At 49.9% G+C, this 252,286-nt stretch overlaps 5 protein-coding genes across 8 annotated transcripts; 2 read left to right on the top strand and 3 right to left on the bottom strand.

Annotated features, from left to right (window-relative positions):
• The first annotated feature begins 69,844 nt into the window (after positions 1-69,844).
• IGSF3 (immunoglobulin superfamily member 3) lies at positions 69,845-170,490 on the top strand. Of its 2 annotated transcripts, XM_080375192.1 has the most exons (10): positions 69,845-69,977; positions 97,422-97,799; positions 132,646-133,056; positions 133,921-134,310; positions 135,982-136,383; positions 139,929-140,333; positions 158,493-158,903; positions 160,672-161,079; positions 166,270-166,707; positions 167,471-170,490. In XM_080375192.1, the coding sequence occupies exons 1-10, from the start codon at positions 69,935-69,937 to the stop codon at positions 167,719-167,721; spliced, it is 3,537 nt and encodes a 1,178-aa protein (XP_080231318.1). In that variant the 5' UTR covers positions 69,845-69,934; the 3' UTR covers positions 167,722-170,490. The 2 variants fall into 2 exon arrangements, with proteins under 2 accessions (XP_080231318.1, XP_080231319.1); XM_080375193.1 differs by lacking the exon at positions 135,982-136,383.
• A 1,273-nt stretch (positions 170,491-171,763) lies between these two features.
• Positions 171,764-195,842, bottom strand: ADPRH (ADP-ribosylarginine hydrolase). Of its 2 annotated transcripts, XM_080375200.1 has the most exons (4): positions 180,927-181,123; positions 179,715-180,061; positions 173,014-173,374; positions 171,764-172,271 (listed from the first exon to the last, which is right to left on the bottom strand). In XM_080375200.1, exons 1-4 carry the CDS (start codon positions 180,992-180,994, stop codon positions 171,884-171,886), a joined length of 1,164 nt encoding a protein of 387 aa, XP_080231326.1. In that variant the 5' UTR covers positions 180,995-181,123; the 3' UTR covers positions 171,764-171,883. The 2 variants fall into 2 exon arrangements, with proteins under 2 accessions (XP_080231326.1, XP_080231327.1); XM_080375201.1 differs by lacking the exon at positions 179,715-180,061 and having other exon boundaries at positions 180,927-195,842.
• Positions 195,843-196,591: 749 nt separating this feature from the next.
• CD80 (CD80 molecule) lies at positions 196,592-223,279 on the top strand. The gene is made up of 7 exons (XM_080375216.1): positions 196,592-196,931; positions 197,088-197,182; positions 209,975-210,310; positions 213,254-213,535; positions 215,541-215,666; positions 218,635-218,758; positions 220,691-223,279. Exons 2-6 carry the CDS (start codon positions 197,101-197,103, stop codon positions 218,739-218,741), a joined length of 933 nt encoding a protein of 310 aa, XP_080231342.1. The 5' UTR covers positions 196,592-196,931; positions 197,088-197,100; the 3' UTR covers positions 218,742-218,758; positions 220,691-223,279.
• Positions 223,280-225,053: 1,774 nt separating this feature from the next.
• On the bottom strand, positions 225,054-232,253 carry TIMMDC1 (translocase of inner mitochondrial membrane domain containing 1). Its single transcript, XM_080375217.1, has 7 exons — positions 232,020-232,253; positions 231,720-231,885; positions 230,568-230,656; positions 228,657-228,724; positions 227,713-227,791; positions 226,548-226,658; positions 225,054-226,023 (listed from the first exon to the last, which is right to left on the bottom strand). Exons 1-7 carry the CDS (start codon positions 232,112-232,114, stop codon positions 225,924-225,926), a joined length of 708 nt encoding a protein of 235 aa, XP_080231343.1. The 5' UTR covers positions 232,115-232,253; the 3' UTR covers positions 225,054-225,923.
• A 2,048-nt stretch (positions 232,254-234,301) lies between these two features.
• Positions 234,302-249,445, bottom strand: POGLUT1 (protein O-glucosyltransferase 1). Of its 2 annotated transcripts, none has more exons than XM_080375199.1 (11): positions 248,226-249,439; positions 247,664-247,754; positions 244,750-244,893; positions 244,171-244,306; positions 241,549-241,670; positions 239,950-240,009; positions 238,829-238,928; positions 238,019-238,077; positions 235,747-235,914; positions 235,156-235,212; positions 234,302-234,526 (listed from the first exon to the last, which is right to left on the bottom strand). In XM_080375199.1, exons 1-11 carry the CDS (start codon positions 248,302-248,304, stop codon positions 234,370-234,372), a joined length of 1,173 nt encoding a protein of 390 aa, XP_080231325.1. In that variant the 5' UTR covers positions 248,305-249,439; the 3' UTR covers positions 234,302-234,369. The 2 variants fall into 2 exon arrangements, 1 of the variants encoding a protein (XP_080231325.1); XR_013925977.1 differs by having other exon boundaries at positions 234,448-234,526; positions 235,323-235,914; positions 248,226-249,445.
• Positions 249,446-252,286: the final 2,841 nt, after the last annotated feature.

The raw sequence follows: 252,286 nt of genomic DNA, 5'->3' as shown, positions 1-252,286 counted from the left end.
GTGGCAGCATGTCTGAGGAGCTTGCAGCGCTAGGAGGGAGCTACAGTACCGCTTCCTTCTGGCTTTTCTTCTGCTTTTGCTGTGGCTCGTTCTCTCTTTCCTTTGGGTTGCAGAAGACGGGGGAGTTGTGCCCTTGGGATAGGAATCTCCGTGGCCTGGACACCTGGTGTCACCTGTGAAGCTGAAGGTTAGTCCCTTCCCAACAGGTGCCTGACGCTTTGTGTGCCCGCAGTCGCTTGAGCTGAGGTTAGGGAAGGGAGGTGGTTTGCTATAAACAGGTTAGCGAAGGAAAAGGATTATCTTTCCTCCTGTGAGTATTAGTGAATAAACAGGCTGTGAGCACTGCCAAGTAAACCTACGATTTTTAGAAAAATGAGCACTGAGACATTGTCACCTCACTTTAATCTCCTCTTGCCTTTAGTGATTATTTTCTTCTTGGCCATTGCAGACTATCTGACTAGCAATAAGTACGGCTTACTCCACTGTTCTGGCTCAACATGAGCTGTTAATGATGTAAAGCTGTATTAAGCCTGAGGTACTCTGATCATTTCATTCAAAACATCTCTTGAATGCCACGGAATGAATTTCTGTGTAGCAAGCTGCTGGTCAGTGGACTCCTGCCTGCTTTGTCTTGCTGGTTTTATCTCGGAAAGAAATTTTTGAGCTGAAAACTGCAGCAGTGTATGCATTGCAGGAACAGAAAATGCTCGAGACGCACACTGACCTTCACTACACAAGGTGTTTTCACAAAGCTCACCTAGTCTTTAGAGGCCATCCTGCATTTTCATCAAGGGTAGAGGGCCAGGACCCCAGCTCGTCTAAATCAATGCAGCCTGTCTGAGAAGGGCTGAATTCTTCAGCTGAGAATTCACTGAATAGTTTTTGACAGAGGTCTATAAAATCAGAAGCGGCACAGAGAGGGGAAGCAAGGAACATCCATTCCCTAGCTGTTGTCCTGGGAGAATAAAGGAGCACCAGCTGCAGGCAGCGTGCCGGGTGTTCGAAACAACGGGGAGCGACTCCCAGTACGAGGCACCGTTAATCAGGGGGACTCCTTGCCACTGTACGCTGTGGGTTTATGTTTACGTGGTTCAAAAAGCATTTGGACAAACTCATGGGAAAAAGCCTCCTAGAGCCTTTAATCACAAGTACAGCCCTGAGATACAGGTTGCGAGAAACCAGGGAGGAGCACAGGGACAGGGGCATCTCGGGCTAGCTAGAGCACAGAAAAGCAGGTTAGCAAAACCAGCGTGAGCCTTTTAGTGTGTGGCAGAAGGTGACACAGTAGAAGAATAACCTTCTTGCTCTTCCAAATTTTAGGATGGTTTTAAGGAGACAATGGCACCATACAACTAAAGCAGCCAGAAATTTCTCCCCCGCTCCCTCGGATGGATTGCTCAGGTGAAGACCAGCCATGTTATCAAGGGCTACTTCATCACCACGCCACATCACCTGGGAGAGCATCCCTGGCCACAGTGAAGATTTCTTGCAGGCTTGCAGAGGAGGAGATGAAGTTCAAGCCTCAAGCCACTTCCTTCTGGGAGAGGACAGCAGGAGGGAGTGTTGATACAGCAGTGGAGGAAGAGGAAGGCAATGAGTGCAGTGGCAAGGCAAGTGCAAAGGCAGGGGCAGGTCCTCCTAGGCAGGGACTGCAAGAGGGAATGAGCCACCGGCCCACCGGTGATCTCGCTCTCCTCCTGAGCGGCGTGTTGAGAAACCTTAGCATCCAGTGGGCCAGAAAGCAGCCACCTAACGTTAAGAGGTGAAGAGGAAGGTCTGTGAACAAGGACAGGCTCTACACTTCTTTTCGCCCTGTCATGAACTACCCAGAAATGAAGCTTCTCCTGGGGCGAAAGGAAGGTGAGAAAACAGAGGTGTTCTCCCTTCCTGAGCAGGTCTGACCACCATATGGTGGTGGGAATTGTTGTCACCATAATTAATTCCTTCTTGACATTGCTCTGGCAGATGTCCTCAGGTCTGCAGGAGCAGAGCAGCTGCAAAGGAGGAAAAAATAAGTGCCAGGGAGGTTTCCTTCTGTTTTGCAGGCTAGCTGAGCTTGTGTGAGAAAGAGGCATCTCTCAGAGGCTGAACAGACTCTTCAGTCTGTGGCCCTGCAGGCTTTCTGAGGGACAGGGACTCCCTTTTCCCCTCCTGTCACTCCATCCCTGGACTACACCAAGACTGCTGAAGCTGACACTTCCATGTGAAGCGATTTGTGCGTTGCAACAAGGAAAGCAAGCCAAAGCAGAGCACCTGTCTTAGGCAAACATGACCTCGGTGTCCAGCAGCCATTTGACACGCTCTGTTAAAACAACTCTACCTGCAATTAAAATCATCTGAGGCGAGAGTTTTGAACGGCTGGGCCTTAGGATTACAGCTCTGGAAGGACTAGTAAATGCATATGTTTTTCCCCTCTTGCCTTCTTTTGTGTCCCACTATAAAGAAGGGCTCTGCGTGAGACTGAAAGAGGGAACAGGCGGCACTTTTTGATAGTTTAACCTTTCTGTGTCTAGTGTAACATAACCATCAATCCCCATCTCTGGATTCCTGTGTACCGCCATGGTCCTTGCTCCGTGCTGTGTGGTATAGGGGAGCCAGAGAGGCACGCAGGCTGTGACCATAGACTTTTCTGCTGGGATTTCCATGCCATGGCTCTGGTGTGTCCTGGGGGCATGTTCTGGAATTCTGTGTTGATTTGGGGCCGCTTTCAGCTACCACCCAGGCTTCTGGTACAGCTGCTATAGGCCTGGAAATCCTGAGTACACACAGCAAACTCACCTCTTCAGGGCACATAGAGAGGACCAAGAGTAGTCTGGTGATCAGGGAGCCTGGCTTGGGATGTGCTGGTCCTCCTGTGGCGATGGCTTTTCCCTGCATAGGGGCACAACTGGCTCTTGCTCTCTCTGCCGTTGCCGGCAGGTGCACCTATCTGAAAGGGCTCCAGTGGCTTCTGGCACACCGTGGATGTTAAGGGATGCTATGGGGCTCTGAGTCTATCCAAAGTGATACTGCTCACATTCAGGTACGTTGCCAATTGCAAAGTCTTGCCTTGGCTGACCTACCGTTACATAGGATTTTTCAGAAATGATAGATGAGATGGATTACTGGTACTTCTTAAAAATGGCCAGTTCTTCAAAAGGGTCCAGCTTTCTACCTTTTATACAGAGGGTTTCGCTTTTATGAATTGAATTAGGGATTTTATTTCCCCTTCATGTAATTCCTGTTTATTATGCGACGTCTCCTTATTGACGCAGCATCTTTAGCTCATACATCATTTATTGTTATCTGAACAGTTACTGGAAAGTGTCCCTGGGTAAGCTCTAGGGAGGAACGGTTGCCTCGCTAATGGAGGAAAAGCCTAACTACTTCCTAAATCAATTAACCTGAAAGACCAGAAGACACGTCCAGGCTGCTCTAAGCACGTGCACACGCTCACATTCTCACACCGTAGTGGTCTCTGCTGTGGGTAGCGGCAGGTACCCACAGACATGCTCGTTACTCCCCATGTGGTCCCAGCTGAGCTGATGGCCTGCTGAACGATGTTTCCTGCTCAGCACGTATACATTCGCTCCATACATCCCTACTGCTGCATGCGCACTCATAACTCACGGCTCAGGAGCTGCTGGTTCCTCGCCTGCAGCTGACCCACAGGGGACATGTGCCTGTTCTCTAGCAGGCAGCCCAGCTTTCAGGCTCGAGCCATAAAAATTCATGCTGTTTGACTCTAGAAGTCCTCAAGGTAATGGTCACCTCATGCGCACGCATATCCATATAATGCCTCTTTGTTCCTGCTCACTGCGTGGAGGAAAAGGCTAACTGCCTGCTGACAGACATCACTGCCACGGGAAGTAAAGGGGAATTTTGCAGAAGTCATTATTGCTAATCGCTGACATTCATACCAGAGCGAGACAGGGTGTTGGACTGCGGGGGAGCACACCTGAACATAGTGCTGCCTGTCAGCAAGCCCCGAGAGCATCCAGGACCGAGCTTCAGGGAGAAGCGGGTCAGGATGCAACGCTTTTGTCCCCTGAGACCCCTGCACGTCCTGCGAGAGGGGGAGAGAGGGCACGGGTGCTGTAGCAGAAGGGGTTGAGGAAAGCAAACAGGCTGCGGATGAAGAAGATGCAAGAGAGAAAATGATCTGATAAGTGGGGTGAAGTACAAAGGAAGGAGATGTAGGTTTTTAGAGCACGAGTTATGAGCAAATGTGCGGGAAGAAAGTGCAGGCACTGAGTGGAAAGGCAAGAGAAAGGGATGAGCAGAGAAGCAGGTGGGAAAGAAGGTGACAAAATGAAGCTAAGACAACGTGCTCATCTAGAAAGGAAGAAGACAAGCAGGAATTACTTGTAGGAGCTGGACTGCACCGTCTTTCTTCCAGGAGAATGTCAACACTGTGACTCCAAAGCTGAAACACCTGGAGGGCGGTGAATGGAAGGGAGCAGAGAATTGGTGGCACAAGAAATTCTTTGTTCAGGAGGAGGAACCTTGCTTGGAAGAAAAAGAAAGAAGAGTAGAGCAAGACTGTGCTGGTGGCAGAGGGGGTGTCTGGCAGATGTTTTTTCCACAGAGCGTTCCGTGCTGGTGGGAGAAGGCGAGTGGTTAACTGGGGGTTGAGGCAAGCTGGGGCTACCAGCGTGAGGTACGTGCAGCAGGGACCAGAAGTGAGAAGAGGAAGCACAGGGCTGCATGTCTGTTGTGTAAAAGCCAAAAGAGTGAAGACCGGGGCAGGGCAGAGAATGAGAGGTGTCAGAGGGCAGCCACGGGCATCGGGGTTACAAGAAGGAAATTTCGTTATGGCTTTGCAGCTCTGCCGTTGTACTACGAAGAAGGAAATGTGGGCTGTAACCTGTGTGTAACCTACTGAGCCAGGTTTTCAGGAGGCAAATCTTTGACTACAAGTCAATTCTTAATGGGGCCCTCCCTGACAGCTTTTCAGGAGACGGGTCTAGCATCAGCTTTGGGTAGGTCACAGCCCCAACACAGCCAGTGCGTGAGGCTTTGGGAAGGGAAGGGAGCACTGGGACTCCAGCTGGCACATCCCCTGGCACCTCCCAGGTCCTTCAGCTCAAACACCCCCCAGAAAATCCACGTGCATATGCCCAGCAAGGAGTAACGTGCTCTGGACCTGGTGCGTTGTGTCCCACGACTGTGCAGTGGGCCATGGCCAACCCCAGGAGCTCCTGGGGAAGTTCCTCTCCTTGCCACCTGTGATGGGAAGGAGGTCCCCAGCCTCACGGTGCAGCAGAGGTTGCTGCAGACCAGGATGAGAAAACCAGCAAGGCCTATTTCCAGGCTTGCACTGCTGACTATTGGCAGACACGAAAGGAAACTGAATCACCGTATTATAATTTCAAGCTCCATTAAAGAAACATGGGGATGCGGATAGCAGAGGGAAGGAGAGGGCAGGGAAGGATGAAGAGAAAATTGAACAGAGCAGAGTAGCACTTGAAGGGGAAAGAAATGTTGCTCATAGGCTCAGAAGGGGGAATTGCAGAGATGAGATTAAAAGGGAACCCTTGAGACCATCTCTTTAAATACAGCAAGATTCACTTACTCCATGCTGAGCCAGGCTTGTTGAATGCTGGAGGCACGGTCCCCGCTGAGGTTTGCCAGCTGATCGAGCAGTGGAAACCTGTCTCTCCCCATATACCAGCGAGTTGCCCTCTTCCACCTATGTTATCTAGGAAATCCCATTGCTGATAAATGTATTGTGGAGCGAGCCTAGTGGGGAAGCTTTTTACTTGACTGTCCTTCGGCACTGAGCATTTTAAATCATCTTTTATCTAGGGGCATACAGTCACATCAGACTTGGTACCATGTGCCTGGGAGCACAGCGTGGGGTATCTGGGTGGTGCTTCTCTTGTGCAGGGTGGGAGGGCTGTGTTCACTTGGTGGTCCTAAAGGTAGGGAGGAGACCTACAGGTGGAAAAGGAAAAAGCAAAGCCTCTGAGAGCACTGCCTGTGGTGGCTTATTGTGGAAGAAGTTACCTGCTTTCAGAGCCAGGTGACAGAGTGTGTAGGGCAACTTTGGTGCAGAGGCAAGCAAGATGTCCAACCACGCTAGCTAGACCCTGAGCCCTTCAGTCTGCTTGGGGGGCAGCTGTAGGATGTTCACATTGCATGCGTTGGTGTGTCTGCGACCTGGAACGAGTCTGGAAAGTCTTTGAGAGGTTCATCCCTTTATCTCCCATAGGTATCATTTCAGCAGATTTTTAAACGGCTCACAAGGGTTGGCCAGGCTCAGTGTTTGGGTGGGAGGCAGACACTGAACTGTGTGTTGCTGTGGTTGTCCCACAGGGGCTACAGGCTTCTTTCTTCTGCTCTGAAGTCCTGTCCACTGTGAGGAGTGGTGGTGCTGATGACTAAAGGAAGGCTGTAGTGGTGTACAGCTGGAGAAACAATGACCAAGTGAGACCTGGTCACCAGAGATGCTCTTGTCAATGTCTGAAGCAAAATGGTGTTCAACCTGAGGCCTTAGATTTAATGTGTGTAATGACATTCATGTTACACTAGATCTCCTCACCCCCTCAACTGTGATTTCAGCTCTTATACCCACACCTCAAATTTTTAGGGCCTGGCAATTGAAAAGAGACTGAATTCCTCAGGACAGTGACCAGTTTCCATTTGGTCTGACAAATGCTAGTGGGGCTGAATCAATAGCAAAAGGTGGTCATAATGTAACCGGGCAATCATCACTGCATTTCTTAAGCTGTTGTCTGGCACTGCTATGTGCCATGAGGTATCCGTCAACATTAAGCCTTAGGAGCTCCTGCATCTCTGGGGTGTTTGCTTTGTGGAAATGAGAGTAACAGCCAAGCTCTTCTGGCTTTGGTTTTGTCCGTACAACCCACACGGAGGCTCGGGATACGGGCAGCAGCCAAGGCAGATCACACTCTCTCCACGCTGTTCTCCTTGCCCGTGGCCATGCTGAGAGCCGAGCGGTTTGGCCGGGAGCCCACCGGCTGGCCTGCAGGGCTGGAGCTGCCCCCCACCAGCCCGTGCCCACCACCTTCCTCCTGTGGTGCTGGGGCTGCCAAGCCAAACGGGGTTGTGGCTCTTCTGTGGGTTTGGGGGTCCTAGCAGACGAGGTGTCTCCTTGGTTTCTGGACTGCCTTTTGATCCTGGCGATGGTGGGGGAAGGGCCAGGATCCTCCGTTAATCAGAAATAAAAGCAGTCCTGCTTGGCCTCTAAGCCTTCCTTAAGGATGGTGGATCTCAGGAAGTGCCGCGTTTGGAAGTGGGAACATTAAGGCAGTAGGAAAGGCTAAAATCCACTGGGCTAGAGACTTTTGTATTCACAGCAGTGCTTTTCCATGGGAGTTTAAGCACACACCTTGTTCCCAGCTGCGAGCGCACCCAGGACGACTGCGACTGCGTCCTAATCCTAACAGAGGCCCCAGGGCACTATTGTAATGCAAATAGTGATAAATAACAGTCATCATAAAATGCCGCCAGCATCGTGCCAGCCCCCTAGCAATCCCAAACCAGCCATAGCGAGTTTCGAGTTTCGTATCACCCAGGTTATGTAAAGGAGTGTGAGCATTAAGACTGGAGCCGTCAAGGAGGCGACCAATTAGCCAGTGTAGTTGCCTCCAGTGGGCAGCAAATGTGCCGGCGCGTGGGCTGCTGGCCGTGCTGCCTCCCGGGGCTCTGCAGGTGCAGGGTCCTAGCTCAGCCCAGCGCTGCGCACCGTATGTGGATGGATGCCCCTGTGCCACCATGGTGATGGGGAAGCTGGGGAGAGCAGGGCAGGTAACATGCCTCCTGGTACCTGCACATAGGCAGGGGCATGTGGTGTAATTAAGCCACCTGTTTGAAGAGCGAAAGCACACGCTGATGTCATTTGCATTGACTTTGGATTAAAATCTTCTATTCCCTGTGGGTTTTTGACAGCCAGGTCTTTGGGAGGCAGAGGAGGAGCAGCATGGTCTGATCTCTGGAGGAAGGAGAAACAGCAGGGACAGTAAAATCTGACTGATGGTAAAAGCCTTGTTGCAGCCTACTGGTTTGTTTGTCCTGTAATAATTGGTGCCCTGTGTGAGGCTGACTGAGTTGGACTCTGACTACAACTACTGGTGCCCAACGTCACTGAGAGAAGCGGGAGAACCCGCGACCCATAACAGACACCGTGAGAGATGAGCCGTTGACAACTAATCGATATGGGTGCATTGCAATATTAGTTGTCCGTCTTAACTCAAATTGCAGCTGGGAGGGATGTGGAAGGGAGCTGCTGGTATGCAGCAAAGGCTGGCAGCGGTGGCTGGGAGGGTGTGGGAGAGCAGAGGGGGCATCCTTGGTGCTGATGTGAAGGCTGGAGTCAAGGCAGCCTTGACACGGGAGCTGTGGGTGCTGTGACCCACGCCGCCCAGCCGGGCTGTCCTTGGGCTTTGGCCAAGTGCTGCTACCGCACCACGGGCTCTCTCGCTGGGCTGGTTGCACCTGCAGAAGGGAGGTTAGCACAGCAGCTGGCTGAGGTTGGAGGTGATGCTAGATCACATGTGGAAAGCCACCTCCCAGGTATTTTCCAGGAGTTCATGACTGTCAGTAGAAATGCTGCCTTTTCTTCCCTGGAGTCCCAGATCCTGGTCCTGTGCTCTTCAGACCCAGTCCTTTATACTGAGATGATGAGTATGTGGAGGTAAGTGGTTTTATTCGGTAGCATTTTTATATTCTACTTATCTCTGTTGCTTTTAGCAGTTGCTTTGGCTTGGCTGTCAAGTATAAAGTAATAAGAAATTATGCTCTGGAGCCTGAGTGCCTCCCATAGGAGTCTCTCTCCTTGAGAGAAAGGGGCAGATGAAGAGAAATTAGCATCCTAAAATTTTGCCCTTTGACTGCTGAAATCTACTGTTGCAGCTTCAGCCTTCTTCCACCTATTCAGAGCAGAGCAGCAGAAGACTGCAGAAGCGATCAGACAGGTGTAGGCAATTATTAATAATCAGGCTTCTCCTTGCTGTTTGTTACAGCCCCACTTAGAAGAACATGCAAATGGGCGTACTGGGACCTACTGAACCATTATCCTGCACCAGCTGTGGTGTACTGTCAGGGATTAATAGGAAGTGCTTAGGGAAGGAGCATATGGAAAGGGCAAACCAGACTGATGTGTCCTCAGGTAAACCTTCCCATCTCTGGGCAGTAACCAGTTGGATTGGAAGGCTTCCTGAGCAAACGGACATGCCTGGACCTTCTACCGGAATAGCTACAGACAGGTCCAGCGTCCATGCTTTTGTCTAGTACCTTTGAGCCCATCTGTGTTTCAGAACATGCAACTGGATTGTCTCTGCAAGGTTCTGTACAATCAGAACCTGAGAAGATGTGTCCTGCCACAGAGTGCCTATGTAGTATATGGGAGAGGTAAGAGAGGACTCCAGGCAGAGGAGGAAGAAGCATGAGAAGGCAAGAGGACTCTGCACCCATCACAGTGATATGCAGTAGCCTTGGCATAGCAGCACCCTGGGGCTTGTGAAGTATTTTGCAGTCCTCAGGTGTGCTAGTAGGGATTTAGAGGAGGAGGAGGCAGTTTTTCAGATGTTTATGGGAAGTCTTCTCCAGTGTGAGAGACAACAAGGCAGAAAGCACCAGTGAGTGTGTATGAAAATATGACACATGAGCTGATGGAGGTAGGATTTGGCACCTCTCTGGTGAAAGAGATGAGATGTAGGAGCAGAGGAGGTGTAGATTCCCTCTTATCTCAGATAGCCGGGGGAGAGGGTTTTGGAAACTGTGTGGATGTAAGCGTCTTTACACTCTGGAAAAGAACGAAGGGCTTTGGGGAGTGGGTAGGAGAGAACTAGAAAATCAAACTGCCTCTCCTTCTACCACCACCCAAAACCATCACCCTGAGGCATCCCAACAAGCGGGCTCCTCCTGTGTCTCATTGTGCACGATTAAATGGGACTCTTCAAGCCTGGAATCAGGATGGGGTGAGAAACTCATTTAAATAACTGGCAAAGGAGGTATCACATGTGTGGGCTCAAGCAGCCACACGGCAGGGCGGGGGCACGGGGGTGGCGTGGTGGCAGGTTAATGCTGGGTGGCGGGGAAGGCAGGGAGAGGTGTGAACTGGGGCTGCCCCTGCTGAGACTCGGCTGACACCCATCACCAGTGGGAAGAGCATGTGCCCAGGAGGCTGCTCTGACTCACCCCCAGCTGCTCAGCTGTGGCTTTTTTTGTGGTCCTCTCTTGCTCCCGGGCTGGGGATTTCAGTCCTGGGACATGTCCATCAGTACCATCAGAAACCATAAATGTGGTGTGGTTGGTAAAGCGTATCTCAGCCATCTTCCCATCCAGATGGAGAAAGCACATGAAGACACAAACAAACTATATATAGAGATCTGCTGTTACCAAGATGTCTGGAAACAAGGTGCCCCCCCCCAGCCCGTGCATGCCCTTGCACCAAATGTGGTAATCGAGATGGGGAGGGCTGGGTCTATTGGAAGCAGCGGGGGGGGGGGGAAAGGCTTTTAAGTCTCCTCTTTGACGGTGTAGCCTCCCTAAGGGCAGCCCCACTTACCGTGCTTGGCTCTGCCGCAGGCGGAGGTGTAGCCGTGTGCCTTTAGAATAAAGGTAAGAGAAGACTATCAGCTGTAGGGATGGATCGGTGTGGTAGCCCTGGGCTGCCTGAGCACCCACGGAGTGCGTGCAGCAGGGTCCTTGGCTCGCTTCAGTCCCTACGGTCCCTGTTTCCTAACAGTATTATTTAATTTTTCCCAGGGCTAAAGTCCCTCTGCTTATAAACAGGTCAGCCTTGCAAGGAATGCAAGTATGCAAAATACACCTTTTATAACATCATTCCCAGAATTTTTGTTCTCTTATTTACACCGGCCAAGCAAGTCAGGCTCCAGGTAGGTGTCCCTCCGTTCCCAGATCTCTGCATTGCCCCCCAAACCTTTTTTTTTTTTCTTTTCCCTGTCTGGTGAAGAGCAGTTTGGGGTCCCACTGGCCCTGTGCGACTTGAGGAGACCTCGTGGGCTCGGGTGCAGGTTTGTGCTTGGGAAGCCATCAGCCCTGTTGTGAGGGTCCTGGGGGTTGTGGGGGGCCCTGGGATGCCCACCTCATCTGGGACAGCTCCTGTGCTCCATGGCCAGGAGGAGGAGTGGGCAGCCTGGCAGTCATCGGGCTCCTGTCACATGCTGAAGCTCAAATGCCTGGAAGGACAACTTAACTGTAGCTTTTATCCTTTTTTTTTTTTTTTTTTTTTTTTTCCTCCTTCTTCATACTTCAAATAATTTGATGTTGAATATTTAAGACTGTTTTGTTGTCTTCAGTTCGCCTCATCTGACCTCACAATCTTCAGGATAATAGCAGATGATGATGAGGATGATAATACTCTGCTATTTTACAGTGCCACTTCCCGAGACTCCGCGAGCCCTTTAGCGACGGTTACTTGTTAAGGCCTGCAAGCCATCTAAAGTAGGTTAATTTATTACTCTGTGTATGATGAGAAGTTGTGACTTGTTCAAGTGAGCTGGAAGGAGAGGCAGGACTTGTGGGCTAGAACCGTGGGGCAGGAAAGACCCTCTGCTCTCTCAGCGTGTAGCATCGCTCCTGTAGCTACGTGTCCCGGGAAGGGGCTCTGCCTGGAGCAATCGGCACAAGGGCACGTAGGAGGTTGGGCTAAATGGAGAGGAGGGAAGGTCCCTGGGGAGCTGAACAAAAAAGCTACATGTGTAATAGTAGATAACAAGCTCCCAGACTTTATCAACCAAAGATTTCTATCGACTGCTGCGAAAAGGGTGGTGATGTAGTAGTGCATGGATTAGAGATGAGGATGGTGACTAGGAGGGTGGATGAGCTACCCGGGCTCCCACGTTGTGGGGTAAAATCCTCCGCTCCTATAATAAATGAGGTCTTCCAGTCACTGCCCTGGCTGCTCCTCCAGCGCAGCCTGGCTCTTGTCAGCTCTGGGGCTACAAGCCCTCGACGGCGAGAGCCCCATCCCTGCGCAGGGAGGGAGGCAGGAGCCGCAGGGAGAGGGTACCCTGGCTGCCAGCAGCCTGAAAGGAGCGGCGAGGCCGCGGGGAGAGGTCACTCGTATTTTCTCTGGGATGCTGGAGGCAAGAGGCACTACGGATGGGAAGAGAAGAGCAGCAAAATGTTTCCTGTGACTGAGCGTGGAGCGATCCGTTTCTGCCCCAGCTGCGTGGCAATGGTGCCTGGGCTGTGGCGTCGGAGGATGCTGCCTACCAGACTGCTGGTGGGGATGCGGGGGGGCACCGCCAGCCGGGTGGCTCTCCGGGGGGCTGTATACTTGTTTTTCTTCTCTGTGACATTACATAATGTGAGGTAGAAAATGTTTGTACGGTAGCTGTATTGGTCCTTGGGGCAAGGGGGGAAAGGAAGGAGGCGGCAGATAATTTGAGGCTCTTTATTAGACCAATAAATCATTTATAATGCACTAGCTTTCAGGACGGTCCCTTATTGCTTGTCAGCCACAGCATGCTACATGGCAGCTGAAGCTGGCAAAGCACACGTCACGTCCCCTAAATCAGAGAGGCAGAGCCAAGCTGCCCACGGCAGGCAGGGCACTGGTGCTGGAGGCAGGACCATGGATCACCATGCTGGGGCAGCTTGTCCTTCACAGGTTTTGGGGACAAATCCAGCACAGCTGGCGACAGGCCCTTGGCCTTGCATGAAGTGTGTTGTAGCAGCCCTGGTCCCCCCGGGGTGAAGGCAAAGTGTCAGAAGCTAGTGATAACTGAGGGACCAAGTGGTGGCCGTGGGCATCTGAGGGCAGGTGGTGCCAGGCCCGTCACCTAGCCTACCCACAGCACCTGCAAGCAGAGAGGGATGGCATGAGGTAGGGGTGATGCCCCTGAGCCTTGAGTGGTGGGGAGAAGACGGCAAGGCCCGCTTTCCTGGTGGCACTGCATTAAAAATAGGGGCATCCCATGCCTGTCATCTTTGTATTTTGGGGTTTTGGCAGAGCTTGGTTCCTGAGGCTCGTCAGGCAAAAATCTCTTGGGTTTCTTGGGTGCTCCGGGCGCCGGTGAGGTTGCTGAGGAGGAATGTCACCCAGCGGGGAAAGACTGTGCACTCGCCTTGTCACAAGTGGGTGGCTTTTTGGTGGGTTTGGGTTTTTTTTTTTTGGTGGAAGTTCCTTGTTTGTCACATTTCACAGTTGTGTCTGGTTCAATTTGAAATCATCAAGTTCTGCAAAACGATGCCTTTCAATAGCCTGCCTCTATTCCCAAGTGCTCCAGAAGGCATCGGCTGGCCTCATGTTTTGACAGACGATACTCCTATTGATTTCCCTCCTCCTCCTCCTTTCCTACTCTCTCTCCTCCCCCAGCAAAGAAACCACTTCTGATAGCTTATCTCCAGAGCCAGGCAAACACAACAGAGGAGACAGATAAACTCTCCTTTCAGGTGAGTTCACACCAGAGTGGGCTCCTGGGGCATCTGAACAAACATGCTTCCCTCTTAAGCAACCAAATGCTTTTGAAAAGGCACCACTGAACTGCCCGAGCAAGTACTCCTGCCAGTGTGCTGGGATTTGAACACCCACACCCCCACCCACCCACCCCCCAAAAAAAAAGAAAAAAAAGAAAAAAAAAGAAAAAAAAACCTGAGCAGCTTCAAAGGAACCTAATGAGGAGAGGTAAATGTAAAAATCCTAACAAATACCATTCCCTGTTATGAAATACACATTTGGGGTGGGAGGGAATTTCATGGCACGCCTGTTTCTGTGGGATCTGATGTAACTGTAAGCTCTTTAATATGTTCTTTGCGTCCTTGTGTATTGTCTGATGGAAGAAGCGGCTAAAAGCAAATCGTAGGGTGAGTCTTGCTGGCATGAACGAGCAGTGTCAGGAGAGAAATATCACACCCCTAACCATCTGAATTATGCATTATGCTGCAAAATCCCTGATGTCAATACGCAAACGCTGTTCCCGTTGTTTTGCCTGTGATGATTGGCAGCAAAAGAATTCAAATCACATCTACACAGCAATTGCCCTGCTGTAGCTAAGTCTCTCTTATCTGGGTGGGTACGCTTATGCGGGCAAAATCTCTGCAGTATACTAGGTGCTTTAGGAAGAGGTTAAAAAAGGATGCTGAGAACACTTTCATATGTTCAACAATACAAAATGCTACTCATTGTGGCACGACCTCCTTCTCGTGGGCACTATAGGCTTGATGTTACGCTGGACCTTGGGAGGAGCAGGTGAAGAAGTCCATAGCCAGGCATTGAAAGTGATTTGAGGCACACCCTCTTCCCCATGGAAGGACTTTTCTCTTTCCAAACAAGACAGGAGGATGGGAAGCAAAACCAAACAAAATGTCATCCCCAATACAAAGGAGCAGTGGGCTCAGCAGCGTACCTTCTCCACGTGGCAGGACTAAGGGGGTTGTGAAATGATGTGTACTAAATGGTAAGAAAATTATTTTCATCAACACAAGATTGCTAAAATTCCCTGCTATTAGATCTTGCTAATGTGTTTGCAGAAGGGAAGGTAGCAAAGCTAGCAAACAGAATCTGTTTTTATTTGTTGCTTAAGTTGCCTTTGCCCTGCTGCCAGAAGACATAAATCAGTGACTAATCGCGTTCCCGGTTTGAGGTGCTGTGAGTGTTCATATGTTTAATCTGTCCTGGGTGCTTTTAGAAAGAATTGCACTAAGGTGAGGATGTGAGTTGCACGGAATTGTCTTGCCCCTGTTAATGCCTTACCTTTCACAGAGTAAGGCTGTGTGAAAATCTGATATTTTTTTTTTTTCTGTTTGGTGAAAAATTAAGAAATTGGACTGAAGAAAAGTGGATATCTGAGGTTTAAAATAACATTTTGTTGGCATTCTTAAATGTCTCTCTCTTTCAGAACAGAATTTCATCTTGAAAAAAACGCCACTTGAAGATGTCTGTGAAACAACTAAACAAATCAGGAAATGTTTTACCAATGACCTCCTGAATTAGAATAGTTACTGCAAAATGGTGTGATTTTTTTTCCCCTTCCCACAAGTGGAATAACCTATCAGGCTAAGGAACGTAGCCCACCCCAGGTTATGAGTTCCTTAAAGGATTGTGTTGTTGAAAACAAAACATGGATTTCATTGATCGTGAATGAGACCTCAGCCCCGCCCCCCCCCCCCCCCCCCCCCCCCCCCCGTGCCACCACTGCTGCCCACCTCCCTGGCATCTGAGCCTGAGGGGACAAGGGACACTGGGGCTTGGCGGGGAGCTGGGAGAAAATGCAGTGGCTTTTCTCTTTGGGGATGGTGGGTCTGCCTGCTGTCATCCCTGTGGGGCTGGTGGGACCCCTCTGCCACTCCAGACCTGCCTGGGTGTCAGCTCTGCTCCCCACAGGGGAATGGCTGCCCGGGGGGGGCACGAGCTGACCCTTGGCATGGAGGCTGGGGTGCAGGCAAGGTGGGAGAGCGGGGAAAGCGAGGGAAAGGAGGACTGTAGGTCTGAAGATGAACCGAAATGAGAAAAGGACAGGGAGAGCGGAAAAGATGCCTTCTTGTAGCTGTCCTGAGGTGCTGGGGGAGCCCAGCTAACTTCCATTGGGAAGAAAGAGTTAAAACAATTTTGAGCCTTGCAAGACTTGCAATCACAAACCGTAGCTGTTGAAGACCAGCAGTCAAGGATTATAAAGATAAGAGCAAGGGAAACACGCAAGAAGGAGCTGGTGGAGGATCAGACCATAGAGTAATAATGACAACTCCTCCCAGGGCAAAAAAGTAAGAGATAATCCCTGGGCCAAGGAGCATGGAAATGGCCCAGTGCCTTTGCTTGGGCAGACAGCATGGGCAGTCTCCGTTCCATCCTGAAGCTGTGTGAGCTGGCAGGACCACGCTGGAGCTGGGAGAGGCCCCTTTGTGGCTGCCCTCACAGGGCTCAGCAGGGGGGTGGTGGTGGCGTCACCGGCACCCCTGGCATCAGGCAGCAGCCCACTGCTGGCGCTCCACAGCGTGGTCGCTGCCCGCAGTGCCCGCAGTGCCCACAGTGCCCACAGCACCCGCAGTGCCACAGCGCCTGCAGCACCCACAGCACCCGCAGCGCCCACAGTGCCCGCAGTGCCCGCAGCACCCACAGTGCCCGCAGCACCCACAGTACCACAGCGCCTGCAGCATCCACAGCACGTGCAGCGCCCACAGCACCCGCAGTGCCCGCAGCACCCGCAGTGCCTGCAGCGCCCGCAGCACCCGCAGTGCCCGCAGTGCCTGCAGCACCCACAGTGCCCACAGCACCCACAGTGCCTGCAGCACCCGCAGCACCCGCAGCACCCGCAGTGCCCGCAGCACCCACAGTGCCCACAGCACCCACAGTGCCACAGTGCCTGCAGCACCCGCAGCGCCCACAGTGCCTGCAGTGCCCGCAGTGCCCGCAGCACCCACAGTGCCCGCAGTGCCCACAGGGCCCGCAGCACCCGCAGTGCCACAGCACCCGCAGCGCCCGCAGCTGCGACCTGGTAGCTTCTCACACGTGCACGTGCTCCTCAGCCGCTCCAGGGCAGAGCTGTCTCCTCTCATTTCAGCCGCTTCCCTGCACGTCAGGCACGCTGAAGAGCCAGGGCAAGGTGGGGTAATGCAGGTTCACCTGCCAGCTTCCCCCATCGCTGCTTTGAGAAGTGGTCTGCCGCGTCCCTGCCACTTGGCTGCCCTGGAGCGACCCAAGGGGCCGTGCTGGCTGGCAGGTCCTCCAGAGTGGGCAGTGGTGGGCTGAGGGCATGCTTCAGGTCTGCGTTTGTAAGCAGGAGGTGATCACAGAACCTGGAGCTCCAGATACAGTTGTTCAGGGCAAAGCAACTTCTGTGTTCACGCTGACTTCTTCCAGAAGTGCCAGTGCTGCAGGTGTGGCAGTTTCCAGCTCATTTTTCAATCCCTCAGCTGGGCCCTATTGTCACTTTCTCCAAGGCAGTTTTTGAGTCTGTAGGCAACCTGATCCCACTGTAAGGATTTGTGCAAAAAGTCCTGTGCCTTAAATAGGGCTGAAAAATGACCGACTGTGTTTATCCAGTCTATTTCAGGATTTTTTGCTGTTCAAAGCTAAGGGGGTGCATGGACACTCACATGGCCCAGTGAGAGAAACCTGTCGGGCTTCTGTCGGGATCTGGACTGACTTTCCTGCACCTTTCAGACACAGCATCGAAGACTGCATTATGGAAACTTGGAAGATGGCTCTGAGCAGCGGCAAATCGGCAGGTCTAACCTGGCTGCCTCCAGAGGCTGCAGTAAAGTGGAATCACTTCCCATTTCCTCGGGATCGGACAGATTTGTGACTTTGATAGCACCTGGAAAGTAAAGGAAAGCCAGAGCCAGGCCAGCGCTCAGGCAAAGGAAGAAGCAACCAGAGCTGAGGCTTAGGCACTTCAAGGATGGAGAAGGGATGAGTGGCATATGCTGCCCTCGTTGCAGGCTGGCACGCTCATACGTGCTGTTCCCTCTGGAAACTGCAGGGTGCTTGGCCCCCATGTGTTCTCACCAGGAGAGACAAGCCCAAAGGGAGTGAGGCTTGCTGGGGTGCAAAATGTGGGTTGTGCTGGTGGACCTGTTCTGCTGACCATGAAGACTTTGTGAGATCTGCTGAGTCTGGGCCAGGAAAAGGGCAAGCTCTCTGGGAAGAGGATGCCTTATCCCTGCATCATACACCAGGAACAGCACTGGATTTGCTCTCTAGGTCTGGAGCTTTCAAGCAAGCTTAGTGTAGCAGGCATTTGGCCCTCTGTTGCCTCCTAGGTACTAGTGCAGGTAGAATATGTCAAAATCATGGGGCAATCCCCTGGCTTTCTGACTCCATCACTTCTTATATGGAACTTTTTTTTTGCTCTAGTGACAGTCACACTACATCCAGAAATGCCTGTAGTGTAGGTGAGTCAAGGGCAGGGCAAATGAACATGGAATGTGTTTAGGGAAGGTCCAGAACTGTGGACATAGCTGGGATGCTTTGATCAAGGTGCTTAATAGAACAGCCTTTGGGAACCATCACACAAAACAGTACAGGGCATGGATGCATGTCAAGAGCCTTTTCCAGAAGTCCCTTCGTGGAAAAGCTAAAACTGTAAAATACTTCCCAGTGACTCTGATCTTACAGCAAGGATTTGCTCTACACCACCTCCCTTTTGCAATATGCTTTTTTTGTCTTCACAAAAGGCTTCCTTGGCAAAGGGGAGCTGCCAGCTGGCCAGATCTGGCCAAGGGGCTAATGGAAGTATTCAGCTCTACACAGTTGCACCAGCAAAATTGTCTATTCAAAGAAAAGTCATCATTTTGACTCTGTTTATTCATCAGGGTTTATTACTCTAGGACTACTGCCAATATGTTTGGTTTTGTTTTGTGTTTTTTGTTGGGTTTTTTTTTTAGCTAAAATGAAAAAAAATCCTAGCATGTTCAGTTCTACACTTTGAAAGCATCCCTCATCCTGGCTGGTACCACTGCTGATTCCCCTCTCTTCTCTCTTTTTGGTCCAAGTGGTCACCATCTTCTCAATGCCACTTTCGTCCTTTCATCCCAGGAGCAGAGAGAAACAGTGACTTACCCATTCCATTGAATTCTTGTTTTTAAATGATGAAAGCATTTTCATTCCTGATGGCTTTAACAACAGCCCTGCCTCCCTTCCTCTTTCCTTTTTTAAACCATCTCTAAACCTTGGGGATGGAACTGGCTGACAGGATTCCTTTAATTATCCTCGCTCCCAATGCTCATCTCTTCCACAGTGCCTTCAAGGGACACCACTCTGAAAGGTGCTATACATACAAGCAGTACATCCAAAGTGAAGCGGAGAACAAAAACAAAATGTCAGAAAACCCACCCTTAAAGAAATTAATAACAAATACAACCAGGCGCATTTCATACACCCCGTTAGTCAGTAGTGCTCAGATGCCATGGTGATGAGCCTCCTATAAATATTTCCACAGCAGCAAAACTGTCTTAAAGGGACCGCACAGCAGCTCACGTGCACCTGGACGGAGCGCTTCTCCAGAGGCATCTCTTGTCCTGCCCGACTGCACGGCTAGCACCTGAGCCACGTGCCTGAGGAGGAAGCCAACACCGTCTGCTTTTCTTTCGCCTGCCGCAAGCACCCAGAGCAGCACAGCCCTGGCGTTACGCCCGTAATTCTGCAGTTTGACCCCAACACGTTGCTGGGGATGAGGGCAGTCGATGCTATACTGTTCAGCAATCTCTCAAAGACAAGGAGCCGGGTAAACGCTGCATCCTTTAGCTGCAGATCCTCAGCATCACCCCACCTGAGGCTTCGCGGAGCACAACTACAGACAGCAGCTTGAAGTTATAGCTCGTACGGAGCCAGGCTTACGCTTGTTTATCCTCCCAGAGGCAAATATTTGTGGAGCAGAATAACACCTGATCAGGTTGTTAGGCATTTGGGAGCTCTTGTTCATGGATCCTCCAGAACAAGAGTCAAGCAAGAGGGACAAGTGAGGGAAGGGAAAGAAACACGCTCAGATGTTTAGGTTGCAGCAGCTGCCGACTTCTGCCCACGCTGCAGGAGAACGTTGAGTTCTTGCCCTTGATGTAACCACCACCAGAAGTTTGTTTTCACAAAACCTTCTTGTCTTGAAAGCTACAACTCACACCACAGTACCTCATCTGAGAAGAAACACGTAACCCTGTTATTAAGCTGTGGGCAGCATCACCTGGAGGGTGATTCTTCACACACCTGCTGCTGTTCAGAAATAGATGGGAAACTTCGTACTGCAAAATAATTTCCAAAGGACAGCAGCTCCAGTGGAATACGGGGCATAAAAACAGAGAGAAATGATCCCACAAAACAAAGCTGACCTAGCCACGATGCTGAAGGCCCAATGCATGGTTGCTCTGAGTGCCTGTATATAGGAGCTAGAAACCTCTTGGAGCTGCTAGTTTACAAACATTCCCAGTAGAAAGGCTAGGAGCAGGAAGAAAAAAAAAAATGCTGTTTCTTGCCTGTAACTTCGTGCATCCCTTGCAGAAAGAATTGGAAAGGGGTGGAACGTAAGTTGATTGACCTTGTGCCCTCTGTGGGCCCCCTCCCACGACAGCTGTAGCTAGTCACAAGATAAGGTAGAGAAGGGCACATATATATGCCTTGATGCCCATACTGAGTTTTGTGGTGTCGTCCTACGTGAGCACTTGGGGGTGATGACTGGATTCTTTTGGCAAAAGTATGACATCAGCTGGCTGGACTGGCTATAGGATGGGCGGAGATGAAGAGACCTACAGCCTGAATCAAGGATCTGCTCTTGCTCCGTCGCTGCAGGCGTGTCTTCTCCCTCCTGTCTCCCCCGCACCGCATCTTGCGCTCTTTCTAGCCTGGTTGTTTGTACAGTAGCTCCCGAGCATGTCCTGGGTGTACTTTTTCCCCTTCAATTACACTTTTAAAATGGTATCTGTAGGTCCTCACTAAATGGTGGCTGGCTGAGTGTGCAAGCAGTATGGAAACATAGTGCTAACCCCCACGTGCTGGGGTATGTTGATAAGTTGCTTGTCTGCCCTATTTACATGGAGACTAATCAGCTCTCAGTGGAGTTTCTTTTTGATCCTTTGGCCTATCTCAAGGGAAGCACAGCACTAACTGACAAAATATGTATATTTTGGCTTTCAAAAACTATTACACTTTGCAACTGTCACCCAGACCTTGAGCTTTTTTGGTTGCCAGGGAAACATCGCGGGAGATAACCTGATCACAGCTGTGAACAGCATCCCTCCCTCTCCTGGTGCTAAACCCACGCTTCTAGAAATGCCCGCTCTGGGCTTGGGGTATTTCACCTTTAGAAAGCAGGGGCTTGACAAACAAGGTTATTTACAGCGCAGAGGATATTTCCTTCAGAAATGAAACTATCTGGGAGGTCTTGCTCTCTGGGTTCAAAGCACGTGCGAGGCAGTGGCTCAACAGCAGCGGGTTTTGTTGTGCTGTGATAATATCGGTGGCTGCTGGAGCAACTGCAGCCCTGTCCAGATAACATAGGATAGAGTCAGTTGGGGTTTTGTACAGTGTCAACTCTGGGTTTGAAATGCTCAGGCTCTCTGGAGCCACCAGCTCGGAGCATTGCAAGCTTGAGTCAGTGCTGTATGCTCCAGATAAGATAGATGGAGCCTCCTCTCTAAGACCCACCGTAAAAAGAGGTGTGCTGAGTTGTCCCAGAGGGCTGTCAGGGATTGCATGCCGCTGCTTGCAGCGAGGAAACCTTGCGGTGCTGTTCTCATCAGAAATGTTTCTTATTCTCCCCTTGTGTGATGTGTCGTCGGGCGGAGGTGGGATGTCAGAGAATCTCACTCCAATTTTCTCTCTGTGCCAGCCAGGGCCAAGCCGGGAGGGAAGGTAAAAGCTCAGGCTGCGCTGTAAGCCATAATTGCAGCAAGCAGCCTCGCCTGTTTCTCAGTCACTTGAAGAGGTGCAGCACCCTTGGGCACAGCTGGTGGTGAGCTCTTGGCTGGGGTTGAACCTAGGAGAAACCAGACAGCCTGGGGCTGGGCAGCCGAGGGGCTGGGGGATGCAGGCTGGGGGTCTGCCCTGTGCGCTGGCAGCAGCTCTGGTGACGGAAAAGGGGGGACAGGCATGTGGCCCCAAGGAAGCCAGCTGTGTGTTTTCCCCTTCTGGAGTGGCAGAACGGCACTTTAAAGATGTGAGATGCAGCTCTTCTTCCTGACACTCAAAGAACAGGTTGACAAGCTGCTGTCAGGGAAATGCTGTCTAGCTCCCTTTCCCCCAATAATTTCCCTGGTAAAACTGCAGTGCGGTGGAATCAAATGGTGACAGAAACCGAGGGGGAATAGATGTGTTTTCCATTTTCTTTTTTTATTATTATTTTATTATTTTATTTTTCAAGTGTGTGTCTGTATTGGGAGCCATGTGCACACCAATAAATCTTGCCAGTTCAAAGGAATGTTTTTAGCGTTCAAATTCAACCTTTAGTGCTTCCCCCTCTGCTTAAGAAACAACAAAGCCTTGAAGATGCTCCCAGCTTGCATAGTATTAAAAAGAGATCTTGGCTGAAGTAGAAAATAGCATCTCATGTTTTCCTTTGGTTTACATGTGCAGAAAGCCCCTTTGCTACTCTTTTAGATGGTGCTGTGAAAAGTCCTCTCTGCTGAGAAAAGGTAAACTGTAGGTGGAGGGCGGGAGAAGAGGGCTAGGATTATTCAACTACCTCGGAAGCAAACAGCTTGTGTCCTGAATCATGCCAAAATAACTGGGAGCAAACCTGGGAGCAGGACTGGCAGTGTTGGAGAGCTGCTGTGTGCTTCGGCACAAGGGTGAAGTCCAGCCCTCGGTGGATGCGTTCCACTGGAACCTCCTGGGAAGCTCCTTGCCCCATCATTCTCCTTAGGTGGTCAACTGAGGTTCATTGACAGTTCCTCTTCTCATCTCCGTAACAAGAGAGGATTTGCTGGGTGCACAGGGAGAGGGAAGGGGTAAGAAGGCAGCAGCTTCCCATCAGCTCCATGCCGTGTGCTGGTGCCTCTCCTCATCACCCGATGCTGGAGCTGACGTGTGGCTGCCTGGCTCTTCCCCTCATGCGGTGCTTGCACTGCCTGTCCTCTCTAAGGAAAGGTTTCATGATTAGATTTTGTTTGAAAGTTTTACTCCAAGAGCCCATGTTTGCAATCCTAACCTTTAACAGGCATCCCAATAGGAGTTTTTAGAAGTTCTCAGCCTCTAGTCTAAGCCCAGCAGAGCAGAGGAAGAGCTATTCACATCCCTCAGAGCTGTAGCCACGACAGGCTGGCCAGCCCTCCGTTAGTATTCAAAGCAAAGCATCTTACTGTTAGGATGGATGTAAATTGTTTTAAGGCAAATCTGTGGGGTTTCATTTTGCTTTCCAAAATATAACAGCTGCTCAGGCTGTGTTTGCTCAAGAGCTGGAAACCCTGCAAGTCCACAAGTTCTGGTTTGGGTCATTAGGATTAATCTAAGCAATTGCCTCGCCCTTTACTTCAAAGGACTTAGGTCCATTTCACTCGGAGATGAATTTGGACCCAAAATTTATGTATCTACTTCTTTTGTACTTTCCGTCCTCTAAAAAAATAATCAGATGTCCTTTGGTAGAAGGGCACCGGGCTTTCTGCGTAGAAGAAATAAGGCAAAGGGACTTAAAATACATGAAATGCTGCTTTTATATTTTTTTAAATAAGCTACAATTCTTTATCACTCAGTCCTTAGGAACTGCCTTAGCACAGTGGAAGAACTGATTGCATAAATGCCAGCTGTAACTCTCTTATTTTTGGTAACAAGGCATTACTAAAGGCAGATTAATTCAGCGCCACGCTCCAATGAGACCAGTGTCCTTTCATCTGGGACTGGCTTAGGAGCCCTCTGCTAACTAGTTTTTGTTTTCAGTTGTGTATGTGGGGAGTCTAGTCGTGGTTCGAAACACTCACCTGTATTGCAGCAAGAAGTCATGGGAGGTGTGCACATATAGGTTAATTGTCAAGGGACACTGGCTCCGAGTACCGTCAGACTGTTTTCAAATGTAATCGTGACATCTAAGAGGATGATCTTTGAGAGATCAGAGAGAGGAAATTATTCTCTTGCTTTGCACATCTGAGTGCAGTTTGGCTACAGTCAAATTAGCTGTTTCAGCCTACACTGTCAGTTTGCTCTTATCTCTCTTTCCTCTTGTTGTATTATTAATAATAATAATAAAAAAAAGTTAAAGAGGGCGGTAAAGACCTATCTGCGTGGGGCAGGGCTGGACCCACCGATTGCCTGTAAGTAATTGAGGATAGTGACCAGTGTTTGAGCATCCCTCAAAGGGATGTGCCGGCCCTGGGGATGGCAGGAAGCTCTTTGCCACGCTGCCTGAGGGTGTTTGAAAGGCACGACTGCTGGATTTGAGCGAACTCATTTGCTTCATCTTCCCTGCCTGCTTTCTCTCCCTCTCTCCCCTTGCACAGCTGCATTTAGTAATGAAGCTGGCAGCATTAGAAAGTCACTAGAAGTAACCCAGCTGCCTCTGTCAGTTCACAGGGAGAAGGACTTTGTAGCTGCTCTCAGTCAGTCCATTAATTGCACATAATAAGGCATTTAATGACAGAAGGATGGTTGATGAGCCTTAGCTGAAATAACAAGGGCCTGCCAAGAGCTGTGTTTCCTTTGTCAGGGAGGAATGTGGAGGGTCCTAGCGCTGAAGTGCAGAGTTGGAGTCGTGCAGGGGTAAGAGCAGTGGGAACCTGCTGCTCCCTGATCCAACAGGTGCATGGATGGGCTGGTGCTGAGCAGGGAAGCGCAGCCCTGCTCGCCGAAGCACTGGCGTGGCTGATCCACTCCTGGGAGAGCAGGTCTCTGCATTTCCACCTTATGTCCCAGTGAAAGCCATGGGGAGCTGCCCTCCCTGCCAGGGGGCAACTGGGAGCTGCTGGCTGCACCACCAAGCACCTGATGAGACATGAGTCGTTCAGAAAGGTCTGGATGTGGGACCTTCGTCCCTGCATGAAGGAGCAGGGCAGGCTGCATGGAAAACCAGTGTGCACTGGGAAACTCAAGCTTTGTAGTTACCTTGCTGGTCTTGTTGGGTTTGGTGGGGAAATTGGTAATGGGCTGGGGCAGGTGCTGGTGCCAGCTGTCAGATGGATTCTTCATGCCCCACCAGTAGCCCAGAGAGGAGGAGGAGGAGGAGGAGGGGGGGGGGGGGGGGTTATGCACTTGGCCCTCCCTGCAGGGAGGGTGCGAGGGGCGTCCTTGCAATGAAGGCAGGTCTTGAGCAGGGCAGCTCAGCTCCCTCATTAATTAAGCAGCTGTTCCCACAGCAGCAAGCTGTCTCACCAGCCTCAGCCCCTGGTGTTACGGGGCTCCCTACACCTCATTGCCAGCTCCACTCCGTAGGGAAGCAGGTCAAAGAGCTGTTGCACCGCAGCCATGCAGCTCCTATTGGGAGTAGGGAAATGGATAGCAACAGCATCCATGCTGGGAGAAACCAATCCGTGGAGGTAACAAGGAGCCCAGGGTGATCCCCCGCAGCCGGTGCATGGCTGAGCGCACAGACAGCTGCTGCAGTGCTTGTCCTGCCTGCAGTGAGGATCACCCTGCAAGGGAAAGGTGTGCGTCATCCCAAAATAACCAGCCAGACTTTGCGGTGGGCACATGCAGGTGGCCCCTGGAGGCTCACAGCTGGAGCATCTGCCTTGGCTTTGGTCTGTGCAGCCACCCAACTGGTTGGCACGTCCCTCACCTGCAAGAAGGTCTGTGCTAATCGTTGGCAGGAGGTGGTTCTTTGTCTGAATGAGCACTTGGGAATGTCAACATTTCTCCAGGCTAGTTTACCGTTCTCCTTGCCTATTTATTGTTATAACGCCTCAGTCCCGAGCAGCACTACTTCTTCTGGAGGGTCCGGGTGGTTCACAAAGGGATGTAAATATTACCCCCGCATAGAGAAACAGAGGTACAGCACGAACGGTTGGTTCAAGCATGGGGTTTCCAGCCCCAGACTGTTGCTCCATCAGGCAAGGTATGGAAGGAGCAGGAGGCAGGTCTGGTGTGGAAACCTGCCTGCCTCCAGGAGGGAGGGTGGGCAGCATGCCGCCGCACAGCAATGTGAAGGAAGAGAGGGAACAATATTTTCTCAGGTCAAACTACAGAGGTGGATTTTGGCTCGCATGAGAGGTCCTGGGAAATGCAGAGGATTGGCAGCTCCGCTGGCCAAAGACCCACGTGGGTCTTTCCTGCACCCCTTTGCAGCGTTGCAGGGGACGTTACCCATCCCTCTGCTCAGGTGGACACATCCTGGGCAGACTGGGGCAGCTGCCCCATCAGCTGAGCAACGTCATCTGCTCTGAGGAGTGGGTGTTGCTGCTGCCACCTTTATTACTGTTTTTAATTAACACCCTGTCATGACTTGGCAACCTTCCCACCCGCCCTGCGCCTCAGGACACCTGGCCGAGGGCTGGCTCCCTTCCTCCCGAGGGCATCCCCGACAGCAAGCCCAGGGCTCGGAGGCAGACAGCTCCTCCATGCCACAATATCAAAGTACGCTGTTAAACAGCTCCTCCTGCCTGTGCTCGGCTTTGGTGCTGGCCTTGTCCCCTCCACTGTCCTTCCAAAGAGAAAAGCAAGGACCTGAGCATAGCTGGCAAGTCCCTCTGCCGCCAGCAAGGCTTGTGCTGATCTTTGGCGGGGGGAGCAGTGGGGCAGCCTTGCTTTGCCGGTTTGCCTTGTTTGTTGTAAAACTGAAGGGAGAGGACATGGGTGATGTCAGGAAATGACCACCTACCCACAGCTTTTATTTTTTCCTCTTCTTGCCTCCATCTGGGAGGACAGCTGGAAAGCTCTCCCTCTTTTCCCCTCTCTTCTGAAGGGCTCCTGCCTCCCTCTCCTACTCGCTTAGTCTAGACAGCCTTGCTTGTATAGGATTTTTGAGGTTTTGCCTTAAGCTTGTCAAAACCTGGAGACTTGAAGCATACACTGCTCATAAGAGTGAGAAGCTCTGTGGCTGGAGTCCATGAGGTTCGTTTCCTTTTCCACAGGGAAACACGTCTGCAAATCACCTCACAGCAGAAGTCCTGGTGAGATCTTAGCAGATCTTTGCTGGGATGCAGGGAAGAGGAAAGTATTTATTCACAGAGAATGTGACTTCAGCTGGGAAATTATTTTGACTCTTTCCAAAACAAAGCGTTGCAGCTGGTTTGGGGTTGTTTGTTGGTGGTGGTGGTGGGGGGGGGCTTTTCTTGAAAGAAGGAGCTTTGTCACACTTCTGCAGGCTAGATTTAGAGGGAAAAGTCTTAGCCCCACTTCCCATAGGGGAAAAAGGAACCATCAGGGCTGATTCTTTCTATTCTCACACGTGACCCCCTTGACGTCCTGCCCTGGCTGGATGCAGCATGTACAGAGAGATGATTTATGTTGCAGCCATGCAGTTGGAGGCTTTGGTTTGGGAGGTAGCAATCCAGGTGGGTTTCTGGGCATGTATTGCCATCCTGGCTTTCCCACCACTGCTGGGTAGAGGAAGAACTCCTCCAAACACAGCAGTGGCTGAGCAAAAGTCTCAATCTCCAAGCTTTGACCATGTTCCTCCTAAAAGGGAGACCAGACATGACTGTGAATCACAGCCACATGGGTATCATTAGGGAAAAAAAAAAAAAAAAAAAAAAAAAAAAGGAGAAAAAAGCAGCATCCTGCCTTGGAAACCAATTCAAAAGGGCTCTGCCATTCCTGCCCCCAGCAGCACAGACTGCTGAGCTGCCCCTGGGCACGCACAAGTAGCCTCCTGGCTCTCCCCACGCTCCACCTCCTGCGTGCCCAGGAGGCAGGGGATGAGCCACAGCTGCGCACAGCATCCTCACCCCCAGTGTTCCAGAGCAGCGTGCTCCCCCACGCTGCTTTGTGCTGCTGTGACGTCTGACTTTATAAAAAAGGGAAGACTGACCAGAAAAACACTAAATGCTGTGGAAATTCAGATCCTAATGCCTGTGTCTGGAGCCCAGAGGTTCCAGGTGGGAGGCCCCTCACCGTAGAACAGGTCGATTATAGAAAGCTAGTTCTTGGACAGGGATTCCTGGAGCGAACTCCTCCAGGAAACAGCCTTAATCCAATAAGTAGCTCTTACCTCCCAATCAATGCCAGACCTCTGCCCCCTGGCAGCTGTGTTGCTGGAAATGCCATTATTCGGGCAGAAGGCAACACGGATGCTCTGACAGCTCCAGTCTCAGCTAAGTAGTGTGAAAGGACAAGTGAGCCTCTGGGCTTGTGGTGGCCGCACAGCCTGGTGGCACCAAGCCACTCCTCTGGGCAGGCCTGGGGGGTGCCCCCATTAATGCCTGAGACAGACACTCTGACAGTGGCCTTCCTCTCAGTCACTTGTAGTGTTGCCAGACCCCGAGTATTGCAGCTGAATATTTCCGTGCCAAATGTCTGCCCCAGGCTCATTTTTCTTTTTTTTTTTCCTTTTTTTTTTTTTTTTCCCTTTAAACAGCATCCTCAGCAAAATTGGTTCGGTTGTTTCTTAGAGCATGGCTAAGGAAAAATATGTCCGTAATGTTTGAGGAATGCAAGTGCCTTCAGCCCCAGTGTGGACCTGCAGTCAGCCCTGCACCTACTTCCCACACAGAGTCGTGAAGTGGTGCCCAGCCAGCCCCCTCTGCCGTGTGCGCTGATGCACCTCGCGGTTGGGATACGGTGAGATGCTGGGCTCTGCTTTGGAGGAGTGTGAAGCTGTCTGAGCATATCAGGTGTTACTAACAAAGCTCATTATCTTGGCATTTTTTACTACCGAAACTAGTAGATGTCTCAGTGTCTTAGTCTCACCCCTCTCTCCCTCTGCTCCATTTTGCAGGGCTGCAGTGAAAATCAACTCGTTTAATATATGATGCGAACCCCGATGCTGTAAGCGTGATCTCAAGAGAACAGCCCATAAGGAGATTATTGAGTCTCCGGGGAGACGCTGGGCAGCGTGCAGCAGGTAAAGGATACGGCCTCGCTCTGTGAATAGCAAGGTTAAACCAATGTTATGCCTGCGCCTGTCAGGCGGTCCCATCCAGCCCAGCACTAAGTCAGGTAGGAAACCAAGGGGGGAAAAAGCATGCTAATGAACTCAAGTCTCCTTTTTTATTGCCTCCAGTATCGGTTGCTATTCTTCTAGCGAGAGGAATTCAAGCTATTTGTTCCTGGCTGCCAGACCTTAGCTTCTGGGCTGTTGTCTCTTATTTGTTTTTAGTTGCCTGGCTCCTCACGGTGATCTATTCCTTCCCACGTATTTCAGCATTCCACCCCATGGGCAACGACCTCCCCTTTGGCACCACAATATTGCATTAGCATACCCCTGGGTTTTCTGTGCTAAGGTTGTTTTAAAAAAAACATGACACAAGAAAAAACAGCAGACTGAAAGGAGTTTCATCCTGTCCTCCTTTCAATGCTGCCTGCTACCGGCTCCTTTCTAGTCAGGCTGCTACTCTTCTTCAGTGCTTGCACTAATCCTCAGCTGTGGCTTAGCTGTTAATTTTCCACTAGCAGCCGTTTTCTGTGAAGTCCAGATAGATGAGATCTACGGCCGTGCCTTTGTCTAGGCAAGTATTTCACCAAAGCAGCAGCATCTGTGCAGAACACAACTAACCTGTTGCAAAACCCACCTTGCATCTGACTTTTTATTGACTTTTTGGCTTCCATCTAGGCCTTCCCTTCACATAAGCTATGCAGAGCTTTAGAGCTTATGTGCTGCCCGTGTCTGTGTATCCATCACATGCTGTTCTTCAGTCTCCTAGTACCAGACCTCTTCCTCCTCCTCTGCTTGTTAGATCCTTTAGAAATTTCTGCTGCCAGACCCTTGTTTTATTCAGACCACTCCCTCTGAATTTTGGTCCGGAGCTTGTCTGGCTGTCCCCTTCACCCAGCTAAGAACACCAGCCTTTCACTGGAAATGTCCACCTCCAAGTTCTCATCCCTATCAACCTTCACACCTCTCCTCTTGTTCCACATCCTCCTCCTCCCTGAGAACCCAACCAACTATTTCTTTCCTTTGAGGTCAACTCTCAGTTTTCTTTTTGATAAACAGAATAATTTGAGTGTTTTGCATGTCTTCTGGAAAGCTTTGGGGGTTTTCCCCCTAGAGCACTGAGATCATTCGGTGCCTTTCTATACCCTCTTCTTCCAGTAATCTTTTCAGAGCATTGTCACCGCACTAGAGGCAGCGAGCTGGGATTTGTCTTGCTAACGTGCATCAAAGGTGTATACAACTCGCTTACTCATTATTCCCAGAGCGTGCATCCGTTATCACCCTCTTGCTACAGCTTTATGCTGTTATAGTTCATATTCTGTTGTGATCTTCAAAACCCTTTGCAGAGCCTCTGCTTTCCAGACATGGCACCCTAGGAGTGCCTGGCATTCCTTATTCCAGGAACAACTTTTTTGCAGTAAAACGCCATTTCTTATAAGTGGGCTTTGCTCACTGAGCTGTAGAGATTGCTTTGCATGGTTGCCCTGTGCTCCTCATTATTCATCACTTTGAATCTTTTTGTCATTTGTGCACTGTAACAGCCTTGAGATTTGCATTTGCTTCCCAATGATGAAAATACTGGAAAGCGTTAGGCCTCAAGCAGCTCCCCAACAAACCCTGCTAGAAACACTCCCCTCTGAAGATGATTCACTACCGACAATTACTTGTTGAGATCTGTCAGCCAGCTCTTAATCCAGTTAACATGTGGTTCATTGATATTATACACTGCAGATTATTTTTTTAAATCAGAATGTTGTACATTTGAATGTCAAATGCCTTACAACAGTCCTCCCTAAAGCTGACTCGGAGTCAGCTTTTGAGTCGAGTGGTAGGTGTGATACGTGTCAAGTAAATGTGTCATCTCACCAGAGAAAAGCCACAGAACTAGCGGGGCTGGTTGTTGAAACATATTCTTACCCTCTGATTTGCCACCATTTGAGACCCAACATGAAGCTCTCAGGAGCTTCATTCCAATCTCACTGGGCTTGTCACTGCCTCGCCGTGTGCCTCTCATGTCCTTTGGCGCAGAATGAGCTTTGCTGCCCTCTGAATGAAGCTGTCCCTTTCTGCTGCTTTCCTCTGTGCAGCGTTAGTGTGTGGCCATCTTCAGTCAGGGAGCATACCTGATGCTCACGTCTGGGCAGTGCCAGGGGAAAATTGGATGTGCAGCATGTGGTCCTCAGTAGTCTCTGTCTCCAAAGGCAGTTGAACATGTAATTATTCATCTAATGCCCCTGCTCCTTCTGGTGTGTGCAAGGTGGGGGAGTGGAGAGGACACCGAAGAGCACTCAGGCCTACAGGATGATGGTCCCTTATCCCTGGACCAGACATCAGGCTGATGCACCCAACCAAACATTTATCCTATGAAAAGACTAGCAATGCCACGTGCTTCCCAGGCCCATGGTGAAGCCTGGAGAGACCATGTTCTGTGGGGCTATGTGGGTGCAGGGGTGGCCAAGGGACAGGCGATGCTCTGAGGACCCATCCCCTCCTCTCTGCATCACCATCAGACTTGTAACTACAATGCACTGGGCTTAAGTCAACTGGTAATAGCATATGGTGATAAATAGTAAGAGACAGGAGTTCGTCACAAACAAATGAGCCTCCACTAACCTCATTTTCTTTTTTGACAGGATAACAAGCTTAGAGGATAAATTCTCCCCTGCCAGAATTTTTTTCTTTGCTGCCAGCCACCTCGGCAATTAGCAAAATCCCATCCTTCCTCTTTGCTAACTTCCAGGCTGCTTAAAGCAAAGGTGAGTTCGGACCATTTTCCTCAAGTTTTGGATTCAGTCTCACAAGCTTTTTCCCCGCAGGCTGATGTAGTTGTTCCCCATCCTCCCACCCCCTCCTCTAGGGATGCTCAAGCTTCCCCACCACCTGCAGCGGCCAGGTATGTCAGGTTCTCATACTGGTTACTGGGCTGACTGGGCAAACTTAAGCAAACTCAGCCTGAGGCATGAAATCTCTCTGATTTCTCTTTGGATGCTGTAGGGTAAGGTGGGGATGCTGAGCTGAGGACCATGCTGGGGAATCAACTCCCCAAACCTTGCTCAGGCAGGGCTCTGGGGCAACGTGGGGGCAAGACAGCATGGAGACCACGTTGGCTGGAGACCCTGCGGTAGAACCTGGGGGACATCAGCAGCAAGGAGTCTTTTTCTTATGAACCCTTGCTGGGTGTCGGAAGAGACTTCTCTCAGCGAGCTCAGCAGCACTGGTAAGTAAATTTTCAAGAAAATGATGGTGCTTGGGTTCTTCATGTATCTGTTGGGTGTTGCTTGGTTTTGAGATAGCTTGTTGGTCTTGGACACTTTGGAAGTGTCTTTCCTACCCCTCTGGAAGCCATGAAGGCTCTCAGCTGTGTGCTGTGCTTCCTGACACAAAGAAGCTTTCTTGGCTTAAAGGAGGTTTCTCTCGGCAGAACTTAGGAGGCTACCAAGAGCCAGAAATATTTAACATACATAGCAAAAAAAACCCAACACAACAGATTTGCAGAAATCTGGGAAGACCCCTTGGTGGCTAAGGGGTTTGGGATGCTCTGCCTGTGACTTGGACAGGTTTTGGAGTGCCCATATCCAGCACCTCTAAAAAATCACAGAGCAGCAGGTACACTGGTGTAATGCTCCAGTAACGGGCTGTTTAGCAATAGCCTGAAAGGATCTTCTCCTCCAGGCTTCAAGTGCTGGGCATGATGCTTATCTTTGGTGGCCCTTGTCATGGTACCTTTGTGCAAATAAGAGCCAGGACTCTTACCTCCTCTTAGGTGAAAGCACTGTATAAGAGGATATAGTTAAATAATTTAAAAGCGCTTTTCTCTACGAGTTGTCATTGTGTTGCGTCCTTGCAGAGCAGTTGTGGGCGGTGCTAAATGGAGCCCTTTGCCAATTTCTCCCAGCTGGTCAAGGGTCTGAAGAGTGAAATCAGCAGCATTCAAAACGAAGCAAAAGTCTGCCAGCATTAGGTTTTGTTACGAAAGTCAAATTTGCCCATGGTTTATTTTGAGGATTCGTTAAGGTGCGCAACCTAGGCCCAGATCCAAGTGGTGCCGGCGGGATGGAAATCCTCCCCGCGCCACGAAGGCATACATTTCTGGAGCAGCATTTGCAATGCGGTGGTCCCTCTGCATAAAGAAAATAGCTGCCCATTTCAGCGTAGGCTGGCCTAGCGCCTGCTTAGAGACTTACACGGCCTGCCTGTCTTTCTCCAGAAGTGCTGAGCATGTACGATTCCCGCAAACTTCTTTGTAGGCAAGCTGTGGGTTTGATGGGTTACACCCGTAGTTTTGGGGGATTTTGTTCACATTTAGTGACACCTGAAAAACAGCAGGTGAAAATACAGTTCAATCTTCACCCTGTCTGCGTATTAGCATTTTAACCAAGTTCCCACCGTGCTGGATGAACTGCATCAGAGCATCTTTCCATACAAGAAACTGCCACTTGAGTGCACCTCTTATGCAAGAACAGATCAATCCACTCCTTTAGATTGCGGTCACTGAAGTTGTGGACTTGTCCTGAATACAGAATTCAAAACAAAGCTTGAGAGCTTTGAAAACCTGTGTGGACTGAGAATAAGGTTTGTGCAAACTCCTGCCAAGTGATAAGGCAGCTCCCCCTGGCTCTGAGAACTGAACCTTCCTCCCCAGAGATGCTCAGGTGTGAGGGGAAGATGGTGCTTTGGTGACAATGCTCAGTCCTGCAGCTCTGGGTTAAGTGGAGGCTCTCACAAAGTGCTGTGCTCAGTGTTTTTCACCCGTGGTTTACCAGTGGGAGGGGAGGCAAATCAGCAATTTGCTCAACAAAATATCTTTACAATTCAGCATATTGGTTATCAGATGTGTAACTAAAAGATGCCGGGTCCACTGCTTGGCAGGTACCTGGGTTTTGCATATCTCAGCTTGGATTCTGGCTCCACTGACACAATCTGGTTTTCCCAAAGCTTTTTCCTGCTGCGTGTTTGCCTTGGGCTTAGATGGGTCACTAGGGCTTCGGATTGCAAAACTCAGATCGGATGCTCCTCTCTTTGTTTTCAGCAACAGGGACAAACTTTGCCCTTTGCAGTGCCTGCAGGGCAGCAAGTAATGAATGTTTATGGGAATATTGGTTAGTTCTGATAATAACCTGCCTGACCTTGCTGGGGAGAATCCCTTCTGCCCTTGCAAGTCAGAAGTGAGTCTCCATCTCTGTAGCTGTGAGTCACCTGCCTTCAAGGCCTTTCACAGCAGAGGGCATGGGGAGATGGTGCAGGCGGGGGTGGCTCTTTCCTGCTCGGAGCTACAAACATGTGAGCTCTGGTGGGCTTGCTTGCTGCTCGTGTACTGCTATGAGTACAGACATGACAAGTCCACAGCCTGTTAGCCATAAAATATTTGCTTTAAACCAGGTGATTTCCCTGTACAGATGGGAAAAAGTTGTGCTCTATCCTGCTGAACCACTACCCGAGTGCTTGCTTTCAAACATGCTCCTAGCTGGTGCCTATCTTGTTGCTCCTGCTCTCCTGCTCAGCTGAATGCTGCCCCTCTCCCAGCTTCGGTGATGCTGTCCCTGCTGCAGCAAGTAGCCTCTTGTCATCCCTGCAACAGGGAACTGGAGGCTTTCAGCTTCGCGGCACAGGCTCTCCACCCCGGGTCTGAGGGACTGGAGACAGCCCAGCTTCTTTTTCCAAACTCACTGGGCATGCCAGGGGCGGCTTCTGCAGGAGGAGCAGGGAAAGCCATAGGTGACTGGCAAGGGTGTTTAGGCCTTACCAGCATTGGAGGGAGCATAGCACGGGCTGGGAGAAGAAGAGAAATCCAGTGTGTGCTTCTTGTTTGTCTCTCAAGGCAGGGCTGCCATCCCACCACCTCTGCTGCCTCTCTGCCTCTTCCATCTTCTGCGTTGAACAGTGCCTGTACATCTGCAGGATGGGTACTGCAACGTGTCTCCACACCTTCAGGGGCTTTTGGGAGGTTCTCATGGAAGGAGAGGGGGTTGCACCTGGAGCCCAGTTTCTCATTCTGAAAAGGTGAAGGTCTTATTCTGAGCTGCTGAAGGTCTCCCCGCTGGCAGAGAAAGTAGGAACTGGTTTCACCAGCCGCGTGTGTTCATTTCCCGCTAGCCCCTGGGATTTAATTTTAGGACTCCCTTCAGGTGCCTGGCTTGCCCGTCTGCACAGGACAACATCACACTGCATCAGTAGCTAAGGCAAGATCTGTGACAACAGGCAACAGAGCTGGTGTCTTTTCTCATGGAGTCCCTGCCACTGGGCTATCACAAGCTAATCAGGTGATCAGAGCTGACAGATGAATAAAATATTACCCTCCAAAAATCCTCCCCTTGTCATCTTCGTGCACATCTCAGTGCTCTTTGGGGGTTTGTGGCACCACACGCTGCTTGTGCACGACAGCCTGTATAGCTGAGCATGCTTCTGGTGCGGCTTGTCCTCCTCTGTTCTTCTTGCTGAGCCCTCCCTCCCTGGATCTGATTGACTCGGAGACCGTTGATTGTAAATAAGGTCTGGGGGGAAAGTCTGACGGGCTGTGCTCTGGTTTTCCACAGCAGGCTTTGGGTTCTGCTTGGGAGCCGTTGAGTGCTGTCGCTGCGTTAGATGATGGTCAGTGACAGGAATGCAGTCACCGCTTAATACCCCAAATTGCTGCTTTGAAGTGGGCGGGATTTGGCTTTTGGCCAGATCCCTGTGCTCCTGGCAGAATGATTCATTACCTCGTTCTGGCAAATGTATTTTCATCTGCTAGTTTAAATCTGATTTCTAGTACTCTGTGTGGTTCTCACAGCTGAGGAATTTCCTGCCCTTTATCCGCCTGTTTTCTTCCAATCTAGGCTAAAATCAATACACTTAAATAAATAAAGCCATCGGGCTTGTGAGTACCTCCTGCTGTGTCAGCAACAGAAGTAAAGCTGAGTGACCAAAGATTAGTTAAGCCATTTTCTTCTTCTTTAAGTAAATTTGCTGTTGTTGAAGCACGCCAGACCACGGCAGGGAGAGTTTACCAGCCGGCAGATCCGTGAGCGTGCCTTGGCTTCCCGCTAGTGACAGCTGCCTCTGTGGGGAAGGGTCCCCGTCCTGGCCCATCACCGCCCTTACCCCTTAGGGTTTCATTTGTGCATGGTTTTCTGGGGTGGATGCTTTGTGACGGGGAGGTCCTGGCACCGAGTTCAAGAGGATGAAGGCCACAGGGTGTAGCCCTGTTCTTAGAGTGCTTCCCAGGTGTCTCTTTCACTTTGGCTCTTCCCCGGTCTGCTGTTTCTGAGAGAGTTATACTGTGCACGGCAGACTCCTTCCCACAGCTCTTGTCTGTCCTGCAGAGGGGGATGCTGGCAGGAGCATCCTCCACCAGGATTCATGAGTCCCTTTCTTCTGAGGCCAGAGGAAAAGGTGAGGGCGGCATGAAAAAAAGTCTTCTCTTTTCTCCCTAATATGCCAGGAGTTAAACCTGAAGCACTTTGTTCAAGAATCAAGAAGCAGATTTGGGATTTCTGGACCAAGCCTTAGGGTTTCTGCAGCCCTGCTCTTGTGCATGGGGCACGGAGAAACGGGGGTCTTGTTGTTGAGCAATGGGGTACCTTCCCTGCCCGGATTCAGTGCACTACCATACCCTGGGCAGGGAAGATCTCAGTGCAGAGGAAGACAGATCCTCTCCTGCCTTCCTGGGCTGAGTCCCCAGTTCTCAGCAAAGCTCAGCAACTCAGCTTTGTGTTCATACAAAGAAGAGCAGTCATGCTTTCGGGCCTCTGAGTGGTGCCAGCTTCCAAATCCCCGTGTAAACTCTGCTCCGAAGGTCCCCCTTGACTTGGGGCAATTGTTCAGAGATGTCTCTGCAGTAGCTGTGATAACATGTTTAGGGATGGAAGGAAACTTCCTTTCTACCATTTTTTGTTCGTGCTGGTGGTTTATGGTTTGTTTTTTCACACAGAAAATTATTTTGAACTAAACTGAAAATGTTAGTGACAAACATCACACTTTTAAATTCCCCTCCCCGCTCCACCATTTGCTGCTTAGTTTTGTGAGGAAAAACTGTTTCATATATACACATCCCACTTTTTCTGCCGTTATCATCGACCCAGCTCTGTCTGCTACTCGCTCTGGGGGAGCAAGTAGGATGTGTTACGACCCAGCGGCTCAGCACAGGCAGGGGACTGAAAACGCAGTGCCTTCCCTCCCTCCTCGCCAATAATTGCAGGGCCTGGAGATGGAAGCGATGGGGTGTGCAGCATCAGCCTCTTGGCACAGAGCGAAGCTGGATGCCACATCACTGCTGCGATCTTACAACTCCCTGCCATGATGGTGAGGTTTCCAGAGCCTGTCGTCCCCTGGTCTCTCTGGGCTGGGTTGGGATGCCCTCGGATGCCCGAAGTGGTGAGGGCACTATGCAGGGAGTCATGCTGACTTTGGCAGGGCTGCCCCGGGGAGTTCCTCTGAAGGTGAGTACGGGTATCACAAGCTGTGCCCCGAGCTGGAGAGGCGCAACCAAGTGGAAAGGAGACTGGCTCTGTTTACACACAGATACCTGTGCAGCCAGCAGCGTTAGTGAGAGAAAACAGAAAAGGACATGACAGTTACACTGGGTTTTCATTAAATATTAAATGGAGGGAAGTTTTCCAGAGTGTGTCTGGGCTGTTTTCAATTGTCTGTCTGTTGGCAAGAGAGAGAAGCCAAGTGGGTGAACCCAGGGTCTGGAGGTGCAGGGCTCCCTGCGCAGGAGCCGCGGCGATGGGCATCCTTGTGTGCTGGGCTGCCTGCGCAGCTCGGCTTGTTTCACCCAGAGCAGCGAGCATCTCCATGAGCTGTCCCACCACTGGTACGGCCCACAGAGGAGAGTTCACTCTCCCAGGCATCTCCAGTGAGAGATCAGGGAGGGAGACAGCTGGGGTCCTAGGGCCAGAGCATCACTGGCCCAGGCTGGAGCAGCAAGTGCAAGCAGCAGATGGCTCCCAGGTGGCTAGCTGGGGAATTAACCCCTCTTGTGCCCCTTTCTGCCCAGGTTTAACACAGAGGAGACTTCCCGTGCATAGGGAATGTTAAACAACCGCTGTAGCTCCTTTTCTGTGCTTTCCTTCCTCTGCTTTCGCAAGAGCTGTGCAGCCGTGACCCAGCCTGGGCACAACCCTCCCATCCCTCCCCATCCCACTGCTCCCCCCCATGTAGCCTTGCCGTTCCTTGTGTAGGAGCTTAGCAGGGCAGCAAGAGGAATTCTCCTAACTTGGATTGGGTTAATAAGTTAAAATGCAGAGCCTTAATCCCTGCTGCTAAATCAGAATGTAATTCAGCTTATAACCACAGCCCAATCCATGTGAATTACAATCACTTTAAATACAGCCAGGGCTAGCCGGGATTTAACATCTTCCCAAGAGATCCGGGAAATGAAAACTGGGACACAGCGCTCCTCCGGGTGAACCTGCCATCAGAGGGAGCCAAGGCAGTGGGGCAGAGGGATTTTGTTACCTCCTGGAGAGGGGGACCCTTGGGTGCGACTCTTGGTCAGGGCACATGGCAGGAAGATGCGTGTGAGACTCAGGCAAGAGCTTATCCCCAGGGAGGGGGGCAGAGGCTGCCAGCAAACCCACAGCACTTTTATCTTTAATTTAGGATGTTTATCTCAAGAGATTCTTCAAGCTTTAAGACAAATGTAAGGAGATCTTTGTTTGTCTGGCAGCATCTGGCTTCTGAAAGCAAGCACGTACAGCCCGGCAGCAGGACTGGTAGTGAGGGCTTGTTCTCTGCCTCCTTCCTCCCAGCTTTAACCTCTGTTGGGATGAACTTTGCCCTCCCTGTGCCTGCCCCAAGAAACCACTAGAGCAAACGGTCTTCTTACAGTTTGAATCGACAGTGGGCACCTGGCAAGTGGTCCTATAGGTGCCTAGGAAGATCTCTTACTGCTTTCACTGCTATATTATTCAGTCCCGGCATTCACAGGTTTGTTATTCATTCCCGATGGGGAAAGAACAATTGTTCATTGTGTCCTTGCACTGCCCCAGCCTGGGGAAGCAGAGGTCTGGGAGCCTGCATGGCAGCAGCCAAGTCCTTCTGTGGCCACTGACCCACAAGCCTTCCCAGGGAGCCTCAGGCCGCGTCTGGGAGCATGAGGGTTCAAAGGCTTTGCAGAAATTGAGGGTCTTGATGGATGGTTTTCCAGGCATTGAACTGGAAAGTCCCTGTGGGAACAGGGCGTTACTCTTGCGGGCTGCCAGGCATAGATACAGAGTTCAAGAAGTCCAAACTAGGTGGGGAGAGGTTAGAAAATAAGCTCTTCTTCCCAGACTGATGCCTATGTTTGGACCTTTTTAGGAAGATTCTGATGGCTTTATTTCACATCACTGTTCTTTGCGATTTCCTTATATTTCCTCTTTTTCCAATGGTGAAAGGCTAGTACTGTTGTGCTAATACCTAGCCAAAATGAGAATTCACACTAATTTCTCAAAGCCTGGCATGTAAAGTGCCTGGTGTACTGGGCTGGAGAGCTCATGAGTTCTCTGTGGGTGTGATGAGGGAATGGAAATGATCTGAGTTCTTGGGTGCTTTCCCATACCCAAGCTAGCCAGTTTTCTATGTTTAGATATGGTTTACTTAGCAGCACTGGTACAGTAGAGAGGAGGGCAGAGGGTTTTTGAGCACTGGCAGAACGTAACCAGAGTACTGTGAGCTGGGATAGATCAGCAGTGGCATAGCAAGGACCTTGGGTGTCCTCCCTGAATGGCCACAGGGGCTTGCTGAGAGGTGAAAGGAGTGGTGGAAAGGGCTTTGAATGGACCTCAGGGGGTGCAGCCCTTCCTCCCTGATGAGAAGCAGCGTACCCCGAGGACACTGGGAGCCCCCCCAGGCCTTTCTTCCAAAGCTCCTAGTTAAGAGCTCCTGAAGCCTTTCTTCGATGCCATAAAGGGTTAAGGGCAGCCTACCAAGTGTGACCTGTGCACAGCAGGAGAAGCCTCAGAAACCTGAGATACCAGAATGAGTGTATAGACACCAGAGAGAGGAGTCACAGAGCTCTGGATGTTGGAGCAGAGATGCACCTTCGTTCGCCTGACCTGCCCAGACAAGCAGTGGTGGGAGAGGGGTCATAGCACGTAGGTGGCCAGAGCAGAGTGCAGACCAGGGCAGGTGTGAAGGGCTGCTGTGTCCACTCTCTGGAGAGCATCATCTCCCAGTGGGAGCTGTCTGCAGCCACCCACCTGTCTATGCCTCAGCACAGACCCATCCCCCCTAGGGAAACATGGCTCTAAGGCCAGCTGCCTCTCAGGCACCGAGATTTTGAGGTCTTAGACCAACAACGCTTTCTGGTGCAGCCCAAGACTGTCCCTGCCCCAGCCAGGGCTGCAACAGCCCAGCCCTGGGGCCCTGGGCTAGAAGAGAGTGAACTTCCCAGCTCCTCAAACAAACCGTGGCTATGGCTCCCATCTACACTGCTCTTGGCTCCTTACAGAAATGCACAGCCAGCTGATGAGCCTCTTGCCAGGCAGCTGGGCTAGCTTGGCCCCACAGTTGTTCTTTTGATGTCCTCCCTGTGTCTACTGAGATGTCCATGTGCATCCCAGCCATTGCCCCTCTCAGCAGCAGGCTGGGCGTTAACCAGACTTAGAGGTGTAAGGACTTTTTTTTTTTTTCCTTCTTGTTAAAGTCATCACAATAATTTGAATTTTTGCAGGGCTTTCCAATCACATTGTTAGTTTACCCCGAGCTTTCAGAGAGAGCTGTGAGTAATGCTTCCTCCTTGTTTTGCTGGTCTAACTGCAAAAGGGAGAGAGATGCTCATCCAAGCAAGGCCAGGATGGCACTGCCTTCATTTCCGAGGCAGGGGGTCACACCGCTTGTTGCTGGGGCTGGCCATCCATGTGCACCACGTGTCTGGAGGGAAGGTCTCATCCCTCTATGGACGATCCACCAACCGTGCTTTAAAATGAGGGTGATCCCAGGACCTTGTTCTGCGTGAAAAGGCCAAGCGGACCTTGAAATGGGTTACACTGCTTGGTTTTGGCTCATGGTGCTGTCTTTTTTTACACGGGTCCCATCAGCAGGGATGTGTCTGTGGCAGGGCAGGAGGTATGACAAAGTCCCAGATGGCGGGCTGATCTGTGCAGCCATCTGTCATCATCACTCCCTGTGACAGCTTAGGGCAGAGGGATGCGATCTCCGTGCTGGGTGGCTTGAACTGACCACACACCCCTCCTGCACGTGAGCCGGCTGCTGTGCTGGGTGCCCACGGTAATTAGGGCAGAGCAGCTCCCCACCTCGGACAAGAAAGCTGTTCTCCCCCAGACCCCCCCCAGCAGGTGACGTGCCCGCAGCCGAGCCAGGAAGCATTGCTGTTCCCACCTTCCAGGCCTGCATGAGGGAGGGCATGCTCGCTCCTCCCAGGGGATGGTGGCATCTCACTCAGTCAAAACATTTGCTTTCAATGGTAATGCTATCCTGGCTGGAGGTTTACACTTCCTGGGGAGCTCTATCGTACGGGTCCTGACAATTATTTCTGTATGAGATTGCTGCTCCTATGCATGCCCAAAGACGCCCAGCTGGAGAACAGCCTACAGCGGCCAAAGAGCAGGTTTGTTTGTTTGTTTGTTATAGATCGTTTTGCTAGGCTGCTCACTTTAAAGTCTTCTAGTTAGGCTTCCTCTCTTGGCAAATGTTAGAAGGCACCTTTTCCATCACAAAGCTGCCCAGCCCCACCAGCGGCAGAACTCGCAGGCTGGCAGCGGGCAGGCCAGCATCAGAGAGGACAGGGTACAGCATCCCTGTCACAGAGCATGAAATTATCCCTTATCCCACGTGCTGCCATACACAAGTGAGTAATGACAAAATAAGGCTTCCAAGTGATTCTAATAGGTAATTACAACATCTGCTCCGTCCTTTACACAGGCTGCAATACTGGGAGGACTAAGCAATTTCATGTGAGTGTCTGGCCCCAGCTGCAGTTTTTCCTGTGCTGGCAGAAACATAAAGGCCACAATGAAGACGCCAAGGAGATCATCCTAAAAGAGAAGGAGGTCAGAGATAGCAGGACCACTGTGTGTTCATCCCCTCTCCCTACAGTGGAGTGACTGGAGCAGAGGGTAATGCCAGGACAACCTGAACTCATGCTCTTGCCTTCCCCAAAGATGACTTCAGGACCAGCGCTCTCTCATCAGCCATCACAGTGGTCCCTGCTGATACCTAGACATGGGTAGGTCCAAGAGTGGCCCAGGGCTGGCTTTGCTCTCCTCTGCTCTGGATGCACCTCTCAGCTCGGTCACCACTCAGCACCAAGATGCCATTTGAGAATAACGAATAACCAAAATGCTTTGTCAGCGTGGAAGCCCATCATGCCAGCAGAGACTGTGTTTGAAATACAGGAGCAGCGCGGTTTTTGCTGAGGAACTCCCCCAGAGACAGGCAGCTCCTGCATTATTAACAACAGTGCTGATGAATCCCTGTTAATGAGACGCGCTCGCTCGCTCAGCCAGCCAGTCAGCCAGCAAAGCGGCCGTGGCTCTGCTGCTCTCAGCCCCACGCTGCAGTGCATGCCTTTGAGAGCAAGAGATGAGTGCTCGGGGGAGCAGCTGGCAAAGCTGTGCTGTAAGGTTTGGCTACTTTCCTTAAAATTTGATCATGTCCTGCCAGACTTGAGCTAGGTAGACATGGAAATCCGGTGCTGGTTCTCTGGTGGCTGTAAAAAGTGAAATAAAAGGCTGCTTTCCCCGTGGTATGGGCTTGTGATTAAAGAAAAAGATCTGTTTCTTGGTGTGTACTCTCTGCTCCAGAGAGCAATGTGAGCTGTATCCTCTATTCTACTCTTAAATGGCTCAACCAGGGGAGCTCCTTGTTCTATGGCTCAACAGATTTTGCTGTTGTGGGTTTTTTTTCGTGTTTTTGGTTGTTTTTTGGTTTTTTGTTTTCTTTTTACTTCATCTTACTCCATTTATCAATTCTCCTTTTGGTTTCTGGATGCAATTACTTTCCCACCTCCTAGGATACTTGTAGAATGGTATCTTATATACCCTTAGCTGATGTTTGGCCAGGAAAGTAATCTTAAACTCTTTCAGTTCTTGCTAAGCCTAGTCTTCTCCAAGCTTTCCTAGCGGTATAATACTTTTCTGACAGTATAGCACATTGGATGGTATTTAGCAGCCTGTGTGGATATAGAAAGACTGGTCATCCTATATCATCATCATATAACGCTTCCACAGTCCAGCACATCATCGCCCGTTGCGCTAGCACAGTGCAAGCAGTGTCATTCCCCAGCAGTGCTGCCAAGCCACTTTGCTCTGCACTGCAGACTCTCTGATGCTTTCCAGATGTCACAAACAATGTCAAGCTCCTGATGTCATTGCCTTATGCAGAATAAATCTGACAACCTAACATGTTCATGCTACACCTGTCTGTCTCTGGATGGGTTTCCCTGTGAATGGTGTCGACCTCCGATGTTTGTCTGTGCAAGCAGAGGGCAAAGCAACTGCAGGAGCTAAGAGGGATGGTTAAGATTGCATAGGAGTAATTAGAGTAGCTTTTGGGGTTTTGTTCTTTTTCTGTTAAAAGCAGAACTTCTTTCCAATCTTGTGAGCAGTCTGTGGATTAAGGACAACGTGGAGCCTGTGGAAATGGGGCAATGAAGTGAAAGGGGCAGTGCTGGGAGGGCACCAAAGCTCCCAGCAAGGATCTTGCTCCCCCAAAATGACTGACAAATTGGAAAGACTGATGTTACCTCTCCTATACTTCCAGTTTTTAGGGATGTGACAAGAAGGGATGCTAAGGTAGCCTTTAGGCCCTGATTTTGGCAGGAGAGTTTTGCAAATGTCCCTCTTCTCTGCATGTGAAGTGGTGCAGCCTCAGGTAAAACGTTACTGGTGTAGGTGTTAAACAGACCAGAAGTGTAATAACTTAATGCAGAAACAGCATCGCTAATGCTCAGGCTGCGAGAACAGCACTGCACAGACCCTGCCGTGCTTGCCCCCAGCGCACCGCCTGTCCTCCAAGGAGTGGTGAGTGCATCCTCAGAGCAGCCCAGGGACAGGCAGGGACAGTTTCCTTGCAGCATGGGGGGAACAGAGCCTGAAAAGGAGCCGGGAAGTTCCTGAGTGTGGGGTGGGGAGATGGGGGGAAGCAGTCCCCCCTGACCAGGAGACTGGCTTTCCTCCTTGCTTGCAGATACTGCACCTGTAATGATAGTTCGTGGTACGGATTGAAAGCCCTCTGCAGAATGGAAATATCTTGCTAATTGGTGGCAGCAGGTTACGCTATCTAAATTTTGCAAGCCTACTGATTGCACATTAATCATCCTGAAAAGGGAATAGGCTAAAGTGAGATGAGGTGTACCGTTCATCCCTGTAGTGCCCCACCAGGCACCTCCTCCAGCACCCCAGCTCTCTAGCTACCATCCCCCCTGTGCTGCAGTCATCCTGGCAGCTTTTTGTCAGTGTGGCAAACCATCTTGAAAAGCCCCACTGAATTCCTCCTAGAAGCACCGTATCACCAGAGGGAGCGCGAGACGGAGCTGTGCTCAGGAAAGCTGGTGCTGACCACCTGGGTAACCCAGGACATAGCCTCCACCTCTAATTTAGATATTGCTACCCAGCCTTGTGCATCTTGTGCAGTGGGGCCACTGCCTGCCAAGGGTCACTGTCCCTGCATTGTCCTCCCCTTCTTTTGGCCCTATTCCCCATGCTTTGCGCTATGATGGTCCTCCCCATTGGGTCAGGTCATGTTGTGGGAAAGCAACCCTGGTCCCCAGCACATCATCCACGAGGCATGCTGTGAGACCACCCGGGGTTGCCAGGAGGATTTGGGACCCACGAGTCCTGTCAGTGCTGCTGCAGCTGGTTGGAGAGTGAGCTCTGGTTGCACCTCACCGGTGAGGACCACAAGCCTGCCGAAGCAGTGACAGTGCCTTGAAGTGACAGTGCGGAGCCCCTGTTTTCAATTAGCGTTGCTATTTCGGAAGGGAATATCTGCGGCACGGAGGTAACCCATGGCAACCATCTGCTGAACCATGTTCCTGCTGCTGGGGCTGGTTGGGGTGGGGGAGTGAGGGTGAGATGGGGGCCAGGGGCAACGTGGGGGGAACCTCGCAAGTATTGGGCTGACAACATCTCCTCCCTCCTGGTCCCTCTCCTGCCTCCACCAGCGCAGGAGTGGCAGGCGGTGGCTGTGAGCCCCTCCGCATCCCACGCAGCTGGATAATTTATGGGCAGCAGCAGCTCACCGTCGCTTTGTTTGCCATTTGCCTCTAAATATAGCTGTGCTTTAAAGGAGGAAGGCGAGCTCCCACCTGCCCATCTGCCCACATCTCCCGCTCGCTAATGAGGGGTCTCTCCTTGCCGAGGACAGTAGGGGACGGGCAGACTGTGTCAGCATGGCGGTGCCCACACAGCACCTTCTCCATCCCGCATCCCCCATGCCTCGCCTTGCTGGAGAAGGGCAGCGATGAGACCCGAGCCTCCTCGACTGGTGGTTAAACCGCAGCCCAGCCTGGCGACAGTGTCCTGCCCAGCTGAGGCTGGCAGCTTGCCTGGGTGTGCTGAGCCCAACCCCTTCCCAGAGAATCCGGGAAGGGAGGATTTTGTGGGAGGATTCCCACCCTCCCCCCGGCTTTTTTTTTTTTTTTTCTTTTTTGTAGCAAAAAGTGCACTAACTGCATTAGTCCTAACAGAGGTGTAACACCAAGACTGGTGTAAAAGATTGCCTGCAGACATCACTTCAGCTAGTTAACATGCTAAAAAAAAATATGTTCTCTTTATACCCCTGCTGCAGATGCCAGCGTCAGCATGGAGTGTGGCTCAGGCCACCCGCCGTGGGCAGGGGTACAGGCTGCAGAGCACACCGGTGAGGACAGCAGGGTGGGCAGCTCCCAGCTGTGGGATGGGGTGCCCCGCAGCAGCCGTGGGGCCGGGTGAGAAAGCCCAGCCTGGCACTCCTCACCTGCACTCATGCGGGTAAATAAAAGTAGGGCTCACCTTCCCAGGTGACGTGTTACCCTGACCCCTGTGTTACCGGTACCACTGTTGTAAGCCACAATTTTCACTCAGGCTAACACATCAAGGGGTGAACACAACTCCGAGGTGGATGGGAAAGGAAAGGCACTGAAGTGCTGACAAGGCATTATAATAAGTAGCGAGCAGAAATAAGAACCTACTTATGTTTTAAACATAACATTAATTAATAAAGAAAAGGGTACACTGTAGATACTAAAAGCCCTCGGATACTGAGGAGAAAAAAACCCTCTTTCTCTTATAATTTAGGAACTGCCAGAACATGGTTCCCTAGACCTGGATAACAGCAGCTACATGTCACATGGGGGGAGAAGACCCCTCTGCAGTGGCACGCAGACCAGCTCTGCCCCACAGAAAAAGAGCTTTCAGAAAATAGTGTGAGGATAAAAGGAAAAGGTCATTTTCAGACTGCACCACTCCATCACATCAACATTAATTCATGTTGGTCCGTTACTTTGGATGTAACCGAATGCAATGAAAAATTACTCCGTCCCAATCTGGCAGTACACTTCAGCAAACCTATCTAATAGGTTTATTATAGTTTATTGAGCAAGTGTTAGCCCAGAGTAGATCAGAACAACTGCCAAAATGCTAAATGGCCTCAGGAATGATGGCATTTTGGGAAGAATTATTGTGGCAGGATGGGTAACTCAGTGTCTAAGGCCCCATGCTACCTCCATCCCTGTCAGAAGAAATAATGGCCAAATTTCCTTCTGAGCCTCATGGCCCATTGGACTAATATATAGGGGCCAGCCTGTCCAGCACATAGAGTACCTTCAGCTCCTCCAGCCTGGAGGATCCTTTACAATCACTTTTTATGAGCAGGTTACTCTCAGCATCAGAAGCCATGCTCCTGCCTCTCCTGCTACATGCCAAAGGAAATTCCCTTCTCCCAGTGCAGCAACGAATATTACTGGGCCCCAGTCCTTGCAGGAAGATGTAAAACTTGTGTCCCAGCTCTTGGGAATGCCACAATCAGCTCCGGCTGGGAAAGATTTGGAAAACACTTTGCTCTTCCTGAAAAAAGATCTCTAAGCCCTGAAAAAAAAACCAAACCCAAAGAAAAAAAAAAAAAGGGAGTTGCAAATCTGCTTTACAGAGAAACCACATTTTATTACCAGACAGAGTTAATAGCAAGGTTAGTTTACTATAACCAAAATAGAAGTTCAACACCTGACTACTATCTCTGGAAACAAGGATAGGGAAAGATAAAACTGCAGAAAGCTCCACCAACATCTGCCTGCAACCTTAACTCCATCCTGCCGGCCATATCCATATTTCTTTGATTCAATGGCCAAACTGAGGGTTTGTTCTAGCAACATTCTCCCTGGCAGAGGGAAGTTTCAAGGAGCCACCCCTCCTTTCCTCACAGTCCATTATTTATGTTCCTATCTTTTCAGAAGAATTGTAGAGTGAAAATAGAGCACTGAAGGGTATCCTGGGGATTGTACAGGGATTCATGATGTATCAGTGCAGGTCTCCAGAATCCCCTTCTTTTATGCTAAATTAGGGTCTCTCTTTTTAAAGTGGCATTGCTTCAGCCATCTGGCATTTGTGAGACTACTAACGGAGTACTTGCAAGCTTATTTGAAAATGGACCACTCTGCTGAGAAGACAGACTCTGCACTTCTGATTCCTCAGCCTCTGCTTCCATCTCTTCTCAAAGTCAGTCAGTTGAAGGGTACTCATAAACTTCCACTGCACCATTTTTCAAGTTACTAGGTATATGAGTTCTTCAGCATCCTACATCAGTTTCTCTTTTGGATCTCCTGTTCCTCAGCAGAATTACTTGCAACATGCTCTCTTAAGTGATTTCATAATAACCTGCAGAAAAATCCTGTACTTTTTTTCTGATTCCAATCCCCCTCCTGCACAATTAATGCACTATTTTTGACACCCACAACCTGAGTTATCCTATGGCACCCCCACAGAGACAGCACCAGACACATTAATTATGCCTCTGACTGATTCAGCCCCTGGCATAGGACCATCTCCCCCTCTCGTCAAGTTACGAGGAACAGAGAGTTCCCTCGCATTGCATTGATGGACCAGCTGCCAGCATCAGCCTGGAGTGAGCTTTAAACTCACAGTCCCTTTCTGTGGCTGTCTCCCTTTCATGAAAGCTCTCATCGTCCCACCTTTCCCTCTCCTCTCAGGTCCCATCTTTCTCCCAGCCTTTTCACAGCTCTGAAAGCCACGGTTATTCACAGCCATGCCCCAAGTCTTCTCCAGCAGATTATGCCAGCATTCCGTTTCCTGAAACCTAGCTGTGATACCCTCCTCCGTGCCCCCTCCCCAGCAGGAGCGCAGCCCCTTTCTGTGGCGTGGGTACAAACACCACTGCTCTGCATCATGGCTCCCACACACCCCACGTTGCATCCCACAGGCAGACAAAGAGGTGGCCCCTAACAACATGCAATGCCACCGTGATGTCAAACAGGACCACGTAATTTTCACCTTCAATGGAAGATCAATGTGTGTTTGTCCGGAGGGCAGAGACAATCTTGGCACAACACCGATCTGGATCTTCCACCAGCTGAACGCCTGTGCTTTTGGGAAATTCCTCCCTGACGCTCCCAGTGACAGGGACATGGTATGTGTGTGCTACCCAGGAGGATATTTCTCTGCCTTGAGAAGTTTCCACTGGAAATACACCAAGATCAGACACGAGTGTACACTAGAAGAAATGCAGAGGATGGCAGAAGCATATACACAGCTCTATAACAATCCCAGATAATGAACTGGCAGGACAAACTCAAATGAGATTTGTGCTCCATGATGTTTCGAAGGAGTGCTGCTTCTGCTGTTTGCAGAACTGGGGGTGCCAAAATGAGGGGTGTAACTGAACTAGAAGTCTCTGCTTGGTGTGCCAGACCTTGGTGAGTTATTCCAGGGAAGTGAGGGAGAGGGAAGATGGCCAGAAGAAATCAAACATGACCATACTTTTTCCATATATGTGCATAAGCATTAGTTACTTGAGTGATCTGTTGATAGCACAGGGCCTGATGACTTCTGGTACGACCCTGTGTTAACAATTAAATTAAAGACCTTCCAGCCTTGTCTCGTTATCCCTCACGTTAGCAGCTAAGGGTCTCCTTCCCCTCATCCCCATTTTTGTTTTTTTCCTCTGGGTAAGCAGAGGAATTGCCTTTTCACTTTGTTTTAATTACAGGAGCTGTGTGACCCTTCCTGGAGCAGCTGTCAGGGACCGTACATCTGGAATATCACCAGGCCAGCGGGCTCACAGAAAATATGTAAGTAGGCTACACAGGGGCGGGGAGACCATTAAACACAGCAGGATCCACTTAACAGAGCACCTGTTTGAGGAACACGAAGTGGTGAGAGGATGAGTCGGGCAGACAGGGCAACAACTGTGCAGTTTTACTCTTTCTACCAAACCCTGGCTAGGCTCAAGGAGGAGCACGTGAAGCTACAGTGAGGGAGGCTGGGAGAGAAGGAGCTGAGGGTGTTTTGATGCTTGCTGAGGCTAGTGCTGCTAACAACTGCTTTACCAAATAAATAAATCAGAGAGCTCAGACATGCTCCTGTAGTCGTTGCTCTGGGCTGGCTGGCAGGCTCACACAGCTAATATCTTTTCTGCTGTTGGTAGAAAGCCTTTGCTCTGCTCCAGCACAGTAACCCCATCCCTTCTGCGTGCAGAGCCCAAAATGTTGTTGGGGTGGAGGAACTCTGCCTGCACGTTCTGCTCCTGCAGATACAGGGTGGCAGTGGCTGTCTGGCCATGTGGCACATCCCTCCCCTCCTGGCTGGGACCTGGTCCTCGCAGCCCCGACCACGCTCTGGGCTCTGTGCTCTCTCAGTGTTTCCACTGCTGTGGCCAAACCAACACACTTATTCAAGCAGCCCCATCTGTGTGCCATGCCCAGGGTTGTCACCTGCTCTGTCCCTTGCTGCAGCCACCACAGGAGCCAGCGCTACGTCCCCACCAGCTTTCCTCCTCCAAAGTCCACCAAGAACACCCCCAGGCAGAGGCTGAGGCTTGCCTGGTGGCTAAACCAGCTTAATGCTGCCTGTGAAACCCACCTGGGTTTCGTCTGACCTGGCTGGGACTTTGATCTAGCAGATAAAGACCCCTCAAAAAGCCAGCGGACGTTTTTCTGGGGGTTTCTTGTAGTGAAACAAGCCAAGAAAGGAGCCAAAGAGGTGCCTCTGCCAGGCAAGCTTGGGGGACCTGGACAGGCAACACATAGGGGAGCTCGGGCTGCTGCATGTGCCAGAAACTGCAGCTGCTGCTGGTGGCACGAGGTTAAGAACAGATTTGTGTTTTATCCACGTCATTGTGCCTGCCTGGAGGAGAGTGTCCCCAGGGCAGGGGACAGCAGCAGCGAGGGAAGAACAGCACACTGGTTTTAGACCTAGTCTCCTCTGAGAAGGCTTTCGGGGAGTTCAGGCAGATTTAATCTTTTATCGCAAAATATACTTAAATTCGAAGTTATTAAGGGTGGTGCTTTGACATTGCCCTAAATAGATTAAGGACTGTCTTTATCTTTTGGAGAGAGGTCCCTCTGGCCACCTGAAGAGCATCTCCAGCATTTGACTAGCCATGTCTTCCTTTTCTTGACCAGGGGTAAAACTCCACTTGGTTATATTTCAGTATGAGGATTTTTTCATCAAACCTTGTATTTATATAATCTGTCTGCTGGAAGATATACCCATATCGAACATCTAAATAGGATTAATGCAGGCAGCTTATTACTGGCTCTTGAGGAGCACCAGGAATTATGATTATCAACCATAACAGTGAAGTTGGGGTGTCTGACCTCTACAACTTATCCTTGAAAAATACTACACATCTGAGCCAGTGAAAAGTAATTTCATATTCACTGAATAATAGAGAAAAGTGCAAACTAAAATAGCCAGATCTGAATATCAGAATGTATTTTGGGTTTGTTCTTGGTGACAGGAGGATGAACATAATCATAAGCAAAATAAGTGCTGAGCCATATTTTTAACCCTCTCAGCACTCCAGCAAGACCAAACATAACTGTTTCAAGCTTTCCAAACATAAAAAATTGCCTTTCCACAGAAAGCAATACACTGTTCAGTTTTGGGTCCACCTCCCCTATCGTAAGAGAAATACTCAGTGATGTCTCCTGCCCTTGCATGGGATTTAGCTGCAAAGCCCAGTGAAACCTGTGCAAAAGCTGCCTAGATGGCTCCTGGATGGTTTCCAAAGAGGCAGGTGGGGTGATATGCCCAGGGCTCTCCAGATCAGGCTTACGGCTGGATGTGATGGTCCTGTACGATTTTGTTCTAGGGAATGTAGTGTACAAGGGCATGGTAACAGATATACATTTTTGCACTCCAGATGGATAATTCAAATTAATCCTATGGATACAGTGACTGAAAGTATAGTTCTTGCCTCCTGATGGTCACCAGCAGCCTGTCTGGACAGTGCTGATGAGTCCCATGGGTGTTCTTGATGGGCAGTGTCTCCATCTTTTAAAATCATCCTTACAGACAGGTGATTAGTTCCCTTACTGGCACTTTCACCTACAGAAATGAGAACTGAATGGGCTGGATGATCATTTTGCACAGTAATTTATGCATGTAGTCCAATATAGCTCATATTGAGGATCTATTTCTCTGTTATAACTGGGACAAATTCCATCTCCAGAAGCTCTTCTTCCAAGAGAGGATGAATTATCTAAGCCATCACCTGTCTAACACCATTCAGCTGCTATTTATTTCTGACATGTTCGTGTCAGTAGAAGGCTTTCCAACCTCACAGAGATATTGGGAGATTTCATTTATACAATACTGTGAGATTGTCTGATCAAAGGCATACAAGTGGAAATCATTACTGTTATTTTCAGACATGACATTAATCATAGATTCTCCCTATTCATTGCAATCATTGCAATTGTACATCAGAAGTGGGTTCCCTCACCACCTGGCCACTTGGTGCTCTTCTAATCTCTGCCTATTGCCTGTACAGTGAGATTTCTCCTGCATCCCCCCTCCACCTCTCCGTGGCACAAACCTGTTCGCTAAAATCTGCTATGATAGCTTCACTTTATGTGGATTTGTTTCTGCAAACAGATGATATTGAACTTTCTGAATCTCTCCCACTAGGAAATGAGGATAATACTTGGAGCTGTCAATGCAGGGACCATTCATGGTGCGTGACAACCTTGTGAAATGACTGAATTATATTCCTGTCAGCAGAAAGTATGAAATGAGTTACAGTTACTTAAACAAGGGAATAGAGGAATTTGCACTTCTAACTACAGAAAGGAATAAGCTGGTTAATGCCCTGTCTTCTTGACAATGTACATCTTTTTGTCTTATCATACACTGGGTCCCAGTGTTGTAGTAGCTTCAGGCCAAAAGAACTGAGGTGTCTGCTTTCTGTTGATTCTGTGGGATTTGGGCACCTGATATCATGATAGAGCTGGTCTACAGTCTCTCCCAAAACCAGTCACAGGATCACAGATTGGTCGGGGTGGGAAGGGACCTCTGGAGATCTAGTCCAACCCCCTGCTAAAACAGGGGCACCTAAAGCAAGTTGCACAGCATTGCATCCAGGTGGGTTCTGAATGTCTCCAGAGAAGGAGACCCCACAGCCTCCCTGGGCAGCCTGTGCCAGGGTCTGTCACCCTCAGGGTAAAGATGTTCTTCCTCATGTTCAGATGGAGCTTCCTGGGCTGCAGTCTGTGCCCGTTGCCCCTCGGCCTGTCGCTGGGCACCACTGAGAAAAGCCTGGCCCCAGCCTCCTGACACTCGCCCTTGAGATGTTTGTGGACATTGGTAAGATCCCCCTCAGCCTTCTCTGCCCCAGGCTGAACAGCCCCAGCTCCCCCAGCCTTTCCTCATAAGGGAGACGGGCCCGTCCCCTCATCACCTCGGTAGCCCCCGCTGGCCCCTCTCCAGCAGTTCCCTGTCTCTCTCGGCCTGGGGAGCCCAGAACCAGACACAGCACTCAACCCCCAGCCCGTGCTGGTGCCTGGGGCTGTTCCTCCCCAGGGGCAGGACCCTGCGCTGGCCTGGGCTGAACTCCATGAGGTTCCTCTCCGCCCGACGCCCCGGCCTGCCCAGGTCTCCCTGAATGGCAGCGCAGCCTCTGGGGTATCAGCCGCTCCTCCCAGTCTGTCCCACCAGCAAAGGTGCTGAGGGTGCCCTCTGCCCCTCCGTCCAGGTCGCCGGTGAGTAAGTGGAACAGGACTGGAGCCAGCACTGGCCCTGGGGAACCCCGCGAGCTACAGGCCTCCAGCTGGGCTCTGCGCCGCCGGTCACAGCCCCCTCAGCTCTGCCGTTCAGCCCGTTCTCAGCCCCCCTCACTGTCCCCTCAGCCCACCCACACTGCCTGGGCTGGCCTCTGGGGATGTCATGGGAGACGCTGTGAAGGGCCTTGCTGAGGCCGAGGCAGACAGCACCCACCGCTCGCCCCTCATCTACCCAGCCAGTCGCTCCATCACACAAGGCTATCGGGTTGCTCAGGCAGGGTTTGCCCTTGGTGAACCCATGCTTACCGCTCCTGATCACCTTCCTTTCTTCCACGTGCTTTGAGGGGATGGAGATGAGGCTGATGGGCCTGTAGTTTCCTGGATCCTTCTTCTTGACCTTTTGAAGACTAGAGTGACAGTGGCTTTCCTCCAGTCCTTGGGCACCTCTCCTGTCCTCCATGACCGTTCAAAGATGATGAAGAGTAGCTTAACAAAGCACATGCACTTCTTTTTTTCTTCCATCTCTGTTTCATCAGTAAAGACTTCACGAAGTGTGGCAGGTGAGGGTGGAGCACCTGCAGAAAGGTCTATGTGAAGGAGGCTCACTAGACTAGTCTGAGATCCCTGTTGGGGATTCTAGACCCACTGGATCCAAGGAAGCCCATCTACTACGCTCCTGGGTTTTGTTTCAGAGGCTGGATCTTTTATTCCCAAAAGGTCACAAGCACACAGGGTGAGGTGGCTTTGCCCAGTAGCTGAGGTCAATACTGCTTGAAAATGGCAATGGAAATCTGGTTTGGTTTTGAGCATAGTGACTTGGGGTGCTGGAAACCATGAGAGTGCCAAGAAAATGGTGTTGCTGGCCGCCTCAAGTGACAGCAAATCCCATACACCCCGACCAAGGAAGAGCCTTCGTTCCAAGGGCTGAAGCCATTGACTCTGTTTCCATATTTATCTCACTTGGCTTAAATCCCCTGTGTAGTACCTGTTCCTACTTTTATAAAAGCTAAATTGTTTCCCAGTTCCCATGCCAGGGAATCAACAGCTCTGGAGGAAAGGTGGAGCCTTCCCATCTGCAATCACAAATTCTAGTCTAGGCCCAGGTCATCTGAAAGTTGTCATCACCTAGAATTTCAATCTCCTTGTATTTGCCCTGCATGATTAAATATTCATGCCAGGATATTCTGCCATGCACGGTGAGAATATTCAATGTAACCTCACTGGAAAGACTGTGTTGCAGATGTAGTCAATGTCCTGCTGCTTTCTGAAATGGATTCTGCATTTGTCAGTTGTCTAGCTTCCCTCTGACGGACATCAGACTAGTCCCGCATGTCCACACGATCATCCCATTCTCAGAGACCGACTTTTTTTTACACACAGACACAAGAAAAGCCTTCCTTATCTGGCCTGATAAGGCAAAGGGCATAACACGTAACACGTTAAATAGCTGCCTCACTCCCAGAGGGGGGTGATCCATTTGAGAACCAAGAGACTGTAGGGGAGCAAACCCTCTGCTAAGGATCACAGCACAGCAGCTTCTAGTGCAAGTAGCTGATGGCTAATTTGTTTGGGACTGGCAGCCTGGTGCTTTCAACAGCCTGAACTTCACTTAAAAAAATTATAGTGATTAAGTAAACACAGCTATAATGGAAATCTTTACTCTGCATATTACAAACCAAAATGGCCATGAAGGGAGCAATTATGAAATCTCAGGACTGTGGTGAGGGGAGGAATCATTTGAGCTGTGCTGTTGTTTGTTTTTGTTCATCATTTATTTCCCCTGGGAAGCTTGGCTCTGAAGCAGTCTCTGCTGCATTGAGAAATTCTTTACATTTTTGTTAACCCAGTTTTCCATCCAGTCTTGAGTAAGATGGGAGGAAATATAAGGGTTTTACATAAAGTCACAAGACGACATGATGGACCACCTTGGGGAAGGATTCCTAGATCCATTTCCGATTCCCATCATAAGCCCGCAGCACAAGCTGCACATCAATCGCTCGCTCTCTTTCTCTGTTAGTCTTCGGTGACATGACTGATTTTGCAAAGACTTAAAGAGTGGTGAAGACAACGCAGGAGTAGCAATGTTAAAGCTGTGTTAAGGAGAATTGCAACGACAACTCAGAGACAGTGATCTTGTTCCCCTTCTGGATATATATGATTCATCCTAGTGGATCTTTGGGACTTGCCTGACTCAGGAAAATTATAGCATAAAGCAGCAGCAGGCTTTCAGCTTCAGCTGATTGTTGCTGATGTTTGTTCAAGACCAGAGGGCAATTAGCTGGTGGACTGGTCGGCTGTTAGTAGAAAATTGATTGAGAAATGGAGAATGCAGCAGAGAAGCAGCTGGCAAATGATGGGATGAGTGGTAACTCCTAGGTAGCAAAAAGATCAATGCTATCCAAAAACCTGATATACTTCTCAAATGTATATAATACAAGTTCAGGAGCTGCTTCAAGGGCGGAAACCAACTTGGAGACATTTTCCTTGACTGAACAGGCTTAACCAAAGAAAGAGGGTCTAGCATTTCCCTTTGAGCCCTGCTAAAGCTACAGATCTGTCAGCACAAGCGCTCAATGCTACAGCCAAGTGATGTACGGACATGATAGCTACGCAAAGCAACTGGCTACCAAACCATGATTGTTCAAGATCTCCCTAAGAGGACAAACACTTCTGTTAATGGCTGAGCATCTTTCAAGAATGGAGAGCAACCCACATAGGCTTGAAAGAAGGGGACAGAAATGTTTGGTAATTCCTATCACATGGCTGCATATCAGCTAAGGAAGACAACTGCCCTGGTAACCATCCAGACATTCCCCTGGTGCCATGGTGAGCACATCCCAGAGAGACACTGTGTGAAAGAGAGGACAAATGTTCCCCTACTCAGGCAAAACACACTCAATTTGGGTACAAGGCCTCAGAGCTCAGCTAGCTGGCTGCCAAGGCAGTCTGAAACAGCAGCAGAGTGAGTGGTGTCTAGGGAAGAAGGGACCAAGTTTGGAGGACGAGGGGCTGAGGGCTGAAAGAAGGGACTGAATTCGGAGGAATAGGAATAAGTACAGCAGGATTTTGACAGCAGGCTACAGCGATTGCCTCAGCAAGCCAGCCGAAGCAAGGGAACCTCAGCACACACACACACAAACAAAAGGAACTGTTACTATTACTGCTATTCCAGGGTAATGATCAAACACATACCTGCAGGTTGGACTGAAACCACCTCCTCTGTTCATCCTCACTTCTTCCAGAAGCCAATTAAGTCCTTCCCAAAGAGATGCTACATGAAACAGAGCCTTTTCTGAGATTGGTAATGGTTGTCACCCCAGCAATAATCATAATGAATCACACTCGGGCTCCTGTTGAGCTTGTATTTTCAAAGAGATGTTGGTTCTCGATCCATTCATTAATATTAATTAGCACGGAGTCACGTTTTATTTCACACTTCTGTGTCCAACCTGCAGCATCCTTATGTGTCCTGTGCTAACGAACCAGATGCCATTTATGGCTGGCACAAAATAATTAGTTAATAGTTGAGAAATACGTATCTGAAGTTAGTTAAATATTTATGCCAGACTTTTTCCATCTTGGCTCCCAGCCCTCATCTGGGGGTTGCAGTGCAATTTAGGGAGGATACGAGAAAGTTTTCACAGTTGTATGCAGCAAGCTTTAATTATACATTCTCCATATGGATGCAAATGTTTGATGTTATACAGATGTTGGCAACGAATTGACCATCAGGTACCAGAGTAGAAATAGCAAACTTCAGCAAGCAGATCAAAATCTAATTCCCTTGTTGTGACTGGATGCTGCATAATGTAACAGTCACTCTTTTGCTTCTGATCCAGCCTTTTTTGCTCAGAGACCTCTGCTGCAAAATACTTCCAGGCAAATTAATAGGAAAAATGGCCAGGGCTGGAGAGAGGGCACACATGGCTTGGAAGTAACTGGAAGTCACATCCTGCATCTTCCCTAGAGCTGATTTCTGGCAGTGGGAGAGGTGTCTGCCTTTCTGAGCCTTCAGATTTTGTTTGTACCGTCCCCAGATCCTCAGGCGTCCCCACGTCTTTTGCTTTGTCTCCTCTCACACAGCCCTGTGTTGTAACGTGCAAGAGCCAGGGCTATGAGCCAGGACCACATTATGAAAAGCAGAATAGCCACGCTCGGGGATGAGATGATAACTCCGAGCTGTTGCGTGGTGTGTTTCTGCCAAGCCGCTCTTGTGCGGTAGGTGTTTGGTACTGTGCTGCGTGAAGCTGTTGGCCAGAGAAGCATGCTGCACTGAAAATTAGCTCCAGCAGAGACACTCACCACCCTGCTCCTGCTGGCCACTGAAGGAGGCTGGGTTCACAGAGGCATCATCAGGAAGAGCAAGGACATCCAGTGCTCCTTTGAGTTGTATGGGAGCTGGGACTCCTGGTGTTGGGAGAAATCAAGGAGCATATTCCCCCTTCTGACTCCTGGTGTCATGCGAAGATGTGCCTGTGTGCCCTGTGTGCCTCCTGCCAAAGGAGCAGAGAATGAAGCTGGCAGGCAGGGATGGCACAGGGCTGTTAGCTGGATTTCTCCTTGAGGATATGCACAGAACATCTACTCTGCTTACTAATTTATACATGAATGACATTGATGTATTAGGTCCCACTGAAGGTTGATTTTTGCCTAACGGTACCTCTCCTGTGTCCTGACCTCCCGCTCTTACCAGCATAGAGAGGGTTTGCATTTGCCAGCTCAGACACTCTGAACCCCCAAATTATCTGTAATGTCTTGAGCACATAATTATATTGGGTTAATCACTGTGATACCTAGGCACTTTCACCTTACCGTGCTCTCAGTCAGGCGCAGTCCCTGAACTAGCTTCGGTGGGGATACAGTTCTGCTGAAGCTTTCATTTTCTGGAGCAGGTTTGGGCAGGGAAATGGTGGGGGGAAGGGGTAGTGTTGGCTAATGCTTGGGTTAGAAATAATAAAGTGCTTGTGATTAGTTCTCACATGAGTATCACACCCTTTAATAAGGTAAGATTAGATGGCTGCTTTGTGAGCTGCATCTGGGTCATGCAAAGGAGCAGCGACCCACACCTTCCCTATTTCATCTGCAGCCCTCGTGCTCCTGCCTTTGAGCTTGCCCAGTTTCACAAGTAAGCAGAAATGGGCTTACTCACAAGGTAGATGAAAAGGCTTCTAAGAAATAAGTGGGTACTCCAGTAGGTAGTGTTGTGCTTCACTAAACAGAGCCCTTCCCTTTGACTCAGCCCATGCTTTGGCGATCCAGCATTTACAGGCAGATTTTTTTTTTTTCTTTGGGCTAAATTATGAAAACCGTGAAGGATTTCTCAAGGTTCCAGTTAAATTGCAGTTTTTGCCATTCCAATCTGCTGTTCCATCTCTACAGGCAAAAAACAACTGCATTTTCCCTGCCACTCCTTCTGTGCTGTGAAATAGCTGTCATGCTCTACCCCAGAGTTAGCTGCATTGTTGCGGGGGAAGAAATGTTTTTTCTGTCCATGCACGAAAGTGAACAGATAAATCTCTGGAGATGAAGAGGCAGTTATTTTGTCCTAAAGAGTGGGAAGTGGATGGAGGAAACAGAGAGGAGTCTACAGTGAGCTACAGCTTAAGAATCAGTGCAAGTTATTTATTCCTTGCAGAGGCAAAAGAGAGCAGTCCCACAATTTTTCTTCTCCTAGGTCAGGAACACAGGAGTGACACCACAGTAACTCACTTCTTCCCCTCTTGAGAGATGGCTGTAAAGGCAGAGGTTTTAACTTATTGTATTTAATAAGGAGGTGAGAGACAATAAAGCAACAAAATGAAACTTCTGCCCACAACATAGCAGGAAGGGGGAAGAGGCTAGACAGGAGTCCAAATGCCAAGTCTGAAAAGTGGAAAGCAGGAGTATACTGGTTATAAAGCACTTACTCCACAGAGCTGGTCCTCAACACGATGGATGCACTCTCCATGGTCACTTCCAGCTAACATCTCTCCCATTAAAGTTTTCTGCCACGGCAGAAGAGCTCTGCTCTTTGCGTTGCAATGCAGAACTGCTGGCAGTAGGAAGGAGGAAACCAAAGCAGTCTTGGCTCAGGTGTGAGGTAGCCCTGCAGGGTTAAGTTCTTCTTGGTTTATAGGCCTTATTATGTCCATCAGTAATTTGCAGAGCCTTGCTTGAAAGGATGCTTATGCTGGAGCACTCACCAGGGCAGGGAAGCGATGCACAGGAAGAGCTCCTTGGGCCTCGAGAGCTATTCTCTGCATAAGGAGGTAGTTAAAGAGTAGGGAGTGGAAAAATCTAGGAATGCCGATAAGGCAGCTACATGCTTTTCCACTGCTCTATAAGCTTTCGTAAAGGTGCAATGTAAGTGTTAGCCACACTGCACACAGCATAAGGGGCCAGGTTCTCGCTTGTGTTGAGGCTGACTAGGGGCCTCTGCAAGTTTCTGCTCTCCATGCTCTATGCTCGAGGGCAGAATAGCTGATCTGCAACACCAGAATGCTAACGAAGAGCCAGGAGGGAGGTTTCCGAGGGGTATGTGCCTTCCCTTCTCTTCTGGAGAGTGTCTCCTTTGTTCTTTGTTAAGTTGGAAAGAAGAAAGCACAGAGGGCCAAAAAAGGGAGGTAAGCAAGCCGCTTTCCAGTGAAAGTTCCCAAGTAAAGGAAAAATCCTCTCTCACAGTCTGGTGAGAATAACACACGGTGCTCTAGTTACTGGGGGCATGGGTGAAGGGAGCTAGTGAGGATGCCAGAAAAAGAGTACAGCAGGCGTCATTGCATGGTGGTGATCTACTTTCAAGTGATACCAGAAAAACCTATTAAATATATAACCTCAGTGCCCAGAAAAATGTGTTAAGAGGTTTATTCATGTAGGAAAAGCTTCATCTTATAAATATAGATAAGGGCTTCTTTTTCCCTTTCTTCTTCTTCTTTTGGTTTTCCTATACAGAAAACATATTTGGACTGTAATTTCCCTTCTGGGAAGCTCTACCTAGTTATGCTGCTTTCTGTCTGGCAGGACCGTGAGGTCCAGGCTGCAAATGGGATAGCTCAGTGTGATGAGTCCTTCCTGACATGTATCCTACTACATCCTGTTCCAAGCCCCATCCTGCAAAACTTCATGCACGTGCATGTCAAACTACGTGCAGGTAGTTTGATCAAGCAGATGTAGGACTGCTGTGTCCTGAAGGTGGAAGATAGCTTCAGGGTGTACCTGCCACGGGGCCGCTACTGACTGACCTGCGAGGGAGGGAAAGATACGCAAAACGTGGAGCTGTGGATTCCACTCTTGTAGTTTTTTCCTTCTCTCTCTCAGCATAGGTACTTCCATTTCAGGCCCTGCAGAGCACCTCAGCTGGAAATGCTGTGGTGGAGATTAAGTAAACCCGCTATCCTTCAGGTTGCCACCTTCCTTCCTCAGTGAGTCTCTTTGCCTCTTCGAGCAGGTATCACCAGGACCTGTCTCTGCTCCCCAGCCTCATCTACCAACAAACATGCGACCACTACCTTTATGCTGAACATGTCAACCTGTGTCTTGTCTTTACACCCATCTTCTTTAGTCAAAATTAAAATCTAATTCTGTTTCTTAGTTGTTTCTTTATGGATGGCTGTCAAAAGCTCAAGCTCAGCAATGCTAACACCAGCCCGTTCTTGCCCACAGTCCTCCCCACGGATGCCTTTCACGGTCTCTCCACACCACGCCACATGGCCTGCACTCAGGGCCACCACGTACCTGGTCCTTCCACCCTGTCTGCCTTGCTGTCTTCCCATCCACATGACCTTGGCTTGTATGACATTGCTGATGTGCCATCTTCCCTAGCCATCTGCCCACTGAGCCATTCATCTGGACTCTTGACATCTCACAACGGCTGGTGCCCTTTCCTCCGTCCTCAACAGCGGAGCTCTGAAGAGACCCCTCAGAATGATGCTGGACTGGGTCGTCTGCCTTGTGCTTGGCTTTCTGGCTCCCTCTTGTTTGCCTTGACTTCCCATACCTTCACAGCTCTTCAGCTGTTCCTGGGCTGCCCTTTTCCGAATGACTTGGGAGGCATGGAGACCTGTGCCAGCATTCCCTTCACAGTTCTTCAGAGAAACATTGTTGGGTTGTACCTGTACGACCATTCTGGCAAGGGAGGAGCCCTCTGGGGACATCCACAATACTATGTTGTCATCCCTTCTCACACCTCCTCTAAGCTCCCGTCATGTGTGTCTACAAACAAGTAAACTAAATAACTGCAAATGTAGACACTCTTGTGGCTTAATCATGATGAGTAACGTTGTCTCATGGCTTCTTTATGCTCCTCTATCCACATCCATCTGCTGTTGCTTTGCTTACCAATCGATAACAGTGAATCAAGGTGGTTCCTCTTCCCTTCCCCACGGGGCCCCCAGTCCATGCCCGTTCCTCCCAGGGGCTATGACAGCTTCTAGCACCACCCCATTCCCCAGGCACAGGGCAACTCAGGTCCTGCTGGTACGAGGAAGCTTCCTCTTATGAATGTTAAAGACCATCCCATCCATGTGAGTTGTGAAATAACACAGTGACACCATGCTTGCGTTACAATGGCCGTTTTATTTTACTGCTGAGGTGAAAGCGGAGCTAGCTTGTAATCAGGTTGCAAAACTCCTGCCTTGCTCCTTCTTGGGTGCTGTTGCAGATCTGTATCACGCTTGAAAAAACCTCATTTTGCTCTATTTCTACCAGAGTGCTTTGGGTATTTTTTCTGATTTTTTTGGGGGAGCATCACGATATCAAATCTGGACTTTCTTGGCTTTGTTGAGGCCTCTGAGGTGGGGTCTGTCTCTGTGTCCATGCAGCCTGGTCCAAGTGCTCGTGCAGGTACTGGCAGCTCTTCCTCTTCTGGCAAGGGTGCTTGCCAGAAAATTCATGAAACACTGCAGTGAGCGTTACTTTTTCCTACTGGGGTAGAAACTGAGGCAAAGAGGGGTGCAGTATCTAGCTGTTTATCCTAAAGCAAGCCAAGAAGAAAGCCGAGGTTAGAGCGCAGGAGTTGGGCTTCTTCCCTGCTGCTGGGGCCGGCTGCTGCCATTTCTGTGGCCCTCCCTGGGGTGGGGGCTGGCGCTGGCAGACGAGCAGCAGATGACACTCCTTCCTCAGCTCTGGCCGTCCGTTGCAGCGTTAGCTCTGGCTTGAGATGCCTGTGTGCAGAGGAATTTAAACAGTACTTGAAAGAAAACAAAACAGAGCAAATGGTTCTTCTTGAAAAGCAGCTGGTGAACTCCACTGGCTGGAGCCAGAAGCCTTTTTAGGGCAAGTGAAGGTTCCCCTTCTCCCCTGGGGAAGAAGGCTCTGCTACAGCTTATCTGTCAAGGGAGGTTAGCAAGGGAATCTAGCACATGTTTTACTGGAGCAACGTTTCAGATTTTCAGTTTACAGCCTTGCTCTACATCACATTTCCACGTGGGTGGGATGTATCCAGTGTTGCAGTTGAAAACTCGTCCATGCTGGCTGGCCGGGGTGATGTGGCTGATAGTGAGTCAAAGTCAGCATCCCTTGGGTGTTTGTGAGGGGACCACAATCGGGTCCTGCCTCGGATGAACCACGACCTCAGTTCTCTGCTCTGTCCCTTGAGCTGTCTTTTCCATTGGTGTAAAGTGGGAGTAAGATAATATCCCCAGGATTTGGTAACCATCTGTATCACAGCCAGCTTTAGTCACAGCAGTTGTTTTTGGCAAATTGCTGAGGACAGCAAATCAGCCTGGCAATAAGCATCCTGCAAACCTGTTGCCTCTTCTCCCAGCTTCGCCCTGCTCCCACCTTGTCTCCAGCGACGTAGCCGCTGCCCGGGCAGGAGGCAGAGCATGGGGAGGGCAGCAGCAGAAGGCTGCCTGGGCTCCCTCCTCCCCACAGCCAGGGCCTCTGTGAAGAAGTGACAGGGTGCGGGAGGGGGATGACACCAAACAAGCTTTCAGACACCGGAAGTAATTTTCTCCTCGCTCTTGAGCAGCAGATATCACATCAGCTGCGTGGCAGAGGAGCTTTTCTCAGCATGCAAGTGAATGGCACTGGGAAGTGAAGAATGGGCACAAAACCGTGCGGCTGTGGATGTTCCATGGGCATGTTGCCGGCAGGCTCAGCCGAGAGGGGTGAGGAAGCCCTGGGGCAGGATGGCTCCCCAGGCACGATGGATGCCTCTGGGGGTGCGAGATATTGTCAGGTGGGCAAGTTGGAACACGGTGAATCAAGGTCACCCCTGTTCCACAGTGAGAACAGTGGCTTTGTACCCAATGCTGTTTCTAATTTGCAGATAACTTAACCCCTTAGGTTAAAGAGGAAGGGGAGAGGTATTCCTGGTTCTCCAGGAAAGGCTTTTGACACCATTTTGTTCTAAAGGCGTAGGTTTGCTTTTCCAGCTGCAGGCCTGCCTGCTCTATTGTAAGGGCAGCACAGGGATGCTTGGGCAAGCTCCTACCTATAGCTCACCACGAGGAGACCGGGCAGTGCTTGCTCTGCCAGTGCACTCATTTGAAATACCTAGCTGCAGCACTAATGCACAAAACCTGTTGCTTCCCTCAAGAGACTCTGGGAACTGAAAAGTTGGAGGCAACGAGTCATTTGCAGTGTGGCAGAGAAGCCATTCATTGCCTGCTTTTGCTGCAGGCAGGTATCTGGCTGCCTTTGGTGTGTGCTTTCAGTTTGGGTTGGAAGCAAGATAGCAAAGCTTGCTGTGTTTGGGAATAGGGACCCCACGGAGTCATGCTCCTTGGAGTGGGAATGGAATGCGGAGGGAGAAAGAGAGCAAGCTGGTGGAGAGGATAAATGGGAAAGCAAGTCTTGCAATTTAACATTCAGGTACCTCAGTAGAAGGTTAGACTCCCAGGCTTTCATTCCTGTTGTCGTGAATATTTTAGGGTTTATATAATGATTCTTAAATGTAACATGCAAAACAATCCTGGGAATAAGGGCATGATGTTCTGGGCTCCCCCCTCCTAGATGAGTCCCAAACCATTTGGTTATTACATATAAGTGACCAATGCCCACAGCAAACTACAAGCAGAATTTCCTCTGTCTTCCAGTATCAGCTGCTATCTTGCTGTCAGACCAGTATTGAGAGAGGTATGAATTGGCTTCAATCACAGAAATTAAGGTGTGGACTCTGAAGCCTAATGATTACATATTTCTTCCACAGTAACAATCAAAGTGCTTATCAGAGCTAACTGGATGAAAGAAATGTTTCAAGATAAATGACAGAATGACAGCAGCTGAGAGGCTTTTTTTTTTTCCCTTTTTTTTCCTTGCACAGTCGCTCAGGACTGTTTAGAAAGAATTCAGACACACCCAAGGAGTCTCACGTTGTTAGATCAGGCCAGGAAACAGATTTTCTTTCCTCAAAATGGAAAAATGGAAAAATGTGAAGTGCGATCAGAAAAAGAGTGTCTTGTATGGGAGGCTAAAAGTGTATTTGGCAAAGGAGATTTCTTTTTCTCTTTTTACTGCTGAAACACCCGGTTTTTTGCTGGTTGCCATTGAAACAAGTTGATAATGGAAATGTCCATTTGCCCATTTTTCTATGTCACTTTTCTTCCCAGGGGGGAAGGCAAACAAAGATAAACTGCTGCTCCATCAGCAATCATGGGGCTTGGAGTCAACCTCTTATTCACTTGTCTTATTCCGGCACATGCTTAGAGCATAGGGAGGTCTGAGTTAACCTGCAAAACATCACAAAACTGGGACTTGAGCTTGATTTTGGTAGGTGGGATTAGAAAGCAGAAAAACAACGTGTTCATTTCTGCGTGTACTTCAGGCAGAGCCTACAGAAGCTTGGAAGGTCCCAGTAGCAGCTGTGGCTCTGGCTGGCCACAGAGCAGAGCCTATAGCAGCTTGCTGAGGAGTACCTGGGGCCTTGCCTGTGTCATCTGTGCCTAATGAGCCCAGTGCTCCTGCCACCGAAGGGCTCTCTGCCCCTGTAATTTGTGCATTGCCCATGTCAGGACAGAGACATTTTACCACTGTGGCACAGGACGATAGTCTCTTAGCCTGCGTTCTGCCTGCCCTTAGCAGATGAGCGATGCAACAGCTGAACTCCATAAAACACAGCGTTTGAGAATTAAATCAGGAACAAACAAAGCTTTGCATTACTCTACGGCACTTTGATCTCACGGATCCTGAAGTGTGCACCAAGTTGCGCTGTTGCTCCAGCTGCATCTGAGGGGACATGTGGGAGGACTTCTGCAGCTCTCTAGCAGGGGGTTGAAGCCAGAGCTGACCATCAGCCCAGCACTGCAGCACCAGCCCTCTCCCCTGCACCAGCTTTGCCCAGCCCGGGAGCGAGCTGGCAGGGGTGTTGGAGAAGGTGGGAGCACTGTATCTAGTCAGGTAGTTGCCTTGCCTCTGGCTGTCTTCATCTTCAGGAAACATCTTTTGCTCTGACATACTCCAAAGCTTGAATCTGCTGCATTTTTCTCAGCAAGATGTTTCCCTAATGTCATTTCCCAAGCTGGTAGTGTAATGTTTTTCCTCACAGATAGATCATAACCTCAGGCGGAGTGCAACTTCAGACATGGGTACATTTATGAAAAAATTGGCATACTCTTCTGTCAAGCAACAGTTAAAAGAAAATCTGCAAAGGGATTAGCTGCCATACACTCTGGGGCTTGCTGACAGATGTCCTGAAAATCTGGAAATGTGTCGATCTATCTTTACACAGGGTTGGTTTTTTTTTGTTCTCCCTCCTTCTCCCTCTCCTCGTCCTTGTGCCCAGGGCACACAAATGGGAATTCCTTCATGTCCATGGGGCTGCCTGGGAACTGCCTTGGTGCCATCTGCAGACCGGCATACTGGTCCTGGGATGCAACCTAGGCTGAGCTAGACCCAAAACCTCAGTCTAGTTACAGATGCCAGCTTCCTTACAACAGCAGCACTGCTGCTTGTGCCAGGGCAGTTAGGATTTTCTCTCTGTTCCAAATGCAACCTCTCAGCTCATTTTAAAGGAACTTAAATGTTGGCCATTAAATATAAATGTCTTCTTTCTCTTCTGGGTGAAACTGATGTTCAAAACTTCACAGTGTAAATAAGGCCTGGAGAAAATGTTTTATGCAATCTTTCCATCAAACTAAACGGCTCTGGCCATTCCTCCCTGCTTTATTGGGAGCTCTAGGTGTGCCTCCTCCCCCTTTCAAAAGTGGTGGAGGAGCTTTGACCTTCCCCCAAGCCCATCTTCAGGCTTGGCGTAGCCACAAGACCCGGAGTTCTGTGGACTGTGTGGCATGTGATCTCGGGCAAATCACATGGGGTGGTTGTTTTTGAAAGTGCTTTCTGTTACTGGATGGTTTGATTCTGACTGCTCAATTTGAAACGCTCAGGTGGCCTCTGAGAGGAGGGGGGTGCAGATGCACACCTCCCCTCTCCGGACAATCCAGCTTTTTCAGCTGTTCCCCAGCTCTGGCTGGAGTCACTGCCCTCAGGGAGGGAGTCACTCCCACAGCTGCAGTTAAATCTCCCCCTCCTCTTTTTTCCCATCCCTCTTTTCCTCCTGCACAGGAAGGAAATCGCTCCCCCTGACTTGCGGAGGAGTCAGGAGCCTCCTGCTTTGCTGAAAACAAGACAGGGGCCCGCCTGGCTTGGTTGGGCCCAGACCCCTCTTTGCTATACTCTGCAACCATTAGCCACGCAGGTTACTGCCTGCTCCAAAATCTAAAGGTTGCAAATCTATTTTGTGCCTCGCTCCCTCCCCTGCCTGCTGATCAGAGGAGTGGGGTAAATACCCACTGGGTCCAGTACTTGGAGGGTGTGCAGCGTTTTGACCTGAAGAAGGACAGGCATTCTTACTGCATAACGTACATATGATGTATTTCTGCCAAACTTTTTTTCTTTGAGGGCTGGACAATAGTCTAACTTCACTCTTCACCTGTGGGTCAAGGGAAGCATGTGCACGTCACACAAGTTGCGTGTTCAGAGTCTGGATGTTGATGTCACCTTGCTTCCCTAGGGCAAAGGATGCAGATCTCAGTCACAGCTGTTGTATTGCAGTCAGCGTCGGCAGCCCAGAGGTTTGGAAGACTCTACCCTGGTGGCCCTTGGTCACACACCAGCACCTGTTGGTTGTGCTTCTCCTGCTAGAAAAGGCAGGGACGATGACGGGAAGCACCCGTGACTTGGTATGAGCAGGAAGCAGCTCAGCAAACGGCGGCACATGGGGTGGTTTGCCCCCTGCCCCAAGAGTGAGCTCCCGCTGTCCGGCCTCTATATCTGCCTGCCAAGGGGAGAAACGGGGAAGCAAGCCTCAGCAGACTGCTGGCAGTGACTGAGCAACAAGAAAGGTGGTGGTGTGGGTTGTGACCTAATGTATATATCATCAGCATCGCTTGAGTCACGCCCGTCTGCCTCCAGCTATTACAGCGAGCCCTCTGCCAAAGAGCAACCGCATGGCCTGACGGAAATGATCCGACTGCTGCTGGGGATGGCGCTCCTGAATGACTCAGTTGTGCTGGGAGTACAAGGCAGCCCAGATCTGTCTTCCTGGAAAGCTGCTTCGCAGCACCCTTGTGCTTGAAACAGTTTTGTCTTTGCGGCAATTGTGGCGTTCGTTCCCATTCAGCCACATGAATAAGCCACGTGGATGGACAGACATCCGCAGGGAGTCGGAGTCCCACCGCAGGAGCTCGAAATGCTGGAGTCAAGCCTGAGGGAGGGCTGGATGCCTCCCTAGGTTTGAGAAAGTTTCCCTGCCCAAGCCTCAGTTTCCCCACTGATGCAGGAGTAAGGCCAATGTTTTCCTCAGAAGACTAGAGAGTGTTTGGGAAGTCTCTGAAGAAGGGCACTCGTGAACACCAAGCTATTTTTACTATTGGGGTCAGGGAGGAGAACACGTGCAAAGGTGATGAAGCTTTTGAAACACAGGTTCCCATTAATAGTCTTTAGCACACACAGTTCTTATTATAATCTAATTTGACTGCAATTGGATTAATCTTATAATGCTAGAATGTCATTTCCATGGTCTTTTTATATTTTTATTGTTACTATGCATTAATGCAATACCCTGCAAGAGCTCTGAGAAGAGGATGTGAGTTTAGGGAATCTCTGATAACATTTTTGCAGGGCATTTTTATGCTTCTGTTAGACTCGTACACTGTAAAGTCACGCAGTGCCTGGAAACAGCAAGAATGCACCTAAATTCATCTTGAATTATCTTGTGACAGGCTCCACTGGCAAAAGCAATGTATTCAGAGCCAAGAAACCAGCAGTCTGCTCCCGACTTGTCCCTGACCTGCGCCAGGAGCTCACCTGAATCATGTCAGTGTTTTCCTCCCCATGTCTTCAGATGGAGATGGAAATAATTTGTCCATATAGGAATGTAGTGGGTCTGTGGTCTATATCCCTTGCCATCTAGAAAAGCCTTATATTACCAAGCTTTAATGCTTCCTTTTTATTGAGCTTATCCTGAAAAAAAGCGTTTTTTCCTGCCTGTGCCCTGCATTTCTTAATTTGCCTTTTTTTTCTTTTGCTATTATTTATTTCTCTAGTTATACATCTTTTGAAGCATTAGAGTAAATGATCTTTATCCTGCATCCATTCAAGGATGCTGGAAGTTTACTTCAAAGTAGCCCCACAGTGCTTGCTCTAAATACTCATGGGCTTGTCTGTGAGGACTTAGAATAAGAGACTGCATGTGAAAAATACTGAGCAAGCTGAGCGATATCACACTGGGTGACGTTTCAGCCCTCAAATCACCTAAGAGAAAAGGCAAATAGACTGGTATTTTCTATCAACTCTTATCATCACCTCTGTTCCTTTTCCAAGTCTCACTTGAAGGCAGTCTTGATGTAATTAAAGCTTAAGGGCCAAAGCGTGAGTTTCATTTTCAGTGCAAATACAACGCTAACCCTTTCTCTCCCACACGTCTCTGGTTATTCTTTGGCTCCTCTGTTCAGGGAGCATGACAAAGCTGCAAATTAAACCTCCCACTCTGAAAATGGCGTGGCTTAACATTATTAGCCTGCAGAAACAGAATTTGCTGGGTCACCAGGAGTTGGCTACCAATGCATCTGCCACGACAGCCACATTGGGAAGCGAGTCCATATGGTAATACAGACAGCTTGTGACTTCTGCTGGGTACAGCTTCTAAGGACTTGGCATCTTCTAGTAGACATCCTGGGTCTGTGCTGGTTTCTGCCTTTCTGTGGCACAGAAGAGTTGGGTTCCTACACCTGCACCACCAAGACTTCATTGGGGGCTCTGTGCATAGGCAGAAGGGTCTCCTGAGAAGGGTCCTTGCAGGACTGGAGCACTAGAAGGGTACCTGACTTGCCATTGCTGTCACCCCTGGCCTCTTTTCTTATTTGTCTGAGCAAACGAGCAACTGGGGGTTTCGTTTGCAAGGACATTTGAACACCTGCAGCCTTGAGAAGGGCTTTCTCATTCATCTTTTATTTACAAACAACATCAACCCCAGTCCCCAGCACTGCCATATTTATGCATTTCAGCGTTTCTTGGATGTACTTTTGATGCATTTCTGCCGTTGACACATTGCAGTGCTGATTGCCTGGGCAGCATCCCAAGTGCAGCAGTGCCTGCTCACTGCGGGGGGATCACATCTGGCAACCGGGCATTAACGCCAGCCCTGGATTCGGGTCTCCGTTACAGCGCATCGCAGCGGGACGGTCACGAGTTGGTCAAAACTTGGAAAGCCCGGCTGTTATTTTTGGTTTGCATGGGAACAAAAGCGAGCGTTTATGCCCGTTCCCAAGAAGCCGGGTTCCCAGGAGGGCCCGAGGACTCGCTTCTTCCCTTAAAACAAAGGAACCCGGGCTTATCCCTGCGCTCTTTAACGACCCCGGTTCAGCCGCGGCCCCGCCGCCCCACGGCACAGCCCTTCCCGAGCCGCCCCCGGCCGGGCCGGAGTGCCCCTGCCGCCGCCGCGGCCGCGCAGCGCCCTGCCCGCCGCCCGGGGGCTGCCCGCCCCCCGCGCCTGCTGCCGGGGGGAGCGGGCGGCGGCGGGGCGGGGCGGGCCGGGGGCGGAGTTTGGCGGCGCGGAGGAAGCGCCGGGCACCCCGCGGTGGCGGCGGCGGCGGCGGCAGCAGCGCGGGGCGGGCGGGCGGGCAGGTGAGGGCGGCGGGCTGCGGCAAGCCGGGGGGCGCGGCGCCCCGTTCCCGTTCACAACTTTTCGGGGTGGGGTCTTTTTGTTGCTGCTCCGTGCCACCCCACTTCCCCGATTTTTTTATTTTTTTTTTTTCCCCGCTCCGCGGACGAGGCGATTGCTCCCCGTCCTCCTGCCTCGCCCCCGGGAGCCGTCGGCGGGGAGCGGAGCGGCGGGGAGGGGAGGCGCGGCGGCCGCCCCGCTGCGGGGGCGATGCCCCCGCCCGCCTTGGCGCCTCCCCGTGCCGGCCCCGCCGCCTTCCCTTTGTGCCGCCGGGCCCGGCGCGACGCCTGCCCCGGGAGCCGGCGCCCCGCGGCGCCCCTCGGCGGGAGGTAAGGGCGGCCGCCGCCCCGCGCCCCGGCAGCCATGCGGACCCTGCGGCCGCAGCTGGCCTCCCTCCTCCTCCTCGGTAAGTGCCGGTGGCCGGCGGGGGCGGGACGGGACCGGGGGTCCGCCGGGCGGGTCGGGACGGGACGGGACCCCCGGCGGCTGCGCTGCCTCCGGGAGGGTCACCCGTGCCGAAATCACCCAGCGCCTTCCCGCGGAGTTCTCGCCGCCCGCACTGTGCCTGCGGTCGGAGGTGGGGGGTGGGATAAATACATACGTATATATATGTACATGTACAATAAGGCAGGGTTCGCTCTCCACCCGCCGTACCCCGGTGACCGTTCTGGCCGAGCCCCGGGGCGCGGCGCGGGCTCCGGCCGGGGCTGGGAGCGGAGGGGACGGGCGGCTCCGCTCTGGGCACCGGCACCAACTTGGGGGGCAGCGAACGGCGCGGGGCTGCGCCCTGCCGGGCTCGGGGCACGGCTCGGAGGGGGACCGTGAGGGCTGGGAGTTACGGGTGGGTGTTGAGCACAATGAAAGCAAGAGAAAATGCCCGGGGTAAGGTGGGCTGCAGAAACAAAGTCCTCCTCTTGGCTCTCGAAGAGTACGTTGAAACGTAGAGGGGAAGGAGAAATGCATTTTGAATGCTTTGTGCTGTCTCTGCGAACTCCTCCTGTACCCCTTTCCCCTCCTGCCGGCGTTTCATACCCTGCGGACCGTTCGTTCGGCGTGTTTGTGTCCCATCCCGCGAGTGCCTGCCCGGGGGGAAACGTACGCGGTTCTGTAACGTCCTTTGGGACCCCGCTGCTGGGTGAGGGGTGCTGGAGCAATGCAAGAACCCTTACTACGAATTTGGGACAAGCCGGACACCAGACAATTAGAAAGCCGCTTAGGGTTTTCTTTGAGGCAGCCTGATGTGCCTGGCTTAGTGCTGGTGGAAAATACAGCGCGGCACCCTCATGCTGCTCTCTGCCCGGGTATGCACAGGGCAACCTCGGAGTTGTTTTGATTTGCCTTTTCGTCGGTGAGATTTTCTGCTGGCTTGAATGTTATTGAGGAAAGAAGCAGCAAGGCTGGCATCTTTACTGTCTTGAGAATTGCCACATGCCTGCTCTGCCAATTTGGAAACGTCTTTACTTGAATCAGTTGTGCTTCCATGTCTCTTAATTTGCTTGTGTGCGTGGTTTTTCATGCTCTGTATCTGTCTTTAGGAAACAGAAATGACTCTTCAAAATGGTTTGGGAGGAGGTTCAAACTTCCCTTAACCAGTAGCTTTCTTCCTTGGGTTCCCTGGAAAAAAAAAAAATACAAACCATCTTAAAGCTAAGTTTATCCAGGGTGACTTTGCTGCGCGAGTACGGGCAGTCTGTTGTAGCCCGCAAGATGGGTGTAGACGAACGGCAGCCTCTTGCTGGCTTGGCTTCACACGCTCCATCTCTCCTGTTGAAGAACAATAACACTATTCTGGATTAACTCTTCCTAATATGGAGCGGGCGAGCAGTCGGTTGCCTGCACGCCACTCGGGAAGCGCACCCGGCTGCTGCGACGGCGTAGCAGCAGAGGGCATCCATCGTCTCGCCGAAGGCTTCCCGCAGCCGTACAGAAGTGGGACCCGCCAAGCCTGCGCTGTACACCCCGTGTCGGGGCGAACCGGGTGCCTGGCCGGCTGCCGAGGCCGCCCCCGAATCTCCGCTTGCGGGAATTGGCTCTCTGGGTTTGACCTAAAACTGGCTCTTCCACGTGCCTTCACCCTCCCCCAGGGGATGAGCTGTGAGGTGTCTTCTGTCACTTGAAGAATCGGTTGCTTTTCAGTGGTCCCCAAATCCCACGGATGTATCTAGTTTGTAAAAATGGTTTGCTGGCCTCCTTGTGTTAAACGTGAGCTGTTTTTAACAGCAGGCAGCGTACCACGTGCGTGCTTGGAGTTAGTTTTCTTTTGCTGTTTTTCACCTGGATTTCTTCAAACAGTTCATCTGCATCTGCCCATCTGTTGGTTTGTAACAAAACAGGGATGTGTGATCGGTCTGAAAGCCTCGAGTTGCAGAGAAGTGCTTTAGGTTGCTGTTAGTAACACTGAGACATCGGTTGACTTAGTGGGGAAGAGGCTGGAATAAAAAGCCTTATTTTGTAACGTAAATCTCTGACTGGCTAGAAAAGGACTGTTGCTTTCCAAACAAGTAATGATAATGCTAGACTATACGGATAAGGTACTATGGCTTGGGTATGCAGAAAAAGAAATACAACTCAATTTTTCCTTATCCTTTTGCAAACTCAGGAGAATCGCTGAAGGAGGAATTGTGGTTACGGAAAGAGCTGGTGGATGATTTAATATAGTATATATCAAGCATTAACTAGCTACCAGAATCCAAGTAACTGCAAAACCAGGGTTTGAAAACCCACATCTGGCATGTGGGTCTAACATTTGTAGATCTCTGCTGTTTTTTCCCTTCTTGCTGCAGTGTTTGTTACAGGGTTCTTTAAACAAGTGGCACTTCATCACAGCAAGTACAAAATGGGAAAATAGAGCAAGTGCCGTAAATAATACTGATGCAGCGATGAGACCATTAATACTTGTGCCAGCCAGTGCTAATCCTATGTGTAGTTTCAAGATTTACCTTCTTTTTGGCGGGGATGCAAAGTCTGATACTCCCCATATTTATAGTATAATATATAGGAAACACAATAGGCTTCTGGGGAATGCTGAATTCATTCACGTCGGTGACTGGTTTATGAATAGTTCTGCTTTTGAGTCTCCTGCAGTCTCCAGAATACCACCTGTGAATGCAATTTACAGCTCTTTGTGTTCAAACATTGCATATGTATATATGTACATAGGCTCATTACCCTCTTCCTCTCTCTATTCATGCATAGTAATTGGTGATTTATTTGCGATTCCTAGAGGGGAGTAGAGCCTGCGTGTAAGTTCTTGAAACTGCAGCTCACTTGTAAATGGCACGTTGGAGCGAAATAATGATGCAGAGGTGACTCTTGGAGAAAGAAGGGATGGTCTTGAAGGCCTGTCTCCTGGAGGGGAGGGGGTGCTGGCTGGGGAACAGCAGTGTGCGGTTGACTGCTGTTGGGGTTCTCTGCTGTCGCACCCTGCTGCTCTCCTGCTGCCTGCCCAGGCACGGGCACCGAGGGGGTCGGTGGCTGGCACGCAAGCCTAGCTGCGCTAGAGCTGAAGGCTGCTCGGCTGAAGGGGAGCAGGCGGAGAAAATGGCAGAGTGGGTGTTTGCACACACGGGGTTTGGGGTTGTTTTTGTTTACCAAAGCTAGCAGCCCAGGAATGTTGCCGGCGCCTCATCTGCTCCTCGATGCGTTGTTAGCAGCAGTGGCCAAGATCGTGCTTTCTCCATCTGCGTCTGTCCGAAGTCCTCCGCCTCGAGCTTCGTTTTGCCAGCTGATTGTGCTGCTTTCACCCCTGTGTTTGCTGCCTCTGGATCACTGCGGTGTGTGGTGCTGGACCTAGACTGATCCCGGGTGGGCTGTAGCTCGGCTTCTTTTGGGGAGTGTGTTGGATGGGGGCTCTACAGGTGTCCCTGGCTGTTGCCTCATTTCTCCATGCGGTTCAGCCGGCCCTCTGCGTTTCCTGAGCGTGATGGGAAGCTGCTGCAACCGTCGGTGCCGGGCTGGCAGGCTCCGCTCTTGCACATCCCCAAATGTAGTTTTTCATGGGGTGACTCCCTCCCTGCAGTCTTGGCCAGACCACCTGACATCCTGAGGCTCCTGCAAATCCTGTTTATTTACACAGGAGGTTTTGGTTTATGCGAATTGTCGTCTTTTAGTTGACCTTCCGTCAACTTAGATGTCTTTATTAAAGCAATTTTTATTGTAAATCGAATGTGTACTTGGAACACTTTTACCAGACCCATTATACAAAGTGGAAGGTAGAATAAACAGCGCTGCAGACCACAGGGAGAGGGGTGAGAGAGACCGTGTCATAGGGAGAGCATCACTTCTGTGTTGGGAGGCTTATGGAATTTTTTGGACCAGGAAACCACCTTTTTTTTTTTTTTTTTAATTCTTTTAAAGTTCTTGCTTTTGGTCTCTCTTGGCTTCTTTCTTACCCCTACATAATCAGTCATGGATTCCGCCGTTGACCTAAAGGTCATACAGTTTAGTACGAAGCCAGAGGTGTTTTAGTTTGTTGGAAGTCAGATGAATTGGAGTGCTGTGACCAGAAAGAGTGCTCCTCGCTGACTGTTAGCAATCTGTAGACCCTGCCCAGGAACTTGCAGCACCAGGAGAATTGCCTCAAAGGAAGGGGGGAAACTTTTCAAGCACAATTGGGTTTTCTTCTTGTTTTTAGGGTTCCTCTGCTTGTGATTTGACATGCGTACTAGTATCAAGGACATTTAGGCCCTCCAGCCAGTGTCTGGAAAACTGCAGTATTGTGATTTGCCTCTGGCTTTTAAGTTGCTAAATACTCCTTAATGATAACCTGCTAAATGGGTTTTGACTCCATTTTTATATTGGCATCTCTTTCCTAGTCATGTAAAATCCTCTTAAGGAATAGTTTTCTGGTTAAATGTTAGGAGACGTTTAGCATCTGTTTCTTATCAGCTATGGAGAGACTAAAATGGAGCCTTTCCTGACAAAGCGGGTTTTGATCAAATTGCAAGGCAAAGAAATTGGGTCTGCAGCTGCCTTTGGTGGGTCTAGGATGTCTGCATGCATATATGTCATTTCCAGCTCTAACCTGTTGCTCACCTTGTCTCTGTCAGTGTACTAAGAACATGTTTCCAGTGATGTATGTTAGTAAGCTTTTTGTCATTAGAAGGTTTAATTAGCAAATGGCAATGAGACAAGAGGAAATCTTGCCTTTCTAGCTGCTGCAGAAGTCACATTTCAGTAAGTAATTGAAGATGAGCACAAAACCAGATCATCTCAGCTAAGTGATGCAAAGCTTTTCTCAAAAAAGGGAGAGTCTTGGACACTCGGGGCTTCTGCTGTTGCTGCACAGTACTTGCACAAATGCAAAAAAGCAGGGCTGCTCTTTGAAAGGAGTTGTTCCTGCCCAGCATTGGGAGGGAAGGGTGTGGGCCAGGGTGCTCATATGCGGAACTGGTTGGGGGGACTTGCTTGGTCCGGAAACTAACATGGCAAGCCCAGTAAGTACATAGAGGGATTGGGGGGCTTGTCTGACTTGTAAGTAGATCCGTTTTTCACGTGATCCTCCAGACGTTTATGGGGCCTGTGGAAAGGGGGGTACTGGGGAGGCAGGTAGCTGGAGGGCATGGGGAGTTTGTTTGGCTGGGTTACCCCAATCTGCTGTTCATGCACCAAGGCCTTGGTACCATGGGTCCAGGGTGTGCAGCCGGTTGCTCAGCCCTGCCAAACGAGTGAGTTGAACCCAGTGTTTGACCACAGCCACTGTCTTAAATATTACCAGCTTCTGACAGAGGCTGCCCACTCTGCCCTGCATAGCATTTAATCTGCGGCTTCTGCCTGGAGCCATTGCCTGTACACTCCTGAGGCTCCTTCTTGCTGATTTTACTCTGCTGCTGGTGGTTCCTTGGTGTTCCCAGGTCCATTTGCTGCTCTTGCCGAGCAGTGGTCCTCTGGGAGGGAAGAGCTGGCCCACTGTTAATTGGAAGAGTAGGAAAAAGGTGGGCCAAGGGAAAGCGTAAGGAGAAGGAAGGTGAAGAACCCAGCTGATAAGATAGATGAGAACAGGCTCTGGAGGATGGATCTTGCCAAATGCTAGGCCTTCCACCGCACACGCATCTTTTAAAGCATCAAAGACTCCCAAATACCAAAGAAACTGAGATAGTGAGGATCTGTCTGTATTTGTTGTCTTGTTCCTGAGCGGTGTACCTGCCACCCTTCTTGGCTGCCTTCTGCTTTCCTACCGAGCTATTGATTCCATTTGGGACTTGAAAAATCATCTAGCGCCTCTGTCTCTTCTGATCTTGGCGGCCGTAAGAAATCTTTGCCAGTCAGAAAGGACTGACACTGCTGTGGAAGTGCAGGAGTAAGGAGATTCCTCTGCAGTTTCTGGCAACAAAGTTGGCCCCGTCAGGGTAGCAGAAACCATCAGGTTCCACAGCATATGCTGCAGAGCCACATGCGCAGCAGCTGCACAGCCATTAGCACCGCCGAGCGTTAAGAGTAATGCCTGTTGGTTGGTGTCCTGGGTTTTGTTGTTCCAGCCCTTGCAAAACAGCTCATCGGGGTCTGAACAAGCTTGGAGGTGATTTTGATGTACAGCTGTGGTGGCACTGCTAATTCTTCGTTTTGTTTGAGCTAGTGGCTTAAGTCTGGAGTTGGTGTCATTTGGTGTTCCCTACCCTGTGCAAAAAAGTAGATAGCTTTGCTTCCCAGCAAATGCGTTCTGCTCTGGAGTCACTGTGGTTACAGGGGAATAGTGGGGATTAGGTGATGCATCTAGGCTTTTGGGGGATTTTCTTGTTTGTTTTCTTGGTGATTGTTTTCCCCCTGCTGCTACATCCCTGAGTTCTCTGCCTGAGGCACTCTGTCACTTTTATGGCTTTTGGGCTTTTTATGGAAATTGAGAAGCTTGTTAAAGGGAGCTGGGAACACAGGGTGAGGTAGATGTGTTTTTCTATGGAGTCTGTATTGTTAAATGTTTGTTCTGGTTTTGAGAGTATCTTGGCACTGACCCAGGCTGCTGTGTGAAATGGATGGTTTCTGAAGCCTTTAGAGAGGTGGAGGCTTGGAGATGAGATACTGAGCCCCAAAAAAGCAAAAAAGTTTTTCTTTGTCTTTCAGGGAGAGAAGGGCTCTGATCTCTCATTATCAAGATATCAAGGTTTGAATGCTTAGAAAAAGATTTAGCCTTTCTTGAGGAATCTTTCTATCTCCATTCAACATCATTGGGAGACGCAGGAATCTCCCCAGGTTCCTCCAAACTTCTCTGAAAGTGGAGCTGGGCCTTGAATAAGAGTCACAGGAGAAGGCAGGTGCTTGTTGCCAGAAGTCGTCCAGAAGCTCTTCACTCCAGAAAACCGTAGTGCTGGAATCTGGCACTTATTAACTCACGTTACCCGGTACCTAGGATCTAGCCAAAGGGCTGTGGCTGGCTGCCAGGCTGAAATTACCAACCTGGGTGTCAGGCCTTGTTGGTTCCTTCTTGCTAGCTTGAAATAGGAGCTCCCAACAAGCGTGTGTGCCAGCCCTTCTCCTAGTCATGTTTCTTACAGCTTTGTAAAGTGTTCGAGGTAATTATAGTACTTACTAATATTTATTCTCTTCTAAGCAATTATCTGAATGCATTTATCTCCGGTGTGCTTTCAAAGTACTCTGCCCCCTCTCACAATATCATTTCATCTCCCTGGCTCGGTGCTTTCTGCTCCCTCCCTTCTCATACAGTCCTTGGGCCTCAGCTTCCTCCACCTCCTGAATATGCTGTCAAGCTTTGCTTTCCTCTACTGGAGGTTCCCGTACCCTGTCTTCCTACTCTGCTGTCTAATCCCGTTACGGAGGAGGGATGTTTGCTAGGTTTTGGAGGGGATGATTGCTTAACCGCCCTGCCAGGTGCTAAGGCACTTTGCAACGAAGGGCATAGATACCAAGAGGAACTGGGCTGGCGTCATGCCATCTCCCAGCTTTCTGCTGACTGCTTATGGCCTGCAGACAATATCTTAAGAGCTCCTGCTGAAGGGTTTGACCTTTATGCCTGCAGTGTTATCTGGCGCCTACAGCTGGAGTCACAGCATGCAAATTCCAGTGCTTTCTTCTGACTTGTGATACGATTGTGTAGGCAAGTCACTCCGTCTCTGTTCTTGGCCCCTTGAAGTAGAGAGAGTGGCTTAAAAGGTGTCATGGGATTTTTACTTTTTTTTTTTTTTTTTTTTTTGAGAAAAAAGTGCAGTGTTAGGGCTGAGGTTTTGCTTGCTGTTGTTGAGCTGCTTTTTTCTTAATACATGTTGGGAGCGTAGCATGGAAGAGATTGTTATGCCCTGATTGATTTCACTCGTGGTGTTAGGAAAAGAAGAAAATTGATTTGTACTTTGAGCTCTATGGTGTTACCCGCACAAGCTTTCTCGCTTATCGTACACTTATCGTATGTGAATGGGACCAGCCTCTTCTTGCCACCTTGTTAGGCTCGTGGGGCGTAGCCCATGTGACTGTAACTTGGAGCTGTTGTGATTCATTCCAGCCATCAGTGTTACAGCAGCACAGTTAATCTATGGGTCACTGGCATGTAAGGAGCTGTTACGTCTAATCAATCCCATGCCATGAGCTAGCTGGCAGTTAAATCTAATCCAGAGTCTGTAGCTGCCAAATGCTTTAAGTTGCCAAGCTCTTGCTCCTTTCTGCTGTAAATCAGGCAGACTTGAACAAGATCAGCTTCAGGTGCCCTGCCTGTGAGCAGGGATCAGAGTTCAGCCTCAGATGCCTGTATTGCAGAGGGGCAGAGGTTGTCCAGAGTCTGAAGGGCTGTAGGGTGGATGTAAATCTACCTGCTCATCTTCATATGTAGCTATCAAAACACCTTCCTTTTTCTCATCTTGCATCGCTGTTTCTCCCATCTCCTTCCCCTTGCCTGGATGTTAAAGAGTGGTGTTCAGAGGTGGCCTCATGTACTGCCATTGTCATTAGAGCATACAGGGACCCTGCCTGTGTTCTTGCATGTGTTTAAGCCTTGCCTGAGATGCCTAGTTTTGTTGTCGTCTTTCCACTGCTCTCACACTGCACCCACTCCTCTTGAATTTTCCACTTGTGCACATAGGGTCCCTCTGCAGCTGCAGGTAAAACCCCTGTCCCTCCATAGCAAGAGCTCTCCCATGATGTGCTTGGACATACACCTTCTTCCGCCGCTGAAAGTGCAAAGAGGTGAGTCTAAAAACCTGCTTCCTCTGCTTTTGTGGGGCAAGTCACGGGACATCATCCCATTTATCTTTTAAATAGAGTAACTTGGCAAAAGGAAAGGATGCAGGCTGCCAGTTGTTATACACATGTGTTTGCCATCTGTTTGCTTTGGCTTGTGTGCTCCCAGGGAGCTTGGCAGGGGACACTTGCTGCCCCGCAACCACCATGCGAAGGAAGGGCAGCAGTTATTCAGATTTGTGCTTGGGCTGACCTTTTTTTCAGACTTCGCAGGGGAGAAGGTGGCAGCAAATGTGTGGTGGGAAGGAGGCTGGTTTCCTTCTGGCAGAGGAAGCCATCTGAGACCACCCTGAGCTGAGTGGGGTGGTGTAGGGTGGGTGAAGGGGTCTGTCTCAAAGAGGTCTGTCGCCTCCTCTTGTAGGCGTGCCCACGCTGGGCTGGTGTCACCCTGCTTGTGGCTTTCATCTGGATCAAAAAGCTGTGTAGTTCAGTCTGCCCCTGTCTTTTGGCTGGCTTGTTTTGGGGGAGGATGTAGGGATGAGAGGGGTGAGCGCGAGCGAAGATTTACTGTGTGTCAAATACCTAATAGCTGCTCTAGCAGATCCACTGGGATGCGTTACTAAAAGCATCCTAATGGTCTTGATGTAATGGGTTTGAGCCTTGGAAACCCGACTGCTGGGAAGGGCGGCCCAGGTCTTTGTGCTTGGCTCCTGGAGGAGGAGGGCTGGATTCCCAGCAGGTGTCAGGGCAGGCAGCAGGAGCTGGCTCTTTGGGGTGCCAGTCCCTCCGTGAGATGGAGCTGGAGGGGAGCCATGTGCAGCACTTTGGCATGGCAAAGGAATGACTTGGGAGGCTTGGCCAAGCACCAACTACCGCTGTTACCTCGGAAATGTAGATTACCAGTGATTGCAGCTGCGTGGAGGCCAACTAATTCCCTAAAGAGATGTAATCTGAGGAAAGGGTAATTTTCTTTACAGAGACATCTGGGTGTTGGTGGAAGAGAGGGAGATGCACAGAGGAGCGTGGCCGTAGCTGAGGCCAGCAGCCTCTAAGCCTGGCTGCTGGCAGCACTTGTGGGAGGGAGAGGTACTGGGGGATGTGGCTCCCACCCCAGCTGTAGGAGTGGTACCCGGCTCTGCTGCTCCCATTTTTTCTAAGCACCACTGTTCCTGGCATCATCCAACCTCCTCCTGGTACTGGCAGTGGCCTGGGAAGGAGGTGGGCTGTTCCTTGCCTGCAAAAATGATGGAAGCAAGGGTCACGTGAGAAGGGGAGGGTTCATCAGTCTTGGAAGATGCCAGTGGAGTCATGAAGACCCCTGAGATAGCAGGGGGTGATAAAGAAGGGGTAGAAATGAGGGCAACAAGAGATAGCAGCAATCCAGTTTTACAGTGGACGGGCAGACGTGCATATATGTTGTCCTGAAAGTGCTGCAGTAGAGGTTCGTTGTAGTTACTGGGGTGATCGGCATCAGTTTCTAAATCCTTCTCTGTATGTGTGATGTGAGTCTTGAGTGTGGGTAGGGTGAAGCGAGGCTTCTGGGGAAGTATGCTAGTGGGAGGCCAAAAATAAATTATCAAAAGAAAGAATTGAGAAATTAACAAAGCTAAACGGATGTATGCAGCTCCAAGAAAAGGGTGTCATGTTTGAAAGCATATTTTTGAAAATCCATTTGCTTAGTCATCTTACAGATAACTTCGCTATTTTTACCTTCTTTGCTCTGATGACACTTTGCTGTCTATATCATGGGTTTAGCATTAGCATTCTTTTCTAGCGTACAGGGAAAAATATATCTGCTAATTTTGAGTTGGCTTTGTAGAATTGCTCTACCTCTTGGCTGTGAAATAAGTAAAATACTGTTATTAAATTTATTTTAAAGGAGCATAGCTGGCATTATTTCCCTCCTAACCCTTTTTTTTTTTTTAACCCATCTCCCATGTCTGCAATCACATTTGAATAGAGAATATATTCTCCTGCCATTTCAAGTGTAGTAAGCGCTGTTCCTTCAACTCCCCCAAACAGAAAAGTAGTGATGTTTGGGTTCAGCACAGTAGTCTACTGGGGAATGAATGCAAGATCAAGGACATTTGCAGATTTTTATGTCTTTGTGTTTGCAGGGGCTGTGGCATTGCTAGCAGGTTGCTCACAAATGGTGGCTTAGATTACCTCTCTTGCAGGCTGTGAGATTTCATCTTGCCATTCCTATTTGATCTGCAAGTGGTGATGAGAGCTGTATACTCAAATTCAGAATTTCTGAGTAGCAGTCGGCAGTCATTAGGGCAGTGCTTAGACCCCAGAGGCTTTTTCTGTGTTTTCATCCTGTTTCAGTAACTGTGTCTCTTGTTATCTTGTTCCTGAATATTTTCTCTTGTAAGAGGAGACTGTTTGTTGCAACTGTTAAACCTCAAATGTCTTGAATCTCCCTTAGGGAAGAGGAGGAAAAATTGCTGAGGTTTCTGCGTAAGTAGACTATAGAAACACCTACGCGTCTTTCCCAAGTATACAGCCAGGAGGTATTGTTGGTGCTGTCCTAACCAGCCGATGGATGCTGGCTGGTTCAGCCTGTGATTCTTCCCTCTTGCTCGCTCGCTGTGTCGAAGGGGGTTTAGCGAGGGAGCTGGAGTTTCTTTTTTCTGTGACATGTGATGGTACTGGATGCCTCTGGTTGATTTTGTCAGAGCAGTGTAGCTAGGAGGTGTCAAAGGAAATTATGGATGTTTGTTCAGTCTCCTGGCTGGATATAAGCATGCGGGTTTTAGTGAAATGTGCGTTGAATAAACATTGGGTAAATCTCCTAAATGGAAACCGGTGTTGGGAGCTGTGCTTATCTTCATGGCAGGATTTTAAAAAAATGTTTGTAATGAGAAGAGTTTTGCACCCTGTGTTTGGTTCCCGTTGGTTCAGTGGTTTGTAGTGTTCCTCCTTGTGTTCCCTTTAAAGCCAGCCAGCCAGCCAGCCTTAGGAGAGGATTATCCAAGCAAAATTATCCGAAGCCTATGTTGCCGTCAGAGTTCCTTCTTTCCCCCTCTTCCGCAGTGCTGGTGGCTAACCTGGGCCCTGGCGTGACCACTGCCATACTAATGTGCTGGGGTCCCCCCGGCCTTGCTGGAGCTCCTCGGTCCCACCTGAGGAGATGGGCTGGGCGAGTGGGCCCGGCTGGAGCCCCCAGAGCCCCTCGCTGGCAGCCCTGTCCCAGGAGGAGATGACTTTGTGCCTCCCCTGTCACGGCCTGGCCTGAGATGGAGATCTGTGGCGGGGTGTGCCACCGTCCCCCCACTCCCGACGCCCCCTCGGGTTGTCCTACCTCCTCATCGGGAGGCCCAGGGGATGCGAATGTGGTGTTCCACACATAGGGCGGCTGTGGTGGGCCTGGGGGCACTGCCCCAGCCTGGGACATGGCTTTGGGCACCGGGGGTGGCTTTTGCGTGCTTTGGGACGTTTACCAGGAGCGGCCCTATTGCAGTGGTGCCCCAGCCTTGCCTTGCTGGCTTGTGCAGGGCATTTAATTGCACCTCTGCGCATGGAGGTGGTATTCCATAGCTGCCACGGGCAGGTGCTTGTGAAGCTGTGCTAGTGGGTGTGTAATGCAACCGGTGTCAACCCTCACCGCTTGCAGTCTGCTGCAGTAAACCGGGGCGGTGGATGGCATCACAGCTCCTTTGGGAGCTCCTCTACCCAGCTTCCCGGCCCTGCCTGCCTCCCTCCCTGCTCCCTGTCTCTATACTGGTCTCCCCCAGCTCCATCAGTCCTCGACAGGTCTGGAGCATGTGTGGCATTTTGGTGTGGTTGGTGTATCTGTTCAACTTGCATCAGTCAGTCGCTGTTAAGGTTTATAATCAGGAGAAAATCTCTGGGGCACAGCTATTTACAGAAAAAAACAAACCACCCTTCCAGACTTGCATCAAACAAGAGTTTTATTCTCATTAATTGAATTCCTCTAGAGCCTGATAACTTGGGCATGTTGAAATCAGATAAATAAAAAGCCTCCCTCCCTGGTAGCTATGTAAGCCTTTCCTTAACTCCCTGATCAGAGGGGACTAGGCTTTGCTAAGTAAGTAGCTGAAGATCAAAACTTCTGTGTACGTCTGCTCATTGGGGAGTGTGGGCAGGAGGATGCTCGGTGTGGTTTATCAGCAGAGGGTTCCCCCCCCCCTTCCTTTCTCAGTTAATTGGAAAAGATTTTTTTGTTTAGTGACAAATGCTGTTTAGTCACCCTCAGACACGTAGTCTGTGTCTAGAAACTGGGACTGTGCTTTCTTCCAGACCTTCAGCTAAACCTGCAGCCCTGCAAAGGGGCGAGTCTGCTCTTGCTGAAGTTGCGGTGTGTTGCCTTTGGAGCATCTCTTGGAGCCACGCTGCCCCATCTTGTCACATGGGTGACGAGATGTGTTGCTCTGGGAGGCGGGAGGGCGTTTGGACTTGTGCCTGAGGTGTGGTGTTGCTGAGCTGATGCTGTAACCCTGAAAAAATCCAACTCGCAGCTTTTTCCAGACTCAATACATCAAGTGAGACTTGCAGTCATTAAGGTCATGTCCCTTTCTCCATCACATCTCTTGCGTGTAGTTCTTGTCTCTGTGCCAAGGGCTGGGGCCCCTCTCGTTCAGCAAGTGCTGTTGGTGAGTCCAGGGTCGTTCCACCCTGTGCCTAGATCACCCGTGCCATAGCGAGGTACCTGGCTCGCCAGGCAGGCTTTTGCTTGTCTTGGTTTTCAGCCAACACCCCTCTCCCCCTTTGGGGTCTTTTTGCTTTTCCCCTCCCCTGCCACCCCTGGTGCCACCTTTCTTCTTGCACCCTGGTCTTGGATTTCCTCCCACCCCTCTTCTTTTGTCAGCATTTCTGTCCCATAGCTGTTTACACCACTGATGCAGTGGCATCTGCCCCCACCCCCCCGGGACACTTTTTCCGCCCTCTCTCCCATCTCCTGGCCCCACCATCTGCTGCCTCTGCTCCTGCTGTCGTGCAGTGCCATGAAGCCGGCATGAGCCCTCTGACCGCATCGACCTCCCCGTCTGGGAGTGCTCAGCTCCTTCCCTCTGTCTTGTTCCTATAAACCCTTTAACTTCTGCTTTGCTGAATGCTGCCAAGGGTACTTTCCCTCCCCTCCCAGCCTGGATAGCCCTTTCTCCACTTCAGATTTGCTCCTCAAACCTTAGCGACTCTGCAAAGAGGACTGGCATATAAATAAGGGCCTGCCTTTACCTGGGGGGTTGCCCTGTACTCTTTTTCCTTCTCCGTGCTTTTCACAAAGTTAGATTTTTCTAACCTTTTTGCTTGCTTAAGGATCCCAGCTCATTTTCCCTTGTCTCTGCCATTTGCTTTGCTACTCATAGCCTCTCTCCCTCAGTGCAAAGCTGCTTTATCCCCTCCTCCTTCAGCAGCTGCTCTGTCCTCTGCAAGCCCCATGGGATGCTCTGTCTGGAGTTCTTGCCTCCCAGCTCTCCGCCAGTTTAGTCTGTCTCTGTGATTTACTTTGCAGGGGTTTTCTTTAATAGAGCCCACTGCTCTGCGTCTGAGTCGTGATCCAGCGTTACCTTCCTTGACTTAGCAGTTGCCCTTGCAGTAACTGGGTTTGGTCCCTTTTTGGAATGGTTTCCTTCGTGTCCCATTGTGTTTGCCGTCTCCTGCTTCTCTGACAGAGCCTTTTTTACATCCTTATAAACATACCTTGCCCAGCTTCAGGTTTGGGGTTGGTTTTTTGTTTTGTTTTGTGTTTTTTTTTGTGGTTATTAAAGTGCCTATTCTGTGATGCTGGCCACCTCTTTGTACAGTTCTTGCCTCTTGATTTTATCCACTAATAAAAATTGGACTGGCTTCTCTCTGCTGATGTTACAAGATTGTATTTCTGTTCAAATTAAAATCTTGACCTCCATCTCGGGCACGCACTTGGGCGCATGTGCATGCACCTGAGTCTGCTTAAGAAGTGTAAGTTGCAGCACTTCCTATCCATCTCTGCCTCTGAAACTTGTTCGGGTTTTTTGGTTATCTGCTCATACCCCTAAACTCTGAAATTATTTCCTCCTCCTCTCCCTGCCAAATGCAAGATGCTTGTCTTGCCTTTAGAAGCTCTTCTTAGCCTTGTTCTACCTTGTCTTTTCTAGCACTTCATCCCTCTGTGTGGTGTTCAATTCCCAGCCTCTGCCTCTCCTTGGCTTTCCTCAGGCTGGGTTCCCAGAGAGGGGTTATCTGATCGGGCTGCCTCATCTACCGCCCCTTCCTGGATAACCTGGCAGCCCTTTGGCCAATTCCACGCAAATTTGATGGGAGTAGAGAGCTTGGAGATAAACGAGTTCCAGCAAGTCTTGTGAGGACTAGGTAGCTGAGTTCGGGAGGTGGGAGGGGGGTGGCAGCGGACTGACGGAGGCCGTTTTCCTCAGGGGCTGTAGCAGTGCCTCCGAATGGCTGTGCCAGCTGTAGGAGAAGCTCCAGCTGAAGCTTGCGGTCTGGTCATTAGTCTCAGGGACAGGCTCCCTCCTGAAGGCATAGGAAGCTAGGCTTCATTAAGTCTCCTGTTCTTCAGATTGTTTGCTACAGATGGTGGCTTGGCACCCTTTTCTTCTGATTGGGAGGCATCTTCACCTGATGCCTTGCCACAAGGCCTGGTAGAGACCACCCCCCATCAGGATCTGCCAGGCACTTCTCACATGCTGCCTTGCTCTCCCCAGCCCCCCGGCCTCCCCTGACCCATCTGCTGCCTGTCTGAAGGTGCCGTTCCACAGTACCGCTGAGCTGGTGGAATATCCCAGCTGCTTATGAAAAGGGTTGTTTTCCTTCATCCCCAAACCCCAAAGGAAAACGTGTTCTTGTTGTCTGAGTGGAAACAAGTAACTCTTTCCTTGGGTCATTCTTCTTTCGATGCGTAGGGGCGTCAAGCATGGGGAGAGGAATGCATATGTTGCCAGGAATAAAGGGAGTGGGAAAGCAAGACTGCTTTTTTTTTTTTTTTTTTTTTTTTCCCCATCGCAGCTGGTACCTAGATCAGCTTAAGTGCGTTGTGAAAGCACATTTCTAAACTGAATTTCCTGAGATGAGGGTGTTTGTGCTGCTGTTCATTCTGCAGGGGAGCGAGCGCAGTGAGGCTGCTCTGACTAGGTGCTTGGTGCTGAGCTAAGGTAAATAAGAGCCTATAGCGGCGGTGAATGCAGTCCTGTTGAAATGTCCTTCATGGAGCAGTTGAGGTTGGAAGGGACCTCTGGAGGTCACCTGGTCCAAGCCTGCTGCTCAAGCAGGGCCACCTAGAGCAGGTTGCTCCTGACCATGTGCAGACAGCTTTTGAGTATCTCCAAGGACAGAGACTCTACCACCTGCCAGTGCTCAGTCACCCTCACAGTTAAAAAAAAATAAATAATATTTTTTAAAAAATATTAAAAAAATAAAAAAGCTTTTATTGTACTTTCCAGCTGGCCAGTCCCCCCCTAGCGCATGGGGTTGTGCCTCCCCAGGGAGGGGAATCGTATGTATCTGATTGTCCTTCTTACTCGTTGCTAATAGTAATGCGTTACGTTCCCTCTGTGCGTTACGTTCCCTCTGTGCACACTCATTTATACCTTACTATTACTCTCAGTCTGGGAGGAAGAAACGTAAATGCTTCTGCATCTCTCTTTCTGTTTTTTGTTTTCCTTTCCAAATACCAGGAAGTATCTGTCCTCCCATTTGAAATGGGAGCCTTGGTAATTTCGTGATAACTGCTGATAGTCTCTGTAGCATGTCAAACGAATATTACAGTGTAAGGAGACGAAGAGTTCTGACGTCTTAATTAGCAGTAAGAGGCAGCAGGTAGCTGAAGAATCTCCCTGGATCTGTGTCTCTTTTTCAAGGATGGTGTCTAACTGAACCACAGAGGTTTTGAGAGGCAGCATCTTGCTGGTGCTTAGTGAACAGAGGAGAAACCAGAAGAATCTGGAGTGGGGTGGGGATAGAAACTGTCTGCTGTTGTATGGCCATGCTTTGTATTCTTGTGGCACTTTATGTTGGAGTGGGAAAATTGTTTTTAGAGAAATGCATGCTTTTAACCAATACATTTGACTTCAGGGATAACTTAATTTGCTGTTTACCTGAAAGCTCTTTCTGCTGAAGAAGAGGTACATGATGGCAGCTTTGCCTTGCAAATTGGATGTTCTCCCATGCTAAATGGCCATGGCTGACAGGCGCAAATGTTTCTTCAGCTTGCCAGAAGGAAGCGAGAGAGATTGCTCGTGGCTGCATTCATTTGTAGATATTACACTTTATAACTTCTTGCAGTGCTATTTTTATAGAATGGTGTGCTCAAAAGGGGGAGGGGAGCAGGTGCAGAGCCCATGCCTGAGGGTGCAACTGGGGTGCTGGAGGAACAATGTGCTTTGGGAGGCAGGGAGGGATGTGCGACAGGGCAGTATGGCATCAGCTCTTCAAACCTGTCGGCATCTAACAAATTCTTGTGAAGTCTCTCTCCTTAGAAAACAAGCGATTTGGGGTTAAGCAATTCATAGATGGTAACTCAAGAGTGCTAATTTGAGGGCTGAAAAGGAGATGCTCTCGCCCAGCCCAGAAGAAAAAGCATGCAAGTGAAGGTCCTAGAGAACATTGGAGTGCTGAACTCGTAAATGTCATCCTTACCAAAGTAAGGGAAAACCTGTAGTCATTTGGAGGAAGAGGAGAGAAGCCAAATAAGCAACTTTCAGGAGTATGGAAAGATGGGCCTGAACACTGGAGTTTCTCTTTGAAGGTGAAAGGAGGCACTTGGGTATGCTCCCTCCCTCCCATTTGTTTCAAATGCGGAGAGCAAGAAGCTTTGCTTTTCTTAAGGAAAAGCAAATTTTAGGGAAGGCAAGGAGCCAGGCTTCGGTGGATCAGAAGTATTTTGAGAGAACTCTTCATAAAGGCGAAGGAATTCCTTTAGTGACAGGCTGGGTAGTAAATGCTGTTGCCTTTTGACAAGGATAATGTGAAGGTGAGATTTGGGACTCTATACTCTTCTCTCCTGGGAGAATATTTTAAGCATCTGGGATGTTATGAAGTAAACTACAGCAGTAATAGGGGCATTCAGTTGTTTAATATTTGGAGGGAGTGCAGAGCATGCAGGAAAATGAAAAAAGAAGTGACATTAAAACATTATTGACTGTGAAACAAAATGAAGTTTATTATTGTCTGAGAGTGAGTGATCGCGCGGGGAATAACATTTGACAATTCTAAGAGTGAGCCTGGCTGTTGAACATGTAGGACCTGAAGACTAAAGGATGATAATAAAAAGAAATACAGAGGCTGCAGGGCATAATGAACTATGTCAGAAATTTCCTGCCTAGCTTTGTCGCTCAAACAATTTAATTTCCCCTCCTCTTGATAGGTTGGGAACACATACCAGCTAAGAGTTCAGCAGTCTGAAATTGTGGTGATGCTTCGTAGCTTTGGTACTGGCATGACAATGCTGGATCTTTTAGAGGTTTGGGAGCAGTACTAGAGACACCAGGGTAAATGGTGTGTCCACACATGTATTTTAAGGGCTAAAAGAACAGAAGAAAAAAAACACACATAGGAATCTTGGGAGACTTTGCTTTTTGTGCAAGTCTATACTAAATCTTACGGTGAGTACCTGTGGTTACAGCTTCAAAGCTCAGGCTGGGAAGGCAGTAACGAAGCCATCACTGCTTTTCATTGGAAAATATAAAACTAGGCATCGCCTTGGGCATTCCAGCAGGCCACTGTAAATGCTGCTTTGTGTTGTAGTGCTTAACCAGACCTGGAACCAGCAGTAGTGATGTAAGTCACTAGGGCATGTATTAAGTGGGCTGTAGGAAAGAAGAAACTCCTGAGGATAAGACACGAAGAGCAGTGCAAGTTAGAAGAAGTGCGTGGGCAGGCCAACACTTCCTGCCTGCATATTCCCAATATAAGTATTATCTGCCAGGGAGCTTCTGCTTGTGTATTTTTTCCTGTAATGATAAGCGTAATGATGGTATGCTATACAAAGTACACGCTGACCTGAGAGTTGGAAAAGGGCTGGGAAGGTTCCGTTCTGACCTTGGAGGAAAAGAAATAGTTTATCAAACAGATTCACAGGATGGGCTCTATCTTAAGTACAGAAAAGAGAAGAGCCTGTGGTGCTGCTGGAGCTCTGTGCTGTTCTGTGGGGTTAGTCAAAACTGGTATCTCCTTTGGGAAATACAAGGATCTCTGATTATAAGGGACTCTCTCTCTCAGGACCTTTGCAGGAAAATAGTCAAACTATGATAAGCGGTAGGTGTGTTGCACAAAGATTTTTGAGCCCCCGACAGTTGTTTACCATTATGAATCTGAACCAGCAGGACAGTCAGCTCAGTCTTTCCCTTGTACATCAGCATGTGTTGTTATTCACCTTTTACATCAGGTACGCCTTGATCCCCCAGCTTCTCCAAAGCCTGTGTGAAGTAAGGAGGCTGAGCACCACAAGCTGCCGAGCTCTGGGACCTGTGTGCAGAATGGTTGCCCTGCTGCCCTGCCGTCCTCCTTCCTTTTGTTTATGCAGGGTGGTGGTCTTTTCTCTGACCAGAAGTGTGGCTGGCTGACTTCTGGATGCTTGGCTCTGTGGTTTTTTGGTAAGGTTATAGCAGGTTAAAGAGTAGTTACAGACTTCAGAGCAGCGAAGTAACTTCACATCACTTTCTAGTGGGATGATGGAGAGCTGTAGTACTGTAAGAACAGGGAGATCTTGTGTCATGCATCCCCTGGGGCAGGTTCGACTCCACCTGTGGTATTCCTGAAGAGGGTAAACGTTTGTCAGAGGGAGCTGTAGCGTGAGAGAGTTCAGTCTCACAAAGCAGTCTCTCTGGTACCTCATTTTCCTTGCTGCTGGGAAGTTAAAAATATACCTAGCCCCCATGTCCAACCCGAATCTCTGTCGTTAAAGTCCAAGCCTATTGTTTCTTGTCTTCTCAGCGTTCAACGTAGCTGATGCATTATTCCATCCTCCTGCCAGCATTTTTAGAAATTTAAATGTTGTGGTAATGGAGATGATCCATGGCTCAAGGACAGACCACTCTAAGGTGGTGTTAAAACTAACGTATTCTAACAATGCCTAATTGTAGACACAGAGAAGGAACTGTTAGAGGAATGTGATATCCATGTAGTATGAGGCTTGCTTTAAAAGAAAGGGAAAAAAAATCACAAGGGCAGATCACACTTAACACTGTGCAGCTGTAGAATACCAATGCCGTACTGTGGAAAGTAAGGAAGTCGTCTGTCAGTATAAGGACCAGATCTGAGAAGAACCAAAGGATGAAAAATGGCTCTGATCTTGGCGAGGGGGTTGGATGTCTGACTGGGTGCATAATTATAGCAGAGGTACAAGACCTCTTTTGCAGTCAGAACTTGGGAAGCAAGTCACAGGCCACAACAATCTATGGTGATTAAAAGAAATGTCACCTCTTTCATATTTATTGAAAACATTTTTCTTAAAAGACAGTAAACATCTGCTGTGGAAGTGAGCGGCTGCGAGATGGAGCAGCTAGCAGAGATGAGTGAAAGCAGTTGTGTTGGAAGAACAAAGAGCTTCATTGGCGGCTCCTGTCTCGTTTGCCCATGCTTTGATATTTCCCCACTGATTGTGATATTTCCATACCAATTATTATATAAATTGTTCCTGGCTGACCTCTCTACTTAGCCATCCTTAGTTGGCTCAGCAGTGGGAGGAATTTGAATGAGGAATGAATAGCTTTTTGAGTCGGTTCGGGAAGGACAGTCCATGATGCTGAGGTGGTGGGATGGTGGCAGGAATGGAGGAGGAGGAGGAGGACAGGGGATCAGGCACCCTTGGCAGCACAACATCAAAGCAGAAAGGCGGAGGATAGGGACAGAGTCTTTCTGCAGGTGGCTCCAGGCAGCCTTTCAGTACAGTGAACTCTCTTGGCATGACAAAAAATACACCAAGCACAATACTGTATTTTCCCAGAATGAGGCTTTACAGTAATAAGGGTGGGGGGGGGTGGTACCACATGTTTTCTTCTGATAGCATTGTTTTTTTTCCATCTGGCAGCAGGTTGCAGTGTACAGAGATTGTCCCTGCTGTGACTCATTTATGCAAAAATTAACCTCAAACCTAGTTTTTATTTGTGTGCGTTAACAAGAGAGTTCACGGGATAGCAGGTGCATGTTGCTAGAAGATTGTTTCTGTTTGGTCTTATCTGTTGGGGCAGTCTCCCATAGGGAGTACATTTGTCTTCAGCCGATGAAAAGTAAGACAGCTGCCTGGGGAAGTGTTCTTAGTGGTTGGACAACGGTGGGCTTGGAAGAGCCTTCTTGAAATACAGCACTGTTTTGTGGATATCATTCCCTGCTTTTTTTCTCTGGATTCCACAACAGGGCTAAGTAAGGGGCTGGTCTTGGCAAGAGATGCCTGTATGCTCCCCAGGGGACAGAAGGGAGAGAGGAAGGGCCATCCTTTGGGAAGCATCATGCCTAGGGGAGACTGAAAAATTAATCTGAATTAAGATGGAACATGAGCTTGGAGGATGTTAACTGTCCCTGAGCAACTCGCTGGAAGCAAAGACCTGTGCAGGGCATGATGCTCCTGTGTTGGGGTAGGGGAATGGAAACACTGAGGAGGAGCAGGTTGCAGGGGAGCCCTGCTTGCTGGGCCACAATTAACCATATGTGCCCTGTTACTTTGTGAACACAGCAAACGCATGAACTGCTGCAGCTCAAAGGCTGCTTCTGCCTGCCCTGCTGTTCCCCGTGGCCTGCTGCCCGTGAGCTGCAGGTGGTGGCATCGCCCCGCAGTGCTGCCATCCTTGGTGGTGGTGGGTTGCGAGTGTATGGGAGGCAGAAGGGAAGGAACAAATTAACAGCATCAGCTAATCAAGCAACAGAGCCCTTGAACTGGATGAAAATACTGTTCCCTTGTTGTGGGCGCAGCATCCTTTCCTCGCCCCGCAGTTGGAGTGGGGTGCAGGTATGCCTGCTGCCTCTATGGCCCTGCTCCAGGGCTGAAGGCGCTGAGCACAGCCGGAGGAAGACTGTGCTGGCACCTGCCTCACCGCAAGCCTTGTGGTGTCTTGAAGAGCAAGGGCCAGCCAGGTGGGGAGCCTGGGCTCCTGCGCTGCTCTTGCCTGAGCAAGCCCCAGACCTGCTGGAGGGCAGCAGTTGCCGCAGCCTGTGATGCACTTGGCGCCTGCACCTGCTCTTGGGTTGTGCGTGCCCAGAGCATCTCTCAAGCTAGGAAGTAGACGCTTTAGCATAACTGCTCTTTAGCACTTGTGTCTGAATTGTCTTCATTACTGGGGACTTTCTGCCAGGTCCTGTGGTCTGCTGCAGATGCTCGTTTGTCATAGCCAAATAGGATTTATGTACATTCCCTTTCCCTTCCCTGCACACGGGCGCAGGCTCCCGCTTCAGTTCTGAGGGTATTTTGAGGGAACCAGTTCAGTTGGCCACATTCACGTCATGGCCATGCTTCTAGAGGTGGCCGTGCTTCTAGAGAAAAAGCTGCAACGGTGCCTTTTTTAGCTTCTGCTGCAGTGTAGCCAATGCGTAGTGTGCAGACCAGATGTGACCTTATGGCTGAAGAGTATAGCCTGCAATGACAGGTTGCGAAGACGCATGAGGACAGCTGTACCAGTTCAGACTAAGGTTCCTCCACCTTGCTCAGTATCACATCTCAGAAAGCTGTAGGCAGACAGCTATGAAATTTCGGAGCCTCCCGAACCTGATATGGTCTATCTGTTTAGTAGTCCTCTTTCAAGTACTTGTCCCACTCACATTTCAGTTTCCCATATCCACAGCATCGCTCAGCAAGGACATCCCTGGGTCTGCTGTGTGCAGCTGCAGGAACTGCCTCACTTTTTATAAACCTGGATCTGACCAGTTTTAATTGATGGCTCTTGGTTTTTAAATGGTAAACTGTTGATTCTTGACCATTGTCTCCATGGCATGCATATCAGTATAGGCCTTTACTAGCTCCTCTTAAAGCCATCTTTTTTCCAGGCCAGAGTCCTTCCCTGCTCCGTTATTTCTTACATAGAAGCCATTCTGTAGTGCTTGTCATCATTGTTGTTCTTCTCTGACACATTCTCAGAGGCACCTATAAATGGAACAAACAGTAGCAACAAAAAGAAAAACCTGGATTGTGTGCTGTGTATTTGCGCAAGGGACAGGGAGAGGGATCTCTGCAGAGGGATCTCTCTGGAAGTGTTTTCAGTCTAATAACTGTAGTCAAGGGCACAAAGTGTTTTTTAAAGGAAATTTAGGATTAGTATTGTCAGTTATTGACAAATACTGCTTTAGAGCTTCTAAGGGAAGGAAAACTGCTGTAAAGCTGCAGGAGCAGAAACAGCCCCTCAAGCTATGTAATCCATTTGGTGTTCAGCACTGTCAGCCCTACGCTTCTGGAAGATATGGAAAAATAGAAAGACTTCTTTTTAAATTGCTCTCTAATGATTAGAGACCCACGATAATACTCCTAAGAGCTCAAGTTTCTCTTTTAGATTAAAGGTCTACTGGCAGTGATTATTGATATCTGAGATTACTTGATGCAACTTGCTGTGGTGCCTTTGGGTGTGGTGCAGGCATAACACACACTCAGAGATGGGGAGAGTGTTTGTGCAAGAGGTTTCTTGTCCTTCTGTCTCTAATTTTTATTTATTTTGGTGTGTCAGTACTGTAGCAGAGTTGCTGGGTGCAGAGCCATCCTTTCTTCCGTTACGCTCACCTATCCCTTGGGATAAGCCTTGAATCAATATTCTCAGATACGATTTTGCACACCTGTTCTTCTGAAAGAGACTCAAAGGTCCATCTCTTTCCCAAAGAGTAGGTGTTCAGCACTTCCTGAAATGAGGCGTCTTCGAAGTGTTTCAAATCAGGCACCTGAAATGACCACACGTGTCTGGGAAACCTGAGCTCTGAACGTCTCCTGGTGGAAAAGTCAGATCTTGCTGCACCCAGCTGACATTGTTGAGAGTGTGCAGATTTTGCAAAGATGAAGTGTACTTGGAAGCTGAGCTATGGAACTCCTGGGAGAGATGCCTGGCTGGCAGGGATGCTTGACATCCTTCCTTGCCTGTAGGTTGAATGGAGAGGCGTTGAAGTCCTGGCTGTGGTGTGCCAAGGGAGACGCGAATGGCTGGGTGACTGACATTGCATTTCCCCCTTGCCTTTCACCTGTGTTTCAAAGCTGCTTCACGTGATGTTTGCCATGGCCCTGAAATTTCCTGGGTGGGCAGATGTAGGGGGGGTACAGGGACCAGGCATCTGCGGGTACCTGTGTCCTGCACAGTGCCTTCGGTGCACGGCCTTGAGTCTTAAGGGCCCAGCTGCACCATCCCATCTTGCTGCTGCTGCCTCCTCTTTTCCCCACGCGCCTCCTGCCTCCCAGATGGGACCTGGGAGATGGGTAAGCCAGCGGAAGCGTGGAGAGCTGCCTGGCTGTTGTTTGGCTTGCTCTTTGCTCAAAAGGCTGCTGACAGTAGTCCTCAAGTTCTCATCTGTAAGTGATCAGGGAACGCTTCCTCCTTACTGCGGGGGATTTGCTGCCTTTTGGAAAAAAACAGATGCACAAACCTATCATTTCTTATTAAGTTTAACGTAGCTCTTGGCTCACTACCTCCTCTGTATCAGCCCTTGCATTGTCAGTAAATTATATTGGATTTGCAATTAAAAGCCAGCTGTGCCAGTGCAATACCAGCCAAATGCCACCATAACTGTCTCCTGGGCATCCTAGGGGAGGTGTGGAGCGTACGGCTCTCCTCCAGCGAGCTCTTCTCTCACTTCGAGAAGGAAAGATAAGAGTTTGAAATGGCATCTCAGGCACATTATTTTTGTTAATCAGAACACTTGCTTGCTATGAAGTGCAGATCTGTTCTTGATACTGCATGTCTGTGGATAGCAATTCCCAGAGCTTGAAAACTGCCAAACGCCCTTCACCGTGTAAAAAGTTAACTGTTTGAGGAAAAAACTTGCAGCGGAGAATGTCTGTCTTAGGCTGCTTGTTTTTCTCCTTTCCTTCCTCAGTTAAAAAAAAAACAACAAAACCCAAAACCAAAACAACCACGCAGCAGAAGCGGAGATACTTCTCCATTAAATGATTTTAAGTGGTGAAGAGCACTTGTGCCCATCTGTGTCGGAGCAGGAGTGTGTGGCCAGGCAGGGGGAAGACCAGTGCGGCTGTACTGCTCCCTGCCCCCCCCCCGGACATCCACCCCATGCAAACAACAAGCAGTAACTTGCTGCAAGTTGTAGCAAAACCCTGACTGTTTTGTCTTCCTTCCATGCTGGAGCTGGGTAGGGATTTTTCTACATTAGGTTCTTGGTCCCTCACCTGTCTGGGCTCCTGGAGCTAGAAAGGAGAAGCAAAGAGCTCTTTGGCTCTTACCTTTCTCATTTTTGCCTGGATCAGGAAGGTGTGGCGGTCCAGTGCAAGAGGGAATATGAGAGGAGGGATGGGATGTAGAAAGTGGGTCTTTTCCGAACCTGGAGCGGGACTCCAGTTTGTAGGTTTACAGGCAAGGTCCCAAGAACTGCTGACAAGGGAAGAAGGAAGCCCACGTTAGTGCTGGCCATGAGTGTGATAGGATTTGACATCTACCAAAAGGCTGTGTGCATCAGGGCACAGAGATCAGCGCTGTGGGTCCCTGAGGTCGTGATCTCACCAGCGAGCTGTGGAAGGGCCAATATGTGTCTCTGATAAAATGATGTTTTTCAACAGGACAGATGGAAAACTCCTTAAAAGAATTCCTATGTAGAAAAACCAGCAGTGCATTAAAAGCCTGCAAAACAAGGTCATGCACTCAGCTGAGAAATACCTGAACAAGTGTTGTGTGTGCAACTTTTAATTCCTACCATTGCATGTTTGCCTTGTGGCACAACTTTAATTGTGCCATTGCGTGCAGGCTATCTGTATGCTGTAGCAAGGCTACATGTGCATACAAAAATTGTATTATGGGCTGTCTTTAGGTGTGCAATAAAGATCTTGCCCTTCTTGCTGCTGTAAAACCAGTTCACTTTAAAGGCTGTAGTATTTGCTTTGGCCTTTGGCCTTTAAGGGGTGAGAGAAGAGGCTGTCTGCACCTTAGTTGTCTCTAGCGGTATCTTTCCTCAGGATGAAGAGATTGGTACAGCAAACAGTGGGGGGAGTGTTGCCTCTGTTGTTCTTCTCCCTGTTCCTTTTGAACACGCTAGCTTTCCCTGTCCTCCCCTTAAATCACATTATTTCATAAAGAGTAAAAAGAAACATAATTTGGAGCAGCAGCAAGCTGAGCCCAAGTTAATAGTTTGAATTGCACTCCATCTGTTCAGCTGCACGGCCTGATGGATGTGCTGAACCCATTTTTCACAATTTGTTTTAAGCTGGTAAGAACCATCTCTCCTGGCTCCGGTCCAGGCTGGCTGTGGAGAAAAACTTCCTATCTGGACATCCTTGTCCAGAGGGCAGGATTGACTCAGTAATCCCCAGATGCCGGGCTACCTCTTCCACCCGCAAGCTGCTAGTTTTTTGAAAGGTTAAATTCTTCTCTGGACTTGAACGTTGTCAAAAATTAGAGAGGAGGGGGGGGAAAACCCCAAGGTGTGCACGCACACACACACACACATACACAGAGAGGATGAAATTTGCAAATGTGATTATGCAGGACCCGCTTTAAATCGGCTTATTGCTGTTTTATGATGGCAAGCAAGCAGTCACGGAAGCCAGGGTGATTGGCCTCGCCATTCGCGCATGCTGCTGGTAACTCAATAACCGATGAACACCCACCGTGGTCTCCAGACCTCGAGCCTTTGATGTAGCAACAAACAAGATAGATTGCTGTAATTTATCTGGCCCCTGGAGGGCTGTGCTGGTAATGTGCCATGAGCCCAAGGGCCAGCCATCCATAATCGGTGTGAAAAATACAGCAGGATCGCAGTCGCCGTGCTCTGGGATTGTCTTTGTTCTGTGCCACACGAGTCTGTGTGTGTACAACGTGTTGTACTGGGTCTTGATTTCCAGCAGCCAGGAGCGGTAAGTCTTAGTGTAACGTGCCCGCTCCCTCCCTTAACTTTAATTGGTTTCGTTATGTACCGAATATACTCCTTCCAAGTAGACTTGGGAACGCAGTGCCGGGAACGTGGTATTTCCCCGCACGCCTTTACAAGCAGAACAGACTGGAGAAGGTGTGCTGGGGTTTGGGGAGAAAAAAAAGGGGATTTTGTGGTAGCTGGAGTCTCCGGCGGGTTTGCTGATGGAGGGCAGGTGCTTACGGCGTTGCGGTTGGGTGGCCTGGAAGCCAACGGAGAGGGAGCATAGCATCCTGGATTGCATGTGGAGCATCCTGGATTGCATGTGGAGCATCCTGGATGGCAGGTGGGTCTGTCTCCTGGTGCAAAATATTCCCGACTGGGCTATGCCGGGAGAAGAGAGCGTTGCTGCCCAACCAGGGATAGTAGGTAGGGTTTGAAGACCCTAGTGATAGGGTTGGAAAATAGGAGTAGTACTGAAAACGAAGCTCTGTCAGCTCGACTCTCTGGTTTGTTGCCACGCGGTGCGGTACATTTTTGCGCCTGGATTCTTCCTGTTACCGAAGAAAGGTTTTCTGTTACCTCAACACTGGTTCTTTCACGGGGTGTTTTAACAGACATTTCCCTTAAGCCAGCAAAAAAACGGCAACGTGGCTGAGGGGGTGCTGTGCCAGACTTTAAAATGGGGTGTGAGGGCTTGCCTTGGCGAGCACGGCTGTGGGAAGGGGTGGGATGGGTACATCTGGGGGAGGCATGGAGGCTGCCTGTCGGGAAGTAACACTGGGCTTCTCTCCTCCCGCAGGCATGGCCTTGGCCCAGCGGCAAGTGGCGGTGCAGGAAGGACCCCTTTACCGCACGGAGGGGTCCCACGTCACGCTGTGGTGCAAGGTGAGCGGCTACCAGGGCCCGACAGAGCAGAACTTCCAGTGGTCCATCTACCTGCCCTCGGCCCCTGAGCGGGAGGTGCAGATCGTCAGCACCATCGACCCCTCCTTCCCCTACGCCATTTACACCCAGCGTGTGCACAGCCGGGGGATCTACGTGGAGCGGGTGCAGGGGGACGCCGTCCTGCTGCACATCACCGAGCTGCAGGACCGGGATGCCGGGGAGTACGAGTGCCACACGCCCAACACCGACGAGAGGTACTTTGGGAGTTACAGCGCCAAGATGAACCTCGTGGGTAAGCTGTCCTGCTAACGCCTGGCTGGGGCAACAGGGTGCCAGCATGTTGCACAAACACGACACACACACACACACCCCCATGTGCAATGTAGTCCACGTAAGCTGTCAGGTTAGGGAGAATAGGAGTAGAGAGCAGGCGACACGGTGGTATGAATTGCGGGAAATCACCGTGTAGACACGGGAGATACCAAGCTTTGTCTGCTAATAAGGCCCTTACAAAGTATTGGCACCAGGCAGCATAGCCAGGGAGAAGAATGTTTGAAGCCATGGCTGAAAGCAAGAGGGATGCGGAGCTGATTTGCACAGCAAGAGTGGAGTAGGGAGGCTGCTGCAGATGACACAAGCTGCAGAGAGAGCTGTGTGCCAAAGGTGGCAAAATAGTGGAGCCATAACAAGTAGCACGTGAAGTGAACAGGAGAGATGGTTGTTTTCAGGGTCTTAACAGAGGGTAGTGCTGCTGAATGTGTCCTGGAACCAGCACACTGATCAAATATAGCTGTAGATGAAAAGGGGGGGGGGGGGGGGGGGGCGGAGTTTTTTGGTGTTGGAGGTTTTTTTGGTCTGTTTTAGAAAAATCAAAACCACGTTCTTTAAAATCTGGGGTATTTCCGTGGCACACATCTGGCTAGCTGATTTGACCTTTTCAAGCTTCAGCTTGTTTTCTGTATCTCAAAATGGGATTGAAGTCTCTTAACTCTGCTAACAAGCAGTGAAATAGCTTCCATCAAACTCTTTGGGTGAAGGACTCCTAAAAGAACTTCTCTGCATCAGAGATACCCCTTAAGCAGATTGAAGCCCACTGACAGCAAGCTTGCTTTCCTTAGGAGACATTCATGAGCCTGCAGGTCTCTGGTTTGGAAGACACTTTGGCATCATCCGGACGTGCTAGCCAGTTAGGGTGTTGCCAGTGCAGGCCAGTGTTGACACAAGGAACCTGTTGTGAAAAGAGAGGAGGTGTAAGTTTAAATCACAGTAGCCCTCCTTTTTTGGGTTGTGCTTCTTGCCTCCAGTTTGTGTGCACCTTGACTCCTTCCCTTCTGAGATGCCAGCCCAGCCACTCTCCCAGGTGAAGCCCCACAGCCTGGATGCAGGTGCTTATTTAGGTGCCACCTTTCCATCTGATGTCCATGAGCAGTCAGGAGGTAGATGTCTGAATACTCTTTTGAGGTTTGATTTTTTTTTTTTTTTTTTTTTTTTTTTTTTTGGTGTAGTTCTGTGATTTGCTTCAGGTGTCCAGGTTTGTGGTTCCCCCTTTAGTTTAAACAAGACTGAGTCAGTGCTGCTGCTGTAAAGTCATCTCAGGGAGCAAAGCCCACTGAAAACCAACACCTGGTGAAAAACAAGTGCCTGGGGGCGTGGTGGGGTTGTGGCGGTGGAAGATCCCACCAGTAAGGAGCTGGGATCTTTACAGGAGAGCCGCTAGAGCAGGTGAGAGTACCTGCGTTGGCTGCTGGTGTGGGTGCACTTGGACCAGGATGCGGGCGAGCGTAGCCAGCGTGCCTGATGGCTGGGCAGTGGGAAGCTCCTCCGTTGCTCTCCCTGGGGGCTGGGGAGCCAGTGCCCTACTGGTTTTAACCATAGCTCAGCAGCTGCTTCCAGTGGCCAGCCCAGGGCTTGCTGGGTTTAGTGTGCTCTTGCTCTGTCCTACCCTTGCCACCGCTATAAGGCAGGTAAGATGTGGGACTCGGCAGACACCCATGTGTAGTGCTTTGAAGACACCCGTGAATCATGCTTTGAGGACATTGGCTTCGGGGCTTGCTTCTGTCGGGGATGCTGAAGAAAATTGATCTAAAGTAACTTTTAGTGGATTAGTTAAATCACATTATGTCCCTTCATGGATGCTTGCGCTCAGAATTTGGGGCCCTAATTTGGTTTAGCTTAATTCATTTCTGAAAAGTCATTTCAGAAGCGGCTTAGGGTCACTTGCATTTTAAACGTGTGTATCTGCGTAGGTGTTTTCTGTGGTTCTACCAAACTGACCGAACCTGAATTTTTCCAGAGTGCCCCCTGTAATGACCTGCAGACCACAAGCCCTTACAGTGGGCCTCCCCTCTGGCTCCCATTCACATGAGCTGGTGCTGACTTCAGCCCCATCGGACCCTGAAGTCCTGCCAGGAAAATGGGCTCCCCTCATTTTTTCCCCCTCTCATTTTAGCTGTAAGCTACAGGTCATGGGTTTTCAGGCAGGCTTTGTTGCAGCAGACTATGCAAGAAGAGGTACACGGGAGCCAAATGAGAGTTATTGTTCTCATTTTCTCAGAAACAGAACCAAACTTTTTTTTCTCTTTCATCCAGTTATGAATTTTTAATTGACTCATTAGATTGAGTGGCTCTTGTTTGGCAGCAGAAAAGCCTGGAGGGAGACAGGTTTGTTAGCATCTCTGTTCTCTCTGTTTATGTGTGAAATGGATGGGTTTGAAGCAGTGTTGATTTTAGACTTGCTGCTCTGGGAGCTTTGGATTGTTGTGTCCTGTGGTTTGAGGGAAGAGCTGAAGCAAGAGTTTCTCCCCTTTTCACCCAGGCGATATGGCCCTGTGATGGGGGAGCTGCGTGGGACACTGGTGTCTGCACTGGGATGTCTCAGCTTGCAGCAGAGCAGCTGGGATCTGTCTTTGCTCCTGCCATCTGAGCACAGCTCTGCAGCTGCTCAAATGTGGTCTTGTCAGGTTCAAAGATGTGCTGGTTGGGCTTGAAAATCCACTTCTATCCACCTCAGGAAGAGCAAGGATGGTTGATTGTCCCTCTGCCATTTTTGTGTCTCTGCTGAACATTACGTTTTCTTCAAGATCTTGCCCGAGATCTAGTAGTACCAAGTCTGAGAACGTGATGTCTCTGATGGCCTGGAGTAAGAAGTGCTCCTCAGGCACTTTGTGTGGGACTCTTATCTGAACTGAGAGATGCAGCACAAGCACTAATCTCACTGAATCTAGGAATAAGGCCAGTAACACTACTGGTTCAAGGGCCTTCTGCATTGGGGAAATATGTATCAAGGCTTAACCTTTTTCACTGGTCTTCAGTTTCCTTCAGTTGCTTCAAATATGAGTGAGTCTGTATCGTGCCGCCCCTCTTCTCATCTCCTCCTGAGCTACTTCATTGGGAAGGAGAAGTTACACCTGGGCTGTAGAGATGCGTTAGGGGGAAGAATTTAACTTCTCAGTCTGAGTTGCAGGTGCTGAGGGAGGTGGCAGAAAACCAAGATGGGTGCAACTCTTCAGGATGTTGTGGAACCGTGGCCTTGTAATTGATTTATGAGAAAGGATTAGCCCATGTTCAAAGTGTGCAGCTCGGTTGTTTGCCTTTGGAGCTCGGTTCCCTGAGGCTGACACAAAAAATTGTTGAGGCTAGTTCGTGCTCTTTTGCTCAGGGTTGGGAGAAAAGGTTTTTAGAAGATCGCACAAGTGGTTTCCCACTAACACCAGGCATGTTGCCTAAGATGTTCAGGCACTATCTGCCATCAGAGGACAGAAAGGGACAAATCTGGAGAGCAATCCATCTTTAAGTGCGTCCTTCTCTAAGTTGGGTAAAGAGGGAGCCTAGATGTTAGACTTGGGCTGGGCAGCTGATGTTGAGTGAAACTAATTCTTCCAGTAGTGGTTAAAGGCTTGGCTGCTTTGGGAAAGTTCCCCCACAGGGCTTCTAGGCAACTGGTGAAAATTTTGGCTTTGTGGTTGAATTGGGAAGACACTTGAGCATACTGAAGAGGGGACTTAAAAAACTGGATTGATTAAATGGGGATCTGAGGACCGCACACACCTGACTGGCAGCTGGATCAGGGTCCTGGCCGCCTTGTTGCTGGCTGCGAGAAGTACATGGGCTGCTCCTTCGCTTTTTGAAGAAGTTAAGGGCAGCAAAGAATTTGCAGGTGAAAGAAGACAGCATCCCAGTAACATAGCATCAGCAGTGGCAGGACAGCAGTATTTTCCAGACTGTCACTGGAATTATCCCTTGTCTTAATAACTCTTGAAATACGGGCAGAAGAGGAGGTTTCTGTGCAGTAATTCAGGTGATGAAGCTGCAGGGGTGCTGTGCAATCTGAGATGCTGGTTTGTGCTTCTCTTCTTATGTTGATGGGTAAACAAACTTGTGTTTTGCTGTAGGGTAGAAGTGAGCACATGGCAGTTACTTCAGAGTGCGTGAGTCACTGCAAATTTGTACTCCACTATATCTCTGCAAGGAGTCGTTTGCGTGTCTGTACCCTTACTTAAGATAGCATCGAAGAGGCCCAGTTCTAACCTCTTCAGAAGCTTCAGACTTTTATGTCAGTGGTTTTTTTATCTGTGCTCCCAAAACTGTGGAGCTCTTTTTCAGAGTAAGTCATTTGAGAGAAGAAATCAAGCTTTGAGGTTTTTCTTAAAACAGGTAGTGTCAGAGCAGGAGAAAAGGTTTCAAAGCACTTGAGGAGTGGCAGCTCTTGCACTCTTTTATTTTTGGGGAAGCAGCTGTACAGCATCAGTCCTAAACAAGTTAGAGCAAAAAAATTGAAGGGGTTTGGATGGAGGGAGAGAACACAGCCTCCACTGCGGTACCACAGAGTGGGAAGGAGCAGTTTTGGTGCAGACTTAAGAAACCAGCAGCACTCACAGGGTTGTCTCAGTGCAGGTAGGAGCTGCTGTGGAGCTGGTAGTGCCTGCAGTGATGGTCACTGGTGTCTCTTTCCTGCCAGGCTTAGGTGAAAGGGGGGCAGAGAGGATTCACACAAGCAGGTGCTATTCAGTGGCTCCCCTGTCCACCCTCTCAGCCCTGCCACACTTCTGCTTTCTGCTATTTCTTACTGGCCTCACCTTGCCTGGGTAGGTCGGTGCCTTGATCCTCTGCCCTGTTCCCCTGGGTCCTGCCTAGCTGTGACAGCTCGCAGGGGCTGAGGGTGTGTTTCTTTTTGGCTGGCAGCCCCGTTGTGGCAAAGTTTCAGCATCGTGCCTGGCTTGGGAGTGATGGTGGACAAGGACACTGGTGGGCTGAAGCACCAGCTGCCACTCTGCCGGAGGTCAGTGCTGGCTGCCTCTGAGCTTGGTGGGGTACTCATCTCCAAATGCTGAGCTGCCTGAGTCACTTGCAGCTCTCTACAGCCCAGAACTCTGCCCGCGGGTATGTCGACCATGACATTAGGAGTGTGTCTTGTAGGGGTCCTCTGTGCCCTTCAACTATGGCAGGTAACTACGTGGCTAGCTGCAAGCCTGTGGCTGAGATGGGAGGGGTAGCTGGAGGGTGTATCTGGGAGGCTTTGGTGGCCCAGGAGGTGGAAGAAAGATTTACGCGGACTAGACACTTTGCACTGGAAGGGAAGGAGCTGTGTGTGTCTCAGAACAAGCGTTCAAGAGAAGAAAACAGGCCTCTCTTGTTGCACTTGCAACTAAAAATCTCTGTGGAGAGCTAAAGGGCATGTAGCAGACAAGAAAGAACAAAATGAACTTTTATTGGCCCATACCACCTGCTGCTGCTTGCTGCCAGCATCTTCTCCTTTCCTTCATCAAGTGCTCCCATACGTGATCTGTCTGAGCAGAGCGGAGGAAGAAAGTCACGTCACAGGTTTGCCATGTTTGGGAGAGCATCATCTGTTTCTGGGAACCTGGGGGTCTCAGGATGAGAGCAGTCATTTCTGCTCACGTGGGCACGTAGACCTCGGTAGCTGCAGGTTTGTTCCAGCCATCGGCTGGGCTGAAGGTGGCTTTGCTTGAGGGAGTCGGTGAAGAGAGATGGCAGTATTGCAGACAAGGATCTACCAGTTTTGATAGAAGTCTTTTGAGGGCTCTTCTTTCTGGGCTACCTCTTTCTCCTGAGAGGTAGGGAAAAGTGTGTCACTGTACGTGGGCAAGCAGCTCGTGTCCTGGGGATGCCAGGCTTTTTGTAGATGAGCAACGGCAGGCAAAAATGGAAATGAGAAATTCATGCTGCCCTGCGAAGTTGCACAGGCTCCATCTCTGGAAGGCTTTGATACCCAACAGGATCAAGCTCTGAGCAGCCTGGTCTGACCTTGCAGGGTCCCTGCTTGACCCTGTATTTCAGCTACAGATCCCGGAGGTTCCTTCCACCCTGAATTGTCCTGTGATTCTGAGATGAACTGCTTGGCTGCTGTGCAGCAGGAACCACTGTTAGGCAGCATTTTGGCAGGAGGGTGTTTAAGGGAAGGTGTAAAATGTGGTGATGTCAGTGCTAAATAATGGCATAACGCTGGTGATCTCAACCAGGTGAGAACAGCAAGGACCTGTTGTACATCCCCAAATTCTTTTTTCTGGCACATTTTTTGTATTTCATAGGTTTCTTATTTCTGTAGAGAATGCAGGAGTTTCTTTCTCTGCTCTGGTGTATGAAGGTAGAATTTTGAGATCCTAAGCACCGATGTCCTAATCACTCTGAGGCTATCTCAGCAGCTTTGCTACCTCTGTGGAGGATGTGTATGCTTTATTTGACCAAGCTGTCAGTTAACCAAAGTGAGTTCTAGGACTGGTGGTGTTGAAATTCCTGCTTCGTGAGTTACATTCATCTTTGCCTGTTTGGACTGTGCTTGTTGCAGTAATTAGCTCCCCAGAGGAGTAAAATGTCCTTCACTTTCAAATTATCCTTCAGCTGACATTAAAAAAAAATATATATATTTAAAAATCAAATACCTTCTCCTAGGTGGTCCTTTGCAGCTAGACAGAGGGTATTTTGTTCTTACTGTCCTCCTTTACATACCTAAATCTGTAGTAGCCTTGAAAAAAAATTTGACCTATGCTACTCTGCTTTTTCTTCCTGTTCCTGCTATGGATGGAGAAGGCAGTGTTTGTCTGTTAACAGGGGAGGAACGAGGAGGGGTAAACACATTTATCTCGGGCAGTTCCTATGGGCACAGGCTGGGGAATTGCACCAGCAAACCAGAGTACCCGGTTTCTGATGTTGCCTGCAGTCCCCTACTGCTCTGCATTGGGTCCTATCATGCTGCCGACCCGCTGCATGTCCCTGGGTACAGCGCGCTCTGTCTCCCTCACCGTTTTCCAGCTGGTAAAATTAGGGATAATAGCATACAAGCCTTTCACAAAGTCTGAGCTAAATAATTGTGAAGTGCTTTGAGCTCCTCAGATAGCGGGAGTTAGAAACAAAGGCTTATATTTCAGCTCTGCCTGGTAATGATGCTGAATAGGATTCATCTCCAGCCCCGCTTAGCGGCTGAGTTACCATCCCTGGCGGCATTTAAAAGACGTGTAGATGTGGCACTTGGGGACGTGGTTTAGTGGCGGACTTGGCAGTGCTGGGTTAACGGTTGGACTTGATGATCTTAGAGGTCTTTTCCAACCTAAACCATTCTACGATTCTGTAGCTGCCTAAGCTCACCCCGTTTTGCCCTTGCAGAGGCTGGGGGGCCAGGGGGTGCGGGTGGTCTGCGGTGCCACAGGCAGCCCTGTGGCTGGTGGCTCTGGAGCTGGCAGGGGGGCTGCGTCCTTACAGCCTGCTGCGGCATGGGGGTGCGTTGATGCCAGTGCAGAGGCTCCTTGCCCCTTCCACATTTAAAACTCCTCCTGATAAGAGGAAGGCACTAGGACCCGTTTAAATTTGCAGTCTTTTTTATTTTTAAAGTTTGGCTTTAGTCATACGCAATCCATCAATGAATTGCATGGGCTAGTTATTCCTTGCGCTTTCTAAAACACTTTTTTTTGTAGACAGCATTCAGGTTATTACTGAAAGCTTCTAACAGAAATCTCTGCACGTGTCCTCGCATTGCTAGACAAGGTTCATTCATTATTTTGTGCATCTTTATCTCATCCCGTTACTATATTTTCCTGCTGAACACTTCCAATTATTCCTGTTTTGTTGCCGTACACCAGCTCCTATTCTTTCCTGTTGGAATTGCTTGCCTAATTTTTACTTTCTTATTGTTGTATTACATGACATAATTTCTGCATCTCTATCTGCACCGGAGAAATGGAACAAATTTTAGGCAGATCATGCCTGAAAAAATGCATAATCCATTGTATCTGCTCTTTCCCTTTTTAGCCATTTTTTTTTTTCCTCCCTCGCCTTCCTACCCTGTCCCTCAAAACCATGGGTAACTTGGTGGCATGGCATGCTTTGTGGAGAGGGCTCTCAACTGTGGAACTGATTCTTTCCACCCACCCCCCTCCATCCACCTACCCATTTCTCAAAAACCTGGCGTTGGACACATTTGGGACGCATCACTGTATTCCATGGTTTTCCTACATTGTCCCTTTTGAGGTAGAGGTACTTTTTTAAATTTAGCTAGCGTGTGGAGAATTACAATAAGAATACGTGCCCTTTTTTTTTTATGCGTGTCTGTACGCTTGTACCTATGCATTGTAAGGAAAAAAATTATTCTAAAATGCATTTCTAAAAATGTAAATGAATGCAGCCTCAGGCAATTGCTCAGCCCTCTGCTCGCCAATCTAGGCTGGTCTTTAAAATGAGCCCTCTCACTTCCAGACTTTCTATGTCTCTTAATTGTCAGGAAGGGAGGCGCAGAAGCCCAAATGCTGACTTGCCTTCAGACCGTGAAGAGCTGTAGTGTTTTGCTTGGGTAGGTTTCTGTGCAGTGCCGAGCCTGAATAGTAAAATAAGACCAGTCAGTTAAAATGATCTTTGAAAACTAAAGCTGTCTTTCCTGCAAAAGCCTGTTTGCTGAAGGCTCGGAGTCTCGCCCTCTGGTCTGCTCTGTCACGGGCTCCAGCCATGCTTGGCTCTGCATGGCCGTCTGTCTGGTTGATGGGACCGTGGCTCTTGCTCTTCTGCTGAGCCCTTTGCCTCTTTGGTGTCGGTGGGGCTGGAGGCTGTGAGGCTTGGGGTCCTCTGCTGCCCTGAAAGGTGGCTGCCGAAGCATCACTGCTCAGCCCGCACGTGCCTTTCCCTTGTCCTACCAGCTCTGCTCCTATGCTTTGCCAATTCCTGGTAAAATGAGGTATTTGGTAATCTTGAATGTCTTATTGATTTATAGGATGCCTCTCAGTCTGTCCCTCTGAGACAAGTGATCGATGGTGTAGGCTGTTTGTGTATATTCTCATAATGTCTGGGTGTTACATGCCAATAGGAGGTAAAGGATGCAGAGGTTTTTACCCAGGATAGAAAAATCTTTAGCTGGAGATCCTGGTGCATGTGGAGACCAGCTCTATCACGAGTGGTTTACTCAGGACCCTTGGTTCAAATCTTGGGGGCTCCATCCTTTCCAAGAAAGTGTACTCAGCATGTGAGGCAGATCTTCCAGGTCAGGCTCTGCTTGTTAATCATGAGAAGCAGAAGGTTGTCTGGTACTAGAAACAGTCTGATGCCACCTCCCATCCTGAATTTAACATTTTTTCCCAATCTGCTCCAGGCAGCCCCCAACCTTTTTTCCCCCCCCCCCCCCCCCCCCCGAATGATTACTTTTTCACTATATGCATAAATGAGGGAATCTCTGGCAGGTGAAAAAAAATTACGGAGCACAAAAGGAGAGCCAGAAGGAGCCAGGTTGGGTCAGGCGAGCAGGTGGTGGAGTCAGTGGGCTGTAACGTGTGCTGGACGGAGCCTGGTACCTGCCTCCTACCTCCCGCATGCTTGGCAGCTTTGCAGGGGCAGCCTTCCGGCTGGGCGGCTGAGGAGCACCCATCTCTGCCTCCTGTGCCTCCCCATTTGGGATGGGTACCGGTGGGGCCAAGCGGCCAGCACAGCCTGGTGGCTCCCTGACATGGGGACCTGCTTGCGGACTTGTTGGCAGAGTCTGTTGGCATTTCTGGCAGCTTTGCCGGAATATTGGGTGGCGGAGTAGAGGCACGAAGTATGTAGGTTTCTCTGCTTCTGTGCCTCCAAACAGTCTCTCAGCGTTAAATGGGGAAAGCGATAACTGTGAGCGCAGCTGGTAACATATGGCACCCGTCCCCTGCCTTAGCAATTGCTCAGTGAACTCTGAAAGTGGAATACGGTCCCCGTGGCTCCAGCCAGCTGCAGCGCTGAGAAATCCTGCAATGGAGCAGCCCGTTATTCGATTACCAATGAAAATTTCACGTTCCACGTTGCTTATTTTTCCTGCTGCCTCCCTGGGGAGGTTTTTGCTATGCTTACTCTTTCCTCCCACTCCTCTTTTTTTTTTTTTTTTTTTTTTTTTTTTAAATTGTTTCCCCTGGAGGATTGCTTTATTTGTTCTTTAGTTCTATCCCCCTAGACTTGGTTGCTCTGCATTTCTGTCAGTCTGCTGCCCTGAGAGGCAGGGGCAGCTGTTTCTGCCGTGGATGGTGATGCTTTTCTCAAGTTGTCTTGGAGAACAAGTAGGTCTAGTGGTGAACGATCGAGTCCCCATGTAGCAGAGGGGAAGCGCAGTGCCCGTTGCTGAGCCAGTCTGCTTCTGTGCCACAACGCTGCGTGCTCACTGTGGTGTGGGTGCACGTCTTTTTGTTGATAAATTACAAACCAAACTGGGGGCCAATACGCAGGCAAACTGCAGAGCAGCAGCAAGCCCGAAAGCCCCTAGCAGCATTACCGATTGTACATCGGATCCTTTTTGTCCTGTCAGATAGGATAGCACAAAAGTTGAGAGCCTACTGCTTTCCTCCCACCCCTGGGAGGGCTCAGAAGCATAAGTGGGTCCCCTCTGATTTGGGCTCCTGATGTGCTATTTAGAGGTGTTGCTATTGAGCATCCCAGCCGGGGGGGGGGATTTCTGGTTTAAAGCATCAGAGAGGGTCTTTGCCCTGCTTCTGCTCCCTGCTGGGGGTGGGGCAGGAAAGGGACAGCAATGCTTTGGTGCTCCAGAGGTAGGCTTTGGGTCCCAAGGCAGCCTGAGCCACCTCCTCTTTCAGCCCAAAGCCCTGGCAGGACTGGCCTTTCCCCCTCCCTCCAGCTCCTGCCAGGCAGTGCGGGGTTTTGCTTTGTGTGCTGAAGGAAGCCTGACCTACACTGGGAAAGAGCTGCCTCTCAGCAGGGAGAAGCTGGGAGGAGAAATTTTCCATCTTGATTCTGTAGCTGCCCTATCAGTTTAGCCCTATAACAGTTTTACAATCTTTATCTGATACAGGTTTAAGAGGATTTCCCTGGGCACAGTGGGATTATTATTGAGTCAGAGAGCAGTCTCCAGCTGATATTGCTTCAGCAAGTATTTATTTTAAGTGGGTTTAACAGTGTTTAATTTTAAATTATTTTTTTATTGCATGGGTTATAAGTAAATTGTTTATGTTATAAGAGAAGTAGAGCCTGGATAAAACGAAGAAATGTATTATTGCGTTCCAGGCTGGGGGTGGTGGAAGGAAAGCAGCAGCTGGAGGTGGGGAGGAAAGAAGATAAAATAGTAATGTTGAGGAAAATGTAACATTATTCCACGCGGCACTGATTAGTAATACTGCCAAACAGCTGTTTAGAAATAAGAGATGTAATGGGAAGGGGAGCTGGAAGGAACATGAGAGTGCTGCAGGCAGCACTGGCTCATCATTTGAGGAGAGGGTGGCTTCTATCAACCATGTGTCTGTCCCTGAAGGTACCACAGGCTGTTGCTGCACCCTCCACGGAGCATGGGGGGCTAGGGGTACGTGGGACACCCTCCCCAGCCCTTGTGGGATGATGCCCAGTCAGGTTTACACTAACTAAATGTAAGGTTTTCGTGCCACCTTCAGAAAAGAAGAGCAGTGGTGACCATTGGCATCGGGAAAGCTGTGCCTGTAGGAGGAAAGTCTCCTTCTGAGCCATGCCCAGGCTGTTCCTTTATCCTCTCCCTCCCTCCAGCAGGCTTTATTGACAGCGAACGGCTCTGGGGCTGGATGTGTGTGCGTACACCCAGAAGTTGTGCTGGCTTAGTGAGAGCCGCCTTCTGGCCACCTGCACCCAGACAGCGTCCACAGTCCTTGGAGTATTTCAGAGGATGCTAATGGGATGGGATTAGCCGCCCCACTTGCCCTTGCCGTCAACAAGAGACATTTCCAGAGAGCCTACAAAGAAGAGCAAAGCCAGAGCCAACGGGGTGAGCCTGAACAAAGGCGCTTTTGAATGTGGAGAGAAGCATGATTTTACCTTCTGGCCCTGTGGAGGCGAGAGGTGGGGCTGCTCTGCTCCCCATTTGGAATCTGAATGAGCCTCTGCCTTAAGGGATCGTCGCTGGCCGAGTTGGTACTAATGGGCTGGATGTCCTTCAGTGTCCCTGCGCTGTCCTGCTCTGGTTCCCTGACACTGTGTTTCAACATACTGTGCCCTTTAGGGCTTTATTCCTTACCATGTACCAGTTAAAATGATAACTTAGGGCTTGCAAAGAAATGTAGCTAGAGATGCCTGCCTTGGGGATGTGTGTCACAGGGGGCAGGGTTTTCGGGACGGGGATGCCTCTGTCCCAGGCGCTGTGTGCTCTGAGCGCTTAACTTTCTCAGACCCTGTTGTTCTTCAGTTTCAGCTGCGTGTTCAAGAAAACAAGATTTTTAGAAAGCGGTTCCTTTACCAAAAGCATTTCAGGACTGTAACTTGTAATGCCATGCTTACTGGGGGTGAGAAGATTTGGAGGGAGCAGCTTTTTTACGGCATCGTGCTGCTGCATGGAAAAGAAGAAAAGAGATCCCAAAGCAGCAGGTTGCTTGTCGGAGGGTTAATGTTAGGCTCTTGAGCTTTGTCTGCTGAAGAATTGCATCAGCATGCCACAGATGACCACAGGCACTTTGGCAGTCTGTTGTCACCTTTTGAGCTCTCTCAGGTGTACTGATGCCACCTGTCCATGGATAGGACTCGTTTCAAAACTGCAGGTGATGGTCATGTGCCAAGGGTGACCCACCTGGCAGCACGGCTGGAGGGTGGGGGCACTGGTGCAGCGATGCTAACCTATGGAGAAGGGAAAGCTGGTGGAGAGGTGGGGTTGCCAGAGGCACGAGAAAGTTTGTTTGGAGAGACTCTGTGCTTCAGAAGAGCTCCCTGGCTATGGGTGCTGGCCAGAAGGGCCACCCTGAGAGGGACAGCTGCTCTGGCACAGCCCAGAGATGTACTGTGGCCACAGGGATGCTTCCAGCCTCTTCCTTCTGCAGTGATATCCTGGGCCAGGGTATCAGTATCAAGGGATGCTGCTGAAGCCACACCTGTGCGGTGGCACTGCAGAGCTTATCTGACGAGTAAAGTTAGGAACACTGCCTGCCATCCAAAAAGCCCCACTCGAGGTGTGCAGCAGCTGAAGGTACATGCTGCATGAACGTACCTGGAGGACACAGTGGCTGGGACAGGTGGCCCTGGGGATGAGCATCGCTTTGCGTGAGGTGCTCTGGCTTCCAAGCCAGGTCCTGGGCTGTGGGGTAAGCTGAGCCAAAGATGGAGCCCTTTAGCTGCAGTGTGGTCGGGGGGAATCAAGAGGCTCCTGCCCTTGCTGGGGAAAGGGAAGGTTGTGATTGTCCCAGTGCTGGACAGGGCAACGGGAAGGGGAGCAATTGGAGGTGTGCGAGGCGGAGACTGGAGATGAGGGAGTTAAACACAAAGGGGGGGGGGGAGGGGGAGGGAGAAAGAAGGTTAAAAAGGGAGCAGGAACAGGAGCACCAGGAAGGCAAGGAGGAGGAGTGTGGAAGTGGCAGGTGGAAGACTTTGGACAGGAGTTTGTGTTGTGAAGAGCAGCTGGACATGTAGGAACGTGGCATCCTGGAGGTGCTGGAGCAGAGAGAGCTGCACGTGGGGATGACCAGTGAGGGACTGTGGCTGGGGTGGTAGGAATGTCCTTGCTCCCTCCTGCAAAGGGAGGAGGCCCCAAAGCTGCCAGAGACATGGGTCCCAGTCTCTTCAGCTGGCCGCCTTCTGCAGGGGCCTTGTGGGAGCTCTTCTCCCATTCTTTCCGTGTGTCCTTCAAGTGCCCTAGATGCTGTTTCAGGCTCTTGACTCCAGAGCAGCCAGTGGGGATTTCAGTGCTTTCTTCCATCAGGGCTGTCGGGGTGCAGTAATTACCTTTGTGCTGCCGCCTCCTACCCTTTCTTCCTCCCCCCTTGTGACTGGGAAGTCGGAGGCAGTGATGGTGCTTTGAGAAGCTCCTTTTGAAGTGACTTTGTGAGTCACAGGGGCTGGTGAGCGGTGGGGGATGAGATGCCGGCGCCTGACACTCTCAGATCATTTCGGCTCCCTTGTGTCTGTGGCCAGAGCAGCGCATGCTGCGTGGCCGTCCTTGGGGACACCAGGCTCCTCAGATCTCGTCTGTTTTGAGAGGCTCCCGCTGAGGATCTGATGTGGATGGAGGGAAGAGGAGAGGAGGAACTGGGACAGCAGAGGCGTGCGGGGCTGGGCAGCAGTGCAGTGGCTTTTGGTTGTGTCCATGGGGTCAGGCTTAGCCAGAGCCTGTTGCTGCAGGTACGTGCAGCGCCAGCGCAGGGTGCTGCATGTGTGCTGAGCTGCCCTGTGGCAGCAGCGGGATGAGCTTCTGCAGGCAGTCCTGTCGCAGACCCTTGGTACAGGAAGATTGACATGTCATCCGTGGTATGTTCATGCCACAGAATGCTCTGGTAGGGCTAAGTCAAGCTGAATAAATACGGACAGTTTGCACTAATAAGATGGTTTAGATGACATGTGTGCTCCAGGAGCCACCCGAGAAACTTCTGCTCCTTGGACTTCTCCCCGAAAGGCTAGAAGATGCTTTCTGTTGCTGCTAAAGCATAATGGGTTTGAGCCAGCCACCACAGTCCCAGTCCTATTACTGGTCCACCAAGCTGATGCCCAAAGGGCCATCCATCCTGTCCCTTCTTATCTGCTGGTTGAAGTTGTCAAGGCCGAAATGCGGATCCTCCTGTTGACTGCCAGGGTGTAGCACCGTTGTTGAGTGTTCAGGGACGCTGTCTGGAGCGGCAGGACAGCCAGCCTGCCGGTGAAACCCCTGTATGCCAGCCGGAGAAGAGCCTGATTAAGCTTATGAAACCTGACAAGATCATAGCCTAAGGTGGTATTGCTGGAGGCTGCTTGACTGGGAACCGTATTCCCGCTGCAGCAGCAGAAGCAATGAGCGATAGGGATGTGTCACTTGAAGCCTGTCATGACACACGTCTAGCGGTTGAGTAGGGAGCACGTGAAAGTCTCTTGCAGTCATTAGCCTGCCAGTAGTGTGCAGAAGAGCTGCCTCCCAAAGAGGCACTGGCTGCATCTGCCTGCAAATGAGGAGCAGCTTCTTGTTCTGCACTGGGTGATGCCCCATCTCAGCTTCACATAGGTAGTCCCCTGAACAAACAAACGCTGGCCAGGACACAGCTCCTCCACCTCTGCAGGTACAGTGACCCTTGCAGCCTGGCTGGTGTGTGTAGCCCCCAGAAATAACCAGGCTCTGCCACCTGCGAAGGATGTCCCCATGGTCCTGCTGCTCCGTCAGTAGCCTGCATTGCTTTGACCCCAGGCGAGGAGCTGTTGCCCCTTTGTCGAGGCATGGCAGTAGGTGCCCGAGGGCTCTGCGTGCTGCCTGCTGTAGGTCTGGCAGCTGGTGGACCAGGGGCTGGTGCACGGGGGCCCTGCGACCTGCTCACCATCAGCTATAGCATAAACTCTAAAGCAATGCATCCTACCTAGGTAGGAGCCTACCTGGCTCACCACCTCTGTTGTAATAGCTATTGGAGGGGATCTTCATGCTGTTTGTTGTGGATCTGCGTAAAATCAGAGGCTTATATTTCCTAGCAATCGGTGTTTCTCATGCAGGTGCTGCCCTTGTTCCTGCTGGTCAGATCTGTGTTTGGGAGAAGCAGCAGCTTCTTAAGCAGACCGGCTCTTACGCCTTTGTTTCCTTCAGTCCCACAGGGTTAATCTCCTTCTTGGCGCTTGATTATTTGCTGCTGCAGGGAATGCACATGGGTTTGCCGGGTGTGTGTTTGAAATTCTCATTTTCCTGGCTTTAATCCCTGTCTGGGAGCTGTGGCCAGGTCCCAGGGGCTGGGGGCAGGTTAATACCTGAGCCCCTGCAGAAACCCGCTCCAGAGCAGCTCTGTCGCCTCTGCCTCACCCTGCAGCTGGTATCTCCCAGGGAGGTTTTGTAGCGAACAGAGCACTTCCCAGACAGTTACTCAGCATTTCGTCTTCCTTGTGAGGCTGGTGAGCATCAGTATGGCTGGCTTTTAATAGCAGGCCAGCTGAGAGACAGGGATGGGGGTTTGCAGGGCTCTGTGGTCAGGCAAAGGACAGAGCTCCCCTTCTCTTGCTGCTGCTGCTGCTGTGAGCTCCTCTCCTCCACCTCTGGAGTACGCCAGGCATTGGCACAGCTGGCACAAACATTGCTGTACCCCTGTGAGCCACCAGCTCCTCTCCCCTTCCTGCGGCTCCAGCTATTTGCACAGTGCTTCTGTTGGAAAAAGTCCCCAAAACTTTTCAGACCGGTTCTCCATGTTGCTGCCATCTCCTTCTGCCAGGACCCCTGGAGACGTCCGCAATTGCCTTTTCAGCATTCCTCTGCTGCCCCACTGCATTGCTACCTGGGCAGGGTTGTCACACTGTCCCTTTCCCCTCTTCCAGCACCCTTGCTGCTGGTGGGGCAAGGCAGGACCGTTCCCGGTGGAGCTCGGGATGCTCTCTGTCCCCCCACCATGCGTTGCCACTTCTCCCCCAGCCCCTTGGTCTGGTTCCCCTAGCTCCTGGCCCCCCGGTAAGTTAACCATTGGTTTTTAGGATGCTCTGTTTCCTCTTCTTTTTTCATTTCCCCCGCCTTCAGGTGCTTTTGTCAGTGCGTAATTAGCTGGCACGGCACTGAGGCGTCAATCCCCGGAGTGCTCTCTCACTGACATTACCAGCAGACGGTGACTAAAACAAAGAGACAGCTCAGCGCGCGCCACACGCTCACTTTGTACATCTCGTACTCCTCGCTGCTGTTGGGAGCTCAAAAGGGATTGCAGATGTGGAATAAATGGGAGCTCTTTGAACAAGCGGCACTGTAATCCCTCCCTGCCCCCGCCCCTCTACCCCCCTGTTTGCAGACATTAGTTTGATTAAAATTGCATGAGCCCACACACGGGTGTATTTTATTTTATTTTATTTATTTATTTCCTCCCGGCGAGAGGCTGGTTTGAGGTCTGCCCTGTGGGCAAGCAGCCAGGGGGGTGCTGGGGAATTTGGGGGGTTTTCAAAAACTTTCTCTCTGCGGAACTTACAGCCAGGTGCTGCGAGGCTTGTTGTACTGGCAAGACCTGCTTTTCCTGCGGGACGCTAAATGTGAGCACCCTCTTCCCTGCGGAGCCTGAGGTGCTTGCTGGAGGTGCAAGGGTGTGTGCTGGGCAAGGGGGGGGCTTTCAGCGCTGGCAGGCGGCAGCAGCGTCTGGAGGGGTGCGGTAGGCTTGCTCTAGCAAATCTTCACCCGAGGCTTTCCAGGTTACTAAGGGCATCTTCACGGCTGAGGGCGGGTGTAAACAGCCAGCGTAAAACCTAGGTGACCATGTGGCAATTAAATAAAAATACTGAGAAAGCAAAAATTGGGGTGTTTTTGTTTGTTTTTTTTCAGCCAGGTTTGTGTACCCAAGTTGGCAAGAAGTGAAGTCTTCACTACCATTTTGCAGCAGCCTTCCATCTTCTCTAGAAATGGGGCGATGGCATGGAGAGTTAGATTACTTTGTACCGCAGTTCTGTGCTGCTCTGCAAGCACAGTATTTTTGCCCGTGCTGTGGCAGTGCTATATCAAAACCGTCATACTCCTTGGTGGGCACTTACAGGATGGGCTCTGTCTTACTGCCTCACCCAGGGGCACGTACAATTCAGTGTTTGCATGTTTTCCTCGGTTTTGGAAAAGGAAGATGCTATTTTCTTCCCTTTGGGAGGGTTTACTTTTAATGGAACATTTGCAAAGTACAGTATAACTCTTCAGCAAGGGCTCTGTTATACGCCAAGTGTGATTTCCTTGTCTGCATCCTTGCTGTGCCCTCCTTGTGCCTCTGCATTTTTCTCCAGGAGGAGCAGCGAAAGGAGCTTGATGGCTCCTGCACTTGCTCATCCCAGGGCACTGGGAGCTGTGTGTGGGTTTGATCTCCTCAGACATCAGTGTGTGACACAGGGCTCTGGGGAGTTGGGCACGGGGACCTGGCATCCCTGGCACCAGCTGGCTGCTCTGCCCTGAACTCCTCCAGCTCAGCTGCTCCGTGAGCTGTCAGGTGCGGCTCACAAGCCCCTGTGCTTTTCAGTAGGTGGAAATCCAGTGGGAGCTGTGCCTTGCCAGCAGGAGACAGCTTCCAGCTTCCTCTGCCTCCTCCTCCCTGCCCTCAGGGGTGAAAGAGTCGTTTGTGCTGCTTGGAGGATAGTGAGGTCACACGCAATAGAAGTGCAAGACCCTGGATTGCTCTGTGCAAGGGATTCAGAACCCCAGCGGGTCCCCTCTTCAGGCCACAGGAGCCCCCTGCAGCCCTTCTCGTCAGCTGGTGTGCGATGTAACCATTGCCTGGTGTCCCCTGGCACTGAGGCTGGGCTTCAGTGAGACCCCCACGTCTGTCCCTCTGTAGGAGTGGACCCTGCTCGGTGATGGGACGAGATGTGCCCCGCAGGAGGTGGTGCCAGTGCAGCCTCCGGCGTGTCTTGCCGCAGGGTGCAGTTCTCCAGGTTTGATGGAAGTGTGGATGCTTGCCTGGGCACTGACTGGAAATTTTAGGCCAGCCTGAAAAGGTTAACATAACAAAGTGGCAGGTGAGAGGGAGGCATTGAATTTCAATAAACCAGCAACTGGAGAATGAAATCTCCTCGCTTATAATTCAAGCTCCTGGCTCAGGCGTCCCTCTCACTTACCTTGGAGCAAATCTGCTGTAATGCATAGGAAACAGCTCAGCAACTGCAGTCCTGGCTGCCATCGAGGTGGAGGCTGAGGTTTATTAAAGACCTGCAGAGCTCTGTAAAAAAAAAAAAATATAAAAAATTATGGTCTGCTTGGACTTAGTCATTACAAGTCAAATATTTGAATAGGTAGGGGCAAGCGTTTTGCTGAAATTGGATGATCCCTTTCATATTTATGCTTGGTTACGCTTACTCCAGATGTATTCAGATGCTTGGCTGGGGGCGAGAGGGAGGTGAGGGATGAAAGGGACTTAGTATGGTGGGGGAAAACAGGAGCAGGGAGAGATTAGAATGGAGAAGAAAGCAAAGGAAACAATTGAAGGTTAAAAATAATAACAATTAGGCTGGGGGGACTGAGAAGAGGCAGAAAAATAAGCAGGGCCTTTGAAGAAAAAGGGAATAGACAGTGAAGCCTCTTATGAAAATTTAAATGGCTGAGTCTGAAGATAAATGAGGAGCCTGCAAAGAAACAATGAAAATAATAATAATAACAAAAAAGCGGAAGACAGGAAGGAGGGAAATATATAAAAGGAAAATGAGAGATTTTTGCAGGTGTATGCTGTTGAGCGTGTCAGCAGAGATGCTCCATAATGTCCTCTTAATAATGTGACGAGTACTGGGGGCTTTGTGAAAACAAACAAAGCCCAAACCTTGCAATTCTTTTTCCAGCGAGTGGAAGTTTCCTGAGCATGTAAAGCTGACAGTGTCCTCCTTTTGTAGGTCTCCCTGGCTGCAGGTTACGATCCAGCCTTTCCTTCCTGGGGGGAACTAGATGCCAGGAGCTGCTGCTGCCGGGAGCAAGCAGAGGCTCTCCCGGGGCACCGGTGGCTTTCTCTGCAGATGCGGGGAGACGGGAGAGGCAGCAGTTCAGTGCTTGCCTGGGGTTGCACAGCCAGCAAGGTGCTCCCCGCCAGGCAGCAGAAGGAAGGGACCGTGATCTTACCTTAGGGAAGATGCTGCTGTTCTCCACCCAGAAGCGTTGGCTGCAGGGGGCTGTTCGTCACGGTTTGGTCTGGTTTGCTGTGTCCCAGCGGAGGTGGTTGGGGGGGTTCAGAAAAAGGAGATGTGGCACCCTGCTTGCTAAGGAGGAGCCAGTGTCCTGTTGGGCTACGGGGAGGATCTGTCAGAGGGTCACCTCTTTTGTCACTAGTTAGTTCCTTGGCACTGTGGGGAGTTTCTTGGCTTGGTGGGACAGGGCTGTGATAGGTGAAGATGTCAGACCCTGCTGTGGGGAGGTGTGATGTTGCTTGTCTTTGTGGGTGGCCTGCCCTTAACCCATAGGCAGCCAGGTGGAGGTTGTGTTTGCTCCAAGCCTGCCTGGCATCTTCAGCACTGACAGACTCTGTGAGTAGTTAGGCGCAGCGAAATGGGGAAAAGACTTGAGTTCACTGGCCTTGCTGTCCCTCCTCCACCGAGGTAATGCTCTCGGGAGCGAGCTGGTGCTGCATAGTTCAGTGGAAAGTCCAGTCTCAGAACCTATCTGAACAGTGCGTTAGTCAACAGCTGGGTAGAGATCACAGCAGTTGCCATGAACTCTAGAGGTGGAAAGCAGATGTATGACTCTTCCTTAAAGGATAAAGGTTGACTCATAGGAACCTAATTGACCATAGCTTAAAATAAAAAAAAAATACAGGAGGAGACCGGTGTAGGTGAAACTCGGCAAGCCAGTCATCACTGTTAGCCCCTGTTAGGCTGCCCATCCCCCCCCCAGCTCCACTGCTGTGCTCAGGGTGAACGTGGTACGTTGGTCGGGGACGTGGCTGCCTCTTCCCCACTCTCCGCCTGTGTTTCCAGGGTGCAAATGTCTCACGGGCCATGGGAAAGGGCTCCTGCATCAGACTTGGCTGAAGCCCATGGAAGGCAGTGCTCTCAGCGTTCCCAGCGTGGTGGTGTGCACCTCAGCAGCTCTATGGGTAAAGGACGAGCATTTGTCAGCCTCCCAGGAATTTAATCTTCACATTTTTGTCATGCTGGTTTGGGGCAGTGTTGGTTGAATTTGCATCGGTGGCATGAAAGGAATTGGTTTTTCACTTGCAACATGTGAGGCAGGTAGTTTTGCATGTGGCCCGTGTGTCTTTTCCACAATCTTATTACCCACACCCCCCCTATGTGGACACCCTTAAATTCCTTAAATTGTCAAAGTAAACTGCATGGATTAAAGTCTGCTGCAAAACTGTTTTAACAGGCAAGTATAAGGGGCTGCATTAGTTTTAACTGAAATCACTTTGCATGGATTTTTCTGGCATAAACCAGTCCTTAATAGATCCGGAATGTCGGAGGATGATCGAGTACTCAAATAAACTTGCAATGAATTTTAAGGGGAAATAGCTTTCTGTCTCTTTTATGTTGGATTTTTTTTCAGTGATGGCTAGAAGAATGAACATTTTTCTTAAACAACAGTGGTGGTTTTTTTTCCTTTTTTAAATCACTTCCCTGCTTATTTATTGTGGGGAGTAGCGTGCAGTGTTGCAGTATACGCTTTGCTTTAGAGTGGTGGCGTTTGAAAGAACCTGCCTATAGAAGAGCTGTTTGGAGCCTCAGGTGTGAGCAGAGAGTCTTCTCCCATCTCTGCCAAGGGGCTGCAGGTAGCAAGTCTTTCCCAAGGAAGTTTTTTCCCAAATGTGCCTGTTATTAGGAGCAAGCCAGGACTTGGGAGCTGTAAGAGCCTGACCGAAACTCCCTTCCCTTATTGATTTCCCCGCTCCCCCTCCTGTGCTGTCGTGATTCCACTAGTTCTTCAGTCACCCTTGAGTCTGCCAGGGCACAGGAGACCTGAATACCTAATGTACTCAAGCAAGGGGTTTTTTTTTTGGAAAAAAAAAACCAACAATGGTGGGTGGGTGGGGGGTATTTCTCGCCATTTTAATGTAACAGGAAAAAAAACCAGGCTAAAGCTCTTTTCTTCTTCCTTTTTTAAGGTCGTGTTTACAGGAATTTAGCTGTTTTCTGAAATACAATAGCCTTTAAAGCTGTCCTGCTTTGTATGTCTGGGTTACAGGGAACAAAATCCTGATAGACAAGGAGGGAGGACGTGTCCTAGCCACGCCACAAAACAAGGCTCCTGAGCCTAGCTTCGGCGATTTTTTTGTTGTGAGTGGGTAAGCGGGTCCCCAGTTTTACACAGGCTAGTGTGCTGATACCAGTGCTGAGTTTGGAGATATTTTTTTTTTTTTTTTTGTAAAAGAAAGAATAAAAAATGTGAGCAGAAGAACTAGTGAAGCTTGGTTTCCTGTGGGTTTTGCGTCATGGTTCAATTCCTAGGTATCTAATAAAGCGTAACCGTTGCTTTTCCTTGGCTGGGGTATCCCCATGGTTGTCTTCTAGGTGATTTCTTTGGTGTCTGAGGGTTGACCAAATGTTGCATTGTTGCCCACAGATAAATATTAATATGTGGTGGATATCTCCTCTGCTTCTCCAGCTTTTTCATGAAACCCGTGAAACTTACTCTGAGACTGCTGTTCATCTCTCAGTGCTTTTTTTGAGAGCTTCAACCACTCTCAAAGCAACAGCCACTTGCTAAAGTTAAGTATGACACAGGCACACACACATGCACTGTAATTACATACCCTTTATTTTGTCAGTGGGGACACAGATTGTGTCCTGCCCTTCTTTCAGCCAAGGCAGAAGGGCCATGCTTCTGCAGAGCGTGTGGCTTGGACAGCAAGCCTCGTCACCTGGGTGCTGAGCCGTGCACGGGGACTCGTACAGCAGACTCCCATCCCTACAGTGGTGGTCGTAAGAGGGGAGCAGACAGGCTGCTTTCGTGTGGCAGAAGAAAAGCTTAAATGGGTTGTGGGTCTGTGCACCTGCCCTGAGTTAAATAATTAATCTGCTCTGACCGTTTGCCATCCCTGTGCTCTTGCTTTTGGTAATGCGATGATGGCTTGCGCTGACTAATCGGTCATAATTCTGCAGTTGACCTGTCTTGATTTCTGGTTCTACTTGCTTGTAAAAAACCTGCTTGGATCAGATAGTTGCGAGAAGATTATTGCCCCCATAGATGGCACAGAGCGAGGGTGATGCAAGAGTAAGTATCTTATCAGGATCCCAGTATGTTCTTTATTTGCATACCGTAGCTCATCTGCATGGGAGATCTTGGGCTTTCAGGCTTTACAGGTGCTGGTGAGACAAGCGGTTATCTTTGTGCAGGAGAAGGTGAAACAGGCCCTGAGCAGATTCAGCCTGAGGTGCAGGTCAGGCGGAGCTGGTGGCACTTCTGGATGTGAAACGTAGGTGGCTGAAGCGCTACAGGAAAATCTCCCCTGTTGTTGTCTCCTCTGGAAGCCTAAGTATGTGCAGGAAGAGGTTAACCTGATACAAAGGCTGATACAGAAGGTAGAGAGATGCAAGAAGGTGCTGGCCAAAGTTACTGAGGTGCTGAGAAGCCCATCCTGAAGACTCCTGCCTTTCAGCAGTCTGAAAAATCATTAGCTTTGGGTCTTGCTCCCTTATTTTTCTTTCACAGGAGTCCAGGACGTTTAGAAATCCCCTCTTCTTGTAACAGCTGAGAAGAGCTTCCCTCTGCTTCTGCTCAAGAGCCCTCAGCTCCGATGTGAGCTGGTGGTGTTTCCATCACGCCGTGCTTGCCTCAGCCTGTTGCAGACAGCAACCAGCAGAGTATCTGCTGCTGTTCCTGGCCGTGCCTCTCTCGGTGTCTCCGGGTTAAACTCCACAGCCTGACTGTGCTGAGGGCATTCCCAAGCAGCAGCAGCAGCAGCGCAAGTGCAGTGTTTCATGCTGGTCACTTCGCCATTTACCTGCAGGGTAGGGAACAGCAGCTGGGAAGCTGGCAGCTTGCAGAGCCTTTTGCGCTCCGATGCAGTGGTGACACAAGCACTGACTGGGAGAACTGGGGCTGTCTGGAGACCTGGGGACAGCAGTGTGTCAGCTGTGCTTGGCTCTCAGAGAGGCTTCACCAGTAGGATGGAAGTGCTATAAATAAAATCCTGGATTCTGCTGGAGTCGGTGATATTGATCCTGCACTGGAGACATCATGGAAACTTCCTATTTACGACTTTATTTCATGACTTGTTTACTGTTTTGAGTGGGTTTTTTTAATGCATTAATTTGACACAGTGTGTGCCTTTGGGTTAATGATAGGTGCACCAAAAGCATCTTCTCCTTATTTTAATGTAAGAGTTATTTCTTGAACACTTATTTTTAGATGCCTGCTGGCTCCTGCAAAGGATTTGGGGTATCCTGGAAAACTTGAGCGCTGTGCCTAGAAGACACACCTGTGTTTTGCAAGACTTAGACCTTTCCCTTCTGGCTGTAACCATCAGTGGTGGGCATCTGTGCTGCTAGCTCTGAGCTAGCCATCTTCCTACGGGGCTGCTCGCCTCGTGGGGTCACTTGGTCAGCAAAACAAGCAACCAGTGGCTGTAGAGCTGGAGAAAGTGTCCATCTCTTTCTGAAATGATGCCACCATTTGGCAATTTAGCATGTGTTGTGGAAGACCACCTGGTGGTTTCTCTGTGGCTAGCTCTGCCGTCAGTTCATTGAGGTTGCATGGAGCACTCGCTGCTGGGGAACAGCAAAGCTTCCCCTCAAGAGTCATCGCACTTCCAAGTAAGAAGGTTCTGAGCGCCATTCCAAAACCATTTAGAATACAGTTTGTATAGCAGGAACTATCTGTTAAGTGAATCCTTTCAACCTGTCGGTCTGGTTTAGCAGCTGCTGCCTTAGAGGTGTTGAACAGAAGGGTTTCTGACTTCATGATGGAGAGCCATTGTTATTTCCATCAACTGATTATTGTTCACAGCTCTTTCCACTGCACTGATGTGCCCTGTCATTTTCCTCATCTCCTTCAAGTATAGCACAGTTTGTAGGGAAAAGTGGTGGTCCCTTCTGTAGCTGCGTGTGAGGATGCTGCTCAAGCCTTCCAGACAGTGCCCTTCTGCAGGGAGGGCAACCTGATGGTGGCCATCTGTCGTTGGGGTGATAACCAGAGAGGTTCACGGAAACCTGAGAGAAGGTGGAATGGGAGAAAGGAAGGGCGCTGTGTGCTTTGAAATGCCAAGATCAATGAGTATAAAAATAAATACTTTTATTAAAAGATTTCAATATAAAGGTGCCAGGCACTGTCATGCAGAAAGTCGATCGGTTGTGTGTGCCAGGCTACCTGTGCCAGACTAGCTGATTGCTATGCTGGAGCAAGAGAACGCCTTTTTACACAGTCTGAAAAGCCCTTCCAAGCACAGCATTTCACATCCACTATTTTTATCCTCTGTCCCCCAAGTGATCGCCACCTAAACTAGAAGAGGCTTGGAGCCTGAAGATCCTAGAGGAGAGATGACCATAGCCATGTACTCAAGAGGCAAAATTGCAGAAATACAGTGGAAAAAAAAAACCACATCAGGAAAATAGATTTGCAGAAGTGGACGTTACCCGCTTTTGTCTACGGTACATTGATCAGATGGCAGAAGTCTGACAACTGTTTGGCTGAATTTGTATTACTTGTCTTAAATTCTGCTTTCCAGAGTCTCTAGTGCAGGAGGAGAGCAGGTGGTCCTCGTGGTTGGAGAACTTGGACTCCATCCTGCAAGAGCCAGACCATGCCTTTCATTCATCACAAGAGTGCCAGCTTCAGAATAACAGTTCTGAGCTGCCAAAACCTTGTTGGAGGAAGGTAGCTTGGAACTAAAAGAACCAACATCGTTCATTCCAGCTCCCAGAAATCCTTCCAGCTCACGCTGGCTTCGTGGCTCAGTAGATGGTTGTTGTCTGGAGAAGGTGAATATTTGTATAATATGTTACGAACAATTCCCATGCTTTAAACAGGACTGACAGAGAAAAGGAGAGTTCCGCTGTCTTAGTTTGCATGGGGGATTTTTTTTGTTCTTGGGTTTCAAACCTTTTTCTCATCTACTTATTAGCCACCCTGTGTCTCTCAGTAATCCGCATGTGAAGAAGATAAAATTCTGATCTCCCCTGTCTGTGCATTGGGATGCCAGCATTTTCACTTTGTCATCCCGGGGGAACTTTAACACCCAGACCTGGGCTGAACAGAAATTTGGGCAATAATAGAGAATAAAGCCTAATTCCGTGCTTCCTTTGGTGCTTTGCTTGTGAGGGCTGAAATGTTCTGTTCTCTTGTGTTCAGCAGGAAGGTGGGTTTTGGGGGGGTTGGACTCAGATTCTCCGTTTGGGAGCCTTTTAAAGTCCTTAGTTTAAGAACTGCTGCTTGGAAAAATCGTCTCCCAAGTGTGTCTTGGTCTGTATCATCTGGACCCCAAGGCAAAAATAAATCATTGCTGCTGAGCTTAAGGAGTGACTGGCCAAAAGGGGTCGTGGGAACCTCTGGTCCTGGGCTTTGCAGCTCTAGGGACAGGTCAGGCCCCCAAAAGCAGATGGGAGAAAGGTGCTTGCAAGGACATTATCGCATAAATGAAGACAAAACAGCTCTCAGGTGTGCGCCTTGACCTCCTGTGTGATCCCTGCTGAGCTCTTGAAGCAGGGGCACTAATCTCTGACAGCAGCTCTTGCACTCTTATCTCCAGTGTTGCTTCTGGTCTTACTTGTATAGTTGAAATAGAGGAGAATCCTCCTTGAAAATTGATTTTTGAGAAGGGCAACTCACCTGACTATAAAGCACTGCAAACGTTATGGTCCGGGGGGAATATGGCCTGAGATGCGTTTCGATTGTTTTGAAACAATACTACACGACTCTCCCTGTTCAGCTTTGTGTACTGCCTGCCTGTCTAAGTGTGCTAGGTTGAATGAAATAAGGCTTTTAAAAAAATTGCAGAAAAGAGGATTTTCTAAGCTTCCCCCATGTCTATAATTTCTTAACTTCGGCTTCAGAGGTGTAAAACATTAAGTCGGCATTGCATGCGCAGCTTCGGAGAAGCCCAGGCTGCATCAGCTCCTCTGCTCCATGTTTGCTGGGGATATTTTTTGTTTTCCCTGGCTGTCTTGCAGGCTCCAGGAGGCTGTGGCTTAGTAGGTTGCCCGGTGCTGGTTTAAGCCACAGCAAATTCCCACGTCCCTGCTCTTAGCTCACAAGTGCTGTTAAGTAAAACGCATCAGCTTAACCCTCGGTGGAAGAGGTGTGTGCTGATGTGTTCTGCTCTCATGTTTGCGGTGGCTTAGGCTTGCCGTAAGCTTCAGTAGCTCGCTGGTGGCGTTTGGGATCAGCTGGAGAGCTAAGCCCTGACAAAGGTGAGATCGTAGAAGAGGGAAGGCGATGGAGAAGGAGGGATTTGTGAGCTGACTCACCTCGGTTTGCTGCTGGAGATTATTGCCTCCGCAGGTGAGTGGTCGGCGCGGTGGGCTGCAGCCCACAGGTGCCCTCCATGGACGTCTCCGCCAGGCTCTGTTTCGGAGGGGGTCGGTGGGGTCCCCTGCAGTGCACGCAGGTGTCACTGAGCCACGCAGCTGGGGCCTGGGGAGGTCCCAGGGCTAGGGACACGCCAGGCAGAGGCCAGCGTGTGTGTCACTGTCAGCAGAGCTGCGAACACAGAGCCCACCGAGGAGCCGTGGCTGGTCAGGTGTTGGGTCACAGAGCGGGGACGTCCAGGCTGTCACAAAGCGCGGGTCCCCCCGTTGCAGAGAAGGGAAAACACGTGTCCCTTTAGAGGGCATCTCTGCCCCCACCTCATGCCTTGTTCGCTTGCGGGCTGGTTTTCACACTCCTTGCAGCGAGCATCTGCCTGGCAGAGCGGGGTTGCCGCATCCACGTGCGCGTGCGAGGGGGGTAAAGGTTTTCCTCCCTGCGGGGGCTGGGAGGTGGAGGCACCCAGCTCACCCTGCTCTCGGGTGCCTCTGTGTCCCCAGTGTCTCTGCCCCTCGGGCCGCCCGTCATCAGGGTTTGCTCCACCGATGCCCCAGCTAATTTTTGCTTAATGAACAAATTGTGATTCTTACTGCTGCCTTGTCCTTTTACCATCCCTTCCTGGTTTTTCTTTTTTTTTCTTTTTTTTTTTTCTTTTTCTTCTTTTCCTTCTTGTAATGAGGTCATTTGAACTTCTCCATCTAAATTAGCTGTCCTAATAACCAGATGCTCCTGGGGGTGCTTTGGGATGAGGTGGGTGGAGAGAGGAGAAGGAGCTTGTTAGTGGGAGCCTGCCTTCCCCCACTCCTCAAAGCAGCTTTAGCTGGGGGCAGGGGCGTGATGGGACACAACGAAATAGGGGCAGCAGGTGTGAATGTGCTCTCAGTACCCACCTCAGCGTGTCTGAGGCAGTCGAAGGAAGGGGACCAGCAGTTCTGCAGGAGCATCTGCCACTCGCTGGCAGGAGGAGGCTGGGAGAACTGCTCTGAACAGCACTGTGCTGGTGGGGCTGGAGCCCCGCAGTAAAGCCCAGGGGGAAAAGAGAGGGCGAGTGGAGCCGAAGCACTGCGAGCAGTTGGGAGAGCTGTAGCTCCCGTGGGTCTGTCGAGGACAAACTGGAGTCGGGGCTGAGCGCGTCTGTTCCCCTTGCACGCCTGCCCTGTGCGCACAGGAAGGGGGTTGCTCGGGGTGCCTGCTGCCATCCCAGTGGGTTCGTGTGGGGCTTGGGAAGCTGCGGGGGGGCATCGCTGCCCCGTGTGCTGGGGATGAGCACACTGGCTTGTGACCACCCCATCCGGCTGGGGGTCCCATGCGGTTTGGCCGGGAGGCTGCTCGTGGATGCACACCATGGAGCAGGAGCAGGCTGTGCACCGGGGTCCTCTGCCGCTGCCCGGGGGGAGCGTAGTGACAGCCTCGAACAGGCACACGGGGCAGGCTGTGTGTGCGACTAACGGAGCCCGCAGCGAGCGAGAAGTTCAGGCCCTGAGCTGGAAAGCTGACCTAATTTCCAGTTTTTGCGACTTCGGTCTGATTCTCTTTCCCCCTTTCTTCTACAGCAGTTACTTCTGGGTTTTGCTGTGCCCTTTCTCACTGGCTGCTTGAACTCACCCTGTTGCTTTGGGAGATGCATTTCTTTCGGCATAATTGTTCCAGCCGGTTGTTAATATACCAACAAGGATACCATTGTAATCGGAGGATTTATTACTACTGCTGTGAAACAACTGTCATGCTATCTTAGCTCTTCGGCTCCCCTCTTGCCTTCTGCCAGCAGCTGAATCAGTGACAAACTGCCCTTTTAAAAAGGTGTAAACGTGCAAACTGGGGATGTTGTTTTATTTTATTTTTAGATTTTATTTTCCAGCTTTTACTACAGCATGCTGCAGTGATACAATTGCAAGTGACTTTAGTGCTTCACTATGCATTTCTTGATTGTGCAGCAGCTCAAAGTGACTACATAGTTCTTCTCATTTAAAATAAGGCTTAAATATTTGCATGAAGATTAAAAGTATATTCTGACTGCTTTTCTTTAGACCACAGCACAAGTTCTGCTCATCCCTTCAGGAGCTTGAAGTGAATTCCCTGACTTAATTCAGAAAAGTGTATGACTTCCTTTTTAGTTTAGTTAATTAATAGTATTTTAGCTGCTTTTCATTTAAACCTGTCTTTAACTATCCTTAGTTCTCAGTGCAGGTGGGGCTTTACCGAAGGAAAGTAATCCCCAAACCAGATTATTAACACTTGCTTTATATTTTTCCCGTGGAACCAGGAACCTGTTGCTATACAGTGGTAGGCGAGGAAGAAAAGAGGGAAAAGTTTGCACAGAGACCGCACGGAGTCACAGCGAAAGTAGGTCTTGGGCTGGTAGGTTTGCCTCCTCGGTTTCTGGTGTCAGGTAGGACCTTGGGCACTGGAGGAAACTTAGAAGCGACAACAACAGGAACAAAGTTTTCCTCTGCCTGCCACAGACCTTGTAGTCGTGACTTAAAAATAAGGCAAGAAAAGGACGCTACCGGTGGCATGATCTGCTCAGTTTTGTCTGCTTGCAAAGGTGATGCTTGAAGGTCTTCATCAGTTACGTAGCGTTAACACAGAATGTGTCTTCCTCTGTGCTGAAGGCATTAGGTGAGCTTTTGATTGATGAGGAAGAGCGGGGTCTGGTGTGCTGCAGCACGTGTGGGTCGGCCTGTACAGCTAATTGCCAGGCATGAGGGCTTGCGAGGGTTACACTCCTCATCTGGGTATCTTCCCTGCCTTATCACCACCCTCTTCCTCCTGCCGCATGCACGCACATGAATTTGGATCCTGTAAAGAATGGAAATCAATAGCAGTGTGGGGGAGGGATACGAGGAGCGTGGCTCCCTGAGAGCTTGCAGTGGCTGGGAGAGGACAGGTCCCTTCCAGCTCTCTCTGTGACAGTGGGGTGGCTCTGGTAGCAGACCCTCCCTCCCTCCCTGGGATGGCACGGGTGGCTGCAGGAGGGTTAGCAGATGATGGTGACGGAACGCTGTATCCCTGTGCCTCACACTCCTGCCCGCGTTGCCATTCACGGTGCCGCGGGGTGCCTGCCAGCGCTCACCTCTGGACCGGTGGCACTGGCGTTGCAGTCCCTCTTGAGCAGCTTGTTCCTGTCTTGCACACGCAACCGGAGGGGTTGGGGAAGGAGGTTCGTGGCACCAAGCTGGGATCCCTGCAGGGCAACAAGATGTCGTGGGGCAGGTGGAAACATAAGTCTCACGCTAATTACCTGAAAAATCCCTAGCAGTATTTCTCAGCCAGAAGCAGCTCCCTAGGAGTAGGGAACACATGTGTGTGTTCTTCCTAGATAGTTCACATTTGACACTTGGCAAGCTTAGCTCTGTCCAGGTAGTACGAAGTGGGCGTATGGGCGCACAGGGTAGCACCATAGGGTGCCTCTGAAGCAAATCAGTGGGTAAAAGCCGTAACAAAGTCCAAGGGAAGAAGAGGTTGGTGGGTTTTACTTGTCCAACAGTGGCCCTGAGATAGTCCCGTGGTGCTGGGTGGCCTGTGTGAGTTGTTTTACTCCTGCAGAGCCTCCAGTGTAAGGCTGTCATGGTGCTAAGTGATTGTCACGGTGGTGTTTTACCAGCTTGAGCTAGGGAGCCTCTGGCTCCCAGCCTGATGCTCCTCCTGCATTGCTTAACAAGGAAACGGCATCTCCGGCAGGTTTGCTGCCTTGCTTGGGTGGAGGTGAAATATTGGTAGCTCTCTGGTTTGTGACTAGCACATAAAAGCTTTGATAGCCTATTCCCTGGAGATGGTCGGAGTTTTGGATAGCTAAGGGCGAACCATGGGGAAAAGGGAGACACCTGGGTCATCCGACCGTGTGGAGAGAATTCAGCACGGTACTGGGAGCTGCTGGAGATGGAGCTGGTCCTGGGGCTCAGAGGAAAGCCTGTTGAAGGTGTGTGCCAAGTCCAGACCTGGGATCTCCAGCCTCTGCTCCCCGCTTGTCTTCTGGGAGACTGTAAGCCAGTTCCCTGTCCTGAGGTTAGCCTTAACTAACTAGCTCACCAAGCGCACGGCGATTGTGTGTTGCTGAGGCGTGTCCATTTGAAGCGGGTTTGACTGGAGCTGTGTGTGCAGGCTTCCTGAGGAGAGGGATGCTCGCTGGCACTGCCGTGGCAAGAGGGGAGCATCTCCCGGCTCCCTGCTCCTCCACCTCCACCTCCTCCTCCTCCTCCTCCTCCTCCCCCCGCTAGCCCTGGGACTCTCCCTGGCTGGGTTCCTGACGCCCTCTAGCGGTAATATTTACATTTAATAGTTCAGGAGCTTTCAAAACTTGGCGGGGGTTGTGAGCCCCCCCCCTGCCAAGTACCTGTCCCAGTGCCCTCTGCAGTCACCTGTGGCTTGGGCGCTAATAGGAAACGGTGTATTTCTTGCTGCTTTAAGAAACTTACTGTTTCTGCCCTAAGTACAAGCTCGGTGCTGTCAGCTGTGGCCAGGCTCAGCGGACTGGTTCAGGGATGGAGGCAGCACAATAGCTTTGCTCTCAGGAAGTGTTTCTCATCTTCCTGGCCAGCCACTCACTGCCAAACCTAACCCTGAGGCTGGAGACACGGGGTTCTGCTGACACCTCCAGGGGGTCATGACAGCTGCAGGGGTGGACTTGTGTTGGAGGACAAGGAGGAAGCAAGGCTGGATGGCGCCTGTAGAAGAGAGCAGAGACAGGGAGGAGCTGGCTGAACACGTGTGCTGCAGCATCCCTCTTGGCTCTGATTCAGGTGCGGCCCTGCTCCCCTTCATGCAGTGGTAACTCCCATCTAACCTTACCCTTGGTTTCAGGTGGAGCTCAGCTTGCAGAGTGTCCCCAGAAGCCGTGGTGCTTCCCACAGCAGGCAGCTGCGGGATGAGTGCGGGCAGCTCAGCAGCGCGATGGCTGGCAGCAGAGGCAGCACTCCCAGCTGAGCGCTGTGCAGCTCGTGTCCTGATAAGCAAACTGGTGTCTTTGAAGGCTGAGCAGGGTGACTAGCTTGGGAGGAACTTCTCTTCTGCTAACGCACCTCCCTGCATGCGGTGCTGTGCCCTGGCAAGCGCCTTTGTGGTGTTCCCTCCTTGCTTTTCTCTCCCATGACTTCCAGGCTGGGTCTGCTCCAGCTTGATGGGCTAAGGTGTGCCTGTAGCCCTCTTGGCAGCACAGGCCAGGAAGGTCTGTGCCTTGGGCTGGTGTGTGAGCCCCAGCGGACCTGCTGCGGGAGTCCCCAGTGCTCCACAGCACTCAGAACAAAATGCTCAGGCTTCTGAAATGAGCTGTGACCTGCTGCCACGTTTGGCTGCCTCTCGAGAACAGTGTTTTCTCCTTCCTCCTACCCGCTTCCCCCGCTCCCCAAACGTGGTACCCAAGGTGCATCTTGCAGTGCAACTATACAGTTGTTTGTGCATCGCTGGCCAAGCGTGAGAGCAGTGGTGCGAAGCGCAGAGCCTTCCCGCTGGCCCAGCCAGCTTCGGGCTCTTGCCTGTCCCTCCCAATGTCTAATCCTTTGGAAACTGGGATTTTATTTAGTGAGTGGGTCTCTAGTCCTGCTGGTTAGGAGGGTGACACTAACCGAATGTATGTCCACGCCAGGCTGATTTAAGGCAGTGGCCTCAAGGCTGCGTGCAACCTCAGAGTTCTTACTAATGCCTCTAACCAGGAGGATTTTGGTTGGGTTTTTTAACCAGAAGAGCAAGAGGAATGCAGCACAGCGTGTCAAGGTGTTACCACAGTTAAATTACAGCCTTTAACAGCGCGCCACCACCTCCTGATTTTTCTCCAAGAATGCATTTTGCAATAGTTTGCCCATGTGGCGTAAAAGATGCTAACCCTCCAGCCAGATTATGACCTGGGAATAAGTCACGGTTCCAGCAGACGAAGCGGTGCCTGTGCCAGCCTCTAACCTGCTCGGGGAGATGTGTGGGAAGCGTTCGCTTAAGGCTCAGCCTTCGGACGGGCTTCCCAGCATCAGTCCTGGGGAGTGGGCAGCTCCAGCGGGGCTGGCAAGCCAAGTGCCTGTCCCCTCCTCGAGTGTGACCTGGTGTCCCGCGGGGCCGGCAGCTCTCGGCCTGGTGCTTAGCCAGAGCGCGGCCGTGCTGCTGAGCAGGGCTGAGGACACGCAGGCGCGCGGTGGGTGCACAGGGCCCTCAGACTAGGGGTGTGGGGTGTGAGGATGGGTGCACTTTCTTCACAGACACCCACGTTCACCCCATAAGCTGCTGCGTGGAGGCTGGTGTAGCAGGGCGCTCTGCCTTCGAAGCAGCTCAGCAGGGAAGGGACTCCAGCAAGGGGGTGATCAGGTTTAATTTATTCAAATAATGTCAGAAAAGTTGTAAGAGCCCATGGCTGGAGGGCAAAGGGAGAGGAGCTGCGTGGCTCTGGAAATTATGCAGAAAGGTTTGAAATGAGAAATTTGAATCTTACCGTGCAGGCGTTGTGAACCAGCATGGTTAGTTGTTGCTGTCACCGCTGGTTTGGGAGTCGGAGGGAAGCGGGAAAGTGAAGCAAGGCGGGATCCTGGCCATGGTCTGCCAAAGGCTGTTGCCGGTGAGCAGGGAATGGGAGCCCCAGCGAGGAGCATGAGAGAAAGGGAGGGAGCAGGAGACGTGGCTGCAGGGATGGAGGCAACAGCCTGTAAACGGCTTTACCAGGTACGTTCCCTGTCAGGGGCAGTAAATTCCTTGGGTAGTGAACACGTCGTAGAAGCAAATGCTCCCGTCCGGGCTGGATGTGGGAAGGTTTCCCTCTCGTTTACTCTCTCTCTTGGCTTTTTTCTTTTCTCTCTTCTGCTTTTGACTTTTCTTCCCGTAAATAATCGCAGTGGTTGTCTTCACTGCAGCTCATTGCTTTCTGTAGCTGTGCCTGAATGAAACAGATGCAGCTTTTGGCAGCTCAGCTAATTTTATCGAATCTTCCAGTGCTGTCAATGAAACCGAACTGAGATACGGTAATTATATTCCACCAGTACGCGGCAAAACCGTAGGCATTAACAGGCTCACTAACGCTGCCTTGTCTGCAGAGCTGGGGAGGGGGTTTGCATTCTTCTTTTCACCTGACGTTTCTTGAGACAGCAAAGTCTAGAAAGGCTTCTTTTTAAGAAAGTCTGTCTTCTGGGGGTAGAACCTCCTGCTAAAATTAAGATGCTTGTTAACGTCAAGTAGAATTGGGGGGCCGCAATTTTATTTTAGCAGCTGTACTTCTTTGCCTCTAGTTAATCAACTGGAAAAGTAGCCGGCAGTTTTATTACCGGGTGCCTTGACACGGCTGTGTCCCGGGGGCAGGCTGCAATTGCATTGCTGCCCTCGGAGGAGCCTCTTCCCTCCGAATGCAGAAACCCCTTCATTTGGCCTGCAGGGTTCATTAAAACATGAAACAATATAAACAAAGGAGAGGGGGATTGGATCACTGGGCTTTTTAATGATGGGAGATTAAAGGAATTAAATATGTCTAGCTTGGCCCCACCGGTGACTGAGGGGCAAAGACCATGCCAGAGCTCAGGGGTGGCTGAAGGATGCGGGCAGGAGGAGGGTCACGAAGCATGCTGCCGGGGCGCGGGATGAAGGGGAGCCCACCCGTGACGAACTGCCTCGATGGGAAGCGGGTGTATTAAGCTGTGCTGCTCTGCAGCGCGATGGAAAACCCAGTGCAGTCACTGGGGCCATTGAGAGCAGGAATTTAAGCGCACCGCTGGAGTGTGTACTGCAGGTTGCGGTCTTTCCCAGCCAAGGGTTTGGGGGATGATTTTCCTCCTTTGGGGAGGTTAAATGTGAGCTTAACAGGGTTTGCTAATACTTAACAATTAATGACAATCGTAAAAGAAACCTCTCCCCCTGCTCTCCTTTAATGCATCTAGGCTTTAGGCTCAGCATTTTGGCGTTGCTAACACGGGGGCTGTGTTTCTGTCCCCCTTTGCAGTGATCCCCGACTCGCTGCGAGTGACGGCGGTTCCGCAGACACTGAACAAAGTGGAGCGCGACTCCCTGGAGCTGAAGTGTGAGGTGTCCAAGAGCACAGCCCAGCACAGCCACGTCTCCATCGCCTGGTACCGGCAGCGAGGCAGCGAGATGCCCGTGGAGATCATCTCCCTCAGCCGCGACTTCGTCTTGCGGGCCGGCAGCGCCTATGCCCAGCGGCAAGCCACGGGGGACGTTCGCTTGGACAAAGTTGGGGAGACCACCTCAAAGCTCACCATCTACAACCTGCACCCATCGGATCAGGGCGAGTTTTACTGTGAGGCAGCAGAGTGGATCCAGGACCCGGACAAGTCTTGGTATGCCATGACCCGCAAGCGTTCCCAGGGTGCCATCGTCAATGTGCAAGCGACCGGTCAGTGTCTTCTCTGCCTCTTCTTGCTTGCCTGGGCGGTGGGAGGAGGCTGGGGCTTGTCTCCCTGCTTTGCCGTGTGCCCTGCTTGGGAGGCTGCTGGTCGGGTGAAGCACGGCAAGGGAGGGCCCAGGCGCTGCCTGTGGGCAGAGCCAACGTCAGCAAAGAGCAACCAGGGGGTGCCAGGGCAGCGCAGGGGCTTGTGTGGCAGGCCCTGTCCTCTTGACGTGGTCAGTGGTCTGGGGCTGACGCAGGAGCTAAAACATACCTTAAGCGCTTGGTGCTAGCACAGGCAATGAGAATATTGGTAAGGGAGGAGGTAAGAGTGACACGGCAGAAGATAAAACTAAAAATTTCAGCGAGCGCTGTATTGCACAAGGTCCATTTGCAAATCGAAATCCTTCTCCCAGCCCGAAGCACAGGTTCCTGCTAAGGATCTGAAGACCCAGCTGAGCTCTTTCTTCCTCTGTGATGTGCCCCAGGGCCCTGCCTTTTGACCCTGGTTGAGCTGGGTGCAAGTAGGACTAGGCGTTGGGTCTCATCCCACAGTGCCACTGGGTGCTGGTCTCACAGTAGAGCTGCTCCCAGGAGCGAAGGCTGAAGGAAAGCTCTAGGACCGGGGCAGCCTGGCAGCTCTTGCGTGCTGGGCAGCAAGCTGCCTCTCCTGCAGCACAGCCAAAAACCAAGCCCCTAACAAAAAGCAAAAGCACAGCAAAACCAAGCCCCTAACCCCTTCATCTGCAGATGTGCATGTCTGAGGGTTGTCGGCCGTGCAGGGGGTAGCAAGCTGTAAATACCTCACATGAGCTTGCCCAGCCTTCTGCTGGGCTTTGCCATGCTGATGTGAGGTGGTGTGTCTCTCCCCAGACAAGGAGTTCAGTGTCCGGCTGGAGACGGAGAAGCGGACGTACATCGTGGGCGAGCCGGTGGAGTTCCGGTGCATCCTGGAGGCGCAGAATGTCCCTGACCGCTACTTCTCCATCTCCTGGGCCTTCAACAGCTCCCTCATTGCCAGCCTGGGACCCAATGCTGTGCCGGTGCTCAACAACGAGTTTGCCCAGCGTGAGGCCCTGGGCCAGCTCAAGGTAGCCAAAGAAAGCGATAACGTTTTTGTGCTGAAGATTTACCGCCTCCGCCTTGAGGACAGCGGCAAGTACAACTGCAGGGTGACAGAACGGGAGAAGACCGTGACGGGGGATTTCATCGACAAGGAGAGCAAGCGACCGAAAAACATCCCCATCGCTGTCCTGCCACTCAGTAAGTAGAGACTTGTCCATCCCCTCCTGGGGCCATTGCTCTGCTGGGCAGCTAGCTGGTGAGGCCGTGACGTACCCAGATTTTGGCAGTGGGGAAGAGGGAGGATAAGAGTTTGCATGCTGTGGAGGCTTGAAATCCCAAGTGGAAAGATTTATTTTATTTTTTTACAATGGGAAGGGGATGATAGAGAAGGAGGGTTATGTGCGGGGAAACACGCACCCACCTTGGTCATGACACCAAGCTGGCGGTTTCATCCTTGAGCTGAAGGTGCACGTGACAGCCTCCGACGTGCTCCTCACACCTCTCTCCTCGCCCTGCTCTGCGGGGAGCTGGGTGCTCTAAAGTACTCGGCAGACATGATGGGGAGACCAGCTTGGCCTTGGTTTATCCAAAGAGCTTCTAGGGTCCTGCCGTTGAGTGGCTGTTGTTCAGCTGTACTGCGTGATGGCTGTCCTGGGAGAAGCCAGGGTTCATGTGCTTCTCGAGCCCCGGGTTGCTCCTCAGCTTGGAGCTCTGTCACGGTCACTGTGTGTCTGCCAACCCTGGTGAAAACAACCCTGCTGGAGGCTCGCCTGAATGCCTTTTATGTTTGTCAGGCAAACATGATAAATACAGAAATAACAGGTTGGGAGGACTCGTTCCTTGTTGTGTTCTCTGGAGCTGGGGTAGCTGTGGCATGGTGAGCCGTGCACGCGTTGCCCAGCCTAGCCTGGCAGTGGGCTGTGACCAAGCAGAGGGTAGCTGCGAGAGGATTTTGTGCGATGTCTGCTATCTCTTAGGTTTGTAGGAAAACGCAGCCCTTTCCTCTAGCTCTTTTTTCCCCTCCTCGTTTCTTCAAAAGAAATTCTGTTTCTTTTCTCTCCTACTAATATTTGGTCTCATTTGTTTGGCTTTGAAAATTACTCTAGCTAAAATTTTTGCATTTGACAAATGCCTAAAATGTAGTACTTTTAGGCACAGCCACCTTGCAGACAGATTTCATTCTTGCCGTTTGATAAATCACCAGCTCTAGGAACAAATGTGATGGTTTTTAAAGGGTGCTAAGTGTCCATAACACTGACAAAAGAAAGCAAGAGCAACGAGCACTCAGTATATCTGAAAAGACAGCTGTAAAGCCGTACACCTCTGGGAAGCTCAGGATACCGTGGGTTTTTTGAAGTTACTAGAATTTGATAGCTACCTCTAGTGTCATTAGCGGTGGGAGTTGGGGAGAGCTTCTCCCCAAAGCTGTTGTAGGAATAGACGTGGCAAGATGGTGATCAGGATGACGTGCATTGAAAAGCCCAGGGAGCTGGAAGCTTTTTTTTTGGCAGAGCCAGTTGCATGTGGTTGATGTTGTAGCAACACAAATTCCCTCAAGTTTTGCTGAGATCCCATCCTGGACCTGCGACCAGAAGATGCAACAATGTCTCCTGAGCCGTAGGCAGAGAGATTTCTCCCAGCTTTGGCCTACGCCTGATTTGAGTGTGCAAGTCACCAGGAGCAGCTCGCTGCCCACAAAGCTATTTTTGGATGTGGTCATGCATGAGGTTAAGACGTGCCTGGACCCAATTGCGTGGGCAGTTTCCTGCACCTGGTAGAAAGCCTCTCTGGCCGGCAGCGTCCTTCTTGCAGACCAAGAAGTGGCAAGTGTGTGTCATCTCCCCTGTGTGTATGCGTTTCTCTCCTTAGAGACCAGCATCTCCTTGGAGATTATCAACAATGCCAGCAATGTCTTGGAGGGAGAGAGCCTGCGCTTTGGCTGCAACGTACGCTCGGGCTTTGGGCCCCAAAGCCGCCTCTCCGTCACCTGGCAGCTGGTGGACAAGCTGAACCGGCGCAGCGAAATCGTGCGTCTGGATCGGGAGGGCACCCTGCAGCCAGGCCCCTCGTACGCTGAGCGCAGCAGCTACGGGGGCATCCAGGTGGAGCAGGTCCGTCCCGGCTCCTTCACCCTGGAGATCTTCAACAGCGTCAAGGCGGACGAGGGCCACTACGAGTGCCGGGTGGCCGAGTGGACGCGGACTCTGGATGGGGAGTGGCAGATGGTTGGGGAGCGGCACGCGGGCACCCCGGTGTCCATCACGGCTCTAGGTGAGTACTTGAGGTGCAGGGGGCCACGGGGCCGTGCTCCCTCTGTGGCCAGCCCCCCCTTCAGAAGGTCACCTGCAAATAACTGGGGCTGCTCTCCGCACTCCAGCCCTTGCTTGCTGGCCAAGTGGAGATCCCTGGCAGCCCACCCGCAGCTGCTGGTAGGTTGGTGCAAAACTCCTGCGTGCCCCGTTGTGTGTGGGGGCAAAGCCTGAGGGGTGGCTGCGGCAGGAGCAGGGCAGGGGGTGGCTAAGGAGAGGGGCAGTGCTTCCAGCGTCCTTCTGAGGAGAGGGGCTGCCCATGACGTCCCGTGACGTGTCCCCCCAGCACTGATGAGCAGTGCAGTGGTGGTGCTCCATCGGCAGCCTGCGGGCACTGAAGCCTCGCTGTCTGCCCTGGGTAAACCTTACCTCCGCTCGCCAGGCCAGGAGAGCAAAGAGCTGGGCATCTGTTGGCCCAGCCACCAGAAATGACTAGCATCTTTCGACGGCAACAGAAGCCTGCGGAAGACATGGATCAGGAACGGTCCTCATAGCTTCTGCAGGGAGGCACTGAGCTGCTGGCCTGCGACCACGATGTTGTCCATGCCCAAGCCAAACCAGCTCCCGGGATCATTGGTACTGTGCTCTGCCAAGGGGCTCCTCCGTTCCAAACACAGTGCAACCACATCAGTTTAGGAGAGGGCGGGTAGGGCGTTAGGGATTTTGCACAGATTGTGAATTGCTTTGGTCCTGCTCAGGCCTTGCTGTGTTAAGCCCTGGACTCATTTCCAGAGCGCTCTGCAGAAGACTGAAGAAGGGATGTCTGCTCCTGTGAGGCTACTGATTTGCAGAATGCCAGCGCTATAAACAATCTGGGAGCTCTGTGGAAAGGTTGAGATAAGAATTTCGGTTGGTGAGGTTTTTTTGGTTCCCTGCAGTATTAAACTTAAGCTTTGGCAAGATGTGTGAGAGACCAGACTTCAAAGCTGTATTGTATTCTGATTAAAATCTTGCTTTTTTCCTCCTTTCCTCCCCTTTACTTTGGACCTTTCAGAGGCTGTTCTGTCTGGAGCTAGAAATCTTTGCTATATAGCTTCCGAAAGCAGACAGGGACATTAGTTTGTAAAGAACTAAAGGCAGATACTTACCTGGTTTTAATGGCACCTTCCTTCTGAGGTCAGCAGCATTTGACCTGCCGTAAGTTTATGTATTGGCCCTTCTCTCTACTCTGCCACCTGTAGAAGTGTTGAGATTAAGTGCTGAGATTTTAAAATGTATCACTTTTGCTCTTGTTAAAATCTGTAAGATGCTCAGAATTGCCCAGCAGCAGTTCTAGAAGATGTGATGGAAAGGCAGTTGTCCCTGCTCCTCTGCTCCTTGTCCCAGAGAAATCTCCAGTGGTTGAACATGTTCTGTCAAGTCCTAAGAAATTCCTAGGTCCTCTTCCTATAACTAGCAAAGCTGCAGTAGCTTATGAAAATTTAGGGGAGAAAATGTTGAGTATTGTTTCGTTGCTGCTGAATCTGGTATTTTTTGTTCAGCGCAGTGGTTTTGAAGTGCCCTGAGAAACTCAAATGGAAGGTGCTAAGAAGGAGCAAGAGAGGTTTATGGCTACAGAAATTGCTAGTAAAAAAAAAATGCAGTAAATTTAGTGACACTCACACTTCAAGTTAAGGTCTAATCATTTACTAGTCTGCCAGGGTAAGAAACTCCTTAGCTGTACCAGCACAAATGATGTTCAAACCCATAAATCTGTCCACAGGGTGGTTCAGAAGCAATAGCCAGGAGAGCGATGTGACGTTGGATGAGACCAGATGTCCCTGAACTTTTGAGGATCTCAAGTGCCTGGCAGGGACTTAGTTCTTGGCTGGCTGGGGGAAGGAGTGGGCAGGCAGGGTGAGATGGGGGGGCTGCTGCGTTCTTGTAAGGAGGTCCTGCAGCAAATCTGCCCCCTTTATGCGTGGCTTCTCTCCTTTTGTACCAAGTCCTGAAGGAAGAATGGCCTTTGTGTGTTAACCTGAGTGCCATGACCATGTTGGTTGAGTTGAGGACATGAGAAGCACACCTGGCTTTTGTACGGCAGTCAAGAGAAATCCCTTCGGGAAGCTTCCTTGCCCAGGGCAACTGGAGATTCAACTTTTAAGAAGTCAGCTGGTCTTGGTGGAGTTAAGTTGGCTTTCTAGGGCCGTCGCTGGCTCAGTGATGCTCTGAGCTGGGCCCAGTAACATGCTGGCCAGGACAGGAGGGCTGCTGCTGGCTCTGAAGGTAAAGGCTTACGTGGGGATGAGACGCAGCAGTCCTGCAGGGGAGACAGCCTGGGTCTCACTCTCTTCTCCTGGGTAATCACTGGACATGTCACAAGAGTCTTTGATCCCAAAGATTGACCTGTTTTCTCAGTAGTGACATGTCCTGGAGCTCTGGCACGGTGACGCCGTGGGGCTGCAAAGGCGCTTGCTGGAAGCAGGCGGATCCAGCAGTGTCCGTGCTGCAGCTGCTCTGGCCCACGGCAGCAGCTCTGCGGGTTGCAGGGAGCTCCCGGCTCGTCTCCCAAACTGTAATTTCGAGCCTGTGGCAGGCTGAAGCTCTGTGCGGATCCAGAAGACATTCCTCTTTCTACTGGGCACTGGCAGGGCTCTCCTCCAGCAGCAGCAGCCCGCCAGGTGCTGGGGTGGTTGGCACTGAAGGGGGAGGGAGGAGAGCTGCCAGCCGGCGTGGGACACCCCACGGAGCCTCCTGAGAAGGGAGCGCTTCTTGGGGAGGTTCCTGGTAGAAAATGAGGTCCCTGCTAAATCTGCTGGCTGCGCTGAAGTGATTACAAGAGAAGAAAATACTTCTTTCTGCAGCGCAGAACGTTACCTTTGAATTACTAATAAAGTGCTGGTTTTAAAGTCCCCTAAACAAGGTGCCGGGGGTAGACAAGTCAAAACGTATTGACCGGCTTACAGAGTGCCGTACTGCCTAAAGGATAACTGCCTAAAGCTGTCCTGGAGCTGTGATCTGGAAGAGAACAAAAGCCATGCTGTGTGAAGAACAAGAGCAACCTGTTTCTTTTTTAGTTGCCTCCATCCTGGGGATTTGTAACCACTGCCAGCTCTCCGATGCATGAACGAAGGCTGCTGCTTGTTACTGTCCTCATCTTCCCTTCACCTGCCGCAACCAGCCGCAGGCTGGGGGGGGGGAATGGGGGGGGGGCACCCCCTGCCTGAGGGGTGGACGCGGACTGCGGGGTCTGCAAGCTGTCAGGCTGATGCTGGGTAGCTGCAGTGCCTGGTGCTGCTCCCTTGCTGCTGCGCTGCCACGTTTTCGTCCGGGGCTGTGGCAGCCTGCAGAGGCTGGCTGCTCACCCTCTGGGTTTAAAGGATCTGGCTCGTCTGGGCAGAACACACCTAAGTGTGTTTTTGCTGCTGCTTTTCGTGCCGCTTTGCAATTGCAAATGAGGAGCCGGCACAATGCAAGCGGCTGATTACTCCATGCCCACGACTGGGTGACACACTCTAGTTTTTGTGTGCCAACAGCCCGGACTCACTAGGCAGGTGTCTCTTAAAGCCCTCTTCTCTCTTTCCACAGAGGCCGGCTTTGCTGTCACAGCTATCTCCCGCACCCCTGGGGTGACCTACAACGAGTCCTTTGACCTCCAGTGCATCATCAAGCCCCACTACCCATCATGGGTACCCGTGTCGGTGACGTGGCGTTTCCAGCCAGCAGGCAGCACTGAGTTTCATGACCTGGTCACCTTCACGCGTGATGGCGGGGTCCAGTGGGGTGACAGGTATGCGGGTTTCCGGACCCGCACTGCCATCGAGAAGGCTGAGTCCAGCAACAATGTGCGCCTGAGCATCAGCAGGGCGAGTGACACGGAGGCTGGCAAGTACCAGTGCGTGGCTGAGCTCTGGAGGAAGAACTACAACAGCAGCTGGACGCGGCTGGCAGACAGGACCTCCAACCTGCTGGAAATCAGGGTCCTGCGGCCAGGTGAGTGCCAAGAGCACAGGAGAGGGGCTGGGGGTGTGTCATGGGGATGGGGTATTTACCAGTGCTGCAGTGGTCTGTCTGGAGTGAGGACCCCTCTCATGGCCGCAACTGGTGTCTCACACTTGTACAGGTGGAACTGCTCGTCTCTTTGCCCGCAGATGTGTTGGAGCTCCCTTATCCACCTCTGGGGAACCGGGTCCTCTCTTTGTTCCTTGTGTGTTGGCCATGGGGCTTTCTTCTGGGAAGTGAGGTGACTGAAGCTCGGTCCAGTTTCTGGACTGTTCCTGTGAGATGGAGGCAGCTTTGAGGTTGATGGCTCCATTCATCAGAGCAGACTAACCTGGGAAGGAGGGGAGAGGGATGGGGCAAACAGGGTCAAGGAAGAGAGACATGCTCCCACCAAAGCCTGCGTGTGCCTCTGTGCCATAGGTGAGGTGCTGCAGCTCTTGTCTGGTAACTGGCTGCATCTCTCGCTCTGCTGGAGGCATCTTCAAAAGCAGCTGGCGATCACAGAGCGTGACTTTCATCCCCACTAGAAACCGAGCCCTTTGCAGCGGGAAGTCACCGAGGCCGTGGGTGCCCACACAGAGTGTGCAACAGCTGGGCAACAAACGCCTGGCTTGGCAGCGAGAGTCAGAAAACCTACAATGTGCTTAGTCTCCCTGTTACAGCCGGTGGAGAGAGCTGGGTCTTAGCACTGATCCTTTTGGTGGTGCCTTCTGTTGTCCACAAAGGGTGCGAAGATACGTATGCAGTCAGGGCAGCTTGGGCCATCGCTGAGCTGAACGGTCCATTGCTGTCTCTGCCTTAGGGCTGGAGTTGATGTGTGGAGCGAGGCTTTTAGCACCTTCAGGACTCTTGGCTCAGGTCCGTGCGGTATGGTAGTCCTCCCTTCATGTTCCTGTGCAGAGGAACTGCTTCCTAAGGTCTTTCTTCTGGCTTAGGCTTTGTGGTTTTCCCCTTGGTGGCCCTTTTCAGACTCTCCTCCACCTTCCCCAACCCTTAGTATGTGTTTAGAAAAGTCGGGGGATTCTGTGACTTTCAGGTGCCTCATAAGTTCTCCGTTATCTTTCTTCCCTCTCTCATTCCTTGCCTTCATCTCCAGGTTAATCTTTGCCATTTATCTTGATTATCCTGCCTTGTGATACGTGTTTTACTGCTGGCAAGGTCAGCTTTGCGATGTTCATCATTTTAGCTTATTTCCCTAGGAAGCAGCGTTGACTGGATATGGTCCCTGGAGTAACATGCTTCTTCATGGCACATCTCTGTGCATGCATACACGTGTGAGGGGGAGAGAAAGAAATCCTTGGTAACAGCTTCCAGAAGAGACCCTCTTTGTCATAGCTCAGGGTGGCAAGGAGGACATTCAAAGGACATGTAAACTGTGCTCTGGCAGCCAGTTCTTCTTTACTGGAGCAGTAACCATCAAGTGATGCCTTAACAGAACAAGTCATCTGGGTCTCCATGGTTTTTACCTCTCCCTATCCCCCTGTTGCTCGGCAAAACTACTGCTACACAAATCTTAGCTGTCAGCCCAATGAGCCTTGCATAATGTTTCTGGTTTTATGGCTTACAAAGGGAGGTGGAAGAGAAGAGAGGGACTTCACAGAGCGTCCCCAGCGCCATGGTTGCACACTCTCTGTGCTTTGTCTCCGTGTCCAAGGCAGCCTCTGAGAGCAGGTGGTTGATGTTCTCCACAAATGCAATGCCAGCAGTCACACCAGTGACTGCTGTGGTTCTCTCTGGTGTTGCAGGCTGCAGAGGGTCATGTCACGTCCTTGCTGGGTCTTTGGCTGGATAATTTCTGGATAATTTCCAGAGAGGATCCAGGATGACGTGGGAGGCACCTTCCTTGGACACCTCTGAATGAAAATCCTAGAGCCTGCCCAGTCAGACCTGTGCTGGTGAAGCAGGGGCTGGTTTTCAGATGAATATCCAGGGCTTCTTCAAAAGGATTGAACACCTGAGAGTGCTGTCGGTCTAATTCAGTGTCTCTGTCATCACCTTAATCTGAGATACTGTTGGGCTGCTGTTGGGTGTCTTAGTCCCAGCTTTCTCATCCATATGCCAGCGTGTTTGGGGTAAACTATCTCCACTACCGATCCACTGAGGGACACTGTAAAGAAGGCTTGTCTGAAGGTCTTTCAGCAAATTGAGCCAGCATGTGTTTCCAGCTTGGACGTTAATGCTGGGATTCTAGTTTCCTCTTAAACCTCTGCTCCCTGTTCGTCAGAGCGACCTTTCCATTCGGCAGGTTCCAGGTGCAGATGTGGCAGTCGATACAAGTCAGCCTTTAAAGTGTGTTCAGGTGAGAAAGGTAAAATAGCGGTTGCCTGATTGCTTCACTAACCTCTTGGCTTTGTGAAATCCCACATCCTCAAGGAACAGGGTGCTGAAGCTTCTCCTGGCGTGCTGGTTTGCTGATGCAGTGCTGAGGCTGGCTCTCCTTGGCTGTCCTGCAGTGGGTAGTGTTCGTGGATGTCATCGGTGCTGGGTGGTAACCGCAGAGGTGGCAGCGCTGGGTTTGCACTGCATGTGTTAATGTGGCTGCGAAGTCATTTCCCCTGCGGCTGTTTCATGGCCAACAGGTAATGGTGAGGAAACGGCAGCAGCTTGAAACGCTCCGGTCCTTTCCTACTACCAGGAAGAAACAAGCGGTATTTGAGAAATGAAACACACGGCTCCTGAAGAAGGGAGCAAATGAGGTGGCAGCATTAACTCAGCTCTGAATACAGGGTCTGTAAGCAGGATGGCACAAGTGTCCTGCTTGGCATCTGGAGCCAGATTTGGCCGTTGGCTGTGACATTCCCGACCTCTTGGGCTTGTAGCCGTTTTACAGACTGGCAGTGTGAGGAAGAGCCCTACAAAGGGTGCTGGCTGCATGAGAGCTGATAGAGAATTTACAGATCACGAGGGCACCGGTGTTCATCACCTGCTGGTGTGTGAAACGTCACCAGCAGCAGCAGTGGGATCTGGAGCTCCCTTTCGTGGCCTGCCCTTTGGTGTCATGCAAGCCTGCACGCCTTGGGTTGCAGAGCAGAGGGAGGGTTGTGCACAGGCAGGGACACGCAGCCCCTCATGCGTGCTTTGCAGGGAGTGAGACCTGCACTGCTGTAGGGCAAGCGCTGGGTTCCAACTTCTGGAGCCTGGGGCAGAAATCCCGGCTGGTGTGGGGGTCCAAAGGGCAGGATTGTGGACCAGCCTGGCTAGATTGTCTGGGGCTGTTTCATGTCCTTACAACGCAGCGTTCTCCTTTTTACTTTTGAGCTGCGTGTTGTTTCTTTCTCAGTGAGCTCATGTTGCAGCAGAGGGGGAGGAACGATGAAAGTACGGCTCCGTTCACGCCAGCTGCTTCCCTGAAGCCAAAGCTGGCAGGAGACCACGCACAGGAGCACAGGCTGAGCTTGGAGCGAGCCCCAGCTGCAAGGTGGAGGTTTCTTCCTGCCCACATCCGTGTGTTTGGGGCTCCCTTTCTGCTGCGGTACCTGGCCTGCCTCTGACACCCCGATTTTTTCACCCCTGAAAGCTGAGGCTCACCCTTCCTTTCCCCCAAGGCTTCACCATCGTGTGTGCTTCTAGAGACGTTGCCCTGCCCTTTGCACACTTGCCCTTTTCCAGGTGGGGAAGAGCATCCTCCGTGCAAGCTTTACTGGGCTGGTCTGCAAGAGATCAATCAGGACAGATGTCCCCCTGGAGGGGACAGGTTTGGTGACTCCCTGGCACTTGTTGATCTCTCAGGTTTTATGGGAGGTAGAGGTGCAGGTGGTTCCTTTTGAATCCAGGTGACCCTGGAAGCATTTGGATTTGGGCTGAGCTCTCTGTGTGAGGACGCCAGCTGAGCAGTACCCCTCACTGATCTCTGCCCCCTTTCTCCCACAGCACGGAGGGGGAACGGTGCCTGCGCTCCGCGTCCTGCCCAAGGGAGGAAGGTGATAGATAGATGCATGTGGGTCAGGGGGAGACCCAAGGGCTGTCAGGCAGGCTCTGTTCCCAGACCCTCCTTGCATCTTGCTTCTCCCTGCCAGGTTTTCAGGACGGAGCAGCCGAGGTGGGAAGTGCTGTCTGGGAGCAGCACGCGTCTGTGCAGCCTGCGGGACTCAGACAAGGGCAGCAGACAGTCGGTGGTGGCACGGGGATGATGGGGACTGCGCTGCAGACTGGGCAGGTTAGGACATCTGGATAGGACTCTTGCAGCGAGGAGGCCTGAGCAGATTTGTGCTGGCGCATTAAATTGCCGTTGTCCTCGTGTGCATTACCGCACTTACCTTTCCCCTGCGGCACAAGTGAGTGATTCAGCAGAGCTTTGAGAGGGCCTGAGGTCTGAGTGCTGGGAGGTCTCTGGCAACAGCAGAATAAAAAAGTAGAGCTTCGCACAAGCAGGAGGTTGTAACAACCCCCTGCTGAGCGCACCCCCCACCTTTCATGCTCAGGCACAGACCTGTCCATCCCAACCTGCAGCGTACCCCCCTCCCCGTGCCCCTGCGCTCTGCCTGCCCCTCCATCCTTGCACTGTCCCTTGGCCAGTTCCTTCGTGACTAGCACTGGAGCAGGTGCATGGGGAGAAGCTGCAATCGCCTCTGTAAATCTGCCCTCTTGCTGCCGGGGTTTTGACAGTAATGAACATGGGAGGAGGGATGGGGAGGGGCGGCGGGGGATGATAACTGAGCAGACGCCAGGGGTGCTGGGCTCCTTGCTGCTTTTTCGCAAGCTGGGCTACGGCAGATTGATTGACCTGGGAGCTGTCGAGCAAACAAGGCAGTCAGGCTCTTCATTAGAGCATTAATTAGCTTCCAGGGGTTCTCCAGGGGATGCTTGGTAAAGTTTGGTTTATTAGGAGCTGTCAAGTTGAAACCATTGTGGAGGGGGAGGGCGGAGGCTCCTGGAGCTGGCCTGTGTAGAAGCTGGGGAGGCTTGTGCCTGAACCTTACTTTCAGAGTGGGGTGAGCCAGAGCCGTGCTTGCCCTGAAACGCTGCGCCCGAGTGGGTGCAGAGCGCTCTGCTGTTCTCCTGCTATCCACAAGAAACCACCACTGACAGCAGCCTGACTGTGTTGGGCGAGCAGCGGCCAGAGAAACTTAACGAACAGAGAGCAAAGGACCTCTTCGTTACCTTTGTTACCTCTTTGTCCAAGACCATCCCTGGCAGCCTCAGAGGGACTGCTCAGTATCCCGCTCATCCTTGTAGATGGATGTGAAAGATGCTTTTTCTACAATGGGTGGCCACTGGGGTACTGACCAGACTCCTGAATGGAGGCTCAAACAAGTGTTTGCAAGGGCCACAAAGCGCCTACTGAAAAAACTGACACTTTCTGCGGCCGCCAGCATCCAGCAATGAAGTTAAACAAGGGAAGTTAATGAGCTGGAAACTTCCTTACAGAAGTGAAGTCTGGCAACTGAAGTTTGCTGCTTACTTGATCCCAGAGTGGTTTTGCTCCATAGAATAGCACTGCTTCCCTGCTTTACAGCTGCCTGCTCCATCTGGCAAATCGTTGTACTCTTGCTTGAGTGGTGGAGGAGTCCAGGATGTGTGGAGAGACAGGAGGCTGTTCAGCAGCAGTTGTGACTGCGGCGCAGAGCAGTCTCCTCTGCCCTGGCTGCTCGAGGACTTGCTCCTTTCCCTCCATCGCCAGTGGGTTAAGACCTGCTCTTCTGCCTCCGAGCTGCTGCTCTTTCCTGTCAGCTTCCAGCACACTGAACAGACAAAATGAAGGGGTTCAGTGTTGCAGGACCCAGGGCTGTCCCCTTGCATAGACCTGCGTTAGTGACCCAGCTGGAATCCTTTTTCTTTTCCAGGTAGCACAGGAGGGTTTGCTTCTTCCACTTTTTACCCCTGGTAGTCTCCTACCCCGGCACATTTGCCTTGGGGAGCTCTGTCCCCACACTTGCCAGGTCCTTTGGGTCAGCTTCCCCACTGAGACTTGCTGCCACCTCCTTGGCACATTTATTTATCCTAGGCTGGCACCCCAGGTTGCTTTTCCTCCGCACTTAGCCATCACACCCTATTCCCAACATCCCTGTGCCCCATCTTCTCCGTGTACCATCACTGTCACGCAGCTGAGAGCCTGCTCTTGTCGCTGCCACTGTGGTGCATAACTGTTTCAAAGAACGTCTTCAGAATTTCTTAGTGATTGAGTATTCTTTATTGTCGGCGCCGGGCGTACGGGGGATCCTTCCACCAATCGTACACACCCAGAGGGGCAGATTATCTTATATTTATATAATGAAACAATGAATATTCCATTAATGCCTATACATATTCATTACCTGAACCCGCCTACCCTCGCTTCGTATGCTAATTAGCTTATCAGTCTTTCACGCTTGCGCAGTTTCTTCCAAAAATTGTGGGCCGGGGTCTTTAGAATGTGGGCAGTGGTCTATGGGAGGAAGGCTGTAGGTCTTCCTCATGGTGTACTTTTCACCTTTTGCAATGTTCTTATCAGTCTGAGGTAATTTATGCCCTTGCTGGCCATCTGCTTTTCTTGCTTAATTATTTCTTTTACCCTTATCTGTCCTCTCCTGCTGAAGTGTTCCGCTAAAGTTTTAACACAGAAGGTCAGCAGATAGGCGGATGTCTAACAAAGGATAACAGAACAGACACCACAGGTAGATGAGTAACATGTGGCGGTACATGATATCTACAATTGTTACAGTGGCTAACAAACATAATGTTTATTCTTTAATTCTATTCTAAAGTTCGTTCACACTACATCACTTTGAAGCATATGCTTTAGTTATTCTAGAAGCAGTAGGTTTCCCTCCAGGTCTTGGCCCTTCTCTTTGCTTTCACTGCTGTGTTTCAAAAGTGATGAGTTGGCAGACTTGCAGAAATCTTTCCCAGGGTTTTTTTACAATACCCTTGTAGTTTTACTCAAAGACATCCAGCTGTCCCGTTATCTCCTTGGTAGGGCAGCTTGCTTTGCAGATAAGGAGGACAGCTCCCCTTGCAGAGATTTGCAACTTTCTTGTCCGAACAGTCTATATGATCTTTCAGACATTTTAACCCCTTTGTCGCTATACAATTACAAGCTTATTTATGCATTAAAATGAATATTGGTTCATGAATACAAACTTGACCATATTATTTACAGCTTATTCACATCATAACATACCCTCTAGCATTCAGGCACTGATTTGTAAATACAGTTTTGAGGTGGGATGTTGCCTGTGGGCACACACCCACGTGAGGATGCTCTCCCGGCCCGGCTCCCAGTGTGGTGCTTCCTGGCTGACCTTGTCAAACCAGCTATGGTTTTGCACTCACCAGTATCGGAGAGGTGCTCAGCCAGTTAGATCTGGCCCAGTGCAGGTCACGCGTTGGCAGGAGGTTACATTGGTGTCAGCAGAGCCGAAGCACCCAGAGCAAATGCCATCTTGGTTCCACAAAACGGTTGCCATGTCGAAATGAGCCCGTCAGCGTGAGCAGCAGGGGAAGGAGCTCATGCTGGATGCGCTGCAGCGTTCCTGGCCCCACGCTGGGGATGCTGACACTGGACTTGCAGGGTCAGAGCTGTGATTCGCCTCCCCCTGCCTTTGGTTGCCCATCTGGGAGCAGTGATACTTGGCTCCTCTGCAGGTTTGCACGTGGAATGTTTCTGCCGGAGCTGAACGTGTTGAGCTGATTGCAGTCAGTTATGTTCAGGGCTTCCCCTGGGGCTTCAGCCTGGAAAATGCACCCAAGGGTGTAACGTGAGAAGTTGGACTTTAAATGTATGAAGCATCTCGGATGCATTTCACTAGGGTGAAGGGTGTGGGAACAGATCCTTGCACCTAGAGGGACCTAACCCAGCTCAGCCTGCTCTGTGTGCCCGTTGATCTTACTGCAGGCAGTCTTGCTTTTCTGCCCCCTAACAAGACCCACGACGACAACACCAGGAGACCTGGGTTGGCTGTATTCAGAACATGCTGCTCTATTCAAATTAACTCTTCCTTTTCACAGTGACTTTTTTAGGAGCAATTTTTTCACTTCGATTTCAAGGCACTCTCTGCTTCTCTCTTTGATATCTCCTGAACGGTTTTCCACTCCCGTTTGCTGCATGCCTATACAGAGCCACAGTGTCAGCCTGTTTGCAGTCTGTGCACACGCAGTTTCTTTGATGTTGTCTTGAGCGTCTTCTCTCCACACACTTTAGCTTCTCATCGATTACCTGTTTGCTCTCTTTGGACTAAAATACTCTGCAGCGAACAGTACTTAGACGTTGTGCAGCTCTAAAGCTTTGTACGTCCCTCATGTCCTTGAAGACTTCAAAAGCAGAGTCAGCAGGGACAGCCCCTGGGGGAGAGGGAGCACTGGTGATGAGTGGGTTTCCAGCCAGGTGTTGACCGCCGCTCTCCTTCCTTGGTCCATGCATGGAGTGCCAGCCCTTTGGCTGCCCCACTGGTCTCCAAAAGGTGAGTGGCCTTGAGGCCAGCAGGCTCAGTGCTGCAATGGCACGATTTTTCTCTTGCTGCATTCTCAGCTCTCCAGTCAGAGAGCGGTACCCAGCCTGGGTGTCCCTCCTAGCATGTCCAAGCAGCAGCTTTGGCTGTCCATCCTTGTGCCTGGGACCTGTACCATTTGTATTTGTCTTGCTTCTTTATCATGTGCGGTGTTTCTCCTGGGATGAGAAACTACGCACGCCCCATCGGTCCTTTGCACAGCCAGGCTGTGTCCTCTTTTGAGAAGAGCCGCGGTAAACAGGCCAGGCAGAGGGGTGGCCTAGCCCCAGTTACCGAAAATCCCCTGCTTCTTGCCTTCGTGAGCATTGGTTCGACAGATGGTCAGGGGGTGTCTTCTGCTGGTGGGACACAGTTGGCTGGACACAATGGCTTTGCTCTTCAACATGACAGTGACCTGCGTAGCCAGGTGGTGCAGCAGTGCCCACAATAAGGAAGCAACTTCAGTAAAATAAACCCAGCCACTTCCTCCCGTGGTGATTTTACCTTCTGAGATTAATTTCTCTGTGTCAGTAGAACAAACAAGGACAATTTTTAGCTGAATGCTTTTCCAGAAGTTTGGTTCGTAAGAGACTTATTATTTGGGGGTTTCTACCTGTTCTGACATTGGTCGAAGAGTAAATTGCTGGGGTCGCTGAACCTGCAATCTGCTTCCTTACAGCAAAGTGACAGGCTCTGGACACGCTGAACCTACGGCTCAGGGTCTTTTATTTTAACACGTAAACATAAAAGTTGGCTCCCAGGGCAGGGCCACCTTACTTGCTTAAACAGGGATTTGAAGCTGTTAAAAGAAAATTCCTACAGTTTTCCCTGTCCCATATAATAGCGAAACAAGGAGTGCAAGTAATGATGGATCTGTAGCCCATCCTGCAGTAATATTTCCTTGGTCCTTAAGAAGTTCAAGAAGACAATTTCTTGAGAAATGACAAATGGTTCATTTAACTTGGTTGTTCTTCCACACAGTAGTCAAATTCGCCAGTTAATTTATGGAAGCAGCAGCATCATGAGCATTTAGGGTGCAGGTGGAGCTAATCTAGCACTTTGTTGCACAGAAGGAGGTGATCCTCATCCCTGGACACATGCTGCTGGCTGCATGGTCTTGTCCCATTCCTTGTGCCAGCATCAATCCCACTGTGCGCCAGCTCAGTTTACTGAACCTGCAGAAAATTAACCCGGTGGAAAGGAGTAGTTAAAGGTGAGTGGAGTGAGCTAGCTCTTGGGTGGATTCAGTTCGGTCCTTCTCAGGGGACTTTTATCTGCACAGAGGACAGCACCGACAACCTGGGGCTGGCAGGACTGGCGCAGGCATTGTCCAGAAGACCTCATGGTCCTGCCTGAGGTCTGTCTGGAGAGCTTGCTCTCTGGACGACAAGAAAATGGCATTTCATACCATTGGCGTGTATCTACCCAAACCCTACCAAGGATTTATGTTAAGAAAGTTGACTGTTCATGTCCAGCCTCCAGAACAGCATAGGAGTTGGTGTGTGGTGCTGCTCTATGTGTTAGAACTTGTTCTTCAGGTACCTTTAATTACTTTTTTTTCCTAATGGACCAAGTGCTCCTTTGTTTGAAATCTTTCTGATGAGGAGTTGATTAAATATCTCAATGTTATTTTTTTTTCTTTCTTTATCCTCGGTGGCTGTAGCTTGGTACTGAATTTTTCTTCCAGTGATCCTATCTCCATATTTTAATTTACAAGTGATCAGTGAGCCGTATATTGTTTCCTGACAGCATACACAACTCATGCTGGGAATCTTTTATTCCTCCCGCCCCTCCGCTTTCTCCTGCAGAACTTTCATTCATTTCAGGCTTTGGCAGGAAGGCTTCTGGTTTTAGGTTCGCGGGGCATTTTGCTTTGGGGTGTATTTGTGTCTCGCTGTCCTTCAGAGAGTTGTGCTTTCTGGTTCTTGGAGAAGGTCTGGCTTTTCCCAAGCCAGTGGCATGTTCCAGCCGGTGGTCTCTGGCTTACCATGGCTGGCCCTTGGAGGCTGCGGGCTTCCCAGCTTTCTCCATCGCTGCAGCTACACGCACGGCCTTTTCCATAGATGCTCACAGATGTATGGCTTCTGGGCTTTGAAGAGACTTTCTGGGTCACATATGTATGCTTCCCCGAGGCCCTGCTTGGTGCCCTGCTAGTTCGTGAGCTGCTCTGCCGACTCCGGCGTGACATGGCTGGTAATGCCAGGCTGTCCCCTAGCTCAGCAGATGTCCTTGTCACTGCCTGCAGTCTTCACGCCACAGCACGAGGTGTGCAGCGATGGGCTTGACCCGCTGCCTCTGTGTTTGGCAGGTCAGCAGTCTGACCGCGCTGCTTTTGGGGGGCATGGGGGCATCCAGCCGCTGGTGCATGGGTTTGGCTGACGCGAGTACGGGGCTGAAGCTGGCAGGGGTGCAGCAGAGCAGGGTCCACCGCAGGGTTTGAGCAGAAATGCCTGTTCCACTTTGCCACAGCACCCTGTGGTTGCATTTTGGGTGCATCAGGCTGCGCTTCCCCAAGATGCAGGAGGACAGTGTGCTTTAGGGTGCACAGCCGGCCTCGGGGCTGGGCCATTGGAACGGGTGGTGGTCAGCGTGGCTGTGCACAGCTATTTAAGTACCCCACTCGTCTTGCTGCAGCAGCAGGCTGGGAGGCTGGGGAGCATCCTGCGTCTGCTGGGCTGTGGACCTGGCGGCAACTTGCTGAACGTACTGAAACGTGAGTGACTTGGTGGGTTATTCCTGGCGTCTTTCTGTCCCTGAGAGGAGGTGGGTCACAGCCAGCTCCTAGGCTTGCTCTGGGGCTGGGGGCACCCACCAGGCTGTGCTGCAGGGAGCACTATTTGCAGCATTCATACAAGGGACAGTAAATTCCAGGAGAGAAGTGTCATGTAGCTGATTTTTAGCAAACGTGAGCAGTATTTGCGGGCAGGCTCAAGCCTCTCAGACCCCAGGGGAGTGCGAGTAGCATTTGGGTGGCACCTGGGGTGATGTGAAGGGGCATGGCCTGGGTGGGTGAAGGCATGCCTGCTCCTTCCCGCTCTGCCCAGGGGCTCTGGGAAGGGCCATCGCAGCATCTTTCCAGGGGAGTCGCGCTGGCCAGGGAGAACAAAGTCGGATTAACAGCCTGATGGCAAGCAGAGGGTACTGACCCTGCAAGGGGGGAGGGGGAAAAAAGGTGACCCGCATCCATCGAGACTGGCAGTCATTCAATTTGGTGGCTTGTCCAGGCACCTATCTTCTCTATCCCAGAAAGGAGGCACCTGCAGAAGTGAGGATTTAGCTTTACAAAATTAGTAGGCTAGAGGTTGCAGGAAGACCTGCGAAGATGGGAGAGCTCCAGCTGTGGATCCTTATTGCTGCTGCAGACAGACGTATATTCTGTGTTTGTTTGCATGTCCAACCCAGAGCAGCCCACGTGCAACTGGGACCTGAGCAGTTTGGGGACCACAGAAACTTTCGGCACTGCTCTGAAACCAGCACTGCTGAAGGTCAAGGCGGCAGGTTGGTGCTCGGAGTCGAAGCCTCAGCTCTTTTTGTCTGCCCGCTTGGGAGGGGGCAGCAGCTGAGCCCTCCTCAGGAAAGGGTTAACGTTGTCTCTCCTTCCCATGGAGCTGCTCTCGCAGTAATTCAATCATGTCAGCCTGTTTGCAGGCAATAATTCATTGTTATAGGAACACTACAGTAAAGTGACAAGTTAATAATGGCAGTAATAATGACAGGCAAAGTCTAATGCTATTTCCCTTTCTTCTGCTCCTGTTGCACCAGCAGCCTCCCATGTTGGCTAATGCAATTTGCAACCTCGCTAATCCAGTTTCAGGAGGAATTGTGTTCTGTTAAAAGAGAATAGCAGGAGTTGGGAGCTGTGCTGCCATTTCCGTGCTCTCTCTGGGGTGGCTGCCCCAGCACTGCAAGTCTTTGTCTTTACTGTGCTGTGATTTCTGTGCCACAGTTAAGCTTAATGAGCGAGGTCTTCCTAGCAGCATCTCGTTTTCTTCTCTTCTGCAAATGCCTTCCCGCTGATGCCTCTTCTCTGGAAAGGCTCACTCATCTTTCCCCTTTGAATATTGGTTTTCTTTCAGTTAACCTGGTAAACATGAGTCACCCGCCCCTTGCCTTGCTGAGTCCAAAGGCTGGCATGTGCTTGCCTGACTCCAGTTGCCCCAGTTCCCCGCAGTCACTAATGCAGGTGTCCTTGCAGCGTGTGTGGAGGTGGAGGAGGCTCTTCAGCCTTCAGGAAGGGGGAAAGGCTGGCAGGGGGCTGAGTGTTAGTGCACGTCTAAGCCTGTGGCAGGGCAGTGAACCTGCGCAGGAGTCTCTTGAATCCCAGGCAAACATCCTCTGGGAGGAATTTGGGCACTGAGTGGGTTTCGGGCCCCAGTCAGGGAAGTAATGAGGCACCTTTGGGTGGTGACTGCAGGCCGAGAGGTCGGCTGAGTTTGCGCCAAAAGCCTGGTCAGTGCCCTTCAGGATTGTAGGCTGAGGGTGCTGGGGAGAGATGGTTTCCTCGCAAGAAGAACTGGCCCGGGGCCGTGTTCCTGGAAATGAGTCTCCCAGTCAGCCTGCTGAGTCGTGTCTGGTGTTAAACTGGGACTGGGTTCAGGCTGGGTTGGCCTCTTTCTGCTCCTTCCCCCGCCACCCCCCCCCCCCCCCCCCCCCAGCACTGTGAAATCCCGATGGAGGCTTTTAAAAGTAGGACATTCCCCAGGAAAACTTTTTGCAACACTTCATCAGTTCTCTCCAGGCAAGAGCGTCTTCTGGAGGAGCTCTCCCCAGAGGGCAGCAGCCTCCAAAGTGGGACACCACCTCCCTGCTATGGTGACAGGGCTCCCAGGGGACTCTCCTGGCTGCTGGTGGCTGGCCAGAGCCATGGGCTCCTGCAGAGCCGGCTCCTTCCCCAGCCAGCAGCCCTCTCCTCCTTCCCTGCAGGGCAGCTTGCTGGGGTTTTGTATGGGGCTTGTTGTTTTGGTTTTGGGGGGAGGGGGGTGGGTATCTTCAACTGCAGTTAAACATTGCCATTCCCAGGACTTGGTAATAGCAGCTCCCAGGTGGGAAGTAAACTCCTGCTGTTGTTCTTGCTGCCTACACGGGAAGATGATGTAAGGAATCTGAGACAGAGCATCTTTCCATCGCAGCATTTTCAGATACAGATTGCGAAGTGCCTGTAACCTCTGCCTGATGATTAGGAAACAGAAGGGAGGGAGCCAAGTGGCTTCACCATGGCAGCGAGTCAGCAGAAAAGCTGTGAATCACGTCACTGCCTCGGTCCTCCTGCTCTGATGACTGCTTTCCCTTCCCCCAAATATTTGTATAAACGTGCTTACCACATGCCCAGCTTGAGGAGACTGATTGCCTGCTTGATGGTGTGTGGAAAACTCCTGCCATATGCATCAGCCTGTAGAGCTCCTAGCCATGCTGTAGCCTGCTGTGGCTGTAAGGTGTGTCTGACCTGGCCGCCCCCCCAGCCCAGGGGAGCAAGTTTTGAGGACCAGAGACTGCCACAGGTATCCTGAGACAATGCCTGTCCCCGCAAAGGAGTGGGGACATTTTCCTCAGCCGGGGAATTAGTGCAGAGGGACCTTGATGCAGGAGGACAGCCTGTGATGTGGGATGTCCAGTATGTGTACGGGCTTGCTGTGGACACCTGCCACCTGTGCCAGCCTCTCCACCCTAAAGTCCCCCATGTCCTGGCCAGGCTCCAGCGTGAGTCTCACCCATCTACCACCCTCCAGCAGAGACATCGGGATGCCCTCAGTGGTGCAGGAGAGCGTGTCTGTGCCATCGGAGAGCTGACATCTTCTGTCCCGGCACTGCTTGCCCGAGCATTGCTGCGGAGTTCAGCACATGTTCTTCACACAGGTTGCTTGGCTTCACGGGGGCTGGGGGACCAGGCTGGCTTAAAAGAAATGGGAGGGTTGTAACCATGACTCGTTGCCAGTGTAAATTGAAAGCCTTAATAGCATATGTAAAGCCAATTACAGCACCTCAAGGTATGATACCCTCTTTACTGGCACCCTCCAGGGAGCCAGGAGACACTGTGGCAACAGGATTATGGTTTGCAGATGATATGCACGATAACTTCACCTAGACATATGCACCTGTTCCCCTCACTAAGCAGATGTTCGTGAGGCTGTTAAGAGAACATCACCCTCTTGACAGCGCAGCAGAAAATGCCGTGTAGCTCTGCCTGTTCACATCACTGCGTCCACCACCTCTGCTGCTTGACAGCCCTGCCCTGGCACACTGGAAGCCCAGCCCCTGGGGCAGACGGGATCAACTCAGCATTGGAAGGCTGAGCCCTTTGCTGGCTCTCTGCCCAGGCAAATCCCCAAGCCAGGAAAGGGAGTTTCCCCTGTGTCAGGAGGGTGAGGTTTGGCTGGCTGGGTGCCTGGGCTGTCACTCTTCTTGCAATCTCACTCATGCACCAGCAGCATTTCCATGTCGTGGCAGGCATCTTTAAACATGACCTGGCAAGCTGCACGGGGCATAGAGAGACCCACTTTGTGCTGGAGTAGGCTCACCACCAGGAGGGAAGGAGATGGCCTCCCAGGGGTTGTATTGCAGTGTTACCATCACCCTGGACCACTAACTTCAGGATATTTCCCCCCGCCCCCCCCCTTTTTTTTTTTAAATCATTTTTTCAAAATGTAAAATGAGTCTTTTGGATTAGTTTTCATATCTGATGGTCATCCCTGTGGGAGAGCAGGAGTGCAAAGCTGCCCCACAAAGCTTCCCGTGCCTTAACCAGACTGTGGGCAGAGATCTCTCCTCTGCCTGAGCAAGCAAACCCCCCTGCAGCCCGAAGGTGAAGCTGCCCCAGGGTGACCTGTGTGCCACAGTGTTTCCAACTCAGCAGTTTTCAGCCTGTGGTCTGCAAAAGCCATGAATTATTTCCATAGGATCTGCAAAAGGTAATGAAGAGGTAGGTGTGCATTTACTACGCAGGAGCCAGCGCACCTGGATGGGGAAGCATTTGGTGTTCAGAGATTGGAAAAAACTGAGAATGTCCTCTTTTAATTCTGTGGGAGGGAAACAAAACCTGCGCTTGCATCTTCCGTGGTGTGCCTCTGTTAGGAAAATAAGTCGTGTTAGTTGAGAAGTGCATTGGCAGGGGTGTCATTACCTATAACTGATACCTCTAATCTAGAGGAAACTTAGCGCACCGTGTTACAAACCTGCACAAGTGCAAGCCTAGCAAAGGGAAGACCGGTAATTCCCTGCCGGGCCCTGCTGCTCCGGCTGGTAGCAGTGGTAGAAACGATCATCTCATCAAGATTTGGGGGACTGTGCACGCGTGGGCAAACTCCTGAACTGCAGTGGCTGCCAGGGAGGGCTTGGAGGGCTGGGGTGCGTGCGTGGAATTTAAGATCTCGGTTTTGCCACTTAATCAGATTTCTTCCTCGTCACCCTCACAAAAGACGATGTCTTCCCCAGTGTTGAACAGAAGCGGGGAGAGCTGCACAGAGGCCACCCGAGAGCCCTGGATGACCTCAGGGGTCCGTGCTCTTTGTACATAGTGAGAATTGCCACGATTATGGTCTGGGAACAAGCCCTGGCTGCTTCAGTAAAATCCGTCTGTCATGTACGAGGTGCAGGTCTGTTGTTTCAAACACCGCTTAAAATTACTCCATGCTTGTCCTCCTTTTCATCTTCTGGAGGTGCCACGATGTGGGAAGAGCGCTGGGAGGAACGCTTGCATCTCAGCAGCTCTGCTCTGTGTGTACCCTGGCTTTGTCTCTATGTGTGTGTTGATACTGAGCAACCCCACCACACGCAGCATGTGTACATACTGCATTTTAATAGATATAGGGCTACTGACTTAACATACACAGTTGCTATAGTAACAGAGGTTTCCTTAGTAACGGTTGCAGAAAATAATCTAGTACCAATTAAAAATAAACTGTTTGGAAAGGGGGCTGGGGGAGAAAGGAAGCTGCTGAGAATCACCTTCCCCTTTATTGGTTCATCTCCCAGGGACTTGGAAGATTGATTAATGCTTGAAATAACCTTTCTCAACCGACGGTGAGCCAAAAAGGTGGGAGATGAGTGTGAGTGCGGTGGATAAGGCTGCTACCCTTGAGCGAAACAAAGGGGAAGGAGTGTCTTTGGGGTATGGCAGAAATACAACAGGGTGATGCTAAATCTCTCCATTAGGTTCAAGTCCCCAGGGAGGAAAAACAGGGGACTGCTTTCCTCCTTCCCTCCCTCCACTGTCTTCCTTCGGTACCAGTAACACAGCCCTTGAGTCTTTATTAGCATACTGATTAAAACCACAGGCAATCCAGGCTCCGGGATGCCTGTCTCGGATGCTGTGTTAGAGCAGAAAGCGTTACTGTGGTGGGGGTCCCTCCCTCCCATTTGAAGTTGTTTGCCTGTGCCCGTCCTCTCCCTTGGTGCCATCGCTCATCGCCTGTGCTTGCACCGACAGGCATCTGAGTCGCGGGCACCCGGGGGAAGCTGGAAGTGAAGCAGCGTGATGCGAAGCGAGGAGCCCGTGCCTCTGCGAGAGAGGGGAGACGATGTTGTTTCCCTGCAAACACAGGATGCGTGGGATGGGTTTCCAGGGTGCGGATGGGCACAGCTCCCCTGGCAGCCTTCAGTGGCTCGTGCCTGCGGTGTCACACTTCTGCTGTGCCGTTTGTGCCCAGGGCGCTCACCAGGTTTCGTTAAGAGATTTACCGGTTGTCAGCAGAATCCTTTCACCTGGCAGCGAGACGGCACGGCCCTGTCGGAGGGGAGCTGCCGTGGGGGGAGAGGCGAAGGAGGGGAGCTGGTGGCGGAGCTGCTGGGAGCAGCGGTGTGTCCAGCTGGGAGCTGCTCCTCTCCTTGGGTCTGTAGCCGGCAGGGCCGCAGGGCACGCCAAGCGCAAGTGTCACAGGAGGGCGCTTGGTGTCCTCCCCTGCAGACAGCAATGCCCTGGGTCGTGGCTTGGCGTACACGCAGCAGGGGCTTGATCTCCTGCACCTGCAGGGAGACGGGAATCGGAAACCTCTCTCCGTGCAGTGACAAGAGCGAATGACACCGCTGTGTCATCCCTGCCACTGTGTGACTGCTTAGCTACCTGCGTGGGAACCGCAGCTGTGCTTGGGAAGCCGAGGGAGGTGACGTGCCTGTGGCTTGTCCCAGGCTGTTCCATCCATGGTGGACCTGGAGCCAGATCTCCTGGTTGCTGGAGCAGAGCTTGCTCCCGACTGATCCCTTCCAGTCTGGCGCTTTCTTCTTTTCCAGTTGTGCCATTTGCTCACGTAGCTGTTGTGTCTGTGGGTTACGTGTCATCGAGACTGCTGGCATGTGACAGCAGTAGAATCTCATGTAATTCAGTCTTCCTGGAAATGGTTTTCTCTGGAACTGGTCAGCAGCTCATTGCCCTGAGGCGCAAGCAGTATGATTTCACTGTGAAAAAACCCACTGAGTTTGGGTGTAGTCTTCATGCTAGGTTTGGTGCCTTAGATCACGGTGGATTAAGAAAGGACAACTTTGAAAGGGCAAAGTTTGAAAAAAAAGCCTCTTGCTGAGGGACACGGTGGGAGGATCCAGAAGTAGAGCAGGCCTCGAAAAGAGGGAGAAGATTTTGTAGGAGAACTTCTAAATGCCTTTATCCTAAAGGTCAGTGCAAGTGAGATCCAGGCAAGAGCAGCTATGCCTGCAGCTGGGGGAGGACACTCTGGTCCTCCCCAAAACCAGACGAGTTCCTTTCTTTTCTGTGTTAATGACCCACCCCTCCTCATCCTTCTTGGTTCCTCCGTTGCAGTGACCAAGCTACAGGTGAGCAAGTCGAAGCGGAGCATCACTCTGGTGGAGAACCGGCCCATCCCCCTCAACTGCTCAGTGAAATCCCAGACCAGCCCCGACTCGCACTTTGCTGTGCTGTGGTACGTCCACAAGCCCTCTGACGCCGACGGCAAGCTCATCCTGAAGACCACCCACAGCTCAGCCTTCGAGTACGGCACCTACGCGGAGGAGGAGGGGTTGCGGGGCCGGCTGCAGTTCGAGCGCTCGGCGTCGGGGGGTCTCTTCAGCCTGACGGTCCAGCGGGCAGAGGTCCGAGACAGCGGCAGCTACTACTGCCACGTGGAGGAGTGGCTGCTCAGCCCCAACCACGCCTGGTACAAGCTGGCGGAGGAGGTGTCGGGGCGGACGGAGGTCACCGTCAAGCAGCCAGGTACCGCGTGCCGTGCCAGCCAGGTCCTCTTGTGCATGGCTCATGAGCTCGCTGAGCTTTTCTGGGGCAACAGGGAGCCTCTGGTCTCCTTTCCACTACAGATTTGTCACCCCCCTCCTTGCATCTTTATGCCTGCACATCCCCGCACAGAGGGACATTTTCCCCCTTTGATGTGACCCTCCTGCATTTAGGCTGCACTGGTGTGCCTTTCAGTGTTCCCACAGGAAGGTTGTCCATCCCCCACAACCTAGAGGGCCGCTGTATCCAGCCAGGTTTCTTTATCCTCAAGAGCATCACGTAGCAAGAGTGTCGACTAGCGACCTACTGAGAGAGAGCGGGTGTGTGCCTGCCTGGGAAAGCATTTGCATGTTTTGCACAGTTTTAATTTTACTCTGTGCCTGTATCCTGGCAGGCGTAGGGAGCCTTGTCTCTTTTCTCTCTGCCGCTGTGCACACGAGATGTGAGTAACGAGTTTAATGAGATGGGGAGCTGGCTGCCAGGAAAGGAGAAATGTGCTCTGCTGGTGGTTTCCGTGGCAGCAGACATCACTGGTAAAGGTGGGCTGATGGAGGAGCTAAAGATGGCCCCCACAAGCTGGGGACGGAGCCCTCATTTTGTACACAGTGGGGAGGCCCGGAGGCAAGCACCGTCTCAGAGAGCAGCCTGGACCCCATGTGTGCTGCTGAGGCAGAGCATCAGTACTTTACAAGGAAGCCTGCCATGTCCCTGCTTGCTCTGGGTGCTTGTTTCTGGAAGACAGAAATCCTTCAGGCAGGAGGGATGCGCCTGGATAGCAGGGCCGGACTAGGATGCCTAATGCCTGGTCTCTGTCTCTGGATTTGGCTGCTTAGACACAAGCTCTGTGGGTGGGGGTACCAGGGGGATATTGAGTACGGTCCCAGTGCGGCATTGCTTGGTCGGGCAGGAGGCACAGCAGGCCACAGCGTGCCACTGGCTGCTGGTCCCAGCTCCTTGGTTTAGTCTGCAAAGTCCCAAGATGGCTGTGGGGCAGCCAGGGAGCAGGGAGCTGTGATCTGCCCCCTTCCTTGCGTCGCCCACCTTGCTCTGGGAAGTACGGTGCCTATTGCTTGCTGCAGCGGCCGTGCCAGGGAAGTCCAGACTGTGCCCCTGAAAAGTCATGAAGGAATCAGGAAGGCACGACACGTCATTTCACATAAAAGAGCTGATTGCAGTCACCCACCCACCCCCACCCCGAGTATCAATGAAATCGTGGAGCAAAAACCAGGGACATTCCCAAGGCAGCAAAATACTGTGTGTGACTTTGCCCTCATGCCACTTCTCGTTTTGCAGTGGTGCTTCCCTGTATTCAGCTGTCCGTTCTCCGCCTTGCTTTTTCCCCTTTTCCCGCAACAGGAGGGCTTACTGGCCAGGGGGTGTGTGACTGGGCTACTGCCCTGTCCCAGGAAGAAGTTGAGGAAAGGTTGAGGTGTCACCTCCCTTAATAAGGTGTCTGTGCACTTAGGACACCCCCCCCCAGATCCTACTGGGAGATAGTGGGTTGCCAGTTCCCTGTGCTGAACGGGGCATTGTTGGTGGCTAGCCTGAAATTTTCAGAAGCCCCTAAAAAACACAAGTCTCGTTTTTCTTTCCTCCTCTCTCCCCCAGTCCCTCGGGGGTTTTTTCCTCCCTTTCCTCATTTCTTTCATCACACCCCGGGATTGTGGCCACGTGAGAAGGGCTTGTGGAGGGAGAAAGGACCATTGCAACCCTCCATCCACCTTGCATTTCTAACGGCCTTTTCTCATAGATAACCGCCTGCAGGTGAACCAGACCCACAAGAACATCACAGTGCTGGAGAACCAGTGGGTGACCTTGGAGTGCCTGGTCAGCAGCCGGACCAGCCCCTCGTCCCAGCTCTCGGTGGAGTGGTACGTCTGGCGGCCAGGTCACCCGGAGAAGGAGGTGGTGGCCCGGCTGAGCCGGCAGAGCACCCTGCGCTACGGGGACCTGGTGACGCTGGGTGACCTGCGGAGCCGGCTGCACCTGGAGAGCCCGTCCCCAGGTCTCTACCTCCTCTCCATCCAAAACGCCACCGTGCGGGACAGCGGGGCCTACAACTGCCGCGTGGAGGAGTGGCTCCTCGACCCCAGCGACCGCTGGTACAAGCGGGCAGAGGACCTTTCCGGACTCATCACCCTCACCGTCAAGCAGCCAGGTGAGGAGGAGCTCGTGCCAACAGCTTTGAGCAGCACTCTGCCCTCTTGGACCAAACACACGGGTCACCATCTGTCTGTCATTGACAGCGAGTCCAGGCAGAGGGCAGGACCGCTGTGCCGCAGACCCTGCTGATGCTTTCTCGAGTATCTTCTTGGGTGCGCCCTTGCTTTTCTGGAAGGAGCACAGAGCAAGTCCTGCAAACACAGCTAGATGGGCTTGGGCTTTGGGGGTTTGTCACCACTGCGTCTGCAAATGTATTTTTTCACAGCACTTCCAGCAGATTCAATAGGATGGGCTTCTGATTTTACTCACAATTCCATTGAGAATGAGATGGGAGAAGCTCCCTGTGCGCCCCACGTGTGTGCCCCAGGGGCAAGGTCCTTGCATAAAAAGAGGGTGGCAGAGGAGGTCGAGACCCTTGCCTGGTGTCCAGAAAGTTTTTCATGCTTCTGCTCCTTGTTGTGCAGGTGAAGAAGCAGATGCAGAACGTGCAGCTCTGAGGGTTCATCTTCAGTTGGGATGGGGGCTCAGGCTTCTTGCTGGGGCAGGAGTTGGCTGTGAGGAGCCTGCCTCTGTATGGACAAGGGGTACTTCTGGGCTTCCTGGCCACCCTCTTGCCAGTGATAGTGATTCAGGTGGATCCTGCTGCCTAACACCACTGTTTTGGCTGTTCCCAGACACAGGGAGGCAGATATCGGGGATCCAGGTGCTTCTCATTCTTTCCAGGATCTAGTGGGGAAAAAAGTGCTACAGAAGTTCAAACCAGGGAGGAAACTCCAATTTTGGAGAGTTGTGAAGAAAACGGAACAGAACATTTCAGTTGGAAGGGGCCTACAATGATCACCTAGTCCAGCTGCCTGACCACTTCAGGGTGACCAGAAGCTAAAGCACATTACTAATGGCATTGACCAATACTCTGACAGGCTTGGGGCACTGAGTGCCTCTCTAGGAAGCCTGTTCCAGTGTTTGACCACCCTCTCGGTAGAGAAGGGCTTCCTAATGCTCAGCCTCAATCTCCCCAGCACAGCTTTGAACCATTCTCTTTGAACCCGTCCTGTTGCTGGATCCCAGGGAGAAGAGATCAGCATCTCCCTCTCCACATCCCCTCCTTGGGAAGCTGTAGAGCGGTGAGGTTGCCCCCTCAGCCTCCTATTCTCCAAACTATACAAACCCCGTGTCCTTAGCTGCACCTCGTAGGACATTCCTTCCAGCCCTTTCACCGGCTTTGTTGCCCTCCTCTGGATGCATTCAAGGACCTTCTGACATTGTGGTGCCCAGAACTGCACACAGCGCTCGAGTGAGGTGCACCAATGCCGAGTACAGTGGGACAGTCACCCCTTTCAACCAGCTGGTTACGCTGTGTTTGCTGCACCCCAGGATGCAGTTTGCCCCCGGGGCTGCCGGGGCATTGCTGACTCGTACTGAGCCCATTTTATACTTGTGCCTGGTGTTACTCCATCCTAGGTGTGATCTCTAGCATTTGGACTCGTGAAATTTCATCCCATTAATCAAACCCCAGTGCCCAGTCTATCTAGATCCCTCTGCGAGGCCTCTTCTCCCTCAAGAAAGTCAGTAGTACCTCCCAGTTTGTTACCATCAGCAAACTTGCTAATGGTGTGTTCAACTCCTGCGTCCGGATCTTTGATAAATATATGGAACGAACTGGCCCTGGAATTGAACGCTGAGGGACACCGCTGGCCAGCCAGCTGTAGCCCCATTCACTTACAACCCTTTGAGCCCTGCCCTTCAGCCAGTTCTTCACCCAGCACACCGTGAACCTGCTCATCCCACAGTGGGAAGGATGCTGTGAGGGACAGTAGCAAAAGCCTTACTAAAATCCAGAAAAACTATATCCAGCACCTCCCCTTCACCTACTAGGTGAGTGACCTTATCATAGGACGATATTTAATTTAATATCCTAATTTGTTAAATGTCGCGACGGAGGGAAGACACAGTCACTCAATATGAGTGATCAGCAGACTTCGTTTATTGTCTCTTACAGTCACCTTTTATGCCTTCTTATAATTAGCTCATACATATTACAAAAGTTAAGCTCATTATTGGTTAGTTGCCTAAATACCAAGCCTGCCCCTAGTTTCTCTTCTGTAGTTATCTGTTCCCACCTGCAACATTCTTTTCCCACCAAAATCTTCCTGTTATTGTGTAACAAGGACAGCCAAAGACAGTGTATTTTGCTTTACTTCAGATAAGCTGAGAGCGATGTGCATTTTTGTCCAGCCAGCTGGACTATGTCTATGTGACCCTTTTCAGCTAGCCAGTTATCCACAGTTAAACAGGGCTTTCCCTTTGTGAACACATGTTGACAGCGCCGGATCATTGCGTTGGTCTTAAAATGCCTTTCAGTAGTACCCTCCATAATCTCCATATACCCTCCATAATCTCCATATAGTACCCTCCAGTATAATCTCCATCATTTTTCCAGGAGCTGAGGTTAGGCTAACAGGACCGTAGTTTCCTGGATCTTCCCTCCAGCCCTTCCTGTAAACTGGAACAACACTGACTAGCCTCCAGTCAGCAGGGACCTCCCCTGACTCCCAAAGCCTTTGGATGATGATCTAGAGGGATCCTGCCATAACATCCCCTAGCTCCTTCAGTATTCTGGGATGAATCCCGTCAGGCCCCATGGATTTGAGAACTTTCAGCTGACACAGCTGGTCCCTTACAATCTCAGTGTCCACAAATGGAAAGTCGCTGTTCCCACGCCCGTGATCTCCGACTCGGGGAACCGGGCAACCCCAGGTCTATCAGTATTACTAAAGACCGATGCTAAAAAAGCATTGAATGCCTCTGCTTTTTCTTCATCCCTAATAGTCAGGTGACACTCTTCAACAAGGATCATAGTCCAGTGCTTTTTTCAGACCTCTTCTTGCTATTAACATACTTTAAAAAGCCTTTCTTGTTAGCTGACACAACACTGGCCAGTTTCAGCTCTAGCTGAGCTTTGACCTTCCGTGTCTTTTCTCTGCGTGTACAAACCACAGCTTTGTAACCTTCCTGCAAAGCCTGAGATCATGCAATTTCTTTTTTCCTCTTGAGCTCCATGAGGAGCTCCCTGTTCAGCCAAGCTGCATTTCTGCCCCGCTTGCCAGACGTACAGTACAGTGGAATTGCTGCTCCTGTGCTTCTAAAAGGTGGTTCTTAACGACTGACCAGCACTTGTGGACTTTTAAGCCCTCAAAAGCAGATTCCCGTGGTACTCTGCTTTATTGTTATATTATTTATATTTATTATTTTTAACAACAGATAAGCTGCAAGGACAATTTACCTTGGAAAATACGGATTCCCTAGTTTTTGAGGTATATGACTTCAAGATTAAATGCCTGTCTTAAGGGCTGTAAGTCAAATAACAGTTACGGTCCTTATTTGCTGGGTTTTTTCCAGCATGTAAAGCAGCCACTCTGCACGCCCTGCTGTGGTGCTTTATGCATGCCCGTTCCAGCAAAGGGTAAGAGTCTGGAAAGGTTTTAGTCATCATTCCTGGCGGAGGAGACTGGTCCTGCAAAGGAGGAGCTGTCTCCGGGGACAGCACAGCCCCTATCCGCCAGGTCCTTGCTTGGGAAGGCTTGAGCAGAGACCCTCCCCGGGCAATCCCTGTTCTCTGCGTGCCTGCACGGTTAGAAGTGGCAGCTCTTCATGCAGGCTGAGAATTGCCAGCCCTGATGGAGGGGGGAATGGACAGCAGGGAAATCCCTGAGGCTCATTTTGATTTACAGAGGGATGTGGAGTGGGAAGAAGAGAGTGCGCTAATTCAAGATTATTTTTTTTTTCTAAAAGTGCTTTTTTGTTTGTTTTTCTTTCGCAGCAGCCAGTACTTCACAAAATGACTAAACTTGCTTGTGACTCATGCCTCATTAGTGAGGATCTCCTCATGTTTCAAGACTATAATCATGAGCAAAGGGGGGAAAAAAACTCTCGGCACCTTCAGACAGCAGTTCTCCTCTTTCTGCTTGACCTGCTGAGGTGGGGAAGGCTTTGTGTTGGTTTTGACAAGCCATTTCCTTCCCTTCCTCTTTTTTACCTCAGTAGTCTCCAAAATACCAGTATTTACCACCTTCCTGTTTCTGCTGGGGAGTCTTCCCAGGGAAGATGTGAGCTGAAAACACTCATCTCGCCTACAGCCTGAAGAGCTCTGGTTTTAACGGAGAAACTCCTTATGGAACCATTTTAAAAGTGTCGGGCAGGTGCTGTAATGAGAAGCCCCGTGGGGCACAGCAGCCCCGCGGCTGATGGGAGCTGGGGGACAGCAGCCCCATCCAGCAGCACCACCTGGGCTCTGGGCAGGGGAGGGCTTGCCCAGCCATCTTCACTGGAGGAGAAGGCACCTCTCTCTGGTGAGCTGTCGGCTTACCCCTCCCGCTCAGCTCCCGTGTCGGAAAGGGCTTTTTAATCTTTAAACGAAAGCTTAGATCTGGACTGATTGCGATCCCTGGAGTACGTGTTCCCTGGCAAGATGACTAAACCAAATGTTAATTGCTCTTGAAGTCAGCCTTTAATCAACTCATCTTGAGTTCTGGCCGCTGTATCTCAGTTAGATAAAAACATCTCTTTAGCCTTGCACCAAGCGCTAGAGAAAAAAACATGAGAGAGGGAGACTTCTGGAAGCATCCTTGCTGTGTCTGTGCTGAGGACATCTCCATGGAGGAACCTCTTACCTAAACAACTTCCTGAATTGCTGGAAAAAATCCTCTTCTCTTCTGTCATACTGATTTTCAAGTCCTTTGAGCACTCTCAAAAAATTAGCATGGAGTGCAATGCTCTTTGCACCAGTAGCTGGGGAGCAGCGCTACATTGCTCCTCAGCACACACACCAAACCTCAGTATTTCCTGACGTGTTCTTGTAGCATGTCTGGATGAGTCGCAGCAGCTTTCTCCTCTTGCACACACGCCCATTAGTTGGTGTGAAGGTCTGCATGGGCAGGGTGGTACAGCACGGCGCTTGCAGCCCGCTCCCGTTTGACCCTGCGCCAGGCGGGGTGCGGTGCAGTGAGGATGCTGCACCTGTGGGGTTGACCACAGAGGTGCCTGTGGGACTCAGCAGGCTGCATCAAGCCTTTGGGTTTTGCTTGGATTGCACCCAGCACCGGAGTCACGGCGGTTTGTGCCAGGGCAGGGTGGCTTTGACAATAGCATTTTGCTCAGCGCTCACCTCTCCCTGTTGTTCTCTCAGATCCCACCTTGCAGGTGGACACGGCCACTGCCAACCTCACGGTGCAGGAGAAGGAATCCTTCCCACTGGACTGCAGCATCCTGTCCCGCTCCAGCCCGGAGTCCTATTTTGCAGTGACATGGTACAACCTGCGGGCCAAAGAGGCAGGCGGCCACGTGGAGGAGGACACAGCGGAGGAGGAGGAGGAGGAGAGGGAAGCAGTGCTGAGTGTGGGCCCCGATGCCATCTTCAGCCCCGAGGCCAGTCGCTGGGAGGGCCGTCTGCGCTTCCAGAGACTCTCGGCTGTGCTGTTTCGGCTGACAGTGCTGCAGGCTGGCGGTGCCGACACGGGGAACTACTCATGCCGTGTGGAAGAGTGGCTGGCGGACCCCAACGGCGTGTGGTACCGGCTGGCAGAGGAGGAGTCGGGGATGGTCGCCGTTCACGTGCAGGATGCAGGTGAGAAGAGGCAACGACCCTCTTGCGGACATGACCCCGACATCCCCCGCATCTTTGGTTCAACCAAGATAAAAAGGTCAGGGAGCGAATGGGACTGGGTCTTGCCTGCACCTGGGCAAGTCTGTGGTGCTGGTGCTTTTCCAGTTGGCTTAATGGCTCGTAGTCCAGCTCTTGCTTGGGCTTAAGCATCCACACTGCACTTAGCTCTGTGCTGGGGCTGCCTGCCCCACAGCACTTACCGCCTGGCGCGTCTCGAGTCAGTGAGGGCAGACATTGCCCCCCACTGGGGTTTAACCCTTGCCTTTGGAAACACCCTGGAAGCTGGCTTAGCTCTGCACAAGGGTCTCATCCAAGCAGCTCTTGAAGCCATTGGATGGTTTACAGGCTCCAGAGAGAACTGGGGTCATGAGAGTTTTGTGGGTCCTTAAGGGAGGTACCCTGGGGTGCTGCCTCTTGTGTACCACCACTGAAAGGGAATCGATTCTTTGTGAGGCTCTCCGCTTCATAAGATCACATAAAATCGGCATCAGGGAGGACTCTTTCTAGCACTCGGGAAACTCTTGGGGGGGATAAAGCCAAAACATGTCCTGCAATAACTTTCTTCTGATGCTCTGTTTTCCAATATTGGTATTTTTCTCACAGCCCTAGCTCCTGCATTGACACAAAGTAATAAGCATCTGGGTTTTTTACATTTCTAAAGAAGTTTTTAGGCCCTGTGTTGCAGAGAAGCCATGAAATGTGACTGTCCTCTGTCTCTTTCCAGGCTCCACCCTGCAGTCTGTCATCTGCTCCAACGACGCCCTCTTCTACTTTGTGTTCTTCTACCCGTTCCCCATATTCGGCATCTTGATCATCACCATCCTCCTGGTGCGGTTCAAGAGCCGGAACTCCAGCAAGAACTCGGAGGGCAAGAACGGGGTCCCCTTGCTGTGGATCAAAGAGCCCCATCTCAACTACTCTCCCACTTGCCTAGAGCCGCCGGTCCTCAGCATCCACCCGGGAACCATAGACTAAAGAGGCAGAGGCACCCAGGGGGACATGCAGCGAGAGAGAGAGAGAAGCAGAGACACACCGGGAACCCTAAGGAACAGAGTGGGTTTTGTTGTTCTTGTTTCATTTGTTTCAGTGTCTGTGCTCCGACGTGGCGGCTGAGCTCTGTGGAGCACCCAGCCAGCGGGGACGGGAAGGTCCGAGGCTTCCTCCAGCACCTGTGGGAATGCACCCCCTTGCCCCGACAGACGGAGGGGAGGGTCCCTGCGCTTGCTGTACATAGCAGCTGTTCCTCTTGGATTAAGTTTGCTCCCATTAGTTGCTGTCTTTTGGGCCATTACTTTTTTGTTGTTTCTTTTTTGGTCGCTCAAGGAACTGTAAGCTTCCCCTGCCCTCCGTACAGTGAGGAGTGCCCAGGGGGCATTTGGTCCTGGGATGATCTCTTTGCAAGTAAATGTATATGTTTTCCAAAACAGACTGGTTTTCCTCCTCAGACTCAGTGCCACAGTGAAGGTCTTCTCCCAAGGTGCACTGAGCTAGCTCCTCCCTCTTCCAAAACAAAGCCAGGTCCACCTCCAGAGCGGTTAGCTGGGCTGTCAGGAGGTCCATCTTAAAGACTGGCTGTAGCCTCAGCATCTTCTTGCCTCCATCTTACTGTTCTCTCAGGAGGGAGCGGTTCACCTTTTGGGAGAGTTCCCACATCTTGGAGAGACTGAATATTCAGCGCGCTTGCGGTCAGGACAAAAGCAACTTAGCTTGTCTCCAGGAACTGAAGAGGGGAATGGAAGGAGGACACCTGAAAGCTCTGACTTCGTGGGTAGCAAAGAGGGTCCTCGTACGGTCCAGCTTACCAGAGTCGTGCTCCTCCCTGGTGTCCAGGCCACCACCTCTGCTGAGGCAGGTGCCCTCTGTGCCCCAGTCGCCTGGGGACTGGTGGCTGGATCCAGTCTCTGAAGACTTCAACATGACCAAAGTAATGACTTTAGGAAGGGGGAAAGGAGAAGCTCCACAGGCTGGGGTTCACGGCCCCTGGGTGGTTCAGCCAAGGACCCCAGCTGCAGCCATGGCACGCAGTGGGGATGTGCAATTAATCACCACATGTCACGAGTGTGCCTGCGGCTTGCACTCCCTGCTGCCGCGCGCTTGAGCAAGGCAAGGAGCCTGCACCACATCGGCACCCTCTTGAGAGAAATTTTTCCCTGCGTGTGTGCGTGCATCTGCCGCTTTTCATTTCTGGGGCTTTAGGAGGAGAAACCGTTTCTCCATCACCTCCCCCTCCTGGCAAAGTCACCTGCCCTTGTCCGAGGCAGCCACTGTGGCAGGAAATGCTGTTCTTTCTGTGAAAGATATGGCTCTCATGAACCAAACCAGGGCTCTCGCCACGTGGGGCACCTGAGCTCCCGCACCCCGTAATGCCAAGTACCCCTGCCCTGTCCTGTGGAGGAAACCGCCTCCTCCCCCATATGCCCTAAGCGTGATGTCTGGCGGAAGAAAATGTTTGCCAAAAATGGCCTTTTGTTGTCTTCCTTGATGTCTTCCTGGCACATCCAGCCATTTATTTTTCGCAGCATGGCTGAGGCCAACCAACCAGGGCAGATGGGCGCAGCCACAAGAACCACCCCTGCCTCACGGGTGAGAGGTGCCATACCCACAGCCGTTGTCCTCTTCAGGAGGGTCGGACTGCTCCTTGTGAAGAGAAGGGGACCTCAGCAGATGCTCTGTAGCACTAGTCGGTTAGACCCTGATGCCTTGATGTTTCAGAGGTGGTGAAGCCTCAGGTGTGAGATCTGCACTGCGCATCCTCTTTCCTGACTGGGAGAGGACCCGTGTGGCCACAGACCACCCTGTGCTGGGCTGTTCAAAGTCGGACACCTCTGCTCCTCCACCAGAAAGGCATTGGTTTCTTCTTCTGCTGGGAAGCCCAAATTTCACTTGTCCCTCTGCAAAGTCTGCCTCCTTGAGATGTTAACTGCTTACTGGCCCCAGCATATGTGTAATATCACACTCATATATATATATATATATATATATATATATTGAAGTATCGCACACCCGCACACTTGTCTTCCCTTTCTGGATAAGGCGTCTGCAAAGAGAGGAGTGGGATTATAAGTGAATGGAAATGAAGAACCGAGGTGCAAACAGCAGCAGCTGCAGCCAGTGAGTGATGTTTCATAAATGTAGTATCTCCTGTATATACTGCTCCCGGGCAGGAACTGCAACTCATTTCAGCTTTAAAGGAAGAAGACAAAATGAAGTCAGCAGGAGCTGTTCTTCCCCGAGAGCACTGCGCTGCACCTGAGCCATGCTCCTTCTCGCCAGCCTGCCTGCCCTGGAGCAGGGCTCTCCTGGAGGGCTGTCCGGTGGCCCCATCCCCCTGGCTGGAACAGGTCCCTTCCCAGCCCTGCGGTTCCTGCACTGAGCCCAGGTTTTCCTGGGAAGCAGCTCCCATGGCGGTCCCTGAATGTACCTTGCCGGTGACATTTCTCCATTGCTCTGGCAGTGTGTTGCCCAGTCTCAAACTTCTCTGTTTTTATAAGGCAGACTCTTCCTGTAACGAGTTTTAACACGAAGCTTTTCAAACCACTCTCTCTGCTGTAACTTTCTGTAATGAACCTGAGAAGAAAGAGAGATACCCTATCCATGCATGATGTGGAAAAATGTTTGGGATTTTTAAAAAAAAAAAAAAAAAAAAAAAAAACAACAACAACAAAAACTTTGTACTATGTTGCACTAAAACATGTTTTATACAACACACTTGAGAGCTGTAGTAAACTGTGTTGAAATTGTGAATCCTATTGCTGTTTTTTTGTCGGATCTGGGCTTTCATTATGCCTTTATGTGCACTCACTGCATAAAGGCGTGCAGAACTCCTCGTTTTAGCAGCCTCTCCCCCTCCCACCACCCCTATTCCCTGATGTATTAACTCACCTCCCACCCCGGTAGCGCATCTCCTCTCTCTTGCAGGCGTGAGCTTGCAGACATCGTGCACCCTCTGGCTTTTCATATTTCTCTCTCTCATCCCTTAATTCATCCCACAACAGAGGTGTGATGCCAGGTCTATTTATTGAATGGGATACACTGCTTTTGAAATTGCTCTGAAAGTAGTACTTTGCTGTGTCATAGTCTGGATTTGAAGAAAACACTTTTTTTTAAATAGAATTATCCATAGCGAATACTAAGCAAATCATCTTTAGTAACTTTGATGTAAGCAGAGTAATATAGTTCACTGCAGAAGTTGCTTAAGTCGATATGAAAATGCAACCTGTTACTTCTCTTTACCCACTTTTACCTTGAATAAGGGTTTGGTCAGTAGCCTAGAACTCCCACAGTAACTGAAATAGGGAAGTAGCGTGATACACTCTTACCTGTACAGCAAAACTGCTGTGAACTTGTGCAAAACGCACTGCTAATGCACCTGTAAGGTTGGGTTTGGGTTTTTTTCCACATTCGTTTAAAACAAAAAAATACCCTCTGCTAAAATAATTGCATGAGAAAACGCTGCTGTCCTCGGACACAACTGGCTGTTTGTGCCGCTGCACCCCCCCGTAGGTTTGTCTTGGGCTACATCTGCTGTAGTCCCTGTGTTAAGGAGCAGAGGGTTTAGCTCTGCAGATGCTCCATGCGAGATGGCAAGCGGTGTCCCTAGCACTCCCCGTTGACAGTACCAGGCAGCAAGCTTGGGCTAGCTGTCACCGGTTTGCCAGGAGGCATCTCTGCCAGCCCATGTAGGCTCTGTGCGGCCGGGCGTGCGTCCCTGACCCCCCTCTGGCATGCTCGTGTGGGCAGGACCCTGCTCTGGGGTAGCTTGAGTGGGTTTTGCTGCCTGCCCTTGCTGCTGGAGCATGGCTGGCGATGCTGCCGCAGGTGGTCCTGCTCCCCTTGAGGACCAAACAATGTGCATCCGAGGAGGAGTGTCTCAGGGCTTGGCTGCTCGAGGGCCTGTTGTGTGCTCCCATCAAACCACCTTGTGACAGCTCCCCCCACCCCCAAGTCACAAACTGCTAGCTCCGAAATGGCCTCCCTGCTGCAGTCAGCACGCACAAACAGAAAAAGGAGGCCTGGCTCTGGCTACGCTTGCACACTTTAATCCAGCAGGTTTGCAAACCAAATCTGCAAAACCTTGAGGAAGTGAGGGGCGGCAGGTGGGGTAAGCACGCCCCAGGGGGGGGCTGCCACCCCCTGCCTAGGCAATGTGGTACAAGTCCTTGGCCACCTGCTCCAGACGGTCTCTGTACTCCAGGTGGGCATAGAGGGAGGCGTGGACCCCCTGGAAGCCATGCATGGCCCCCCACCAGCAGGCTGCAATGGCGGCAGTGGAGTCACTGTCTCCCCCGTGGAAGAACGCCCGGTGAGCCAGCTCTGTCCAGGAGTCCCCTGCACCCAGCAGCGCGTCGTAAGCGATCATGGGGGCATCGTGCCCGCTGCTGCCCCCCCAGCCATCATAGCTGAGGGAGGTGTAGAATGAGTCTCTCTCTTCCACACCATACTTGGGAGGGAAGGTGGGCGGCGAGACCCCATCCGATATGCCTCGCTCTGCCAGGTATTTTTTCCATTGCTCTTCGAAGTAATGCCTGCAAACAGGAGACGGGATGGAGGGGCTGTAAGAGACATCCCACAGCAGAAGCATATACTCAAGCTCCCCACAGGCGCGCCAGGCAGCAGCTGAAAACTAGCCACATCAGGAGGCCGGAGCGATGGCTCGGCAAAATGGTAGGCGTCCCCCATTTGTCAAACTAGGGAGATGATTTACAGTAAGAGGCACAAGGACATGTTTCAGTGAGTTAAGATTTCCCCTCCCTCCAGCCACATGGGAGAATGCAGCCCAGCACCTGCTGCTGTCGCGCTGCACAGGATTCAAAGGCTCAGAGCGAGAACTGAGTCATCCTCCCAAGTTCCGAGTACCTCTGCCCCTGTGTGTCTGTGCCCCTGTGCACGGAGCCACACCGAATCTGCAGCCAGATTTGGTTATAACTTTCAAACTGAGCTCAGCCCTAAGCCTGGTGCTGCTCCCCAGCCCTGCTTCCCAGCTTTCATCAGCTCACGGCTGCTTGAGATGACGAGTCTAGCCAAAAAAATGTCACAGCTACATGACCCAAACCCAATCTGCCTTTTTTTTTTTTTTGTTTCTTTCTTTTTTTGTTTTTTTAGTAAGTTAGAGGTATTCTGAATGGATTTGATCCCATGGCAGGCATGTGCTGCTCTAGGAATTTACCATAATGCGATTACTGAAGCTTAAGTATAAACAGAACTCGCCTCTCATACGTGAGGTTCATTTTCATTTTAACACAACCCGGTGCTGGCAGCACAGCTCACCATTGCCCCATGTTCTCCTCCACGAAGAAGCCAGTGTCCCGCACATAGGCTTTCGCCCGTGGCAGCACCTCCAGCAGCCCCTTCCCCCAGGCCGGGGGGGGCACGCCATTCACTGCAAAAGCCGTGAAGAGGGCCGATGCCAGGGACCCCAGGTAGCCAGTGGGATGGTGGTGAGTCATTCGGCCGCTTTCGATGCTGACTTGTACCAGGGTGTCCAGCTCAGCAGGGTGGCAGAAACGTAACCCAATGCACATGGAGCGCATGGCAGCCCCGCAGCCTCCCTCCCGGGGGCTGAATGGGATCCTCCAGCCATCCGCCCGCCCTGGATCCAGCTTCAGTGCGTTTTCCGTACACGTGGCACCTGGACAGGAGTGGCAGAGCCCAAGAAAGAAAAGAAAGAAACAGAAACATGCATCAGCAGGAGTCAGGGTCACGTAGCTGGGGAACAGAGGGAAGAGAGGCAAGGTAGTGGGGAAGGAAGCATTAGTCTGCGTAAGGAATTTGAGCTTCCCTTTAAAAACATCAGTTGTCTGCTCACGTAAGTATCCTGCCTTAAATTGCTGGTGCATCCTGCATACTCCCAAGCAGACCTGATAATTCCTGTTTGTGAAAATAATTTTAAAAGTCTAGGGAGGCAAGAAAGTCCACTGACAATTTATTTGCATTGTTTGTATTTCCATTTCATGTTATTTAATAACTTCTCTATAAAACATACATAATATATACATTAGGTATATTAAGTACACATATATCTAGATACCTAGATCGATATATATAAATAGAAACAAAGGAGGTTTGGAGGATCCCTGACCCCAGGCAAAGCTAAGTCCCTCTGCTTTTTTAGTTTAGCCTCTTTACAGGGCCTTTTAAAGGCAACCCCACAAGCTCCCCAGGAATCTTTTCCATTGCCTCACTGATAGGAAACGTTTCCCAGAGCACCCCTGCTGCAGTTCAGTTTGTCAGAAAGCGATGAGTGTAGTAACTCCCTCACCGCAACGCGGCTCTGCCTAACTGGCTTCACTGTACTCTTCTTCAGCAAGCTGAAGAACAACTGTACTAGGCGAGACCAAAGGTTTGTCCAGCCCACTAGCTCGTCTCCAAACACACCCACTGTCACAGACAGCTACAGAAAGGCTATAAAAAAATGAGGCAAGTACAATGGTTCCCCAAGAAGACCAGCCTGGCTTCCAGCAGAGCACAGCCTGCTTAAGTCAGAAGATGGATCCGAAGTGGTATGTTCAATAACCCCCAGTGGACGTAGCCACCATGAACTGGTCTCCTTAACTTGAACCCATGCATGCCCTCAGACTCCTTTAACATCCCATGCTAACAAGAGCCACGATTTTGTTATGCAAAGCATTTCCTTCTGTTTTAAACTGCCGTTTGACAATTTCCTTAAACTCCCCTCTAGTTCTTCTAGTACAAGAAATAACATTTTGTCAAGCTGCATACTACTTGAGATTGTATATACTTTGTCCCTCTTCCTCAGTTTTTCCTTGCTGAGCTGACACCCTAGCCCAACTTTACCTCTCTTCTGGTGGGAAGCCCCACCGTAACTCCTCCTTCCTCACCTCCATCTCGTTCATAGTTCTATTTACTTTTAAAGAAATTTATTTCTTCCAGTGGTGCTGCTTCAGAAACTCACTTGTTAGTCCAGCACATTAACAGGCAAAGCCATCTGCACAAACCATCCAAATTTCAGAGCCTAGCCAGCTTCCCCAGTCAAGACCATGAAACACGGTTTGAGAGCTAAGCCAAACATTTGTGTGCAAGGAAGGAGAAACAGGTTTGAAACATTAAATTACCTTTGATTCTCTTCTTCCTTTTCTCCTAGTCGTCTCGCCAAACCTGAAATACTTCTTTTCCAGTAGAAGGGTAAATCAAGGGCAGATTTCAAGCCACTTCATTTAAGTTTTAATGTGTTGGACAATGGCAGACACGGACTCAAAAGACTAAGTCTTTCCTCTCCTGCCCACAGCATGCCCAGTCCTCTCTCAGACACACAGGGTAACAGCAGCAGTTGACGTGCTCACACCCCTAAAATTTGACTGTTGCTTCTATACTTTGCTGCCTAACTGGGATAGGTAGCTGATAAAACTTGGAGGTGTTCTGTTACTTTGAAAGTTAAACTAAACAGAACAGAATAGCAAGGAAGAAGCCTGGTCAAAAAACTTAATCTAACTCTAAAATTCAATTACCTTTGGTGCAATTCAATCGCCACGACCTGGGACCCAGCTAATTGCAGCTAGGTACTGCACTAAGCATTCTGCAGAGCTCTTCTGCACTTCCATTTACACACTTGACAGTAGGATTTGGAATATGGCAGTCTATTTTTCCTGCACATGGCATTTACAGCACCCTTGTAACTAAAATACCTCCATATCCAAGCATACCTTTAAGATTGGCTTCTGGACATGCTATAAAATAAATAATGGTTGGCTGTTGTCAGGAATAAGGTCATGTGCTGGTCTAAATGTCTTTAGCATCTGTCTTTTCCAACAGTGTTGTTGCATTGTAGGCTTATTAGATAAGCACAGCCCTCTGTGCGGTGTGAACAGGCAGACCAGCTCCCCATGAATGGTTGTCTGAAACTGAAAAAGCAGCTCGGTCCTGTGGCTTTTGGGCTATTTGCCCCACAAGCCTGTCAACCAAAATCAACTTTGGGAATGGGAACAGCCTATGCCAGTCCCCCCCATGGGAAAAAAACGGGTTGCCGATCAGCACAGCCCATGTCAGGCCACTTTAGCTCCCAGGAATTCCCCGCAGCCTGATCCAGGCATGAACCTGACCTGCCATTTCACTGGCCTCATCCCTGCCTGCTATGCCACCACACCAGCCTCTCACGTCATGCCACCACCACACTCCTCCCAGTAGATGAGATCTGCTGGTTTTGTGGTGCCATATGGCCAGCCAACCCCTGAATCAGTCCAGATGTTCCTTACACATCCTTCTTCCTGGTGATTTACGGAGTGAAAATTGCAGGGCTGTGTTTCTCAGCTGGAAGAAGCAGTAGGCAGAGCATGTGGTGTGGGTAGCGCTGGGCTCTGCCAGGACTGATCGTCACCAACCTCTGAGCTGCCTGGGAGTTTGTTTTCGTGTTGTCTCAAAGTGGGAATGTGTTCAGGCTTCTAAACCTGCTTTTCATGTAGTTTATTAATTCATAGCTGGCTGCTATGTATCAAAGTCATTAAGGGGGATTCAGTATAATTTCCAGCTTTTTAACAGAAAATTGGTGCACTTTCCAAAAATCTAACTATACTAAGCATTGCACTTATGACTTATAACCTAGGACATGACATTTAAAAGAACCTGTCAAACAAAGCCACATTTTTAAAAAGCTGTGCCAAGTACCCTATTCATTTGTTACTGGTAAAACAAACCTTCTGCCAGGAAGACAAGGGGAAATGGAGAGAGCAAAAGGACTAGGTAGCTTAAAATCAAAATCTGCTTAACAAAAGCAAAATGAACTCTGTAATCTTGCTGGAACTGTGAGAAAGACATTTCTTCAGGACATGTTTGGGCAGATTGAGACCAGACAACTCTGTCCTTGATAAAAAGTGAGATTGTTCTGGCATTAACTGTAGTCAAAAGAAAATGAGGAAGATGACAAGGCTTAAACTGTAAAGAAAGACTGGTTATTGTGCAATACAATTTGCTTGCAGCTTTAAGCCTGTGCATATTATTCTAAGAGATGACTACTGATAACCTGCAAATGGAAAAAATTGTATAAAACAAACCAGTATACAACAACTAAGACTCCTGTGATTTATGAAGTATTACAAGTATTATCCTCATGCTTTTAAACAGTTAAAATATTAAAACATTTGAAAGCTGATTTAGGAAGACTAAGCTGAAATCACGTCAGGTCTTTTTTTAAGAACAGGTTTAAAAAAAAAACTGCTGTAGGAGTTTTCAAATCAGGAAATCCTGTTTTGGAAATCCACCAAATCCTTGTTAGGAATCCTTTGTACTAACAATAAGAAACTAAAAGAATTTTGAGGGTACTGGTCTAAAGAAAAGAAATACAAGCAAAAAGTAGCATGTGAATAAAGTTTTGTGAAAAAAAAGACCTCAACAAGTTTCCAGTAGAACTGGATGCTATTTCTGGAACAGACTTCCATTCCACTTTAGACTCTTCATGAGCAAAGACAGTAACAGTTCTTTGGGATCGATCAATACACATTAAAAAAGGTGAGTTAAAACAACCACACAGTGGTAAATAATTCCACAGGGAGAAGACTTGGACCAAAGAAAAGAGTTTTGAGGCAGAAGGTTTCCTGGAGAGCTGTGGAAGCAGATGTAGTTGTACCATGAAAAAAGTACGTCTGTGCTTGTGGCGTTTAATTCATTGGCTTCATTATCTGCAAAGAACAATGAATTTAGGGCTGTGGCCCATCACAAATAGCACTAACAGATGTAGGGAATTAACCTGCCATTGAATTAAGACAATGAGTTCTCTCCTGGGGCAGCATACTTGAGGGACCCTTCCATGGCCCTCTGATGATTCATAACGTTGTGGGAATCCCTTTGTTACTGTGGGTTTTGGTTTTCAGGTCTGGACTCCCTTGTGTGGGCGAGCAATGTGACTTTCCCCCACTGGTCTGGGGCAATCTCTTCTCTGTTGGGTGAAAGTTGCAGCAGCAACTTTCCGTTCTCAGCCTGAAGGACTGCAGTTCCCCAGGGAGTACTTACTTTGCCCGGAACAGCATCACCTTGGGTTATATTCTGAGTTTAGATCCATTTACTTGGAACTGCCAAAAGAAGTTATCAACATGCAACTTCTGTCATTAGGATTTATCAATATGGCATAGAGACTCCAGGCAGCAGACAGCTTTTCAGGATATGCATTAGGTATTCCCTTTGGCAGTGTTTCAGTGGGCATTGAACTATTAAGTATCAGGATTTAAGCTCCCAGAGCAGACTGTCTTTCCTGTGGCTGCAGCAGGAGCACTCCAGAACGCTGTTGCAAGAACATTCCCAACTGACTTCCATTTTTTTCCAGGTTACCTTCCCTACTTCCCCCAACATTTTACAAGGTTAAGTGTCTACTGACCCACTAAAGAGGTTGCATTTCTCTGTTTAGCTAGATTACCTGACCTTTCCTTGTCACTCTGATTAGTATCCGCATCAAATTTACTTTTAAAATCCTTCACTTCCAAATGGGAACTGTTTTTGGCACGTGGTAGCTCAGTTACTCACAGGACTGCAGCAGGTGTGCTATTAACCTTAGCTATTAATTACTAACATTTAAATTTTAGGTTCTTTTCCTCTTAATCTCAGGTTTTAGTCACAAAGATAATGGAGGCAAAAGTACCTTCCAGGTGCTGTCTCACTACCAGCTGTGGTTAGTCCACCTTGGCAGACTCCATCAGCTGGGGAAACTACAAGATGGTCTTTTGCCAAAACAGCAGCGAATCTCTTGGAAGTTTAACCTGCTGACTCCCGCTATCCTAGTGAGCATCGTTACCCCTTCCTAAATATTTTATTAACTAGGCTACTCCAACAACGGAGACTATCTGTGTTTAAGAATACTGATAGTTCTAGTCTTTACACAAGGGTAGGAGGTCACTGTGGAAAGGATAAGCAGAATAAATTCCTGCTCAAGTTTCCAACTTGGTTTATCTTGGAAATGCACAGCTCTATCACACTGTGCTCAGTGGCTCTAAGAAAGCAATGCAGGATTTGGCCTTTCCCATGTTAAATGTCAATCCAGACCATTCTTGATCTATTCTGACCACTCCAAATACGCATGTCTAGGCAATTTGTTTTCAATGGATAAACATTCCGCGGGACAGCTGAATTTGAGTGTTTCCTGAATACTTTACACTGCCTGCCTTAGTCCAATCAGAGGTCTAGGATCAGTAGCTCCAATTTAAGTTTAATTCAAGGCCAGGCCATAAACACAGAGATAGATGGGTGCTCAGGGAGGCACTGGGCCAGCAGCCCTGGGTGAACTAGGAACTACAGGAATGTTGCATACAGCTTAGTTACTGCAGTCTGTCAAGGCACCCTTCCTGAATAGTGCCACACACTGCCAGTCCCCACTGCCTATTGCCTGCGACCCAAACTCAGCACCACTGTGTCTATGCAGACAAAAGAGAGGTGATGGAAGTACGCAGTTCAGAAAAGACAACTGTAGCTCAACCATCCTACCACAGAAAGCAGACATGCAGAGCTATCTCAAAGCAGACTTTGGGTTTAATAAACTTCATTATTCCAAGCAAGGATCTTTTTGCCTTTAAATATATTTTATGTGTAATACTACATAAATAATAAAAACAAAACACAGCAGCATCTCAGGCTGTGCATTATACATCACTGAATTTGCATTTTTCAACCACTGAGTATAGGAAAAGACACATCCCCAGCACAAAAGCCAGCATCCTTTCCCTGAGTTCAAGGCCAGCCCTCAAACATGCCTATAAGAATGTTTTGTAAACATGGGCATTTTCATCAGAAAACATTATCTTTTTCATCTAGTTCAGAGAAGCCCAAACCACTTCAGCTTGCCTTACTCTGTTCTCTTTAGCTCATGCTGAAACAGGTAATGAGTGTGAAAACTTCTGACTTTACACAAAATACAGTTAATGCTATCAACAGCCAAAAGTAGAGCCAAGGCCAGCCTCAGCTCCAAGCTGCAGGAAAGGGAAACACGTTAGCAAGAGGACAGCCCTGCCTAGACACTGCTATGGAGGGATTACCTGGAGCTCTGCCCTTCATGTCATTCATGCACTCCTTGTAGTTCTTGGCAATCAGGGAATAGAGATGCGCTAAAATGGGGTTTTTCCCAGCAGCTACCAGGGCTTCGGCCGTGGCCAAGTGCATCACTGTATCATCACTGACTTTCCAACCTTGGATGCTGAAGTTACCGAGTCCCCCCATCTCTGCCAGCTCCTTGTGGATGGCTGGGCCACTCTGCAGGAACTCCCACCGCCCATTGGAATAGCCCAGCGTGTCACCAACTGCACTCAGCACCATCGACGCCACATAGTTTTCCATTGCCTTAGGACACACTTTTTGCCCCAGGATTGCTTCAATGCAGAAAACACTATGGGGGAAACAAAAAGAGAAGGAGATTGATAATAAAATCTTTCCCAGTTCAGGCCTCTACTGCTAAGTTTCAGCAGCTGGACACCTGGCCCAGTACTTCCATCTCCCTCAGAGGACGCATTTCTTCAAAGTACATGCTTCCCCGTGGACCTCTGGCCACCAGCCCCCACCAGTGGGTATGTTGTGCCCCGCCCTGGGCAGCCCAGCCCTGGGCCAGGGGAAGCCGGTCACGTCCCCATGTCCTCCCAGGCCAGTGGCAGCAGCCCAGGGCAACAGCAGGTCCCAGCCGGGTCAAAGACCAAAAAGCAAGGGCAGGACTGCAGAAACATGGGCGGGTTATGTCACCACACCTGCGTTCACCCTTGTTTTCAGTGCAGCCCACAGCACGGGGCAAGGAGGTTAGCTGTGCTGCCGGCAGCTCCTGCAGCCTGTGTGGGGATGAGGGGCCTGGCAGAGGCAGCAAGCGCAGGGGCCCTGGGCCTGCCTGCCGGGGGGCCTCGGGCCTGGCTGCGGGGGAGCCCGGGCCTGGCTGCGGGGGGGCCTCGGGCCTGGCTGCGGGGGGGGCTCGGGCCTGGCTGCGGGGGGGGCTCGGGCCTGGCTGCGGGGGGGGCTCGGGCCTGGCTGCGGGGGAGCCCGGGCCTGGCTGCGGGGGGGGCTCGGGCCTGGCTGCGGGGGAGCCTCGGGCCTGGCTGCGGGGGCTGTCCGGGCCGAGCTGGCCGTGCCAGGGGGTAGCTTCAGCGATGACCCCCAGAAAAGCCGACGCTCCTCCTCAGGGTTTGCAGCGCCTCACGGCCAGGCCCCTCCGGTCGGGAGAGGCGGAGGCGAGGAAGGATCAGCCCTGCCCGGCCCCAGCGGGTACTTACGCAGCCAGCCCCGCGAGCAACGCCCGCCTGCTCCCGGCCGGGAGCAGCGGCCACCTCCCCGGGGACATCCGACGTGGCGGAGCGCCCGCTGGACTCGGCTGCCCGCGGCCGCCTGAGGCGGCTCCGCCCGGCCCTTCCCCTCCGCGGCCTGCCGGGGCGGCGCGACCGGGGCTGGCGGGCCCGGCTCCCCCCGGGCCGCTGCCGCCTTGTGCCGGCCGGGGGGCGGCCCCCGAGCCGCGGGGCTGGTAGCTCGGCAGGGAGCCCCGTGTGTCCTTCCATTCTCCGGATTGTCTCTTTCTCGGCGCTTAAAAGCACGACAGCCGACCCGGGAAACAAGCTGCCGCATGGAAATGAAGTCACCGCATGGAAGCGAACTAGTAGTTTATTTAATAAAAATAAAAATGAAAGGCGCGCTCAGCATTTCCTCCAAAACTGCTCGCTGGTCGGGCCAGCAGCCCCTGGCCCAGCCCCAGCCCTGTGCCCCGCTCAGCCGCTGCGCTGGGGGCAGACCCCGGGGGCTTTCCAGCTTTGCCTTGCCTTCCCCCTCTTTTCTCACCTTGCGTTCACCGCAGCCTGCGCGGACCCCCCAGCCTTCACTGGGGGTCGTTACCTATGCACCTGCCTCGCCCTTGGGTGTCCTGGGGGCAGCATCCCCCCCCCAGCATGGCCCAGCTCGGCTCCCTGGTGACCCCAGCCTCACCCAAACCAGGGCCAGTCCTTGCCACGTCCCGTGCTGCTGCCTTACGGTGCCTCCCGAGGCGCTTGGTGACCCTATTGCTTTGCTTTATCCTTTCTTTTTCATGGTGGTGGTTAGGTGGCTGAGGGTATCAGCGAGCAGGCGAGGAAGGGACAGCAGCAGGGAGCTGGAGTAAGAAACAGGATTGAGCACGGCCAGGGTTGCATTTTGCGGAGGACGAAAATTTTTACCCACTGGTGGTCACACCAGCTCTCTCCAGAGCCCCAGTTCATACCAGGAGGTACCAAAACCTATATGCAGGGAAGAAAAAAAAAAATCCCCCTCCCCATGCTTATGAGAGAAAGTGGTGGTAGTTTCTGAGCTGCAGCCCTGGGGGATTTCAGGGCAATCGCAAATGTAGCGCTGGGTCAGAGCAGAGTCCCTGGGGAATTTGGGGGCAAGCAAGAGTGGGGGGCTGGAGGGAGGCCCTGGGGGATTTCAGGTAGCTGAGGGCACAGGGCTGGCCAGGAGTGCTTGCCCCAGCGGCTGGGCATTCTGTACACCGTGCCCTGCTCGTCCACACCCTGCTGCAAATGTGGAGCTTGAGAAGCATCTGGTAGAGAAAATAATAACAGAAAAGGAAGTGGGGACAGAAGCTGCCAGTGTCTCAGCACTGCCAGCGGTGCCTGCTGACCTTTTCTGCTTCTCTGCATCTTGTTGTTTTATATAGAACGGCTCTGAATTTAATCAGGTTGGAGCAGTGCTTAAAAGCAAAGCAGGGGTTTTCTCTCTTAATGTTCAGGCCCATTTTTGGCTGGCTGGTGTGAGGAACAGCTTCTGTGGTGGCCTGAAGGGCAGAGGAGCGGAGGGAAAAGTTGCAGTCTTCCCCCAATGGGCAGGAAGATGGGCGAATGCCTCTGCATCAGCACAAAGTAACTGCGGCACTGAGGTCTTTGGTTCTTGTCATTGTTTCCTGCTTCCTGAGCTCTTTCAACTTCCTAAAAACCAAAACCAGGATGCACAACGCAGTTAAGTGACATCTGAGATATGTCACAGAAAAATTTCAAGGGCTCCTCATTGACAAACAGAAGACAATGACCCGTCAGCAGGAGCCTGCAAATTTGGGGTGGGGAGAGCAGCAGTCTTCAGGCTTGAATGCATGCATTGATCCCGAAGGGATCTATCTCCTCGTGCGACTCCCATGGGATGGCCATGAGGTGGGTGATGAGAGCACTCTCCATCAGGGAGCACCTCCAGGTCCAAGATGGTGCAGGGCAGCATTGCCCTGACTAACCCCATGGTGTGGAGAGGTGGTCAGAATCACTCCTCTTTGCAAGGATGGCCTTCTGGTGCTGAGCCATGCAACGAGTTAAAAATTTACCATGTTTCACCTTTCTGGGTTTTTTGTTGTATTTTTTCTTTAATGAAAATTTAGGCTGCGGTGGACCAATGGCCAGGATATGCCTTCTGGAAAGTACCACCTTGGAGCAGCTCGCTGACATGCCCCTGCCATGTGTTGGACACTGTGGTTAGTACTCGCTTAGACTCAGAATTTTCCTTCATATTCATCTGGAAAAAAAGGGTAATTCTTTCTGACTAAAAAAAATGTGCCTTTCTAGATGAACCCAGGGTTGAGGGCTCCTGTTTGGAGGGGCTGTGAAGGATAGCACTGCAGCGCTGGAGCTATGTACTGGTTTAGACTATGTGGGACATTTCCTCAGAACTACATGCGGCCTTCAGGCCAAAAGCTGGAAGAAAATGAACATTAAACTGGCATGGTGCACCCCCTTAAACATGGCACTGCCCCTGTTCTGCATCCTACAGCTGTCCCCAAAATGGGACTGCAAGGGAACATCTGGGATTCTCATTTTTCACCCATCCTATTCATCTTCTCTTTGCCCCCCAGGTTCAAAGGCGACCTTCCACAGGATCTTCTGGGGCCCTCAACCATGTTCATTTTGGACCAATGCCAACCTCTTAACAGTCTCTCATTCTATTAATAGCCCTTTTTTCTCTGTAATGACAGCAGGCATGTGTTTTGAGTGGGGAATATTTCTGGGCTTACCCTAATTCTGAGTCCCCAGGTGCATGTCAGTCTTTGTCACTGGCCAGTCAATAATAATACGCTGTAACAGGGGCATTCAAAACAGGGGCTGCAAATGCCACGTGAGGTCTGCATGGGACCTGACCAGCTCACTGCGGCGAGCCTGGGCCACAATCGCTGGTGAGGCAGCGATGCATGACCCCACATGCACCCATGAGGGAAACGCTCGCCGTTGTAGGATGCTCGGGGCTGCTGTGCTCGTTCTGGCTGGATGTTTGCAGCAGGGGATGGGCACCCAGCAGCAGCAGCAGGTTCTGGCTCTGCACTTCCTTCGCCCTGGGCATGGCAGGACCTTGCCTCCTCCAGCTAACCCTGGTGGGGCGGTCACCCTCACTTGTTGCCTGACTTCCCATGGTAGTGACAGGGGGGTCCCTCTCGTCCATCTGTCCTGTCCAGGGACGCAGAGCTGAAAAAGGTGGCGAGCGCCTTGGCTGCAAACACAGGCTGTGTCTGGGGCAAAGCCAGCTGCAGGGATGCCTTCGCCTAGACATGGGATCATGTGAGGAACAGCAAGAGTGGTTTTGAAGGGCTTGGCTGAAGCAAGTTTTCAATATGGCAGCAGAAGACGTGCCTTTGGGCAACCAGCTTGGTTTCAGAGAATACTGGGCTTCAGCCTCTTATTCAAGAAACCAGACTTCACTGCAGAAATATCTGCCTCTTTGTTTCCAGACTTGCGTCCTTCAACAAACTGTCCGAGAGCAGGCCTGGCTTGATGCCCAGGGCAAAAGGAAAGTGGTGGAAAATTACTGTGTGGCACCTACCACTCTCCTCAGGATGCTTCCAAAAGCCCTCTTTAACACAGATTTAAAAAGAAAAATTTTAAAACACACACCCCCTCACACATACACACACACAAGTATAACTGTTTCAAATAACCATAATTCTGCAGGGTAGAAGATAAGCAAGATAAATGATTTACAACAGAGAGAGGCACTGCAATGCCAGCTTGGGACAATCAGCAAGGTCAGTGACACAGGGAACATCTCCTGGGTGAGCCGAGGCCTGTGATCATCACTCTCATGTCCGTATCTGGCAAAAAGAACTGCAAACTGACCTTCACTGGCCCTGCATTAGGTTTATAGCTGGCGTGTTGGTAAGCGGGAGTATGTGAGGACAGGGACCTCCCCAGCAGGCTGCAAGTCCTGCTTTCGAGCCTGGGGATGCCAGTGAAGCAATCCCAGCCAGCTCCTGTGGGCCTGGAGTTTGGCTCGAGCACTGGATCTGAGGCTCCCTGATGTACATCAAGTGACATTTTCATTTTCAGTTGTGTGCCAGTGCTGGCACTGTGCTCCCCACCTGCAGGGTGATGGCATCTGTGGCCCTGCGTCGCTGTCCCTTCTGCCGCTTTCTTTCCACAAGCTGCTGGCAGTTGCGCCTCTGTCACTTCTGAGCACATTGGGGCAGGGGGACCAGGGGAGCCCGTCAGAGGGGTGTCATGCCTGCAAGCAAAGAGGCCCATCAAGCCTGCCTTACAACCACTGTCAACTCACAGCCACTGGCAGGCTAAATGTGGAGGTTCTTGGAACTTGCCAATGAAGATAAGCCCTAGCAAGATGTGGCGGGTTAAATGCAGCCAGCTGCCTGGCAATGGGAAGGGAGGAGATTTCATCATGCTATATGTTTTAAAACTGTGATGCTCTTCCTGCATTGCAGAAGCAGCAATGTTTAGAGTGTTAAAAGTGCTTTCTGCTTGGAGAACAGGTTTCTCCTTTCTGTGTGAAAAGGTACAGTCTGGGGAACCTAATGGCAGTCTACACTGCAGAAAGATGTGTCAGGTGTGAGGAATGTGAAGAACAGCTACAGGAGAGGGGGTTTAGCCTTCTGGAACAGAAAGCACAGTGTCTCTCACGATCTTGGCTGTATCTCTGCTGAGGATCCTGGTGTTGGAACAGCAGCAGATGCGGCCAAGCACATGTGGTTCACACAGGCAACATGTCCTTCCACGCTGCAGCAAAGGCAAATTAACTACCAGTCTCCTCCAAAAACTACCACACCTCCTTTTCCCTCCAGCTTTCCATCATCCCAGCTGCATACATCTACCTCCTGCCACAAGGGTCAACCACCTGCAACGTAAAGCCCCTTTGGCCCTCGATCCTGCCAAAACAGAGCTAAGGGAAGGTTGGAAGGTGTGTAGAAATAAGGGTGGGAAAGGAACTAGGCTGGGGAGTAGGGTCTCCTCTTTCTTCTGCCTGCAAGTTGCAAGTGTGTTCAAGCAGTCTAAGGAAATCTCAGACACTGTGCAGGCATGAGAGCTAAACTTGAAGGAGGAAGAGCTGGAGGCACTAGCTGAGGTCTGGGGAAGCAGGCTGATGGGAATGGTGCATAGATATTCCCGTTAGCTTATCGGGGAGTGCTTACAGCACCAGGACCTGCCAAGCTGAAGGATGACTTTCCTCAGCTTGAATGACTTAAACTGAGACTAGGCAAAATCCTAGGTATGATTTCCTAGGTTAGGAAAAGCCCTCTGGTGGCTTTGAGTTATTTGATTGGGTGGTTATTTTCCACCACAGGGATTTCTGTGATGCCAGGTTGTGACCTGAGCCTTCTCTCCTGCTTTTCTCTCCTGGCTATTTCTTCACCAGCTCCCTCCAAAACACTGCCGTTCCTGGGAATGACACCCACTTTTAGCCATATACCAAAAGAACAAAGGGGCATGAGAATTAGTGGAAAAAAGCTTAGGGACAGCATAACATGACATTTGAAAGGTTACTTCTGCATTTGATTCTTCATGAATTGGATTTCAGAGAATTGGGAAGTGCTAGTGTGTGACAGAAGAGGAACATATGAACAAGATCACCGAATGTTCTGTTTTATCCATTGGTCTGACAAGGCTTAAAAATATCTGCCTGTTTCCTTTCTGTACTTATGCACTTTGCATGATGCAATTAGATGGTGACGTTGCCTTGATGCATGGAGAAGTCCTCCTAGAAGGAGGAGCGGGGATGTGTTGCAAAGGACGTCGACTGCTGGCCTCCCCTCTTCCTATTTCACCCTCACCCCATGCACATACGCAAACTTGCATGGGAATGAAGCCTTCTGAGGCCACCAAAGACGCCGCTGTGCTGTGGGTAGCCCTCTGGTGTGTTCCTGCAATGGCCCTGCTCTGGCAGAAGGGACGGGCCTAATCCTGACAGCAATTGCTAGGCAAAGGAAGCTGCTAACTGTGAAACCTCTTGCTCTTAAAACTGAGATAGCATTTGAGATCTGGGAGGAGATGGTCTGCCACTGATCTGTCAGGTATGTGGCTGCACAAAGCTGCAAAACAGTGTGAGAGGATTTGGTTTGGGGAAAAAAACCAAACATACTTGATTGCTGATACGTGTCAGACCGCGTGTTGTCATAAGTCAGTTGAAAGCTAAGAAAATCACAACTCCAGCTGTGGGAGTAAAGTGGGAGTAAAGATGCTGCCCCTCTTGTATGTCATTGCTGCAGTCCATACCCCGCAATGACAGTGGCTCTGTACTGTCTCCAAGCAGCCACTTTGCTGGCAGCAGAGGAGGAAAGAACACTTGTGCTTTCATTCTGTATCGAAGACCCCTTCCCTGTGCTCTACCCCAAACCTTCAGCAGCGGGAGCGCAGGGCATCTTCATGTTTGACATGGATGTGACAAGAGCATGAGCTCAGGGGTCAGGCTTCGTGTCAGACCAGGCATTTGCTGGATGTGGGAAATGTGTTGGTCTCCAGTCTGTCAAAGCTGCCATTGTGCTGGAGTGGCTGAGGAGCTGTAAGAGGCAGAGAAGTGTGAGATCTTTTTGCATGCTGTTCAGTCATCTGCTTGCACTGGGACTGGTGCTTGGGATGTGAAATGTTGCTTATCCCATCCTTGGTCTCCAGAGCCTTCTCATTTTTTCCACTGAATATCCCTGACATGCCAGCTGCTTTGATGTAACCTAGCCATGCATGGCTTAAGTTGTCTTGGCTGCAATAATGAAACCTGTGAGGCCATGTTTGGACTAACACAAATGTGTCCGGCCATAAAGGAGGCTGGCATGAGGCGCCCATAGGCACCTTGTCCCGTGGCCAGGAGGAAGGAAACCAGAAGAGCTGATAACACTCCTTGCTGGAAGGGGGGTGGTTGTACTTGTGGGTGGTGGTAGGGGGAAACGAGGGGCAATGTCCTCCCCAAGTTCAGGAACTGGCATGTGAAAACACAGTTTGGTGGTAAGAATTTCTACCAGCAGAGAGGAGCATAGCAAAGGTCATTGCTGTCATTAAGAAACCAAGGCTGGAGCGGTATGTGAGCTGGGACCTCCAAGCAGCCAACTAGCCTGAGCTCAGTAAATGGGAAATGAGATAAAGTACAAAATCAGTTTACCAAGGCTATCTCATGCCAGGCTATCGTAGTGGGTTCATTTTGATAAAATAATTGACTCTGTAGACAGACGACTTCAGAAAGGCAGTCCTTACAGCGCTACGGGCAAAGCCATTAAGCTGGAGAAACAGGGGATTAATGTGAGCGTTGTAAGGATTTACCTAAAGAAAGGACGTTAGGAGGTTGTGCCTGAAGGGAAGCGAGCAGGGTGGAAAGGGGTTATTAACGATGCTCCTCAAAGTGGTGATCTTGTTTATCCAGCAGGAAAACAAGTTCTAATCAGATTCAGTCAGATTTGAAGGGCTAGTCATTGCAGAGATTGTGCAGGGCACAGCACAGGAGGAGCTGATGGCAGCGAGGGCTGGAATAGGAGAAACAGGATTAAAGTCAGCAGCATGGAGTGCAAGCCTGTGCGCGCAGAGGAACTGGAAGCTGGCTCCCAGCTTATCCCCTGCCATTCAGAAATTACAAAGGAAGGGGTGTTTTTTATTGATTCATGATGAGTTCTCACCATAGTGTAGCCAAGAAAAAGAAGGTGAGCACAGAGGAGATGTCCCCAGCTGGTTTAAAGGCACTTTTGGGTGGCGATGGAGGCGCAGGGCCCCTGCAGTGGGCATGCAGGGTGGCTGGGCAGCCCTGCCAGGCTGACAGAGGACCAGGCTGGGGGGAAAGCCCTCCGTGTGGGGAGAGACAAAACCAGCATGGCCAGCGCACAGAGGTGTGCAGGGGCATGGCTTCAGGGTGGAAGTGACAGCAGGGTGCCAATGCTGGAAAATGCATGGTGCCAGTGTCTCACCAGGGCATGGGGGCAGCGAGTCCGAGCCTGCACCTCTCCATGAGCCCACTGCAAAGCCACACTCACCCAACGGGGCTGGCAATGCCAGGTGTCCGTTCCTCAGTGGGCCACCTTACCCTGGGGTACATCTTTCCCGTGGTAGCAGTGACAGGGTTGCGTGCTTTGGGAGAGCTCTTCCGGATGTGTTTGCTTCAAACTTATTTCCAAAGGTGATCCTAGGGTTGCTGGTGATGCTTGCAACCTTCTAAAGGCCCTCATCATGGTGCAGCCTTCTTTCAAAAGTTGCAAACTTCTGAAAACCAGGGGTCAGCTGTGGGATACCAGGCAGGGAACCCGTGTGTACATGGGCACGGGCAGCACAACTGCCAAACAGGCCAAACACAGCATCTGTGCTATGGGAGTGCTTTGTCTCTTCTCATGGCTTTTCATGAGCATGTTTAGACCTTGGGTCTCCCCTCAGTCTTCACCCTCTCCCAGTGCCCTAAGTGGAAAGATGATCTATTGATGGAGGAGCTGAATTCAACAGACAGCCTCACCTGAACCTTCCAGCTAGTGGATGGTGCCTCTGAAGGAAGGCACAACCAAGTAAAAGGCACCCATGCCCCAGAAGTCCAAGGGTTTCCATCAAGAAAGTGTGATACCCATGTAAAGGGGGAAGTCCCATGGCTCACACTTACAGAAAATCAGTCTTCTTTAGGTTCAAAGGGAAAAGGAAAAAAACAGTTGGACACCACCACGTTTAGGTTTGAGGTTCAAATGTTTTCAGGTTTGGTTCTTGTTTTAGGCTTTGAGGGCTTTTGTTTTTGTTTGTTTTCTCCTGAACTCCCCCTCCCACCTTCAAATGTCAACCTGGCAGGTTTCTGGAATTGAGTCTTTCTTCCTGAAAGCCCCGAATTTGCACTTCCCATGTTGCCATCTGATTTGTGTGTACCCTAGAGTGAGCTATGTCTGCAGATGCATCAGCAAGGACAGATACATAGCTGTCTCTAAATAATCAAATTTGCCAAAAAATGTGTTTGGCAAGAAAACTACTCTGATGCGAGGAGTGGTCGATCTGCAGGTTGCCAGCACAACCTTGCTGCAGATGGAGGTTGAGTTTCTTGTTCCAGCGCAGAAATGAGCCAGAGCCTGGTAAGGATATACAGGCACAACCTCAGCACAAGGGAAAAAAGCTTCTTATGTTCTTACAGCTAGTCTCAGAAATAGGTATTTCTTTTTTTTATTTCTTTTCTTTTTTTTTTTTTTGTGGATTTTTTTAGTAGCTCAGTCTAAACCATATCTGGTGTATAACATTTCATCCCAGCAGAGCTAATGCCTTTAAAATGAAGCCTAACCACAAGGAAAGCAGAGGACAACAATGCCAAGCAGCGCTGATTACAGGTAGTGCTTTCAGCTCTGTTTTTAATAGAGGGTATAATTCCGCTCTTTGGGTGTGACTCCCATTGAAATCAGTGTTGCGTTATATACACAGATCTGTGTCAGAATGATATTCACACTTACAGACACTGTGCTCATCCATATGGGGAAATTGCAGGTAGGAAGCTGGGCTGCAAGATACAGCATGCTCATTAATTCTAATTAACTCCTTATTTACATGCTGTTAGTGGGCACCGGGTATGATGTGCCTTACTCCACTCTGAGAGGAGAGGTCCAAACACAATGGTTTGGGTGAGATTATATATGACAGTCGGAGCTGATTTAATGCCTGACTTTTGCCAACAGGGACCTGTCCCTCCTCTCTGCCTTCAGTCCACCAGATCCCACTGCTGACTCTGGTTCTTGGACTCATCTGATATTCCAGCAAATTGATGCAATTCATAATGATGGCCAAGAAAAACAAGTTTGTTTAATTTTTTTTTTTTTGTTGGGCTAGCATGTTGAACCAGATTCCAAGGGGGCACTGAGGGACAAATGTTCCAGGGTGAGATTTGTCCCTCTCTCTAATCAACCATATGGAAGTAATTCTTGGGATTTTTGCAAGCCTGCATCTTAGGAACCAAGCACCATGTGAATCAACAGTGGATTGCTAAAATCAAAACAACATTCTGACACACAAAAGCCACTTACAGATTGTCAGCCTTTAGTCTTATTGACAGATTCCTCAAGCTAGCCGGACAAACGCCCAGCAGACCTCATGTAAGAAGACAGACTTGAAGAGCTACTTCTCAAACACGCTACTTCATACCATGATTCATTCCTTTTACACATGCGTTTTCAGATCTGCACGTCATCATATTTGTCATTGGCACTGTGGTTTTATTATTAGGACGGCTTGAACTTCCATGGGCCTCAGCAAAACCTCTAGGATCAGAGTCCTCAGACCTCACCTCCACGTGGTCCACTCTGAAGCTGACTCAGAGCCTTACACTTTTCACCCCAGTGAATGCAAGGGCAGGCGCTGTTCCCCAGGTAACATGGAGCAACACTGTCCTGTCTGGAGAAGAACCAGATAGAAAATCATCTTCTCCATGGTGCAGTCACTTGTGCCAAATAGTAAAATGCCTGATTAGGCAGGCTTTCCAGGGACCCGCTGTCCTCAGCTGCACTCCGGCACTGCTGATGCCCAGAGCAGGGAGCGCAGATGCCCTGCCTGTGGGGGGAGGCAGGGTTCCAGCAGTCCTCTGGGGCAGGAGAACAGGGCAGGGAGCGTGCTGTAAACGTGCACCCTGATGTATCATGCAGCAGCCCTCTGAGGTCAGGCGGGTCCCTCTTCAATGCTTGCTTATTGCTGCACTTAAATCTCTTGTGGTAACAGTACACAAAAAGGAAAATACAGCCCAGCGTGTACTAACAGGGGCTGCATTTCAGCTGTGTCTACCTGACTGCTCGCCTGGTGTGACAGCCAGTGCTGCTGCACATGGTGCCGTGCTGTCCCCTCTGCCCCAGGGCCGCAGTGAAGGTAGTCAGGATGAGGCCATCTCAGCCACATCAGCTCCCGCAGAGCTGCCGTGCCCTGCCAGCCTAAGCTGCTTGTGGAAACAGGAACAAGCCCCTTATGAGTGAGCAGAGGCCGACTACGCAACCAGCACGAATAGTAACTCAGAGCTAGCAACTAAGTTTGAGCCACTTGCGCTGAAATAGCTGGTGCGACTGTTAAAATAAAAATAATCAGCCCATGTCGTCTTCACAGCCTGCTGCTGCCAAAGGCTGTGACTCCCTGGCAGGGAGAGCTGGCACTGCCGTTGCAGGCAGCACAGCCTGCTTTATTCAGGAGAGCCAGCGTATCTGCTGCGTTATCTTCACATGCTCGTGTGGAAACTGTGCAAGATCGGGTTCTCTTTTAGGAGCAGATGAACCACTCCTGCTGCAAGGGAAGAGCTTTGTAGGAACCAGCCTTAGGGCAGGGTGTGTGGATGAGGGCAACTGTGAGTGCCAGCTTGCGTGCAGCAGGGCAGAGACCCGCACGCTCCTTCCTGTGTGGACCCTGTGAGCACACCGGGCTCTTCTGCATGGTGGTGACACTCACAGTGATGCCTCACAACAGCCAAGTACAGCAGTTGAGTGGGTCCCATACAGCAGCTGGCTGTGAGGGTAATTCAAGAAGGTCAATCCAAGATTGTTAAGGCAACTTTGGTTTTGGCAAAAAGCCCTGGTGCTTTCAGCAGTAAAAATTCAAATATCCACGCAGTAGTCGGATCAAAGTAATACTTGCCAAACAATGTGGGCGCATTTTGCATTTACCTTACTTAAATGAATTTCCCACATTTCCCCCCTCTTTGAATTCTGACATAAGAAGACTTTTTTTAACTGCATTGGTCACTCCTGACTTCCCATGGCAGAGCAGACATATATACTGCCTGTGCTTTCTAATGCACCACGCCGCCAAAGCACGTTATCTGTTTGTGCATGGCCGGTCCAGTGCCAGGCAGTGCTGCCTGCCCTGGCCATCGCTGGACTCTGGCCCCAGCACTGTGCTTGCGATACTTGTCCAGCAGACTCTGATAGCGGTGACTGCTTTGGTCTCGTGAAGCACCCTTTGGAGTACTGAGGTAAGGAATCTGTGGACTTGACTAGCCGAGTGCTAAGGGGAAACAGAGTCTCCCCACATGCTTGGATGTGATCTGAGTGCAAAGCTGTCATGTCAGCCCTCTGAAAGGCCTGCCACGGCATACAAACCACTCTGGAAGGCCAGAGGACCGCTGATCTTGGGAGTGTACATCACACCAGACAGGCTGCAGAACGATGGTGCACCAAGCCCAGGGCACTGTACAGGGGCAAACACTGGCTCTGAGCTCATCTCCCAGCTTTAAAATGACTTTCACAGGTCCAGAGAGGAATTCCTTGGGTCCAGAGTGGGACATGATTTTGGGGCACTTGCACTACCATTTTTTTTGGTAATGTACTTCTCTGGAAACACATCTTGGATACTTCCCATTCAACACGGACATTCTTGTGTTAAAATCATGGGGATGTGCTTTTAGTTCAGATTAACACAGATGGGAACGTCCGTTCACATTAAAAACAATAAAAGGGATGCCAGTTCTGTAGGAGGGAATGTGGTTATGAATCTTCACCAGAGAGTAGGTGTTGTGTTTTGGTTTTCAGTATTTACCCAGTTCTGCCCTTTCTGATATTTCTCTGAGATGTCAACTGAGAAACAGGGGGAGGTTGTTTTGCTTTTTTTTGTTGTTCTTTTTACCAGTCTCCAGATGTTGAAAATAATGATGTTTGAGTGTGCTGGAAGTACGTTTCTGCAGCGGTGGCTCTGCCATTCGGAAAAAGTTGGTGATGTCAGTGGGTCTGCAGGAGAAATCTAGAAGCAGTATATTTGAACAGCCTTCCCTTTGAGTGCAGAAGATTTCTACCACAAGTGCTGATTATTGAAGTTAATTTCCTCTACATAGCACACATGTTGCAAAATTTCACTTGTCTTTTCTGCTTCTTTCCTAACGGTTTTGTGTGAAAGCAGAGGAAAGATGTGGTGTGTGTGATACTCTCACATCTTCCTCTTTTCCACAGTAATTGTTTTTAGCAGAATTTAAAGGCCCATTCTCATTAAATCCAAGCTTCCCTTTTCAGGCTGCAGTGCTGCTTCTACCCGTTTCAACCTGTTTCTTGAGCACATATAGGTGAACTGCTGAAGGCCTATTAAAGCGCACAAGAAAGATTATTCCTGTGGTGATTTTGCTGTGAATTAGTGGGCTTATATTTCCCACTGCAGTGCTCATAGAAAGGAGTCTTCTCTGAACTGGACTTCAATATGTACGAGTCCTTCAATTTTGTTAGCATCCTAAGGATGCATAATACCTCCTCCCTTGAAGAGTTGCCTTCTAATAATCAGGGCTACGGGCTTAGGGAAGCTTTAAGTGATGGAAAAATTATGACTTCTGCCTCTGATGAAAGCAGAGCAAAGCACCTGACCGCTACATTCTCTCTGTTAATGCAGTCAGGGAGCTCTTCATAGAAGATATCAAGAGCCATGATACCTAGAAAAAGAGATGGAGCTCTGATTGAGAATAACATCTGTGAGTTCAGCTGCCTATTTAAAATCTAGGCAGCCTTAATGAAGCAATTAGCTGCTCTGGGTTCCTCTGTGGGTAAGAAGGGGTTATGATGCCTCCCTGCTCCAGACTGGCAGCTGATGAGCTCGATCGCTTTCCCTGGGACTGCTCATCTGAGGAGCAGGGTTGAACCCTGAGGAAGAAATGCAGATGAGGATGTAATAGGCTGGAGTTTCATTCTAGTTGTAATATGCTAATGGAAGAAATATTAGAAAAAAAAAAAAGGGGGGGCTTGAATTTAAAATGAAAGTGAGATGATAAACTGTACGGCTATAACAGGGTTGCCAGTAACTATAATGATGCAGGATACATGATTAGATTAGGAGTAGAAAGTGCATGGGCCCATCTGACTCGCAGAGAGGCAGTCCCTAGGGCTTAGAAAACAATGTATGAAAGACTATATTAATGATATTTTTTCTTCTTCTCTGAGTACCATGGAAACACTTGCATGTAAACACACGGTCCTAGTATCATCTGCATTTGCGAATGGTGCCCATGGTCCTGTTAGAAAATGCACAGGTAGAGTACAAGCGTACAGGATTTCAATCAGAACCCAAATCACAAAACACGTGCTCTGGAAACCTCGCAATGGAGAGACACAGAGCCCCAGTCTGATTCAGCAGCAACCTCCTCTCTGCCATTTCATACACAATGATAATTTATTCTCTACAGAAAAGTTGTAACCTGTTCTTGTTCTGATGTTTGATTTCTCTATAGAATACCGCCCAGTTAATTATGTCAAAATAAATCTCTGATTTATATTACGATCCAATAAGCCTAATTCACTTCTGAATCAGTCCATCTAATCTATCTAATTCAAGGAAGCTATACTGGGAAAAAACTGGAGCAACATAGCGGCAAATCATTTCTGATAAAAAGGAGGCATTTGCTTTAAATCAAAGTAATTTAAATCAGCAAGCCAGAAATCTGCATGGAAATAAATGATTTTAATCTCAGTTTGCATTTGCACTTTATTTTTTTCCTTGAGGAAGATCAGGGTTTCATTGGTGTGTAACTCTCTCGTTGTGATTATTACAGCTAAATATAACCCCTTACATTGTACCGGGGTTTGTTTTGTTTTTGCAGGAGGGTGTGCAGTATCTGTACATATCTACATCACTTAGCATGTATTTACTCCCTCGGGCTCTTAGTAAATAAGTGGTTTGGTTTTGTACTTAGGATTTGCTTCAGACTGGTTTTGTTTGGCTGCTCAGGTTTGTAAGGGCTCTGCCCTTCCAGGCTTTAGAGCAGGGATGGCCCGTGCCTCTCCCCTGCCTTGTCCGCAGCCTGGGCGAGCTGGGGAGCAGGGGGAGGGGGCTGGTGGTGGGTGTCGTGGGTGAGCCGTGGGTGCCACAGGTGAGCCATGGGTGCTGTGGGCAAGTGGTGGGTGCTGTGGGTGAGCCATGGGTGCTGTGTGGGAGAGTGGTGGGTGCCATGGGTGAGCTGTGGGTGCCATGAATGGGTGTCATGGGCAAGCGGTGGGTGCCATGAGTGAGCAGTGGGTGCCATGGGTAGCCATGGGTGCTGTGGGTGAGTGGTGGGTGCCAGGGGTGAGCCATAGGTGCTATGGGCGAGCAGTGTGTGTGCCATGGAAGAGTAATGGGTGCCATGGGTGAGCGGTGGGTGCCATGGGTGAGCGGTGGGTGCCTGCTGGAGGAGGGGGCCTGGTGCTGGGAAGGCAGGCGCTCCCCCTGCCTGTCCCACCAGCGCTGGTGGGTGCTTGCTGGAGCCCATCTGGTCCCAGCAGCCACTCCCCGTGTGGGTGCTCAGCCATGATGGCCACAACACGCGCAGCTCGGGACATCTGTTTTAAATTTTCTTTATGTAGCTGAACTTGATGGATTACATCCAGCTGGGCCTGAAATGATGTTGGAATGCTATTTTAATTTCCTTTTCATTCATGATTTTCATTATTTTAATTTCAAATACAATCTTACAGGATTATTCCCAGTGTCAGGTGTTTCACTTGGTCGCATTTTAAACTCCAACCTGAGACTCCCCAGTGGTGCCAGACACTGAGGTTCACCCCTGCTGGCCGTGGGCAGGGCCCTGTCCTGTTCTGTCAGACCAACACCTGCCTGTCCCCTCAGCCTGACACCCTCCTGTCCCCTCAGTTTGACTGTCCCCTCAGCTCGACACCTTTCCGTCCCCTCAGCTCGACACCCACCTGTCCCCTCAGCCCACCATCTTCCTGTCCCCTCAGCCGGACACCCACCTGTCTCCTCAGCCCACCATCTTCCTGTCCCCTCAGCCCGACACCCTCCTGTCCCCTCAGCCCAACACCTGCCTGTCCCCTCAGCCTGACATCTTCCCATCCCCTCAGCCCGACACCCTCACGAAAGGCACGTCCTGGCAGGCACCGAGGGGCGAGGGCAGCATGGTGCCCGTCCCAGGGCGGCGGGGGCGGGGAGCATGCAGCCTTACGGACGCCCCGTGAGGAAGCCGTGGGCGGGCGTGAGGTGACTTATGCCGAGCGCCCGCCAGCTGCCTGGCCTTCCCCCACGGGCAACCAACATCTCGGCGGCCCTGCAGCAGGAGCCAGGTGCCCATGGGCCACCGCTGAGCCCCCAGCCTCCTCCCTGCCTCAGGGGGTGGCCTCAGGGCTGCTGGCCCAGGTACCCCAGGGCACCGGGGAGGCAAACGGGGCTGACGGGGATCGTGCTTGCGTTTTTTTGAGGCGGCAGCAGGCAGGAAGGAGAGGGGAGTGGCGGCGGGTGCTGTGGCTCCTCAGGCACCATTTCCCTAACTGTCCCCCTCTCCCCACGGCCCAGGAGCTAAAGGAAGATGGCGTGCCTGCCCGCTGCCTCGCTGGCCTTGAGGAGGTGGCCGGGACTTGGGCTCTTCGTGCTGCTGTGCCTCAGTTCAGGTAAGCAGGGGCAGCCGGTGTGGGAGTGCGGGAGTGGGCACGCTGGGGCCGGGTGGGCAGGGGCACCCGTGTGCCAGCCGGCAGCGATGGCGGCCCCCAGGGTGCTCGTTCTGGTGTCTTCTACTGGGCCTGAGGCTGGGCCGAGGTTTGGGGTGGATGGCTCTGCTAACCGTGGCAGCAAGCACTGAGGGACCCGTGGCCAGGCATGCCAAGCTGCCAGCCCCAGAGGGGCAAGGCGTTCACCCGTCCCAGCGGGGGTGAGGGGAAGGTGGGTGTTGTCGGGGCAGCTGACCTCTTCAGGGAGCACATGGCTCCCTGGCTTCAGCTTCAGTGGTGGGGACGTTTCTATAGGTTTTTGGAGGGCTAAAAGTAAGTGTGTGGTGGGGAAGACAGGGCAGGGCAGTGGGTTGCAGGGGTCTCTGCCACACGGGCAGCGCAGCACACAGTGGATGTTTTCTCCAATGACACAAGTCCCGGTTGGAGGACTGCAAGGGTTGTCCCCCATCCTCTAAGGACCTGCTGCAAAGCTCACTAAAGTCCACAGGTCCCTCCTTACCACAAGAGGCTTGGGATGAGTCTTCTCAGCTGTGTGAAATGTTAACCTTGAAACCACACAAAACTCGCTTCTGAGCCGGGGTTCATTGTGGATGCAAAATAGGTTGTGCTTATTGGCAATTTCAGTGTTTCATTGCAGCTAATGATACTCTAGAGCAAACCTGGGCTGAACTGAGGCTTTGATTAAAAATCAAGTGATGTAAAATTAGTAGGTTTTCATGCTGATGTTGTGAAACTGGGAGATATTTGATGCTGAGTTTCATTTTGAGTTTCCGTCTCAGAATCTTAAAACAAAAGTCAGAGAATTTAACAGAGATTGAATCACAAAGCTCACTTGTAAAGAAAGCAACCACCTCAAATACCGCTTGTGAGATCTCTGCTCTCCTGTTTTCCCCTGCATTCCTTCCCCTACCTCTGTGTTTGAGAAGTATGGATGTATTTTGCCCATGCTGCAAAGGGCAAACAATCTATCACGTGCAGAACTCTTTCTCTCTCCATAATTTCAGAGCTGGTGATATGTTATTGTAATTACGAGCATGTGGTAATTCACCAGTCATGTTATTTCCCTGAAAAGGATGCTGATTCCAAGGCTAAAGATGTGCAATACTTGGATATACAGTCTGATACGTGCTAATATCCAGTAGTAGACATAGGAGTTTGATAATAGAAAACTAGGTGTTCTGATGGTTGTACTTTTTTCTGTATGGTTTACTAAGGGAATGATAGTTTATCATGCTTTCCATCTCTCCATCTGTGTCTTAGTTCCCTGCTCGTGACTTTCAAATCCCCTGCCCAGTTTCCACCGAATTTGACAGGAGGGCAGAGCTGGCAGAGATGTGGTGTCCTTGTCCGCTATGTGGAAGTCACTGGCTAGCAGTGCCAGTGAGCAGCACCCAAACAGCCAGAACCCGCACTGCCCCTCCTCATGCGTAGCCAACAGAAAGGGCAGAAGGCAGCTGCGAGAAGCCTGTAAGGAGCATGGTGGTTCCAAGGGCTTGGGAATGGGCTGGGAGATGTGGGGAGAGGTGCCTGGGGTAGGGAACACAAAGCACAAACCCATAGGCCAGCAGGATCTGGTCATCCTGTGGCTGAGAAGACTTACTTCTCCAAATCTGATCAATTACAAAATTCTGGGGTTTGATTCTGTGCGAGGCGGAGTGGGGAAAAAAATGCTATTTTAAAAGCATTGTATCAGCTTTAGGGGCATAATTGTTAGATGCTTCCCATGCAATGAGTCTGTGGAGGTGCCGGTGCCTCAGGAGCAGGTTGCTTGGCAGACTGGTAAGAACAGCACAGCCGATGCACTTTCTTTCTCTCTCAGCATGTACGCACACACACCCTGCCACCTTTCTCTCCAAAAAGAGGTATTCCTATGTTAGTGACCCTTGAAAATACATGGTACAGTACCCACAAAGGAGTGGTTTTAAAAGCCTTACTGGGACTCGTGGGTGATGCCTTCCCTAGGTCGCCCACAGGGACCACAAGGACCAACTTCTGACCTTGCCGTAACAAAATGGTGAAGCCCTAGGAGTCTGCCATTGCCCTGCCAGTGACTTCCCACGCCTTGTTAAGCGAGTCACCAAGGCCAGCATTTACAGAACTGACACCACTCTGCTCATGAGGGTGCTCATGACCCCGTCAAGGCATTGGCAAGGCCAGCACCCAGAGCCTGCGGCTACATCTTGCAGCCTTGGATTTAGCCCAGATGTCCTGGTCCTTGCACACCTTGGTGCCGTAGTGCTCCAAAAGGTCAGGCAGCATGTTAGGATGAAAGCAGGTGCTCTCTGCATACCCTGTGTGAGTAAAATACTAATACGAGGAACGTCAGGCTGAATTTTTACATCATAGCAGTAGAAGGCATTAATGGGGGGCTTAATTAAAAAGAATGATTTGAAGGTTGTATTTCATAGGAAATGGTGTATGCCCAGGCTAGGTAGATACATTTCTTTCCCCTTGAATTGAATTTTGCTACTCTGGGGTTCACCTGAGGTGACCCACTGAAATGCCAGTGTAATTTAGAGCTGCTTCTGAGATGTTATCTGCTGCTAGAGACGCTGATGTGTGTGAACACCCTGCTGCCTTAGCACAGCGGAAAAGTGGCAGAACAGCCCTGATTACAGGACAAACTTATTTATTTACAGTCTGAGCGTATTGTAGGTATCCCCATAGGCTTTTTTTTTTCTCCTGCCATTGCACCTTCACACCTACCTACAAATTGTAGGATGTTCTCAGTCCCAGTTTATTATACTAGGAAAATGTTGCTAGAAGTCACTCAGTATGCCCTTTCCCTGCCCTGGTGCAAACACGGCATAGGCACTGATTGCAGGAACCCAGTGAGCCTGGCTTTGTGTCCATGGAGTATTCCTTTTAAGCTTCCCTGGAGTCATTTATTCTGACTGGGGACCCACCTAGTTCTTGGTTTCTTCCCAGTGGTGAAATTTTTTGGGAAGTTTTGAGGAAAATCCCTGCAGCTTTTCTGAGTTATTGGAGAGTGGAGGGAGGGGGGAATATCCACTTCCCTCCACCTTGTGAGTGAGCACTGGCTCACAAGTAACTTGCTCTGGGAATCCCCTCTTGCATGCTGCTGCCAATAAAGAGTTCGGAGCGGAGCTTGGTTTCAGAGGGACAAAGTGGGTTGAGAACGAGAAAGATTCCCTGTTTTGTGGCCACTCCCAAATACTGAAGGGTCTAGCAATGAGCTTTAGGTGCATGGCACCTAGTTTCCATGCCAGCTCTGGTATGGGTTGTCCCTAGGGCAGATTTCATGGTGGAGATGGCAGAAATTTTTCTTCACATACCGGATTTGCCCACTTGATCACTGGATGCAAATTGGGTTTCTGTCTTATTGCTCTTTCTGCCTTCAGCTGGTTTTTAATTTCTCTTTTTGGGAGGAGTTTCTGTCTCCTCCTGTTCCAGACATGCAGAAAAGAAGTATCTTTGGTTCAAAAATAAGAGTGGTGGAACTAAGGAACGCCTTTGTCTGTCTGTCTATCCAGAGTGAAACTGCTGTAACAGCTTGTCTGGAGAAAAAGAAACCCAACTAAAGGCTCCTGCTTTTGCATATAGACTCTGTTTTACTTCTTCTGTTGTGTTTTTTTAAGTAAAACTTTAGAAAAAAAAAAAAAAGGCAGAAAATTAAGCATAGACAAGCTACATTCGTACACAGCCAAAATACAGTTATACACCTGCATACTGAGTTTGTGAAGCTACCAGTCGAACATTCTTTTCACCCACATTGTTTCCTTTCTCCGGTTAGATCAGAATGAACCCAGGTAACTCCAGTGAGCTCACATTACTCTGAGGGCAACAGCTTTTTTGCATTTCTTGGATCGCTGAGACATTTGTATCCTTTTTGCAATGTGAGTGTCAGACATTCCTGTATTTAAGCATGCAAAGTTTGGGGCTGAAGCTTTTACACACTGCGGTAGGTTACCAGCAGAAGTTGGCACCCTGTACGCCCTCACACCTTTCCTGCTCATTGCTGCCTCCATCCTGGCTTACAAGCATGGTTTAATAGATGTAATTAATCTGACATAGATGAAAGCTGCCACTGACAGAGTTATCCCCCTGCCTCGCTTGTGATGAGTTAGTTTTCTGCAGAGGTCAGCCCGCTCTTTTCAGTTTGCTTTTACACCTGACGCTGTGTACCCTGGAGGGGGATGCAGACAGACTGCACAGCTGAGGGACACAAATAGGTCACTGCCACCAAAAGGTGTAATTCTGCTCCTTTTTCTGCTGCTTCGGGCTATGCGATTCTCCTCTCCTTTGCACTAGTTCTGGTACATGTCTGATCCTTGGATGATCTAATTTGCCTTCCAGCTTAGTTTCTTTTTTTTCCCTTGTTTTATACCAATGCGGCATATTGAACCAGCCTCTGGAGAGCCCTGCAAGGAAAGTACTGGGAGTACATGGGATTGAAAGGGAAAGGGGAGCAAGATCCCCTCTGCTTGTGGGGGGAAGGCATGAGATCTGTGGCAGTTTGTTGTTTGGCTGCACGCCGAGGTTGTGCCAGGCTGGAGGAGAATTTCCATGTTCAGAGGAACTCTCCTTCCTTTTAAACATGTGTTTCCTACTATAAACGCTGCGCACATGTAGATGTGGTGTTTTTCATGAGGTGGAAAGCTAAGTGTGCTGAACACAGTGAAGTCTGTGCTTGGCAAAAGGATGTAGGTTTTGTTTCCAAATAGATGAACTTTGTGTTTCATTGTAGCTGTTCTGTCCCCTTGGAGGGACTTCACCATTGGGAGTCTCAGGAGGTCATTTGAGAAAATGTAAATCTTTCCCAATGAGGAAATGCCACAGGCTTTGCTTCTGCTTTTTCACTATTATGCTTTTAAAATATCATTGGTCCCAGGGGACTCCCTGGCTGAAAACAAAAGTGCTGACTGCTGGCTAATGGTGGCATCTCGAGTGATACTATGCTCAAAAGACATTCACCTTTTGGAGAGCCCAGAATGCTACTGGTCCATATAAAAAGTTGTTAGAAAAGACCACTGAGGCAAGTCTGTGCACTGCTGCTCTCACCATAGCAGGTGTAGTCCTAAATGCCTGGCAGACAAGGATTTTATCCCTGTGCCAGGGAAAGTCCTTCAGTCTGAACAGACCTCGCTGTCAGACGCTGCTTCCCACCAGCCGAGAGAGCCTCTGCCCCACGCCACCCTGCCCTGAGATGTTCCCAGCCAGTGCCTCCAGTGGTCCCTGCCCAAGTCCCTCATTTCACTCCCTCTGCGGCTTTTGTAGCTTCAGACACCTCTAGACTGCTTTGGTCTCATTTCCTTAGTCATCCTTCAGTTAATTACCAGCCGCCATGCTGCACTCATATAGGGCTGTTTAACCTCTCCTCCAGCCGGTCCTCCAGCTGTGGGGTTGTTGGCAAGGTTATCCTCTGCACAGCGTTAGTGAGTTAGTGCCTGAGCAGGGACCAGGTTTTTATAATAAGATAATGGCTGGCAGGCCTGTAGTGTTGTGAGCTGCACTGGTGAATACTGCTATGGCTGTGGGCAAGTACTTTAAAATAAATAAATAAATAAATAAATAAATTCTAATTTTGAGTGGGCTTATGCAAGAGGTATCGTACTTCATTTTCCTGGTTATTGGGCACTTTCACCTTCTGTTAGTTTCAAGAGTGGGCTGGCTACTTGGGGAGCACATGAGACAGTGAGATTTAGCAAGCACTGAAGAAAAACCGTGGCTTTAAGCAGTGGGAAGGACCTTGACTTCAAAAAGCTGTGCTGCGAGGACAGCAGTATGCATGGCAGTGGTACTGGAGGAATTAGGAAAATTATCTGAAAACATCTTCAGCTGGGAGATAAATATAGAGGAAGTACAAAGTGATCCAGTCAGCGAGAGACAGAGTCTGCAGGGGAAAAAATTATTTTTGTCTTTGTGTGCGACAAATCTCCCCCAAAGGCCTGTCTTACACAACTGCCACATCTAGTTTCTGCCCCCAAACTGGGAAATCCTAGGAGTGCTGAGCCAGTTGCAGGAATTTGATCTTGAAAAGACCTAAGATATGCAAATCCTCTGAGGACATCCAGATTTAGTGACCCCCCTGCCTTTTTTTGTTGTAGCAGGGTCACCCGCTCCACATGCTGGGAACGGAGAAAGGGAGAAGGTTCAGAAGGACTCTTCCCTTTGCTCCTTTCCCCAATGCAAAGCCTGCTGGTATGAAGTGTGGGAGATAAGCGAACCCTTTTTCCTCTCCTCCCCTCGAGTAACACCCACATGGAAGGCTGTACAGCGAAGGGGAAGATCTCAAGACATGCTATCATCCCCTTCCCAGCCCCAGATACTTGGGCGTCTCATTTCCAGCCCCTTGCTTGCATCTGACCTCCCAACTAGTGCCAAGATTAGAAATTTGCCAACCGACTTGTGAAGAGTTACGATCTTACTCAAGTTAAAAACAAAGTAGACTGGACATACCCAGAGCAGTGGGCTTGTCCCAGCCAGGGCACTGGTGACTCAGAAAGCAGTAGATCTTCTGTCTCAAGAAGTACTGAAACATGAGCTGGAGCAAGAGGGAGTGGTACCGGCTGGCTGGAGCTGCCCCAGGGCTGTAGCAAGCCCCTTTACCAAAGTATTTCAGATTCCCTTTTGTCTTCTCAGTTGCTAATTGCAGATCATGGAACTTTTTCATGATTAATAGAGTTCCCTTCCCTTTGAAGCCAGGTTTTTGACAATTGTGACTCAGTAACAACACTGCTTTTCATTACCTGTCTGGCTGGGTTGCCTTGCTGGATTTTGTGGCAAAAGACAATCAGCGTGGTGTGAAATCTGCATTCTGGTGAGCAGCAATTAAGGCTGGAGAAAGCAGAGCATTCTTTCTGCAACATGCAGAGGAGACTGCAGTCAGAGGGCTTCAGTGGGAGCACTGCAAGTCTAAGAAACTGAGCCCACATTGGACACCACCATGTGTTGACAGTGCCATGTGAACCACTCTAAAATGAGTGTTACCTACAGTACATTACTGCTTATCAAAGTATGCTTAGGGAGACCAAAGCAATTGATCATTCCCTTTGTCATCAACAGGGCCCTGAGTCAGCATGGTGCTGGAAAAAAAAAACCATGGGATTAGTGCACCTCCTCCAAAGATGGGTTGTCTTTCTGCCTATAGATGCAGGAAGGTGTCCTTTGGTTTTCACAGCTGCTTCACGACTTCAAGGAATTCTTCACTAAAGGCTTTGTACACGAAACAAAGCAGCATTAAAATGGAATGAAGGCTGCTGAAACCAAAACACCATGGTGGTATTATTATCACTGCCAAATCAAGCAGTGTAGAGCCGGGCAAAGCAAGGTTGCTGTTCTGTTTGAGAGTGTGGCAACGTGAAGATGGGAAGTGCATAAAGCCCCATAAGGGGTGCCGTGCTCTTGCTGTACTGCTCCAGCAGGGCGCCCTGAGGTTACAGTGCAGAAGCAAGCAGAGATGAACTTTTAGAAAACCCTCTTCAAACCATTTCCCTACCTCAGGCCTGCCATGACATCATCGTAAACTAGGATTAATCCGGTCACTTAAGTGCTGCAGGCACACGCTTGACTAGCATGAGCGGGTATGGGGAAGCGAGACTGAGTGGAACTGCTGCCGAATGAAGTGCATCGCTGCTTTTCTTCAGGCTGCCTTCTCTTCTGCTCCTCTCTCTGGCTGCATTTGGGATGAGTAAGGGAACATGGACTTCACAAGAGATCAATGTGGCATCAGCAAAGCCAGGTTTGCAGCTGCTTTGCTTTGCCAGAGAAGCCTAGAGCAGCAGCAGACCCATGGTTCATGACCGCAAGGTTGGGCTTGGGGTTGTGCAAGGGGAAAGGGCTGCTCCTCCTTTCTCTGCATGCTGAGACCTCCCTTTGCGTGCTTCTGCTTGCTGGAGCGGAGTCTGGGTAGAAGGAGCCTGGGAGGTTTGCCAGGCACTCATGACCGGGTTAATATGCAGTCATGGACTCCTTAAAGAAGACAGCCAACAGGGCCTACCAGCACCTGCTTTTCTCTGTTTTCATCCCATCTTCCTCATGGCACAGGGTTCTTACAGTGACACACAGAGGAAAGCAGTGTTTTTACGCATTTATTATGAAATGATATCTCCCCATAGAAGGTATCTGGGCATCTGATGAGGTCTTTCTGTGATCAGTGTATTCACAGGGTCTGTCACAACACTGATTTAAATACAAAGCATTTCTTCACATATTCCAGGGCAGCACAGGATGTTTGCTGAATTTTTACTCCATGGAAAGCTTTGGGAGAATCTGATTCCTCACTGGTAAAATCACCTGGGATAAAGAAAAGACTGAGGGGCAGTGTCTGGTCCTTTGAAGACAGCTTTTCAAAATTCCTCAGTTTTTCAACTGATGATCTGTCTTGCTTGGAAATCCCTGTAAAATACTGTGTTGTCCTCAAATGATAAATCCTGCAAGTTTGGGGTGAATGTGCTTTTCGCAGAAAATGAGGGTCCTGAGCTGCAGAATTACCTGGGGACTGTTAGGTATGATTCCCGCACTGACCCCAGGGGATGGCTGCCCAGGAGAAAGCCACAGCCCCACAAGATGGGTTTCCTCAACTGGCCCAGCCCCTGTTACAAGAAATGCCCTTGACTCACTACAACGTGATGTGCACCTCTTCCCAGAGCTGGCCCAAGTCCCTTTTTCCAACCCATGCACGGGTGGAGGGCAAGAAAGATGTCAGCGCCCCAGCAGAGCGGGAGTCCCAGGTGCATGGTCCTAGGCAAAGTTCAGTGATGCCAAAAATTTAAGAGTAGGGAGACCAGCTGCCGTTGCAAAGAGAACTAGGGAGCCCTATGGGAAAAAAGCAATGCAAGGCTGGTTTGACCCTCCTGGTTTGGGAGGGCCACCAACAATTTGCCTCAGAGGTTTTTGCAGCACTGTTGGTTGAAAAACTGTGCAGTTGCACTGTCTTACCTGCTGCTTACACAGGGGCAAAGGACTCCAGGCTCACCAAGAAGGACCTTTCCTTTCATGTGTGTTGCTTTCTGGGTTGTGTGCAAAGTGAGGTGACACGAGGTAAGACCAAAAAAAAGGCAAAGCAGTTCAGAAGGGCAGAGAAAAGGGGAAAAGAGGGAAAAGAGAATGGTTTTGAAATTTCTGTTCACCGGGAATTATCTGCAGGTTTCCAACAGTTCAACGCTGCTTCTCTAAAGCACTGCATGGTCTTTTACTGCCTCTTACAGACAAACATCTCTGCAGGACTTCTGTCCCAGAAGCCATTTGCTCTCCTGTACTGCCTGACTGTATGTGTGGTCAGGATAACTAAGCTTTCTGTAGCTGGGGAATTTCTGAAACATGGACTTGGGCAAGGAGTGAAAGAAATAGGGATACAGGCTCAGCAGCTTTCCTGCTTGCTGACTCTTGGAACAAAGAAAGGACGGTTTTTCTCTGCAGTCACCTTTCTGTTCTAATTAGCCCTGCCATATGGGGCATCTGCAGCACAGACATAGTTTGGATAAAACATGTTTTTCTGCCCTGGGAACAGAAAGTCAGCCCCTTTCATCGGTTCAGCATTGCCATACACTGCGAGCTTCCAGTGACAGAGTGATGTGCATGCACAGCAAGGGAGCAGCTGGGCTTCAGGGGGTGGGAAGAGGAGGGATCTTTTTTTCTAGAAAAGTCATTAAAAAATATTTCCATGGTGGATACCTCCCCCACAGCCTGGTTACAGAGAGTATTCAGCACAGAAATGGGACAGAACTGAATTTTCATTTTTGCTTTGCAGTTCACCTTTAAAGTGAAAGGGGACTTTTGTGGGCCTGAATGACTCTTCGTGGACTTTGGTTCCTTCAGGTTTGCAGCATACAGGTTGCAGTTTCAAAAGCGCAGAGCCTTTTAAGGGTAGATGTGACATCAGTAGGAGTTTCCAGCCCCTGCACATGTACTGCCAAGAAGGTTTTTGTTCTCCTTTTGGTTGCAAAGGAGACTCTTAGGGGCAAGGCGTGGACAACCTCATGCAACTCATGATGCGATGTCACCCTGACATTTACTGTACGCCTACTCTTCCCTTATTGCTGCAAAAGAAAATAGAAAATTGTCTTTATGAGGCTCCACAGTCCCAAAGTTTGACTGGCTCCTTTTGTGAGTGTCTCCAGCAATAGTAAGAGCTGAACTGTGAGAATAAGCAGTGATGTGGTCAAGGGGAAAAAAAACATGTACACACACAAATGCATGCAGACATGTGGGAGGAGGAACTTCAAGAATCACAGCCTAAAGTAGGCTGCTTTAAGGGGAACAGAAGGAAATGTTTTTTCACACAGCATGTAATGAAACTGTGCAACTCATCATCACAGAATGTTGTGGAAGCCAAAAATGTATGTGCATTCCTGAAGGGGCAAGAGCTCTTCCTGAAGGGTAGGTCTAGCAGTAGTGATTAAACTGCCGATGCCAAGAAATCCCAAAATTCCTGGCTGCCAAAGGTTGGCAGGGCATGGTGGTTTTTATCCCGTGTGGCGTGGAAGAACTATTTTTTCTGCCATTTTGCTACCAGTTGCTGGCTGACACAAGCCAGCAGGCTGAGTGGGCTCCTGGTCTGCCCCAGTTTGGTTGCTCAGAGTCTGCAGTGCATGATAAGGGGAAGTACAAGTGGCGGGGGGAAAAAACTGTGTTTGAATCTTTCCCTTTGGAAGGCCAATGAAGTGACTGAGTGGAGGGAAACCAGTTAAATGAGAAGTTACTCATTTAATTACATATTCCATTCTATTTAATTCATATTAAAACATTCCATAGTGTTGCCAGGACCTCCCCAGCATTTTTCAATGTGTTTCCTACAGATCTAACGTAAAGCATTGTGAAATTGCTCGGAGAGGGGCGTGCAAGCGGGACAGGGTAGGTGAGCCATGGGAGAAGGAGGTAAAAGCTTATTTTATATTGTATCCCAGGCTTGCTTTCTGGGCTTAACTTCAGCAAGCTTCTCTCAGTGCTGCCCCAAGACCCAGCTGTGCCAGGGCACTGGCTGAGCATCTGCTTGTCTCCCTCCTGCACCAGCAGCTGGAGCATTGCAAAGCACATCATCAGGGTGTGCTGCTGGGCACAGGTCAGCATGCCACAGGGGTCTCACTGTCAGCTGTGTGACAGTGTCCCAGGGATCTGGGAGTCACTGCTAAGCAAATGAGCCCTGGCTGGCAGCAAGCTTATGTCAGTTTTAGATGTTTCAGCTGAATCCGAATGTCACAGCGCCCCAGGCGCACCCTGAGCGATGCACTCTGTGCCTGTGGACAGCATGGCTGTGGTTAGGCATTAGCTGTGACAATAATGTGTGAGCCAGCATCAGCCAGACTTTTCTGGGGTGGGTGGCAGTTCTTAGACTCAGCTTTTTCAAGCAGTCAGGCAGAGGCTTTGCACATGGGGTCTTACCTCCACGGATGGGTGATGCTGCACTGTCCTCATCAGTGACACACCTGCCTGGCCAGGACATCCCTGCTTTCTTTCTCAGACATGTTTACTGAGATCTGTTCTTCAGGGATGGCAGAAGGAATTTAAATTTCGTCTGTCCTGAGGCTGGCTATTTCCTTGTTTTTCTGCTCTCAGTCAATGGAGTGCAGTAGATGGGTATCTCCCACTACCGGAGATGGGTGCTAAGGTAGTGAGGCTGAGGCAAGCAGGGCAAACCTATTGCAGCCCGACTTCCTGGACTAACAAAGCAGGGTGTGCAGGGATAAGCATCATCCTGAAGGCTGCACAAACCCAGCCAAAAGCCCAACCATCTGCCTTGGCCGTGGTGCAGCACAGGATCGCGCATCAGTGCTGGGGCGCTCTTCCAGCAACAGCAGGAACAACTTGCTAGGCTGCTCCCTCGTGTGTCAGGTCCTGCCCCCTGCAAGCACCTACCCACTGGAAAGAGGAAGGGGAGTGGGAAAGCAGGGCTGATCACGGGAGTGGAGTGCATAGAAGTCAGAGTGCGAAGGGTTGGGGTTACTGTTGGCATGGTCAAAGTTGTACCTAATTTCCCCCTGCATGGATTTCAGCTCTTTATTGGAAGCACATGCCTGCATACTAGGTATGGCACTGACACGTGTGGTCGCTGGGCAGGAGTTGAGGAATGCCTATGCTGGTTTGCAAGGCAGGCGCACGGGGCTTCACAAATATAAATTTGTTTTAGCTAGACTAGGCAAAATTGTTCATGTGCTAATAATGTATTTGCTGATGACAATGTAGCCGTAACCTTTGTTTTATCATTGTAGGGCTGCTTCTAGCTTCTGGGATCTTGAAAGTTTTGGGGTTTTTTCTTTTACAGAAGAAAACCTTCCAAAGAAAACCCCAAATCCCCAAACTAATAGTCCACTGTGCTTCTGTTCGGCATGCAGGGAACCCATCAGAGGGTGACACGGACTTTCCAAACACTGAGCTTTGCAAAGGGAGAGCAGAGGAGATAGTAGTTTGGCACATGTGGTTTTATCCCTTTACATGAATAGTGGCAATTTTTTCATCTCAGGTGTGTGATTTTTAAGGGAGCAGAAAAATTTCTGTCCAGGCAGGTAGTTCTCCTGTCTTCGCCTTCTGTAATTCATGCAGAAATCACTGCATGCCTGCTAGCTCAGGATCCTAAGCAGGACTGGAGCATCACGTAAAAGGCAATGCCAAGGGAGAGCTCCCCTCAGTGCAGAGCTGAAGTTGTAAACAGCTCGGTAGGTGATAAGGTGCATTAGTGGGCACAGACAGAGCTGAAAGAGGTGAGCTCTATGCAGAAGACCCTGCCACAAGGCTATATCACTGCCTCACTGACTTTTTTTTGCCCCCCACCTACAGGCTACGCACTGGAGAAGAAAGTAGTCAAGAGCAAAGTGGGGGAAAAAGTTGGCCTGCCTTGTTGTCATGAAATTCCCAGCTGGGAAAGCCTACATAATTACCGGGTCTACTGGCAGAAGAATACTACAGAAGTAGTGCTTGCCTACGCAGAGGGAAAGAAGATCTCCGAGCATGACCGGTACAAGAATCGGACAGAGATGGACCCAAGGAACCTCACCCTGTGGATCTCCCACATGGAAATCCTAGACAATGGCCCTTACCAGTGTGTAGTTCAACGCAGAATTTCACAGAACTCAGTTGTTGTGTGTGATGAGGCTGTCGCCCTCATTGTTACAGGTAGGTGGATTGCCTCCTGACACCTGAGGCTTTCTGGTGTCAGCCTCTGGGGGTAAAGGATACTGCTCTAAGCTTTAGTCATAGTGCAGCAGATAAGACGTTCATCAGGAAACCTAAAAGAATGCTGGAAGGTGTAGTGGAATGAAGCTGGGTTAATTAGCATTGATAATATACAATGTGGGTTGGCTTCAGGGGTGGAGGGTTGGCCGATGTAGATAAGGTGCAGGTGTGGCTGGTTAAGTTAAGATGTTGGGCAGCCAATGGGAAGAGAGCAGCCGAGGAAGAGAAGGTGAGAGAGGAAGAAGCAGAGAGAAAACATATGCCCTGGATGAGATGAGACAAGAAGGCAGCAGAGGGACTGGCATGTCGAGTGTGCTGGTATGAGATGGTAGAAGACCTTGTTGCAGCTGGCTAGTTTGGGGAGTGCTGCAACAGGAAGGTGCTTTACCTATTTCCATTGTAGCAGCCTCCTTCCTTACCTTTCCAAAACTACGCCAGGTACAGAAAATTTGTCTTTCCCACCACCCTCCCTTTGATACCCCCCTCTTGGGAAAGGACGTTTCCCAGGACAGATCCCTAGGTACCACTGCTGGTGGGTGCCCTAGGCCACCTCTTCCCCTTGCTATCTTTTGGGCAAAGCAGAAACTAAGTCCTTGGCGCACTGGAAGCGTTCGGGCCAAAAGAGGAATAGGGTGGCATTGCTCCTCTGTGGCCACGACAGCAGCCCAGGCCTGCAGCCCACCCCTGGGGAGCCCGGGCTGGCCAGCTCGCCAGCTGCACTGCAGCTCCACAGCCTAAGGCTGAACCCAGCTGCAGATTTGAGGTTTTTTACCTTGAAGAAACAACCTGAGCTCCTTTGCTCAAAATGAACCTGAATCTTTTCTTGGAGGTTACAAAAAGTTCCATTGACATTATTTTCCATTTCCACCACTGTTATTTTGGCAGCTGGTTTCCACCAAAGGCAGAGATACTGGTAACAGATATAAATATTTACATACATTTGAATACCTTTACCAGCAGAGAGTTCCAGGAATCTTTCAGACAAGTCAGTGAATGAGTGTTCCCCATGTTGAATGAGATTCATCAGCAAAAAAAAAAAAAACAAAAAACAACAGGTTCCTGAGGTCTGGCCATTGTCCGTGGTTTTTTTGAGGGCATGGTAGGCATATGTGCAAGGAGACAAATTTAGTGATCTTTCTGGAACCTGATATGAAAAAAGGGAAGTGCACTGCCAGCACCCTCTCTAGCCATGAGGGCTCTGGAATTAACTGCATGAAAAATGTGAAACTATGATGCCTTTTCCTCCTTGCAAATACTCCAGTTTCTTTCCTTCTAGAAGTATCTTTGCTGTCTTAACAGACCGGTTGTGATAATTGTGGACTTCTGCTCCCTTTGGTAAAGTGGGATCAGTTATTGTGGGGATCAGGAAAGGGAAATCTCCCCTCAGCCCTGCTGGAATCAGGCTAACCTGGGAGAGGCAGAAAGGTGTTACTCCCTGGTGACAGACCAGGGAGGCTTGGTGAAGCTGACTGGGATGGTTGAAGGGACTTTCCAGACTGGATGTCAGTGCCATACTGATCAAGAGATAGTGAGCCTGGAATGAAATCTGGGTCTCTCCTTGTCTGCCACTGCTTGGCCATGCAATGTTGAGCAAGTTTCTTTCATTAGTTACTGGTTCCTCAGTAGCCTAAACTATGGGTTTGTGGCCAGCAGAAGCTGTGGAAGACACGCTACAACTGCAGGCCCTTCTGCCTTGTGCAGATCCCAGGAGTCATGTGGTCAAATGGCAAGTCAGGCAGGGAGCGATTGCAGACAAAACCTTAAATGCTCCAAAAAGGGCCATTTTGCAGTGAGCTGGCGCCTGAGGGGTGTGCAGGCTACAGACCTACAGCTGGCAGGGGTGGGAGGGACAATGTGGTCCCTTTGGCAGCGGTGGTGTTGGTGTGACTTTCACCCACCAGGAAGCCATGTGCTGAGTCTTTTTCTGACTGGTGCCTCTCTTGCTAAAGATGTAGTCCTGTGGATTTTTCCAGTGTGAAAGTTGCCTGAAATAGCTCCTTTGCCACGCCTTGCCGCCTCCTCCTCCTCACCCTGGACTGTTTGTTGCAACCTGTGGGCATCCTTAGTTGTACCAATGCAACAATTTACAGTAACGTGGTGAACCAGACTGGCAAAGTGAAGCAGAGTAAAAAGGGCACCATCCTTCTTCTCCTTCTTCACTCATGTTAGTCTTCTCATCCATTTCACCATGCAGCCCCACAAACGCTTACAGCAATGCACCTGACTAGGAGAGAAGGCATGGAACGAGCTGTGTGAGTGGGAAACCTCTGAAAATAGTTTTTGTCAATGAGAAAAAAGTCCAGTGAGAATGTGGTCTGAGAGGACCCGTGCACTGCTAGGCATTTTTGCAATGTATGACTTGGTCTTGCTCTCAGCTGGGCCTTCTGGAGGGGCTCCCATGCAGAAAATATAATTCAGTCTTTTGCTGGTTATCCTGGCTGAAAGTCCAACATGTGACTCACCTCCTCTCCTAGCAGAGATGGACCCTTTGTGAGCTTTCGACTAGGAAGGGACTAATGAGGGAGGGAAAATGAAACGGTCTGCCATTGCCTGTAATATGGATTTTTATTCAGTGCTGTATTTTTCCTACCTGTTTTAGGATTCCTTCTGTTGTTCCACAGACTGCTGTATGTAGAGAGAAATGGTGGCATTGGAGAGGTGGGGTCAGGAGGGCTGTGTACAGCACAGGAAGGAGAAGAAGCAAAGGCTTAGGCCATATCCAGTCAAGGCTGTGGGGAGAGTGCTAAGGCATGAGAAAGGCCAAACAGATTATTATAGAGGAAGAATGCCCTGTGGGGGAGTCTTTGCTTTGACCATGGGGGGTCAGGACTGCAGCCCTCATTGTAATCTGACAGAATGGTAACTAAATCTTTCTTGCTTCAGCTGACTTCAGTGAGCCAAACATAACAACAGAAGTATCAGCTACTTCTTGTGACTCAACTGAGATGGTGGTAACATGTTCTTCTCACGGAGGTTTCCCCAAACCCAGAATCTCTGGAACCTTCAACAACATGTCTGTGGTGTGGAATGCCATCTGGGTGTCTGAGTCCAGCTTCAGCCCATACAACGTCACTGGCAAACAGTCGTTCAACGTGACCAAGGACACCAACATCACTTGCTCTGTTGAATATGGTGGCCTTGCCAAGACCACCAGTTTGATTCTGAGTAGGTTTTATTAATAGTTTCTGTTACAAAACCATTTTGTTGAATCTGCTGAGTTGCCTCTCTGAGAAAGCAATAGATTTTGTGTATCTGTTCATGCAGGGATGACCCAATGATGCCACCTGTGAGCTGCACACCCAAATATTTCAAAGGCTGTAAGACAGCAGGGTGGGAAAAGAGAGTTACAACAGTACTGACAAGCCGAGATGGCTCTGTCTTCCTGCTGCTCTACCGCAAGTCACAGCTGGGCTGAGGGGGCAGCTGGATCCCATTGTGATCTGGTGATGTCAGCCTCAGTAGCTCCCACAGACTGGGGTGGCCACCACCCAGTGCCCCTCTGCACCAGCATGGTCTTGCAGCCAGTTGCGTGACACAGACCTGGCATTTGAATGGAGGAGCCTGAGAAATGTGTGTGCCTTAACAGCTACATGTTGCACTGAAAAATAATTTCCTCATTTAACAAGCATGTTTGTTCCCGCTTCAGAAGCTGTCAGCTGGAATCAAGAAAAAATTCTGCTTTCCTGCACATATTTAATAAAGGGTTAATTCATAAGAAAAATTCCATCACTGTGTGTGGCTTGAAAGTGATAATGTAGTAGATAAGTCTGTGCTTTGAAAAGCTTGAGGTACAAGTGAAAACAGGGAAGGCAGCACACTGCAGTCCAGATGTTTTACAGTAGAACGGGATTTGCAAGAAAATCCTTAAAGCCAAAAGACCTTTTTTTTTTTTAATGTTGTTACTAAAAAAGTATTCCGAAATGTCTCTGGGTCTGAAGCTTTCATTGTAGAGATAAGGGCATCTTCAAGGGAAGCTAGAGAAGTGCTATTTTTCCTAGGGAATTGTATCTTATTCATCAAGGTGCCTCATTCATCAATCTTACTAAAATCAAAGGGCCTCATGAGGAGAGGTGCCATTCAGCTTCAGAACAAATGCCAGAAACTAGTGCTTTATGAATATCGGTTATTGCTGGATGTAGTGCACAATGTCCCTAGAGATGGTAATGGGAGAAGGTTATGAGTATCATGCTACATAGAAAAGGAGAGTAACAAAAAAAGTAATAATAGTAATACACTGTTGTCACAGATTCTCAGAGGAGGGTGCAATCAAGAGCGGCAAGAGCAGTCACAAAACCTCCACTTGTTGATTTTTAAGATGTGGAACCGCTCCCATTTTGGTATGATGGAAAGGGTCCTTGAATCAAATCTTTCCTGAACATGGAGTTCCAGACAGAATATAGCCCCTGGCAAACATAGGAGACCAACCCTACAGTGGGGGGGAAGGTTGTACAGTGGATCAGGCTAGTGCCTTAGAAGTTGAATGATGCTTAATTGTGCCAGTTGCAGACGATGAAGGTCTGAAGACCCGTGAACAGGCACCAGCTCTGTCCCTCCTGTTGAATTAGAGCTGTACTGTACAAGAATGACCTGTTCTTATCTATTCTAATGTCCAGGCGGCAGGATGGTCACCTCCAGTGGTGAAAAGCTAAGGCTCCAGATCCACTAAAACTGAACTTTGCCACAACACTTTCCTGCCGTGCAGAAAAAAAGTCTATTCTAATCTAACGCATCATTCTCCATAACTTTTGAATGCAGAGGGGACAAAAATAGGCATAAATTGGGTGAAAACATTAAGAAAAAAAGCAGAGTACCTTTGAGAGTGCAAGTTTTCTAGATACGGACTCAGACTTTTCCACCGAGCATAACCAGTTTCTTTAAAAAAAGTTTTAATGGTTTTAAGTATTGCCTGTCTCGACCCTGTTGTGGACAAAGACCCAACATTTCAGATTCTGTGGGTATGTTAAAAATTTCAGAACACAGCAAATTGTGGGGAAATGGAAGAAGTTCAGGTACTAGCTTCATCTATTTGTTTATTGAATAGGTGAGTTTTCAGGCTGAGTATCTAAATTAGTATTTTGCCAGAACCACCAAAATTCACATACCTGCTCTTACATGAAAATGCCAATGTGTTGTTGGGTCTTTTATTTATGTTTTATTTCTTCTGTCTCAGAAAAAACAAATTACTGCATTGAACCTACTGTGCCTCCATCTTATAATGTCATTACTGCCTCAAGTATCATCATTATCATCTTCCTTTTGGCTATCACCCTAGCAGCAAGATACCTCCCAAGGCATGGTAAGTGTAGCTCCTTTTTCAAGAAAGTGTCTTTTCCTGCTTATGGAGTTTCCATGTAAGATATACATTTATAGAAAATAAACTAACACACTAGGTATTTTTGTACCTTCTCATTTCCCCTTTTTTTTTTTTTTTTTTTTTTTTTAATTAAAATGCAGCATCTACTGTCACAAAATCTAAGTCCAGCTCAGGACTTTCCTACGTTTTTGTGTGCAGGCAGCACTAGGGTTCAGGTTTTAAAGAGTGAAGGGGTGATGGGGAGTTTTGAAAGCAGATCAGAATATTTCCAAAACCAGGGGTATACAGGACTGAAGAGATTCACAGAGGTCCATTTTTATGTATGCCAAGAATCAATGCCAAGAATCTTGGTCATCATTATAGACACAACTGAGCACTGATGGTTTCAAAACGGGGTCTCTCTACTCACCCTACTTAGACGATCCCTCAGAAAAGTCACGGAGCCAAAGTTACAAAAATACATAGTGCTAGGGCCACAGAAAAGACTGAAGCATAGCAATGCCCCACTTTTAGGAGAACCCCAAATGGGAGACATGGATTTGCCATCTTTTTGTGGCCAAAACCACCACAGGTGATGTGCCCTTTCCCAACCTATGAAGTATTCTGTAACTCCAGGCATGTCTCCAGGAGCTTTTCAGTGGCAAAGGGGACCTCAAGCATCTCAGGGTTAGCTGGCAGCTGAGTAGATTCTTTTTTTTTTTTCTTTTTTTTTTTTTGGTGGCTCAAAAAAAATCTCATCTGTTAGCTGTCGCTTCTAATCATGTCTAAGCTGACCTAGCCAAAAAGCCCCTGAAAATGTGGGTAGACATCTAATGGATCTATAAAGGCAGTTAGGCATCCAGTCAGTACTGAAAGTCAACCACGGTAGATGCCCTATCCACACCCTGTTAGCAGCTTTGAAAAGCAGTCCTGGAGAAAGATAGCAACACGTTATAAATATCACCCAATCAAATTCTGGTCGCTGGGGAAGTCGAGTCTGGAGACAAGTATCCCACACTGAGGGTGCTCTAGGTTCAGCCCACTTAAACCAGAAGCCACCAGTCTGAGCATCTTAGCTCATCACAGTTGCAGTGGTACCTCTGGTTGGAAAGAGGTTATTTGCTAAGCAGCAGGGACTCAGTTCACTTAGGGACACTTGTAAGTTTGTTGTGCTTGTGTCCTCTGCTGCCTCCATTTCAACTTCAGACAAGTTCACTCCCAAGTCAGAGGTGTGGAGGTAGCATTAATATTTTACTCTTTCCCTCCTCAGCAACCACATCCCTTCAAAAACCCATGTGACCACTGAGTCAGGCTGAGCTAATTCTCTTTTTGATGTTTTATCACAAAAAAAGGAAGCTTCTGGAAGGCAGTGACTCTTGGCTACACCTCTGCACCTCCTCATTTTCCACTCGTGCCCCTATGACACCAGTGCTGGTTCTCTCCTGCTGTTCCCTGGGGCTGTGTGAATGGGAAAGCAGCAAGCAGGTTGAAACCAAGAAAAATCACAGCTGATCACAGCCTGTGCTGTTAGCTGCATGGATAATGAACCTCTGGTTATAGGAGAAAATTAACTGGAATCGGAAGATTTGGCTCTAAACAAATATAGGCTGGAAATTAAAAGGTTCCTTAATTAGTATCAGTAGTATTCTGGAGCATTCTGAGATAGCCTTTTATATTGAAACCAGATTGCTTTTAAAGTAGATGTAAAAAGCATACCAGCGTGGTCGAATGTGATCACCTGCAACAGCATGGGACATGGCTGCATAAACTGGAATTTCCCTTTCAGTCCCGTTTTCCTAATATGCCCAGGGAGTAGATTTGCCGAGTCAAGTGGTGCTGTTTTGTACAACCACTTTTCAGACCAGGCATTTGTTGTAAGAAACTGAAGCTAAGAGCTTCAATCCAACTTCCCAGTTTGTAGGGTTGTCACATTTCAGTGCTGCTGTGCGTTGCCACCCGTCTGGGAAGGGAAATACCTGTCCTAAGAGTGCTTTCAGCTGGTGTTGCCACCTTTCAAGAGCTACTGTGGGAGCTCAAAACAGGTCTGAGAGTACCTCTGTTGTTCTGGCATATGGAAAGCTGAGCTGGAAGCTGCCTTGATGCTAAAAGTGGTTTCTGAGCTCAAAAAGCCATGCTTCAAAGAGCTGAAGTGTGGGAGGGGAGAATAGAAAGATAGAGCAAAACGGAAATAAGGGTTCTCAGATGTGTAATTGTGGTGGTGACCAAAACATCTAGATGCTCTGTTGAGGTTCACAACTCCCTACTTGGAGGACCTCATAGCCTATCTTTGTAGTAATTTAAGAATGGAAACTCTTGAGATTGTTTTTTGGGGGGGAGTTCTTCAATTAATTTAACAGAAAGTACCAAGATTAGACCAAGATTAGAGGTCACTTGAAGGATAGCTTAGGATCCATGTTGTAAAATTTGTGCAAATACAATTTGTTGTAATAGTACAGAGAGAGTCATCTTGAATTATTAAAACAGTCATTCGTAGGTGCTGAGATACTAAGGAGATCTATTTAATCTGAACTCCTTTTAAAGCACTGAAAGAGTTTGTTGGCTGGTTCTTAACACTGGCGTTCTTTCACTTGCTTGGGTAAACTGCATCTAGTGACACGTAAATTTTACCATTATTTCCCTTCTGGCCTTATATTAGCATGTAGCAACCTGTCTTTGTGCCAGGCTGAGGTCCTAGCCCTGTGCCAACGAGAACTGTTTTATCCATATGACACTGTATAGGTCACATTTATATAAAACAGAGCTTTCTACCAGATCAGACTATGGGCCAGCCGTATTCAGATGTATGGCAGGGATAAGTGCTGCCAATGAAAAATAGAAGTAACCAGACCTGAAAGATTTCTTCTCTTCTTTCTTTCCATTCTCAGTTATACTTTGTTGAAAAAGACATTTGGATTCAGTGCTTTTATATCTTCTGGAACTCCAAATACTAATGAGGGATCTTCTTTTTCAGTCTGTTCTCACTGTTGTAAGCCTCAGGATTCAGTGGAAGAGGGTGTGAAAGAATATATGAAGCCACCCATGAGCTCTAAAGTGACATCTGAAACATCATCTGTATGATCAGATTGCATTTGCAGGTAGTTTTCTTCACCGTTCTTCTCTTGGCAAAATAGCTTCTCAAGTGCTGTTAGATTTAGCTCACAAAACCACGTGTGGCTTTTAACACGAGTGTGTGCAGTCCTTTAAGATAAAGAAAAGCACTAGAGTGCTGTTGCCAACTCAGACACATGGTGTTTCCCAGTCAGGTAACCAGAGGAATGATGCTCCTGTTGCTTGTGGTGTATGGCTTGCTTTGAGTTATCTCAAGTGTCTAGAAATGAATCTAGTGAAAAATGTTGGAGAATTGAATTTCCTGGGCTGCTAAGCTGCTTTCTCCGCAGAGTGGACCCTGCACGGATGACTTGCAAGGTGTTGTGGTGTTTATTTCCTTAATTAACATAAATTTTTAGGGACTAAAAGGGGATGAAAAGAGAGAGAGATGAAGGAGAAGGAACATTTGACAACTTTGACTGCCAGTGCCTCCTCTGAACCTGTGTAAGGAAGCTCGTTAATGTCTGAGAGGTGGCTTTGTAGCCCATTCATCCATCTATCAGGATCTGAGTGACATCCCCTGCTACTGCCCTTATGCTCATTTTATGGGCCTCCCAACTAAGAACTGGGCAGTCTTTTAGTTGGACTCATTCGTGAGTAGCTCATCACTACTGTGGGTCACACATGTGGCTTCAGCCCCTAGAGGTTATTTCTGGCTGATGCCCTGTGAGGCGTGTGCCTGATCTGATGCATAGACAGGGGAACATCACTGATGATGGAAATGAAGGATTGGCCAAATGGTGATGAGGGAGAGGTGAACAAGAAGAGAAGAACTCCAGCTATCCCAGTAAGATTAGCAATGCCAGTCTACTGAGATATCTCCCTTTCTTTCAGCAGCTGGAGGAATGGAGAAGGAAAAGTTTTCCCTCTAAGACTTGCCCAGGAAACACTCATATTTTAAAAGGAGTTACTTTTGATAATGAGGTGTTGTGAAGGATGGGCTGGGGAAGGCTGGGGCTTACCAGGGTTTTATGACTCCAAAGCATTATATTCATTTTGGCTTGAAAGCGCCGCTGTGTTCAGGGCTATGTCTTCCAAAAAGACATTTTTCAAGCCAAGAGACTTAGGCAAGATTAGCAGCTAACTCTGTTCTTATTCACATCATTATCCAGGTGACTGCGTTTCCTGCTCTCACCTCAGCATGCTGCATTGCCAGGGTAATGCAGCAGAGCAACAGCTGCAGAGTCCTAGAAGTTATGAATTTGTCACACTGTGTGTTGCAGTAATCTAAAAGCTTAATGTTTTTGAGATGGAAAAGAGGAGAACCGTATCATTCAGGACACTTGTCTCACTTCCAAACCTGACCACCCACTCACATTTTCCTCGGGGGAAGGCCCTCTCTGGAACAGATACAAGAGCCTTGGTTAGCATGAATTTGGGGGGGGGGGGGGGGGGGGGGCAGGTTGTGAGGCGACTGACAGGAGTTCACCTACCGAATAAATCCCTTCTGCCACATTACTCTTTTGTTATAGAAGCTTGCCAGGCTTCTTCTGTAAGTGGCTGGTGTTTCCCAGCTGCAGTGCCTGGAAGGACTGCTGCCTGTGGACAGGGATGGAAGAAGCTGTGCTTCCTTAGTGGCCGTCATCTCGGAACTTTGTGATGTGCTGAGCCACGTCCTACTGCTGCTTAAATAGGGTGGTGCGTTCACTCGTCATCCTCACTTCGCAGAGGGGTAGCACCTCCGTATGGCCCAAAGGTTTCCACAGTAAGCCTTGAGCCAGCCTGTAGCTCACTGCAGGGCCCGTCTTGAGCTGCCTGGCTCTGAAACGGCTCTGTCTTCACCGCAATAGGAGCCCTCTCGTGGAGGGCTATCGCAGGTGGTCCCTGTTTGTCAGCGCTGCAACATTCTGGCTGACATTTAGGATTAAGGAGAAGAGGGGGAAAAAAAATCATTAAAATCTTTTCTTTGTGTCCCTCAGGTTTCTTACCCTGTGTATTGCGCACTGCAGTCCCCACTGTTTGTTGTACAGCAATGCTTATTGCGTTGACCCTTTGGCTCTCTGAAAGGGGATGACAGCAGGAGAAAACTGCTCAAGAAGACTGACAACATAGTCTTGTGTGAATGAATACAATCCCCCACCTACAGCACAGAAGCTGGGGGGCGGTCACATTACGATGGGGTCACTGGAATTCCACCTGGGAGGACCCTCCGTGTTCCTGCAATGGGGCAGGAGAAGAGCATCGTCAGCATTGTCACACCAGCTCAAGAGTTTGGGATCCCCTGGCTTTGATGCTGCCTCTGTGAAAATCAGGGGGCCTGCAGGGCTCTAGCAGGTAGCCCATGCCCCCTACGCCCTTCAGTAATGCAGAGCTGGCCCTGGGGAGAGCCCAGGCCCTGACACACAATCACAAGTCGGGCTCTGCCTCCGTGTTGTGACTGGGAGCAGCTAAAACTTCTTTTATATTCAGCCTCACAAGGATATGTACCAATACTGTTGTTTGTGCTGGAAGACTTTGGATTTGAACTTGACCATTACAGATACATGTCCCTTCTCCCCTGAAGAGGCAATAACGCACGCACTTCTCGTGAGGCAGCACCTTGAGGTGGGACTGGATGCCTCGTGCTTATTTCCAGTGCTATGAGACTTCTTAGGGAATGATACATACTGAAGGCACACCTAACAGCTAACTAATATTGCTTATCTACAGCAGTGGCAGAAGTTCTCATAACCTTTTTGTCCTGAAAGGATGGTCTTGCCAACCCAGGTACCAAGATACAGCTCCTCCGTTAAATTACTCAGAGATACAGGAGCACGTCTGACACAGCGCAGCCTGCTCGCTGGGGGTGGTGCATGTGAGTGCACACATGTGCACACCTTTGCGCATACACATGTACGAGCTTTTATGTGCATTCCTTGTAAAGCCCCATTTACATTTCTGTAACACTCAGTGATTCTCTCACATGTATCTGTTGTAATGAAATGCAACTCAGGGCCTTGCTTCCTCAAAATAGGTCTGCATTTGCTTGTGCATTTGCCTAGGTAAGGCTCTCCAGGTTCTTGGGAGCTTCTCACAGTGACGTAGAGATTTACTTTGCGTTGAATGTTGCTGCTTTCTGCCAGCATTGTTTCTACCCAGCCAGGACTTGAGGGAAGTTCCCTACAGGATGCTGACATTGGATAGGACTCATCTGATCTGGGTGACATTCTTGCCTACTGTGTAGGAAAAAGTGGTTTCTCATTTTGACGGGAAAAGAGGAAAAAGCCCCAAGCCCCAACAAGCTTCCTAAGCAACTCTGCATACTAACCTAACTCCACCCTGCCCTGAGTTTGACAGGTTTGTTTCTCCCCTTTTGCTCTGTTCCACTGCCAGCTGTGCCCATTCCCTTACTGCTCTATCCACGTGTGTAGTTAACAGGGCAGACCAAAGCCTGAAAGCACCATGTCATCCCCTTTGTGAGATGTTCTGTTGCTTGAGCCATTTATCTTGCTAGGACACAGCAAAGAAATACTCCGTACAGTTCACTTTTCTCGAGCAGGTACATATTGAGAGAGAAATTGCTGGAGGAGATAGGAGGGCCAAAAGCAGTTTATAGAGGATTGGACTATGACAGCCTAAGGGATCATGTCTCCAATAAAAAATAAAGACACTGCTCCCTCTCTACTCCTGCAGTCATGCTGCCCCATCAGCTTTTTTACTGCTTTCCCATTGTATGAGGTAAAATGGGAACTTCAGAACATCCTTATGCACGGGGGTTTTGACAGAGAATGGGAGACAAGTTGGGTGACAGGGAAAGCACACTCTGCACTTGCGCATTCTGGTTGCAAGCAGAACATAGATGACGCTGAAAGCAGTGTTTCCAAAAGGTAGCCTGACCTTATTGCAGGACTTGGGTGTACGGGCAATGATGTCTCATACTTTCCAAGCTTCCTTTTATTTCAGTCTGTGCTTGTTCTTTCCAGCACAAACTGCTACCTTCTTGCACGCTGAACACCCTCTTTCTGTATTTTCTCAGCTCGTTTTCAACACTGGGCTTCCTTCCCTGCTATAAGCACGACACATTTCCACCTCGTCAACCACACCACAACTCTGCCAGATGCACCAGCATATTTTCCCTCTGACTGTCCCGTGCTCTGCTTCTGCTCCTGACTGACAATTGCACAGCCTCCTGGAGAAGGCTTTGTCTTTTGCACTGCGCCAAACCTTTCCACATCACCACAGACTCCTGTGACACTTTAAGTAACTTCTTCTAAAGGAAACAAAAAAGTTTCACTGACAAATATGTCTAGCATCAGTTTTTAATATTCTTGATGGGCGGGTTATTTTGTTTATTTTTTCCTTAAGCACTTATATTATGAATCGTGGGTTTTATTGCCTTAGGCTGTATTGAGTGAATTGCACACGAATGGTTTCTGTGAGACCTTTTCAGCTTAATATCTGGGTCTTTGTCCTAGGTGAGCTGCTCTGTTTATCACAAGTATTTTGTCTATAACATTTTTTCCCCGGGGTTCCTCCTTTAATTGTATTAAAAAATAAATGGTAAACTCGGTTTCATTTCCTCGGTAATACAGGACGTCTGTTCTATGTGCTGGGAAACGGTAGAGCCTTTAATTATTCACAGAAGCCCCAGCCACCATTTTGCAGCAGCTAAAAACACGCTCCGTAGCAACAAGGCAGGTGATGCAGCTGGTTGACAAAGCTGTAACAGGTACAGCTGGTATGAAGGCTCAGCGCTGTTCGGTGTGCTCAACAGCAGTGACAAAACGGCACTCAGGTGCCCAGTTTGTAACTTCCACGTGTCTTGTGTCTGTCAGTTTGTCAGGGATGAACACATGTCAGTGTAGCTACGGTGCTCGATGCTCAGTTTGCACCATCAGTTTGCAACACGTCTGCCTTCCCCAATCCCAAAAGGGAGGTTCTCTGCAAAAGCAAAATCCAGTGTAAGATGTTCTCAGTGTATCCCTGCTACCTGTGGTAACCTACTCAAAGTGGAGGACCGGTAACCTCAGTGCTGTGCTGGAGGAAGGGTGGGGGGAAAGGGTGTAGGGGGGTGAAGAATCCTTTACATTTATATTTAAAAAATAAGTTCTGAACCAACTCATCACTCCCGTTTGGACAGTGATTTTGAAAACAAGAAACGTGTAAGTGCAGGGAACTAAATTCAGCAGAAAATAGAGCAAAAAATGGCCACTAATTTTGAGTGTAGATGGAAGTCTCTGCTTCCCCTTGCTAAGTGCAGCATAAAGGCACCTAGCAGGCCCGTCCTTCCTTACATGGAGAGAAAATCCACACAGCTGCTCCACCTTGGCTCTGCCATGAGAGAACACCCCTGCATCAACGGTCAGACATGAGAGAATTGGTATTCTTTCAACAGCACATCAAATACCACTAAATAAGAACAGAGAAAGATTGAGCAGTGACACAGCTAAGTGTCATCAGAAGTGCTGTACAGATAAAAGTGTGGGGTACTGGGTGAGGATGTAAGAGCAAAAAAAGAAGAAAAACAAAAAAGAAAAAGATGAAACATTGCTGTGTAACCGCAATGGCAAAAACGTGACTCAGAATGGCCTCCTATTGTGTTTTGAGGGGACAGAGGACAGTAACACTACTGTCACCAATGCATGCAGAGCTTCAAACAGGAAGGGGAAGGGACATACCCGTACCTCTGCTTATTCAGATCCCTCACACATAAAATAGGAACATCAGAGCTGGCTGATGACGACCCTGAAATGCATGTGTTTATTCAATGGAAAAGTAAACTACACTGAGGTGTTTAAAAAGCAAAATGCTGATTTCCGAAGTCAGAAAGCAAAACACCACCTTGGAAGCGAGCTGTGCTAAAAATCTGCTTTGGGTGGGTGGAAGACCCTCTGTGGAATCAACTGTTCGTATTTCATTCAACAGAAATCAGCTGTAAAAGAGAAAAGCGCTCAACCAGAACAGATTACTCCTTCCCGTGGGAAGGAGACCCGCACCCACTGCCTGGATGTAACTCCCTTGAATAGGAGAAAAAGCTCCAACAAAGAAAGGGGACAAGAATTCTGACCTTCTGCTTTGCAGGAGATGGTGATGGTTCAGACCGTCGCTACATTAACCGCAGCCCTACCCACAGGTAACAGCTATGACTTAACAGTTATCTCTGGTACAAAATAATTGACAGAGCTGGCACTCTCCTGGCACTTGTCTCTGTTACTGCCTGGACAGAGGAACGTCTGACTCCGCCACCAGACTTTACAGCTAGCTGGTGGGATCTCAGGTAAAGCTCTTCTCACAGGGTATCACTCCAGCATGTTTCTCTGATGCAAATACCGTACTAACGTAAAGAGCTTGTGGACACAGTCACCACTGCTAGATGGCTTTATTGAGCATCTTGAACCACATTTCCCGCAAAGGTAATCCCCTAATTCCCAACCTTCAAATGACATTAGACGCCTTTTTATTGTTGTTACAACTGTCCACAGTGCCAGTTCCTCCCCCATCCTCACCAGAAACAATTCATCCTTTCTGTGGCCCCCTCAGCCATACTTCTACTGAGGAACCTAAAACATGTATTTTGCAGGGTATTTCTGTATCATTCCCAGCTCCTCCACCCTTCACCACTGACTGCAAAATATCCCAAGTACTCTAGGAACCAAGTGTGGTTTTCTGCCAAAAGCCTGAAGAAACCACTGTTGGCAAAACAGCCCTGGTCCCGGCCAGGCCAGGTGGGAGGGGGACGACGAGGGGAGGAGAACCACCAGCTCTGGTGCTGCCTGTACTGCGCTGTGACAGCAAGTTCTTCAGGCGCTGTCTCAACAGCAGCTTTCACCAGAGCATAATTAGCTTTTGGAATCAGGGTACTTTTAGCATCCAAACTATTCACAGTCTCCTTTACCTTGAACACTTCTACTTCACTGGTGGTCTGGACGTTTTCAGCAGTGAAATGGGCTCTAGACAAGGCTCTGCGGCTGCCCTCGCCCTGCCAAACCTAGATGACACCTCCTAGTCTGCAGAGGTGGCAGTCCCACCTTCTCAGCTGAAACAGGTTTGGCCCTTCCAAGCTCTTGTGCAGTGATATGCATCCACAAACAATGCTTTCAGCAAAATGCTTTTTCACAAGTGCACAGGACATAACTGCATTCACTCATGATCTCCACCACCCCTTGACTGAAGACTTTTAGGAGCAGAATCAAAATACTTTGTAGCTGCTTGCAACAGAGATCTGGGGAAGATTCAGTAGCTCCCAGATTCTCTTCCTCCCTCCGTCTCCAGTCCTCCCTGGGTGTCGCCTTCTGTTTGACCGAAGACTTCAGTCACATTGAGCCTGGATTGCCTAATGAGAGAAGAGAGAGCGCAAAATAATTTATGCCTGTCTCCTCCTGACAAAGGCATCACTGCAGAATCCCTGCTCCTGAAACTTTTCTTCTAGAACTGGCATTATTTGTGCCCGTTAGTAAGTCATGCAACCAGCGTCACAGCCTTTTCTCCCCAAAGCCTCCAGCTATCCTTCTTCCTTTTTCACAGGGATGGAAAGAAGGCAGCAATGAAGGAAAAGCCAGAGTCCTGGCCTCTCAGCTTATCTTCTCAGCCACCGCAAAAGTGAAAAACTGATGCAGTTACTGGGCTGGGGCGGGGCATGAATTTTGAACAAAAGACCTTGTTACAAAATAAGCAGCAACATCTAACACTGGAAACACTGCGTCAGCAGTTCTGGGACTGGTACGTGAAACACATCAAAACCCAAGAGCAGAAGAAACAAGGTTTAGAAAACCTAGTGTGTCATGGTTTAAATGTTTGAACCGCACAGACCTAGACACACTTCTAGTCAGGACTCGAACGGGCAGAGCTGTTCCTTACCACTCCGCTAACTTCTGTTCATACAGCTCCCTGCGCTCACGGTTTCTCCTCTCCTGCAAGGTCTCACCAGCAAACTTCTGCATCACCATTAAGAAGGCCCCTGCAGGGATCCTAGAGGAGGAAGCAGAAAAGTCACAAGTCACCCAGGGGACACTCAAGAGTAAGAACTTACCTGCATCAGCAAAAGGAGCATGTGGGAGCTAGCCACCAGATCAGTGGAGCATAACCTTCCCCAATACTCACATCACACCACAGACTAAGGTACTCCTACCGCCAGCCACCAAACATGGCCTGTCTTCAGCTGTGACTCACTCTAACCCCTTCGATAACACATTTTTAATTTACTCACTGACAGGCATCCATAGGGCAAGGAGGTGGAAGGATTTAAGGTGTCCCCGAACCCCCTGTAGATCACCTAACCCATAACTGAGACAGTCACATGCCTGCTTAGCTTCTGTCCAGCTCTTGGTGGTACCTGTGTTTTCACTGATGCTCCATGTTTTGGCTTTGATGGAGCCTATTTTGTAAAAAAATAATTTATACACAGATTCCTAACCTAGGGGCTGGCAGTCCCCAGGGAGCCCCCTTCTTCAAAAGGTGCCATCACGACATCCAGCACCTCTTGCGCGCTGTCTGGATTCTGAGCTGCTACGGGAGCAGGCTGATGAAGCTGAGAAGGGAGCCCAGAAACCGTGTCTTACGCTCCTGCCTTTACCCACAGATAACACACATCCCTAAAACAGACATCCAACGGTTCTCCGCACAACCACTGCGCTCAGCAGCGACCATGCCAAGGAATGGGGACAGGAGACATGTCTATAACGCATCCTCACAATTTCCTATTTAACAGTAGTTAGTGTCTCCTCTAAAGCAAATAGCAGCAAGTAAGATGCTCCCATTGAGGGCACTGAGCTCCTTCCCTGAGGAAGCAGCAAAGTACAAATCTAGAAAAAAAGAATTTAAACCAACAGCTTAAAGCCTGGAAGAAAAGTCATCATCGTGAGGTCCCAAGAGAGATAGAGAAAATTCCTCAAGGCAAGACAGGAAGGGAAGCTTTGGTAGCCCCACCTATGACTCAAGGCTTGGTGTGTGCGGCCACCATCTAACAAACACCCTCACAGAGCAGCTGTGTCTCCATCACTCACCGGCAGCAGTCACAACTTACCCAAACACTGTTCCCAACACGAAGCCGCCTGCCAGTCCCTGCAGGCCCAAGTGCATTCTGAAAACGGCTCCTGTGAAGGCTAAAAAAAACCCACAAACCCACTGAAACCACGAACAGCCCCCCACCAGCCACCGCTTACAGACGGAGGGGGCTGCTTTGGTGCAGCTCTCCTCTCCGCGAGCTGACATCTACCTTTAACAGAGCAGAAACCAAGCGCCGCAGCCAGCGGGAGGGACCCTCACCATACAGTCACCATGGTTTCTGCACTAAAATGTTACAAAGCTCCTTCGGCTTCAGAAAAACTCCCCAAGAAATGCTAAATAAAAGTATCTATGAAAGTAAAACCGAGCTCTCCCCCAGGCTGGAGCATGACCCCACTCCCCCGCTTTTTTTCCCTAATTGACAACAGCTAATAATAGTAGCTGCCATGTAAAGCAGAAAAGATCAGCAAAACGTGTATCCCACCGTAAGGGCAATACAGCTTGTAAAACCGAACAAGCTGATCACTTATCCGGAGCCCTGCTGCCAAAAGCAGACATGCAAAACTTAGCATGAAAAGGGTAGTTTATAAACAGCGCACTGAACTGTTTCAAAGAGTGGAAATGAGAAATGCGTTCCCTGCTAAATCGGTGGTTATGAGAGCGGGGTATGCACAGGGTGCTGCCTTTTCCCTGCACAAGCATTTTTCACCCCAAAATCTCTGGCAAGTATTTTGAAGACGATAACCACACAACTCCCCAACGGTTTCAGAAGTGCATCGATTATCTCTGTTACAAATAACGGCGCACAACGGAGCAAAGTTACAACGGCAGTTGGTAGAACAGGAAACAAAACCCAGCACAGGAGCTGGGGACCTGCTCAAATCCAAGAGAGATGGATTTCTGCTTATGCTTTTGCACTTACGACCCTTGCTCATGAAGTACAGCAGGTTGCAGCAGTCTTACCTCCTGCCGAAGCAAAATTACCGATGGTGGTTTTACTGCGGTACACGGACAGACCGGTGCTCACCGTGCTGCAAAGGTAAGGCACAGAAGTCAGCAGTTGCACATGGAAAAGGACAGGGAGCAAAACAGCCTGAAATAAGGATTTCATTAAGCCAACCCTCAGGCTGCCTCTAACTGCCTTGTTGCCCATCTGTCCAGAGCACACACGTGCCAGCCACAAGTGCCTGGATTCCTGTGACTTTACTGCAGGCAGCTGCACAGTCAGAGGCCACAGAATACCAGGATTCCTGGCCTGGATCTGGGATATTAATTCTTTTTGGGTTTTTAATCAAAGATTATTTTTTCCCATCATCTAGTCAAAGGACAAAAGGAACTGAGCAATGAAAAGGCCCTGTCAGTCAGTCCGTCCCGATATAGGAACTTTATCCCAGAAGCCGAATCCGTGTGCCGGTACAATCTTGCCTGACAGACAGTCTCCATCACTACAGCGAAGTCACGCTCACGACATCAGCAGAGTCACCTACTCTTGTGGTGTAAGGTCTCTTCCCAGGGTAGGTACACCACACCATCTCCTCCAAAGACATCAGTTAAGCCCCAAAGCACTTGTCCTCAGTTCAGCAGCCACCTCCTCACCAGCACTCCAGCGAGCCTCCTGGAGTGACCCGCACGCCACCCCCAAGCCGACAGCAATCTTCCTTTCCTTCCCAACACTGCAACGTCACCCTAGCCTTTGCACGAGGTAAAGCTAAACAATTTGGGTTTAAACTGAAAAACTCAGAATTCACACAACCGTAGGACAAAATCTTCAACTGGGACTTTACAGAAATAATTAACGCTGAGCGGCAAGTATCTGCTTTCAAAGCCTTCAACAAAAGGGCAGTGGGAAAGGGCGATGATCTGCCTGCAGAGGAGACACCTCGTGGAAGACGACGAGGTTACAAGTCAAGCCCAGGAAAATCTAAAGAAATCAGGAGCTCCAGGAGAGAAAGCAGACAGTACGCTAACTGAACCTAAGAACATACACTAAACCAAAAGGAGCCAAAGAAACCAAGAGAGATCAAGGGAGAAATTCAGAAAGGTACAAAAAGCCATAGGGGGACAAATATAAAAGCTAGTCAATACTGCTGGTACCTTAAAAGCAGAAGGGGAATTTAAATGGAATGTACCTGCAGATACAGTCAATGCAGGTTTAGGACTACACATAAATTTACCATTTTGAACGTCAGGGAAAGAGATATTCCTAGCTCAAAAGGGCTTTACTCAGAAAGAGCATGGTTAGTTTGATACTATATTGTCAGAAATGCACTGAAACATCCGAGAGGAACACTATCTGCATTGGTTGTGTGTGTAGGAAAAATTTGGAGACCTGAAGAGTTACATACAACTGGTAGGTCTGACGTTCAGTGCCCGCTTAGAGCAAGGTGATCATCTGCAAGTGTTTGAGGACAAGAACAAAGAACTGTGAGTAATGCTAGTGTATGCAAACTAGGAATAAGGAAACATAACAAAAAGGAGAAAAATTAGTGTGGGATAGAAAGCAGAAACAGCCAACACACTTTAACACCCTCGAGAGAAAAACACAAGGGGAAAAGGGAAAAAAAAAAAGAGATGAAGCCAAAGCAGAAAGAAGCAGTCAGGTACAGGGATGAACAGATATAAGGAACAGCGCTCTTCCAGTTTTCGTTTTTGTGTTGGTTCATTAGAAGATTTGCATTCGGGGGCAATTATAAAAGGTTAAATCCGCTTCATGCTGATGCCTCATCAGTCAGACTCCCTGGTAACACCCCAAGCCTCAATGAACCATCAGTCATCTCTCAAGGAGCTGCGAGCTCTGCCGGCACGAAGGGCTCCTTGTCACCAGTGCTTAAGCACAAACCAGCTCTTCTCCCGCCGCCGTCGGGGAACACTTACTTGAATACTGCCACAAAAGCAGCGACTCTCCAGCTCCAGCGCCAGCCATAGCGGAGGAAGCCCCTGAGCCCAGCACGATGCGCAGATTGCTGGGGGAGAGAGAAGAGCGGTTAGTTACGGAGCTGGCACCGCCAGCCCGCTGCATCCGGGGTATCCATGATGGGTCACGGGACCGGTGTCACTTGGGAATGACACCCTGACCCTCAGGGATCGTTGGCTGCCTTCAGAGGAAAATCAGCTCACGTTTACCCCAGACAGCAACAGGAAAACTGAAAATTAATTCCAGTTTGTAACAGCAACCAGTCTTCCAAATCCTGGTGCTGGAACACATCTGGGGGGACGGGGAGAGCTTCCCAAGGACAGTACAGGAGAGCAGCAGAGGAGAAAGGGGGGACAAACTAGAAACTAGTTCATTATTATGAGTTCATAAGTATTAATAAATAATAACCATTAATAAAGAATGACCACAATAAGTAAATAATAGCCACCTACTTTAAATGTTAAGAGACCACCCAACCCCGCAGTGTAGCACTGGTGCTGAAAAGTCTCGCCATAAGCAGCTTTTTAAAAGGTGTGACCAACAGCAGCTCCGTAAAGATTAAGAATACTCCAGTTCATACCATGAAAGAAAATAAATTCTCTTTTCCAGGGCCTGTGGGGTGAGTGCCTGGCCCGGGTGCAGGGGCACTGGAAGGTCCAGCAGGACGAGCGGAGCCAGACTGCCCGATGGGGCCAAACCTGAGCAGCGAGCGGTGTAAGGGCAGGTGGGTTTTTAGAGGGGGTTTCTTCCTAACGGTGCAGGTAAGCAGCGCTTTAACCACCCGGCAACCCCCTAGAAGCTCAGACACGTCAATAAAATGTCACCAGCGCTCTCTGCGGCGGGGCGCGGCCATCAGCTACAAGGCTTTAGAAAAACTGACATTAACGTGAGGCCGCCCCCAGCCCCACGCTGCGGAGCGGGGTCTCTGCCCGATGTATCGGCGTTAAAGCCAGGGGGCTGCAGGCCACGTCACCCCGCCGTCCGACAGCGGGACACGCTGCTGGCAACTCGGTTTGTCCCCAGGGGTCACCCCCGCGCGGTTCCCGTGGCGGCGGCGCCCCGGCCCGCCCCCGCGTCCCCCCCCGCACTGTGCCGGGGCGCGGGGCTCGTACCACCGCATCGGCGCGGTTCTGGAAGAGCTCCCCGTGGCTCCGCTCGATGAAGGCCCGCCGCGCCCGGCGGAAGGCCGGCACCCCGCCGTACGCCCAGCCGATCACTGCCCCCGTGAAGGCCGACTTGAGGATGTTCACCGTCTCCTCCGGGTACCGCTGCAGCTCGCTGCAAGGCAAGGGCAGGGCTCAGGGCTCAGGGCTCAGGGCACGGCGCTGCACGGGGGGCGCGGGCCCCCGCGGGCACCACCGGGCCCAGCGACCACCGCCCGCCCGCCCGCCCCGGCCCGGCCCGCTGCTCACTCCCGCCGCCAGAGCTCCCTGAGCCGCTCCCAGCCCGTCTGCGGCGGCGGCGCGGGGAGGCCGTAGCTCTGCTGGGCGCCCGCCCCCTCCGCCATGGCGCTGCTCGGCGGCGGCCGCGCTGGGCGGGCGCTGCAGCGCCCCCTGCGCCCCGGCGGGGCACGGCACGGAACGGCACGGCAGCGCCCCCTGCGCCCCGGCGGGGCACGGCACTGCGCCCCCGGGCCCCTCGCTCCTCCCCGCGCTGCCGGTGCGAGGGAAAGGCCCCCGCCGGAGGCGGCCCCGCACCGCCCGGCCCCGGCCCCGCGCGTCCCTCCCTCCAGGCCGCGACCGTCCCAGGGAATGCCACCCGAGCGCCACGCTTCCCCTGCTGCGGCAGAGCAGCTGCCGCCTACCGCGGTGTTTTATTAAGCAACGACACAGCCAGCAAAGCTTCATTTTCGTTTGTTTTATTCCAAAAGCACTTCATTAAAAACGGTTTAAAAATACCATACACGGCTGTACCGGTTTCGCGGAGCGCTCGCTCTCCCTCCACCGACTAAACCCACAAACACCAGAAAACCCTGCCCACCCTCGCACGCTCCTTCCCCCAGAGCCGGGCTATTTTCACGCCCCGACCGCCACCCCCAGCAGGCTGGGGTAATGCAACCACCATAGCGGCACGTGCCCCAGCACCCCTTGGCCCAGCAACCCTCAGCCCAGCACCCCTCGGCCCAGCAGCCCTCGGCCCAGCAGCCCTCGGCCCAGCAGCCCTCGGCCCAGCAGCCCTCGGCCCCAGCACCCCGCGGCCCAGCAGCCCTCGGCCCCAGCACCCCGCGGCTGACGGGCAGCCACAGCCCCACACGGGGCTCCAGCACTGCAAGGCCTCCCTGCAGGTTGGTAGGTGTATGAGGGCACGTGGTGTCACTGCTCCTTGTCATGTTTTCTCCTTCCCTGACCCCAGCTGACTGCAGAGGGGACCGTCAGCTGTTGCTGTTGCTCCCTTCCACTACCGTGCTGCTCTTCCTAAGCCTTGAGGCTGCTTTGCCATCAAGGGGGCTCAGCCGGCAGCAAGCAGCCCTCCTGCAATGCCATGCTGCTGCCCACGCTCCTCTGAGCACCCTTCTGGATGCCAGAGAAGATGCTGGTCCCCACCGGGCCCCTCAGCTCAGGGGTCACAGAGCCAGCTCAGAAACGGCGCTCCCCCGAGGCTGAGCAGCCCGCAGCGGGCACAAGCACAGCGAGCACAAGCAACCTGCGACTGAACCCCAAATGAGTAACGTGAGGAGGAGCTGCCACTGTGTGACTGAAGACGTTCCCTCAACCAGACTGCAGGAGATGAGGAGTGCAACAGCTGGGGGAAAGAAAAGTGAATACTGAAATGAACAGACATGTCACCAGCCTCAAAACCAAAACAAAACCCCAAAACAAACAGAACCCCTGCAACAAACTAAAGAAACATCCCTAGAAAGACTACAGAAGGGGACCAGAGCAGAGAATCTGTGAACATCTGGAGAAAAAAAAAAAAAAAGAAAAGCTGCATCCACCTCTGCCAATACTTTCTCTGGCTCCTGAAGGGTCCGAGGATGTCTGGTCAGCTGACCGGTGGCAGCTCGTTACCAGGGGCTCACCCTGCACAGCTGTACGGGCACCCAGCTCATCTCTCAGAGCACGAACCGCTTTTATCTCCATTGCCAACTGCCCGACTCCTGCTCAGGCTCAGCACTCTGGCATCACCACCATCACAGGCTGCTCCCCAATGAGGTAGGTAGTTGAACTGTGGAAGGATCATTTGTCCTTTCAATGGCACGCCAAAGCCTTCCCCTCAACCTCTAAAACCTGACATAAATATAAGCTCTAAGCCATCGAGAAAGGTTACTCCAAATCCCAGTACCTGCTTCTGACGGAGAACACCCAATATCCCAAGTGCTATCACACAGGTGAGAAAACAGTGGCTGCCGAAAAAGGGGCCCTGTATTTCCCAGCTGAGCGTAGCTGACAGTCTGTGTACCTTGCCCCCAAGTACAGAGGACTTGGTAAAAAAGTCCAGTAAAATTAACAGAAAGGCTTCTCACTGAGTGAATGGGATTTAGGGTCAGAAACCGGTGGTAACTATGTCGTAGATGTCAACAAGCCTCTTCCAGACATGACTGTAACCACCCCGATCAATAACCATAATCCCTCATTCTACTAAACATTCTTACGACGACAGTCTAACCGGGTCCTGCTGCCTGGGAGCAATCTCAAAGTTGGCTGCTGCTGTCCTCTGTAGTTCTAATGTAAAGGATAAGAAGTCTGAGAGAACAAGAAGATACACTGATCTTCAGATTTCCACAGAGATCAGTTTGAGCTGAAGAGAAAAACAGAGAAGTCTCTACAGTTCTGTTTTCAGCCATTCAGAAGTGATCTCGCTGTAGCTCTTCCTCCTTTTCACTTTGTAAGTCAAGGCTTGGGAATATTCAGACAGCAGATGCTCCCAGTAGCAAGAGACATCCTCCATCTGCAAGTGCTCGGTGATGAACTGGCGTCCCCTAGAGACACATAAGGCACAGTCAAAACCAGTCTCCAGTTCCTACCAGAGGCTCTGGTTTTGTTTCATATGTATATCAACTTTCACTCTTCTGTGTTTCAAAAGAGAAACAACACGCACTGCTCTGTACCGTCTATTTTAATTTCACAATTGTCATTCATGCTCACAGCTCCGACGGTTGCAGTGCTTTCGTTATCCTCAAGATGGTATTTGTTACCTGGGATAATAAATATCAGATTTCACGGATCAGACGGAGCCTGAGCAGCACGGACACACGCTGCTTCAGAAACTGGCCGCTGCCAGCCTGGATGCATAACACTTACAACGCAGGCACAGCTCCCAGGGGCCAAGTGACCTCACACAGAGACGAAAGCTCCCAACTTCTGATAGCTTTCGGTGGGGTTCCTGACACAGGTCACGTCTGAACCAAAGACCTAAGTGTGTGATTTTGTCCTCCAGTTTCCCCCTGCTGCTAGGAGTCCTCCAACCCTCCTGCTGTTATGGCAGAAGATCAGTTTTACTGCACCCTCTTAACACTGGGTTATCTTTGATAGGCAACCCCTTCAAAAGCTGTGTAAGAAAATGCTTTGGAAGAAGACCACCCGATAGCCAGAAAGGAACACAACTTACCTCTCTGAAATTTCTTGTGCTATGGCATCATTTTCCTTTACAAACTGCAACAGCTCCCTAAAATGAACATCAGAAAAAAAAAAAAAAAAGGTTTAAAACAACTCATTCAATGGAGAATGCTGTCCCTCAGCTAAACCATTGTGGAGGATGAGATCAAGGATCCACACCTGAGCGAGGGACTGGTCCTCCTCATTTCAGAGCATGGAAAAAACTTGCCCTTCTCATTTGTTCTGTATCAGTTCCAGACAGCATGCTGAAATCTGGGAGCTAACACGTGTTTTGGCCCAGTTGTCAGTTCTTCTCCCCCTTGTATGTGCCACAGGGCCCACTGGCAAATTTAAGTGCTTACTGCCTGCTGATCTCAGTGAGAGTGACAGCCCTACGTACTCCAGTGAAACTGCACCACGTAACACCAGCAACTGGTTCTTTGGGGGCAGTAATAAAGAGAAAAGAACATGACCTCCAAGAGCCTCTGCCGACACCTAGGAGTGGAGGCACTCCTTCGTGTCACACAAACCAAAGTGCCCTCCCACACAGCAGTGTTCCCCTGTGGCATGCAATGCTCCACTGAGCACGCTCGGGGTCTCACACCTGACGTTGGAGAGGTCTGATGGGACTGGGATGTAGTGGACCCAAGGCTTCAGCTGGGGGTAGAAGAACTCCAGCCACTCTTCTCCGACGTGAAAGACGAGTGAACCACATAAGAAAAGGTGTTTCAACCGGAAACTGGCAGCCACTCCTCGGAAATTAAACAGGTACCTTTAAAAGGGCAAGGAAAGAGTTACACCTGGCATTTTGTAAGGAAACGGGCTCAGAAACCAGGCTCCAAGCAGCAGTCAGCCCGGCAGCAGCTGGGGGGCATCTCCCTTACACTGAGCTACAAACCAGTCACTAAAACAAAGAGAAGACATTTCTTGGAAGTTCCTCACAGAAAAGGTGAGCTGAGGTTAAGGATGTGCTGGGTGACCCTCTGCTGTCTGTGAGAACCAAGGGAGAAAATGCAAGGCACGAGGCTTTACCTCTGATACAGACACCTGTCCGTGACAAACCAAAGGAGACCTCACGGACAACTGCCAATAAGACACGGGAAGTCACAACGGGGATGCCGATCCTGTGACTCGACCCTACCCTTCAGAGACTGTTACCACAACGAATTTTTCCCCAATTCTCCCTTTTCTTGCAGTGAGCTTTTCTGTTCATTGTTCTGCTTTGCCACATGTATCTCAGTGGTTTTTTGTTGTTTTTTTTTTCCTCTGGGATTCGGCTTTAATCTGAATCTAATTGTTTCATATTAACTTGGGAATGCAACCCTAGGAGGTTAAATAGGCTAGCACACAACAGATGGACTTTGCAGATAACAAAGAATCCAAAATTTTGTTTTCAGTATTTTCTGCCAAGTTAGTGAAGTGGGCTTGACTTAGGGGGAGGGGGGCATTTCTCTTAGCGAACTGTATCTCAGAGGGATGTTTGTTTGTTTACTTGCTTTCTTTTTTAAACCCACATTTCTCCAATTACATGGAAAGCTGTTTTTCCTGTGGGTAAAACCCCTCAGTACACAGAACTAATCTTTGAAGTCAAACGTTTTGGGCTGGGGGAAGGGAGTTCTTCCTTTAATGAAGCTATTTTGGGCGAGATGGGGATTATATATATTTGGAGTGAGATGGGAATTATAGCTAAACTTAGTTCAGCGCTAAGTCACAAGGAGTAAATGTGAAACTATTTTACATTCTTTGTATTATCTAGGAGCTCAAAGCAGGGATGAGGAGCTCGTTGTATTAGGAACTTAACAGATACACGCAGAGGTTTAACAAGAACAGTGGTCTGCAAGGGAGGGAGATGCCTCTTGCACAATTCCAGACACAGCTCCGTGTCCTCAGCCAAGTCGCTGAGCACTGCTCTCGGACAGCCTGCTACAGCACCTACACCGAAGGGAACAGCAAGAAGCTCATGTTGACCCTACCAGACCCTGAGCTACGACAAAAGCGTACGAGAACGTCTCAGCCTATACTGCGCGAGGGGCTTAGGAGGCAGCAGAGTTGGGAAGTCTATGTGTAACAGAAGGGAAAAATCTGGGCAACAGTCTAGTGAAATATAAAATGAGACAAGTCAATCACATTTGCACAAAAACACAGATCCAGCCAAATGACTGAGTTCTTATAGCAGCAGATTCTAGCTGGCAGAATCATAACTAGGTAATTTTAAAGCAAAAGAAAAAGCAAAACATCAGACACAGAAGTGCACACACACTAAGAGTTTGTTTTTACAGAGAAACCCCCAAGAATATCACACCAAAAACCCCTCCCTAAAGTAGTTAAAAAATAAAAACCTTTGTAAATCAAAACCACATTCTCCCAAACAACGTACAAAGTATGAATTAATACTCTATCTGCTCAATCATATTTCAGGTTGTCTTTTTTACTATATACATCCAGTGGCAACACTTGCCCCAGTATGCATATGAAGACATGATTCCTTAGTTCCTTATGTCTTTGAAGACAGTAATGCTATCACTGTAGCACTGAAAAAATCATCCTGAATACACAGCTTGGCACAGGGATATAAAGAAAAATTGATAGAAAGCCTTTTTGATTTAAAAAAAAAAATCTATCTATATGTTTATTAGTGATCTCAGACCTTTACTTTCCCCAAAGCACTTTATTTCTCCTGACCTGACAGGGGAAAGCAGACACTGAAAGATGCCATCCTAAGCTTCCAGATTTTCAGCTGCCTTATGTCTGTTCATGAGCTTGTTTATCTGCATGGAGCTGGTTGCTGGCATTGACCTTAAAACAAAATGAGACCTTACACCACACCAAAAAATAACCCACAGACCTTTAGCTGCTTTAGTAATCAAAACTCTTACTTGTATTTGCAGTGATCAACCAGTGGAATTTCCTTTGCAGGAGGCTTTCCTAAGGTGTCCTTAAAATAAAGAGGATTAAACAAAAAGAATTAGTAAGCTTTACACGGTGATTTCACATTTGTTTTCCTTCTCAATTAGAAACAAAGCTGAAGTCTCAAAACTCTCCATTCCTACTTCTGAGAAAAACCTTCACTGGCAGGCTTTTAGAAGTATTATGAAGAATTCCTAGCCCTTCAAACAAGAAAAAAAGTTCAGTAAATTACACACTGCCTGTAAGCAAATGCCAGCACAAACACATTAAATGATAATGTTTAGTTGGCAGCTACAGAGTGGAAAACAGCTTGGGACAATGGACTATGTGAAGCCAAGTGTAACTGGATTAGCCAAGACTGTCTGGAGAGAGCTGCACTGTATGCTAAAGCATGGAACTGAAGAGCTATCAGCAACAGTTATCAGAAAGTTACCAACAAGATCAAGAAATGGAGATGGCAGAAAAAGGTTTAAAGAGACTGACAACACATAGGCAGCTCAGGGCTAATTTTGCTGTAACGGAAGAGGAGGGGATTGGCATAGATTCGTTTTTTTATGTGTGCTGGTTTCCTTGAACAAAAAGTGTAGATGGAAGAAAAATGTTTGGCCTGCCAGGCTCTAGAGACTCCTTCCTTTCATCCATCAGAGAGGTGCAGCCATCAAGGGAACTACAAACCTCCCCCACAACTCTCCAACAAGATGCTTCTCATTCATCAAAGCCATCTTGCAGTGCTACACTTTCTGGCCTTGACACTCAGGAGACAGACAACACCCACACACCTTTTCAGATTTCCAAGCCTGGTTTTTAGTGTACTCAGCATCAACAAGTTCTGGGTTTTCTCGGGACAGCAGAATGAGGGGATCTCTCTCAGGGCTTGTTCTGCAAAAGAAACGCTATCAGTAATTGCCAATCCACATGACCCAACGCAGCTAACAAACTACAGGACTCAAGAGCCTACCTCTTTATGATGCTGACCTGCCTATGTGCCCCAAAAACATTATTAAGCACCTACCATGCAGTATATTTTTGTCCAAGGGTATATGAGCAGAAGAGAATGAGTTACGTGTACCGAAATTATCCGAGGCCATTTTTATTTCACTTAATAAATATTTAATAGCATTATTTAAGCAATTCTCAGGACAACTCAGCAGATATGTTGTTTCCTTCAGGCTGTATCCTGATGGGTGCCAAATACTTTAACTACCTTCTAAGTCAGAGAGACCTAAGAGATGCTAATAAGCATCTTCAGAGCTGATCCCTCTGACGCCAATTTAAAACGCTACAGATAAACAAGGTTATGACATCCCCGAGACTCACTCCTCATCTCCTCAGCCCACCTAGTAAGATACCAAATCCTTCCCTGCTGGGGGTGGGGGAAGAACAAAGTATTGGGTTTAACACTGTTTTCAAACTGTCACTGGAAAGAGGGCAAAAATAATCTTTCTTATCCCCCGCCACTCAGGTAACTGAAAGCAAGAATACTTCCAATTCGGTGTCAAGCACTTTCATAGTGAAGAATAAAGTATTCACATTGGCAAGAAGCATGCACATCAGTATCAAATCTTTACATTTGTATCATGCACCTGCAGTTCCCTTCTCAGAACAAAACAAGCTGGTTCCTACTGTGACAGGTTTACTTATTAATAAACAACACAGCAAATCCATCACAACATCCGTTTCCAATATTAGACTTACTATAATAAAACAGTTGCAAATTGCAATTCTTATGGAGAATCACTAATGGTGAAACGCTGCTGTACAGTATGTCTCACTTTCCTTAGATCTAAAAAATACATTCTGGGTTACACTTGTTTAGGTCTTGGAGATACAGAAATTTCTGCATACAGCCAGCTATCACAGCACGTTGGTAGAATCTCCTGTTACAGGAAAATATGCTCACCTGGATCCTCGGAAATAGCCTTTAGAGATTTTTTTCGTCCATGGCCATTTTTCTGCAGATCTGAAAATATTGTTTATAAATGGCAATAAATGACTTAATATAACCATGAAATGCACTCTCATCAGTTTTCACAGCATGATCTCTTTTTATTATTCTTCATTTTTGATGGAAATCACTTTCTTCATTATAGCAGCCAGGTTTAATGAAACAGGTTTTCCTGTGAATATTGTGTTTAAGGCAACATGACACAGGCTACTTTTCAGAATACCTTTCAGTCAAAATGATGAATTACATATGATCCCCTCACCAAACCTCTAAGGGTATTAAAATTTACCTAAAATTTGAATCCGCTTTTTGTATTGTTGCTTTATTTTTCTGTACTTCATTGAATATGGATAGACTATTAGAGAGTTTCTAACCACTCTCATTTCCCATTAAAAAACTGCAATCAACCAACAACAAACAAAAAAACCCCCATCTGGTGTTTTGCATTTTAAAACACAGGGGTTCACCGTTTTCCCAAATAACTTCCATTTTCAATCTAAGCAAGTCCTTCAAAATAGGTGCATGTTTTAATTCTGTCAGTGGAGTCACCCACCTCCCTCTGCGGAACCCTTTGTTGCACTTTTCTGTTGCACCTGGTTTGACATGTAGGTCCTGATCCCCAAACTGATCTGTGCAGGTCAAGCTTTGCATCTGCTTATAATGCAGTGACACAAGTGGGGTTCACTGAGAAAGCAAGGGTAAGTAAATGTTTTGGAACTTCATTGTATTATATCACCGTAGGCTTCTGCTATGACTAGTCCCATTGAACTTCAGATTTTGAAGGGGGAAACATTCAACCTTGCATTCTCATGCCAAGTGATTGACACCAAGGTGTTTTTTCTTGTTATGTTTCTATGTTCACTTGCTGCTGCACACTTTGTCACTCTCCATGGGAAACAGCCCCTCATTCTGCTAACAGCAAAAGATCCTGCCAAAAAGACGACATTTCTGACTGGGAGCCTTTTGTCTTACTCTGAGCCCAACTCAGTAACAAGAGTAACAACTCTTGATTTTGGGAACGATTCCAGGTTTCTCTATTGCACAATAATACTCAAGTAAAAGCATATCTAAAGATGGCTTTCCTTTACCCTTCCAGAAGCTTATACAAACATCCTGGATCATCCCTGCAGTGAAAAAACCACAGCTCCTAGCGAAGTAGTTGGAAACAAAGGAAAACATTTCCATGTGTCAAGGGAGATTTCTGCAGGCAAAAGATAACTGCTACTTTTATTGACAAGCCCTATCCCACCGAAAATGATAGTAATCTAGCCCTGACAGCATGAAGAATGTGTATATTTTGTCCTCTGTATTCCTCACTAAAGTGTTGGAAACAGAGAAGCTAATTATAACTTCTAGTTACATCATCCAAGGTTTCCATGGAGAATTCTTATAAAGCAGTCAGGCTGTATGTAGCTAATGAGAGGCAGCAGGACAGATCACAGGCCAACAGACCAACGGCCCAATGCTGCTCAGTGCTGGACAGCTTTTACTGTGAGTCTGTCTTCCATTAAACCTACACACACACACACACACATAACCATTTCCAAAACATACCTTCTGAGGTCCTCTCTCATGAGGTCCCAGCGCCCTAAACCTGTTGGGTAAATTGGCCAGACAGCTGGTCCTCCTTCCCAAAAAGTCCAGGCAGGATACATAATATCATTGTATTCAGGTGTCTTAAGAAAAAGGAGAGTAATGTAAGAATCAAGTCATGTCTAATCCAGTTTACTGACAGCCCACCAGTAACGAACAGGCCTGCTGGGAGTCCTGTCAGCTTTCTCTGCTACTGCTCCACAAGCAGCCGTGAGAGCTTTGTGGTCACCATGGTGTTGCTGGGGTTCAGATGAATACAACCCATTACTGAAATGTTTCAATGGTTTTAAAAAGGCTGTGTCCTGCTGCATGACAACATGGGACTTTCATGTCACAAAATGACAAAAAGAGGTCCACAACATAGCCGATTCATAACCAGAAAGAAGACCTGAGCTCCACTCACCTTTCTAAAGGTTTGTGCCTATGTATAGCTACAAGTGTTTTTTACTGATGGTAAGTTAAGAGGCAGCATTATCTCCTCAGAGATAGAGGCACTTAGAGATGCTTTGACATTAAGGTTTCCAACACTTCAGTTCATTCCAGCCCTCCTAGAGATCATGTAACAACTCACCATAATAAATACCCAGATCATGTAAGAATTTCAGTTCCTCGCTCCCATCTGGATGCTTAAATCCCCATATAATCAGAGGGAAGGCCAGCACTTAAGACTAAACCCTTTCACAAAACCAGACTATAGGCCACTCCTTGCACTAGTAATAAACCTATACAATTATCCACCTATCTGTCACCTGAAGATACTGGAGAGAGTCCAAGGCCACCAAGGTAGTTAGGAGGTTGGTGCACATGACGTATAAACAGGGGCTGAGGAATGGGTTTGTTCACACACAGGAAAGAAGAAGCCTGGGGAAATCTAAATGCTGTCTCCTACTACCTAACGGGAGAGTTCAGATAAGATGGAGGCACACTCTTTTCATAAGCGCCGGGACGGAACGAGAGGCAACAGGCTTTGATTACAAGGGAAATTCCCATTAGATACTGGGAAACACGTTTTCATTCTGACAGAGGTCAAACGCTGTCTGTGGACACCCTGTCCTCACGGACGCTCAGAGCTGGGCAGGGCGCAGCCTGGAGCACCCTGATCTAGTTGGTTCTGCTCCGAGTGAGACGTTGGACTGGGTGACCTCCTGAGGTCCCTTCCAACTTAAATGAGCATGTGCCTTTATGATCTGCTCCGTCTCAGTCTTGCTAGAAACAGGCATTGATAAAAAAACATGACAGCTCCACCGCAACCCCAGGGTCAGCCTTCTGAGATGCAGAATAGGACAATCCTTCACTCCCCTGTGCTTTCAGCCCTAGAAATCACCCTGGACCAGCATCCTGGAGCCTTCCTAACACTGGCTGGTTACATGGGAGGTGTGACTGGGTCACTGGGTTTCAGTTAAGGATAGGGCTGAGGTTACAGTTCAGATATTGGACAACGGTGACCAGAGAACTCAGTTTCTTACAGGGTCTTGCAAAGCACCGGGGGCAGGACAATGAACATGGCTGCAAAAGTTAAGCTCCTACAACGTGCTCTGCATCATTTTGGATTCTGCTGGCTAGAGTTAAGGCTGTGCGATGGTCAAGAGGCAAGACAGCTTGCTTTGCTACTACATCTGGCAGTGAACATGGCTATTGAGTGACAGTGCCTGCAGTGCTGTACTGAATAGAGAGAGCTCTAGGATGGCTGGGGACTAGGCAATAGTTATGGATCCTATCATGGTTCAGACTGCATGAGCTGAACACCTGTGTTCAGAGTAAGATGCTACAAGTTAGCAGAAACAGGATAGGGCCTGAACTAGCAAGAGCAAATGGTTTATTGCTTCTTTTTGCATTTTACTCTCTGCTGGGCTTCAGCCAAGGACATGATTAAGGTTAGGTAGCAACGGTACAGGATTTGGGCACGTCGGGTGTACACTAAGGCAAAACAAGATTAGGTGAAGCTTGAGGTGTAATGATATTTTGTTGGAAAGGGTAAGAAGCTACAGTACAGTCAGGTTTAACAATGGGAGAGGAAGGAAAACATATGTGAAGGCTCTTGAGTCAGGAACAGAGAACGAATGTCTATGTGTGTGTGTGCATGTTTGTGGATGGAAGAGGAAATCCAGGGGAAAAGGGTTCACAGGAGATAGCAGTATCACAAAAAAGAAATTAAGAAACACTTATCTGTGGTACCAAAAAAGAGGACTAATATATTCACATTAAATGAGATTAACTGTGTGACAGCTGACTGATAATCAAAAATCCTTAGCAATGCTGATAAAGTACTGCTACGACTTTAACAGAAGCACTGTAGCACATGACAGTGATGCCGGCACATATCCCATCCCGCTGTGCACCATTTCACTGTGGCAGAAGTACATTTTTTGACCTGGAAGAGGAGCTAATGAGGGGGAAAAGTGTTCTGTTGAATAAATCTGCAAGTCCGTCCACCACAAAACTGGAAGTAAAAGGAAATAAAAAGCAAAAAAGAGCAAGCAATTCTGACACAGAAAATCTGTGGGGAACAATCCTTAAAAATACGTTCTCAAAAGAAAGGACATGCATGTCTCAGAAACACTCAGCTTCTAAAGGTGTGTGCACCTTACTGAAGGAGAAGACTGGGATAACGGGTTTCATCCACCTGGGGACCTGGGGGTAGTCTCGCACATTGATCACCATTTCCATGTCAGGGAGGCGGCTGATGATCTCCATAAGGAAGTGCTCAACTCCACTGCATCTGTGGAGAAACAACATATGGCGAAGAGCTGTAAGGAGAAGGCAGAACCCTGAAGTCTCCTGCAGGCCTTTCTCTCTGTGCAGGAGTGGAAGAGATGGTGAATCAGAGACATATGATGATGCAGGCTGGGAACCGCCTATAGCAGTCTCCAAGCCCCAATGCAGCATAGACACCAACGAAGCAACCCATCCTGTTCAATCTGGCCAGATCTGCAGTTTTCTCTTGGATCCCACAACCAACCAATCCTTTGTACACTGAAATGCAATAATTACACTTTTGCCTTTCTATATTAAAGCCACAACCATAATTTTCTAGGCTTTTGCTCTGATAAGGAATTCAGACCTCTTGACATATCATTGTGCTCAGTGACTTCCAGCTTGGCAGTGTTGGAAGTACCCCTGTGTCCCAGGCTAGGGAGATGAGATCTTCTGCACAGCTCTTACCTTGCAGGGAACAAGCAGTCCTGCTCACGGTACAGTTTGTTCTTAATGATTTGGTAGTGCGTCCCGAGCTTCCTGCTCACCACATCGGATATTATTTCTTTGGAAATGCCACCTCGAAAAGGAGCCAGGTCCTGCTTCCAGACACTGAAACAAAACAATCATCCATTATTATGTACAACAGGGAGGATACTGCATTAAATTACCGCAGTATACAGAACAGACTTCTAGCTAGAACAAGCTCCATGTAGCTTCCAGGAGCTCTGCTACATATGGCTGTGCTACATAATGAGGAATTTAACTTAAGTCACTTGGAAGAGCTGTTACTCAGAGACTCAAAGGTCCAAGCTTCACTCTTTTGACTATCTACATACTGCTTGCCCAAACAGAAAGCCCAGCACAGGACTCTGAGGCTAAATCAACATGGACAACTCCAGCTGCTCTCCCAGAAAGAGCCTTACATACCCTGGCAGGTTATGGGTAAAAGCCGTCAGCTCACTTAACCTTTGAGTTGTGAAGCTTGTGCTCTGGCCTTCCACAAATTATGAGCCACACCAAGACCAAATTCCTCACACAACATCATGCTATTTAGACATTAAAAAAGAAGGTAAGAGTCTAGTTGCAAGGAATAGCATTGCCCAATAACGCTGGGTGCAGTGCAAGCCAGCCCAGGAGGACAGGCCTATGTAGCACATGTTCTGTGACATCTGCACATGACCAGTGAGCTCCAGGAATGCAGTATGAAAACATAAGCCTAATGAATCTAAGAAAATGCAGGAGAAGGATGCAGTTTATATAAATTTAGCCTAAAGGCCTTCAGATCTAGCTGCTTGGAGCATTTAATGAAATTTGTCAGACTGGAACAGCTATGGAGACATCCTCCTCACCTTTTGGTAGACACTGCATCAATGGCTTAGTTTAATACAACACTGCTGGAGCGATCCCACTGTGAGGGTGGTCGGACACTGGTACAGGTTTCCTAGAGAGGCTGTAGAGCTTCTGTTCTTTGAGATACTCAAAACCTGATCGGACAGAGTCCTGGAAAACCTGCCTGAGCACAGGGATTGGACTTGATGATCTCAGGAGTTCCTGTCCGACCTCCACGATTCTGCTATTTCATAATCAGGTAGGAAACAGTAAAACTACGAAAAGAATTGCCACTGTGCAGATGGGCCGACCACAGGATAAGCAGTCTGGCAGAGATGCAAATGCAATGAGCTTGAGAACAGGAAGAAAGTTGCAGTTTTATGGCACATCCATGTCATTGTAACCTAAGTGACAACTGAAAGGTAGTGACAAACAAGTTAGAACCTTCAGTTCTTGGCCACTGAGTCACAGAAGACTAAACATAATCTGATACATAGAGAAAAGTACCAGCTTTCAGCATTCTGCTGCATATTTACATACCTTCAAACCAGCTCTCAAAATGAACGAAGTGTCACACTGCGTATGTGCTGTATTATCTTCCTGGATTCATTTGTAATGCCTGTCACTACAGCAGCACTCCTTAATAACCCTTAAATGAAATACTGCTTTAGTAAAAACTAGGTTTCGAGACCCACAGCAACCACAACTTCGTATTACCATCAACTATCATGTTCTGAAGCAGATTTGGAGGTTGTAAACACCTGTGAAGGTGTGTTATCCAAAGGTGGGCAGGAGATGGTGGAGTGTATGTTTAACTATTTAATGTCTTTAGGCTGTATCTGAATTGGCACTCAGGAAAAAAACAGAAGGCTAAACTAGAAGAGACTTTTCCTCATCAGTATTTCAAGAGCAATGAAGACCAAAACCTCCAAACAGAGTGTACAGTTGCCCAATATGACTCACCTCATACTAAAAACCAATATAGCACTCAATCTCACTCCCAAAATGTGTGAGCACATCTGGTACTTTTAAATAGGCGGCTTAAAGCTGAGCATCTGTGTTTCTGCATTTGGAATCCTAAAGGCAGAAGGTGTTGACTCTTCCCTGAATTCCCTCTTCTCCTTTAAACAAACATACTGCTTAAAGGTATCAAAAAGCCCCAGTCCTACAATCCCTGCCCCAATGGCAATGACGACCTATGCACCTGTAATGTTCACCACACTGCAGCCATGCTCTGTCATTACAAACAGAAAAGAAGCTTGATTTGGCTTCATCTGCAAGAGAAATCAGCCATCACTTGCACTGCCTACAGTGTTCTTGCATCACATATAAGCCTCTAGCTCTCTGCATTAAATTCACTACAGGCCACTATTTCAAGCCAGAATGCTGGCATTATACATAATGCTCCACAGTTATAAAAAAAATAAACAGGACTTGCGTCTTCCTGAATGAGCCTCTTGGATCATGCTTTGGTGATGTAAAAGTCAAGTTAAACATCCACCATCACTCCAGTTCTCACAGGCAGTGAACCAAACTGCCTAGAAAGAGTGCTAAGAAGTACGACACTGTCACACCAAATGAATCTGTGTTCTGTAACAACCTTTCCTTAATCCTGCTATTTAGAATATTTCGCAGATACTTGATTTCCTCCACTTTTAAAAGCCCATGAGAAAGACTTGTTAGCAACAACACTGGACTGAGAGAGAAGGCAGAAGTGGATTGTTAAGACAGAAATGTCACCAGCTACGCGTGTAGTTTATTGCATGATCACATATGAAATGCTGACATTGCGTATGTTCAATCATGGAAGACAAGAAGGAGTGTGATCGGTTTGCAGGTGGACACGCTTTCTGCTGGAACTATGGAGGTCAACCTGTTTCACATGATGCCAGTAATAACCTCCTTGCAAGCACCATGACCTATGATAGTTGCAGATGTGATTGCTAGAGAATATTTGGACTCTAAGGTAATTCCCAACCATCAGTGCCGGCAAAAGCATTCCCTCATGTAGTCAGAGGCCTGTGCAGTCAGAAGGAAATCAGTTTCTCACCTTTGGTGGCAGCTGCAATTCCCCTTTACGCATGGCTCATAAACCTCCACGGCTTTCTTAATTTGGTCAGTTATTGTTTTCCATTTAGCACCTGAAACACACAGCAAGGAAAACCTAAAGGAATTAATCCATCAAACTACCACAACAGCTACCCGAACAGCATTTCTGGTCCAGCTGGCAACAGCCACGCACCAGTAGTGCTGCTCCAGTCCAGCCCAACGACAGCACGCCTAAAGCAACGGGGGGAAAGATGGGCCATCATGGGCTGGGAAAAGGGGTCACAGAGCTGAGGGGACTGGGGAAGGGACAGCGGGTCGGGCACCCTGTGGTGGCCCCCGGGCTGAAAGGGAAGCCGGGAGAAGCCTTGGGGACCACCACAGGGCGCCGGGTGAGCTGCTGGCGAGGAAGATGAGGAAAAGGAGGCGGCGAGCATCCCTCAGCGCCCTCACAGGATGCGCGGGCTCCGGCCCGGGCCACCAACCCTCCCCGCCGGCCTCAAAGCGCCATCCCCCGCAACACCCTCACCCCCAGGCTAACGCCAGGAGCCCCGAGCACCCCTCACCTGACGAACCACCCGCCACGAAGGGCTCCAGCCGCCACACGACAGCCAGCGCCCACAGAGCCAGCGCCGCCCGCCTCATGCCGCCGCCGCCGCCAGCACCGCCCTGCGCATGCGCGACCCGCCGGCGGGCGGGCGGCGGTGCCCCCAACAAAGATGGCGGCGGCCGCGCCCCCAACAAAGATGGCGGCGGCCGCCTCCAGCCCCGCACAAAGATGGCGGCAGCAGCGGGCTTGATGGGAGCTGTAGTTCCCGCCGCGCCTCAGTGGCGGCGAGACCCTGCCTTACTCCAGGGCCCTGTGTGTGTGAGAGCAGACGGCTCTTGTAACTTAACAGAAATAAAGGCACTGGTGTAGGGGGCCCAGAGTTGGTGGGGGCTGTGCTGCCCCACTGTCCGCAGAAGGGCTGAGCCTGCATCCCTCCGAGTAACCAGCCAGCGTGAGCCTCAGGGATGCCAGGAGTCTTATGCAGATCTTGTGTACCTGGTGGCCCTCAATCCCTTTGTGATTTGTCTTTTTTTAGTGGGGGAAACTTCCCTGGATACCTGAATTCACCAAGCAGTTTGTTCAGCCTGTAAGGGCTCCTCCTCCAGGCACGCCCGCCTGCTGTTGCCATTTGATCATTTATGATTAAGCTGTGAATCTCATTGCTACAATATAAAGGTTTAGACTGATTTGTATCAACTTCTCTAGGGCTTCAGGGACATGGACTGTAAGAAAAAAGAGAAACAGCAGGATTGAGAACAGGTGGTTGAGTGCCATCACTGTAACGTGTAGGGCCTTCTCTTTGCAAAATGGTTTCTAAGAACACAGTCTTCACAGCTTCCCTCTGCCTAGTGTTTGGGTCAGCTCGTATTTGGCCAGCCTTCAGCAGTCAGGCTCATTAACCCGGTGCTGGATTTAATAACCAGGCTGATAAGCAGCCAAATTAACGTAGGGCAGAGGGGCTGGAGCTAAGCAGACACGACCCTAACACAAATCCAGACCGGTCGATGGATGTTTCTTCCCTAAGGTGAATGTGGGAAGGCCTGTCCCCTCTTTGTGGGGTCTGTGTATTCAAATGTCAACACTAAACCTTCATTTTTCCCAGCCCAGATCCAGCTTGGTGGTTTTGGATTCCAGGAGGAGGTGCTGTGGCTGCTTGTTGATGGAAAGGAGCCACATTTATGTTGAGTTTCTACCTATAGAGTGAACGCTGAGTGATCGGCCACACAAGCCGCCAACTCAACTTGTCATAAAGGCCTCTTTTGTCTGAAATTGAGGAAGAGGAAAAGCACGTGCTGAGAAGAAGCATGAAGGTGTGTTAAGGACCGATCAGTTCTGGAGACTGGTAGTCCTGGAGCTGTTAAACTCCAGGCACCAAGCGTCTGCTCGATCTGTGCAAGGCCACAAGTGAATGCTGGTATCAACCATAGGCTGTGTGACTGGAGGGCAGGGGCTCCTGCGTGTGGACACGGACTGCAGGGTTGTGTGTGCATCCGTTGAAATAAATGACTTTGAGGGACTTTCTGAACACCTGCTTGGAAGCTGCTAGTGTGTCAGCACAACCCTCTACTGAGTGTGCAGCTGGGGTTGTCCCTCCAAACTGTTGCTCCAACTGGGTAACTGAGTGACCGTATGAGTGAACTACAAGGGAATAAATGAATGTTGTGTGTATTATTACCTGCTATTAGTAGCAACAGCTTCCTAGAATGAAAATTTTGAGTACTTCTGGCTGTCTCATCCTAAACTCCTGTTGCACAGCTGAAGATTTTTTAAGCAAATCAGGGGAATTAACAACTTCTTTCCATCTTCTCCTAGAGTTCCTGTCTTCCTTTTGATTTCTGCGTAGGGTCTGCTTCCTTCCTTTTCCTCTACAGTCTCTCTCACAGCTGCAGTAGTCATAGATCCAAAACTGGAGACTAGTCTGAAGACTCCCCCAAAAGTGTGAACCTTAAGTAAGAGAAAAGCAAAAATTGCCGATCTGTATTTGCCTCCACTGGCCTCATTCAGTCTTAGCCATCTCTGCATGGCTAATCCACCCATTATTTCTAGCACAGTTTTCTGTCTTCCCTTTCAGGTTCCAGACCAGATTTTCCTGCTTCTTTCCCGGCTGACTGAATAAAGACATCAGCATGCTGTTCCAACACTGTTTCTGGTTGTTTCTCACAGCTCCCTGCTAGTCTCCTACACAGCTGGTAGAGCTGTAGTAGTTCGCTCTGTAGCAAAGGTTATTTCGGGTGCTTTCTCTGAAGCAAAGAGTAGGAGTGGTAGTCAGCATAAATGTTTAATAGGCCCTGAGAGCTAAGACTTTAAGATGAAGCTCCTTTTGAAGCTACATTTACAGCCTCTGCTCTCCCAGGCTTTGTATAATGAAAGCACCCCAGGCCACTGTGGTGTGGTTTTGGCATGTGCTGTAGTTCCCCCCAAGCACCTTGGATGGTTGTAAGCTTCAGAACCCCTTGACTCTCACTTCAAACACAGCCTTTGCCTCACCTTTTCTACCTTCTTAATTTCCTGCAAATCCAGAGCTCTGTGCAGGAGCATCTGGCTCTGATCTTTGATACCCTCCCTCAAACACAGTCCCTCCTTCATTTTTTTTCTCTGCCAAATCAAGCACAAACACCCACAAATTTACTTTCATCGTGTTCCATGTGCCTGGAGTGGAAAATCACTTGGCTGTAAGTCTGGTGTCCTTGCTTTACATATTCAACATAGGTTAGAAGAAGGGTGCTTGCGAAAGAGTTTGGCTCTCCAAGCTGGTTATGAGACTGAGCTAAAGAAAACGTGCTTCCTACATCTTGATTTTTTTCTCAGAGCTGTGGTCTGGCTTTTCTAATTGCTACTGTCTGCTTGTGCAGGGGTGCTTATGGTGGGGGCGTTTCTCCTTTCATTCATCCTCTTGTGCCAAATGGAATTCTTGGGTTTTCTGAACTCCTCAAATAATGGTGAATTTTTCATATGGAGAATGGCCACCCTACCTGCACTGGAGTTTTCCAGAAGTACAGACAACTGGAGAAGGTTTATGAGCAGCTGGAAAACGTGGTGCTAGTAGAAGGGGAAATACCCAGACATTATAAATGAAGCTTCCAATAGTTCAGAGGTAGCTGATGTGTGGCTCTTCTTACAGCATTCACACCTGACGGTCAGTGGAGCTAGGCTGCTGCAAAAGGCTTAGCCAGTCTCAAAGCTTGGAGGAGGGAAAAAGGAAGCTACACAGGCTGCTGAGGTTCAAAACCCGTGGTTGGCGTTACCAAGGCTTCTGGGGCTGAGCCCAGTCTTCTCCATCAGAAGCCACACGGCTTCTAGAGAGTCAAGATTTTTTCCTGTTGGTGAGCTCCTCGTGGAGCTTCTTTTCTCTTTGGCTCCAAGCTCTGTCCTGTAACACGCAGCCCTGTGGAGGTGTCGGTCTGTGGCTGTTGGGATTCAAGAAAGCTGGCCATATCTGCAGTATGTGGCTTGGGGTTGTTTGGTATTGAATATGCAATTATTTTATGTAAAGGAGGCTAATTATGAAACTGTTCCAGCGACTGGAGCACTGCATGAGAAGTGTAGGACCAGAATATGCGACACCCAGTAAGGGCTGGGGTCATGAACTAAGTGAGGCTCAGACTAGGACTCCGCGGGGCCTGCGGAACTGCTGTGTTGGACTGGGCAAAACAAGTGAAGGAGATCCCAGGGTTCAGTCTTGATGAATCCCCATTCTAGTCTGCCAGTGCAGGAAGTCAGCAAGCCAGCCCTCAGCCCAGCCCGAGGGTTTGTGAAGGCAACGGAAACAATGGAGGATCCAAGAAAAAGTGGGCAAGGCATCTGTAGCTCGAGCCCAAGGTCAAAGTTTAAGTACTTGTGCGTGCTGTGAGAGCAACACAAACCAACCACATCTGGTGCTTGAGAGAAGATGCAAAAACTGCAGTGGTTTCATCCCTTGAGGAATTTGTATGTGCCAGGGGATGCCTGTGCTCATGACACGGATGACAGTATTATAAAGAAATTTTCATGATGGCAACGGAGTGTAGTAGCCCCAGAAGAGAAAACGGACACCTGTTTAGTGTGAACTGTATGTGTAAGTGCACATATGAATATGGG

This window comes from Falco punctatus (assembly GCF_963210335.1).
Source record: "Falco punctatus genome assembly, chromosome: 2".
In the NCBI taxonomy this organism is placed as follows: domain Eukaryota; kingdom Metazoa; phylum Chordata; class Aves; order Falconiformes; family Falconidae; genus Falco; species Falco punctatus.
Note: the sequence above shows the minus strand (reverse complement) of the source record. Positions and strands in the feature narration are given on the sequence as shown.

Excerpts from the sequence above, each read along its gene's own strand:
- ADPRH (XM_080375200.1), bottom strand. The coding sequence starts at position 180,994 with ATGTCCCCGGGGAGGTGGCCGCTGCTCCCGGCCGGGAGCAGGCGGGCG. Across the intron at positions 180,062-180,926 it reads TTGCTCGCGGGGCTGGCTGC|TGTTTTCTGCATTGAAGCAA; the intron begins GTAAGTACCCGC and ends TTTCCCCCATAG. Across the intron at positions 173,375-179,714 it reads CATGAAGGGCAGAGCTCCAG|GTGCCACGTGTACGGAAAAC; the intron begins GTAATCCCTCCA and ends ACTCCTGTCCAG.
- IGSF3 (XM_080375192.1), top strand. The coding sequence starts at position 69,935 with ATGCGGACCCTGCGGCCGCAGCTGGCCTCCCTCCTCCTCCTCG. Across the intron at positions 158,904-160,671 it reads GGTCACCGTCAAGCAGCCAG|ATAACCGCCTGCAGGTGAAC; the intron begins GTACCGCGTGCC and ends CTTTTCTCATAG. Across the intron at positions 161,080-166,269 it reads CCTCACCGTCAAGCAGCCAG|ATCCCACCTTGCAGGTGGAC; the intron begins GTGAGGAGGAGC and ends TTGTTCTCTCAG.
- TIMMDC1 (XM_080375217.1), bottom strand. The coding sequence starts at position 232,114 with ATGGCGGAGGGGGCGGGCGCCCAGCAGAGCTACGGCCTCCCCGCGCCG. Across the intron at positions 226,659-227,712 it reads GTGTTGGGAACAGTGTTTGG|GATCCCTGCAGGGGCCTTCT; the intron begins GTAAGTTGTGAC and ends TTCCTCCTCTAG. Across the intron at positions 226,024-226,547 it reads GAACAGAAGTTAGCGGAGTG|GCAATCCAGGCTCAATGTGA; the intron begins GTAAGGAACAGC and ends TTCTCTCATTAG.
- CD80 (XM_080375216.1), top strand. The coding sequence starts at position 197,101 with ATGGCGTGCCTGCCCGCTGCCTCGCTGGCCTTGAGGAGGTGGCCGGGA. Across the intron at positions 213,536-215,540 it reads GACCACCAGTTTGATTCTGA|AAAAAACAAATTACTGCATT; the intron begins GTAGGTTTTATT and ends CTTCTGTCTCAG. Across the intron at positions 215,667-218,634 it reads AAGATACCTCCCAAGGCATG|TCTGTTCTCACTGTTGTAAG; the intron begins GTAAGTGTAGCT and ends CTTCTTTTTCAG.
- POGLUT1 (XM_080375199.1), bottom strand. The coding sequence starts at position 248,304 with ATGAGGCGGGCGGCGCTGGCTCTGTGGGCGCTGGCTGTCGTGTGGCGG. Across the intron at positions 244,894-247,663 it reads AATTGCAGCTGCCACCAAAG|TGTCTGGAAGCAGGACCTGG; the intron begins GTGAGAAACTGA and ends GTTTTGTTTCAG. Across the intron at positions 244,307-244,749 it reads GACTGCTTGTTCCCTGCAAG|ATGCAGTGGAGTTGAGCACT; the intron begins GTAAGAGCTGTG and ends GTTTCTCCACAG.